Source organism: Misgurnus anguillicaudatus, chromosome 9 (assembly GCF_027580225.2).
Source record: "Misgurnus anguillicaudatus chromosome 9, ASM2758022v2, whole genome shotgun sequence".
Classification (NCBI taxonomy): domain Eukaryota; kingdom Metazoa; phylum Chordata; class Actinopteri; order Cypriniformes; family Cobitidae; genus Misgurnus; species Misgurnus anguillicaudatus.
In genome coordinates, this window is record NC_073345.2 from 10,944,681 (window position 1) to 11,201,810 (window position 257,130).

General features: G+C 37.3%; 8 protein-coding genes across 23 annotated transcripts; 3 read left to right on the forward strand and 5 right to left on the reverse strand.

Annotated features, from left to right (window-relative positions):
* Nucleotides 1-4,319: 4,319 nt before the first annotated feature.
* pof1b (POF1B actin binding protein) lies at nucleotides 4,320-37,980 on the reverse strand. The gene is made up of 13 exons (XM_055179620.2): nucleotides 37,461-37,980; nucleotides 36,857-36,916; nucleotides 25,864-26,069; nucleotides 22,997-23,030; nucleotides 22,761-22,841; nucleotides 20,312-20,404; nucleotides 17,323-17,436; nucleotides 15,956-16,108; nucleotides 13,574-13,693; nucleotides 13,327-13,458; nucleotides 12,763-12,845; nucleotides 9,906-10,020; nucleotides 4,320-5,964 (listed from the first exon to the last, which is right to left on the reverse strand). Exons 1-13 carry the CDS (start codon nucleotides 37,854-37,856, stop codon nucleotides 5,959-5,961), a joined length of 1,593 nt encoding a protein of 530 aa, XP_055035595.2. The 5' UTR covers nucleotides 37,857-37,980; the 3' UTR covers nucleotides 4,320-5,958.
* Nucleotides 37,981-40,401: 2,421 nt separating this feature from the next.
* slc25a14 (solute carrier family 25 member 14) lies at nucleotides 40,402-57,543 on the reverse strand. 9 transcript variants are annotated; one of them, XR_012371055.1, is made up of 10 exons: nucleotides 56,725-56,964; nucleotides 55,600-55,738; nucleotides 54,478-54,572; nucleotides 47,414-47,499; nucleotides 47,140-47,235; nucleotides 45,369-45,493; nucleotides 45,075-45,288; nucleotides 42,602-42,671; nucleotides 42,361-42,462; nucleotides 40,402-41,418 (listed from the first exon to the last, which is right to left on the reverse strand). XR_012371055.1 is itself a non-coding variant. In XM_055179625.2 (10 exons), the coding sequence occupies exons 4-10, from the start codon at nucleotides 55,677-55,679 to the stop codon at nucleotides 42,630-42,632; spliced, it is 738 nt and encodes a 245-aa protein (XP_055035600.2). In that variant the 5' UTR covers nucleotides 55,680-55,738; nucleotides 55,890-56,048; nucleotides 56,725-56,823; nucleotides 57,383-57,535; the 3' UTR covers nucleotides 40,402-42,629. The 9 variants fall into 9 exon arrangements, 5 of the variants coding, with proteins under 5 accessions (XP_055035600.2, XP_055035598.2, XP_055035599.2 ...); XR_008637706.2 differs by having other exon boundaries at nucleotides 40,402-41,168; nucleotides 41,362-41,418; nucleotides 42,361-42,671; nucleotides 56,725-56,963; XM_055179625.2 differs by adding exons at nucleotides 55,890-56,048; nucleotides 57,383-57,535 and having other exon boundaries at nucleotides 40,402-42,671; nucleotides 56,725-56,823.
* A 5,031-nt stretch (nucleotides 57,544-62,574) lies between these two features.
* On the forward strand, nucleotides 62,575-64,413 carry LOC129424088 (glucose-dependent insulinotropic receptor). The gene has a single exon (XM_055180663.2). The coding sequence runs from the start codon at nucleotides 62,995-62,997 to the stop codon at nucleotides 64,147-64,149; it is 1,155 nt and encodes a 384-aa protein (XP_055036638.2). The 5' UTR covers nucleotides 62,575-62,994; the 3' UTR covers nucleotides 64,150-64,413.
* Nucleotides 64,414-65,635: 1,222 nt separating this feature from the next.
* Nucleotides 65,636-77,612, forward strand: rbmx2 (RNA binding motif protein X-linked 2). 3 transcript variants are annotated; one of them, XM_055180665.2, is made up of 7 exons: nucleotides 65,636-65,790; nucleotides 66,304-66,419; nucleotides 71,037-71,088; nucleotides 71,194-71,323; nucleotides 71,430-71,616; nucleotides 71,705-72,076; nucleotides 77,370-77,612. In XM_055180665.2, exons 1-7 carry the CDS (start codon nucleotides 65,786-65,788, stop codon nucleotides 77,456-77,458), a joined length of 951 nt encoding a protein of 316 aa, XP_055036640.1. In that variant the 5' UTR covers nucleotides 65,636-65,785; the 3' UTR covers nucleotides 77,459-77,612. The 3 variants fall into 3 exon arrangements, with proteins under 3 accessions (XP_055036640.1, XP_055036639.1, XP_073727226.1); XM_055180664.2 differs by lacking the exon at nucleotides 77,370-77,612 and adding an exon at nucleotides 76,646-76,768; XM_073871125.1 differs by lacking the exon at nucleotides 77,370-77,612 and adding an exon at nucleotides 72,107-72,270.
* Nucleotides 73,577-121,790, reverse strand: siah2l (seven in absentia homolog 2 (Drosophila)-like). Its single transcript, XM_055180666.2, has 2 exons — nucleotides 121,243-121,790; nucleotides 73,577-79,228 (listed from the first exon to the last, which is right to left on the reverse strand). The coding sequence occupies exons 1-2, from the start codon at nucleotides 121,636-121,638 to the stop codon at nucleotides 78,677-78,679; spliced, it is 948 nt and encodes a 315-aa protein (XP_055036641.1). The 5' UTR covers nucleotides 121,639-121,790; the 3' UTR covers nucleotides 73,577-78,676.
* A 1,540-nt stretch (nucleotides 121,791-123,330) lies between these two features.
* Nucleotides 123,331-128,630, reverse strand: taf9 (TAF9 RNA polymerase II, TATA box binding protein (TBP)-associated factor). Its single transcript, XM_055180667.2, has 7 exons — nucleotides 128,513-128,630; nucleotides 127,992-128,073; nucleotides 127,745-127,881; nucleotides 127,504-127,638; nucleotides 124,262-124,343; nucleotides 123,964-124,074; nucleotides 123,331-123,637 (listed from the first exon to the last, which is right to left on the reverse strand). Exons 1-7 carry the CDS (start codon nucleotides 128,546-128,548, stop codon nucleotides 123,474-123,476), a joined length of 747 nt encoding a protein of 248 aa, XP_055036642.2. The 5' UTR covers nucleotides 128,549-128,630; the 3' UTR covers nucleotides 123,331-123,473.
* A 190-nt stretch (nucleotides 128,631-128,820) lies between these two features.
* rab24 (RAB24, member RAS oncogene family) lies at nucleotides 128,821-139,744 on the forward strand. The gene is made up of 9 exons (XM_055180669.2): nucleotides 128,821-129,312; nucleotides 129,571-129,708; nucleotides 130,222-130,290; nucleotides 133,258-133,336; nucleotides 133,491-133,558; nucleotides 135,657-135,756; nucleotides 135,841-135,891; nucleotides 136,001-136,060; nucleotides 138,451-139,744. The coding sequence occupies exons 2-9, from the start codon at nucleotides 129,592-129,594 to the stop codon at nucleotides 138,513-138,515; spliced, it is 609 nt and encodes a 202-aa protein (XP_055036644.1). The 5' UTR covers nucleotides 128,821-129,312; nucleotides 129,571-129,591; the 3' UTR covers nucleotides 138,516-139,744.
* Nucleotides 139,745-145,110: 5,366 nt separating this feature from the next.
* On the reverse strand, nucleotides 145,111-172,894 carry nsd1b (nuclear receptor binding SET domain protein 1b). 6 transcript variants are annotated; one of them, XM_055180658.2, is made up of 24 exons: nucleotides 172,035-172,894; nucleotides 171,785-171,915; nucleotides 168,643-169,227; nucleotides 167,369-167,510; nucleotides 167,064-167,236; nucleotides 165,177-166,965; nucleotides 164,973-165,085; nucleotides 164,605-164,878; nucleotides 164,344-164,447; nucleotides 162,676-162,715; nucleotides 159,245-159,408; nucleotides 158,918-159,040; nucleotides 158,711-158,834; nucleotides 158,419-158,619; nucleotides 158,158-158,337; nucleotides 153,380-153,536; nucleotides 153,082-153,287; nucleotides 149,741-149,853; nucleotides 149,394-149,663; nucleotides 149,165-149,281; nucleotides 148,931-149,072; nucleotides 148,739-148,845; nucleotides 145,977-146,178; nucleotides 145,111-145,890 (listed from the first exon to the last, which is right to left on the reverse strand). In XM_055180658.2, the coding sequence occupies exons 3-24, from the start codon at nucleotides 169,000-169,002 to the stop codon at nucleotides 145,430-145,432; spliced, it is 5,562 nt and encodes a 1,853-aa protein (XP_055036633.2). In that variant the 5' UTR covers nucleotides 169,003-169,227; nucleotides 171,785-171,915; nucleotides 172,035-172,894; the 3' UTR covers nucleotides 145,111-145,429. The 6 variants fall into 6 exon arrangements, with proteins under 6 accessions (XP_055036633.2, XP_055036634.2, XP_055036636.2 ...); XM_055180659.2 differs by having other exon boundaries at nucleotides 171,785-171,933; XM_055180661.2 differs by having other exon boundaries at nucleotides 167,142-167,236; nucleotides 171,986-172,894.
* Nucleotides 172,895-257,130: the final 84,236 nt, after the last annotated feature.

A 257,130-nucleotide genomic window follows, 5' to 3' on the forward strand; every position in this document is an offset into this window, starting at 1 on the left:
CTCTACGTTTAAGACAATAACTCACGTCATTGTTTACTTGGGGGTTTGTACCTTTTGCATATAGTTAACATGTATAAATACACACTTACACACCCAAAGAAATGTAAAAACATAATTAGGACAATATGTGCTCTTTAAAATGCTGTTTGCATTGGCTACATTTATTTATATTGAGGCCAATTATAATATAACAAAAATCAACATAATTCCAAATGTATCTAAAACAGCTGAAACAAAATTCTGGTTTCTATTCTACTTTTGTTGAATGAGTTTGTGCCTATTCACATGAATCAGTGTCAGGAAATGGGAAAAACAGGCCATGCAAGAGGCTTCCAGACACAAACAGACACAACTAAATAAATACAGTGGAGACACACTGGAGAAACAGAGGAAAAGATCATGAAACACATGATTTACACAAGAGACATACATCCTGACACACATACAGAAAATACAGCACAATGCAGGAATACACACATACACACATGAAATACAACCAAGCATAAAAGGTTAAAAAGCAATCTGACTTCGTAAGCAGGAGGAAGACAAAGAAACCTCAATGTCTGTGTTTAAAATTAAAAGTTTAGTAAAAAAATGGTTTTAATGGATTAATACACTTTATTTCACTTGGGTTTTATATATATATAAAACATAATAAACATAAAATAACAAATCATTGTTTAACCAAAATTGTAGTTAATAAACTATTAAATTATTCCTGTTAAAGCCAACCCAGTCTCACGGAGTTGCATATAAATAGCACGAAGTGTAAAAATCATGCAATACATACGCCAAATTCCACTTTGGCGTGCGTATGATATGCCAGTCCTTCCCATTGCATCTTTTTTGTCGTTTTATTTATTGGTTTCTCAATTTTTTTGCTATTTTTTTACAATTTTCCCTTGGGTTTAGGGTTAGAACAACTTTTTGTTATATAAAAATGGCATCCTAACCCAAACCCCAACTCTAACCCCAACTCCAAGCGACCATGGCTTAAATATGGACAAAAACATGGAGAAACCTGTATATTAAATAACCTCATTAAGCAAATCTAAAATCTAACCCTAAACCCAAGCAAAAATGGTTTAAAAAACAGAAAAAATTGAGAAACCAATAAATAAAACGACAAAAAAGATGCACTGTTTAAGTGAATGGGAAGGACTGGCGTATTATATGCACGCCAAAGTGGAATTACATGAGACTGGGTAGGTTAAAGCATGCCAACTTGCCCTGGTTTAACATACAATTGAACTTTTTGGTTAAAATCTGCCTGCATTATAATGTTGACCCTTGTCTGAATGCATATCCGTGTGATGTAACGTTCCCTTTCTTATCCAACAGCTATATGAATGTTCATTTGGAGAATTCATTAAACAAATTTCATTTCAAAGTGCTTTGAACAAGGTGTTTGACAACACACCGTTGTGAAACAACATCTTGATAGTTACACAAATGTAACCTTTTCTATAACTTCCCCATGTGACAACTAGCCCCAGTCTCCTTATCTTGTAAAAAGGTACAAGCAAATACAAGTGTGTGCACATGAGCAAGAAATTACATGGGAGAGAGAGAGCGAGCGAGAGAGTCTGTAAACCCAATATCCTCTGTGGCCCCAGGGGCTGAGAGTGCACAGCCAGTGCAGGAAGAGATGGGCTGCATTATCCACATCAAAGCTCTGAATTATCAGCCATAATCAATGCTTTTGCATTACTGACCCTGCTCTCCCACAGTACTGTACAGTACAGCAGAGCTGTGGGAGAGAGAGAGAGAGAGAGAGAGAGAGAGAGAGAGAGAGAGAGAGAGAGAGAGCAGGCAAATGAGTGAAGGGGAAATGTCATTAGTCTGGGGTGATGTCTGTTCTTAAAGTCTTTGTAGGGGCTGTAGGACACAGTTATTGTGATGGACATTTGACAGAGCAGTCAGGGAATCTGCTGATGGGTGTGGCCTGTGGAGTGAGTCGACATTTTGCATAGCACATGTCACATTTTCATTAGGGACTTGATTTTAGAAGATCCAAGTTAATTTTATCAGTTTATATCATTACCAGTTGCCCACATGTCCAAATGTAGCAGGATTAAGTTTCTGGACAATTGTATTCAACACATTATTCAACAACTATAATGTTTCCATAGACTACTTCAATACAAGGTCAGTTAAATTTATGTAAGGTCAGTTGCACACAGTTTTGAGGATTAGGTATGGTTAAAAGAGATGAACACAATTTAATTAAAGCTAATAATTAATCAATATGCTTGATTAGATGCAATGACTGAAGATGGTGAATATAGTAAGATGGAAAGGAGGCAACTTCACAGTCTTGTGATAGATTGAAAATGTTGTTGTTTAGCGCCATCTTGCGATTAGAAGAAGAACTGTCTGTTTCTTAAAGGTTTTATTTGGTGTTGTAACCAAGCTGATCTATTACATGATTTAAAACATAAATAAAGTTTAAAATCTATCTATCTATCTATCTATCTATCTATCTATCTATCTATCTATCTATCTATCTATCTATCTATCTATCTATCTATCTATCTATCTATCTATCTATCTATCTATCTATCTATCTATAAAAAATGTCTGTCTGTCTATCCATCCATCTATTCATCCATAAAATTATTTTTTTAATCTGTCTATTTACGTATGTATCTACCGTATGTAACTACCATATCTATCTATCTACCAGATCTACCAATCTATCTATCTATCTATCTATCCATCCATCCATCCATCCATAAAAATAAATTATTTATCTGTCTGTCTGTCTGTCTGTCTGTCTGTCTGTCTGTCTGTCTGTCTATCTATCTATCTATCTATCTATCTATCATCATTTCTGTCTGTCTGTCTGTCTGTCTGTCTGTCTGTCTGTCTGTCTCATCATGTCTGTCTGCCCGTCTAGCCACCCATCTATCTTTTCAAAATAAATTGTCTTTCTATCTACCGTGTCTATCTATCAATCAAAATAAATTGTTTGTTTATCTGTCTGTCTGTCTGTCTATCTATCTATCTAGTCTGTTTGTCTGTCTGTCTGTCTATCCATCCATCCATCCATCTTTAAAAAATAAATTGTCTATCTATCCACCCATCCATCCATCCATCAAAATAGTTTGTTTATCTGTCTGTCTGTCTATCTTCCATATCTATCCATCCATCCATCCATCCATCCATCCATCCATCCATCTATCTTTAAAAAATAAATTGTTTATCTATCCATCTATCTATCTATCTATCTACCGTATCTATCTATCCATCAAAAGAAATTGTTTGTTTATCTGTCTGTCTGTCTGTCTATCTATCCATCCATCCATCCATCCATCCATCTTTAAAAAATAAATTGTCTATCTATCCACCCATCCATCCATCCATCCATCCATCCATGAAAAATACATTATTTGTTTATCTGTCTGTCTGTCTATCATCCATATCTATCCTCCATATCTATCTATCCATCCATCCATCCATCTATCTTTAAAAAATAAATTGTTTGTTTATCTGTCTGTCTGTCTGTCTATCCATCCATCCATCATCCATCTTTAAAAAATAAATTGTCTATCTATCCACCCATCCATCAAAAATAAATTATTTGTTTATCTGTCTGTCTGTCTATCTTCCATATCTATCCTCCATATCTATCTATCCATCCATCCATCCATCCATCCATCCATCTATCTTTAAAAAATAAATTGTTTGTTTGTCTGTCTGTCTGTCTGTCTATCCATCCATCCATCATCCATCTTTAAAAAATAAATTGTCTATCTATCCACCCATCCATCAAAAATAAATTATTTGTTTATCTGTCTGTCTGTCTATCTTTCATATATATCTTCCATATCTATCCATCCATCCATCAACCATCTATCTTTAAAAAATAAATTGTTTATCTATCCGTCTATCTATCTATCTACCACATCTATCTATCCATCAAAATAAATTGTTTATCTGTCTGTCTGTCTATCTATCTAGTCTGTCTGTCTATCTATCCATCCATCCATAAAAAATAAATTGTCTATCTATCCACCCATCCATCCATCAAAATAAATTGTTTGTTTATCTGTCAGTCTATCTTCCATATATATCTTCCATATCTATCCATCCATCCATCATCCATCTATCTTTAAAAAATAAATTGTTTGTCTATCCATCCATCCTTCAAAATAAATTGTTTATCTATCTGTCTGTCTGTCTATCTTCCGTATCTATCTATCCATCGATAAAAATAAATTGTTTATCTGTCTGTCTATCTATCTACAAAAAAGATGTTGTATCTGATTACATATACAGTAAAAACAACTTACTGTATAAAGGAACAGTCTCAAATGTCAAGAGAAAGAAAATATTCTTTATTTCAAGCACACTATAAAATGTTACATTCGATCTATAAAACAGCTGATGCTGCAGATGCAACAGTGTTTTTATAAAGTTTCTGAATTTAAAGGGCCACTCCAACATTTTTTAATAAAAGTAGCATTTGGTCAGGATATCACACATCAGACATTTTATTTTCTTTAATAACAGTGTTGTTTAAAGATTTAAAGAGAAGAACTGAGAATAAATGTATGGATTCTTAAGTCTCACTGAGGTATTTTAAAAAGTCTAGCAAAATGCTACAAAAAGTCCATTAAGTTTTGTATGATTTAATGCTAACATTATTGCTACATAGTTTGTAGCCATTAAGACATAGCTCTATAGTTACAGACCACTAACTAGAGCAAAATGAAAATGTTGACATCCACTTGTAATGAAGGAAAACTCAACACTCGTAAATTACAGAATGTCCCATCAAGATTTCCCATAGGCACATTATGTAAAAAATAAAACAGTAGAAAAACACTGAAGATGGGCAGATCAAAACAGAACTACAGCAGTGACCTCTTCTATCCAGTTTGAGACTGGATATATTACACCCAACGCAATAACCCCATGCAGTATAAACCATTTAAAACTAGTAAAACCCCTCACCAGCTTACACTGCATATTAGTGGTCTACAGATGTATCAGCTAGATAACCCTTAATAGAGTGCCACAGGGATAACCTATTTTTGTAGGCCAACCCGAATTCATCGGGACACTGGTGCCCATGTTGCATTGTTTTTGATATCTTCATGCGTGATGATGTTTAAAGTCCTTATGTTAACCCAAAATCTTGTTTAGCCAAAAACCCATGGAAGTGCTAAAATGCTAATTTGCTTTTGGGTTTTGACTACAAACATGTCATTCCTGTGGCACTCTACAGCGATACCCTTTTACCAATTAACAGTAGTGTTAGCGCCCCCTTGTGTCAGTACCAATCAACAGCTTTGTCAATGTATCAGATTTTTTATACAAAATAATTGTAATGTTTTGCTTATTCTTTTGGTAAAGTGCTATAGAGATATCGACATGGGCCATTAAAAAAAAAATCTATATCCATTGACCACTTATACATACATGCATCCCTTTAGATAGCATCCCACTAGATAAAGCATCCTCTCTCCAACATTGCTTAAAGAAGTCAAAATTAGTAAAACTAAATGAATTAAAAGAAACCTAAAATGACCTTCAACCACCATTTACATAGCCGACAATACTTTTTTCCAATGAAGTTATATAATACATGCAAACCATTTCTCCTAATATATACGATTTCAGTAGTGTTAACCGAAGGCTCCTTAAGGTTCTGATGGTTGATATGAAGTGAGGATGCAAAGCGTCTGCAAAATGAGCGTTAATACAACCCTCAGTCAACAACAAATAAGCTACAGTAGGATTAAAGTAACCAGCGATTTAAGGGCAGCCTTTAATTCAAACCCAGTCAGACTGTCAGATGTTGTTCTGGTCCTTTTTTGGTCCGAGTGTGCTGTAAATGCATTATCAAATTCCATCAGCATCATTAAGAGCCATTGGGAAAAGGGAATGGGCTGTGTGCAGGCAGACAGGTAAAGAATGGGGTTTTGGGGAGGGTCTTGGACATCTTTCTGATCAGTACTGTAAAAAAGAAGAAGTTTAAAAGTTAATGAATTTTCACCATGTACAGACTATTGTAAATTTATGTAGGCTTACATCTTCTAAACAATTCAGTTTAAAGGAACAGTATATAAGAAATGTATATCAATTAATCATAAAATGGCCCTAATATGTCACTAGACATTAAGAAATCATTTTCATTTCAAACACTTATATCACTCACAACAGTGGTCTGGCCAGGATATTGTCATTTCAAAAGTGGAGTTGCAGCCCTCAACTGATGTTTTTGTTGTAATTTTGTGTATTGGCCACCAGTTGTGTGATTGCAGTACCAGTTTTAGCCACAAGTTTTGTTATTGCAATACCAGTTTTGGCCACAATCCTACATACTGTTCCTTTAACCAGAAATGACATGTGCTAAAAGCGCCTTGCCTTATAGGAGTTTAAACTGCATTTAAACTGTAGACTGTTAAGGTAAAAAAAGTCTATTAAATTGAGAAAATAATTTAAAAAAAAAAATTCTTGACTGAACAAAGAAAGACATAAACATCTTGGATGACATGGTGGTGAGTAAATTATCGGGATTTTTTTTATGAAAGTGGAATATTCTTTTAAGATGCTATTTCTGCTTGATATATCGGCCTATAATAGGTATATAATCGTACGATTGTTAAAAACAGCTCATGATCAGGAAAGATTAAAATCTGGCAATCAAAACAGGCGGGAAATTGGGAAAAAGAGGCGGGAGCATCAGAACACATCCTGTGTGATTATTATGCATTAGATGACAACGACAACAGAATTGCAGTGTGTATGCTCCGCACTTCTAGGATTTTATGACATAATACTTTATAACACAAGATCAGTATTTACTGTATCTGTAGATGTCATTCCAAGTAATTGAATATCGAAATCAGCACAGGCATTTTTTATCGGTGCATCCGTAATATTAATTGTAGGGCTGTATAACAACTAATCGCAACTAGTTATTTGCAGAATAAAAGTTTTGTTTACTTTATATGTGTGTGTGTATTGTGTATAATAATTAGGTGTATATACAAATACACAAACAAGCATGTCTATATTTAAGAAAAATTAACATCTGTGTATACATTTTTATATTTATATAGATATTATATATAAATATGAATACTTAATATATACACTTTTTCTTAAAATATATACATGCATGTGTGTTTTTTATATATAAATATTTGTTATACACAATGCACACAGATATACACCCACCTAAAGGATTATTAGGAACACCATACTAATATTGTGTTTGACCCCCTTTAGCCTTCAGAACTGCTTTAAATCTACGTGGCATTGATTCAACAAGGTGCTGAAAGCATTCTTTAGAAATGTTGGCCCATATTGATAGGATAGCATCTTGCAGTTGATGGAGATTTGTGGGATGCACATCCAGGGCGAAGCTCCCGTTCCACCACATCCCAAAGATGCTCTATTGGGTTGATATCTGTTGACTGTGGGGGCCATTTTAATACGGTGAACTTATTGTCATGTCCAAGAAACCAATTTTAAATGATTCGAGCTTTGTGACATGGTGCATTATCCTGCTGGAAGTAGCCATCAGAGGATGAGTACATGGTGGTCATAAAGGGATGGACATGGTCAGAAACAATGCTCAGGTAGGCCTTGGCATTTAAACGATGCCCAATTGGCACTAAGGGGCCTAAAGTGTGGTAACAGTGGTAACAAGGCATGATGGATTCGTGTTCTCATTCTGTTTACGCCAAATTCTGACTCTACCATCTGAATGTCTCAACAGAAATCGAGACCAGGCAACATTTTTCCAGTATTGAACTGTACAATTTTGGTGAGCTCATGCAAATTGTAGCCTCTTTTTTCCTATTTGTAGTGGAGATGAGTGGTACCCGGAGGGATCTTTTTCTGTTGTAGCCCATCCGACTCAAGGTTGTGCGTGTTGTGGCTTCACAAATGCTTTGCTTCATACTTTGGTTGTAACGAGTGTTTTTTTCAGTCAAAGTTGCTCTTCTATCAGCTTGAATCAGTCGGCCCATTCTCCTCTGACCTCTAGCATCAACAAGGCATTTACGCCCACAGGACTGCCGCATACTGTATGTTCTTCCCTTTCACACCATTCTTTGTAAACCCTAGAAATGGTTGTGCGTGAAAATTCCAGTAACTGAGCAGATTGTGAAATATTCAGACCGGCCCGTCTGGCACCAACAACCATTGCTTAAATCATCTTTTTTTCCCATTCTGACATTCAGTTTGGAGTTCAGGAGATTGTCTTGACCAGGACCACACCCTTAAATGCATTGAAGCAACTGCCATGTGATTGGTTGATTAGATAATTACATTAATGAAAAATTGAACAGGTGTTCCTAATAATCCTTTAGATGAGTGTATGATACAAACAAAAACTTTTATTCTGCAAACGATTAGTTGTTATGCAGCCCTAATATAAAACTAGCCAATTTCGATATAGTTTTTAATAAAGTCACCTAAACAAATTATTTTTCGGGCCAACATGTCACTTTTTAATGTAAACGAGACATATAGATTGTGAATAAATCTAATCATTTAGAGCCATGTGCATGTTGCCTTGTATGCTACAGCCTGCAGTAAGTAGGCATTAACCTAATTTAAGTAAAACAATGTAGCTAACATGCAAACACTGCATACAAATATAAAAATTTGTGGATGAACTTCATTCCAAGTGAAAAAGCGTTCGTTATACCCTTGAGAAAGATCTTGCTAACATTGTGACATAACTTTAGGTAGTTTCACAAAAAAAAAACATGACTTCTTTCAACTACATCTTGAATATCAGCCTAGCCTGTTCTTATTTAAAACATACATGTGGGAACTTGATGGGTGTATTTCAATGACTTGCGGTTTCCTTACCACAAAATACGCCCAGTAATGATACTACGAAAAATTGGCTCGCCACCAATAAAATAAATAAGATGTTTTTATAGCATCAGTAGCTATGTTTCCATCCACATATTTCTATGCACATTTTGGAGTATCACATAAAAACACTGGTGCGAGATGCACATAAATTCTAAAAATGCGCTTAAAAAATATGCGCTTAATTGAGTCGGATGAATTTCTTATTCGATAAGAAAAAACTGTGTTCGAACTATGTGAAAGCTAATCCCCCAAGCGCCCCGTCATGTCAGCGTGATTTCACAAAGCAAGATGTTTTAATCAAAGAAACCCCAAATTACCCCTTAACTCAAACCTTAACCATGTTTTATTAACTTACCATTTAATTTGACTTAACAGCGTACTTAAGAGTTTACATTTATTTCAGACAGAAATCTTTTTGATTAGTTTATTACAAAATAGATGGTATTGTTTTGTGGCAATGCAGCACAAGATTTTTAAATTAATGTAGTATTTTAATTTTAATAAAAACCAGGGAACCCCCCAATTTATATTTTTTGTGCTTTATAGAGGGTACCTCAATGTTTATAGGAGGCCCAGGACCACCCAGCCCCCCCCCCAAACTTAAATTGGAACACTGAGGAAAAAATGTGCATGAACTAGGGTGGAAACATTTAATAAAATAAATCCCTAGATGGGCATCAAAAAAGCGATGTGACTGCGCGTTGGACTAACCAGCTTACAGAACTCACAGCATCTATCATGCGGTTTTAGAAGTTCTAAAATAAAATGTTTAATGCGATACTCCAAGTTTAATACGCAACTTTGGATGGAAACATAGCTAATGTAAACATCATTTGATCTGTAAAACTAACACTACAAGAAATGCATAAAGATGCATATTGCAACCATCTTTAAATTTGTTGTGCTTATGGCATGACGAGTCTTTCTATAAGCAGACATATTACCACATTAGCTTTATCGCATTATCTTTAAAGTGCATATCAGGCCAACAGCTATTTTGTGATTTACATTAAACACATCCATTGCCCTCAAAAATAGCCAAGGATAGTGTAGATTACCCGTTTGATCGACTCCCCCGTCGTCTGGAAGACAATGGTTCTGTCCTCTTTAATAGGCGCTGTGTACTTATAATCATCATTCAGCAGACCCAGAATAGGATACTGGGTTTGGTATCTATTTGATGATAAAACAGAGAATATTTCAGATAATCACTGAATGACAAGCTTAATTACATTAGCCAGGTGCAAATTGTATGAATTTAAGTAACACATTATACAATAGGGTTGTATTTGGTAACATTAGTAAATGCATTAGCTACTGTAACATAAACTAACAATGAACAATAGCATTTATTAATCTTAATACATGTTAATTTTAGCATTTTATACATTATTAAAATCAAAAGCTAACATTAGTTAATGCACTAATTGTAAACAATAAACAATTGTATTAGTATTAACTAACATTAACAAAAAAATATCAAATGCTGAAAAACTATTTCAAAACTATTTCAAGTATGCAAGTAAAAGGCTTTTTACTTTCATACTTGCGAGTGCCTGGCTGTGGATTTTTTTCTATCAGTATCCACTTATCATTTTTGAAATATTGTTCCTTTTCTGGAGCACCCATAGTTATGTTTGTGAGTACCAGATGCGCCCCTGAGTGATATATTTTTCTTTTTGCTGAAAAACTATATTGCTTATTGTTAATTCATCTTAAAGGATTAGTCAATTTTCTTAAAAAAATTTCAGATAATTTACTCACCACCATGTCATCCAAAATGTTGATGTCTTTCTTTGTTCAGTCGAGAAGAAATTAGGTTTTTGAGGAAAACATTCCAGGATTTTTCTAATTTTAATGGACTTTAATGGACCCCAACATTTAACAGTTTTAATGCAGTTTAAAATTGCAGTTTTAAAGGACTCTAAACGATCTCAAACGAGGCATAATGGTCTTATCTAGTGAAACGATTGTCATTTTTGGCAATAAAAATAAAAAATATGCACTTTTAAACCACAACTTCTCGTATGCAATACGTCATCATGTCAAGAGGTCACGGATGACGTATGCGAAACTACGCCCCAGTGTTTACAAGTGTGTTGAAAGAGGACCGTTCCGGCGTTGTTGTATGTGGAATGATACTAATTAAATGTCTTTGTGTCAGTTTATTGTTTAAAATGGTCCGCAAATGTGCGTTTCATATATGTAACACGTGACCTTTCCACGGCATTACGCAATTACGTGAGGTCGCGCTGGCTCGTCACAGGACTGGAGATAGACAAAAAGTTGTGGTTTAAAAGTGCATATTTTTTTATTTTTCTTGTCAAAAATGACAATCGTTTCGCTAGATAAGACCCTAATGCCTCGTTTGGGATCATTTAGAGTCCTTTGAAACTCCGTTGAAACTGCAATTTTAAACTACATTAAAACTGTTACGTGTTGGTGTCCATTAAAATGAAAAAAATCCTGGAATGTTTTCCTCAAAGAACATAATTTTATTAATCTTTTTTTTTAAGAAAATGAACTAATCCTTCAACTAATGCGTTATTTTAAAGTGTTACTCGAATTTCAATAGTCCTTCACAATTGTTGCTAGTTAGACCTCTAACACTGACACAATTTTCAGGAAAATTTGGACAACAACGGTTATTAATCAATTGCAGGGAAACATGTTAAACTAGCAATCAATACAGATTCCGGCCTACGATAAGTATTTTTCAGCATTCAGATGGTCAAATCGTGTGTCCACAATAGGGTTGCAAAATTCTGGGAATTTTCAAGGCTGGAAACTTTCCATGGGATTTAAACAGAATATACGGGAATAAACATTTTCGAGGCCTTAAAGCCACACTTGCTGCATTTTAACAGTTTAACTAGCAAATGCCTAAATGTTTTAAGACATTAGCTAGCCAGTAAATTTGATATCTAAATGTAAGCTAGCACTATTATAATAACTATAAAAATGTTTATTATGATATTGTGTTATGCTGGGTACACAACAAAAGATTTTTAACATCTTATAAGATTTTCAAAATGTGACAGACCACAAACATGAGGATAAAAAATCCTAGATTTAACCGTTTTGCTCCTATTGTGTGTGGTGTGCCATAATCGACTTTGAACACAGGAAATCTCGCAAAATCTCGTGAGACTTCAAAATAAGCATGGTGAACGATATGCAGGAAGAAATTTCAATGATAGTGTTTGAAATGATTTTCACAGAAAATTCAAGGGTAAAAGAAAAGGGTTTGCTGCACAATGACTGCTTCCGTCTTCCATCATCTCGCTTTCTGATTGGATATGGTTTCGTTTAACGTGATAATCTCAAGAGCATGCGCGCGTTTGTCCTCGGGGTTCCCCCCACACATCACGATTTATGATCATAAATAATAAACACGTTTATTATTTACAATTCGCAATCAGGGCGGCTCTGACGTTCTTCCGATCAGGTTCGGACACTCTTAACACACCTCACACCAAGGGAAAATCTGATAAAATTATCTGTACAAGCATCAAGATAATCGGGACATTGCTAGGATTGTCGGAAGGGGTGAAATCGGCCCAAAATCAGCCCGATTATCTTTCGGTGTGTACCCAGCATTATTCAGGAAAGAATCAAGTAAAGTTCTACTTACAATTAAATCATTCAAAAAAAAGTTAATTTTTTTCCAAATAATTGATTCCAATTAATTTATTTCCAAATAATTCCCATTAAGTTTCCAATTATGAATATTTGCAAAATTCCCCAGATTAAGTTCCAATGGAACCTTTTCGCCCCTTTGCAACCCTACTCCAGAATCATTCAATGTGCTTAAAACAAAACACATTTGGACAGGAATGTGAGGTCTTGTAAAACTCATTCTGCACTTTTACCCCCGGTAAAGACAAATATATATATATATATACACACACACACCTCTTGGTAACAATGGTTTGGCTCGTGCTGTTACTAGAGTGACTACTACTGTCAGTCTTCTGCATTCTGAGTCGTCTGATCTCCTGAGGATACAAGGGTCAAAGTCAAAGGTCAGATGCAAAGTGCTCCATTAGGAATGCAGAGAAATATCTGTCAGTCACTACTGTGAATGATTCACATTTCTCAAGTGTAGCCAGTGTGAGATACTGGCATATCTATACATATTTGTAATGAGGGTCACATCCTCAGATTCATTTATTGGTTGACTTTTTGTTGTTTTCTTTAAAAAAAAGTTGATACGGCCTGCTAAAATATTTGGTATTATTAATGATAAATTTGTCCTGCAGCAAATCTGACAACAAATGAATGATACACTGAAGTATTGACCAATCTGACTTTACTAATTCAGCTTTATCAATTTTTGAAAATTTGTGATGCGTTGGTCTTGACCGTTACCGGAAACTAGTTATTATAGTTCAGTAAAATGTATATATTGTTATTTTTATTACAAAATCGCATCAATTGCCTTTATTAACCACTGTGTGTCTGTATGTGTTCACGTACCTCCTCCTGCTGTTTGATGGTAGTTTCACGCAGTTCCAGTTTAGAAATAAGCTCTTTGATGCGCATTTCCAAGCCGCTGGTGTCAGTGGTTTGTGTTATGGTCCGCTCTGTCTGGATCTTTACCAGCTGAGACTAAAACAAACACAGAAATACTACATCAAAAACAGTTGACATCTGAAGTTGTTTTAAAACAGCATTTTGGATAAGTGTTTGTTGGTCGAGTGTGTACGGCTCTTTCTTTCTTTACCCGCATGCTCTTGAGTTCTCTCTCTTTCTCCTCTCGTAGATCCTTCAGCATCTGTTCATACTGTCTGGACAGCTCCTGTGTTTTGACCTCAAGACCGGAACTGCTGCCCTGTCCTGCCAACTGCGAGAGACATCAATACACACAAACAAACACAAACATGAGAACAAAACAGGAATTAAGAGACCAGAGTCTACAGTTATGTACATCTACAGTTTTCTGATTTCAGAAAGTTCGACAACAAATAATTCAACATTTTTATATCACAGATAATATAATTGGTTGGGCATGCATGCTCATATATCTGGATAGATGCCATCTATCTCTGGAAGACAACATTAATAAAGACATATTTTTTAAGGTAACATTCACCTAAAAGCACCTACAGGAGAGACGTTGAACTATGCAGTGGTATACACTAACCTAAAGGATTATTAGGAACACCATACTAATACTGTGTTTGACCCCCCTTTACCTTCAGAACTGCCTTAATTCTACGTAGCTTTGATTCAACAAGGTGCTGAAAGCATTCTTTAGAAATGTTGGCCCATATTGATAGGATAGCATCTTGCAGTTGATGGAGATTTGTGGGATGCACATCCAGGGCGAAGCTCCAGTTCCACCACATCCAAAAGATGCTCTATTGGGTGACTGTGGGGGCCATTTTAGTACAGTGAACTCATTGTCATGTTCAAGAAACCAATTTGAAATGATTCAAGCTTTGTGACATTATCTGTGCATTATCTTGCTGGAAGTAGGCATCAGAGGATGGGTACATGGTGGACATAAAGGGATGGACATCAGAAACAATGCTCAGGTAGGCCGTGGCATTTAAACGATGCCCAATTGGCACTATGGGGGCCTAAAGTGTGCCAAGAAATAATCCCCCACACCATTACACCACCACCAGCAGCCTGCACAGTGGTAACAAGGCATGATGGATCCATGTTCTCATTCTGTTTACGTCAAATTCTGACTCTACCATCTGAATGTCTCAACAGAAATCAAGATTCATGAGACCAGGCAACATTTTTCCAGTCTTCAACTGTCCAATTTTGGCTCTTTTTCCTATTTGTAGTGGAGATGAGTGGTACCAGGTGGGGTCTTCTGCTGTTGTAGCCCATCCGCCTCAAGGTTGTGCGTGTTGTGGCTTCACAAATGCTTTGCTGCATACCTCGGTTGTAATGAGTGGTTATTTCAGTCAAAGTTGCTCTTCTATCAGCTTGAATCAGTCGGCCCATTCTCCTCTGACCTCTAGCATCAACAAAGCATTTTCACCCACAGGACTGTCGCATACTGGATGTTTTCACACCATTCTTTGTAAACCCTAGAAATGGTTGTGAGTAAAAATCCCAGTAACTGAGCAGATTGTGAAATACTCAGACGCCCATCTGGCACCAACAACCATGCCACACTCAAAATTGCTTAAATCGCCTTTCTTTCCCATTCTGACATTCAGTTTGGAGTTCAGGAGATTGTCTTGACCAGGACCACACCCCTAAATGCATTGAAGCAACTGCCATGTGATTGGTTGATTAGATAATTGCATTAATGAGAAATTAAACAGGTGTTCCTAATAATCCTTTAGGTGAGCTAATACTGTTATTACACAGAATACAACTAAAATAAATGAAAAACACTACATTTATGATCAAGCCTAAAATTTTCATTTAGAGAAGACCAGTCACTGCATCTAAAATCGCCTACTTCCATACTACAGTGGCAACAAAAAGTATGTGAAGCCCTAGGAATAAACTAGATGTTTAATGGGGGTTTTAAAAAAAGACACAAGAAACTAGAATTATTTGTGTTGCCAGCTTATGCACATTGTGTTTGTCTATTGTTGTGACTTAGATAAGGATCAAATCACATTTTATGGCAAATTACTGTGGAAAACAACCTAATTCCTAGGGGTTCACATACTTTTGCTGGCCACTGTTTATGTAGTAGGACAAAAGCAGTATGTAAAGCCGAAAGTATACTAGGGACGTCCACGTATGCTCGCCGTCCGCATAAGATTGTATACATTAATTTTACACAGTGACGTTAGCTCAGTGTAGTTTTGGATACGCTTTAGCTATGATTTGAACTAAGGTAATCTACTTGCTTGTTATCATAAATAAATTACACTAAAAGGACTCTGTTGTTATTGATTCTGTATTAAAGTTTACTGGATGTTATGTTTATTCGACAAAAGCCGTTTGTTTATGTTGTTACTGCTGAATCAGTCTATATAGTTCTCAAAGCACCAAAATACAAAGCTAATCAGATACAAGTTATATTTTACTGGTTTTATATTGGGGGGGGGGAACTGACGCCCACTGCTAGCCACGCCCCCAAATAACTAAAGTTAAAGACTGAATACAGAAATGAAACGAAACTCACCTTCTTCCTCAGAATTTCATTCTCCTGTTCAAGAGCTCTCCTGTTGCTCTCAAGCTCTTTGATCTGGTAGTCTTTGCTGGGATCTTTGCTCTGGAAGTCCATTACCTGACTCTCGAGAGCACGTTGAGCATTGTTACTCTCTTTTACAGCCATCTGCAGAAAGAAAAACAACGAGGGACATAAATATCCAACATGCACACAATACCTTAAAAATGGCATGAGTGTTACAGGTAATAGACATTGGGTTCGATCTGCTTTGGTCTGTAGTGCTTAAAGGCGGGGTGCATGATCTCTGAAAGCCAATGTTGACATTTGAAATCACCTAACCAAACACGCCCCTACCTCAAATAGAATCTGGACCTTCTTTTGATAGACCCGCCCCCCACACATACGCAACCCAGGCAACGATGTTGGTTAGTAGACACGCCCCTTACTACTGATTGCCTACAAGTGTGTTTTGGTACTCGGCCCTGTTTTTTTTAATCATGCACCCCGCCTTTAATCTTATCAGATGTACAGTACAATAGCTTCAAAGACATCTCTGCTTTCTATTTATTTTCGTTTCTTTTACTTACTGTTTGATTGGTTATTTTAGTTATGTGATATACGCCAGCTGGCAGAGCCTCTAGTACTTGGATTAACATGCTGAGACGTTTATTTACTTACTGTATAGAATCCATTAAAGGACATTTCTGACCCAATCTATGACTACCCACCCATACAAGTCATTTTTTGTGATTTATTGTTTTCTACATAAAATCTACATAATGTAAAGACAATTCTGTGAAAATATAACCTTGATATAGATTTTTTTATATACCCAGCAAAAAAAACTACTTGTTATTGTATATAAACAATATGTGTACATAAATTACTGATAAGGCAAATACCAAGTGACTTAAACTGCAATTCATCGACTGGCCACTAGAGGCTCCAAAAGGGAGTAAATTCCCATAGACCTCCATGTTAAAATGTCCAACTTTACAGCAGAAAATAATATGTTTACAGCCTGGTACAAAAAGTGTTTTTGGTCTGAATAGGTCGTTGGTCGTTTAAATTATATATTATATTTTGCAAAATTAGGGGCGTGGCAACTTGAGTGATGGGTGAACTGCCACTGCTGTCACTAGAGTCGAGCTAGGTGGGTGTGGTTTAAGCAACCAGCCACCTCAGCTGCACCCACGTCCCGCCGCTTTACCCATTTTCGGTTATCCGCGAGTGATGCGCGCCCAAGATGGCGACGCAGGCCCCGCCAACTATTGGCTTTAAATAAGCTCTTCACAAACCTATAGGTGACGTCATGGACACCACGTCCATATTTTTTACAGTCTATGGAAAGTAAAGTTTGTAAAGTAGGCACCCCCTACCTGCAGTTGTCTGTTGTGTTCACGGACGGTCTCCAGTAGTCTGTCGTACTGGGAAGCCTGATCTGCTTTAAAGCTCAGATCTCTCTCCAACCCCTCCTTTTCACTCTCCAACCGCTGCAAACACACAAAACTAATATAGCTGACAACTGACAATGATTATGCCATACAGTCTTCTTCAATCGTGAATACGATTCATAATAGCCGAAAATGACATTTTATTATGTTTTTCAGAGAAATGTAGGTTTATTTAAAAGCTGCAATTAAAAAAAACAGTTATTGAGCAAGCACTTAAAATTAGTTGTTGCTTCTTTCCAATTCGCAACATAAAGCATATAATAAAGATTTATACTTTTAAGCTGCCAAGTATGAATTCGCAAGTTATGTCACTTTGACTTCAACCAACATACTGTAAATGAAATAACTCTTACTCACTATTAATGTTTCAAACAAAGATGGCAATAAGAGGCAACAGTTACAGATTGCAGCTTTAATGATTGAGTAATAAATTAATCAGCTAAAACAGTTTCCATGATTTCCCTAATGCAAATCACTTCCCTTAAAGGAGCTGTGAATCAAACAATCAATTTTAACTTGATAATTTGTTATATAAGAGGTCATCATACTTAAAAAAACATCCTGCAAGTTTCAAAACTGAAAACATCAAGCCAAGAAAACGGTTGGTTCAGGAATGTGCCGAAATATGATGTCAGAGCAGAATTCAAACACCTCCCCAAACCCAAATACAACAACCACTTTTGTAGCCTCGCATGACACACGTGTGGGCCAGGGGTAAAGCAAACCATGTAGTATCTTAACAATCAGTAAACATGTCTTTAAACATTGCCAAATGTAACCAAAATGACTTTTAAATACATTTTTCCTGAGAGACGTTTATTTTGACGGGGTGATCTGTTATGAGTAACCATGGAAACGGAGTCTTCGGTTGTGGAAGAACCATCTGGGAACAACACAGACGCTGGATAACCTTAACTCAGAGGCTTGGATCATAACATTAGGAATGCGTGGTTAAAGTTTGTTTTTGAAGAAGTTCCAGCTCGCGTGGGGAATGTTTCTTTACTTTGTGTACCGCAGATTCATTCAAAGAAGCCAAAAGTCGATGCTGGATTTGCAGAGAGACTGTGATAAAAAGCACAACTAATATTGGATCTGACAAAAATGACACAGCAGTATACACAGTAAGTAAAACATTTTACTGCATTTACGATAATGTTACTGCGTTTCACTTTTGCTTTGTAAGAGATGTCCTGTTGTAACATCCATGTCTAAACACGTGTTTGACTGTTTTGATTTACTAAAAACATTAAACGATTAATAAAGGTGCAACACTTAACAAAACGACTGTAATATAAAGTTAGAAATATACAAAGTTAGTGATAAAGAAGGACTTACCAGCCACAATTTAGATTCTGATGCCCCTTACTGTGTTGTATAAGGTAATTTAGACAAGTTGTGTTTGAAAGGTCCAACACTCAACAAAGCTTTTTTATCATATAACTGTGTAATGTAACGTTACGTGTATGTTAGAGCTACCTCACAAGCACAATATAAATATACAAAGTTATTGATAAGTACTTATCAGCCGCAGTTTAGATTCTGATGCGCGCTTACTGTGTGGTATACGGTAATTTAGGCAAGTTGCGTTTAAAGATTTGTTTCTACTTTACTATACGTATTGTCATTTATGTATATCATCTTTTTTGGCTCAAACATATATGTGTTCGGCTGCTATTTTTACACTTTAATGTTTTTAAAACATTTCTCCACATGTAACGACAGACAATGAAGCTGTCCAATCATAGCAGTGGGCGTTTACGTCCAGGTCTTCAATGCGGCCCGCCCCTTCAAACAAACCATTTCTCCAGAGAGCCACTAACCCATATTACAAAATAGCCTATTACTTATTGCTTTTGATGTTTTTGAAGTAGTAGATCATAAGTAGACCTCAGACAGCATTATAAAACAATAAAATCAACAAATTCATGGCCCCTTTAAATGTTGTGTAAAAACGCTAAAATGAACTTTAGATAAATCACAAATAATGAATATTGCAGTCTTTAGCTGCTGAATAAACAATGCATTCTGCATGATCCTCTCTAAATCTCTTAGTGCTGTGCAATAAACACAACTTATAAAAAAGAGACCACACAAACTTAAGTTCATTATTTAGGTGAGTAGTTTGTGAAAGAAGGAATGAGACTTTTGCATGCCTCAGTAATTGCCAAACAAGGCTGACCTAGGGACGATAAATCTCCTTCAGCTTTTGGCAGCACTTGTTGAAAACATCCCTGTACTTGTGGCAGCACTACAGTATGTGGATTTAAGTCAAACAGGAAATGAATGGTTTAAAACGTTAAACTTTGTGAATTGTGCATTTTGGTAGTAATTAAAAAACCCTGTCCAATGCATTGCAAAAATGCAAACATATCAGAGTCTGTAACGGTACATTTTTAATTGTTTATGCATTTGAAAGGCACTTTTATCCAAAGCGATATACATTTATTTCTATCAGTGTATGTTTCCTGCGATCAAACCCATTGAACATTTGTACCGCTAACGCACTGCAGGTGCTACTTTCTGTTCAATTTTATCTACATTAGTGTATTTTTAATGGTTATGCAGTGTGAAAATGTTTTTGTAACAGTGCAAACCCAGTTTTTCTACATTATTATGATGCAATTATAGAAAATGCATATATCACATAACATGCATCAAAATATTAAAGCTTATATAACATTGAATGGCTGGGGGCTGTGGAGTAGATGTCATACCCTTCATCATACCCTTGAATCTGTTTAAACAGGCATCACACCTTCAAAAACACAAGGTCGGCTTGAAGCGAAGTTGTAAAACAAACACACACGCCCCCAGGATGACAGCTGATGTGTTTTATCATTGCAGCTCCGGTGGAAACCGGGGATTGTTTGAATAGGACAGAGGGCTGTTAGCTGGTTTATGATCTGTTTCTTACCCTCAGATCGTCCTGCAGGTGCACCAGCTCCTCTCTCAGGCTACTGAATGTGGTCAACAACAGCCGCATGGCCTTATCAGCCGTCAGACGGGTCTAGATACAAGAGAGTGAGAGATAAATGCGTATTTTTATAGAAATGTTAAGTAGATCATTAAGATTGTGGGCTTTGTGTCAAAAACCCAAGCCAAATGTGTGACCCTGTCTGTCAAATCAAGGTTAAAGTCTCATTTCATGATGAAATTTGGATCATCAAAGTTTGATTTCATTCTCAGTCAGTATTAAAGATATCAAGGTTATATTTCACAGAATGTTCTTTACTTATGCAGGATGATTTTATGTAGGAAACAGTCAATCACAAAAAAATGACTATAGGTGCATTTTCACAGGCAGGGTCACATCTACTCTTATTAGATGTATATTAAAATAATCATGTTTTTGTGTGTGACATGAATTTAAAAATGGCCTGGAGCTGACAAGTTTTGTTTGAATTTGCTAATTTTCTTATGAAAATCTATACATTTACATTGCATTTATGCATTTTGGCAGACACTTCAATCCAAATTTGACTTACAGTGCATTCAAGCTATACATTTTCCCACCCTGTGTTTTCCATGGGAATCTAACTCAATGCTTTACCAGTTGAGTTAAACTGTGCACGTACATTACGCGCGCACTAGCTCTGTACATGACTATACTGCAGATTTAAAGGTATAGTTTGGCCAAAAATTTATATTAAAGTCATGATTTACTCACCCTCAAGCATTCCGAGATGCATAAGTCCATCTTTTTTAAGATGAACACATTTTCAATTATTTTAGAAAATGTCCTAGAGCTTTCAGTTTATAAAATGTAAAGATATAGGGTCCACCTCCAAAAAACCTGCATCTATCCTTTACAAAAGTAATTTTTGGACTTGAAGGAGGTGGACCTCATATCTTTATATTTTATAAACTAAAATCTCTAGGACATTTTCTGAAATAACTGAAAATGTGTTTGTCGGAAAAATGTTGGACATATGCATCTCGGACAGCTTGATGGTGAATAAATCATCATGGGTTTAATATCATTTTTAGCAGAACTATCCCTTTAAGGCAGAAGTATAGTACAAAGGGTCGTGTACAGAGCGAGTCCACGCACTGTACGTGCACCGCCGAATTATTTTAAACCCTGCGTACATTGCACGCGTAGGTAGTGCATGCGCTTATAGGAGAATGTACTATGTACTAGTCTCAGGAGATGAATTGCATTTTGTCGAGTCAAATAGGGCTATCACGATTATGAAATTTGGCCGATAGTTAATTGACTAATAAATTGTGACGATTATGATGATTAATTGCCTGTTTAGGGCTTTGACGTTGAATTCTCATACTTTTTTGTTTATTTAATTTAAATCTTTGCAAGGTTCACCTGGCAGTAAATATTAACACACCTAACACATTTAAAATAAATTATTTAATTAATATATCTTTTAAAAACTGAAAATTCTTCATAAGAAATCAACACAATTAAGTGTCTGAAAAATAACTGATACTAGAAATGCAATCAAAATAAACGGACTTTATCAGAACAGGCCTTAAATAGTATCTAATCCTACTAAGATCATATTAGTACTGGACCACATGTCTGTATTGGCTGCAAAAAATTAATTCCTTACAGATCCTTAAGAATAGCATTCTAAATTTAAAATTGCTGTTTTGAAAATGTAAGTTTTACCTGGCAGCTCATACTGCTTATCAATGTTTTGCAGCATTTCTATAAATGCTCTTTTTTTACTGTATTGAATGGCTTTGCAATGTATCGCGTTACACTGTCAGTTAAGGAACACCGTTTGATACAGTCTCGTTTATACAGGCGCTGCAGCTCCCCCTTGTGTTTTTTAAAGAGATATGCAATCATTACGGTGATCTGAAATCATAGTGATGAGGTCGAACAATCACGATGAGACGATTATTTAATCGTTGTGACAGCCCTAGAGTCAAATAAACTATACTTTGCAAGGCTGTGCGTTCGACCGTGTGCGTATGTTCGCCTACACGTAAAAAACTGGCTATACTCTGGGCTTTATACACAGACATACACCCATTATGTCAGACTTTATGGCTGTATTTGAGTTTTATGCATTAAGTTCCTCTTAAAACTAATCTACTGTACAAATTCTTTCCTACTGTACTTCCCACTGCCCAGCATCATTCGTTCCTAATGCTAAACCACGTCATCTTATTTGTTAAACTTCCTGTAAATGGTGTTGAAGGTTTCCTGTAAATTCCTGTCTGCATTAATCTCACTTCCCCGGTCAAATAAGCAAAATGAGTGTGCTTGCAGTAACATGTGTTCAGGACACTTCATCATCTAAATAATCCGTCTAGAAATCTGTCTGAGGGTGGGGTGTACTGGGAGACGGGTGGGGCTGGGTGGATGTAGATACTGTGACCGTGCCTCTCTTTCTCACCTGCAGCAGGTAGCGGATCTGTTGCTTAGTCAGTTCAGACGCTCCTTTTGGTATAAGCGCCTCTATTTCTTCTTTCTCCACCTGTTTTGCACACAGATACAAACTGATTCAATTGACTGCAAATGTATCTTTAGTAGAATAAAGGAAATACAGGAAATGTGTATGCAGTAATAAAAAACTGAATTATAGAGCTTTCACACGATATTGGAGGAACCGAAGAACACGCCACTCCTTACCTTGTAGTCAATGGTGGGGTCCAAAAGGTGTTTCCTGTAGACACAGAACAATAGAGGTGAAGCGCCTTAAAGCAGAGGCGTCTAAAACTATTACTGTTCTCACAAGGAGTTCTGAGGATCAATTAACACATGAATCACTACAGGCTTTGGACAAGATGTAGTAGTTTCAGGTTTTGGATCACACCAATCATGAATCATTTGAGAAAGTGACTGTATTGTTCTCGGTGCATGTGTTTAGATAGTGGTGTCTGGCAGCTGGAAATGGCGAATAATCTTACATAATAGATCTCAAGCCTTAAGACATCTAATAGGATAACGGGTTGTTTAGTCTTATCTGCAACTCTATTAAGACAACAGTATCAATACAAAGGAAGATGATTTTGTGCCTGTTAACTGCATTGTTTATTAGCATGGGGGGGTGCATTTTTGTGGGATCAATTTTGCGCATCAGGTCATGGCAAAAACGCAGGAAAAAGTATTAACTGTACGCCTTTGCCTTATCTGATTAAAGGCACCTGAATCAACTCTTTGAAATGCTGAAAGTGTGTCAGACTACACCTCATGTCTAGATTGCGTCAGGTTTCTTCACGGATCACATGCTGTATAGAGGAAAGATAGTAGTTTAAGGCAGAGTGCACGATATCCGAAAAACGCCCTGGAAAATAGAGTCGGGCCGACTACCAAAACACCCGATCAGCAGCAAGGGGCGTGTCCACCAACCGACATCCTTGTCTGAGTTGCGTATGTGTGGGGCGGGTCTATCAACAGAAGGTCCCAATTCTATTGGGGTAGGGGCGTGTTTGGCTTTCAGAGATTATGGACCTTGCCTTTAAAAGGGGACATATCATGAAAATCTGACTTTTTTCATGTTTAAGTGGAACAATTTGGTCCCCAGTGCTTCAATCAACCTAGAAAATGTGAAAAAGATCAAACCAGTAACTTAGTTTTGGAAACCACTCTCTGCAAGCATGTGAAAAAATAGGTCAGTGAAATTTGCCTCCCCTTGTGATGTCAGAAGGGGATCTTATTATAATAGTACCGCCCCTGAATCTGCACTATCCAACCACAGCATTGCCATTTAGTAAAGAAAGAGAGAAAAATAATAGACAGCACAACTGAGTTATAATTTCAACAAACGACCATTATGGCGATCAGTGTTTGCATTTCATCCGGCTCATTTGCATTTAAGTAGTCTGGCTCCGCCCTCCTACGTGCTTCCGCTTAATTTTCATTTCGCTTCAGTACAACGTCTGGGACTGCTGTGTAGAGTTTCGTTTTCTCCTGCAAAAATCTGCAGGACCAATCAGCGAACAGAGGGGGGTGGCCAAGAACGATGACGTTGAGGTCGTGCGTCAGTTTGAGTTGTAGTTCAGTAATGGCAGCGGAGAAAGACGTGAGAAAAGCTATTTGTTCCGTTGTTGCAAAACTGCCGAATATACAGAAGTTAAAGTCGGAGAAAGAACCAGGTTTGGTAAGTTTAGTTGGTCTGATCATTCGGACTTGTTGTTTCCGGCCGGTGCGTGACATACATCACGACCAAACGTTAGCTATTGCATATGGCAGATCCTTCCTGAGTGACTCTGGGCAGATCCAATAGTTTTAAACTTCAACAGAGGACCCTCCTTAACGGAAGTAACGCTTTGCAATGGAGCATGGCCAGACTCTCTGTACAAATGAAATGAATGTACAAGAGTCTGGTTGGACCAGGCTAGCATTTAAGGGGACACACCGAAAAATGGCACCTACAAAATGGGCATTTTAACATGTTATAATTATTTGTGGGGTATTTTGAGCTAAAACTTCACATATGTACTCTGGGGAAACCAAAAAGTGAAATGTCCTTTACAATAAGGTTGTATTTATTTATGCATTAGCTAACACGCACTATCAATAAGGAATATAGTTTTTTTTAGCATTTATTAATCTGTATTCATGTTAATTAATGCCAATACATTTGTTCATTTAAACTAACGTTAACAGCTACAACTTTTTACTGTACTGTAGGGGGGAGATTTTTTATGCATTCTGACTTATTAACACCGTTTAAGAGTTGTATTCCTCATGCTAAACATAGTGTTAAATAAGCATTATATAGATAAAGGTGGGGTGCATGATTTCTGAAAGCCAATGTTGATATTTGAAATCACCTTAACAAACACGCCCCTACCCCAATAGAATCTGGACCTTCATTTGATAGACCCGCCCCACACATACGCAACCCAGGCAACGATGTCAGTAGACACTCCCCTTACTGCTGATTGGCTACAAGTGTTTTTGGTACTCGGCCCGACTCCCTTTTCCAAAGTGTTTTTCAAAAATCATGCACCCCGCCTTTAAAGAGTATTAACAGTCTGCAATTCGCTAGGGTTCGTACACGTTTTGGAAAAATTCAAAATGTTTTCGTAAAAGTTATGGAAAAATCCTTGCTTAATTTCTTTTATGGGCAATTTTAGTGCAGGAAGTACAGTGGAAGTCCTTATATGGGTACTTTAAAGCAACACTAAAGAGTTTTTGCTCTTTGCTCCCCCTACAGGTTGGAAGCTGAATAGTCCATTACCACTGTCGTAAATAATTTAGCCTACTGCAGCAATGCTGGCTCTGATTGGATTGTAGGTCTGCCGTTTTTGTAGTTTTCACTCGAACTACAGGACCACGACCCGACGGTTGGAAATTTCTTTAGTGCGGTTTTGGCCGATAAAGGGCTGCAAAGCAAATGTGAAAGTGACATTCACCGTGTTTCGAGTGGATGAACGACTGAAACTTTTTTGGAAACGTTATTTTAAGGTAAAAAAAACTCTTTGGTGTTGCCTTAACACACACTCCAACCAAGAGCTGACACGAAATCAACAAAAAAGAAAAGCATTCACCTTCCACGGATCTTGGACACATGATCGGAGATACAGGTGTGAATGTCAATGTTCTTGCGGTAGACCTCAGCAAGAAGCTCGCCAAAGAAGCGGTTGTCCATCTTTTCCACCTGGTCCACCTCGACGACCTCTGTGTTGATATGAGTGTTCTTCACATTTCTCTCCACGTACTCCTCATGGATGCTGGAGGTCTCCGTTGTCTCTGACTGGAAAGAGGAACACAAAAAGTGCTTGCGTGACTCCATATTATGCCACAAATCTAATTCACAATTCACATTGATTATTTTTGTTTGTTGAATGCAATTTGAGATGAATTTTCACGTTTAGTCAGTTTAGTATAGAACCACAGAGTAAACAAATTAACCACGTGATTATTACCTGCTGTCATTTGACACATGCAAAACATGCGACTCTTGCATAACAGCACACGGAGTGCCCGCATATTAGTTCAAAGATAGAAAGCATTTCACCAGAGGCCTATCATTTCTGTTCTCTCTATTTAAAATTAAAGGTTAAATTTGTGACCATGCGTTAAAATCTAGATAAAGACTGTAATGCGTACTACAGGAAACATGAACCGATCCACACCTTGATGAATAGTAAGATAAACGCCACACCTTCGCATATTAAACCTGATATAATACAACTGACTGACTTCTCTGACAACGCTTTTTTTAAACGGCAAACAAACTACATGTCAGACTCTTTAAGCCATCCTGAATTGGCATTCTGTATAATGACTGAAACAGATTAAAGGGTCAAGCAATTACATTAAGCATTTTAGATATCAAAAGAGAGACATTTTTCTTCATAAGATATATTATTTAAAAAAAAACTTTAAGAATTACAAGAAAATATTTTCCAAAATGCTTATATTCATTTTTTATATTCAGTCTGTTTGGGCCACTGTTAGGAGCCAATATGTGACCCTGTCTCTGTGAATCCAGGCTAAAGTCTCATAATCTTATTATGAGTTTAGGAGCATCAAAGTTTGATTTCAATCACTGATTTCACATTTACTTTAATCTTTGACACCGCTCAGATGCAAAAGCTGCTAAACGCCACCTCCATCCATCACAAATGAGATAATGATATTAACCAAATGCTCTCGGCATGAATTACACGTTCATCAAATAATTTTACTTAACCACTTAATCCTGGCCTTAGGCCATTTAGAAATACTGCTTTGTTGGCAGAATTCATTAAGGGTGGGAGGGGGGGTGTACATCAAGGTGTTTACGCCAGCTTATGTTTTCAATAGGCTTTATGCCCAGCTGCACTACTTCCTGAATTTCAGCCAGCTCCTTGTTTCCTGTCTGCCATTATTGGACAAACTGATTAATCCATTGTTGTTGTGACTACTGAGGTCAGGCACACCTGGATTAATCAGTTTGTCCAATAATGGCAGACAGGAAACAAGGAGCTGGCTGAAGTTCAGGAAGTAGTGCAGCTGGGCATAAAGCCTATTGTTTCCAATGGAAGTGCAACAGCTGTCGTTTTTCTTTCGTGCTAAGTGCCCGTGTTAGGCGTATATTTTGTGGCCAGCACCCAGAGTTGAAAAATGTTCAACTTTGGGTGAAACGCTCAGCTCATCAATGTCACTTCTCATGGGAAAAATATCACACAACAAACCGGAACATCGTTCAACGACTGATAAACAAAGCAGAAGTATCGTAGCAACCAAAGCCCTTATGGTGCGTTCACACCAGACACGAATGAAGCATTAAGCACGAGTGATTAACATGTTAAAACAATGCAAAGACATCCTGCGGCACAATTTGCACGAATGAGGTGACTTTGAACTTTGAAAGTTAAACTTTGGCAGATATTCATGCTGCGTTAACCAATCAGGAGCTTGCACTAGTAGTGACGTGATTACTACTTTTTTTTGTTTATGAAATATTTTCACACATTGTTGTGATTATTTAAATTAAACCTTTTGCAAGGTTTACCTGGCAGTAAAAATGTATACACATAACACATATTTAAAAGTAATTTGATACGGTCTCGTTATACAGGCGCTACAGCTCCCCTTGTGTTTTTTAGAGAGATGTGCGATCATTGCGGTGATCTGAAATCCTTGCGATGAGGTCAAACAATTGCTATATAACGATTATTTAATCATTTCGACAGCCTTAGCTCAGGCAAAAGTACGAAACAAATATGAAGAACAAAATCATCATCACTGTATGTGGACACCCGGAGCTGTACGAAGCGTCTTCATACTTATATAGAAACAGGAATAAAAAGGATCTTGCTTGGAAGAAAGTGCGTCAGGTGGTCGGACAATCTGCTAAGTAAAAAATGCTCTTTACTCAATTTGAGCTATATATAGCTAGCTTGTGTATATATATATATACACAAGCTAGCTAAGCCAGCATACTGAACGTATTCGCGTCTGCATTTCATGCGCGAAGGACGCGAATTTCACGCGCCAATGAAGCAAGTTAACTCAAAATGTTCAAGCCTCCAACTACGTGCGAATAGCACGATTTATGCGCTTCATTCGCATCTAGTGTGAACGCACAGTTAGGTAGCGTGCACACCAAAGCGTTTACGCCGGCAGCGGGCGTATATTTCCAATTGTTCGTCACACTTTTCAAAAAAGCTAGCGAGTTTTGTCCTCTCTGAGGGCTGGGAGATGAAAAACGTACAAATTTGGGTAAAATGCCCAGCTCGTCAATGTCACTCAGCCGTCCAATCACAGTGGAGGAGGGGTGGGACAATATCACAACAACCAACCGCCGCATCGTTTAACAACTGATAAACAAAACAAAAAAGTATCATAGCAACCAAATCGCTCAGATAAATAAAGCTGGCAAGCGCCTATAGTCGGCGTCAGACAGTCTGAGCTTCATATCAAGGTTATATTTTTGTAGAATTTTCTTTACATTATGAAGAATGATTTTATATTGAAAATGTATGTAACTTTAGCTCCGCTTTTACAGACTGTGTCACATACACTCTTTAAAGCTGCAGTGTGTAAATATTAGCGGCATCTAGTGGTGAGGTTACAAATTGCAACCAACTGCTCAGTCCACTGCTCACCCCTTGCTTTTGAAACACATAGAGAAGCTACAGTAGCCGCCACCGGACAAACATGTCATCGTCAGAGACAACTTAGTAAAAAAAGTTTGTCCGTTAAGGGCTTCTGTAGAAATATGGCGGCACAAAATGGCGACTTCCATTAAGGGGACCCTCGGTGTACGTAGATAAAAACGTCTCATTCTAAGGTAATAAAAACATAACGTCTCATTATAAAAAGGTCTTTATACACCCCTGATCATAAAGTTTTGTATATTATATTGCATTTCTGTCAAGAGATTCTTCTAAAAATTACACACTGCACCTTTAAAAAAATTAAAGGTGATTGAAAGGTTCACAGTGATGCCATAGAAAAACCTTTTTTGGTTAGATAAATGTTTTGTTAAAGAACCATTTATTTATACATTTGTATAATCTAAAGAACCTTTTTTCATCCAAAAGATGTTTTGTGAAACAGAAAGGTGTGTCAGATGTTAAAGGTGCTTTAAGAACCATTTAGAGAGAAAATGTTCTTCTATGGCATCGTGAAGCACCTTCATTTTTAAGAGTGCTTTTTTTCTAAACTGCAAATATTTTTTTTTATATGTGACTTTAAGCGTGTAAAATTATAGACTGTCTGGAGTTGTAGTGTGAAAGCAGTTTTAATAGCAATAAAAATAATTAATGGTTATCACATTGGCTGAACTGTCTGTAATGGTGCGTCCCTAAGTAACAGTGTTTATCTAACGCTTCGATTTGATTGATGGCATTGCATTCTAGCATTGTTTTTCTAAGGTTTCAAACTGATTGATGGCGCTGCATTGAAGCAAGACAACAGTTTTGTAAGTCGTGCGCTGAAGTTTCAGAGCTGGAGGTGTGTTGGAGCAGTCAGACTGGATTCCAATGATATGTGAGAGCCAATCAGACAAGGAGGGTTGCTGCAAGGTGGTTTCATCCAGATTTAAACCGGAGGACAAGACCAGAGCTTTGGTTTAAATATGAGTAACGCCCACATCACTATAAATCATTAACGTAACTTGAAAAGTTTTATCCGTCTAATCTTTAAGCTTTCGCATTTGACAGAGGCTTTATCCAAAGCGACTTACAATGCATTCAAGTTATACATGTTTTATGTGTTTACTGGGCATTAAGCCCACAACCTTTAATTAATGATCGTAATAAAAAGATATTCTCAACAGGTTTTAATTAGATAAACCTCAATGTCACAGCTGAGGAGTCTTTAAAAGGCTATAAATTCTTATGAATGCCGGATCTTTGTTGGCAAAACACTAGATGGCCCCTAGGGTGTAACACACGAACCATAAACTTTACAAAAAATAAACAACTACCAAAATGTACATTTGGGTCAATGATGTGATGTTAATTATTTCCATATGGTTAAATTTAATGTAAAAGGGTTAAAATTTCAAAATGCTTGCATACATTCTCTTTTTTGAGGACCAAGTCTAAAATTTCTGGTTTTATTTCATTTTGAACGAATATTTGGGGGATAATTCCAAAAATGTGGTGTAACTGGTGTCAATTGGTGTAACTAGTATTTTTTTTTAAATATAAATATATTCATTAAAAAAAAGTTTTTTTTACACCATTTGTCAAAGATTACTTAGAAAAAAAAGCAGTTTTCAGCATATGTTCAGACAAATATTAAAAAACGTATTAACATTTAGTAATAATTGATAAAATGTTATTGTGTGTGATATTTTAAAATGTTTTTTTTTTTTTTTTGATGATGACGATTACGCTTACATGCCATCAAGGTGTTAAAATATTTAATATTTCTCATTCTTTGCCGCAATTGGCGGTTACACCATTTGACATTTTTAGGTTCATTCAGTCTTATCTTTCATAAAAATGGTGCAAATGTAATTTTTATTGCATAAAACCAACATAAATACACTATGTGCATTGAAATAAACCTGATGCGTGCTTTTAAAACAAGTTTAAAAAAAAAAGATTTTTGAATTTCTCATCTTGTAAAACCGTTTTTGTCAATGACCAATTTGCCAAATTGTTTTATCCAATGCAACTTACAGCATGGGGCCTCAATATGACTTAAAATTATTTAAATAAACCTCACAAAACAAGCATTAAAATAAGATATTTCTTATTGTTTGGTTATTTTTGTAACAAACATGCACTGTCTGTTTTTTACGCGAATGTACGTGCACGGTCGAATGCACAGCCTTGCAAATTATACTTTATTTCACTCGTACGTGTACACAGACGTTCAATGCATATGCATTGACAAAATGCAATGCATCTCCTGGGCAACATACTACATTTTCCTGTAGGCACATATGAGTACAATGTACGCAGGGTTTCAAAAATCTGGCGGTGCGCATACAGTACACCCACACTCTTCGTATGACGAAAATTGTGTCACAAGCACTGTACCCTTGCGTACACATAAAAAAATGGACTATACTTCGGCCTTTATAGTACACAAGCTGTATTCGTTTGCATGATGTTTACATTGGTAGAAATTAGGGCTTTCAAAAGATTATTCACAATTAATCGCATACAAGATAAAAGTTTGTGTTTTCATAATATATTTGTGTGTAATTATTATGTACATATAAATACAATACATGTAAGATTTGTTTTTTTATGTATTTTTTTTACATTTATATATAATATAAAAAATATGAATATATATATTGTGTGTATTTAAATATACTAAATAATTACACACAGCACACACATATATTATGCAAAAACAACTTTTATTTTGAATTCACGATTCACGATTAATCTTTTGACAGCCCTAGTAGAATTAGGCTGTTACGAGTTCAGCTACAGTAAGCGGTTTATCATTGCATGGGCTTGTTCGGTCCCATGCATCTAGCGAAAAATTTTAAAATGTGCAAGCCAGTAAAGGTTTTATGAGAAGGAAAAACCTGCCCAGGAGTTTGCAGGTGTCAGCAGATGATTTCGTGTGTTCAGAGAGCACTTCCACAAAAACAAGTGTTTTTTAAGGTGTGACAGACCTTGAGAACATTCCACACATTCTGTGGCAGAACGAACACCAATGACAGTGTGAACTGGGTGTGTGGACTTCAAACTGAAACCGGTTTGAAGTTGCAACAACAAAGGACAGAAGCGAATGTTTCTCATATTACCAAACTAGCTATTTTTTCCCAGCTGGCCTTTTTTTTTACAATCAACATTGCACGAATGTAGTTTTGCATGACTATCTGGGTGTGTTTATGTGAGATCAGGCAGATAAGAAATCATTCATGTACATTAGCTGTACTTTGGACACTGGTGACTTTTGTCTGACAAGTCACGGCATGCAGTGCATACGGCAAGCAGAGGCAAATTAAAGCTAAGCACTTTTAGTTTGACTGGCAGCACACAAGGTCATGTCACAAAATTTTAATTAAAAGTCAACTAAATGTGCACTCATGCATCTATCTATCTATCTATCTATCTATCTATCTATCTATCTATCTATCTATCTATCTATCTATCTATCTATCTATCTATCTATCTATCTATCTATCTATCTATCTATCTATCTATCTATCTATCTATCTATCTATCTATCGTGAAATATTAGGAACTGTGTCTTTAAGCCATCACTCTGAAACACCAACAAACTGAATACAAAGCCGAGCAACCATCTGCCCTTTTTAAAAGGGAATCCCGAGATTTATGTGAAGACATTGTATTAAGATATTCATCCAGTGAACCTTTGGGATGTCCTTTCTGTGCTAGTGCTTGCTTGCTTGGTTCACAATACCTCACTGTCTGCGAAAATAGGTCAATGTGTGAGCCAAAAGCTTCTCTGTAAGAACAGCAGGTCATTACTCTGCCCTACAGTGAAAGGTTTTCTGGCTACTGGTAGCTGGTGAAAAGGATTACAAAAGAAAGTGAGAGATTTAACAACTGAAGGAATGAAGGGGCTGAGGATTTTTGTTTTTAATCCTGAAACACTCTTTAATCAGACGCCAACTCTCATATAGTCATTGTTGGTAAACATTATAATTTCAAGCCATTCATTTGGGTCATGGGATGTATTGTTAATTTTTTTTGTTTTTTCATAAACTATACAGAAACAGGGACTAATCATATATAGCTGGTTGTACAAACAACTATAAATATGGAGTATACACAGACAAAAGTTGGGTTATTTTCAACTCAACACTGGTTCAAAAAGGGACCAACCCAACGTAGTGGGTTGTAATTCAACCTACACTCTAAAAAATTTGCTGTAATTTTGCAGCTGGTTGCCAGTAACTTACTGTAGAAGATAAAGTCAAAAAATGTTTCATGTTCATTTAACTTTGAACAAAATGTTGCCAGTAAATAACATAAATGTAAAATCTACAGTAAGTTACTGGCAGCTAGTTGCCAGTAATACCCCTTAATACTGTACTTTCTACAGACATTTTTTACAGTGTATGCTGGGTTGTTTCAACCCAAAATGCTGGGTTGTTTTAACCCATTGTTGGGTCAAATATAGATTATCTGGGTTACTTTTAATTGACACTTCACATTTTTTGAAAATATGCTAATTTTTACCGTTTTGGAATCCATTCAGCTGATCTCCGGGTCTGGCTGTACGCCTTTAAGCATAGCTTAGTATAATCCATTGAATTTGATATTACGCACCACCCGAGATTGTTTCCTTGTTTTTTTATGTAAACCTTGCGCATGAAGACCGCTGGAAAACAGACCAATCTCATCATAACACAGACTCTGACGTTACAGTAGGTATGTACGCCCCCAATTACACAATAAATTAATTACAATGTTGTTATCACTGTAAAAAAAAATCCGTAGAAATTACAGTGTTATTGCAGCTGGGTTGCCGGTAATTTACCGTAGATTTAAATGTATGTTATTTACTGGCAACATTTTGTTAAAAGTTAAATAAACATTAAACATTGACAAGTCTTTGTCTTTACAGAGTTAAACTAAAATAACAACATCAGGCAAAACATTCTGGGAAACAAAATCTGAAGCAAAAACACAAAAAGGTTGATGATGATTTCTGGTTCCCAGAATGCTTTGCATGAGCCTGTTGTTGTATGGTTTTATTCTGTAAAGATAAAGACTTGTTGATGTTTAGAATTTATTTAGCTTTGAAAGAACTCTTGCCAGTAAATAACATAAATTTAAATCTACGGTAAATTACCGACAACCCAGCTGCAATTTCTACGATTTTTTTGTACAGTGTACAATGTTAAAAACAAAGTTGTGACTGCTGAGTTAGTGGCGCTATATGCTAGTTAATGCTATATGCTCAGCAGAGCTCAACATTATAATTCACGACGGTTCCAAATTAGGTAATAATAGACCATTTCAGTCTGAGGGCAAATTTTACACTGTAAAAAAATTCAGTAGAAATTACAATGTTATTGCAGGTGGGTTGCCAGTAATTTACCGTAGATTTAAATGTATGTTATTTACTGGCAAGAGTTTGTTCAAAGTTAAATACATTTTAAATATTAGCAAGTCTTTATCTTTACAGAATAAAACTATACAATAACAGCCCCACGCAAAGCATTCTGGGAACCAGAAATCATCATCAACCTTTTTAAGTTTTTTTGCTTCAGATTTTGTTTCCCAGAATGTTTTGCTTGATGCTGTTTTTTTAGTTTTACTCTGTAAAGACAAAGACTTGTAAATGTTTAATGTTCATTTAACTTTGAACAAAATTTTGCCAGTAAATAACTAATTTAAATCTACGGTAAGTTACCGGCAACCCAGCTGCAATTTCTACGAATTTTTTTTTTACAGTGTAGGGTTGTAAATGGACATGTAAAACAGTCTCTGAATAATTTTTGCACTTAATAAAGTCAGAGAACAATTTACCTATTGTATTAATGCATTCTTTGGCACCTTTAGGGTGCATTTTAATGATGCATCCTATTATAATTCAGAAATTACGCTATATTCAACAAACCCTGGTCTCCCTTATGTGTTTCAATAACACAGAACTGCTTAAACTCACACGCATATTTGACACTGTTTTGATAAATATCTCTACAATGTCTCAAGTGCCTGTCAACCACAGTGTCAAAGTTAAACCTGAGGTAAATTTAGATCATGAGTCTAAGATCCACATGTCTATTTACATTTATTATCTAAGCATGTAACAGGATATACTAATGAGTATGTATACTGTACTGTACTGTACTGTACAATGCACTGCTGTTGTGCTTTACTCACTGAAGCGTAATTAGATCAGTAAGTGATAACAACTAAGATTAAATGTCTATATAAGATTATTGCTCATAAACAAGGACACAGAATTTATTGATAATTGATTAAATAGTGAGATTCAGTGCTAACATACATTTAAATTCTGTACTTTATGAAATTCTGTCTGTGCTTGCCAATACTTCACATTATTTGCTTTACATACATAACATACATAAATTATTCTCATTTTCCACATTATCCCATCCTTACTTTCATAATACACCTCAAAAAGGCCCATTAAATTCGTACTTTCTGCTTTATACGTCTATCCATTTTTAAACCCGAATGCATGCTGCAGCTAGATTCTGGCATCCATCATACATTTTGGCATTAACATATCTCAGTTACCGCAGCTCGATGACATCATAATGACATCACATCAACGTTTAACAATGTAATTACACCTATCGCAAACCACTCTAGATCGTGTCCTCCCAGCTCCAGTCGCAGCATGCCCACAAACACAGCCCTTCAATGACAACGGTCTCCAAATTTCTGCTTGCCTTTTCAAACTTGAGGAGAGGCCGTATCAAAGTCTGATGACTCACGTTACACCTCCATGCATTAAACCCAGAGAAAACTGGCAGTGCCTGTATCATCTTAAAACTAAAAGAAAGCTTAATTTGGAAAATCGATCTATAGATCATTACATAGTTCAATCCCGGACACGGTTTAGATTAATCCAGGACTAGGCCTTAGTTATATTATATAGGAGTTTTTACAAACATTCATTACAAAAAAGCATCTTGAGACAACAGCACTGATAAGCTCTGTTCGTGGAAAATTGGCCCTCAGAGTTTAACGCATTTACAAAATAAACAGAAGACTAGTTTGCAAATAAAGACGCAGAGGTACCAAGCAAGTCTTTTTGATTCAAAATCTTTTTTCAAGACTGTAACCAAGACAGACATTAACATATAGACAGATCCTTTATCCAAAGTGACTTGCAGTGCATTCAAGACACATTTATCAATTCATGTGTTGCCTGGGAATCAAACCCTTGACATTGGCATTGCTTACAACATACTTTACAAGTACCCTGTTGTGCTCAGAAACCGCAATAATGTAGTTATCTAATACTTGTTAGGTAATACACAAAAACAAGCACTTCCAATGTACACCAGCCTAACCACCTGTTAACAAGAAAGTTAACAGTTGCGATCAAGCGTGTCGATTTGGTTTAAGAAGTGTCAACTGTATGTTTTCATTATTCACTGTAGCTAGTTTTGATTATTGGGGGGAGTTATGTCATCACCAGAAACTACACCCCGGTTGACATTTAAGGGCACTCCCTCCAACACTTCTTTTTTTACAATATTATTGCAACTATTGCCAGGCCAAATCAAAATGGGCGTGAACACGCAATCTCCTCTGGGAATTACTGAGTCCATTTTTCTGTTAGACACACCCTAAACCCTGCAGGTACTTCACTTTCACTCAGATTCATAAATTACTGTAACGTTCGCGTATGCGGACTCACACATTAACCCTTGGCTTATGTTAAAAGCTCATGAGCTCATTTCAGAAGCATGACAACGGTTCATAAATTTAACACTCAGATAAAAAATGCTTGTGGTCTTTCAGAGTATTCCTTATGAAGTCAAACATAGATTTGGGTGTGTATGCTTGTTGTCCCGTGTTAACCCTATACATGCATGCAACGGTATTCAGCTTTAAATGTTGCTGTGTGAGTCAGTCTGTGCAAATCGGCCTGTGTGTGCATTTTAGACGGCGTTACCTCTAAGGGTTCGGGGCTCTTGACCGGGCTGGAGACAGATGAAGATTGTCCATTTATTGACTGAATTGAGAAAGGGGAACACAAAATAATCAGCAATAACAAACGTAATGTAACCAACCATAAATAAAAATAAAAAATTGTAAACTTTTAATATATCGAATATTTGGCATTTCTCACAACATAGAAACATAACAGGCCTTTTATTTTGATGAAAATATTTCACATATAAGCCTAGTCATATATTATATATAATGTACCTTAATAAGTAAATGCATATTAAATAATTACCTATTAAGTGTTTATTTATGTTTGTCATTTATTACAAAATCTTGCATAAAGTGGGGCATAATTTACATTACATTGGTAATCTTATTGTGCAAAACAAATGAATTAGATGAATAGCGAATAACAAACTGCCATTATTACAATGTTATTGCTGTAGTATTTATTTATATATTTTATACAAAACAAATATTACGAAGGGAAACGTGTAAAGGATTTGCTTTGTAATAAAATGTAAACATAAAGTTTACAACAAAATCGTAGATGAAACATAATAACACGTAAAAAGTGTTATTCCACACAATTGCAAATAAATACTCACTTCTTGTCTGTAGATGTCAGTCTCGACGGTCACCGGCTGCACGCTTTGTACGTACGCGATGCGCGGCGCCTGACTCACGAGCATGACAGACTCCTGGCGCTGCTGTACGGGCACCAGGTAACGCGTGCCCCCGTACATCATGGTCCCGTCCATCCCGCTGTTTATGTACTGGATCGGCTGGAGTTGACCTCCGGCAATGTTTACCGTTCGGTAAGTCGTCGTGCCATCGTTTATCCCGACCGGCTGCATCTGACCTCCGCTAATATTTACCGTTCGGTAAGTCGTAGTGCCATCGTTTATACCGACCGGAGAAGTCGGGATAAAAGTTGGTGACGTCGGTTCCGCGACGGTGACCCTTTTGAGAGTAGTTACGGTTTGGCTGTAGGGAAGAGTCATTTTTGCGGTAGACAACTAAAGAGTAACTAACATGGGTATAGAAATAGACGTGAAGTTAGCAGAGGTGTTATTTCAACGTGCGCACCGAAACCGAACTCCTGAAGTCTCTCACAGAGGAGGTGTGTAAAACACGAAGAGGCGGTCTTCACTAAAGACACTCCTCTCTTGGATCAAATGTCTCACGGGAAGTCACAGGAGATGAACGGAGTGGTTTTCAACCGTGGCTGTGTCTTAAATTGTAGTGAGTAACCTACATAAACAGCAACCTACATAGACAGCATTTCAGGGAAGCGTACCCAAATCGTATTGAATATTGATAATTTTCGTAATTGAAAAATACTTATTGTAGTTTTTGTTTCACTTTTATTTTTCAGTGTGTGCACTTACAGTGTACATTATTAACAAAATACTGGTACTTACTAGTAGTGCCACCTTGATTACTATATTATAACAGTGTCCCCTTTTCAAAAATGCCATTACAATAAAAAAAAGAGCAAAATTTTGTTGTTGGTGCACTGTAAAACAGGCAGTTCTTATTTTTAAGTTTAATCAAATTGATTGTGCAAGTAATTTTAAATTACACTATTAATTTGTATCTACACTAAGTCTGGATAAAAGTTGTGTTGTATTGGCCTATTGTATTGTATAAAAGTTGTACACTCACCTAAAGGATTATTAGGAACACCATACTAATACTGTGTTTGACCCCCTTTCGCCTTCAGAACTGCCTTAATTCTACGTGGCATTGATTTAACAAGGTGCTGAAAGCATTCTTTAGAAATGTTGGGTATATTAATAGGATAGCATCTTGCAGTTGATGGAGATTTGTGGGATGCACATCCAGGGCAAGAAGCTCCCGTTCCACCACATCCCAAAGATGCTCTATTGGGTTGAGATCTGGTGACTGTGGGGGCCATTTTAGTACAATGAACTCATTGTCATGTTCAGGCAACCAATTTGAAATGATTCGAGCTTTGTGACATGGTGCATTATCCTGCTGGAAGTAGCCATCAGAGGATGGGTACATGGTGGCCATAAAGGGATGGATATGGTCAGAAACAATGCTCAGGTAGGCCGTGGCATTTAATCAATGCCCAATTGGCACTAAGGGGCCTAAAGTGTGCCAAGAAAACATCCCCTACACCACCACCAGCAGCCTGCACAGTGGTAACAAGGCATGATGGATCAATGTTCTCATTCTGTTTACGCCAAATTCTGACTCTACCATCTGAATGTCTCAACAGAAATCGAGACTCATCAGACCAGGCAACATTTTTTCAGTCTTCAACTGTCCAATTTTGGTGAGCTCGTGCAAATTGTAGCCTCTTTTTCCTATTTGTAGTGGAGATGAGTGGTACCCGGTGGGGTCTTCTGCTGTTGGAGCCCATCCGCCTCAAGGTTGTGCGCGTTGTGGCTTCACAAATGCTTTGCTTCATACTTTGGTTGTAACGAGTGGTTATTTCAGTCAAAGTTGCTCTTCTATCAGCTTGAATCAGTCGGCTCAATCTCCTCTGACCTCTACAATCAACATGGCATTTTTGCCCACAGGACTGCCACATACTGGATGTTTTTCCCTTTTCACAGCATTCTTTGTAAACCCTAGAAATGGTTGTGCGTGAAAATCCCAGTAACTGAGCAGACTGTGAAATACTCAGACCGGCCAGTCTGGCACCAACAACCATGCCACGCTCAAAATTGCTTAAATCGCCTTTCTTTCCCATTCTGACATTCAGTTTGGAGTTCAGGAGATTGACCAGGACCACACCCCTAAATCATTGAAGCAACAGCCATGTGATTGGTTGATTAGATGATTGCATTAACGCGAAGTTGAACTGGTGTTCTTAAGGTGAGTGTATATTAGATTAAATACATACTTTAGCCAAATATCAAAATAACCATGATTTACTCATCTTCAAGCAATCCGAGATACATATTTCCATCCTCTTTCAGACGAGCACATTTGGAGATATTTTAGTAAATGTCCTTGCTCTTTCAAGCTTTATAATTGTAGAAAACAGGGATCAGGAATCAACTTCTGACTTTAAACCCCATAAAAAGTATTTTCTGGAGTATTGCTTTGAGTTAAGCAATTTCAACTTGTTTTTGTGAGTTTTGTTTTTGTGTCATCAAACTTTAAAATATTAAGTTAAAATGACTTCCACAGTTAAATTTGATTAAACTTAAAAATGTAAGGTGCAATGCGCAAAATGCTTACCAAGTAGGCACCTGTTTATGTTTCGACACACTGCCTACCTGATTGACCTATTGTATGTCGACAATGGTTACATTTACATTAAGGCATTTAACAGACGCTTTTATCCAAAGCGACTTACAAAGATTAGGAAACAATAAAAGCGATGTTTCATAGGGAGGCAATAGTACAAAAGTTATCACTATTTCTGAGAGATAAAGCATGTACAGTGAATGTTAGATAGCTTGCACAGTAAGAAGTATGTCACAATGTTGCTATTGCATGTTTGAAGGCCTAAGCAGTTGTCATTTTACAAATATGAAGGTTTTTTAATTAAAATAAAGTTGTAACACATTTAAGTTTACATTGTTTTTATTACCAGAGTGCACAGTTACATCAGACTAAGAAAAATGCATTCTTTACAATCCATTGTCTATTTAAGCAACAGACCATAATAAATAATGCTTGTGTTCACCAAAGACCCTTTACCAAAGTGCAGATGACAAAGTATTTCCAAGGCAATTGCAAGCAGACAACTAATCTAACAAAATGGAGAGCACTGTAATAACAAAATAATATTTAAAAAAAAACAGCAGTGATGGGGCATGAAGTCATTACATTACATGATATAATTGTTCCTTTTCCACATATAGTTCCCAAAGTCTACTTTTGTAAAATATTAAAAAAGAATAATACATTTTTCAAATCAAATCAGTTGGCTGAATCAAGTTCAAAATGCATCAGAAGTGCAGTATGAACATTTATCATACCTTACATTATACAACCAAACTAACATCAAATTAACTGAAAGTTATAAATGGTTTAGAAACATGTTAAAAGCGTAAATAAATTTGAACTAAAAAAGATGATGCTGAAAATCGTCTAAACCAAATAAATAGCAAATAATAAAAATGTGCAAAAAATAAAAACTGAAGTGAAATGTTACAATCCGTGTGCAGCTAACAGTAACTTGAAATAAACACACTGGCACGTGGGTTAATGTGGTTCTTGGTCTTTCATAAATTGAAGCATTTTCAATATCTCATGCATCATGCCATAGTCACCAATCTAGCAAACAGCTAAAGTTTGAGAGAAAATGCAGTTATCCCAAACAGGGAAACCTGTAAAGAACATAGAGATTATATATATTTAACCATTTAAATTGAGGTAAATTAAACAAAAACCAAGACACGTGACTTGATGGTTGCTTGCTTACTTTACAGAACACTTTTATCTGCTTATGAACAAGTTAAAGGTTATGAACAATAATCTGCTTATAAACAAGTTAAAGGTTATGAACAATGTAAATTATACCTGAAGTATATTCAAGTTTGGTTAACACATCAGGAAGCAGAAACAGCCAGGCGAAGGCTTGTACATAAAAGCAGAAACAGGTCTTGATGACAGACAGTGATGAATATGTAACAGTACTTTCCCCAATAATAATAATAATAATAATAATAATAATAATAAGTCATTTTGAAAACTCAGTAACAACAACAGTGTAGTACTGGTTTAATACATGTACACTTTGGCAATGAGACAAGCATTTAAAAAGCTACACCGTTTCCCAAAAAAATATTACCTGAAAACAAACAAAAATATGCTAATATTATAATCTATCGTACAGTAGCAGTATTTACACAAATTGACGCCTGCCAAAATATTTGACATTTTGCATGTGCTTCTTACAACGCAAACACACAGACAACATCAATGCATTCTTATGGCGATGATACCAAATCGTAAAATCTTGTACATATCTTGTACAATAACTCAAGTTCTTTCAAATCTGTGCATATTAAAAAACTCCTGTTTGTCACAAACGTACTTCTATATTCATGAAATACGAGCACCACCGAGCAACTCCGTGCAAATCGTTTATCAAACCGTACATTTTCGAATTGAAATATATGAATTTACTCAAAAACAGTTTTTGAACGAGTCACACAAAAATTTGTTCTGCTTGTAGCTCACGACACCTCCATACCATTCCTTTGGTATTCATTCATACAGTATGTAGGATTTGAAACGTATCAACTGTAGTCTACGGATAAAGCAGTTGTTCCTATTCAAGTCATTATCAAATGAATACCCTCATAACTTAAGCACTTTTATGCTTAATTCGGAGTGTTTAGAAAAAAGATTTTTAGCGATTGTAACATGAAACAGTCTCTCCGTATTTTCACAGCATTCAGTGTAGCGCTAACCTATTGCTCTTTATCCCCACCTAGAGGTGAGTCTTAGTAACTTTCAGGTAGTATACACAAACAGAGCACAAGCTCCCGTCAAGCCAGCATCAAAATATTATACCTGCTCTGGTTTCCAGTTTACCACAAATTTTCACCAGTGTGACTCCCAGCTGACCGAGCACTTATGGACTTATGAACATGGTGCTGCTGACAGAAGCAATAGCTGCCAGGAGTGAAAACGAAGCATTTAGGTGCAAAAGGAGCATCTTAAAATACATCAAGCATGTACATAAATTCTTAAATAAACATAGATATAGAAGATAAAGTAGAGATGATGAACCAACACACACACACACACACACCGTCCAGCGAAGTATCACAAAGTCTCAGCTACAATGGAAGTTTCTTCAGCTGTTCAAAAGTCATGAAGAACTGAAGTTCGAGTCAAGGACGACAAAAAAATTATCATTGGCTATATATAATACTTCTATCCATAATACATTTTCAAACATATACTTCAAACATCACTGTCACAATGATTAAATATCGTCTCATCACGGTTGTTTGACCTCATCGCAAATATTTTAGATCACCGCAATGATTGCACGTCTCTCTAAAAAACACAAGGGGGAGCTGCAGCGCCTGTATAAACGAGACCGTATCAGATGGCGCTCCTTATGGCACTTTTCCATTGCATAGTACCCCATGGTTTGGTTCAGCTCACCTCACTTTGGCTTGGTTAGCTTTTCCATCGAGTTTAGTTACACTTCGCAGTGGGAGGGATTATAGGCATGTCGTTATATATTTGCGCTGCTTGCTGCTGTGACATCATACAAGTGATGCGTTGTTGGAATGCTAAACATCCCCATACATTCATTTATTTCTCAGTCCGCCACAAAATCAAAATCGACCACCACAAAGATGTTTGCACATCGTGTTTATCACTACTTCTGTCTCACTGTTTCTGTACAAACACCAGTGGCTTCGTCGGTCGACGCGCTCCGCTGAGCCTCGTTTAAGTTGCATATACACATATAATGCGCACGTGCGTTGCAAATGTGCCGCTACAAACTGCAAGTCTGGAAAAAAACTGGTATTGTGTTCCTGGTTCTCAACCTGTGGATGCTTGCTACAAGGGAGTTTGGGAACTTATAGCAGAGCACAGATGACAACATGTTAGCTCGAGACAGCGCAAGCTAGCATGAAGGTAAAGCTAATCTTTTACATTTTAGCAATAACGCTGGTAGTGACGATTCTCTCAGACCAATCAGTGATCTACAGTGTTTTCGCATCACGTTTGGTATCGGCTCGGATCGCTTGGAACCCCAACCGAGGTGGTACTAAAAAAGTATCGGGTACTGCGTACTGCACCCACTACAAAAGCTCTCAAAAGTAAGCTGACCCGACCCAAACTACTGTATTTTCCGGACTATAAGTCGCATCAGTCAAAAACTGCATCTTGAAGAGGAAAAAAACATATATATAAGTCGCACTGGACTATAAGTCGCATTTATTTAGAAAATAATTATTCTTTTATACAGTTTTTTTCAGGGGTAGGCTACAGGAGCAACATATAGCACCCTCTCTTGGCTGTAAACAGTAATGTTTTCCTTTGGTTCATGTTAGTCAGTATGAATTAATTTTGCCATATAAGTCGAACCTGATTATAAGTCGCAGGACCAACCAAACTATGAAAAAAAGTGTGACTTATAGTCCGAAAAAAATACGGTAAACCAAACCGTGGGATACTATGCAATGGAAAAGCGCCATTAGTGATACATTGCAAAGCCATTCAATACATGTGTACTTATTGTACTTATATGACCTTAGTAGGATTGGCTCCTAATGTAAGGCCTGTTCTGGTATAGTCAGTTTATTTCGATTGCATTTTTATTTTCAGTTTTTTTTCAAAAACTTTATTTTTTCATTTTTTTAAATATACATTTGTGTGAAAAACAAGCAAAAAAAGTCAAAGCAATAAAACAGGCAATTAATCGTCAGTCATAATTTATTAAACAATTAACTGTCAGCTAAATTTCTTAATCGTGACAGCCCTACTTTATATGTGTGAAGGTTAAGTGACAGTTTGTAATGTTAAATGTCAAAAGTTGCATGACGCGTAACCACAGGGATCCCAACACACCCTGTTGAGACTAAACTAGAACTAGTTTGGGTAAAACAATAGTACGAGTTAGTCTGTAAATGGACCCTCTATTTATATCTCTATTCATCACTTGCATATAAAAACAAAAACAGTAAAACTAAAGTATATGGACATGCAGAGAAGAACTTGACTGACTGGGGAGTGGTGTTGCGTAATTTGGCCGTAAGCAAGGATTTTTTAAATCATTAGCATAACGGCTGACGTCCCAAAATGCAGTTGCAGTTGAATTTCAGCAGGAATTCACTGCGTTAATAAGTTATAAGCAGTCTTTATGGAAGAATAATGAAAAAGACATTTAGATGTGTTTAAAAACATGCAACGTTTTCTTACAAATTTGGAAAAACCGTCTGAAGGTGAATAATAACTCTGTGGAAACATGTAACCTACTTAAAAGTTTAAAAACTTAAACTAAGAGAGACAGTGAATTCATGTCACTTAATACATGTTGTGACCAGATTATATACTAAATGAAAATATACTAAACCTCACGGTAGAGAGGTGATAATAAAAATGTAATTCGTAAAGCCCGGATAGAAATGTTTATGTAATGCTTTGGGCAAGGAACCTTAATTTTATTAGCTGTAACTACATGCTGCAATGTACTGACCTCTAGTGGTTGGCTGATGCAAAAACTAACCTTGGTATGGTACATTTTATTTGTTAAAGGATACGATGATGTTCCAGGGTCCCAGACGCAGCCAGTTAGGCCAGAAGCCTTTATAGAGGGCGAAGAAACCCTCATTTCTCCAGGTCTGCATGAGTCCATCTAGGGTGCCTTTATACAGAAGGTTGCCAGCAACCACTCGCTGATTCATCATACGTGTCCTCACCACATCCACTGGGTTAGAGGCCAGTGCTCCTGCAAGACCACATGCAAAACTGGAAATAAAAAGAAGAAACTATATTAGTCACTTTACTCATGATGTCAGTGCTATAATAAATCACAGCTTTTAAATAATACTCACATGAAATGTGTTAACACAGTGTCTCCCATGAGACCTGAAAGAATCAAATGCTTTTTGGTGATGTCATAGACCGGTAGTTCAACCCCAACCACAATGGCCGCCCGTTGTGCTGTTGGAATGACACCCTGAAAAATACATTAAGTAAAACATATCGCTGGATCAAATACTGCTGTACCTCCATGTACCTCATAAGGGTAAAAGGGTGGCGTTGGTACTTTCAAGACATATCGAGACAAAAACGCCCATCACTATTTTTTTAAAGTAGTATTTGGATTTTAACAAATGAGAAAATATTTATACTAGGGATGCACCGAAATGAAAATTCTTGTCCGAAACCGGAAAAAAAGGAAACCAAGGCCGAAACACCGAAATAAATTATTATGCCAATTATTAGTACAATTGCATTTATGGCTTTCACTGTGTACTAACTTTACTAGGGGTGTGTGACGGATCAAAAAACTCACAGTTCGGATCACTTTACAGTTTTTGAGGCACAGATCAGATTATTTTTCCGATCAGCAAAAAGCAGTTGGGAAAAAATCTAATAAACAATAAAGAAATTGCAAACATTTATAAAAAATAACAAAGTTGTACATTAATAAGGTCTGAAATTAGCATTAGGTGCAGAAATCAAATGAAATGAATCATAACACTGTCTTTAATGTATAAATTAAATATATTATTATTTTTAGAGCTATTTGTCTCTTTGTCATGGGTTGTTTGATTAACATTAATGACACAGACTTAAGTAGGCTACTCTTTAAGCACAGACTGGTTTCTGACTGTAATCTATACATACACTTAAGACATAAACAAATGTTTTTATTAGAAAAAGAATACTGTGAAGATAATTTTGTTTATATGTGCCCTGTCAATAACAGAGATTTTATGTTTGCTTGTTTTTTTTTAAACGCGTCTCTCTCGTATGTGCACTATTGAGGGCACTTAAACACACGCGCACACACAGAGACGGAGGGTGAATCCCAAAAAGCGCAACAGTCGTTCCACATAAAAACGTTACGTTGTTTTTCATTGCTTTTTTCACCAAATTTATGTTAATGGATTACAGTATGAGACACATTAGCGCGACTCTCTCTAAAGTTTACACATCAAGACATGCTTAATCTTTGCAGACGCGTGCAAGCAGCTTGACCGTGAGTGAAACCTGCTTGAGCACGAAGGGGAGGGGTGATCATCGTGAGTGAAACCCAAGCGCTAGCACACAGATGGGAGGGGCGCGGTTGACATTAATTTTCGGCTGGATTTTTTATTTCGGCCCGAAACCGATAATGCCGATAATTTTTCACATTTAAAAATAAAGATGCTAAATGATGCTACTGAAGAATTTTTATGGTTTCCAAATAAAGAACAATTCCAGCGCGGGGATGTGACATTTTAGTCAAAAATTAAAATATAATTTCTTAGGTTTTGCTAATAAATCGGCACCAATAGTTTATTGGTGGAACAATCGGCTATTGGCAAAAATCTATGCAATGTTCCGAGTTGCGTCTGTTGCTAAAGTAATTAATTTGCTGACTAGATGCTGCAATAGCAGAGAAACAACAGCAGGAACCCAAGTTTGTCGTCAAGGCTGACAGGACAATAATATTAATAGTACCTAAAACAGTTACACAAAAATACACGCAGATAAATCCAACCCAAATGTTAAATGTTTTGATTATTACCATCTATTTGCATTCTTTTATATCTAGCTGATTACTTTTATGTATGATTTAGCTGGCTAAGCTGAATATTTTAAGTTCACACTTACCCTCCACAAGCCTCGTGTTCCCTCTGTCTGGTAAATATTAATAAAGTTGGACATCATACTGCCCTGTAACAGACTGCCTTGAGCCTGCATGCGAATCTAATGGGAATAAACAGGATGTCAGAGAAAAACAAAAATGTGAGGACAACAGCTAAAAATGGCAAAAAACTTAACATGCATCCTAATCTAAAGAGCCATATCTGAACATCAGTCAGCAGTTATTTGGTGTTGTATCACAATGTCAAAGTGTACTTTTTCATATATTTGTTCGCTTTACCTTTAGCACATCAGTGGGATTTGCCAAAGAGGAAGACAAAACTCCAGACACCACCCCGCAGAACACATTAATCACCATAGTCTCATCTGAAAAGAGCAAAGACGACAGCAGCCATCAGACTCTGAATATTGAAGACTTCAAGAAAAACCTCACAAAAAATTTTGATTTTAGTAAAAACATTTTCAATATTCTCTAGTATTATACAAAAAAAAGAGAGACATGCAGCAATAAATTAATTAACTTCACATGAATTAAAGAAGTAATACCAAAAATGCAGGTTGGTTAATTTTTACATTTCACTATGACAGGGGTTTTCAAACTTTTTTCAGCCAAATCCTACATTATTTACTTGAAGTACGCCCTGCAATTTTAATTAATTTTTCAATAATTTTATAGCAAATCTGCATATTACATTTTTATTTATTTTTCATCAATTAAAGGAATAGTTCACCCAAAAATGAAAATTCTGTCATTATTTACTCATCCTCATGTTGTTCTAAATCTGTATGAATTATTTTTTTTATGATGAACAGAAAAGCAGATATTTTGATAAATGATGTTAAAGGGGTAGTTCACTTTAAAATGAAAATTCTGTCATCATTTAGTCATCCTCATGTTGTTCTAAACCTGAATGAATTTCTTTTTTTCTGCTGAACACAAAAGAAGATATTTTGAGAAATGATGGTAAACACACAGCAGATAGTGACCATTGACTTCCATAGTAGGAATAAAAAATAGAATGGAATTTAATGGGTACCAACAACTGTGTGCTTACCATCATTTATCAAAATATCTTCTTTTGTGTTCATCAGAAAAAAGAAATTCATACAACTTGCACTGACATATCTTAAAATACATCAGTGCCCTTTGTTTTGCCTGATAATGCACATAAGTAATGTTTTTACTAAGGTATGTTTGTTCAAACTAGTTAAATTTCCTAATTAAACTAAGGCCTAGTCCTGGTTTAAGATAATCCCTGTCCGGGAAACCACACCTAAATGTTTTTCACCAACTCCCGAACCCCTTGCAATTCCCTCGTGAACCTTTAGGGGTTTGCAAACTCCAGTTTGGGAATCCCTGCACTATGATAATCTAAGCCTAAATATAAGGAGATAGAGTATCCAGTCTTTAAGCAAGGCACCAATAAAGACCCCAAAAAAGGGTGAAAGAAGAATGCAGTTAGCGTAAAGTCGACACTACTTAAGTATTTTTACTTTCTACTAGGGTTGTGCCGATAGACGATATCATCGTCCATCGTGATGGTTGACTGACATCACGATGGAGAGTCACCATCGTGATGCCACGCCCCCTCCCCACTCCGCTGCGAGTCGACATACACTTACTCTCTTCTATATAGACTATAGTTAACCTAATATCTTTGCGTGAATTGCTCTATAAATTAAATAGAAAATATAACTAATGCATATATGCTATTTTAAATACTGTAGTCTATGCCTGAGACGTGACATGTGTTAGTCTGTGAAAATATCCTGTCAGGCATTTGATCTTGACTAGGGATGGGCACGGATATTCGAATATTCGAATGGCAATAATAATTCGAATTTAAAAAATGCTATTCGAATGTTTGTTTGTTTTTAATGTGCCACCAAAGGGTAACAACTTATTTGATGCTTTTTCACTTCATCTATACTGTCTTTTACAGACTTAAATGTAAAATATACAGGAACATTAATTTGTATGTATTTCTGATTGTTTGGCAATGCAGATTGCAGACGAATTTAAGTTTTTCCTTTTATCTCCGGGTTTGTCCGCGCCGCGCCGTATTTGGCCACTGGCTCACTGAGGGCTCACGTGTTATTAAACGTGGTTCTCCGCCGCCCGAATCAACACATCATGAGAGATTTGTAAGCTTTCTGTTATAAAGTCTACTTTATTTTGTTAATAAGGAGACAGACACGGAGAACGAAATGAAACGGAGAACATTTATTATATGCGGTGCTCTTTTGAAAATGAACCGGATAACTGCACATGGCAGTTTAAAGCAAAGCATTATTGTATCTAGTCAGAAGAACGGGCTTTCACCGAAGCAGGTAGGATAAATACGGTTTTCTTTATTCACAAATACATGTCAAACTAAACTGAGAAGATATTTAAATGGCGACTGAGCAGTCGGTTATCTAGATGTGTTTTTTCATTTGCTCCGGGCTCTTGGTGTTTTGAGTCTGTTTAAATGATGATAGCCTACTTTGTCAAGTCCTCAAACTTTAAACTTCGCAAGTCCTCAAACTTCGCTTAGATTTGGGGTTAGTGTATAATATTTGGTATAATATAATGTATGTAAGATCAAACAGTAATGAATTAATACTAACGACCGACTTGAAATTAAGGATTTGACTAGACTTCGCTCCGCATTAAGTTTTAACGCATTTTTTTCAGTAGGATATTTTTTAAGAAGAATTTAAAATATATATAAATAAAATATATTTTTTTACAATGTTTTCAACTTAAAAATACATACATATATATATATATATATATACATACAGAATATAAGTTTAGCTTGTTGTGGATATTTCCTAATTAAGCCTTCTGTGAAATTATGACAAAATGAAAAATACAAAACACGCATGTCTTAATTAACATAATTTAAATAAACGAATATTCGTTCTTTAAGAGCTTAAATATTCGAAAAATTAAATATTAAAAGTAATAGTAAATTACTGGTAATAGTAAGTTACTGGAAAATGCCCATCCCTAATCTTGACATTGCTAGAATCTTGTCTTTTTACATGTTGTACATTTATCTTAAAATAATTAATTTTGTACAAGAAAACAGCCCATATTAATCATTTATTAGTAGCCTATTGTAGTGTCTCAGGAGATCGTGCTCATTGTTACATTGAGGCTATACTGCACTGAAGCGGCAGATTAGGATATAAACCCAGAATTCAGCGAACGTCAAGAACAAGAAAACGGGAACAACACTCCGACCGAAACGCGGGATTTACATACACAGACCATGTTTAAATTTCGATGTGTCTGGCCCTGTTCACCTTGTCTAGTTTTAATAAGCTGCGGATTGAAGTGCTGGCTGCTCCCCGCGGTGCTGAAGACCCGCTCTCTGACGGAGTACTGGTGGCACATATGCAGATATTTACGTGCAAAATTTGGAAAGCGCGGAGGAGTCGTTGGGTTAGTAAAATAACGAAATTATAGCTTTTAAATAGAAAAAAATATTTATGTAAAGAGATTAAAAAGTGCTTAAAAGTGCACAACTCTTCTTCAGTGGATTAAAGCTACTTTTTCCCCTTATGTGCAACCTATAGTAGTTGGGATAGTAAAATAACAAAATAATAGATTTTAAGTACAGAATAGTATTTATGTAAAATATATATTAAAATAAAAAGTGCACAAGTCTTCTTAAGTGGAAGTAATAAAGTAAAATAACGAATAATAATTATATAATAACGAATAATAACGAAAAATTAAAATACCCCCCTCCCACCTAACGATATCATCGTCCATCGCGATGGTTTACGTAACCATCGTCAACTGCCAATTTATGGGGACATCGCCCAACCCTACTTTCTACATAAAAGTACATTTTCAAGTATTCATATTTTATCAGTGTTTTTCTCTGGAAAACATACATTCCAAAGCATACTATCATAATTTTTACTCCACTACATTTCATAATTTCAAGATTTTGGTTTATATTTAATATTCAAGTACATTAAACATCTAGTTTTTTTTACTTTTACTTGAAGGAACAGTATGTAGGATTGTGGTCAAAACTGGTACTGCAATCACACAACTGGTGGCCAATACACAAAATGACAACATAAACATCAGTTGAGGGCTGCAACTCCACTTTTTAAATGATAATATCCTGCCCAGACCACTGTTGTCAGTGATATAAGTATTTGAAATGAAAATGATTTATTAATGTCTAGTGACATATCAAGGCCATTTTATGATTAATTGATATAAATTTCTTACATACTGTTCCTTTAAGTAAAAAGTACTTTTGTACTTTTACTCAAGAAGAGTAAAAGTACACAATTTTATGTAATTAGGTATTAAATCAATTTTAATATGCAATATAAAAGGAATACACAGTATGATTCTATGCTTTACTAAAAAATGTTCACTACAAAGTAATTTTTTCCCCAAGACAAACACTATGATAAAGCACAGATGCATGGAAAATGTACTTAAAATACTCAAGTAGTGTCCGCCTCTGAAAGTCAAATTTAGGGTTAGTTTTCTGTTGAGATCTACTGATGTGGAAGGAGCAGTGACAAGAAGAAGAAATGAAAACGCGGATCAGGAATGATAGTTACAGTAATTCCTTGATCAATGTGACCAACAGTTAGTGAGGTCCAGCACGCGCCATTCTTTTTGGTAGGAGAACGGGCACTGGTACCACCACACCACCAGGCAAAGCCTGCATCAAAATAAGCATTTAATACACAGTAGCAAAGAAATGTCTTGAAAATAAAATCCAGTTAAACACAAAAAAAAAGCCATTGTTGGCTTAGTGACTGTTGTCTGAGTGGTTATGGCAGAGATTCAAGTAATATAAATGTTGTTCAGAAAAGATTTTGCTTCATGTCTGATGGAAATGCATTGGCGCCAGCTTCAGATAAGGTGATGCTCTGTCTGCCTCTTTGGCACCTTATGTTTGGGCCGCACATTAGTGCTGGTGGTTACACCAGGTTTTGGAGATGTGTTGAATCGGTAATGTCTGGTATTGGTAGTACTGGGCTTAACTGCTGTAACAATGGAAGGTTTTGCTTAATATTATTTAGATGTCAAACCCTGATTATCCATGCTGATAAAGAGTCAAAAAAAATTGCACAGAATTAACGGCGGAAAATATAAACCTAAATGGCACCCTCCGCCTCTCCCATTCAGCTGTCCTGTAATCACTCTTTAAAGTGCCCCTATTGTATTGCTAAAAAACAATGTTATTTTGTGTATTTGGTGTACAATGTGTTTGTGTGGTTTATGGTTAAAAAACTAAGCTAAACATGACTGCCAATCTCCCTCGGACTGGGGCTTCATGTAAGATCTCACCTTGTCCTAAGATCCCAAGAAAGGTGAGAAATCAGCCCAAAACTACACGGGAGGAGCTGTTCAATGACGTGAAAAGAGCTGGGACCACCGTTTCCAAGGTTACTGTTGGTAATACACTAAGACGCCATGGTTTGAAATCATGCATGACACGGAAGGTTCCCCTGCTTAAACCAGCACATGTCCAGGCCCGTCTTAAGTTTGCCAATGACCATTTGGATGATCCAGAGGAGTCATGGGAGAAAGTCATGTGGTCAGATGAAACCAAAATATTACTTTTTGGTCATAATTCAACTGAACGTGTTTGGAGGAAGAAGAATAATGAGTACCATCCCAAGAACACCATCCCTACTGTAAAGCATGGGGGTGGAAGCATCATGCTTAGGGGGTGTTTTTCTGCACATGGGACAGGGCGACTGCACTGTATTAAGGAGAGGATGACCGGGGCCATGTATTGCGAGATTTTGGGGAACAACCTTCTTCCCTCAGTTAGAGCATTGAAGATGGGTCGAGGCTGGGTCTTCCAACATGACAATGACCCGAAGCACACAGCCAGGATAACCAAGGATGCTTTGTAATGCTCTGTAAGAAGCATATCAAGGTTCTGGCGTGGGCTAGCCAGTCTCCAGACCTAAACCCAATAGAGAATCTTTGGAGGGAGCTCAACTCCATGTTTCTCAGCAACAGGCCAGAAACCTGACTGATCTAGAGAAGATCTGTGTGGAGGAGAAGGCCAAAATCCCTCTTGCAGTGTGTGCAAACCTGGTGAAAAACTACAGGAAATGTTTGACCTCTGTAATTGCAAACAAAGGCTACTTTAACAAATATTAACATTGACTTTATCAGGTGATCAAATACTTATTTGCAGCTGTATCATACAAATAAATAGTCAAAAAATCATATATTGTGATTTCTGGATTTTTTTTAGATTATGTCTCTCACAGTGGACCAGGCTTGTGCACAATTCAGAATTGGCCTCCATTCAATTCATGAATTGGAATTTGAATTGACTCCGCCCTACAGGAAGTTGAATTTGAATTTAAATTCATGGCAATTCAAAGAAATTCCACAGTCACACAACAGAAAGAATCTCACATACATTCAGTGTTAGGAAAGTTACTTTGGAAAATTGTTTGGCAACCATTTTAAATACTTGGCAAAATTAAAGCATTCTGGGAAATGAAGTCATGTTGCATCGTGTTCCATAAAATTACAATTGCAAAAAATCAAACTTAATTATTTGTTATGTGACTATAGTTTTTAAAATTAATTGCTGGGGGAAAACATTTCCTGTTAATATAATCTGTACAAACAAATATATTTATAGAATATGTAATGCAATCATATCTGACATATACTGAAAGCTTCATTTTTAACACTTTAATTACTGTATAATATGTATAAGAATTTCTTTGAATTTCTATCGAATTGCAATTCTGCTTCCTTTAATACAAATTTGAATTGTAATTCTAGATCCTGTTTTTGACATAAATTCAAATTCAATTCAAATTCAAGAATTGAATTGGAATTTAGGAGTCATTCTCAATTCAATTCTGAATTTTGCACAAGCCTGCAGTGGACATGCACCTACAATGACAATTTCAGACCCCTCCATGATTTCTAAGTGGGAGAACTTGCAAAACAGCAGGGTATATATATATATATAGTCATTTTCAGTTTTCGGTACATCCAAAATTTTCGATTTCCACCGCAAATTTTTATTTCGGTGCATCACTATAAAAAATATTTTTAGTAATAAAAAATGTTGTATAAATAATGTAAGAAGTATTTCTTGAAACACTGTACACAAGCAACCAGTACAACAATTTGTCATATGAGCTCAGAGCAAAAATGCTGTACTGCACCACACAATAACAGCCGACCAGAAAAACTTTTCCTATGTGAAATTGGTGTTAATGGGAACATTTGTGCTGCCACATGTGATTTATCAAGTGTTTTTTGTTTACCAAACTAATGATGAAGAAAGAAGAAATAACAAGAAGAAAAGATTCATCCTCTTAACCCACCTTCAGGACGGCTGACAAACAGCTTCTTCAGGGTGTTATATGTGCCAATTTTGATCGTCCCATAGGAAGCTTGACGGAGAAGCGCAGGTGATATCCTAAGAAATGCAGAAAATACCACATCTGTTAAAGGAATAGTCTACTCATTTTCCATATTAAAATATGTTATTACCTTAACTAAGAAGAGTTGATACATCCCTCTATCATCTGTGTGCGTGCACGTAAGGGCTGGAGCGCGCTGCGACACTTGGATAGCATTTAGCTTAGCCCCATTCACTCAATGCCACCAATCAGAGACAAAGCCAGAAGTGACCAGACACATCAACGTTTTTCCTATTTAAGACGAGTAGTTATACGAGCAAGTTTGGTGGTACAAAACAAAACGCAGCGCTTTTCTAAGCGGACCCAAAAGAGGAACTATACTCTATGGCGCAATAGCACTTTTGGGAGTACTTCGACTCGCCTGAAAAGTCCGCTCCCCTTTTATTTTTATTTTGTACCACCAAACTTGCTCGTATAACTACTCATCTTAAATAGGAAAAACGTTGATGTGTTTGGTCACTTCTAACTTTATCTCTGTTTGATACCATTGAATGAATGGGGCTAAGCTAAATGCTATCGAAGTGTCGCAGCGCGCTCCAGCGCTTACGTGCACGCACACAGATGATAGAGGGATGTATCAACAATTCTTAGTTAAGGTAATAACATATTTTAATATGGAAAATGAGTAGACTATTCCTTTAACAAAATCAGCCAATTAATCACTGTTTATTAAAACTTGGCTATCCTTTAGTAAAAAAACTGTCATCTCTCTCATAATTAGATTGCGAGACTAGATTTTATAGACAAGGTCACTTGAAATGGCTTGAAATACAAGATATATATACAGAGCTCAACTTCAGCAACCACAGCTCATGCCAAAGCCGTGGGCCTGTTTCACTTGACTCAGCCCTCCACAGGCCCAATGTAAGTTTAATACCGTCTATATTTAGTTTAGTACACCTATCAGTTTTATGCAAGACCCCTAAACTACAGCATGAGTTGCAAATATGCCCTAACAGGAAACTTACCGTTAATAAATAACAACACGTTATAATTGAGACTATGCAAATCATTAGTTCTCACCCAGAGTATAATGCACGGATGCCCTCTTCCCGGCCAATCCTGACCAAGGCGTGAAACATGCCCCGATAGCGGACCTCCATACAGTGGGTCTGCCCTTGAACCTGGAGCCGCGTTTTTGTGAGATCAATGGGGAAAGTACCTGCAAAATGTAAGCATTGCATTAGCAGCACAAAAGTCCCAGTGAACACACATACTGTTAAAATGTACCTTGAATGTCCTGTATGTCGCTTTGGATAAGCATCTATCAATGCGTAAATGTAAATTTAATATGTAAAAACTAGTTGGGTTACCTCAGCAACAGACTGCTTACTGTCATCTTATATCCCATCAAATCCCACGTTGCACCTTTGTTTTTGTGCACACGTGTTATGGGATATGTTGCTTGACATGTTCTGCCACGTTTTTGTACTGTATTATTCCTGTGCTGACTATTTTACCCCGAAAAGGGCCTAAAGCAGTTAAATATACAAAAAATATACTATGTTGAACAGATCTATATGCATTTACAGTATTCACAGACAGATCTATATGTATTTACAATGACTATTTCCTTTAAAAAAATTTAATTAAACCAGATTATGTAATAACCAGATTTATTGTTAGTTCATTTATTGGACCATTTACTTTTACATTTATGCAACATAGGTTACTAGATGCATGAAATACACAATGCACATATTTAAAATTAAATATGCATTCCTGTCACTTGCATTAGACATGTGTTAATATATACCACAAATATGTATATTATTTAAATAATCTATTTAATATACAATTAAGGCTATTTTATCACAAATACGACATAACGCAGTTATATCCTAAAACTATACTAGTGTAAAAGTTGCACAGATATATATAACAACATATTAACCAAATGACAACTTGATATGTTCATGATAATTTTTAACGTACAGTAAAACACCCAGATTTGTCTTATTCTGCATTACTTTCACATTCATCCATCAATTTACATACATGCAACATCTGACATTTTAAAACGTCCTTTAAAAATGTAATATGCATTCTGTCATTTACAGAAGATATGTTAATAACATCTGTCACAAGAAAGACAGCTATTAAAATATTCTGATGATCTAAATCCAGCAGGTGCATAGGCAGACTCACCAAATTCTGCGACAATTGAGGCCATCCCCCCATAGACAAACGGCTTCCAGTTTAGATTTGCCATTTCTGTTGCGGCTCCCTCGGCTTGATGGAGTCCTACTAAAAACAGCAAAAAACCCAAATATGGGTAAATAAGCTGTTTAAACCCCCCATTGTGCAACATAACGCTACCCGTCTGTATTACAGCCAGCCCTTCTAGACGCATAGGCAAATATGCACCGGAATAAGACGAGTCGCATTAATAAAGATTCATTGCAAGCGCCATAGGATATTTGCGGAAATTCTATTGGCCGTCAGCTCTGTCAATAATTCAGCAAGAGCTAACGGTTGGTCAAAACGACATAACGATCTGCCCACTTCCGTCTGTACGGAGGTTGAGTGACAGCAAGCAGCGGCTCGCTTATTTTCTTCAAACATCTCACATTAAACTTTTTATGTCACCGCATCGCACTAAAAATAGCGAGATACAACGATTAAACGCATAAGTTACTTATAAATACGATGTCGTGCCTGTAGCATAAATAGATGTATATGGTTTTCTCTCTAGGACATTTGATAAAGATCTAACGGCGTTAATTCGTTAGCCAGTTAAAAGAGAACAACTCTTACAATGATAAAGTACAAAACTGAGTCGATATCGCCTCTTGAGCTCACATACCTGGGACCTGTTACTTCAGTCACGTCTGTTATTTTATTTTTGAGTCCATAGTCTCGACCACATGTAGGATTACTGTACTTGCATCAAAACTCCGGGCGCGAGGGCACAGCATTCAGTTTCCCATCATGGGGCTCAAACAGGAACTCAACTCACTGAAACCGGAAGTTTACGCTCGGAAGGTGTAAGCGATAAAAGATTCTTCTATGAGGTTCATTATGAAACTATCAATTAATGATATATATCCAACTCTGAGATTAATTTATTGCTGTTTGTTAAGCCAAACACCTGTTTAATATTAATGGCAGAAATCATTTAATTTTAACATTCACCACCAGTTCATCACTTTTGCATTGAGGTAAACAATTGTATATGAAAGAAAATATATTGCACAAAGCATGAACATAGATTTTTGCAAAAAATTGATTGTTTATTGATTATCTGAGTTAAGTAAGATGATGATCTAAACCTCTTCGGTGTCACCCTGTCCCTTAAAGGGGACATTTCATAAAACTTTTTTTAAGATGTAAAATTAACCTTTGGTGTCTCCAAAGTACAAATGTGAGGTTCTAGCTCAAAATGCAATATAGATAATTTATTATAACATATTAAAATTGCCACTTTGTAGGTGTGAGCAAAAATGTGCCGTTTTGGGGTGTGTCTTTAAAATGCAAATGGGCTGATCTCTGCATAAAATGCCAGTGCCGTGGCTGGATGGTGCAGGTTAAGGGGCGGTATTATCCCCTTCTGACATCACAAGGGGTGCAAAATTTCAACGAGCTATTTTTTCACATGCTTGCAGAGAATGGTTTACCAAAACTTAAAGGGTTGTTCTTTTCACATTTTTTAGGTTAGGTTTAGGATTGATAGCCCAATCATGGCACTTAAACATTGAAAAGTCAGATTTTCATAATATGGCCCCTTTAGGCGGGATAGAGAAGGTAAGAAAATTGCAAACATTTTACACAATAGCAAGTTTATTTTATTTGCATTTTTACACATTTTGTATCACACTCAGTGTTTCAATTTAGCAACTTTAGCCAAGTCTTTTCCCATAAAAAAAGTGTAAATATTGCAAATATGGAACTTCATTCCACGTGACTGCTAGACTTTCACTTTATGTACAGCAGAGAATATGTCAGAACCAGAGACTACAAATTCTAACCTCTAAAAACAATCAATTTCACTCACTATATGAACATGTGAAAAAAATGAATATATCCGGTTACATATATACAGCTGTTCAACAAGAATAACAGTTTTTTTTTTGCTATTCTAAAGATTAATAATTTATTCCTTATATTTTGTTCAAATACGAGATGTGCAGCTTTATTTTATATATATTTTTTTAAGTTTGATATAATATACCATATGTTCAACCAAACAACTCTGTTTTCATTCATTTAAGGGTCAGTAGCATACCCTGAAATTCTCATATTGTTACAAAAGCTAAATGCCTTTCAGAGTTTTTTTTTCTTTAAATATATAAACATTCCATATATCAAATGAAAGAACAGATCCTCTGCTTAAAAAAAGAAAACGTTTCATCCTATCCTTTCTTTGTTCTCTTTTTATCACTTCTCAAATACGAGGTTTCTGCAAAAATTATCAAATTTTGAGCAAAAAGTTGAGATAATTGCATTTTGTAAAGGACTTCTGATAGAGATCTGGGCCCGTATCCCTAAAGATTCTGAGAATCCTCTCAGAGAGCTCCTAACTTAACCTAAAAATTCCTTGCCAGAAGTTTTAGCTTAGAAGTGATTCCAGGACATTTTCAGTGAACTCTGAGCAAGGAATGGATGGAAAATCCTATCTTATTGAGGAGGTGTGGTTGACTCGTTGCTACGTGTGACACTATCTTTTGAAGACTGTGATTGGTTGGTTGTCCAAGAAGGAAGAAACAGAGTAATAATAGGATCTGTTATTAGCCATCAATTTGAAATTGCAGGTATACTTTTACCTATAATATATATATTACATAAAAAATGAGAAAATATACAATATAGATTTAATGTATAATTAATATTTATTTACAGAAATATGGATTGCCATAGAATTGGCAGGGAATTGTTTTCTCTAAATTGATGAGTTAACACGTCAATGGCATTAATATAGCAACTGACCTTTAGAAATATGAAGGTCGTACTTTATGAATGTCGTGACAATGTTTTTCAATCACATCTTTAAATTTTAAACAATATACAACACCATTACTGAAAATATATATTTGTTGGTACATAATAATGTCTCTTTGTTCAACCAAAGAATCACCAATGTGTTTGCATCAGTTAAGATCTGATGTTGCATTTTCTTACACGCCAGACACGCTTCAACCTGAAAATAGATAAAATAAGCAAATTATATCCTTCACTGTAGATCCTTATGTTTTATGAAATATGTTTTTTTTTAATGCAGTTTATCTCAAAGCAGTAAACACAATTGCATAACATCTCACCCAATACTCCAGAAATCATATTTTCTGGTCAAAATGAAGCTCTACACTCAAAACTATTCACTTCTGGCATCTTTAATGGTGTTGGTGATTTTTTTTAAATCGTTATGCATGTCCATAGATTTATGTTATTAATGCTGATGCGTCTCTTGATAAGTTGTGTGTAGATGATTGTTGTGGTTTCACGTCTCCTCTAGGCTCACAGAGCGGTGCGTATAAACCTCATCACATGCTGAAACAGCCGCTGAACAACTGATACCACATTCCTGTAACATACATAAGAAACGCAAGAGATGTTGGCTTTTGACTACATGAGCAACTCATAGACTGTAAAAAAATGGACGTAGTGTCCGTGACGTGTTTGTAAAGAGCATTTTTTAAGCTTAAAGTAGGCAGTGCCTGCTGTCACAATCTTGGCCACGCGTCACCGCCCATTACTCGCGGATAACCCAAAAAGGTAAAAAGGGTGGGTGAAGCTGAGGTGGCTTGTTGCTGAAACCACGCCAACAGCTTGATTCTAGTGACAGCAGTGGCTGTTCAACGGTCAATCAAGTGGCCGCGCCCTTAATTATGTAGAACTTTGAGGCTCAATATAATTTAAACAAATTAGTTACAAAAAAATTCACCCCACTCAGAGTTGTCATGAAGGGCAATATAGACCAGAATCACTTTTTGTACCAGGCTGTAAACATTATTTTCTACTGTAAAGTTTTAACATGGGGGGTCTATGGGAATTGACTCCATTTTGGAGCCAGCCTCTAGTGGACAGTCAATGAATTGCAGTTTAAGTCACTTGCGTATTGGCTTCATCAGAAAGATCGGAAGGTTGCCCCATGATGAATTTTTACAGAAAATATTATATTGTTATAGCCTGCAACATCTTGTGATCCATGACAACGAGTAATTTATTAAAATAACTAAAAATATAACCATTTGAAAATAACGGGACACCAAATGTACCTGTTATATAATCACACAAAAACAAAAAGTAAAATGCATTCTAATGTCTTTGAAAAGCTTCACATCACATAAGTAGTTTTGTAGAGTTGCAATATTTTCGTTAGGCACACAACATCTGAGATCAGATGAAGTTTCACATAAAACTTTCTGAGCCGAACATATGCTAAACCCTAAAAACCAACATAATGAAATACATACACATAATAATAGGGCTGTCCAATGATTAATCGCGATTAATCGCATACAAAATAAAGGTCTGCTCATGGACCGTCAATTATTCCTTACACACACAAATACACACACAGTACACACATACTAATTATGTAATCACAGACTTTTATTTTGTACAGGTTTAGTCACGATTAATTGCTTGACAGCGCTACACGTTACACATAACAGAAAACTTACCTTCCACCATGCGAGAAACAGTTATTTCTGTCTTGGTTAAGGCAGAATAGAGATGCCAAGCAATAAACGCAGCACAGCACCATAGAAAGTAGTCTCCTCTTCAAAGACATCTTCGAAGACAAGCTGTTTCAAACTGAACACAGATTGAATAAATTCAGTTTTTAATCTGCTTTAAATAAGGTGAAGACAGGTAGTGATGTTTTGGTTAGAAGTGGGCACACTTCAACACAAACTGCACTCTGTTGGGCATAGTGTAACAGTGGGCACAACAACTGCTGACCAAGAGCTGCTTTCAATAGCAGTGAACAGTCTAGTAATGGGGATGAATAACATTGACACATTGTTGGCTGGAGGCAGTCTTGCTTTATTGTGTAGCATTGTCATAAAAAGATATTTCATCAGTATTGAGGGCTGTGTACATATTGTTTAAAACCAGCCGCATGATTTCACTGTATTTGAAGGATTTGACACTTCCACACAACTTCAGAGGAAAGTTGAAGATGGTGATTCATCATTGCAGTAATGATGCTAAAGGTTCACATCCATTTTTCAAACCTGCTTGACCTCTATGTGGTCACCAGTCATAGACATCGGGGGTAATGTATGCAATTTAACTTATTTCTTTATCTTATCTCAAATTGATCTTATCCCAGCATAATGTGCATGAGATAAATATACGCAAGCATTTCATTGGGTGATTTCACTTAAACTTTAAGGTTTGCACTTATTTGAGCACTCTTATTTGAATGACACAGAAACTTTGGCTTAACCAATGGTGTGAGTTTGGGGCATTGCTTTGGGTGTCCAACAGGTGTTAGATTGGGTGTTTTGGGGGGTTGTTGGTCCAGGGACAGTGGTGGATTTAGTGATTTGGGGGCCCAAGGGAAATCCATGTATCGGGGCCCCAACCTATGCTCCAATACTATGCCATACTTAACGGTTTGTTGGAAGAATCCATTAAGAGTCTGATGAAAATGGCTCATTTACAATAAAACATGTCAGATGCACTTAGAGAATTTTGGATCTGTGCTCTTTATATGGAAAATATTTATTCACCCATGCATGAGCAATTCTCTAATAGCAATTTTGAGTAATCACATGATACTGAAGTCCGCCCACCTCTTAACCTAACCCACTCGCTCTCCCTATATCTTAGTTTCCTTTCCTGTTTTAGTTTCTTCAACGTTAGTAGCCATCAATAGCAGAAGACCAATGCTGAACTGTGGAAGGACATCTTACTGAAGATATTATAACCAACCAGATGGACAACAGCACATTAACCTATTTTCTTTATCCTAATGCCAACCAAATGAGCACAACGATGAATTTTTGGAGTTTATGGAATTTCTTGGATTTTCCCGGGATGCTATATCATCAATAAAGAAGATCATCTGCTTCTCATCACTGTTTCAGACAAGGAAATATTTGGAAACTCAAACGTTTTTTATGGGACTCTCTGTCAACGCAGAGCTCAGAGTGATGATTTCATCATATAATTGGCGTTGTCTTTGTATTGTTGTGCTTTAAGTTTATAACCATCTCCTTTGGAAGGAAATATGCTCTTGAGATACATTAATGGAACCTGGATGACAGCCAGGAAGAACAAGGGTCGGATAAGTGAAACAACGGGAAGATGTTTTACTTTACCCCATGGGAGCAAAGAAAAAATTGACAAGCTCTGTCCATTTTCTCTTGAAACCGTCAGTATATTTATCTGTTTGAACTACTTCTTAACTTTAATATGGAGAAATACCTTTTAAGTGGATTGTAGTAATAAAAAAGTACATGTGATGCAATGATGAATCATTTCAATGTGACTCAAGAGATTTCCAAAAACACGAGGGAGAACTTCAGTGTGACACCAGCAAGTCCAATGCTTACAACCCCAGCCATGCTTGAAAGAGATTTTGTGACCATTGGCTATATTCTTAGTGTGGTATCGGTTTTGATCATCTCCACCAATTTTTTAGTAGCCATCGCTCTGATCCTGCTCATCCGCAAGAAAGGCTGTCAGAGCTGGTGCTTTGTCTTAAATCTATCCATTGCTGACATCCTAGTGGGCGTGGCCATAACTGGCATTGCCACCGATGCTCTTGAAGGAAGCACGACCTCCATGCAAAAAGAAAAGTGTTTGTTGCGTATGTCCTTCATCCTTGCGCCCTCCGCTGCCTCGATCCTCACCATGTTTGTTATCTCGCTGGACCGCTATGTGGCCATAAAGATGCCACTGAGATATTTACAGCTAATGAGCAATAAGATAATTGCCACTGCTTTAATCCTCCTATGGCTGATGACTGTGATTGTGGGCTTTTTGCCCTACATCGTGACACAAATGCAGCGGAAAGACTACAACATGATCTGCACGTTCTTCTTAGTCATAGAGCCACAAAGCATTATCGTGATGTTCTGCGTTTTCTTTTTCCCTGTTCTTTGTGTCTTCATTTACTTCTACATGGACATTCTGAAAATCGCTTGTGGGCACCAGCAGCGCATCTCTGCCAGGCAAGCGGGTTCAAGCTTTATGCCATCCAGCCGTTACTGGGGACACGTAAAGGCCCTGCGGACCATTGCCGTGCTGGTTGGCTGCTTCACTCTCTGTTGGTGCCCTTTCTTTGTGGTCAGTATGGTGCAGGTTTTATGCCCAGATTGTAAACTTTATACATTTTTGGAGAACCATCTCTGGCTGTTGGGACTCTCAAACTCCCTCATCAATCCGCTCGTCTATGCCTGCTGGCAACGGGAGGTGAGGACTCAGATCTGTATGATCTTCAGTCATATAAAAGTCGGACTGTGTTGCCCGACACGATCACAGACAGCAGACCAATGCCACACAGACCATATAACCATCACCAGAGAGGGAAACTTTAACGGGACGACGCTTCCCATCGAGTTAGGCTACTTTGAGACCGTCGCAGTTCCTGAACAACATCCGGAAAAATATTCCCAGTAGAGTGGGAATTAGTCCACTGCTCACAGGAAACTGAAAAAGGTCTTTGATATCAGCAAGAAAAGAGCAAACAGTGATGTGCCCTAATGGATGTGGAGCCCTGAGTATCTCCACATGAGATACAGCAGATGGCTCTGTTTGCTTTTCTTTATCCCTGCACTCATTATATTACATTCAAAATAACCAAAGCACTTAGTTTGGTCCCATATCCACTTATTTTTGTATTATAAGTTGTAAAATGCAAAATAGCATTAAATAAAACTCATTTATAATCAACATGCATTTGTGTTTTGTGAATTGTACATTTGTTGCTTCATGAGAACCATGTGCTTTACGTGTTTTGTCAAAATAAGTGCCTGCTGCACACGCGTCAAAACCGTTTATGATAAAAGAAATGCTTATATTCACAAAATACACACAAGACACTCCTTTAACAGTAAACTCTGATTACACATGAGATTATGCGAGTATTTGCCAAACACGAGCGTCTCTTTTATCATAAACCCTTTAGACGCGTCTGCAGCAGGCACTTATTTTGACAAGACACGTGATGCACATAGGATCACTCTACACGCAGAACACATATTTTGAAATTATTACTATGTTTTTATCCTGGGAATTAAACCCACAACATTTGCCCTCCCATATGGAAAAAATAAATTTCTGTGGCTAAAATATATTTTAATTAGGCTAAATAAATACATTTAGTAAAATGTTATGCTCAATTGAACATATTTTTGAATTTGGAAATATTTTAACCTTTATATCAACATATATTTCAAAATGTATTTCAAGGGGAAGCAAATACATTTCTAATTTTACAGTCCATATGGCAAAAATGTATTTTTTGCCTAAATATATTTTAAATATATGCTAAATACAAGTTAATTTTACAAAGTATATTTTGAAGTTGAAAATATATTTAATTTTAACCTTTTTTTGTTTACATAAACAAAGTTTTTCTTCAAATACGACGTGAATATATTTCCTTGGATTGAAATATATGAAGGGCTAAATAAATTTTTAATGTTTTAAAATGTGTTTACTTTTTAAATATATTTCAAAATATACAAAACATGGCCAAAAAACATATCGGTGAAAAAAAAATGTTTTTGTAAACATATTCCAAAATATATTTCAACAAATATATTCTTTGGACATTTTTTGTATATTTTGAAATATATTTAAAAATATATTTTTTGCCGTATGGGCTGCTTAGCAATGCTCTACCAACTGAGCTACAGGAACACACAATCAATGTAAAAAGTAAAAAAAATGTGTATTTTTTATTATTAATATCGTTTTTTGTGAATTTGTCTGTAAAGGTGTATTTATATAGGCTAGTAACGATTTTTAAGATTCCAATAAAGCTATTTGAGGATAAACAACATTATATGTATTTTTATTAACTTATCCTTAGGCTGTAAACTCGTTTTACATTTTTAGAAATAATCATGTTTCAAAATGTTTTTAAATCATTTTTAATGTTATAAACGTCACAGTTACGCGTAATCTCAAGGTTAGCGCGAAGGATATCTTTTAATAAACTACAAATCCCACAATCCACTTCAAACCGGAAGAATATCGTACGACCGGAAACAGAATTAAATCGTTCAAGTGTGACTGCAGGATAGTCACAATGAAGTAAGTCATGCTTTAAATGTTTACACTTTAAATAATCATAACTTTAATTTCTGTCATACACGTTTGTAATGTAAAGCGGGTGTCGCTAAAGGGAAGAGTCAAAGAACTAACGTTAGCTTCGGTTTAGCAGTCAACAAAAGCTAATCATTCGGTATAGAAACAAGAAACTGTCTCGTTTTCCTGTTAAACAATCTATATAACACAAACAGATAGCAAAAGAAAGGCCATGCATAGTACGAACACCAATAAACTGTTCATACGTCTGCCAAATATTGCATCTTCGTAACGTTGATTGAATTTATGAAGTTCATCAGTTAAGTTAATATGTGATTGCAGATTCAGTTATGTATCTTATTATATGTATAATAATACATTAAGTTTTATCCTACAATTTGATATGAGAAACATATTTCATTTAAATAATTATAACAAAATATATGCCCCTTTAGAAATATCAAAGATGTGACTGAATATCCTGATCAGAAAGTGATTTTCTGCCTGTGTTCTGTACAGTCCGCTTACTAAAGTGAAGCTCATCAATGAACTGAATGAAAGAGAAGCTGATCTGGGAGTCAAAGACACTGTATCCTGGCATTCAGTTTATAAGGACAGCGCCTGGATCTTCATCGGTGAGTGACTGAATAATTACAACACTGGTGCTGTTTTAATGACCATCCACAGGTCCGTAGCCAGCCTATTGAAAGGGGGGGTTCTTTTTTTCAAAAAGTGGACCTTTTTTGCAGTTTTTCTCCTCCTTTTGTATTTAATTATGAGCAGGGCCATACGCAAGATTTAATAAATACCGAGGTCCATATATGTATTTTTCTAGGGCATGCACCCCAGGAATTTTTTTTTTGTCTGCTCTACATATATGAATTTCAAAAAACATCAGAAAACCAAAGAATCAAATAACTATAGATTTCAAACCATGTCAGTATGCAGAAGATTTGTGTTGGTCATTATAGGAATGCATTGTAATAATTATTTTACCATCCTGGGCACAATGGGCTGTCAGTAAAGTAAACATAGGCTTACTGAATATAGGATCATTTTAGTGAATTAACTAAAGGCCATCAATAATTAGTTTATTAAATTAATTCAAAATATGCTCACACTTATTATACACTTAATATGCTTAAATACAACATCAGTAATGCAGAGAACTAGAATTGTATAAATGGGTTAGCAGAGGCTACTTTAGGGGGTCCTATCCTTTGAAAGAAAACTGTAATTATAAAAAAGCATAAATGATCTACGATTACTTCACATTACCCCGCATTAGATAAATATTATTCTTGCCCTGCATGCATTATACTAACTGTGTAAGATGTAAACATAATGCAAGCCTTAATTTTAAACTTCTCACATCTGATTTAATATCTTGTTAATGAAGCAAAAGGCTTCTTGTTAACTGAAGTAACTTTAGTAAAAGTTGTTCAGAAAATCAAAATTCCACGATAAACCTTTAACTTACTTTTAATAGCAGAGCTCAACACTATAGGTTACAGTCAGGACCAGTGAGTGACTTTCTCTTCTTTTGTTGTTTTATTAACTTTAATGACTTCAACAGGTACTGTTTATTGGGCTTTAAGACCGAATGCAATAAAATGTTTAAGCCAAAAGATGAATATGGGCTCTAAACTCCGTGCACGCGCATTACCGGTGGGCGCACGTGATGCGTCGCGTTTTCAAGTTCAAGCTTCGCAGCAGTTCAGTACAACACAGTGAATCTAATCATACAGTAAAAAAGACATCTTAAAGAATTAAAGAGTGGCGTTGAATTTTGTTAATAAACACGCTGAATAATGGGAAGTGAATTACTGGAGGGAGTTAAAGCAGCACATTAAATTTGGACACCCATATGTGCTCAGCTGCAGTAATGTTTCTTGTCTTGTCACCGTGACAATCACTGCGTTTCATATCTCACATCATTAAACTACTGTATATTAGTCAGCGTTTGATTACTTACATCTTTCTTGCACTTCCACTAACTGCGCATCTGACCCCTGTGTTGCACCTCAGTCTGATTTTATTGGTCATCTCGGAATAATTTTGACTTTATCTTACTTATCTTACTTGTGACACCACACTACCGCGAGATCTATTTAAAAGCATAGTGAGTTATTTACTATTGAATCGGTCTCGCGGTGCTAAGACGTCACATTCCGATCAGTCTGCGCAGCGCAGCCAGAAGTCAAACGAGCGCTGAGCGTTGTCAAATAAAACGAGCATCAGAAAATGACAGAAATCATGCGTCCAGCTTCAATAATGTATCATATAATTTTGAAACAGGAACCCAGAATATTTGTCACAAGCATTGATTAAAACAATGATGACAACAATCAAGCGAAAAAACGACTTAAATTCTGGACCTTTTGGCAGTGAGGGGGGGTTCGTTCGAACCACCCGAACCCCCCCTGCCTACGGGCTTGATCCATATTTATTTTCTGCATACTTTATTAAGATACAAAGAGAAAATACAGGAAATGTGTACACCAATTGTGAAAAACCCTACAATTTTCAGAACAAAATGGCGGCTTCTGGTAAAAGTCAGTATTTAGTGTTGACCTATCTTGTCACTAAACGCATCTTCAACTCTGTGTATTAGGGTTGTGACAATTAAGCGGGCAAATGTGCGTGTTCTCAATGAATAAATTTGAATGAATTACGGTGAAATGCCGCCACATTCAAAAGCCAGAGGGCGCTTTCGTGCAGAAACTCCATTTGTGCCACAGAAGAAGTATCATTACAAACACTATTTCAGGAAATGTCTATAGGAATATTTATATCGCTGTTCTTCAGATTGTTTCAGGTATTTTCATGATAATAGAGAATATTTTGAATGATTGTGTTTGACGAGTATTGCTTTTTTAAATGCACGTTAAAAACGACTCAAACCCAAAATCACAGTGCAGAAGGTAAAAACGGTTGACCAAGTGATTGGTGAATCGATGGTCCATTCATGAAGAAATTTTAATGTCTCGTGAGAATTTACATATTTTTGTTTATAGTCGGGAACGCCTCTTTATCAAATGTTTTGTAGTGCGTGCACCTCGTCTGCGGTGTGTTGTGTAGTATTCGTGCAGCTATTACAAGACGACATCAGATGATAAGAAACCTTTTTGTGAAGTGTGAGCAACACAGTGATTCAGGTAGTTTTCCAGTCCTATAGTGCGAGCTTGCCATAATAAAAACAGATCATACATAAGACTCAAATAAGTACTTGCATTCTGCCAGACGGTGGCAGCAGTCCCTTATTTACTATCAACAATATGATTCTTCATGCAATGGGATGATCCTCACTCAGTCTTTCTTTAGGAGCTCACGTTGGGACATAGTGTACAATAGCACTGATTTGACCTTGTGGAATTTACTGTTTGTTTGTTTATTGCTATTAAATGTTTTTCTTTCTCACCTTTAGTCTATGATCAGTACAGAGGTTTATCCAAATGTTATGACACATCAAAAGCAATTTCATGGTAATTTGACAAAAAACTGACCAATTTAAGTAGGGTTTTAAGTATTTTATTAATCAAAATCAATGTCTTTATTCATAAATTTATGTCCTCGTTGGTGTCACCTCTGCTAGTGATCTGACTTTTCTTTGTAAGCTTAGAATTTCTTCTCTTTACTTACATTGAACGGGTAAGTCCAAGAAGGCTTCCATGTCATTCCGCCGTATTGGGTGATTCTCACGAAAACTTGGTTTTAAAAATGTCAAGCATGAAAATGTAAAAATTGCTTAAATTTACTTTTTTTCCCACCAGACATTGAAAAACAAAGTCTGGAGTAAATGGGAACATTAATTTAAAAACTTTTACTTATCATTTAACACTTTTTGTAACATAATTAAAAAAATTTGTCCTAAGAAATCTCATTACCGCAACAGTCAGAAAACATCAACACTGACATATTTTCAAAATGACATGACAAACCTGAAAGAACATAATTTGGAGTTTCTGCACATGCATTTAAAATCAAAGTATTATGCTTCTATTAATTAAATTAACATTTAATAAGCATCTGTTGCGGTAATGATAATCAAAATGTCGTGTAAGCATTCTGACAAGACAATATTTCAAATTAACTATAAAAAAATTATCTTACCTGGTAACCATTTTGAAGTAACTGGTCCATGTGCTTGGTCACTCAAAATCAAACTTTATTAAAATTCTGTATGTGTGCTTAAACTGTTCTCAAAAAGTGTTGCGGAGGATGAGAACATCAGGCATGGACACATCATTTTCCTAATTTTTCTTCATTATTATTATACATGAATATTCAGTAAATATTTTTTCTGTCATCTAAAGTAGTCTAGCAAAACATCCATTTATTTTTTTTCTTAATATTTTTGTGTTAATTTGATTAAATTACAACATAACGCATGTTCAAACACAGCCGGACACATTGCGGTAATGAAAACTTCAGCAGAAAATGAGATAAAATTTACAATGATAAATTCTTATGTTGAAATCACACATTGTGCAAGGTAGAACACAGTATTGTGTTAATTCTGATGCTTTTTAATGTTACTATATTACACATTTTAAAGCTAAAATCATTAGTGCCGTGGTGTTTCAATGGTTTCGTGAGAATCACCCTATTAATAAACTATAATAGCAGAAAGGGACAAAAAGCACTAGCCTACCAATGCGTTTCCACAACGCGTTTTCATTCAGAACACGTGAACCAGCTGAAACGGACAAGGAGATCAGTGATAACATAACGGCCACCGTAGTTGCAACACGCATTTGGAAAAGCGAGACGCTAGAGAGCACTATTCGTTTGAATGCAAAATACGATTTCACCACTAGATGGGGGTAAATCCTACTTATTGTCCCTTTAATACTGTATGGCTGGTAAGTGGCACTTAATGTGACCCTGGACCACTTTGGTCATAAGGGTAAATTTGTTATTATTTTTACATCATCTGCTGAATGAAGCTTTCCAATGACGTACGGTTTGTTGGGATAGAAAAAAAATTGGCCAAGATACGACTATTAAAAAAATCTGGAGTCTGAAGGTGAAAATTATCTAAATATTGAGAAAAAGTTCTTACAATTGACAAAATATCTAAATTGAACATGATCTTTAATATCCTGATGATTTTTGTTATAATAAAATCAATAATTTTGGCCCATACATTGTGATGCAGGCTAGTGCAACAAAGATACCTGTGCTATTTTTGACTGGTTTTGTTGTCCAGGGTCACGAATCTGTTAACATTTAAGTATGGTCATCTGCAGGTGGACTTCCATATGAGCTGACAGAAGGAGACACCATCTGTGTATTCTCTCAGTAAGTCTTCTGTATTTTAAACCGGCCACCTTTCCTCGCCAAAGAAGTTAGTACTTATTTATTTCACCACCTAGCGCGACTTTAATCCTCTTTTGTGAATATCAGGTACGGAGAGATTGCCAACATCAACCTAGTTCGAGATAAGAAGACGGGCAAATCCAAAGGATTTTGCTTCCTCTGCTATGAAGATCAAAGGAGCACCGTTCTGGCTGTGGATAACTTCAATGGAATTAAGGTGAGAGTTTCTTTTCTCTTATTTATTTGCATTTGTGTGATTTAATGACATAGATTACTAATATGACTGTTGAACAAATGTTTGATTTTGTTGTTCTCCTTTAAAGATTAAGGGCCGGACCATACGCGTTGACCACGTAGCAAATTATCGACCGCCTAAAGACACAGATGACATTGATACTATCACTAAACGTTTGAGAGAGGAGGGCTGCGCTCCTAAAGTACCTCATCCTTCCTCATCTGATTCGGAGTCTGAGGAGGAGCATGCTGTACCAGTAAAAAAGCCAAAGAAAGGTGAGATGGAGTCTCTTAACTATTACTACATGTCAATATTCCTCATTATTATGGCTTTAGTAAAAAAAATTCTACTTTGTTATTTTAGACAAAAAGGAGAAGAAGAAAAAGAAAAAGGAGAAGAAAGAGAAGAAAAAGGCACTGAAGGAGGAGAGACGTGAGGCACGAATGGAGACGTCGGCGTCTTCACCCCTCAGAGTGAAGAAAGAGAAAGAGGACACGGCGTATGAGAAGTATGTCGTAAAAGGACCGAATGAAAACAGGAGGGACAGACCTGGACAAGACAGAGCGCCGGATGTGGACCGATTCAGACACGGAGATGAAAGGAGAAGTGAGAGAGACAGGGAGAGACAGACAGACAGGAGCAGAGAGGAGAAAAGGCACGAGGACACACGACAGCGTGACAACAGAGATCAAGGAAGAGGGAGCGATAGAGAGAGAGAACGAGACCGAGATGGAGGTAGGGACAAAGAACGAGACAGAGATAGAGACAGAGGGTTTGCCAGACATAAAGATCACAGTCGAGAAAGAGAACACAGGCGAAATTGAACAACAGGAATAGAGAAATGTTTTGTTTGTTTAGCGTACAAAATTTTTATCTGATTTTTTATGTACTCGAGACAATGTAAATAAATGTTTATCGTGTTTTTATTACATTACTCTCTGGAGTACTTATTCAGATTCATCAGTGCTGGCATTACGCAGCTCTTTTGTAAAGTAGCATTTTAAAACCCATACATTTGAGTATTTTGAACTTAAATATATGTGCATATGACTTAATATATTCAAGTAAACTGTACTCATATGTATTTGTTTTAAAACTTAAATGGTTTGAGTTAACTTAACTTAATTTTTACAGTGATATCAGTATTGGCAGATGAAAACATTTCAGGGTTCTCACACCTTAGTTAACTTCAAAATCAAGGACTTTCCACGTCCAATACCCTCAAATTCAAGGACTAAATGTGGGGACACATTTCAAGTGAGAGCAAGTTTACATCGTGTTACATTTAAAGATACATTGTTACAATTCCCTTTCGAGGGAACTCGCGCTGCGTCACTGCGGTGACACTTTGGGACGCTTCCAGGGGTAAGTGCGTCTGAATGGGTATATCAAATTCAACCAATGATGAGGCTTAACGACAAAGACAGGGTGACGCGGGAACCAGGAAGTATGTCGCTATATGAAATATTGCCATAGACGGAGTTACAAGGACGTAGGAAGTATGGCAAGGAAGACGCAGCGTCTCGTGCCCTTCTCAGGAAACAACAGTTACTTGCGTAACCCGAGACGTTTTCATCTGTCAAACACAACTATGCAAAAAAGCATTTTGGTATGAATCAACATTTGCATAAAGATAAAAGCATTTAAAGCGAACAGTTTAGCACGTGTACTTAAAAAGTCTAGAACTTTTATGATATCATCCTACACTACACAGGGAATAATATGGATTTTTTCCAGAAAACTTCTTGAATAAAATAGATTTAAGCCCTTTCAATGACCTGTATCTATGTATGTAGAATTTCAAAAACTTCCCAGAGCCTTGACCCCCCCCCCCCAGATTAACAACCTTTCAAGGATTTCAAGGACCCATGCTAACCCTAACATTTCTTCACCGTCGGACACTGAATTTAGTTACAATGACAAAAGAATTGCAGTTTGCAGGCACTTTTTACAACATATTGATTTGAAAAGAAGTCCAAACCCCGCCCCCAATCGACCCTAAGTAAATGAATATCATTATCGCCACAGGAATCTTGTATTAGTGCATCCCTAAGTAACATCAAACAAAAGTTTAAACAGTTTTTTTCTAGACAGGGTCACAAATTTTCATTTTGTTATTTAATAAGTTATCATGTAATAAGTCACATTCCTCTTTCCTCTGTCAATTTCGATTTTATAATAACAACCGATTTACTACACAATTGTCCCTTATGTGTTTAACATTACATACACCCATTGACAAATAAATAAACTTTATTTGAAATTAGATGGTACAAAGACCAAGTGTCTCTTGTTAAACAGTTACAACTGAAAACCTTTCCAAAAATGATACTATCAAAGTACACCAACCATTATTGGGGCAGTTTCCCGGACAGGGATTAGCTTAATCCAAGACTAGGCCTTAGTTAATTAGGAAATATAACTAGTTTTAACACACATGCCTTACTAAAAACATTACTTGTGTGCATTTTGAGGCAAAACAAAAGCACTCATGTATTTTAAGATATGTAAGTGCAAGTTGTTTTTAGTTTGGACAGCTCTTAAAAATGTTTTAGTCTAGGACTAGTCTAATCCCTGTCCGGGAAACCGCCCCATAGAGTTCAGCTGTAAAACTATTAAAAGACATTTAGTTAAGGGCAGATGTTTAGTAGAAAAAGAAACAAAAATGTTTTTTTTTTACATTATATTAAACAGTGTACATAATCAATTTATACCTGCTCAACAGGAAACAACAGCATTTCTAATGTCAAATAATCTCTATAGCCACATCAACATATTGAATAAACTAGCAAGAGAAGGTGAAACAGAACTTCACAGATATACTCTGAATAAATAAACACACAGAATTCAATAGGCAGAAACAGCAAGCTAAACATTAAGGGAAAAAGGTGACCAGAAAATTTAGTGTTGTATTGTGTGTGGAATTGTAAAACTAGCATGTTATTTTCTAAAGCGGATTATAAAACATTTCCTTATCATGTTTAAAAAATAAAAACAGATTTTAGCAAAACACTATTTACAGTTAGCACAAGAGAGATCGCCTAAGCTTATAAAGTAAGAGCTTTTCTTGTGGTTTTTACACCGCCTTCAGCTGCATTCATAAACAATTATTTACGACAAACAATGCAAAATAGGCCAATCTGGACTAATTATCTGTCAAACAATAAACTTCAATATCAATACAAACTACAGATAAAAAGAGGTTTACATCAGTTCTTAATGGTACATTATCTGTACCTAAAAAATAAACAGCTGCCATACGTCATCAGGTCTTTGGATGTAGCAGTCTTATTTGAATCTAAATAGTCTTATTATTGACATTTCAGCCTATGTAATAGTTTTTTTACATGCAATCTTTGGGTCTTTGTCTTGACTCACAGTATTTATTAAACTAAATCAAAATATTTTTGTCTTATAGAAATTCAAATACAGCCAGTAACTCTCTTAAATGTTGACTATAAAATCCTCCATTGTGTTTATATTGTAATCACCATCTAACAACAGAAAATAAAGGTAGACTTTGTTGACATTGCAAAGTCCTTTACATTACAGTAATAGTTATTGCAGCGGCGGTGGTTATGTGATTTACAGTATAGCATCTCAAATTTGGGTATAGTTTTAGGTTTTAATGTTGTAAAACCCGTATTTATGGTTTTTTATTTAATACATTAAGATTTTCTTTAACATACTGCATTTAAAGGTCACCTAATATGTCAATTTTTCAAGATGCAATATTAGTCTCAGGTGTCCCCAGAATGTGCTTGTGAGGTTTCAGCTCTAGATATCCTATAGATCATTTATTATGCCATGTTAAAAAGGCCCATTTTTTGGGATTGCAGGAAAAGTGGTGTTTTTTGTGTGTCTTTAAATGCAAATGAGCTGCTTACTTCATTGTTTATAATGAACGTGCGGTATAAAATCATGTTTAAACAACACATAAAAGTGAATTTCTCATATTAGGTGGCCTTTTAAAGAATTAGTTAAGAGGGTTCTATTATAAAACCTTAAAGGAATATTCCATTTTCTTAAAAGAAAAATCCAGATAATTTACTCGGCACAATGTCATCCACAATGTTGATGTCCCTCCTTGTTCAGTCGAGAAGAAATCAAGCCTTCTTGAGGAAAACTTTCCAGGATCCCTTTCATTTTAATGGACTTTAATGGACCCCAACACTTAACAGTTTAAAATTGCAGTTTCAACAGAGTTTCAAAGGACTCTCAAACGAGGCACAAGGGTCCTATCTAGCCAAACGACCGTCATTTCTATCAACAAAAATATGCACTTTCAAACCACAACCTCCCGTCCATCTCCGATCCCGCGACACGCCAGCGCAACCCCACGCAATTGCGTAATGCTGTGGAAAGGTCACGTGTTACAAATATGAAACGCACATTTGCAGACCATTTTAAACAATAAACTGACACAAAGACATTAATTAGTATCATTCAACATACAACAATGTCGGAACGGTCCTCTTTCTGCACACTTGTAAACACTGGGGCGGAGTTTTGCATACATCATCTGTGACCTTTCGGCGTGATGACGTATTACGTGAGGTCGCACTGGCGCATCACAGGACCAGAGACAGACGAGAAGCCGTAGTCCAAAAGTGCATATCTCTAATGTCAAAAATGACAATCGTTTCGCCAGACAAGACCCCCATGCCTCATTTGGGATCGTTTAGAGTCCATTGAAAGTGTTGGGGTCCATTAAAATGAGAAAAATCCTGGAGTGTTTTCCTCAAAAAACACAATTTCCTCTCAACTGAACAAAGAAAGACATCAACATCCTGGATGACATGGTGGTGAGCAAACCATCTGGATTTTTTCTAAAGAAAATGGACTGATCCTTTAAGTAAATTAAATCTTCCATACATTAGGGAGTTGCATGCTAGCATTATCTCCAAAAAATGAAATTCTAGCATTGGGTGGCCGCAGGAAATATTGAATCAGCGTCTCAGCGCTTAATCATCATGCGGTATTCTAGTCTTTGATAGTAAGTTGTTTATTCACAAGTTCATTAGGATGTGCTACTCAATACTGATCCTGATAGCTTGATTGTAAGTCACGGCACACAGCTCAGGAGACCACCTGCTCACATCATTAACATGTATTCATTCAGTTTTGAGTTCACTTCTGTTTAATGGAGTCTGAAATGCTGTGGTAGAGAGACAGATGGTTGGTGCTCGATCTCGTCTCAAAGCTACAGTACAAACTAGAACCGCTGCATGGCCAAAACTGAATGAAAACTTAAATTTAGCAGCTTATACACAATATATTAAGAGTTTATTTCTTTTGTTGCAGATTGTTTGCAACACAAACTGTTACTCTTTATTGCACAAGCTTTGCGATGTCAGCCCAAACGTCACCATTTACACTCGATATTGTGCTAGAGGCTTCCTTCAGGCATTGTGATCGACATGCAGGTACTCCATCCTGACACATTTTTTTGGCCAATTTTTAGTAGAATGATAAATACTTGAATTAATTGATTTTTATCTAATTTATAATTTTAAAATTCATTTTATCTCTGTACCATGCATACAAAAGCTTCAAAATAAGATTTGAATTATAAAGAACACAAGAATCTTGGTATAAATTTGTCGGATTTCTCATTAGCATATTTAGTTGCCATGACTACTGCGTGCCGAGAGCACCAGCATGGTGACGGGATTCGGACAGCACATCTGTGGAGCACACGCTGACCAGAACACAGAACTCAACATTTACATCTTGTTCTCCAAATCGATTACATGTACAAATTTATCCACAAAACATTTCCTTAGTAACGAGTGTATAAAACATCGAAATAGCAGATAAAGAAAAGCAGTTTGCGTCAAACATGTGACCACCCGCATTCAGGGATATCAGTGCTGTTTTTGCACATACATTGGAGGTATATGATTAGAAGGTCTGGATACTTTTAGTGTACCTGAAACCACAGCAGGTTTTGGGGCCAGATAGGATGACCTGTGAACATTGTATGTCCTTCCAAACCTTAAATTCCACTTTGTAAATTTCTGTTTAGTCTCCTTCAAGTCCTTTCAAGACACTGGAGGTTTGTTACCTGAATTTGTGACCTGGAGTCCTGGAAGAAGGCGGACCTTAAAAGACTGAGTTTGTATACAAGTAAGGCATTGTGGGTTCATTGACCAAAGGGGCGAGTAAATAATTTCTTGCTGGATTTTTAAAGTTATTCAAATAAATGTTTGGTATAGACTAAACAATCGAATTTGAAGAGACACAACAATAACAACATATATCAACAAAACTGAATTTGCTGGTATATTTACAAGACGTTTGAGTCTCATCAATAAATTCTAATATAAAGAACGCAAGTAAGCAACACAGAACAAGACAAAGATTGTTTGCAATTGCAAAACATTAATTGTTTACATGCAGTCACTGGTGATACCGTACACTTAAATAGGCAAAGTAATGCAGAACAAACAAACAAACATAAAACAAGTTTGAAAAACCATATTTTTGATGTGGCATTAGAGCAGATGATGGTTAAAAAAGTTGTCTAGTTTTGTTAACTAGATCGAAACCTGATTTGCTCACTGATAATAGAAAATTTGACTAGCACTCCAGTTGCTATCTGATTTCTGTCTTGTGATAGCAAAGACATGTTTATTAAAAAAGGGTAAATAAGAGACACGATGGGCGAAGAGGTCAGATTCTGAAAATGGTGGCTATACAATCATTTTTGCAAGTAAATTTTATTTCCACTATGCACACCATCAGCACTGGGCACTGTTTTATCAAGATATTTCACGAACATTCACCCCCCTTACATTGCAATGTACAACCGTCATGGTTCCAACTGATATTCTTGATAGAAAACCAAAGCAGTCAGTGCATTTTTATACTTCGAGGTTCTTTATGCTTCTGAGATGCACTTAGACCCAAGTTACGCATCACTGACGCTTGACTGATCAGATGATCCCGATTTATGTGAATCTGGGCCCTCTGGCCAAAAAGTCCTGTGGTTTCGGGCACGGCAGAGAACATTCTAGTCCATCCACTTTGGGTGTGATCAGATAGTTATGAAGGTTCAGGTCTTGGTGTGTATGGGGCGTACAAGAATAAATGTGAACTGCACCAGCACCCGCATTCCTCTTCAACTTATCAACTCCTGCAATGCACCTAGCATGCTAACCTACAAGTGAAACTTTAGTGTGCGTTGTTTGAGCGGATGAGTCTTGAACAGAAATATACACAAATGTATACATCTCCCACCCGTTATCTCCAGACCCTCCTGTCTGATCGGGAGCAGCAGTTGTCCAGGGTTTCGATCGCTAGCAAAGTCCTATTCTGGGATAACATACCACCTCAGCACATGGAGATGGTGACGTTGATACCCAAGTTGCCGTTGTCGGCAAACAAGTGGGCGATAGAGGTATCGAATACGAGGCAGTCACTGTTCATGATGGCTGCCGCCACACCGTCATGGATCGAGCGTGGCGTGGCCTCCCACGTGAGCCGCCTCCGGTTGCCGTTCAACTCAAGGCGGTATGCAAAGTTCTCCGCCTGCTTTCGTGTGCCAATAAGCAGCACGATGGCAAAGAACTGCTGGTGTCCTTCGTACTTTTCCTGCTTTTCTAAAACCAGCATAAAGTGGTGGCCGAAGCACGACTGCATCATGACCCAGTCCACGGCCCCTGGCAGGTTGATGTCCGTGGCTAGAAAAACAATGTCCTCCCCCTGTAAGGTGGTAATGGATTTGTGGGCGTGCATGAGATGTGGCATGACGGCCTCCAGAGAGCCCTGCCATTTGCAGGAAGCCCCCGGGCAGGGGCAGGTGTACGGGCGAAACTCACACACCTCCTCGTGCTCCGGCTTCTCGCTGTGGTGGAGAGAAAGCAGGCATCCGGCCGAGGCATACTGCGGAAACAAATGATAAAGCATGAGACACGAGCAGGTATTGTAATCTGCACTAGGTAGAGATACTGGTCAGTTCGGAGAAATAAATGATAAAACGCAGGAAGAGTAATGATGATAAAAAGGGGGGTACAGGGTGGCAAGACAGATGAGTGGGGGCTGTGAAATAGTGAGGGAAGAATATAGGGAAAGGGAAGGGAAAGTAGGATAAGGGGATTTAAGGAGGGCAGGTGAAGGGTATGGGTGACAGGGAGAAATGAACAGATAAGAGAAGGAAATAGGTCATGTGTCATAATATATCTGTCTCATTTGAAGCAAATCCATAAATTACACAAAGTGATCAGTCTATTCATGTGTACTGGCCAAACAAGCAACATTGCTGCTAATCAAGTGTCAGGGTGTAATACTCCCCCCATCCCACCCACCCAAGCATGTGTGTCCACGTAGCTTAGAAAAATGAGATGGATTGGGTCACTTGAAGATGAATAACACAGCAAGGCTCTCTGGTTGATTATCTTAGGAAGGGAATATCAATGAAGGTCAAATATATGTGTTCCCCTATCTGCTCACTTTGCTGAAAATGTGCACACTGTGACTTTGACTGCACACTCTAAAACCAACATTTATCACCTTGACTAGCCCACAGGATTATACCTGAATCAACGAAAGGTGAAATCCCACAATAACCTGAAAAATGCCCTTTTCAGAGAATCCTATCAGCTTAGTTGAGCTGCATTAAAGATAAGGTATTCAACTCAAATTGTGGGTAAAGGTTTACAATTTAAGATTTTAAAAAAAAGTGAACAAATCCCTGAATAGGCTCAGAAAGGGATTAGATCTTATGTTTCTCCAACAGTGGAAAACACAACTATGCCTGGACAGTAAAGAGTAAAGGCTCCATGCAAACCATGCATGGCAATATTTTATAATGAATCAATGCACCTCCTCCATAAAAAGTGACATTTCATATTATGAATTGTGAAAATTTGGCAGTGGTTCAGTCCGAAAACATTTGTTGCCACATGGTCCGATGTTCCAGCCCAATTGGTCAAGCATTCTGTAAAAGCCCAAATATACTTTAATACGCCTATACGAGCGTACTCGCACAGATGAACGCACAACCTTGCAAAGTATACTACAGTTGACTTGTACGCTTACACAGGCGTTCAATGCATGCACATTGTGACAAATTGCAATACCATTGCCTGCATACTTCTGTACCCCCATGCATGGTTACAAAAATCTGGTGGTGTGCCTATTATGGTGATTATGAAATTTGTGTCATCCTCGCATATGCATAGAACCTGAACTATACCCAGGCCTTAAACAAACCCAGAGACATCAAAAGCATTTTTTTAACGCATTATGTGATCGTTCCTATGGGAATTTCCAGGCAAATCCTTTTGGGTTAGCTTATGGATGGAGGTGCGGGAGTTTTTTCCCACTAACCCCCACTGTTTTGGGTATACTTGGCAGTATCTGGCAAATTAATTATTAATCGGAGTGGTAAGTCACTGACTGCCTAGCAAAAATCAATGAGGGACAGTCGTTATCCAAGGGTCCAGAGGGTCCTGGAGGCTGTAACCGCATTAAAATAGTGACGTTTATTGTCAAGAGCCGTTAAGCAGCAGCTTGGGAGAAAGAATCATTGTATCACACCTCAGCCGTCACTGGGTTACACTGCGTTTTCCAAACTGTCTTTCATTAGGCCATGAACCGTGTCCAAATACCGTCGAATTCATTTCTCTTATCCTTCCTCGTTTTCAGCCTTTCTTTTCAAAGTCAAACAATCTGATTTCTGCAGGTATTAAGGGTTTTTTAGGCACCTCATCTCTACCCACCCAATCGGAGTTATCCTCTTATCCAGCATTTTAATGAGAATGACAGGATTTTGAGCGGTAATCCTAAAAGCCGTGCGCTGGTGATAAAGCTGCTGTCTAGAGCCTGTTGGAGCTGAAGACATTGGCATTTTGGGATGAAGAGGGGGTGGTAAAGTAGTAGACGATCTGTTTGGGGTGCACTTGTCGCTTCGGATAAAAGCATCTGCTAAATGAATACATTTTAATAAATGTCATCTAAAATGTACCGAAAGAGCCCCAAGCTATAATTATGCAGGATTCTTCCAACGTTGTGAACTTTATATAAAACAACTCTGCATCACTTAAGTGGCACTGAAAATTCTTTGGAACAAACAAATAGATGTGCATTTCACACATCACAACATTGCGAAAATAATGGCACACTTTAAAGCACGGGTGGGCATTTCTGGTCCTGGGGGGCCACTGTCCTGCATAATTTAGCTACAACCCCAATCAAGCACACATGAAAATCTAATTAAAGGCTGCAGGATGACTTAGAAATTACTTTCAGGTGTTCACCCAAAAATGAAAATTCTGGCTGTTTCTCAATCCCAAGAACACAAAGAACGGACTTGCATTCTCGTGAAGACTGGTCTTGCCAGCCGACCTTAGAAGAACGAACTCAGAAGGTCTCGAGAACACAGAACGAACTTGTGAGAATTGAGATATGCGAGATCTTCCTGTTGGTCACCTGACCAGATTTCAGCGCGCAAGTCTGCACTCGATGCATCCTCGAGAATTGGAATTAAACTTCGACAGTTAATGATGACGTAGAGCGAGAACACAAGGACACAAGATCGCTGAAGAACGCATATTGAGAAACAGCCTCTGTCATCAACTCACCCTCAAGTGGTTACAAAGCTGTGTAAATGTCTTTGTTCTGCTGAGCACAAAGGAAGATATTTAAAAAAATGTTAGTAAGCACAGTTTTTGAGCATTTACTACTACCATAGTATTTTTATTTCCTACTATGCAAGTCAATGGTGCTCCTCTTTCCTGCTTAATAACAAATATCTTCCTTTGTGACCGGCAGAACAAAGAAAATTATACAGGTTGTTACAACTTGAGGATACGGACTACCGGCACATCCGGGAATTTGACTGTAAATTTCGTCACCGCCCCTTTTTGGGGGATAAAAAAGCAGAACTTCCATTGGCTTCCATTCAAAATAGCGGAACAAAGCAACGTTTTTACACAGCCGGCAGGCGTAAATAACTTATGAAATCACTCAGATTAAACATGTCGAGTATTTATCTGTCCACCCCGCCTGCCACAGAGCCCGAAAGATACATTAACACATTTAATTTGGTCAATATAAAAACATGTCCCTTTCATTCTCACAGCATCAAATTTGTATAACAACGCCATTTAGTGATTGCTGGAAATATCACTAAGCCAGTTAGTTGTATGGCTGGACGGAAAAGTGCACTCATTACTCTAAATATAAAGACATAATACATAAATACGAACTTTCAAATACGAAGTAAAATCATTCACTTGCTTTCCTGTTGACTCGATGAGGTACGAGTAAATGTCCGGGTAAGACACCTCTGGCCAATAGGGAGCGTTGTTACACAAATTTGATGCTGGGAGAATGAAAGAGACATTTTTTTTATATTGACCAAATTAAATTGTTAATGTATCTTTCGCACTCTATGGCAGGCAGGGTGGACAGATAATTACTCAACATGTTTAATCTGAGTGATTTCATAAGTTATTTACGCCTGCCGGCTGTGTGCGAAGGTTGCTTTGTTCCGCTGTTTTGAATGGAAGTCAATGGAAGGTCTAGTGAGATTTCCCCCAAAAGTGGGCGTGAACCTGTTCAGAGATATTCTATGAAGTTGCGCCGGTTGTGCGTATGAGGAAATGACAGAATTAAAATAAGGGGAGGAACTATCCCTAAGTGCAAATATGCTTGCAATTAAAGAAAATAGATAAAAAGACCAGAGAGCCAACATAAACAAATTTACCACCGGCAAAAATGTAAATATCCTACCACCCTCATTCACTTTAATTAAAAAACTTCTAATCTAGCACCAGCGTCTGTAGCTCAGAGACCAGCTGAAATAATAAGTGAAGTGCTCCCTTTCTAGTACACCCTTGACGCAGTGCCAAACTAGCCCTGTTGAGACGCGCAGACCCCGGGCTGGGAGCTTAGCTGCTGAATTATTAACTCCTTACCGCATTTAAGTTGCAAATTACATCTTGCCATTTTAGCCGAGAGGGGAAGTCATTTGATAAGCTCATTCCGACTAATGAGGATAAATCTGAATTTTTTTAATAATCACATTTGTTTCAAGTTGAAATTAATAAGAATTTAAACAAACAAATTAACATCAAATAAATCGGAGAACAAAAATTTGGTGTAATCTCGTCCCAGTCTCTGAATGCATTATGCTGCCAGGGGCTAAAATGCTGCACAAGACCATCTGACATTCACACTTTCATTGCATTTTAAAAGTAAATCTAGAGATAGAAATAAAAAATATATACTAATACTATACTAGTAAATAATTAATTTAAAACAAGCCTATTTCCAAGTCCTCCTTTTTTGCATGTCATATTTATAAGTCAAGACCAAACAAGTTAAGCCTTAAGACCTGCAAGATTTAAATGGGATTTAATGAACACATCTAAGCAATATGCTTAACTTGACAGATTCAAATGTAACACATTGTACTTTAAGTACCATTTTGTTCAAGGGTACCTTTCTTTCACCAAATGACTTATGCATCTACCTATACATTTCGACAGCTGGTAGCCCCATTTCAAGAAACTATTGATGTTTCCCATACACCTATTCACAGCAAATGAATGAGAGGTGGACTTATCTCTTCTCACTTAACAAGCAAGAGGACCTTGAGTTGCCATCACTAAAGTGTCAGTTGAAAAGGATAGCGTCCACCGAGACGGAGGGTGAGATGCCATCATTACAAGCTCCTCTTTTCCCGCATCCCTCAAGGACAAAGTAAGCGCATATGTATTTGGCAGGAGAACCATCATTGCCATCATCTCTTATGAGATGCCATGTCTGCGTGTGACCTCATCTCTGCTGGGAAGGGGCTGGGTCATAATAAGAACCGTGAAAGATCTGTGCATCAGCGAAGGGAAAATCTGATTTCTGTTGATCAGTGGCGAGCCGTTTCACCCACTAAACCACTAAAATGGAAACCCAGCCACTCGCTTTTCTACTCTGGAATCAATAGCAATTTGGTTCAAAGTTTCAATGCTGAAATGGGTCCAGTGAAGGCTGGAAAAATTAGGTTAGAGGGGGAGGAAAACCCATCCTCTCTCTCGCTCAGCATCTAATGTTGTTATAGAGTAATTAGTCTAATGTGTCTGTGTGAACACAGCAGAATCACCATTGAGTTGGACAGACACGCCACTTGAGACATTATAAGACAATTATACAAAAAGGAATTACAATTACATCCAGACAGACAAGACAAGTTGAAGAGTTGGCACACCTGCTACTATCTGCACCCGTTTTAATGTGCAGTACATTATACGTATTTACATACCGTACTTTCCGGACTATAAGCCGCAACGGAGTATAAGCCGCATCATTTAAAAAATGTGTTGAAATAACTAGGGCCGGGCAAAAAAAAAAAAAATCGATTTTTCGATTAATCGTTTTTCCAAACGTGGTCGATTAAAAATCGTTTTTTTTCATATTTATTCCGCAAACATTGAACATAAGATTAACTTTAATATAATTAATAGTCTTCTTCACTAGATGTCACCCTCTTTTTTCCTTGCGCGATGTTACCAAGGAGCGAGAGGTGACCCTGTCATTCATTCATTCAGTGCTTAAAATGGTGGTTTCAGGTGCTTCATCGACGTTGATGCCACCTTCACATAAAAAGTCAGAGGTATGGAAGCATTTTAGATTTCGCAAGTTAGTTAGTGTTTGACCAAGTTAGTGTTGTGGCTTTTAATTTTTTTTATTAATTACCCACTTGTAAACTGCTGTTCACTGTTCTTTTTTATTAATATAGTATTTGTATAAAATCTATATTCATTGAGTTGAATCGAGAATCGAGTATAAAACCTACCCAAGAACCGGAATTGAAAATTTTACAGAGAATCGAAATCGAATCGATTTGACAGCTTGAGAATCGAAATCAAATCGATCTGGAACATCTGAATCGATACCCAGCCCTAGAAATAACATATATAAGGTCACAGTGGACCATACGTCGCGTTTATTTAGAAAATTATTTCACAAAATCCAAGCCGAAGAACAGACATTTTATCTGGAAAGGCAAGTTATTCAACTAAACAATAGCAGACAAAACAGCAGGCTGAATAGATGTCTTTACGTTAAAGTAATATTTTCAGTTATTTAAATGATAAACCATACCATACAGAACTTACCTGGAAGGTTGAATAGGCTAAATTAACCGAACAAGCCAACTAGCGGGAAGTTCGCATACTCGTCATTTTAAGTCACTGAATCTATTGAATTACTTAAATATAGAAGCAGCATATAGCGGACTCTCGCGGCTGTAGACGGTAATGTTGTCTCTTGCCTCATAAATGTTAAAATTAATTCATACTGATTTACAAGGCACTCCTGAGAATAAGACGAAGCACCAGCCAAGTTATGAAAAAAAAATACGGCTTATAGTCCGAAAAATACGGTATTATGCATAAACCCTAGTATATGTGTATATATATATATATATATATATATATATATATATATATATATATATATACGTGATGTAGCAACTGCTTAGTGTCAGTAATCCTAAATCCAAAATACCGCCATACAACAGACGTAGAGTTTTTTTAGCTACCAGATCACTGTCAATCTCCTCTGCATTCATCTTCGCTCTGGTATTTCTGCGCTGCGCACACACAAGTGACGACACACGCCACACACTTGCATGCCACACGTGCACTGCCTTTTTTGTTCGTTTTTCTTTCTTTTTTAAACAGCAAGGAAAATCATCAAACTGTTATCAGAAAGTTTGTGTTAACAAGTCCACACATTTATTTATTTAATATAATTGCAACATTTTGCTGTCATATAATCGCACAGGCTGACATTGTGATTGCGATGTGATTAATTGTGCAGCACTAATATGTATGTATATATATATATATATATATATATATATATATATATATATATATATATATATATATATATATATATATATATATATATATATATATATATATATATATATATATATATATATATATATATATATATATATATATATATATATATATATATATTTATTCACACTACCCACAACGCACCTGTAAATATAACTCTCCCACATTCATGCATTACTGATTTTAAATATACACATTTTAATTAACAACATCTTGAATTTACAGTACGTGGGATTAGTGCCATCTGTAGTGACCCAGTCTGTGAAAACCCAGCTGTAGTCTTTTTTTTTAAATTTAGTTGTCTACAAAAAACCATCCTACATAAAGAATATTGTGAAAATATAACCTTGATATCTTTAATATTGAGTAAGATCAAATCAAAAAGTGAAATCACGCTTTGATGCTCCTAACCTCATGAATTTAAATATATAAACAAGTACAATAAGAAATAAAAAATAAATGTGTGAACATAACGCTATTGTATACTAAATAAAAAATGTAAAACATCATTGTCAGGTGTAATACTCACCTTGCTCCCTGGTAGGGGTTTGGTGTGGCACACCGGTCGAGTTGTGCCCGCGACACAAACACCACGTTGCCTCGGCCAACTGAGCAGACACCGTAACTGGGACAAATCCCTCAAGAGTGGGAAACATGAAGCCGGGCACAACATCGCCTCGAACGCAACCCTAAACCAAGTTTTCCCTATTAGACCAAATCACACTAGCTTAAGTGTCCACAAAATACCAAAGCAATGCTTGATATAAATCAGAACTTCAGTTCCTTTGGATTATAAAGTGTGGAGGGTCCGTGCATTTATACGTAGACGACGTCTTAATATCAAAATCCTTATGCTGTGTAAAGCGAAACGATCTGAATCGTAAGCAACGACCCGACTAACTCAATAACAGTCGAGGAGGCTGAACTGAACACACTGTACTAGTTCACTCAAGCAAAACATCGGTCCCATGAGTGCTCTTGAACAAGTGCGCCAGCGATGAGTAATTGCATTCAATGCCACCTCATTTACCTCCGTTTCTGACACGGATGCTGAAGGACACAGACTGGAGAAAACAAGCGGTGCATCTACCACCAGAAACCTGCCACGGATGACAGACAAACACACAACAGCAGCCAAAACCAAACAATCGGTCAATTCAAAACATGCACCACGGACAGCATCGTCCTGTCACGGTCTCTCTCTGGATCTTACTGCGATGTACGAGTCGTATGCAAACTGACACTGACTTCATTTAAATTCTGCAAACAGCGCTTCTCGCAGATCACATTTCAAGGTTTTCAGTCAACTCCAGTGAAAACCTATAAGACGACTCTCAGGATACACAAATAGCCACAGCATCTAGTTAAAATAGATCAGCGTCCTATGAAAGAAGAGCAGGCAAGCTGTCGTAGTCCGAGGAAAGCAGCGATCTCTTGTCACATCTCTTGTGCAAGAGCCTACCGACACACCGTTGTCCAAGTGACTGTGCTTGCTGCAAAACAAAGTCTTCGCCCGCCCCCCTCTCTCTCTCTTTCTCTCGCTCGGTTGTTGCTGCGCTCCGGAGGGTGACAACTCGGCAGAGCCGCGGACGCAGAAAAACATTCTGGACTGCAGCAGTGGCAGCGCGCTTGCACACGACGGGAGAGAGGGGGGAGGAGGTGCGTGTATGTGTGTGTGGGGTGATCTCGCATCCCCATTCCTCCGCTCTCCATCTCCTCTCTCGTGCCTGTAGCACAGCCATTTGAGGAGTAAAGCAGAAGGTAATCTACAGGTCTGGCATGTTGGATTGGGGAACGTTTATTCTCCCGTGGCATTTTTAAAGGGCAGATGAATATACAGTATGTGAGGGAATATACACCTAACATGGTATACATAGCCAAGGGTTAGTAAATTATTTTTTATACAAAGCAAAAGCTCTGTGTCATTTTTGCTGATGTGATATAAACCAAAAATGCTGATAAAATACTCCATCTGCCAGAAATAATACTGCCATATTAGCAGGTTGTGAAACAAGGAGTGGGTATGATGGTGTAAGTGCACATCCTCGATAGGTTTAGATCTTAATGGCCAAATAAAAACTGCACTGAAATCACAATCTTGATGCTATGTGTTTATTTAAAGGAAAAGTTGACCCAAATATAAAATTATCTTAAAGGGACAGTTCACCCAAAAATGACAATTCTGTCATCATTTACTCACTCATGTTGCTACAAATCAGTGTAAATTTACTTGATTATATTATGTGACCAATTATGTTCACCACCATTTTTTTGTGTTCAGCAGAACAAAGAAATTTATAACAATATGAGGGTGGGTAAATGACAGAATTTTAATATTTGGGTGAACTATCCGTTTACCCTCTCACCCTTTTGCAAAAAAATAATGACTTATATTTCTTAAGCTTATTTAGCAAAATATCAACTGGGGGTCAACCGATCAGAGTATGTGAGCGGAGCGAGGAGTGGAGTGGCGTGATTTTGCCAGGAGCGAATTTTTTGAATGTCGGAGCGTCGTGATTTTATCTCGCTCTGAAAAAGCTCCACTATCGCTCAGTCACTCTGAGACAAGAGAGGGACACTGAAAATGTTTCTAAACATATATTTTGGCCCCAATTGCATTTGTTTTGTATTGTTTAACTACACAAACATTAATATAATATTACGTTATTTATTATGTTTTTAATTATATTTTACAGACCCCCTCGCGATTTCTGCCTTTGCATTATATGACGGACGAATTCATAAGTTATGAATAAGCACAGTTAAAGAAAGACAGAATTTCTGTAATACTTTATTTTACGGTGTCTTTCTTTGTTACATATGTTACATGTAATTAGTAGAGTTATTGGGGCTGGGCGGTATATTGTGATTTGGTAATATACATTATAATATATATTATAATATATCAGTATTTTTTATCCAGTCTGATACAGGATGAGACAATACGCTGTATATCGTATGATCTGATATGATCCTCTTTCTTTGCAACAGAAGCTCTGCCAGAAATGTACACCAAGGTCAGACGTAAGCTTTCCTCCCAGCTCGCATGTTGTGCAGCTGTATATTATGAAATGGGGAGGAAACTCCTGCCTTTAAATTAAATTTCCATCATTTTAATAAAGGTGATTGTGGCATCTCACATGATGCTTTGATTTGCATGTAAACATTTAATAGTAAACATGGAGAAGAAAATACCAAGATATACTGCATATCGACAAAATTACAAAAAAAAAATTTGTCAATATTGCCCAGCCCTAGTTATAACAATAAATTATGCATAATTACATGCAACTAACCATATACCAAACCATATAATAAAATACATGCTGTATTACTCAGTATTTAAAATGTAAAATTACACTGTAAATTTTAACGTAATCACGTAATCTCAGTAATATTGAATATATTGCAAACACTCGATATCACCCACTGATAATCCAAACAATAATTCAAACGCATGTGTGTCTGTGTTTAAATGGTCACACCAGGCGTAGGATTATTTTTCTAAAGCACAGCTGCTTTGATGCATGCGACTATGAGATCTCCAGCATCTTATGGCTTTTTCATCCTTCAATTCCCTTTCATCATTCCCTTTCTCCACAGCGCTCCTTTGACCTCTCGCAATATACTTTCAGATAATCCTGGATTCATTCGAGTCCATAGATTCAGCCGTCAGTACTTCAGATTTTTTACATTTATACGCAGAGAGAGGAGAGGATCTGTCTCTCTCCATTGTAAACATCTTTTTACGTTCTAGGTGACTGGTCTCACACACGCATACACACAAACCTCTCGGCTTCCCCGCAGAGGAAAAGGACGCCTATTTTTAGACTGACAATGAGTGGCAGCACAATCAGGCGCTTACAATTAGAGGACTACACGAGAGAGAGAGAGAGAGAGAGAGAGAGAGAGAGAGAGAGAGAGAGAGAGAGAGAGAGAGAGAGAGAGAGAGAGAGAGAGAGAGAGAGAGAGAGAGAGAGAGAGAGAGAGAGAGAGAGGGGCTGACGCTGACACACGCTCTCATTTCATTAGAGAAATACTGTGACATGCATGCATACACGCGCACATACACACATATATGGGGGGGGGGTAGTCAGGCAGGTTGTATTTCTCCAGCTAAAGAGCCCGATGTGTTTCCGTTTGGGCCACATGATGAGAGATGAAGGATAGCTTGAGACTCGCAAATGAGTGAGCAAGAGAGGGGAGATAAAGAAAGAGAAAAAAAGAGAGAAATATATAAAAAAGAAAGAAAGAGAGGGAGATAAAGAAAGAGAGAGAGAAATAAGAAAGATAAACAGAGAGACCAATAAATAAGGTGAGATAAACGAAGAGAGGGAGATCAAGAAGAAGAAAGAAATGAAAAATAGAGAGGGAGAGACGGAAAAAGAAGAAGAGAGAAACGAGGAAAGAGAAAGTGAAAAAAATAAATGAAGGAATAAAGATGGAGAGAAATTAAGGAGAGAGTGAGTTAAAGATAGAGAAGGAAATAATGGAGAAAGAGAGGGACAGAGAAAAAAAGACAGAGATAAAGAAAAAAGGACGAATGAAGGAAGATAGAGAAAGACATGAAGAAAGAAAGGAAGAGATAAATGAAGAAAGAATGTGAGATAAAGAAAGAGAAGGAGAGAGATAATGGAGAAAGAGAGAGACCGTGAAAAAAAAGAGATAAAAAGGAGATGAATGAAGAAAGAGAAAGAGAAATGAAGAAAGAGAGAGGGATAAAGAAAGAGGAAGAGAGAAATGAAGAAAGAAAGTGAGATAAAGAAAGAGGAGGAGATAGAGATGACTGAGAAGGAGAGAGATAAGGAAAAAAGTAAATGAAAAAGAGGGAGATAAAGAGGAAGAAAGAAAAGAAAAAATAAAGAAAAGAAATGAGAAGAGAGAGAGTGAGATAAAGATAGAGGAGATCGAGATGATGGAGAAAGAGAGAGACAGAGAAGAAAGACAGAGATAAAGAAAAAGGGACAAATGAAGAAAGGAAGAGGGAGATAAAGAGAAGGAAACAGAGAAATGAAGAAAGAGAGGAAGAGATAAATGATTAAAAAAGTGAGATAAAGAAAGAGAAGGAGATTGAGATGATGGAGAAAGAGAGAGACAGAGAAGAAACGACAGAGATGAAGAAAAAAAAATGAATGAAGAAAGAGAAAGAGAGAAATGAAGAAAGAGAAGTAGAGTGAGATGGAGAAGGAGAGAGATAAAGAAAAAGAGATAGATATAAAGAAGAAATAAAAGGAGGGAAGAAAAGAGATGGAGAGAGGAAGATAAAGAAAGAGAACAAGAGAGGGAGATGAATAAAAATAATGAGAGAGGGAAGTGAAGAAAGAGAGATGAGATGAGATGAAGAAAGAGAGAAATATAAAAAAGAGAAGAGTGAGACGAAGAAAAAGAGACGAATGAAGAAAAAGAGACGAATGAAAAAAGAGAGATGATGGAGAAGGAGATAAATAAAGAGATAGAGATAAAGAAGAAAGGAAATGAAATGAAAGAGAGGGAAGAAAAGAGATGAAGAAAGAGAGAGGAAGATAAAGAAAATAAAGGAGAGATGAGATGAAGAAAGAGAAGAAGATAGAGATAATGGAGAAAGAGAGAGACCGTGAAAAAAGAGAGATAAAAAAGAGATGAATGAAGAAAGAGAAAGAAATGAAGAAAGAGAGAGGGATAAAGAAAGAGGAAGAGAGAAATGAAGAAATAAAGTGAGATAAAGAAAGAGGAGGAGATAGAGATGACTGAGAAGGAGAGAGATAAGGAAAAAAGTAAACAAAAAAGAGGGAGATAAAGAGGAAGAAAGAAAAGAAAAAATAAAGAAAAAAACAAAAACAGAGAAATGAGAAGAGAGAGAGTGAGATAAAGATAGAGGAGATCGAGATGATGGAGAAAGAGAGAGACAGAGAAGAAAGACAGAGATAAATGAAAAAGGGACAAATGAAGAAAGGAAGAGGGAGATAAAGAGAAGGAAACAGAGAAATGAAGAAAGAGAGGAAGAGATAAATGATTAAAAAAGTGAGATAAAGAAAGAGAAGGAGATTAAGATGATGGAGAAAGAGAGAGACAGAGAAGAAACGACAGAGATGAAGAAAAAGAGACGAATGAAGAAAGAGAAGGAGAGAAATGAAGAAAGAGAGAGGGATATACAGAAGAAATAAAAGGAGGGAAGAAAGCAGATGGAGAGAGGAAGATAAAGAAAGAGAATGAGAGAGGGAGATAAAGAAAGAGAATGAGAGAGGGAGATGAATAAAAATAATGAGAGAGGGAAGTGAAGAAAGAGAGATGAGATGAAGAAGGAAAGAAATATAAAAAAAGAGAAGAAGAGTGAGACAAAGGAAGAGACGAATGAAAAAATAGAGATGATGGAGATAAATAAAGAGATAGAGATAAAGAAGAAAGGAAATGAAAGAGAGGCAAGAAAAGAGATGAAGAAAGAGAGAGGAAGATAAAGAAAATAATGGAGAGATGGAGATGAAGAAAGAGAGGAATATAAAAAAGCGAAAAAGAGTGAGACAAAGAAAAAGAGACGAATGAAGAAAGAGAAGGAGAGAGAAATGAAGAAAGAGAGATATAAAGAAAGAGAAGAAGAGTGAGACGAAGAAAAAGAGACGAATGAAGAAAGAGAAGGAGAGAAATGAAGAAAGAGAGATAGATATACAGAAGAAATAAAAGGAGGGAAGAAAGCAGATGGAGAGAGGAAGATAAAGAAAGAGAATGAGAGAGGGAGATGAATAAAAATAATGAGAGAGGGAAGTGAAGAAAGAGAGATGAGATGAAGAAGGAGAGAAATATAAAGAAAGAGAAGAAGAGTGAGACGAAGAAAATGAGACAAATGAAGAAAGAGAAGGAGATAGAGATGATGGAGAAGGAGATAAATAAAGAGATAGAGATAAAGAAGAAAGGAAATGAAAAAGAGGCAAGAAAAGAGATGAAGAAAGAGAGAGGAAGATAAAGAAAATAAAGGAGAGATGGAGATGAAGAAAGAAAAAAAGATAGAGATGAAGAAAGAGAGAAATATAAAAAAGCGAAAAAGAGTGAGACAAAGAGACGAATGAAGAAAGAGAAGGAAAGAGAAATGAAGAAAGAGAGATATAAAGAAAGAGAAGAAGAGTGAGACGAAGAAAAAGAGATGAATGAAGAAAGAGAAGGAGACAGAGATGACGGAGAAGGAGAGAAATAAAGAGATAGAGATAAAGAAGAAAGGAGACGAAAGAGAGGGAAGAAAAGAGAGACGAAGAAAGAGAGAGGAAGATAAAGAAAATAAAGGAGATGGAGATGAAGAAAGAGAGATGGAGATACAAAGAGAAATGGAGATGAAGAAAGAGAGATGGCGATGAAGAAAAAGAAAGGGACATAAAGAAAGAGTGTGAGAAGTCCTAAACTGTGTAATTGAATTAAGGGATGGTGTGATATTGACCAATGATTGCAGTTTAAATTAAATGTTCCCTTTGAGAAGACAGCAAGCATAAAGCTTTTGATTTAACACTGAAGTCTTTTCATGACAGTCATGTGTGTGATTCCACAAAAACAAATCAATTCTAGTTTGAATAAACATTATCTTCTCAAACAAAGACATCCTTTTATTTTCACTTCAGCTACAGCTGCTTCAATCTCATCAAATACAGACAGTAATATTAAACAATATCACACGAGAAAAAGTGCTCCGCCAGCGGCTGAATCCAGTGTGGTTGCGAGTCAGATATTGCTTTTCTACAACTGTATGAACAAAATGAATATTGAGTAACTGATATATCATACAATAATAATAAATCTGTGATTATCTCAACAAATTGTGTGATTGCAATATGCAGAACATTCAATCTTATTGTGCTGCAAAACAACCACACCGAAACATGTTTTCATGTTTAATAGGGTGTGAACAACATTAGCAAATGACGTCTTGCGTCTCCAAATGAAGTCGTGCTATCCCCAAGCCCTGCCGCTGATAGAGCGTGACAGCAGAAGTATTTTTACAATTATTTGTTGCATCGGGATTTACCAACTCTTCATTATGGATGCACTCCATAAAAGAGCATTTTAATTTTGTAAAGAGCAAGCCATCGCTGTTCACACCGACATTGAGATTTACAACAAAATATCTATTATAGATTTCTTCCATGAAGCAAACCAATCAGCAAAAAGTGAATCACACCATTATAATCTTTCATTAAAAAATATAAACTCTATTAGGAATTATTTCCGTTTTTATTACATCGTTGTCGTGCAATCATAGCCCAAGTACGGTTCTTCACAAAAGCCTAAAGGTTCTTTATGTAACCAAACAGAACCTTATGAAACTGTATTTGTGCACACTGAACATTTCAGTGCAGAAGAAAATTCTGAAATTTTTCTTGTCCAATCAAATCACTGGACCGTACCATACATACAATATGTATTTATGGACAGAGTTGCCACAATGTGCCGAGCTCATTCAGACTTGAAGGGCTGTCTAAAAAGCAAACGTTATCACTTTCCTTCCAACAGGCGCTGACTTCTGCCAAAGCCGTACCCCAAAGAGCTCAACAGAGCAGACCACCTGTCAATCAATCCGCTATACCCCCAACACAGAGCACTCAAAGAGTGAAGCAAGACGATGATGGGATGAGATTGGCAGACTGCCAAAATGAACTCACTCAAAAATCATTCCCATCTCTCTTTCCTGCATGCGCACACACACACACACACACGCACACAAGAGGGAATACCAGCTCATATACAGACATGAGCAGAATGTAAAGAGCTGAGAAATGTGAAAATTTTAGGGTTGGCGGAGTGTGAAATGTAAATGATTGAAACGCTATGAAGGAAAGGGATGGAGAGTCAAAGAGTAAGAATGAGTTATAGGATGATCTCGCTATTCCAGATTGAAAACAGCCATCAAAATGAATACATCCAAGTGGTAATGTTTTGCGTAATATGCATTTAAATTCTGATGATTTGTGTCAGAATTGAAATGCATATTATGCAAAACATTATCACTTGGATCATTATTTAGTATTCAGAACCGTTTCATAAACCCTGAAGGGGACACATAAAAAAAAGTAAGAGTCCCGCCTATGTGAACACAAGATTAGTGCTGGGTCGATTAATCACGATTCATACTAATACTACCTGTATGATATCGATTCTAAACACAAAGGCGATATTATGCATAGCTCTTTCATGTACTACAGCTCTTTGATCAGTGAAAAATCCTTATTAATCTAAAATCACTGGGAGTTTATTTATAACATGCCAAAGCAACACTCGTCAAACATAAGCATTATACATATTGAAAATACTTGAAGAACAGAGATATAAATATGCTAACGCTTTTTTCCTGGAGCTGTGTGTAGCGGCATTTCAACATAATTCATTGAAAAGCATAGCAAGCATAAATTCGCACGATTTATCATCCCAGCCCTACACATGATATTACAAAATCAACAAGCACATTGTTATAGAAATACTTCGCCCAGTGTTTCCCATATATTGATTTTATTGTGGTGGCCTGCCACAGAATCAACAATGGCCACCACAAAATAGAATGTTTCATGATTATCACGAAATTTTATTTGACGATTTTAAACGGCTCAAGTCATTATGGGGAGTGCTCAGTTCGCCTTTCTCCCACATGACAGCGTGCACCTCTCTCTCACATGACAGTGAAAAGGTGGCAGTGTTTTCAATGTGTGTTTGTCTGTGTACTTGCTTTTTCACGTAAACGTCAACAGTCAGAGATTAAAGAGTGTATCGTGACTTAACGAAGGGGTAGCTGCATTAGTGACTTAACGAAAGGTGCACATGTTTTGTAGTCGTAACTTTGTGTAACAGCAACAGTCTATTCTCTCATAATTCTACATTTGCACAGACTTGACTACGCTATACACGATATACAGTGCAAGTAAAATCAAAAAGCGCTCGTATAACAACACATTTATGAGAAGAGAAACCACTGTAAAGGCTTCATGAGACAAACATATAGCAAAATATGAGTAATATAGCAAAAATTACCTCATATGTCCGCTCTTCAGCGTAAATGTACGGTGATTTTGTCAGAGGATGTCGCGTTTATAAATCAAGATTTTAGCAGCAGTTAAAGAAACAGGAGATGTTACTGGGTCGTTTTTAATCACTATAACCTACTTATTATCTGCTCTGTTGTCAGACATAAAACATGTGTAAAATAAAATTAAATTAACATTAAAATTAGGGCTGTCAAAATTAATGTGTTAATACAAATTTATTTTAACGCCACTAAGTTTATTAACGTACAATTAACGCAACGCGCAATTTCTGTTTGACCCTTGGTCTAGCCCAAAGTTTGATAAATTGAGATGCAGCATTCAGACAGTAAATGTAACCTGTGCTTTCTAAACGAGTTGGAGGTTTTCATAAAAATAAGAACATTAAGCCTTTGTCTAGCGAGCCCAATGATCTAAATAGTCGTTGAACATCTAAAATGATCTTTCTTTGTCCTAAATGCTTAACTAACTAATACACGAACTAGGATGCGTGTCCATGCACTTGCGGTCTGAGCTTTTGGTTTCGGTTTTAAAACATGCAGGAATTAGAAAATAAAGTGCAGGACTTCATCAAATAATTATTAAGAGAGATAAGCTTGGAACCTAACTGATGTTAAAAGAGCTGTCTCAATGTCAATTAAAAAAAAAGTTCATATACATAAAAGGTGCATTGTGTAAATTTTAGCGGCATCTAGTGGTGAGGTTGCGAATTGCAACCAACGGCTTACTCCACTGCTCACCCCTCGCTTTTGAAACACATATAGAAGCTACGGTAGGCGCCACCGGACAAACATGACATTATCGGAGACAACTTAGTAAAAAAGTTTGTCCGTTAAGGGCTTCTGTAGAAAAATAGCGGCACAAAATGCCGACTTCCATGTAAGGGGACCCTCGTGTATGTAGATAAAAACGTCTCGTTCTAAGTTAATAAACACATAACGGTTCATTATGAAAGGTCTTTATACACCTCTGATAATATAGTTTTGTATATTCCTTTGCATTTCTGTCAAAAGAGCCTTCTAAAAAATTACACACTGCACCTTTAATATCACTTTTGACTTTGTGTGTGCTAAATCTATTAGTCTTATTAGTGATTTTAGGGTATGGATGGAGTAATTTTGTTTTTGAACCTTAAAAAATATATAAAATATTTCCGAATATATCCGAAATATTAGATTTTTCTCAAAATACTTAGTGTTGACCTGCCTGGGGGACTACGGATGAAAATTAGCCCTCGGCTAAATCCGGTACAATACATGAGATGAAAATTTTATGTTAAAAATTGTGCATGGTCCCATTATAAATAAATAAATGAATGAAAATAAAAAGCAGGGTTCTGTCATTTGTTGTCACTAGTTTCACTTATAATAAAAAATACATTTGCATAAAGCATCTATATTTGTCCACACCCATGTTGTTTAGAGCAGTGGTTCCCAAACTTTTTCAGCATGTGGCCCCCCATGTGTACGGTGCATTCCTTCGCGGCCCCCAAAAGAAAATTTGTGACAAAAAACTGTTCTAATACTCAACATTTTAATTAAAAAAACATTATATTATACAAAAAAGTACAGCTTTTGGTTAGTAGCCTTATTTTTTTTAGGTTTAATTACACAGAATTCATGATAAATTAATGTATTTCATAAAATGACATAAAACTGGGGCCCCCCTGGCACCATCTCGCGCCCCCAGTTTGAAAACCACTGGTTTAGAGTATTAAAAACTGGAAAAGTGTTAAATTAAGGTAAATTTAGAACAGATAAAAATGTGCGATTAATTTGGGATTAATCACAAGTTAACTCATGACAATCATGCGATTAATCTAGATTAAATATTTTAATCGATCGACAGCCCTAGTTAAAATGCAATATAATGTGATAGATCAAAGAGTAGAAGCAAAACAGATCACATGTATGCTTATTAGCGTGTGACATCATCACTGCCACAGTCTCTCAAAATTCTGTGGGAAACACAGAGCAAAAAATGAAAACGATCTCAACTTTCTGACCTTCATGGCACTCCAGGCATATATTTCTGCACTCGAAAAAAACAAACGGTGCTATATAGCACCAAAACTGTTGCTTTGGATCGTAACCATAGAAAAACCATTTTTAGTGCCATATAGCACCGGTGAAGCACCTGTGTAGAACCATATAGGGGCCATATAGCACCACTATAGCACCACATATGGTTCTACGTGGCACTATATGGTTCTACACAGGTGCTTCACCGGTGCTGTATGGCACTAAAAATGGTTCTTCTATGATTACGAGCAAAGAACCACTTTTGGTGCTATGTAGCACCGTTTGTTTTTAGAGTGTGTAAATTCAAATATTGCCACATGTGAGAACCAATGAGATTTAACATTATTAATGAGCCGTCAATTTACAGCACTGGTTTGTATGTTTACAATAACACGTGACGCATCAATCGCTAAATAAGATCAAAATATTACGTATCGATTCGCATCAGACAAATTACACAAAAACAAATCTTCCAGCCAAAACCTTAGTGGTCCTGTCGTCCCGTCAATATCTTTCTAATCCTAATAGGGTGGAACAAGGTTCAATCGCACTTTCATTCAATTGAAGCTCCATTGTATGACAAACTGCACTGTCCCCTTCAGCTTAGCCTCATGGGAGTCATTCAGTCCAGACACAATAGTCCAAGCTGCCCGTCCCTCTGCTCCAAATGGTCCCTGATTAAAAGGCTCCTTTAAGTGAATGAGCAGCGCCCGAGGAAGCAGCTGGCTGGGGACAGAGTAAAGCTGTAAGGCAGAGATACAAAGGCTGGGTGATTGAAATGGAGACAATTAAGCCGTTCCATTAAGCCTGGTTGACTTTTTTCACCTCATTCATGTAGATGATATGATCTTCGGAGACAAATGAGTGAGCTATATATTTATATAGAAAAAGGACTGATGGGTCCTTACTTAGCTTATTTTACCTATCTATGGACTTAAGGTAAATGCTAACTAGTTTGATGAAGAAAGGTCATACCAGTAGAGGATTAATTGCGGCTGGCTAAAGATATCATTGACTTGACTATAATGGACATTAAACAAGGCGGATGAGCTCTGAAGGTTAAACTAAAAAAAAATTCAGTAAAACAGCCAATGTATTATTTGACTGCACATTCCAACATACACGAGAGTGTATGCTCATTTTCCAGCTCCCCTAAAGTTAAACATTCGATTCTTAGCATTTTGGAATCCATTCAGATGATCTCCGGGTCTGGCGCTAGCACTTTTAGCATAGTTTAGCATAATCCATTGAATCTGATTAGACCATTAGCATCGCGCTAAAAAATAACTACAGAGTTTCGATATTTTTCGTATTTAAAACTTGACTCCTCTGTAGTTGCATTGTGTACTAAGACTGACGGAGATATGGCTAGGAACTATACTCTCATGCTCTCGAAACTCTTTAGTTATTTTTTTGGCGCAATGCTATTGGTCTAATCAGATTCAATTGATTGTGCTAAGCTATGCTAAAAGTGCTAGCGCCAGACCTGCGCCATTTTCCTTGTATCCAGTGAGCCACTGAACCCACTGAGGATGTGATGATGCATGCAGATGTCACTTCATTGAACAGGAGACGACCCTGAATCATACACTTACGTGTTTGACATCATTTGAAACGGTAAAGGGTCTTCTTTAATATGTGTTCATTCACAATAACAAGAGATCTTTGTGTTTTTGTCAAATAAAGTAAATAAACAGGGTGTCCATCCAGACATTTCTGTCTCTGCCAGCTGTCTCTCAAAACACGTTACAAAAATCAATTGAAACTCCGCGATTACTCGTCACACAAGCATGATACACACATCCAAAGAAAGCCTGAAATGTCTACTTTTAAACAAGCTAAATATAATCGAAAACAAATAATGCCTGTTTATGTAATCTGCATTGAAGTAAAGAGAGTGCCATTTTTCCTGGCTGACTTCATTATCTTTAATTTGGTCACGCCCACAGCTGTTGACATGGTAATGAAGACACGAGCTGTTCAACCATAACAAGCAAAGCGTAAAGTTTGATCAGATTTAAAGACTTTTTACCGCATGTTTGGATTATAAACTTTATTCACACACGTGAGGAATATCTTCATTTATGTCTGGACATTGAGGAAGAGAAGCATTTATCTTTAACGTTACCTAAGAAGAACAATGGAGAACGCACTGCTGGATTAGAAGTAAGTAACGTTAACAGTTAATTTATACCATTTATATTTGCTATCATGTAATTTAATATGCTCATGGCTTGTGCAGTTCAGCCTACATACAGTAACGTTAATCAACCTTAGCAGACTACACGCTTCGGATTGAAAAAGTTTCGCATTGTTTACAAACGGACGCGATCTCACGTAATGGCGGATTTCACTGTTGCATGCTGTAACAGTGTTAAACACAGTTATTCACTTATATCCTTCGTGGAAACTTTCAGTAAGCCTGAACTGCTGTATCTTTTAAGTATGTGCTGTAATATGATTCCATGTTTACATGCTTATTTACAAACGAGTACGTGTGACCTCCCGTAATGGCGGATATCTGTTACATGTTGTACAGTGTAAAGACACAGTTATTCACTTTCGTATCTGTCATGGCAACTTTGAGTAAATGCTGCACTGCGGGATTTGCTGTAAAATGATTCCATATTGTTTACATGCAAGGTAATTCCATACATTGCGCTTTACACGCGACACAGTTTTTATGAGCGCTGCGTTACACGGAGACACGAGCTCGCGCAAATGCGATGTGTTTTTAAAGTTTATATGCGCTTACAGAAACACGTTTATAACAGAAGCTAGACGATAAGGGCATGGGCATCTGAAAACAGTCATCTGAAAACAGCTTTTTATATTAATTGCTGCAGATGTTTATCTGAGATTAAGTTTATGTACAAGATAGTATATGAATGTAACTTAGTATCAGTGACATTTACCCATCAGTTATATAAGTAAGGGTATTTCTGTGGACAATTTATGCTAACAGCTGTTTATGACTCTCTTAGAGGTATGCATCTCTCTCATCAGTACAAAACTATGAAGTGGAAAAACACTTTTTGGACATAAAGTTATATGGTAACATGAGCCACATGAAGTTTACAGCTCTGTTGTGTATCAGTTTCTTAGTTTATACAAAGTTTTATGAATAGGGTATGTTTCCAAATAAACTTAAAATGTCCTACTAACCATCATTTCTATTTTGATTATATTGTTAACTTAATAAACCTCAAACAAACATGTATACATTTGTCCTCACATTCTTCACTGTAGTTCATTCTCACATTCCTGCCTAATTATGCAGCTCATTATGCGAGCCTTTGTTTGCTAGCTGTCAATCAATCCTTCTCGCATACAGCCCCTCTAAACAAAAAGTGTCTTACAATTTCTAAATCAATACATTGTTTTATGTGAATAAGTAGGCATGGTGATTGTGACATCATTTTAAAGAAAAAACTCTAGACTACTAGATTATGTTTAGAAAAGTCTTGTTAAAACATGTTTAGTATGGGTTTTGTGGACTTATATCAGTGACTTAAAAATTTTGCTTTTTTAAAAACCACGCATAAACATTTTTCTCTCAAAAATACAAACATGTAAATACATGTAGCTCATATAATATTTTAGCCCAGTTTGTGCTGAACGCAGTGGTATGAGACACTTCCCATTATTATGTTTTAAAGCAACTGAAAAAAGACCAAATGTAAGAGCATGTCAGAACCTCTGAGAGTGTCCCAAAATGGTCGGACCCCAGAGGGTTAATGTGCATATGAGACAAATGCAGAATATTGCTGACAAGATGCTGAAGGTCAATACAGCTTTCCACAGGCAGTTCAGCAAGAGAACTGCAGAAAAAAAACGCGCTTGGTGCTTACTGCATATCAGCACATGGGATAATCTTATTATAAGATGGAGCTGAGGATGATATTGCTCACAGCGTGAAAAAAACTATTCTGTTTATAATTACAAGAGGTCTGGACAAGAAATTTAACTACAGTATTAAACCGTAATGTGCTATTACTTTGGGTTTGCTTAATGACGTGGAGGAGATATTTGCAAGAAATTTGGCAGTCAGACAAAAACACTTGTCATCATCCAAATGCAGGAAATGTTTGCACAGTGGCAGGTAATTTTGGTTATCTGCTAACATTGTTGCAAGCAACCGACCTGCAAGACGTCTCAGATTGACGATTGGCAAGAAAATACATACATACATTTTTCTTACATGTACGTGTGTGTTTATAGGGCTTATTCGCAAACACCGGAAGTCGCTAACCGCGGCCATCTTGATGACATGACATCTGTCCTGCCCCTAGCCCAGTGCTTCTCAAATAGTGGGGCGGGACCCCCAGGGGGGGCTCAAAGCGAGACCAGGGGGGGCGCGCGAGACCCCGGGGAAAATACTTTTTCAGGAAGTGATTTTTTTTGCACCGTCACTTAAAGACATTACACCCTAAACATGCTGATAAGCTGCCTGAGTTTTTTATTATTATTTATTGATTATATTCAATTTAATTTTTCAGTATCAAATGGTCAAAAAATATACTGTAAATAAGGATTGATTTTTTTATTTCAGGCAAATTGGTGCATTTTAAGTCTTTACTGTTACAGACTAAAAAACAATGTTAATAAAGTTATTCTTTGTTGTAAGTTGATTGATATTTCTTTTTTTGTGTTTTCTTTAATGTTAATAAGGATACAATGTTTTGCAGATGTGTCATTTTATAGACAAATTATACTATTTACAGTCGCGGCAGAGAGTTGGGGGGGCGCGAAATGTTTACTTCTTCCTAGGGGGGGCGTGACAGAAAATAATTGAGAAGCACTGCCCTAGCCGCACGTAGATTTGAGTCGAGGGGAGCAGTAGCCTAATGGCTTATCTCGTCTGTATTAAGAGAAGATGAGCTTGATTATTGTGGAACAATATCAAATAGACCCAATAGCCTTAAGTAAAGATCCGTCCTTATTGCCAGCCGTAACTTATCCGGATATTTATAACTATATTGTTCATACAGTATCCGCATTCATCATACAAGCACTGAAGGGCCGTTCACATTATAACGATAACTATATCATCGTCCACATCACCAAACAATACGTTTATGCTAATTCGCTCACGGCACTCGCGCAAATCACTTGCCTTTAATATTGCTTGTAATAAAAACTTTTGTTTTTGTTTTCGTGTAACTCTAAACAGTGAATCTAATAGTTTGTGTAATCTCTTACCTTTTGGCATAACAGTTAGTTAATGTAATAGATTAAAAAGCATTACGTAGTCAATTTTCACAGCAACTGGAGGTAATCTAATGTTATAGACCTCAGCAATGAGCTTCACTGTCATTTTTAAGTGGCCGTGCACTTGAAGTTCAAATAGATTTTAATGCTATCAATGGTTTATCCTTCATCAGGTGGGAAAAATCGCTCAGAAAGTGATCCCAATGATGTCTTTCATTGTATCTGTATCGTTATAGTTTTGGTGTGAGCTCCGCTATTCTCTTTAATATAAAACGATTTTCAAAACTATGTGAACGGCCCTTAATTCCCTACCTATTATCAATGCCAGACTTATTATTATGTTCATATAGTTATTAATACTAATTTAATAACTGTCTCAATTTATGGCAGCTTATTTGAAAGAGCAGTTTCAGCCACTGCTTACAACTAACCATATGTGATCAAATTATGGGGACAGACTTGGCTGTGAGGCATATATCCCTAACGTTACCTGTGGTAAAATGATGTGGACAGACTTTGCTGTTGGGAGTCTCTCCTTCGCTGGTTCAACTCATCTGTCTCCTACCTATCATGTTTTCTGACAGTCGGTATCTCATAAAAACTAATTCCGGGGTTCTTTTTGCTGTTGTTAGAACATCCGTGTATTACACCACACACCATCACGCGGTTTTAAAAAAATTACACCGATAATACCATGCATAATACCCACGCTGCCTCGCTTGTCAATTGACAGACTGACAGTTTTATGTCAACAATATGGCCGCCGCGAACATTGATGACGTAGATCGAATAACCCCTATATATACAAAATAATTACACACAATGCACACATATTGTGCAAAAACACTTTTATTTTGTATGCGAATAATCGTGATTAAACTTTTGACAGCCCTAAAAAAAACATCATGAGTTTAATCTTCAATATTAAAGGTCATTATATGAATAAATAACATTCAGAAAATGTAATCTTTAGAATTTGGTTATTGCAAGTCAATATAACCCACCAAACTATCGGTATTGGCAGATATCAGTCTGAATAAATAGCTATTGGTGGAAAAATATCATATTGGTACATCTCTAATAAATGTAATATTGTACAGAACACTGATTAACCGACTACTGATAACAAACCAGCAAGGGTGTCTGATCTGCTAAATTGCTGAAAAAGTACTTAAACTACATTCTGAGTAAAAAACTAATATTGTTGCAATTTCTGCATGTGTATTTGAACTTCCTCTTCAGAAGCAAAAAAATCTGCTCCATGAAATGGCGACAAACAATAACTGCGTTCTATCGACCACATTGCACCTTGCAGTAAAAAGTGTGAAGATGACCGTGTCCTATATTATAACTCCGGTAAAAGCAGTCGTGCCATTAAAAGGATTCTGCATTAACCTCAGCCTGTCGCTCGGGTCGTCCTTTATGCCTCTGCCCTCCAGAGATACAAGAAGTCACTCTTTCATTTCTGTCATTCTGTGCGTTTCAATACAGGACTTTGTCTTCTGAAGTTCACATGTCAATATGCTGACCACGTCGTTTCTCTACCATGACCACAGAAGGGGCGAGCGAGTCACTCTGTGAGCAACTCATCTGTGAAATTAATTATGGGCCACTCGCATTTATTCCTCCAGCGATTTGATGAAGGATATTACTCGGGAGGGGGTGGAAACGCTGGGTGGTAAAATGGTCCTTTGATCCACCTCTGCGGTGCAGCTCAAGTGTGAAAACTCTGCCCATTTCTCATTAATCTCAGTTGCTTTTTTAATCGCCATTGAGAGCCTGGAGAGTTTTGTGCTTTTTTATGATGTGTGTCTTATGGCAAGCTGCTTGTGTTTGTATCTATAGTTAAGGGGAAAGTAAAAGTAAACAACATTTTTGTGGAGGACGGCACAAAAAAGTGCAATGACATGCAAAATTATGCCAATGACGAGTTTTTACAGTAAATACATAAATCCATCTTTCTGCTATTGCCCACTAGGTGGCGTTGGTAGATAACTTAAACACTAAAGCAGGGATGGGCAACTTCGGTCCTGGAGGGCCGGTGTCCAGCAGAGTTTCGCTCCAACCTTAATTAAACACACCTGAAGCAGCCAATTAAGGTGTTACTAGGCATACTAGAAACTTTAACGCATGTGTGCTGAGACAAGTTGGAGCTAAACTCTGCATGACATCGGCCCAGGACCGAAGTTGCCCATCCCTGCACTAAAGTCTCTACTGATCCAAAAACAGTAAATACTATTATGATCATTGTGAATTTGATCTCTGACAAAAGTCCTTTACAACATTTTTATTATTTCAGATTTTTGTTCAAAATTTGGTATTTTTGAAGAAACCTGCCCATTAGGGCTGCAGCTATCGATTCTTTTTTTAATCGATTAATCTAGCACTGAATCGATCGATTAATCGAGTAATCGGATAAAAAATTTGTGTGTGTTTTTAAACAACCAAAACAAATAATGCATAACGAAAATGATGTGGCTGTAAAATGTTCAAGCATTTGGCTTTTATTTCTAAAAAAAAAAAAACAGAGTTATTTGGCTCCAAAAAATAAGCCTATTTATTTAAATTTTTACCCATTTAGTGTTTATAAGTGCCAGTGCCAACAATTAAACACTTTAATTTATTATTATGCACAACAGGTTTCATACTGTAATCTAGCCCTGACATCAAAGTAAATATCTGGTTTATGTACATTTCTACACCTGCAGCATTTACCATTAGGCTACTAACATATAATATATCATTTCTGGGGTGAGCCTATTTGCTATGGTAACAACCTGTGTGTGTGCGCGCACATGCACCTGTGTTTGTATGTGTGTGTGCACGTGTTCTGTGCGCGTGGAAGAGTGACACCCCAGTCAGACGTTCAGTTGCTTCATTGCATTTTGGTACGGCAGACATACATGCATTTATTTTCAATAGAACGCTGCATTTGGTTTGCATCACTTGCATTGCGGTGCATTTTAGGTTAAGAATCCATTCGAAAAATCACAACATCACGTCTCGCTGTATACAGTGAATGCATGCTGAAATTATTGTTGCGTGGCTACATAAAAGTTTAAGTAAATGTGATGCATCGCGTGAGAGAGAATAACTTCCTTATGCTAAACTCCAATAAGACAGAGATTATTATTATTGAACAAAATATGTCAGATTACAAGTTGCCCATATATGATTGCACTGTGGTGCCGTTTTTTGGTACAAACACCTGTAAAGTGCATGCGTTTGTGTGAAGGGGTTCTTTTTTAAGCTATACTCTCCTGCAATTGAACGTGAATATGTTTACTACTTAAAAACATCAAAGCTAAACATCATATCTAGTCAAACCGCATAACGTCATCGCTACAAATACAGTATGGGATTAAAATCAGCGGAAGCTACGTTACCTTGTTTCATTGACGCTTGGTGTAACAGCAGTGGATGTTTTTGGTTCAGATGCTGAATGTAATGATAATGTAATGATCCCAAACTTTAGACATTCTGTCTCTGCCGTTTATGGACATATTCGCTCCGCCATCGCGCCAACTAAATTCAAAATGTACCACGTGCTATGATGTGCTTCCTGAACATTGAACAACGGTCCGTGTGAATCAGATCTCGGCGCGTGTAGTGCGTGTCATAGGAATTTAACGAGGCTTCGAGGCAGAATTTTTGCCTCGAGGAATTTTTTTAATTGAGTAAATCGAGTAACTCGATGAATCGTTTCAGCCCTACTGCCCATTTTTCAAAAGGTGATCAAAAAAGAACAAATGAAGATAGGATAAAACAGGTTTTTGTTTGAAAGCAGAGGGTCTGTTCTTTTATTTGATATATTGTATGTTTATATATTTAAAGAAAAACATTTTCTTGAAGGCATTAAACTTTTTTGATAATCAAAAACATGCTGACACTGGCTAGCAACTTTTTTTAAAGAGGCGATGAATCTGCAGTTTTTGTTGTTTTATACTGTTGTCTGAGGTCTACATATGATGTCTGCGTGGCTTTTACATTCAAAAACATCAAGGCAATAAGTAATAGGCTATTTTGTAACCTGGTTTTGAGGTTTTGATGGGTGGGCCCACTATACTACTAAACGCCCCCTACTATGATTGGATAGCTTCATTCCCTGTCATTACATGTGGGAAATTGTTTTGAAAACCTTAATGTGTAAAAATAGCAGCCGAACACATATAGACGGTTTCATCGGACGCACGTGATACACGTCTGGATCCGAACTTTACTTCTGGTTTCATTTTTTTAATGGTCTGGCTAGTTGCTAAACTGATCTCTTGAACAAATGCCTCGTCGAAAATAACAAATGTTTTGGTTTCCTAGGTAATCTATGTGTTGTTGTTTTTTGCTTGTTATATAAATGAACTACGTTTAAAGAACTTTGTTGTTATTTATTCTTAGCGGAGTTTACCGGAAGTTACGTGCGGACCGCGACAGCCGCTAGTTTATGTTGTTACTGCTGAAACCGTCTATATATTAGAGCCACAAAAGATTCTGGGTGCTAAAGATCATACACATAAATCACAATGCGTAAAGTAGCAACAAATTAGGGCTGCATGATTTGGGTAATTTTTCCCATTGCGGTTATTGATGCTAATATTGCGATGTGCGATTGCGATTATACTAAATGGTATCATGAGTCAACTTGATGGGTTTTAAGGAAAATCCACTAAAGCTAAAATGTGTATTTGTAAAACTAGAAATGTTTTCGTATTGCCACGTGATGTAGCAACTGCTCAGTGTCAGTAATCCTAAATACCGCCATACAACAGACATAGAGTTTTTTTTTAACTACCAGATCACTGTCAACCTCCTCTGCATCCATCTTCGCTCTGGTATAAGTGAAGACGCACACCACACACGTGCATGCCACACGTGCACTGCCTTTTTTGTTTCTTTTTTGTTTCTTTTTTTTTAAACAGCAAGGAAAATCATCAAACTGTTATCAGAAAGTTTGTGTTAACAAGTCCACACAGTTATTTATTTAATATAATTGCAATATTTTGCTGTCATATAATCGCACAGGCTGACATCGCGATTGCGATGCGATTAATTGTGCAGCACTACAACAAATCTCAACGTGACTAAATTACCGTATACAACACATTAAGCGTGCATCAAAATCGAAATCGTGGCTGGTAAGTCCTTATCACTAACTTTTTGAGTTATGTGCTTGTGATGTTGCTCTTATGAACATGTAACGTTACAAACCACAGTTATATGATAAAAAAGCTTTGATTGTTGGAACTTTTTTAAACACAACTTGCCTAAATTACCGTAACCAACATAGTAAGCGTGCATCAGAATCAAAATCGCTGGTGGTAAGTCCTTATCACTAACTTTTATATTTCTAACATTATATTACAGTTACATTATGTTGAGTGTTGGACCTTTATTAATCATTCAACGTTTTAGTAAACTAAAACAGTCAAACATATGTGTTTAGACACGGATGTTACATACAATCAGCACATATCAAGCGATCTCTAATAAAGCCATAGTAACACATAATACTAAAATGTTTTAGTGACATAAGACTGCTGTGCCATTCCTGTCAGATCCAATATTGATGGTACAACATTGCTTTTTATTCAAAGTCTATCTGCAAATCCAGCATCGACTTCTTTACAAATGAATCCGCGGTACAATGAAGTAAAAAAACACTCGCCACGCAAGCTGGAACTTCTTTAAAAACAAACTTCAACCACGCATTCCTAATGTACTGTGTTCTTTCACATCCGGACACCGTACAAACCTTGGCAATCTTTGAAGGGATGTTTGGTGCTTTGGGAAGTTGCATACGGTTTGCTCGCATCACATGTTACTTCCCTGCATGCGAACCTGTGGTGGCAACAAAAGTAGTCGTTGCCATTTCACTTTGGAGGTGGTGTTTAAAATCTCTACAACGCCACACATTGGCACATTCTTGGATCGGCCGTTTTCTGGGCTTGATGTCAAAAACGGTTACATTTCAGTAAAAAGGACGTTTTCAGTTCTGAAACTCGCAGGATGTTAGTTAAAGTACGATGACCTCTTATATAACAAAAAAATCAAGATAAAATCAATAAAATTGATTCTTTGATTCACTGCTCCTTTAAAAACGCTGGTGGGGAAAGAGATAACGTAAGTAGTAGGACTGCAATGATTAATCATGACTATTCGTTTGCAGAATAACGTTTTGGTTTACACAATTATTATACACAGTACATCAATAATATATAATGTAAATACACACACATGCATGCATAATTTTAAGGAAAAAAATATTGATATAATCAATATGTTTTAAATACATACATGCATGTGTGTGCATTTATACATAATTATTATACACATTACACACACATTTAATATGTAAACAAAAATGTTATTCTGCAAACGATTAGTCACGAATAATCGTTAGGCAGCTCTAGTAAGTAGCCTGGTTGCCTTAAAAATGTGAGTTAATTCAACTTAAAATTATTAGTTATTATTAGTAAATTTGTGTAAAAATTGTCATCAACTAATATTTTTAAGTATTGTACTGTGTTTTATCAGATCATGCAATCTCATATTATGGTATTCACTTGATCTAGTTATTTTATATTACCATATTATCATACAGTACCCCATAATACAATTAAATTAGCATGCCATGAAATTTTGTCTAAAACTTAATGGTATTTTATAGAGCCCGACCGATATATCGGCATGCCGATATTAGGCGTTTTCCAAACTATCGGTATCGGCATTCATAATGGCCGATAAATGAACATTAAAAACGAACGAAACAGCCTTCAACCATGTCATGAGTGTTGCCATTGTATAGTTTGTCCACCAGAGGGCACTCTACAACCTCCCTGTTGGCAACACTCGTGTATAACGCGTCACACATCCCGCAACCTACTGATCCAGCCAGAGTTGGGCAGAGAGAACAACGGTTAAGTGAGTTCATGGTCACAAGACCATTTTTAAAACGCATTATCATATTATTTTAGTTAAAACTCATAAATAACTACAAATAACTAATGTTAGGAAAATCTGTTAATGTTTTGTTGCACGTTTCTGAAATAAAAACAAATAAATATCGGCCGATATATCGGAATATCGGATTTAAAAACCAACAAACATTTGTATCCGTATCGGCCTTCATCCTTTATTGGTCGGGCTCTAGTATTTTACAAACATGAGATTATATGACTACAGTGAGTAAAATAATGCTGATATATACAACCACTTTGTCTACGAGCCAAGCAAACACTGAAAATCTCAAAACCTCCATGTAAAATCCATAAAAAAATTTAACAAATAGAACATCATGTGCCTCTTAAACTGATTTTCAACGATTGCTGTTGCTTTAAAAATCAAGTATAAATTTAGCAACTTCAGAGGAACAATGTTACAACAACAAACTATCGATTTGTATTGCCGGTTTATGCTATAGCCGACATCCAGATTGCCATCATACAGAAACTGGCCAATAAATATTGGTGACCGATACATCAGTGCATCACTAATCTTTCACTATAAAAAAGTGATAAAAATAAACATTTACAAAATATTTGTAACTGTTTTAAGCAAATCTTGTGTTGCGTAAACAGATGCTTTGAACAAGTATTACACTCAATGTTAAAATCATTGAAGTAAACTACACGCGCAGTATCCAGGTGAACACCGATGTTCGCCACATTGGGGAGCTCTTCTCATTTAATTGGGAACAATGAGGAATAACAGTGGCAGGATCATTACAATCCTCTAATTTGCTTTAAACCCGCCACTATTCATAGTGACAGCAGCGTTGGTCTTACCAAATCCACAGAACAGCCTAAAAATAGACTAACATAGCAAAACATGGTCCGAGCCTGAGGGGACAAAAAACATCCACCATGTCTAATCTGTTTACGAACACCAGCCGGACACATCCGCCTGCTGCCAGCGCTTGGCTTGTGAGGAAAGCAGTTTTTTGACAGCTTAAAGAAACTGCTCCCTTCCTGCCAGACACTTCAGGCTGTGCTCCAAACGAACATCCTACATGATGCGCGCTGCTAAAGGCATCTGAGGACATCCAACACATTTCCTTTTCCACTTCTCCTGTAGCGTGCGTTTCTATAAACTAACTCAATCATTTTAGAAGAGTTCTGAATGGAGGAATGAGGAAGAGGGGTTCTGGTTTCAGAGGTGTGATCCTAAACAGAGAGACGTTCGGTAAAGACTGAACATCTGATTCATAGGTATTCCGGGTATATTGTGTTATTTATTAATGAATGATGTTTTTTATGTAGTTTGTATTGTTAGCGTGACTCTATGGGGCTCTGTGAATTGCCCCTTTGGGGATAAATAAAGTGTTTGAAACTTGAAACTTGAAGACTGAACATCTAGTGCTGGGTGTTCAAAATTCCAATACCAACTGAATATCATAATGTTTAGTGATGCATGCAATTGGAAGCTATAACACTATAGCTCACATAATTCATAAGTACTAAATCTTTGCACACACTTTTTGTGCTATTGACATAAACCATGCATCAAACCAGGTAATACATAACTATTCATCTAATGCCAATAATCCCAAATGTCGGAGGGTTGAGTCTCATTTTTTGACTTTAAAATAATTTTGAAGCATTCAATTTTAGGCCTCATATTTTCGCACCCAAGTATTAGTTGATCTGTGGCCATCAGAAATGCTATTTCTCTCCATCAAATCTGGCAATGTTATTATCTGCAAATAAATTTGCATCTGCAAGGGGTAGGAGGAAAAAACTATTTTGATTTCCGTTGCATTTTGGTCACCAACCGATCTTGAATCAATCCACAGATTAAATTACATTCATTATTAATGAATCTGGTGTGGGCAAAAAACAGATGGGGTGCAGGTGCAAATGAAAAAAATCTTTATTATTTCACAAGTTGTGAGCTTACACTGTTATTTTACCTCTTCATATTCATTTTGCAATCTGCCTCTGAAATCATGCCAAGACATTCATTGCATTTAAAAACAAATAAGTGGGGTTATATCGTTTTGAATCAGTCTGATGAATCTTTTAATCACTGAAATCAGTCTTGTCTGTCTAATTACAAATTAAGCAAGAAATGTTCTGTGTACTTAAATTGAATTAAAATGACTTTAAAATGATAGACACAAAAATTGCAAAGCGCTTCAACAAACTTGGTATCCTAGCAACCGTTAATTGTGTCCCTGCTAGGGCTGCACGATTAATCGTATTTTTATCATGATAACGATATGCGTGCCCCACGATTAATTAATGACAATCGTCGCGATTAATGTGCAAAGACCAAGCACAAAACACACGGTCTAGAATCAAGCAAAGTGTTTGTTATGGGCGGAGTCAGAGTAAACGGAGTGTTTCTTTGCAAGTGCAGTCTGTGTTAAGGTAGAAATACGTTAGCATCATGATATTTACAGTCATTCGAATATAATGGCAGAGCAACAAGAAGAAAGTGCAGAAATATGTATGTTTAATTCCCAAAAAGGGTCATATAGGCCTACTCCATTGTTTTTGTAACCTTGAATTTGTTAAATCATTATTTTATTTTATTATTTTGATTTATGATTTATAAAAACAAAAAGGGAAAAGAACTTATGTTCAAACACTAAGAGTTATTTAGAAATGTTTTCATATGCCTTGTGCATATATTTCTATTTAATACTTCTCTGCCGATGCTTCCGAATAAACATGAAACGTGAATTATTACCGGTGTAACCCGTGTTTTATTTATGTTTATCCACGCCGAAGAGACTGGAGTATTACAACAGAAAATAAGGGTTACATTTTGATATTTCGGATTTGAGGAAAGTGATGTTGATCAAGTCATGAGTCTTGTGCAAACTGTGCTCCTGTTCCGTCCAAACCTGAAATATCAAGAGTTTCAAAAGCTGAAGACACAAATCCCCGACCATCCACGACACAGACAACAATAACGGATCACGTATCATGTAAGTTAGCCGAGGATATGTGTCCAATAAGCACCGTGAGCAGCAAGGGGTTTAAAAAAAAAATATTGCCACATAAAAGGCATATCATAGGCATTTTTTTTTATTCAAAAATGTTTTGTTTTTATTTTAGTTTAATTCTAATTTGATATAAATATATATTAGAGCCCTGCATTTCAGCCTTTTTACGCCCATTGGGTCGGGTTTCGGACCAATTTTAACATCACATTTGATGCGGCCAGTTCTCTGGGTTTTTTAGGCTTCTCCACCTTTATATATAATAATTTAATTAAAAGAAATGTTGAGACATTGATAAATTGTAAAAGAAATACGTTTAACCTATCGCACGAGTCCACTACGCACATTTACAACGTACCTGTTGCAACAGTGTTTAGCGTCTCCGCCAGCAGCAGGACCTTCAGCGCATCGGGGAATATGGAGAACTGAATAAAAACCTTAAATACTGTGCATAATCTATAAAAGACTTCTTTCGGTAGTCATGTAAAAAATGCGGTGTAAAGCCTTGAATTTTAATTGATGCATAGCGTATGTGTAAGGTAAGCAACCTGCATGTTTATTTCGTTTCATGTTTATTTCGTTTTGTTTTGATTCATTACGGTATTTTTCTTCACCCCGCCGCGACTGCGAGCAACAGAGCAGCCCCCCTCCGCTTTTTAAAAATAGTGTGCTGATATAATAAACATTTAAACTAACATTGTTATATGCTAAAAATATACATATTATATAGACGTTATTGTAGGCAAGTGAATTGTTGATTTGAGAGGCTCATTTGATCAAACAAGTCGTCAACATGACGTTAGCTGTCGGCCGCTAACCGCTTGTTCATTATCAAAAACCTTAATTTAACAAACAAAAAAGGCTCTAAAATAAATAAAAGATATTTTATAATTTTGACAGTTAAAACTGAACTGCTTTAATTGCTGCAATAGTCGTACAGCTGTAAGGAATCTGTGCAAGGAGTTATTTTTGTTATTTCTGCGGATTTCTTTTGCAAAATTTATGCGTATTTTGCGGAATTATTTTAAATGTTTTAAAAAGATCTAAGAGAATTGGAGCTGTGGATATTACAAAACAATAAAATATTTTATAATATAGGAATATAAATTTATATAATATTATATACATGGCTGTAAAGTGTAATAAAAATACTGAAGTAAATAGAAGTTCTTCACTAAAAGAATGATCGTATTTTTAATCGTGATCAAAAGTTTGAGCAAAACAATCGTGATCATCATTTTTCCTGGAATCGTGCAGCCCTAGTCCCTGCAGAAGAAGTGACTTCTTAGTTTAGTGACTTCTTAGTAACAAACCAGTGTGCACTTTAATCTGAACTTGGAGATACGTTCGTTTTCCCTCAAAAGAACATTTTAAAACAATATATACACAACAACCACCATATGCCGACTCAAATGACTGTACAGAATGTACATAAACACTTGAGTAGTACGACTTCCCAAACTCACTTGTATTTTTTAGCAGTGATAAACAACTACATGGTATGAATCAAGAACATCATTCCATTGATGTGCTCCATTGCTCCTGTGTTGTGCATTTGTTTGTCTCGTGTTTACGATTATGTCACAACAGTAGAGACGGCGAAACTGTAATGATAAGTCTACAACCTTAACTTGACAAACATTTGCATCCATCAGACCACAATACTATGGCGTTTCCATTGCATAGTACCCCACGGTTTGGTTTAGTTTGGGTCGGGTCAGCTTACTTTTGTGAGCTTTTCCATTGAGTGCAGTACGTAGTAGCCGATAAATTTTTTCGTACCACCTCGGTTGGGGTTCCAAGCGACCCGAGCTGATACCAAACGTGACGCGAAAACACCGTAAATCACTGATTGGTCTGAGAGAATCGTCACTACCAGCGTCACCGCTATAATGTAAAAGATTAGCTTTACCATATTGCTAACTTGCGCTGTCTCGAGCAAACATGTTGTCATCTGTGCTTTGCTATAAGTTCCCAAACTCCCTTTTAGCGATGAAAAACATCCACAGGTTGAGAATCAGGGACACCATAACAGTTTTTTTCCAGACTTGCAGTTGTAGCGGCACATTCGCAACACAAGTGCGCATTATGTGCAACTTAGATGAGGCCCAGCGGAGCGCGTAGGCTGACGAAACCGCCGGTGTTTGTGCAGAGGCGGTCATGTGATGCCGAGGTGGTGATAAACACGATGTGCAAACATCTTTGTGGTGGTCAATTTTGATTTTGTGGCAGACTGAGAAATGAATGTATGGTGATGTTTAGCATTCCAACAACGCTCTCACTTGTATGATGTCACAGCAGTAGGAAGCGCAAATATAACGACACGCCTATAATCCCTCCCACTGCGAAGTGTTACTAAACTCGACGGAAAAGCTAACCACGCCAAACTAAGGTGAGCTGACCCGACCCAAACTAAACAAAACCATGGGGTACTATACTAGGCGTGTCGTTGTGTTTGCGCTGCGTACTGCTGTGACATCATACAAGTGAGAGCGTCCTTGTACATTCCCATATATTTATTTATTTCTTAGTCCGCCACAAAATTAAAATTGGCCACCAGGCCACCACAAATAGATGTTTGCACATCGTGTTTATCACTAACGTAACCTCTATCTCTCTTGACAGTTTCTGTTTAAACACCCGTGGCGTCAGTAGTTAACGCACTCCGCTGAGCCTCATTGATGTTGCATTTAAGCATATAATGCTGACGTGCTCGCGCGAATGTTCCGCCACAAACTGCAAGTTTGGAAAACACTTTTATGGTGTTCCTGATTTTGGGAACTTATAGCAGAGCACAGATGACAACATGTTTGCTTAAGACAGCGCAAGCTAGCACTAAAGGTAAAGCTAATCTTTTACATTATAGCGATGACGCGTGACTTTCTCAGACCAATAAGTGATCGACAGTGTTTTCGCGTCACGTTTGGTATTAGCTCGGATCGCTTGGAACCCCAACCGAGGTGGTACGAAAAAAAGTATTGGGTACTACGTACTGCACCTAATGGAAAAGCTCACAAAAGTAATCTGACCCGACCCAAACCAAACCAAACCGAGGGGTACCACGCAACGGAAAAGCGCCATTAGTAACCTATAGTGCTGTTTTTAAAATATCGATACGACGATACATCGTCATGGACGCCTGACGATGCGCGCATCGATACAGCACCTTCCGTATCGATTCAGATGCACCTTTGAAATTAACGTGACGAATAGCTGTTGATCCGTGATCCTAATAAAAAATGACGCATGTGTCCCGCGGAGTACGTAACTTAGTTAATGTTAGCGGGGTTTACTTTCACTTTGCGTCTCTGTCTCGCTGGCGCACGTGTCTGCATAATAGGGCTGGGTAAAAATATCGATTCATCAATGCATTGCAATTATTCGTTCCTCAATTCAATATCGATTCATCAAATCCTATGAATCGATTCAGCCTACCGGCCAGTGGCAGCGCTGTGGGTGGGCAACACTCTAGCGCCCGCTCCCCGAGGTAATTTGATCCGGCCCTTTATGTAGTTTGAAAATACAGGTTTGTAGAAAAAGCCTATTGTACAATGCACTGATTTTGTTGTTATACAGTTTATATGGGAAAATGTAGTCATAATCACTGTTATATCTTTGGCCTCTTATATGAGATGCTTTTCATGAACTGGCCCCCATGACAAACTAACTAAATAGCACTGCTCTAGTGAGAGCGTTCAGCGTTGTACAAGACACGCTTTACCAAAACACGCTTTACCAAAACAGCAAGATGGCAAACAGCAGCTGCACTCCGTTCAAGCCTGCACCAAAAGCTAAAATTAAAATATAGGCTACTTAGGTACTTAATTACTTGTGTATCTACTTATTATTGAATCGATATTGAAGCAAACAAATCAATATCGAATTGATCCGAATTGAATCGAAGCCTCAAGAATCGGAATCGAATCGTGAAATTCCTAACAATACCCAGCCCTACTGCATAAGCCGCGCTCTCTCTCTCTCTCTCTCTCTCTTTCTCTCTCGTATTTAAAATCAATGAGTTCAGTATGAAAGCGCAGATATCTTAGCCTATACTACTGGAAAGGGCTCTCTCATAAAACAGTACTAACGCATTAGAGAAGAAACACGACAAATATTTGCATGTGAAAAGTGTACATTTAGAGAAGAGATACAGAGCTACTTCAAACTATAGCTGTCACATTGATAATCTGTTTTCTATTAAATAGTATTAAGTCTGACTGCATGTTTATACATAATTAATAGATATAGAATAATTACGTGAGAGACAAATATAATGCCTAGAGTAGGCTAAGACACTATCTTTGTAAAACTGCTTAAAAAAAACATAAGTTAAGTACTAACTCTGAGATTTTAAGTATTTCTATGAGTTACTCCAAAAGCTAATAAATGAATGGGAAAAACACAACTGTTACAACACTGCTTATTCAATGTACAATAAACAGATAATTATAATAATAATGTTACTAAATTCTGAACATAAATGTAATTCAAAATAGTCTTGTATTGTGATGTGCATCGTATCTGGACCCTTGTATTGGGATACGTATCATATCAGGTAATTGTTGGCGATACAGAGCCCTAGTAACCTAATAGTGCGGTGCCAAATACCCAACCTTAATAAAAACGTAGCCTGGTGACAGTTTTAATGTCTGGCCTAAAACTCTCTCACACCAAAGCTTTTACGCACGCAGCCGGCGCATGATTCCCATGGAAACTCTGCGTTTTTCAAATAAGCTGGTGCTCTGCGGTTTTTCACGCTCGGCACAGAGCGGCGAAAGTTAAAAGAGATTCAACTTTGGGTGAAAAGCTCCGCTCGTCAATGTCAGTTCTCACATGGCCGTCCAATCACAGTGAAGGAGGGGCAGGACAAGTATCACATAAACCAACCGGCTCACAGCTCAAGTATCACAGCTAAAAAGCGCTCGGCTGAAAAACAGCTGGCAATCGGTGTCCTCCAGGTGTTTTCAGCTGCTTTTAAAAGTTTTGGTGTGCACAACCCCTTAATGCAGATCCCTGACACAAACCTATACCAGTATCAAGAGTTTTACAACATTCGTCTTCTGTCGAATACAACAAATACAACTTCTGCCATTATTTACTCACCCTGATGATGTCCCAAACCCTCATGACTTTCCTCTGTAGAAAACAACAGGAACATTTTCTAAGAATATCCGGACTACACTTTTCCAAGCTCCACAATGATGTAAAGGCACCAAGAAGTATCATAAAAGTTCATATGACTTAAGCCCTGTTTACACCTGGTATTAAGATGCATTTTGGTCGATTGGATCACAAGTGCACAGCGCTAAATATACAGGTGTAAACGGGGTGTAAACTGTTTTGAGCTCGTCCACTTTCAACCACATTAAGGGGCTGTTTACACTTGGTATTAAGATGTGTTTTCATCGATCGGATCACAAGTGGACGAGAGAGACACATTACGTTTACACCTGGTATTTAAATCCGTCTCTTTTGTCCACTTTCGACCACTTCTGTGCTGAATACTATGAGGGGGTGGTCTGTGAGACGGGGGGCGAGTCTCTCTGCTGTCATTCAAACCCGAGCGGGAGTAATTATGAGTTTATATGGATGCAAACTAATATTATGTCGGAGTGCACTGCTTGTTTAGCAAGTAAACATGCTGCACAGTGTTTTGTACATGAGTATGTAAGAGCTTTCTTTGAATTTTCAGCCAATTGATGAAATAGGATCGCGCAACTTTCACACGCTTTCAAAACGAAACTACGGAGATCAGCCGCTTAGTTTTATCAGTGAAAGGCTAAAAATAGCGCTGTTCACCGAATGTTCACGCCAGAAGTCAAAAAAGACGTAAAACTTGTGTTTAATACCTCAGATTAGATAAATGGGCGGAGAGAAGGCGGTCGCGTGTGGCTGTTCGAATGCATTCAACCACATGTGCGTTCCGCAACTCCAAAGCGATCCGATCGAAAGTGGTTTCGACCACCTCTGGATGTGGTTGAAAGTGGTCGAAAGTGGACAAGCTCAAAACGTTTCGAACACTGTTTACACCTGGCATTAATGTCGTCCACTTGTGATCCCATCGACGAAAACACATGTTAATGCCAAGTGTAAACAGCCTCGAAACCACTTTCGATCGGATCACTTTGGAGTTGCGGAACGCACATGTGGTTGAATGCGTTCGAACAGCCACACGCGACCGCCTTCTCTCCGCCCATTTATCTAATCTGAGGTATTAAACACAAGTTTTACGTCTTTTTTGACTTCTGCCGGGAACGTACGGTGAACAGCGCTATTTTTAGCCTTTCATTGATAAAACTAAGCGGCTGATCTCCGTAGTTTCGTTTGAAAGCGTGTGAAAGTTGCGCGATCCTATTTCATCAATTGCGCTGAAAATTCAAAGTAAGCTCTTACATACTCATGTACAAAACACTGTGCAGCAAGTTTACTTGCTAAACAAGCAGTGCACTCTGACATAATATTAGTTTGCGTCCTCATAATTACTCCCGCTCGGGTTTGAATGAAAGCAGAGAGACTCGCCCACCGTCTCACAGACCACCCCCTCATAGTATTCAGCACAGAAGCGGTCGAAAGTGGACAAAAGAGACGGATTTAAATACCAGGTGTAAACGTAATGTGTCTCTCTCGTCCACTTGTGATCCGATCGATGAAAACACATCTTAATACCAAGTGTAAACAGCCCCTAAAGGGAGTCGAAAACACATTCGACCGGATTGATTTTCTATACCTCAAAAATTAAGTAATCAGGACAGAAGCAGTCGAAAATGTGTCTCTCTCATCTACTTATCATAAGATTGACCAAAACCCATCTTAATATCAGATGCAAACAGGGCCTTAGTTTCAAAAGACTCGAAACACAATGCACAAGTTGTTTATAATACTTCTTTTTGTAATTCACCTTGTGTGCAGCAAGTCAGATTTGAAATAAAATGGGTAAATAATGTCAGACTTTTCAGTTTTGAGAAAACTAGTCCTTAATACTGTATCAAATAACTTGTCACTTCCCGACCTGAAACAACCATCTTTTCTTTCACTACAAATGCTACTTTCCTTCACTGTGTCTGGTATTGTTTCAAAACACGTTCACTACATCACGTCCCGATTACAGCCACTGTAAGGAAGAAACTTTACCCCGGGAAACAAGAGTACTGGTAAACTTTCACAGACTGGTGATAACATTGAGGATACAAGTTTAATGTGCTGGTGATGTAATCATGGTGATGTTTCAGGCCAGTCAGTACAAAAATGAAACCAAGAACAAACCAAAAAATGTAATAAAAAGGCACAATAAGGTAAATCAAACCTTTAAATGGAGTAAAAAGTGTGTACAGAACTGTTTTAATAAAAAAAAGGCCTAAACCTGGGAAAATCTAGTGGTTTCAAATGCAGAATTGATCACTGAATGTTGATCTCTGAATCAATGTTTTGGATTTACTACTTAAAAAATTTGTGATTGTGACTAGTTTGTACATAACACAAAGCAAAGAAATTAAAGGGCAATGAGACATAAAAACATAAGTGAAGCACCCAATCTCCTTGGCATGATGTAATGCACACCTGTGGCACCTGAGTTTTAGTTACACGCGACACACTTCCTCAACTCAGCTTACAGTCCTCATACAAACTTGAATGTTGCTCTATGGTCGTACACTGTACATTGTTTCATTCAACGTTTTGCGACATCATGCTGTAAACACCACTGTTGCATTCAGCATTCACAGAATGAGAAACATGCAACGTTACCTTACAGTTTTTAATCACAGAAAGTTGACCGAAACGACGTTGCAAATAACGTGCGTCTTGTTTACACACGAATACGGCAACTTTCGGTTTGCTTGTAAAGTATCCAAACCCGAGGATTTCTTACCTTACACGGAAACGGCAAAGTGGATGCAACTTTCTCCATCGCCAGGTTCCGTATGCTCGGGGTGAGAGGGCCTCGACAGGTCGGGCAACAGCTGAGCTTCTGGCGACACTGGTTACACACCAGATGCCCAGCCTGGCATTGCAGTATCGGCGGCAGCACATAGTCGAAACACACCGGACACTCGAACAGCGCTGTCAGCTCGGCCGATTGTCCTGGTAGGGCCGTGACTGGAAGGGCTACGGCGGCCGCGGTGACCGAGACAGAGCCGGACACCCCCACAGCCGCCGCTGCAGCAGCGGAGGCGGTTGTTCCTCCGGAGCCTCCATGCTTACTTCCTCCTACTTTAACGGCTCCGAGTCCTCCGGCCGCGCCACCGGCAGAGGACGGACGGCTCATGTCGATGTGTGATGTGACACCCAGACGAGTTCAAGCCCGCGAACCCCGCCGTGTACTCCCGAGCGGAGCCAGACTCTGTTCCGAATCCGTACGCACTCCACCAGTCCCCCACGGACACAACATGGCCGCCACTGTTTGAGAGCGAGCGACTAGTCTATTGGGCGATGAAGCTTTGATTGACTGTTTTATCAGCCAATGAGCGGGCCGCTTTAGACGTTTACGTAATAGGCACCATAGATATGTACGAGGTGCTCGTTTCTCAATATACGAAGGCTGCAGCCTCCTGAGGTCGCATATGCAGGCTGCATTCGTCATCAAGCTTGGTTTATTTCAGTTAACTGACCATTACATTCGCAAGTCATAAGCATATTACAGCAATTTACAATTAACTTCAAACAATAGTCAACTTTATAATTATCTGTCTTGATGACGTATGCAGCCTGCAAATGCGACCTTTGGACGCTGCAGCCTTCGGATTGAGAACAGGTGTTGTGTCGAACTCAGTTCCCCCTATGTTTCCCTTTAGTGTAGTGCTTTTATAGCGTTTTCATCACGTTACATTTAGAAAGATTAAAGATTTGAATTGGTTATACTAAAAAGGCATAATATCATGTATTTTATAAAACAATTTATTAAATATTTCATACATTTGACAGTTTTCAATTAGGGTATTTCTTTTAAAATATAGCCTGTCTTTTTCTTTTTTTTCCTTTACTGGTTGTTTTAAAAATGTAATGTTTGCATACATAATTAAATAAATATTATACATATAATATGATTCATACTGTAAAAATAATTGACTTACCATTAAGAACAATACAGATACATTACAGAAATGCAAACATATACATCTCAGTAGCCATTAAAACTTTAAATATATAAATAATAAAACCTGTATAACGTGATAAAAACGCCACAAAAACACCACACTGAAGGGAAAAATAGGGCGAACATAGGGGGAACAGACTTCGACACAACACCTGCCTGGGTGTTCGGGTTTTGGCTAGAGGGGAGACAGCTACGACCAAATCTCGCGAGATGTTGGATTTAGAGGTAGGATTAGGATGAAAACATCGGTTCTGGCAAGATAAAATACGACTACGGCCTATTTCTTGTGAAATGTTGGGTTTAGGGTTAGGTTTGGGGGTAGAATTAGAATGAAAAATGGCGCTGATCGCCACGAGATTTGGCCATATTTGTATCCCTTCTAGTCACAACCGTGTGTTTGACTTTAATTTAAGGTTGTAGACTGAGAAACATTTATCCATAATGGTGTTTACAGTCATTTGCTGTACCTAATTTACTTTAAACTATTCTTGTCCCCCCTTAGGGGCTGTTTGTTTTGCAGCATAGAAATAACCACATATAACACAAGCACAGAATAACATAAATAAAACACATTTATAAAAGATTATAAAGGACAGCAAAAGAGCTACACCACAGTTAACAGGGCCTATTAAATTCTTGGTCAACTGAAATTATAAACCGTACCATCAGTTCCTAGAGTAAAGGTGCAAAGTCATTCATGTCTAAACAGCTCCCTCTACTGGTATTTTACTGATTTAATGACATTTTATATGCACTCTATTTGAACTTAAAAAAAAATATAAGACCAAGCACCTAACTTCATTGCACTTGGATAAAATGTTCTCGAATGACTCTAGATTTAAAAAAAAGACTTCCAAACACAAATTTCATCAATTTATTTTATTTTACATACAAAAAATGAATGATACATTGCAATAGAATCGCTGTTAATGTGTAATAACCTTAACAATACAAAAGAGGCAAAATCAGAATTCACTAGAACTTCTCTAGTCAGAAAACACACCAGGTCATAAAGCATCATAGTCATCCTCATCTTCATGCTTCCTCTTGAGAGAGGTGGAGTCACTAGATGAATTTTGGGACACCATATTGGTAGTGATGAGGATGTTCTTGGAGCCGATGAGAGATGGGTTGATAAGGACATTCTGAACAGTAGGTGTGGTTGGAGTGGCTGTGAATTCAAATAAAATAATGACGCTTATTATAACAATTACATTTTTACTTTTATACTTTACATATTTTTAGATTTACATTCCCCCTTTCACATATTCCTAATACAACTTCCTGTAGCTTAATTAATATAGCATTGAGCAGTCAGTTCGAATCCCAGGTAACACAAATACTGATGGTAAATGAGTCCCTAAAATTCACTTTAAGTACCTTTGGATTAATGCGCCTACCAAAAGCCTAAACGTAAAACAAACTTTTAACCATTTAAAAAAATAACTGACTGACATGTAAGCACACAGATGTAGTAAGTTAGAGATTGGTACCTACCAGACTTAACAGAAGCAGCCTGTGAGGAGGGAATCTGAACAGTGAAGCGCTGGCCTGTCAGTGACACGGGTGTCCCTACTTTTGTCCCCACTGTCTGCACTGAGGGCGTACCTGTGAATAAAGATTTTAGATTATGCTCTTAATTTATTCATCTTTTAACAACTATAAGCCATTCTGGTAGTAAGAGAGCTCAGTAAATGTATTTAAGGGTAAGCAAATGCTCAGAATAAAAACAGTAGGCTATCTGGATTGTAAATCAAATGATTTGTAACATTATACATAAAACACTTATACTGACCAAGAGTTGGAGTACTTGGCCTACTAGACACTGCCCCCACACTCAACCGTGGTACTGTTATCCTGCCTGCAGATGGAGTCACCTAGTCAAACAAAACAGCCAATCAGAAAAATATCCAGACTGTCTCAGCAGCATTGGCATAAAGGCAAACCCACTTGTAATCTGCCTTCTAGCAACTCACAGAAATAGTGCTATTAATTGTATGCCATTTAAAGGTCTACTGTGGTATCTAGCGGTGAGACAAAACACGCTGTATATTATATTGCTTCTCTTATATTGCTTCACTGTGTATTTCTGGTGGTGGAATTTCAAATTTCAGAAGAACATTGTTGTTGTCCATTCATTATATTTGATAAAAAAGCAATTTCTGTTAGAGAGAATATGAAGAGTTTCGTTGCAAAACGAGATAAATCCATTTTTTAAAATTTTTGTCAAAACATGTTTATTATTATGTTATCATGTTATTATTTTGTTTTATGGTGCTACTTAGCTGTATTTTTTAAGTTATGAAGGTTTTAAATCAAAACAAACCAACTGCAGGTGCATTGAAATTAATTGGAATGCACAACCAAAAAACGCGATTTCTGAACAATTAAAAAAACGGTGGCCATCTCGTTTTGCAATGAAACTCTTCATATTCTCAGATACAAAATCCTGTATGTGCATCTGACATGTTTTTTTGTAAATTAGCAATTTTTACCAGGCTCTTAATGGATTCTGCTTGTGCGACTACACCGCATATGACACGCTGACCGGAAGTGATGTATTTCAATGTGTTCCAATCAAAACACTGTGTGCAAAGTGAAAATTATAAATCCTTTTTTGTTTAACTTGATCAGTAACACTTAATTCCTTTAAAAACGATTGATCACTGATAGGTAAATTATTAAGTATAAATATATATATATATATATATATATATATATATATATATATATATATATATATATATATATATATATATATATATATATATATTCTTAAACTGAAATACCATTAGGGGGCGAACTCAGACAGTCGCATCTGAAAAACGAAATATGCGTTGTAGTGCTGGGCAAAGATTAATCGCGATTAATCGCATACAAAATAAAAGTGATTTTTGGCATATCTGAATGTAGTGTAAAATGAAAGGCGGTTCCAATCAAAACACTGTGTGCAAAGTGAAAATTATAAATCCTTTTTTGTTTAACTTAATCAGTAACACTTCATTCCTTTAAAAATGATTGATCACTGATAGGTAAATTATTAAGTATATATAATATATATATATATATATATATATATATATATATATATATATATATATATATATATATATATATATATATATATATATTCTTAAACTGAAATACCATTAGGGGGCGAACTCAGACAGTCGCATCTGAATGTAGTGTAAAATGAAAGGCGGTTCAACCTATATATCTTTAAAATATTATAAAAGAAAACATTGTGCAATTTTCCTTAGGGGAAGACTTGAAATGTAACAATTTATGAAAGTTAAACAGTTATAAACAAAAAAAGTTTTAGAGCTCTGCATAGTGCTATACAAAAATGCATGTGTTGATTATTTACACTAGCATTTTTGTGCAATGTTCATAGTTGAACTGTTAACATTCGGCTCTTGCAATATTAAACTGCAATTGTTTTTAAAATATATTTAAAAGAAAAACGAAATATGCGTTGTAGTGCTGGGCAAAGATTAATCGCGATTAATCGCATACAAAATAAAAGTGATTTTTGGCATAATATATGAGTATGTGCTGTGTGTAATTATTATGTATAAATAAATACACACACATTCATGTATGTATTTAAGAAACATTTACATGTTTATATATATTTATTTATATTTTTATATATTCTATATTAAATATAAATTTGAAAAATGTATATATAAGTAAAACAATTCTGAAATTAATATATGATTGTGTGTGTGGTTAAATATACATAATAATTAGACACAGTACACGCACATATATTATGCCAAAAATCACTTTTATTTTGTATGCGATTAATCGCGATTAATCTTTGCCCAGCACTAGTTTTCAGTAATAAAATGGCAAAATACTGGATACAAGAAGTGTGCATCTTTTTTGAAAATGCATGCTTTTTAATATATGACGTATAACAAAAATGAACAAAAACAACATAAGTTGAAATAAATAAATTTTTGGCCCGCATCATATTTACAATTTTAAAAACTGGGTCCTCGAAGAAGAGTAGCTGAAGACCCGTCACATAGAGTTTTAAAGGACATTTACATGACAACATTATCAAATAAATCCGAGAAAGTTTTTATGTGGTTTGTCTGTTCGTTTCCAAGTTTTGGGGTCCTAAAATTTGTACAGATGGGTTTTCAAATCCCCTTTTATATAACAACGCCATGTTGTCTACATGTAAACTACGTAATATAGATGTGTTAATTCTAGTGGTCGACTGATATGGGGTTTTTTTTATGGCCGATGCCAATATTAAAAAAGCTGTATGGCCGATATAAGGCTGATATAATACAAATGTTATTACAGTAAATAAGAGATAAACAGAAAATTGGTAAAAGTAAAAAAAGCATTTGTTTTAAACTAACATAACTTTTAAAGTACTTTAAACATATTTACAAGACATAATTAATGTGGATCTGACATCTCACTGTTTGAAGTGTGTTGAACTGATAATGTCATGTTAAAAAGTAAATAATGATTGGTCATTTTACTGTCTGTCAGACTTGGCTTTACATTGAGTGTCTTTTTTATTAAAAACATCAAATTTAAGAGAAATGTACTGGCTGATTAAAAACAATTTATCGGCTGTTGCCGATAATAAAATAAGTCCACATATCAGCCGATATATCGACCTCTGCAATATATTGTCCTATCACTAGTTAATTCAGTCTATAGGCATTTTTCTGTATTTTTTTTTACTACATATTGGGGGCAGTCTCCCAGACAGGGTTTATCCTAGTCCCAGACTAAAATGCATGTTTGAGCTGCCTTAACTTAAAACACCTTGTATTGACATATATCAGTGCCATTGTTTTGTTTCAAGATGCACACACCAGTATTGTTTTTGTAAGGTTTGTTTGTAAACTACTTAAAATGTCCTAATATAACTTAGGGCTAGTACTGGATTAATCCAATCCCTGTCGGGAAACCACCCTTTTGTGTAAACGTAGCCTTAGATAATGGCAAGTAACTCCAAAAAAACTGGTGTATTTAGGAACAGCATATTATTTAGTACAGCAATACCTTTTTCTGCAAAGACTTAAGCCTGTAGTTTGGAGCAGTTAGACAGTAGCGGTCCGGTGGGAGCCGGGGACCCGTGTATGGTTTGATCAAAGGCAATGGCGTGGAGTTCTTCTGCCTTGCAACTTCCAACAGGAACTGAAATGACAGACCAAACTCCACTGCTTATCAACTGAAGTCACAAACATGTTACAATTTACCAAAATGCGAATTAAACAAAGACAAGTCATGAAAACAAACTTACATCTCGTGGCGGTGGAGACGTGAAGGACTGATCCACTCTGCACTGGATTGCTAACCTTATATCATCTGCATCCACGTTGGACTTCTTGGCATGGGTAGAATATATCTTTGCATCCTCAATAATAGTTGTTACATATCCTAAAGATAGTTAACAGTAGCTGAGTTACTAATTGAACAGTCTAGTAGTGCAGAGAAACAATAATAACTTTTTACAAGCTACTAAAGGGCTTCTGGTCCTCACTACGTACTGTATGTAAACTCCAGCATTTGATTGATGACTCTGGGTTCATACTCAGTGACTCCCATGTCTTTAAGAATCTGGATCATAACCTTTACAAAAAGTATAAAATAGCACATACGTCATTAAATACGCATTATATGATGATAATAACAATTCAGTACTATGATGTCGTCGTGTGTAAAATTGCAACTATGTGGCGATATACAGTTGCATAATAAATACGTTTAGTTTTACGGTTGTAAATATTAAAATATAAATGTATAACAATTTAAATATTAAACAAACCCTTAACATAAATACTAATTGTAAATTTTTTACATGAGCTAAAATAATCAACTAATCAAATATGAACCCATTGATTTGCAGTGAATGATTTAGCGTGCTAGCGCGCGCTTGTGTACTAAGCATCAATTGGATAAAATAAAACATGGGGCTGAACGTTAAACTCACGGCTATAATAAGCATAAGTTAAAAAACAATAAAACAACGCATTTTAAACTTATACATTTGTTTATGTTGCATTTTTACCTGTGCATCTTTTGGCAATGTTTTCGGAGACGCCATTTTCCCAAATACTCCTCCCCTAAATCGGATTACGTTTCAACAAAACTAGCGAGCAGCCTACCTAGCCAGCATTGTTGGTCAACGTAGGCGGTGCCAGAACATCTCAGCCTATACAGTTGAGCAAAATGTGATTGACGCACCAATACAACCAATCAGAGAGAGACGATCATATATTCAGCCAATCGTGACGAGGAACACAAACGCGCCAGGCGATTCAAGTAGCCAATCAGCGGTGCCCTTAGACGCCACGCAAAATACTTCACCGCCGACTAGTGTAGGTAGCAAACTATGGTTTGAGACGCAGCAATTGTTTTTACTGAAGTCACATCCTCCACTATATAAACATGAAAGCACATACACACACAAGATTTTTTTCCAGTTGAATCCACACACAACGGTTCCGCTTTCACAGACTAACATCTGGCCGGTGCTATACTGTAGTTTTATTATACATAATAGGGAAGACAAAGCTTGTGATGACTAGCAGTGCTGCATTTAGTAATGTTGAAAGCTAAGCTTCTCTCTGTATTAGGTTTAGGGTGGGAAAAGGTCCAACAAACAACTACGTATTTTATTTTTGTACAGTTTAAAGCGTATAGCGAGTAGTCGCGTGTACTCATACATCGTCTTTAATTTTATTACCGATAGATTTTGTTGCAAATTGTCAATGGATTGCTAACTCAACCCTTAGCCACCCATCTACACTACTCATCTGCCTGTAAACTTGAACTGTTTAATCTGATCAACATACATCAGGAGCACAGGTAAGTGAAAGATATAGACACTTGAAATTGTGTTTTATTTGTCTACCATTTTATTTGATGTATTAAATTAGCTTTATTAGCAAAAGCTAGCAATGTGGTATTATTTAGCATGTTAAATTTGATAAAAGTAGCACTGTCATTACTTTTAATCACAAGATATTTAATGTTGTAATAGGCCCTAAAGGTGCCTGTGTACGTTAGTACAAGTATGTTAGTTAATCTATAAACAATTAACCCATATCTCTTCATTATTTTTAGTTTTTTTACAAACCCAAAATCATGACTGCCATGCGTGTGGATGCCAAAGTGGTCATGCTGGGCAAGGAGAGCGTTGGCAAAACCAGTCTGGTGGAGAGATATGTACATCGCCGCTTTCTTGTGGGCCCATATCAGAATGTAAGTCTATGTACATACATGTGTGTGTTGATTTGGCACAAATTAAAGGAATAGTTCACCCAAATATGAAAATGCGTCAATTTATACACCCTTATGCCATCCCCAATTGATATTTGACTTTGTAAAGATTGAATATCACATCCATCCATCATTAAAGTAATCCAACTGGCTCCAGTGGGTTAATATATGTCATCTGAATCAAAATGATTTTTTTTGTAAGTGAAAGCAATCTTTTTATCCCCCCATTTTAGGAGATAACATGACAGCATTTTATGTAAAATTATTCATTGGTGTTCAACTGAAGAATGGAAGTCATAGCATGTATACATTTTTTACATATGGGTGAACGATTCCTTTAAAACCAAGGTATACTTTCGGTTGTATGAGCAGTAATGTCTGATCTTGTCACGTAAACCGGCTCCACAGGTAGTGCTGCACTCCATCGCTGTCAGTTTTGATAACTTGAGGCAGTGCAGCTAGGCCTAATGTGTTCATTTTTTTTGTCTCAACAAGACTATAGGAGCTGCATTTGTTGCCAAAGCCCTCAATGTCGGTGATAAGGTGATCACGTTGGGAATATGGGTAAGTGTTGTTACTGAACGTCATCCCTCACCTTTCCATATAATGTGACCCAGTCTGTGAAAACACAGCTTTAAGGGGATACTCCAGCCAAATAGCACAATTACCCCATGATTTGCTCACACTCATTCTGAGATACATCTGTCCATCATCTTTCAGACGAACACTTTTGGAGTTATTTAAGTAAATGTCCTTGCTTTTCCAAGCTTTATAATGGTAGAAAACAGGGATCAGGAAACAACTTCGGATTTCAAACCCCAAAAAAGTGCATTCATCCTTCACAGAGGTAATCCACACGCCTCCAATGGGTAATTTTATGGGTTATCAATGCAATATTGTTAGAAAAAGATCCATATTTCAAACTGTATAAATTGTAATTATAGCTTCCGGTAACAATGAGTATGTTTACATGCACAGAATAAACCGGCTATGCAGACAACTGCGTTTACATGGGACTTGGAGATTTGTCAGGTTTCTCGCAGGTAGTGACGTCATCGCCTAGTACATAATAGACGATCAAAAAGCCGAAGGCATATCTGTCTTAAAGGCAGGATAGGCAGGAATTATCTAAAAAACTTTTTTACAAATTTGTTTAAAAACTGTCTTTATATTCCAATACATAATTAAAGGCGGAGTCCATGATGTTTGAAAGCCAATGTTGATATTTGAAATCACCTAAACAAACACGCCCCTACCTCAATAGAATCTGGACCTTCTGTTGATAGACCCGCCCCACACATACGCAACCCGGCAAGGATGTCGGTTAGTAGACACGCTCCTTACTTCTGATTGGCTATAAGTGTGTTTTGGTAGTCGGCCCGTCTCCTTTTCCAAAGCGTTTTTCAAACATCGTGGACTCCGCCTTTAAAATGTAAGTACTCTGAAAAAGAGAGTATAAAACTTGAGTGTCTGTAGACCTCTCAGCTAATTAAAGCCATTCGGGACGAAACAAATGATTGGCTTGCGCGACTATCACTCTCTCTTGCGACCGTGGTACCACCCCTGTTGCTACGGGATCTGCCCACACATGCGCACACCCGATTGATTTGAACGTGCACGAGGCACTCTGAAGAGCAAAAGTACGGCAGAGAAAGAGCATTCAGAACTCACAGTACCTGCATATGCAGTCAGCGAAGGCAAATGAGGCAAATAAAGGAATAAACGAAGAAATCAAACGAGAGTAAATAACGCGTGGCTTTTCCTCGAGTCGACGATGCGGTAGCGGTATTGTCTCCGGAGTGTAGTCCTCATCAGAGTCAACAATGCTTTCATCACGGAAACTCTTCCATGCAAAACACCGTTTATGTTATGAATCTAACACGAAATTCACCTTCATCACAGTGTAACTGATGGTCATGAAAAAACTTGTATCAATGCAATCTTATTTTTTAGCTTTGTCTTATAAACATAACTAGCGGTTTGTTACCTAATCAAACCAAATATATTTTCAACTTTACCAGTATCGATATGCTAACTTAATGGTGAGTACTAAAAGCCATCCTATTTGTTTCTATTCATAGTGATAAAGTCAGGTGTATTATTACATGTGATTGTGACATGATGTTACTACATGCACCGCGCTCCTTCCTCTCCGCTCATCTGAGGCGAATGCTTCTCCCAGCAGAGCCGGTCGGCATCGCGCGTTCATGTGTTTTGGGGGCGTGGCTTTAGAAGAAACCCAGAAGGGAGGGGGTGGAGTTATTGGAAAAATGAGCTGTGTTTAAAATAGTGGTGAGAGGTCTACAGACACTCGATTTTTATACTCTCTTTTTCAGAGTACTTACATTTTAATTATGTATTGGTATATAAAGACAGTTTAAACAAATTTGTACAAAAGTTTTTTTAGATAATTCCTGCCTTTAAGCCCGTTGTGATCATTCACAGCTGTTAATCATCAACAACCGGCAAAACCAACATCTCTCTGACTTAACTTTTAAACACGTGTTGAAGTCCATTATGAGAAACACTTAAATTATTATCTTACAAATCCGTGCATAACTTTGAAGGAAAATTAATTTTATATATATAAAGTAGATTGTGGTCCCTTTCTATCTAGCGGTGTTTATATCAAAACTAAAACAAACGTTCGTCTTTATAAACGTTCTGTCAAGTTTATTGAGTTGGCTTGCACGATTTTCGGTTGGAGAGCTTCAGAAAAGGTCACGTGATTTCCAGTAAGCAACATAGGAACCATAGATGCTCACTGTTTTTTCCGTTGCATTGTGGGAATTTTTAGGGAACGAATGTTCCAGTGCACTGGAAGGAATTTGCGATCGAGACAGCCCTTAAAATGTCCATCTCCCTGGTCAGTACTACTGAACACAGGAGCTGATTGAGACACAATCCCTAAGAAATTGCCTACTTCCATACAATATAGTAAGAGAAAAGCAGTAGGCGAGGTGTATGTCCTAATACGTAGTATTCCAAAAACAATATGCGAAAAGTACCAGGATGACCTACTTCTTCTGGTTGTGACGGACACTTCACTATCCCATGATGCCCCAGGAGAGGAGTTATCCAACAAAGAAGAGGAGGCGTCATCTGCGATGCGGCTGTTTTCATGCTGGTGTGACATGACGTGATGACGACGACTTCATCTGATTCATTTCTTTTTCTTACAAAATTGCATTGATTTTTTGGGCTTCAAAGTCAGAAGTTGTTCCTGATCCTTGTTTTCTCCCATTATAAAGCTTGGAAAAGCAAAGACATTTACTAAAATAACTCCAAATGTGCTTGTCGGAAAGATGATGGGCATATATATGTCAGATTGCTTGAGTGTGAGTAAATCATGGAGTAATTTGATAATTGACTGGAGTATCCCTTTAAGACATTTTTAGATTTACCGTTTTATATATAAAATCATCCTACATAATGTAAAGAACATTGTGTTAAAATCTAACTTTGATATCTTTAATATTGACTGAGTAAGATCATGTAATTGAAATGAAACTTTGATGCTCCTAATTTCAGGACACTGCTGGATCTGAGCGTTACGAGGCCATGAGCAGAATCTACTACAGAGGAGCCCGCGCTGCTCTCGTCTGTTACGGTATATCACTCGTGCATATGAATGTTGCTGAACTTCCTTAAGAAATCTATAGTCTAGCAAGTAATGGCTCATATGCTGTACAAGCAGTTTGTGTGCTTGCTTAAAAGAAATTATGTCTCAACTATCTCTGTCTATTGAAATGTCCTTTTTTAAGACTTGACTGACAGCAGTAGTTTTGAAAGGGCCAGGTTTTGGGTGAAGGAGTTACAGAGCTGTGAAGAGGTAAAGTAAGTTTTGTTATTTACAAAAATGAGGATTTTGATGCAAATCAGGTTGTTACAAAAATAATTTTGTGTCAACTGCAGCTAAACTTAAATCTGACTTTTTTCATGTTTAAGTGCTATAACTGGGTCCCCTATTGGGTGCTATTATCAACCTAGAAAATGTGAAAAAGATCAACCCAGTAACTCTGCAAGCATGTGAAAAAATTGGTCATTGACATTTTGCTCCCCTTGTGATGTCAGAAGGGGATAATATCTCCCTTTAATCTGCACCACAGCACTGCTATTTAGTGCAGAGATCAGCTCGTTTGCATTTTAAAGGGCACACCCAAAAACAGCACATTTTTGCTCACACCTACAAAGTGGCAATTTTAACATGTTGTAATGGATGATCTGTGTGGTGTTTTGAGCTGGGGCTTTACATGCGTGCTCTGGGGACACCAAAGATTTTTTTACATCTTAAAGGAGGTCTTGTGAAATGTTCCCTTTAAAATCACACCCAAAATCGCATACTGTGACAGTAGGTACTGAATAAGATGAAGTAGCTACTCATCGACCGTTAAAACAGTAGGTACTATAAAGTATGAATATGGATAGTATTAATTAATTTAGTCATACTACAGTCGTGACATACATCGTCATAACAAGATTTTATTGTGTTTTAAAGGGGACATTTCACAGGATTTTTTTTGGGATGTGGAATAAATGTTTGGTGTCTCCAGAGTGCGTGTGTGAAGTTTTGGCTCGGGGTACCCCACCGATTATTTATTGTGGCATGTTTAGATTGTCACTTTGTGGGTGTGAGCGGAGGTGTGCGGTTTTTGGGTGTGTCCTTTGGGGTGCAGGTGGGCCGATCTCTGCACTAAATGACATTGTGATATAATGATATTATTCCCTTCTGACATCGCAGGGAGAGCCAGATGTCAATGCGCTATTTTTTTCACATGCTTGCAGAGAATGTTTTATCAGGACTAAGTTACTGGGTTTACACATTTTCTGGGTTGAAGGAAGCGCTGGGGAACCAATTGTAGCACTTAAAGGAGTGGTCAATTTTCTTGGGGGAAAAATCCAGATGATTTGCTCACCACATGTCGTCCGGGGTGTTGATGTCTTTCTTTGTTCAGTCGAGAGGAAGTTGTGTTTGTTGGGGAAAACATTGCAGGATTTTTCTCATTTTGGTGGACTTTAATGGACACCAACACTTGACACTTAACTCAACACGTAACAGTTTTTTTCCAACGGAGTTTCAAAGAACCACAAACGATCCCAAACGAGGCACAAGGGTCTTGTCTAGCGGGGCGATTTTTATTTTTGTCAAGAAAAATTGAAGATATGCACTTTTGAACCACAGCTTTTCGTCTAGGGCCGGTCCAGCGTGACCTAACGTAAATTTGTAGTGACGTTGGGAGGTCACGTGTTACATATATAAAACGCACATTTGCGGACCATTTTAAACAATAAACTGACACAAAGACATTAATTAGTATCATTCAACATACAACAACGTCGGAGCGGTCCTCTTTCAACACACTTGTAAACACTGGGGCGGAGTTTCGTGTTCGTCCTCTGTGACCTCTTGACGTCATGACGTATTGTGTGAGGTCATGCTGACGCTTTCAGGACCGGACCTAGACGAGAAGTTGTGGTTTGGAAGTGTATATTTTTTATTTTTCTTGTCAAAAATGACAATCGTTTTGCTAGATAAGACCCTTATGCCTTGTTTGGGATCGTTTATAGTCCTTTGAAACTCCGTTGAAAAAAACTGTTAAGTGTTGAGTTAAGTGTTGGGTGTTGGGCTCTATTGAAGTCCATTAAAATGAGAAAAATCCTGCAATGTTTTCCTCAAAAAACATACATTTTGGGTGGCATGGTGGTGGGTGAATTGTCTGGATTTTTCTTTTGGGAAAATGGACTGATCCTTTAAACATGGAAAAGGTCGGATTTTAGTGATATGTCCCCTTTAACGCCAATTATAAAAGCAATAAGGTAGTTGATGCTAATGTTGTATCGTGAATAAATCACAGCTAAATGGGTTGCATGCGACACTTCACGTGGTGCCTAACAATTAAGTTTCATTTTCCAATCATCATCTCTTTCAGCACTGCAAGATATATTTGTGCGGTACCAAAAGTGACGTCATTGAGGCTGACCGAAGTACACGACAAGTGGACTATCATGATGTACAAGACTTTGTAGATGGTAAGCACAAATGTGTCCGTTTGTCATTTTCATAGTACTTAAAGTTATCAATAAAGTCAAATAATCAAAAGCTTTTATTTGCAGAAATAGGTGCACAACATTTTGAGACCTCAAGCAAAACAGGAAAGAATGTTGGTAAGTGATACTTTCACTGTATATCTGCTCTACTAAGCACTACTTGTGCGTGACCAACAGTTAGGTATCAAGTTTCACTTCTCATATCGCTTGTATTTTTTTTTTACAGATGAGGTGTTTCAGAAGGTTGCCGAGGACTTCAGTAACTGTGCTTTGGAGTTTATGCAAGGTGGGTATTTTGAAAATGACAACCATTGCGCAATAGGTGGATTAGGACATATTCAGAACTCCGTCCCTGTAGTTTCCCACTTTATGCTATGTGTCTGCAACAAATTGTATATGAGTACAGAACACAGTTATGGTGTATAAATCGAGACAAGGAAGCGAGCCACTGTGAACCTCATAAAACGTGTGAATTTTGTGTGAAAGTACGCATGTTAGGAGTTTTACAGACACGTAATGAATGGAAATGCCATACTCAAAGATGCCAGATTGGGTAAAAAATATAAATACAAGATCTAGTAAGAACGCATTTAATCTTTGTCTTTTAAAGTTCCCATAATGCATGCTGTTTCTGCTTATCTCATGTTAAGCTTTAGTACATAAGGGGGTTGTTTCCCAAAAAGAGATTAGCTTAAGCCAGGACTAGGCCTTAGTTTAATTATGAAATATAACTAGTATTAACAAACATGCCTTACTAAAAACATTATCTGTGTGCATTTTGAAAGGGGAATGATATATTTTAAGATATGTTAGTGCAAGTTGTTTTCAGTTTGGACAGCTCTTACATTTATTTTAGTCTAGGACTAGTCTAATCCCTGTCTGGGAAACCCCCCCATGGAGTAGTATTACATCCTTCATATCTCTGAAGTTTTATAAGATTTATAAAAGAGGTGCCACGTGAGGAGCGATTTCCAACATAACACAGAAGTCTTACCGCATGCAACTCATGATTCGTTTGGGACTTTTCAGCGAAGTCCAGCATTTAACACGCACGCAAAACTCCACTGCTTCCCCGGATAAACAAACTATATCCATTGTTTCCATAATGCTGGCTTACTTCTTTTTATATCCAAAACACACTTCTTCTTTCGTGCAATTGTTGAGTCTTGATTTAAAACAAAGCTGTCGCGTAAAGTGATGCCTATGACATCTAGCGTTCTCGGTTCTCGCTCTCATGCTGATTGATGTATGGGTGTGCTTTTTTGGGGAAGTGCCCATAAAAGAAATATGATACGTAAGGTCTCCCCAAGTTTATTACTAATAACATTATTTTTCCCTTTATTTGTTTTATTTAGATCGAATAGGTCAGTGCTGTTAAAATGAGTTTGTATCAGGGTTCCCACGGGTCCTTGAAAGTTTGTGAATTTGGGTAAAAAAAAATCAAGGCCCTGGGAAGTTTTTGAAAATGTACATACATAGATACAGGTCATTGAAAGTGCTATTTTATGCAAGAAGTTTTCTGGAACAAAATCCATATTATTCCCTGTGTAGTGTTCTAGACTTTATAAGCACACGTGCTAAACTGTTTGCTTTAAATGCTTATATCTTCTGTATGTGAATGTTGATTCATACCAAAATGCTTTATTGCATAGTTGTGTTTGACACATGAAAACGTCTCGGGTTACGTATGTAACTGTTGTTCCCTGAGAAGGGAATGAGACGCTGCGTCTCCCTTGCCATACTTCCTATGTCCTTGTAACGCCATCTTTGTATCATCAGATAGTGATATACTTCCTAGCTCCCACGTCACCCTGTCTTTGTCGTTAAGCCAAAGATTAGGATTTACAAAGGGTTAGAAACTAATAATTAAAAAACACGGTTGTGAAATTCTGGGAATTTTGAAAATTTTCCATGGAAATTACATGAGAATATATGGGAATTGTCGAACATGGATGAAGATGAGTCAGATGTCGAGCAAAGATAATGTATGTATGTGATACGGTTTAAATAAATTACACAAAATGTACTCATTCTTTTCCTTTTATTCCTTAAAGGAAAACATCACAGTTTTTCAATATTTTACTATGTTCTTACCTCAACTTAGACAAATTAATACATGTCTATCTTTTTTCAATGCGTGCACCTAATCTTTGTACAGCACGTCATGAATGTGTTAGCACTCAGCCCAGCCCCACTCATTCCCCAGGATCCAAACAAGGATGAATTTAGAAGCCACCAAACACTTCCATGTTTTCCCTATTTAAAGACTGTTACATGAGTAGTTACACAAGTAAGTATGGTGGCACAAAATAAAACTATGAGAACTATATTGCTACACTTAGTTTGCAGCACTTCGACCTCGGGCGCAGTAATATTGCCGGAAGTTTGAATCGAGAGGGGGAGTAGTCAGGAGTGAAGATGTTACTGAGTGCTCTTCCGCCATACAATATAATTCTCATTTTTTTATCTGCTTAAAAAAATCGGCATGTTTTATCTACAAAGATTAAGTGCACGCATTGATAAAATATAGGTATGTATTAATTTGTCTAAATTGAGGTAAGAACATAGTAAAATATTGAAAAACGGTGGTGTTTTCCTTTAAGTTTTCTACTTGGAATATTTCCAAAATACAATTTATCAACTAATTTGTCCTGATTTTTTATGTTGTCCTCGCAGAGGAGAAGGGAGTGGACCTTGGGAAAAAGAAGGACTCTTATTTTGCCAACTGCTGCCATAACTGACCCAGCGCCGGAAAAAAACTGCTGTATCATATTGTCTATTTTGGAACAACTGGAATCATCTTTTATATTCCTTAAATGATCAACTGGAGTGTCCAGCCTGATAGTGTTTCTCATTTTTGCTGTGCATTAGGTTGGAATCAGGCCCTATGAAGACGATTCATATATGACATACTTTTTCCTTTCTATTTCTGTGATCAAGCGATAAACACACTTCTTTGTCAAGAACAACTTTTTTTGAACCTGAGAATGTCGACTGAAATGCATGGCAATCCATTTTACCCAAAACAAAAGATGGCGGAAGAAAGAAAAAGCTTTAGGGAAAGATGCCTTTGTCATTGCCAAATCTAAAGGCCTATGCTTTGCACCTTTGATCATTTTATCAATGTTTCCATTTTACGTCTTTTGATGTTTACAGGATAAAGTATAAACAGTTTTGTCATATATATCCACACACTAAGCTGGAGCTAAACTTGTAGTTTTCATGGATCTAAAAGATGGTTTCCACTAAAAAACTCAGCCAGGAAAAGCTGTCGTCTCTGGTAAAGGCTAAAAGTAAAGAAGACACTCATGTTGAGAACACTCAAAAATCTCTTAATGTGGGACTTTTTGAAGTATTACTGCATTGCATTTTGTGAATCGTCTGCATAAACGCTGCCTGTCGGACGCCAGATATGCTTTTCATACTTAGTAGAGCCCAAAGTTTTGTGTGTAATGTCTAATAGTAGTAGTTTGACATCATATGTCTTTGTCTTGCTGCGATTCTAAAGCAAACTGATATGAATGTGATGTTAATGTTTACACTGTTTAATTATTATTATTATTTAATTTAACTGGACAAGATGTTGTACACAGGGACACTAATTTGTCAGATGTGAACGTGAAGATCTTTGTATATAAAGCCTTAGTTATATTTTGCCTGTATTAAAGGGATAGTTCACTTAAATCATTTATTCACCCTCATGTTTTATTAAACTGGAAATGAATCATAAATGGGAATCATGCAGTTGACTTGAGGGTGAATAAATGATGACAGAATAAAATTTTTAAGGGGTGAACTATCTCTTTAAATTATTTTCAACAATGCCTGTAGCTAAACATATTACTCTCCTCCTGAAAATGTGTCAACTGCTTGAGATCCTGATCGTGTGCCATTTTAATTGCACCTTCCTACAAAACACAACCATTTTTACAGCAGCCTTCACACAATGTACAATACATTGCAAAAAGTTTTGAGTGTCAATAACTTTTTTGTGTTGATATTTTTGGTAGCATCTCTGAGGAACTAGTTGCAGGGAAACATTTGTAAATATGTTATAAATGTAAAACAAAAAGAAACACAGCCGTTATTTTGGGAGTCCGGGTATGGGAAATCAAAAATATCTAACCAAGTAAAGTAAAAATGGTTTATGCACTGTAAAAATTTATTATTTGCTGTTTTAATAAGATGATTTACCCAAAAATGATCGCACTCATGTTGTAATCTGTATACATTTTTCTGTTATGCTAAACACCAAAATGTTTATAACCAAGAAGATCTGGGGCGCATTGAAGAAAAAATTATAACGTGGAAGTGAATGGTGCCCCAGATCTATTTGGTTAATTTTTTGTTTATATATTTATTATATATTTTTTGTTTAAATATATTAATTTGTGTTCAGCAGAACGGAGAGATGAATACAGGGTTGTAACAACTTAAGGGTGAGTAAACGATGACAACATTTTTTTTTGGGGGGGGGGGCTAACTATCCCTTTAAATCTATTAAGTTTATTTAAACTGGCTGTGCAAGTCACTTCAACTCACTGTTGTAAATGAAAAATTAACTCAAAAAATCAAGTTGAATTTGCTTAACTTTTAAGCAACTCATCAATAGTCAATATTTAAAATATTAAGTTGTAATGACTTGTACAAAGTTAAAGGGATAATTCACCCAAAAATGAAAATTCTGTCATCATTTTCTCACTTTCATGTTGTTGTAGACCTGTATGAGTTTCTTTGTATTGATGAACACGAGGGAGGATATTTTGAGTTTGTAACCGGGCTGATCGTGAGCCCCATTCGCTTCTATAGTATTCTTTTTTCCTACTGTGGAAGTGAATGGGGCTCATGAGCAGTTTGGTTTCAAACATTCCTCAAGATATGTTCAAAATATGTTCATGTTGATCGGAACAAAGAAATGTGTGCAGGTTTGTAACAACATGAGAGTGAGCGAGTAATGTCAGAATTTGCATTTTTGGGTGAACTATCCCTTTAATGTGAATTTAAACATCTGTGTTTAAACTTGAATGTTTAAGTGTTTTCAAATCAAATTCATTCATCTACTCTTGGTTGCACGTTCTCAACAATTAACATCAGATTAGCAAATATATCTAAAACATCAGAGGAATGGATTGCATTTAACTGATTAAGATGTCAGTTAACACTTCATTGATCTTTAAGGTTTGTGTCATTTTGCAACCCAGAATCAAAATAAATAAAATGTATATAATTTGCATTAATAAAAACTTTGAAGGCTTTTTTGACATTTTAAAACATTAACAATTTTTTATGACCTGCACATTTCTGTTATTTAAATGTGGCGATAAGTTCTGCTTCCATGTGACAAATGTGCATCTTTAACAAAAGCAAAACAAAGAAACAGTTAAGTGCAGACTGGTGGTAAAATAATAATAGCAGTAATAACAAAATCATTTTGTAATGCTGTTTATTCTGTACAAAGCACTACAGCACAACTATAGTCTTCAACCAGGCAGCAGATATGTTTCCCTTTTGCATGATTTTCTGAAATATAATGAAGTATAACTCTCAGAGAAGAGTTAACACCGTCAAGTGCAATAATATACATGGATACAGTAAACAGGCTGAAATGGTGCTCAGTATTCAGAAGACTCAAATCGAAGGTTTGAAACACCAGCAGACCGAATCCAGGAGTATAACACACAACAAGCCCATATAACTTATCTTAAACAAATGACTATAAAGGACTTTGTCTTGTTGCCAATAATAATAGGACTTAATTCACATTCTTGAACATCATTCAAGATTTCACCGCCTAAGAAAATGCTCATATTCATTGTAAATGCAAGTCGAACTTGATTCTCAGTCAATTTCTTCTAGATATCTAAGGTATAAAAAGATATACAACTGTATTGAATAGCCACCTAACATTTTTTTCTCTTTGCTCATCTGATTCACAAAACCTTAAGATACTTGAAATTAACAAATTGTCTGTGGTGCAAAAACAAATACAAGTTTAAATGTAGGTTGCTTTCTTAACTCATCTATCACTTTGTTTGGGTACACAGTAAAAAAGATTTGTTATTTCAACTTAAAGGGATAGTTTACCCAAAAATTATAATTCTGTCATCATTTACTCACTTTCATGTTGTTACAAACCTGTACAAATTTCCTTGTTTTGACGAGCAAGAAAGAAGATATTTTGAGTTATGGTTGTGACCAAACCAATCATGAGCCCCATTGACTTCCATAGTAGGACAAGAGAATACTATGAAAATAAATGTTATAATCAGTTTGGTTACAAACATTCCTCAAAATATCTTCCCTCGTGTTCATCAGAACAAAGAAATGTATACAGGTTTGTAACAACATAAGAGACAGTCCCTCCAGAAAAACGCGATTCAATGCATACTTATGCGGCGGCTGCATTTTTTAAAATACACTGCACTTTCGCCACATAAATTGCAAACTTCTGTGCATAAAATATGCAAGGCTTGCATGATTTCATAATCCACACATTTTTGTAGCAAAAAGTCACATATATCTTAGCAGAAAGTTTCAAAATGTTGCATTTACTTCACACAAGCGCAGCCATGTCCCCTGTTGCCATGGGAATGTTATGAAGTGACGTATTTACGCGACGTGAACATCAATAAGAAGCTGATTAAGCTACAAACAGTTTTTGCAAGTTCCGCAATTTCATTGCATAAAAATCCCGCATATTCCGTCGCATTTTTAAAGAAAACCTGTCACAAGATCAAGGATTTTTGCCTGCAACAATCACAAAAAAACACTCCCAACGGCCTGAAAAAAAAAGCGTTTTTCTGGAAGGACTGAAGAGTGAGAAAATTATGACATAATTTTCATTTTTGGGTGAACTATCCCTTTAAAAAGTAAGTGTTCGTGCTGCAAAATTTTAAGTGAATTCACCTTCAGTTAACTAATATTTTTTTAAGTTGAATTAACTTTAAAAAGAGTTCATGCTGCCTTACAATTTTAAGTCAATTCAACTTCAGTTAACTAATTTTTTTTTAAGTTGAATTATCTTCATAAAGTGTTCATGCTGCCTTAAGATTTTAAGTCAACTCAACTTCAGTTAACTAATATTTTTTTAAGTTGAATTAACTTTAAAAAGTGTTCATGCTGCCTTAAATTTTTAAGTTAATTCAACTTCAGTTAACTATTTTTTTTTAAGTTGAATCAACTTAAAATTTTAAGGCAGCATGAACACTTTTTAAAGTTGAAACAACAAATCTTTTTTCGATGTAGGCTCAGTGACATTTTGGCTTGTCCAGTGCATGGTTTTGGGGCAGGACAACCATTTATCTTGTTTAGACAATGATGGTAATGCATGGGAACTTCATTTGGTGCAAAATTTGACACTTCCCCCTATAATTAATTCACAGCAGAACTGAGTGCAACCAGAAAAGAGTTTAGCATTGTGATGCCGCACAAACTTTCTCCTTGGCAGACATGGAAAACCAAAACAAAAGAACATTTGTCATAAATCTTCAGGGATTTTAAGCCAATTTAGCAAAAAATAATTTAAAGAAACTTTTAAAATTCTCTAAAATACATGAGAAATATACTTAAATTTGTCTTCACATTTGTTAGAAGATGAAGTTTGGATTATTTTATAAAAGTGCGATATCAAATAGTGTCATTTAACATAGCTGGCACCATAACATGTGACTCTGCCTGTGAAAACCCACCTAAAGTCATTTTTTGAGTGTGATTTACTGTTTTCTACATAAAATCATCCTACCTAATGTAAAGGACGTTGTGTGAAAATATAACCTTGATATCTTTAATATAGACTGAATAAGATCAAGTCAAAGATTGAAATGAATGTGAAATGAGTTTAGTCTGGATTTCACAGCAGGGTCACAAATGTAATAATATGTAATATATCAGAAAAGGTGATGGATAGACAGTGCACAGTATAAAATGTTGGGTAAAAGCAACCCAGCATATGGTTATTTATAACCCAACTGCTATTTCTGTCCAATATTTTCTCTTTAATTTTTTTAAAGTGTGGTTATTCTTCATCAACTACCATCAATTAACAACCTACTGCACTTTTAAAGTCCATGTAAAGTCATTTCAGAGAATTGTTTCCAAACACTTTATAAATGTTAGAAATGTATTCCTGAAACACGTTGTAGTACTTAATTGTGGAGTTACTCCGTTAAACAGTTTTTCCACATTTCTGAATTATTTGGGCGGGGCTAAAACAACAGTGGCTTGATGATGCACTGGAGCCACCAAGCATGGGCCCCGCCCCTAAAACAATCGCGAGCCTTCATCTAGGTCAGTGTTTCCCAATCGTGGTCATCGAATACCCCCTCCCAGAATGTCCTAGATGTCTCTTTATTTAACACACCTGATTCAACTCATCAGCTTGCTGGAGAGACTTGTGCTGCATCCGAAATCGCCTACTTCCATACTATATAGTAGGCAAAAAGCAGTAGGCGAGGCGAATATTATGTCCGAATTCATAGTATTCCAAAAACAGTAGGCGAAAAGTACCCGGATGACCTACTACTTCTGGTTAGATTTTGAAGTGTGCATACTTCACTATCCCATGATGCCCCGGGAGAGGAGCTATCCAACGAACAAGAAGAGGCGTTGTCATATTAGGAAATGGCAGAAAGAGGCAATGCGGCTGTTTTCGCACTGGTATGACATGACGTGATGACGAATTATGTTACATGATGTATCAACATGGTGTATGTAGTACGTCCGAATCGTATTCATACTACCAGAATTCATACTATACTATGGTCAGTGAGTATGTACTTCATCTCATTTAGTACGTACTGTCACTGTATGCGGTTTCAGACGCAGCCTTGTCAACCATTCTGGAAGGAGGCTGATGATTTGAATCGGGTGTTTTAAATAAGACGTCAATTTAAAACTTTCTGTGAGGGGGTACTCGAGGACCAGGATTGGGAAGCACTGATCTAGGTTATATTGTTCATGGTAGCAAACAGTATTTAAAATTTAAAAGAGACGGCAGCTTTCCCGCGAGTGGGTGTGGTCTCAACACCGACAGCGGTTGAAAGCAGAGAATCCTGCTTGTTTTTCCAAGATTTTGATCGTTTATTATAATTGGCATTTTTTCTGTGGTGTGACAAACTATGAATACATTTCAATTTTGGACTTTACACGGACTTCAAAGAAGATGAACCTCTAAAAAGCTAAATTTACCTTGAACTTTTTCAGTAACATTTACTCACAGAGCAAACGTACCGAACAAACATATTTTGGTAAACATACTTATTTCTGTCTAACACCATTTCTACCAAAATGACTTTTTTATATGAAATGAAATGTAAAAGGAAAAATACATAACTATCCTTCAAGAACGTCAATACTGTATTTTCATTCTCTTAGTTTTTGTTTTGGATGTTTAGTGGCGTACACTGTCAGTGTACAGTATGTGTAGTGTACAGAAATGGACACAATCCCATAATTCCCTGTGATGATGTAACTGCTGATGAAGTCAGTGCCGTTCAATCATATACAGTAGTGTGATCGTATATGAAAATGTTTTTCTTTCCAAACGTAGTCGTGGTTTCATCGAAATCTTAGCAAAAGAGAACTTCTTTGCAGACGTCGATTAAAGTGCTCTCCCCTTCAAAACAAGGCAACTAATATTATTTACTCTATCCAACAATCAATCTTTCATCTTCAATTGTTCTGAATTATCTTGACTGATTTTCTTCTCACCATCTTCTAACTCCATCAGATCTTCGCCTTCACCATAAGAAGAAATGGGTGAATATGCGCAATTTAAAGAGATTTCCACCGGACTACTAGAGGGGCCACAGAGGTCCTGTGGTGGAGACCGAGGGACAGCCGTAGTGTTCGGGGGTGCTGTTTCGGTGTTTGTCGCTCTGATGACGTTTATGGGGTACGCGGTGATGTTTTCCTGGGTGTATTCTCGGATCTCACCGGGCTCCAGGGGCTCGGGGCCGCAGGGGTCGTGCTCGCTGCAAGACAAGCGGCCGTCCAGCTTGGATATGAACAGCATGCCGTCCCGATGTTCTGCGCAGTAGGAGCTGGGACACATCTCGCAGAAGGAGGCTGCCTCCTGACCGCACAAGTCACACTGATGCCACGGACACTCCCAACGGCCTGAAAAATAATTACGTACAAGATCAAAAGTTGTACACTGGATGTTCAGCGTATGAACCTGTGGCCGAGACGGCTCGAGGACTGACCGGCGGGTCTCTTGGTGAGATTAAGGCAGTCTGCATGGTAAACCTTTGGACAACCTGGCCTCTTACAGGACACGAGCTGTCCTCCATCTCCACAGCTGAAACACTCGTCCTCACGCTCCTTGATCACTTCCTGCTGGGATTTGCGTTTCATCTGGGATTTCTTCTTTAGTTTGCGACCCTTATCATCTGATGGAGGGTTGTTCTGACAGATAGAGAGATGACGTCTTCAATCACTTATCAAAGCAGAAAGAATTGTTGAATTGTTACTGAAAGATTACAAAAAACTATGGATGCAATAAACTATGACTTCTCTCTTATAATCACATTTAAGATTAGAAATGTACCTTTTTTTAAAAATAAGGCCCAAATGACGCTACAATGAGCATTTACTTCTTTTAAAAAATGAGGGCCATGAACAATTTTTTTTGCGGTCGGGTTAGTTGGGTGCAGGTTGTTTATACATTGACCCGCGCATCACTGAAGCACACCTACCCAGCGAGCAATTAGGGTAATCTAGTCGTAAACCACAGTCGCAACCTGCCGGCCGCGAGACTCGAACTGTCAACTCTCGGTTTACAAGCAAGACTCTCTAGCCACTAGGCTACATTTGATACTAGAACAACCAGAATTGGGTGGATACAGTGTGCAGCAGCATTCTGAGTCTGCATTTTATAAATAACAAAATAAAAATATATATGTAACTCATTGTTTCCCACAGATCTAAAATATAAAGTGAAAAAAGGCCAAGTGAAAAATGCCCACATTACCCACCAACAAAAAAATGGTCTACTATACGTGTGACAAACAACTAGTAATGTGTGACCTAAACCAATACTCTAAAATTAATATAAATGTTCAATAAATCATAGTTCATCAATAAAACCACACAAAATTATCTCTGCCTTCTCTTTGGCATAAACAAAGCTGACACTGTTTGTCAAAGCACCACAAAAAGTACGGTTTTGCAGTTTTTTTCTACCAAATCCCGGAAGCAAGTTAGCATTAGCACTTCCGGTTCCATCGTCACAAAGTCAATGGGTTTTTTGTAAAACTCCTTAAAGGCGGGGTGCATGATCTCTGAAAGCCAATGTTGACATTTGAAATCACAGAAACAAACACGCCCCTACCCTAAGAGAATCTGGATCTTCTTTTGAGAGACCCGCCCCACACATACACAACCCAGGCAACAATGACGGTTAGTAGACAAGCCCCTTACTGCTGATTGGCTACAAGAGTGTTTTGGTAGTTGGCCCAACTTCCTTTTCCAAAGCGTTTTTCAAATATCATGCACCACCCGCCTTTAAATAAGATCTTGGGATAGCGCATTCACATTTTATTCTATTCTATACATTAAAGGCTCTCTAAGCGAATCTGTGCTACGTCACTTTTTGTTGATGTTTGAACTGTTTTCAAACAAACGGAGTGTAGCTAACCCCCACCCCCAAATCCTTCTTGTCGTTTATTGGCTGGAACATTTTGTTATTGTTTCTGGTGTTGGGTTTGTCCACTTTGTTTTTAGTGCAGTTTGTGGAGCCTAGGGTGTTTTTTACAGTTTGATCAGCGGACAGGCAGCAAGCAGATGTATGTAACAAAAAATGTTTTATGGTCTAAAACACGTGAATTTGCTTAGAGCACCCTTAAAAATCACTAATTTGTGTATTACTGGGGTGTTCCGAGTTGTAACGTGTCATGGGACTACAGACATTATCGAGGAATTAAAAAGCCATCACGAATGAAGATCAAAAAAACAAAAGCAACACGGGCACCCAACAAAGTTTTATCCACAGAGCATTTCTTATGAGGGAACATGTTTTTAAATGTGTTTAATAAAGTTTGAAAGAGCTGTCGAAAGCTTGGTGGCGAGGACCTTAATAGGCTCTCCTAATTTGGCAAGTGGTTGATGTTGACCCTGGGACAACATTTCAATCAGATTCCAGAAATAACTTTACAACCAAGATAGGATATTGTTTTTCACTGTTAGACTTCAAAATTCATAAAAGTTATGTTTATTCTGTGCAGATTATCTTGTCGAACAAAATATGCAAGTGTCATAAACGTTTGTTAAACACAGAGCATATTTTTCGCGATAATCCAGAAGTCTATGGGAAAAAGAAATGGGCTTTTTGGCAATGTAACCAGTGTCCCACTAACTTACAGGTTGGTCTACAAAAATACGTCATCTCTGCAGCACTTAAATTATTATAAGTTGCCCTGCAGTCAAAATTGTTGCATGACATGACAAGTTTTCAAAAAATCTTTCTGTCTAAAGCGAAAGTGAAAATGTGATGCAATGAATCATAGCCAATCAGAGCAAGTTTTCTCAGTTTGCTTGCTCTCTCACACCTGCAAAGCTCTGCAGCTTAAAGAGAACCTATTATCCCATTCCCGTTTTTAAATTTCCTTTGTTGTGTAAGTGTGTATTGGCACATGTCAACAATATGCAAAAGACCCAAACCCCAAAGTAAACAATGACGCGAGTTATCGTCTCCAACGTAAATCTCTTTTTTTGGACTACAACAAACAAACGAATTGTAGGCAACAGTTTACTTTCTGGGATTGGTGATGTAGACAAGACCGAAATTGTCATAATTGACTCACAGCGTGTAAGTTAACTCCTGTCAGCATTGCATTGTGAGCGAATCTTTCAAACATGGACGTCCGGCTAAAGGTCAATCCCAAGGAAGCTAACAAAAACTATATATATAATAGGAGTCCCTGTGTAAATGTACAACACATACATTTATTAAAGCTACTCTCCTTACTTTTGGTCTCACTCCCAAGAATCCACTGCAATTAGATGCACCGCATTTACACACCGTCCTGCCGTCCCCCAGACACTCAAGGTTATAGTTGAATGTTAACTCTGTGCCTTTAAAGACAAATATCAAAACATCAATGTTTCGCTGATTAAATGCAAGCTCGTAACACAATGTGTTTAAAATGAAAAGGATTACCAGCAGGTATATCTGTAAGCGCAAACAGCCCAACACGCGTGTCTCCGTTTACCGTCCATTTTTGGGTCTCGCAGTTTGGCTGGCAACTGTGGTTCATGAAACGGGCTTCGTTTCCTTTGGGCCCGGCATCAATAATTCGATCCTAGCAGGATTAAACAGGCCACAAAGCAAGTATTGAGCTGTGGTCCTGTATTAAGAAACTTAGGAAGTATAGCTGTAGTGTTAAAATCTCACCTTGTCCAGTGTAAGCATGTAGAAATTGCCGATGTTGGTCTCCTGAGCGTGCTTAATACGGGCACGGCATTCCTCTTCGTCTATCACCTCTCCGACGTATTCATTGACAAAATCCCCCTTGAACCAAGTATTATAACACAGTCTATATATATATTTTAACCAACATTGAACTATTGTCCAAAACTTGGTAAGCTCCCCATTCAGGCAACATTTAGATGCATCATTTTACCTTTTTGATGTCATGCACACAGCGCAGTCCCCAGCCCCGAGACAGCGTCCTGAAGATCTCCACATGGCAGCACTGACGTTTGATGAAGCATTGGTTTAAGCAGCGTTCACCTGCGGGACACACCTGAGGGTGACACTCGTACAGCAGCATGCGGTTGATGCACTCCGAGTCAATGCCGCAAGGGCTCTCGTCCGTGGCTTTGCAGTTGCATCGCGGGATCTCCGAAAGGTCCGCCGAGATGATCTGCACCTTGCCGATTGGTTTGTTCACCTGTGGGATGGGGTTAGTTAAAACACTCCCCCTGGGATTATGTATTGCTGGCATTAACTGACTCTTGTGCCAGCTACCTTAACGTGTCTGTACGGCGGAGGTTTCTTGTCGTTTAGTCGGTCCTCCTGCAGCTGTCGTAGCTCTTTCTCAGCCTGCAGCTCTTTGAACCTTTTTGCAGCTTCGTCCAAAGCTAAGCAACATTGAAAGTTTGAGTTTCAGTAATGATTATCATCCGAGTACGGATTTCAGCTAAACCGGTGAGAAAACTAAATTTTTACATTTTCAATAGAAAATGTGAATTGTGTGCAACAAGGCTGCAAAAGATTACTATACAGTTTCTAGGGTCGCACATTTTTATTCAGTACTTACTATAGTAAACTGTAGCATACTGTAGAATATTAAAGTAATTTTTACACTTGGTGTAAACTGTAGTATAAAATGGATAAACTGTGGTAAACACTGAAGTATACTTTAATATTTACACCAGTAAATTGCAGTATACTCTAGTACAGTGCTTCCCAAACGGTGTGATTTTTCCCTTAATATTACATAAACATAAAGCATTAAAAAAATTGAGATACATTGCTTGTAAATTGTTTTAGATATATATATTTTTAAACATAGTTATGTAATTCATTGCAATAGATTTTTGACCTATGTAGCTTCTGTTACACACTTTGCATTATTGTTGTAAATAGTATGCAGAAAGTATGTAGTGTTATGGATTTGAATATATTTGTAAAGAATGTTTATGTCATCTTTCACCAGAATATAAAAATATTTCTCATAATTTTTAAAATAGTTCTCATAATTCACATGAGATTCTTAAAAACTGGTTAATAAATGTTGATAATTTTATGCAAATAGATTGATATGCCAGAGGGCATATCATAGTAAACACTACTTTAATATTTACTCTAGTAACTTGCAGTATACTCTAGTACATTATAGCACTTTGTTCATGTACGGTAATGTAGTATAAATGTAGTAAACAGTGTAGTATACTTTAATATTTACTCTAGTACAGTATAGCACTTGTGTAGTATACGTAAGGAATAATTATTCCACTTATACTACAGTTACCACATCTCAAGACATTGATCACATGACATATTTAAAGGGATTCATCCGGTTTTTGTACTTAAATCGCTATTGTGAGTACGACTATTTCTTCTGTGTCTCATACAACAGCTCTCATACAACCTCATTTTAAAGCTAGCAATGGAGGCTTGAGCCGTTTATAGCATTCTAATGCAGTTATTAATGCAGTTATAAGAAAGCGAGAGCGACAGAGACACAGAGAGAGAGGACAAGCGAACAAACGACCAAGCGAGAGAGAGAGAGATTGTGTGAACGAGACTTAATCTGCTCTGTGCGTCTCAAACCAGCATTGTTATTACCTCGGAATATTCTCTGTCATGTTGTTTGTTTTGTTAGTCCGTTATAACAGTTAACTATGTGAAGTGATATGGAACTGTAATGCGGTCAAGAGAACTGCCTGGAACTACTTTAGCCGTGCATTTCCCAGAAAATAATTGCACACCTCAGAACGTTCATCAGCCAATCAGATTCAAGCATTCAACGAACCCGTAGTATAACCGTGTGTTCACACCAGCCGCGTTTGAGGTTGTCAAATTCGCGTCTAGTTTGCCGCTTGAACATTTTGAGTTTACTCGCTTTATTTGCGCGTGAAAGACATTCAAGCGGAAATTCGCATCATGGGAGGGGCTTTTGCAACTCCGCTCGCTTCCTGTTAGTGTTGCACGATGCACCGATACTTCAAAAGCACCGGGATTCTCGGAAATTAAAAACGTTACGATTCCTACATTTATTAGTATCGATACTTCTAAGAATGACTGCGTTCCAGATTTGTAAGAGACGCATTTCAAGTTGGTGAGCAACGCACACTTTCAGTGCCTCACGTGGATGTCTGTGTTTTTTCGCGCAAGTGAAACTGTGGCCGCCGTAGGACTTTGACGGTTGTCATAATGATGCTTATGACTTGCAAATGTAACTCAGTCAAATGAAATAAACTAGGCTTGATGACATTTGCGACCTCCAGAGGCTGCAGCCTTCGGATTGAGAAACAGCCGTTCTCTATTGGTCACTCAAAGCCTATATTAATCCATATATCACAGCTTAATAACATTAGGTTATAATTTAGGCTCATTATTTCCAATTAATTATGGTAATGTTATGGTTAAGTAAATGTTAGCAGTTATCACTATAACCACTGCATATAGAGATGTTTTTCATATTTTGTTCAAATGTTAAATATATCTGCTGTTCATATGTTCATTTATTAGTGTGTTATATGATTAGAATGTTATCCTGGTTTTAAAATAAAGCACAGATTTGAGAGTGTTTCTCCCTTTTCAGGAAAAGTACCGAAAAAGTATCGGAAACGCAATGCTTGTCTTGGTATCGGCACAGACATTTTTTTTGGTATTGTGACAACACTACTTCCTGTAATCACGTCACTACTAAAGCAAGCTCTTGATTGGTTAACGCAGCGCATTTTTACGCCAATGTTATAATTTTTCAACTTGTGCGTTTGCCGCGGCAACGCTCAATTTGTGCCATTCGAGCGTCTAGTTGGTGGAATCGCATCTACGGCACCGCGCTAAACACCTCATTCGCGCCATGAGACCTCCAGACACGCGTCAACGCGTCTTCACATTGACATGACATTGAAATCACTCACGTTTGACGCCTCTACCGCGGCTGGTGTGAACGCAGCGTAAGTGTAGTAAACAGTGTAGTATACTTTAATATTTACTCTAGTAACTTGCAGTATACTCTAATACAGTACAGCACTTGGTTCATGTACACTAGTGTTGTATACGTGTAGTAAATAGAGTTGTTCTGATTCCAATACCAGTATCGAAAATGCAGCCGATACCACAAAAATTCTGAATTCGGAATCGGCGAGTACTTGAACCCATGTACTGATCCGATACCATTTTCTCAATAAACCTAGTTATGCCCGTTATAGCTAACACTAAAGCTAACAAAACTTGAAGTAAATCATGAAGTTAACTTTAAATTTACAATGGCGAGTTCAAATCCACTACAATATCTAGAAAGTTAAGTACAGTTTAATATAGTAATACTAAAGTATACTATAGTATTTCATCGTGTGGGGTTTCAAATATCCCACTTAAAATTATATTCTGATGTGCAAATATGATTTGGGCCTCGCCTACAGTCTAAGTCAAATTAAAAATGTTATCTATTTTTATTAACCATAAAAGTACACCTCTCCTCAATAATCAGCTAAATTTGATCTATTGTTTTCAAAAAACAAATTGTATATAATGAGGATTAATGCTTCCTTCCCACTTCAAATCGCTAACGTTAATATTAGCATTAGTTATTGCAATTATTAAGCAAGTTCATACTGTATAATCGGGTTTACCTTTTTTATAGGTAGAATCAACTCCCTTTCCCATTTTCTCTTTACTGTTGGCATCGCCCTCCATATAAGGGAAAACACGGGCTTGATAGGTCCATAAATAATCATTAGAGCCGAAAAAGAGAACCGGGAATTCTCCCACATCGTGTCTCATGCGCTGGATATTCTCAGGAATGCTTCTGGGATGGCTGACCTCCGCTGGCCACCACCTAACCAAGAGCGAACACAGAACACTTATAATCGAGAATGATTTCATCATTAAAAAAAGTCTGAATTAAAGTTTTTTTTTGTCCGTGCTGACCTGTAGCGGCCCACTTTCACCCATACAATCTCTTTGTAGTGAGGTTTTCTTCCAGCCCGACAGTCGTTGCAGTACCAGCTGCCCTCTGGCATATCAATGTTCAGACATTCTCTGTGAAACGCTGCAGGACATGATTCACAACACAGCAGACTTCCTCCTGAGAGGAATACATAGAAAGTTTTGTAAGAGGATATACACAAGTGCAAAACTTGTACTTTAAAGAGTCAATCAACAGTTCACAACAAAATGAAAATACTGTTGCCACTGTCGATCCAAAACACATACAACTCTCTTTTATGGTACAAGAGGAGGATTTTCAAGCATTGCATTGGTCAAGCTTCCCAAAAAATTACAATAAATAGGAACTAGGGCTTTAATGCTTCAAAAAGAACAAAAGAGCACCATTAAAATGTAATTAAAGAGCACCTATTATGCTCATTTTTACTAAACGTAATATAAGTCTCAGGTGTGCCCAGAATGTGTCCGTGAAGTTTTAGCTTAAAATACCCCACAGATCATTTATTATAGCAAGTTTAAAATGCCCATATTTGGGTAGAAGCAAAAACATTGCCTGTACCTTTAAATGCAAATGAGCTACAGCTCCTCAATCGCTTACAAATAGAAAGTGAACGCTTCAGTTAAAATAGTATAGTATCCCACTATTGAGATAGGGATGACAGTGTACAACTCGCTGAGGGCGGAAACTGTGGTAATGCAGGACTTTCAGTGCCCGTGGGCGGAGCTTTATCAGTGTGACATCACATTAACAAAATAATTAAATGGGCATGTCTAATGAGACTGCTTTGATTTAATTGGGATTAAAAAAAGAGAGAGTGGGTGTTTTATTTATTGTAGGGTTGTTGTGTTCACACACTGCCAACACACATTTATGTTCAAACACCTTGTAAACACACCTGTCAACACTCACCTACGCATCCTACTCACACAATAAACACATCATACAATTTTGAACCCATTTTTTACCTCAACCTGGCAACCTACAACTCGGTTGAGCTGTTGATATCTCCACACAGCTTCATACCTAAAAGTGTGTGACGGAAATGTCACGGTTATTACTATAATCGCGATTTTCTGGACTTGGCAGGCGTCACAGCTTCACTCGGCTTTGTAGAGAGATGGATGCAGAGAGACAAATATCTCTCTCCCTCTCTCTCAATTAGTAATTCAAATAAATTGTATGATTAAAATAAACAGGCTGTGAATCATTAGCACCAGAATCTCCTAGCAAAGTTAAAATCCTCCGTAAAATGCGCTGAACACAATCAAATATTTGGGTCGTTCAGGAAGAGTATCATTTATCAAACATAACCACAGATTTTTTTAATTGTGTCCTCTTTTGGAAAGCACTTTTGATTTCTAAAAGAAACACACTGTTTATCTCATTACAGCAATAAACGGAAGCAATGCCATCTTTCTTTGGGTATACATTTGGGCGGCATTAAGCAATGAACCGTCTTAGGAAGGTCTGGATCAGCAATCTCTTTTAGATCGAATAAATCGCTTGGTTTGAGCCTTGTAGCTTTGCTGATCCAAACAGCTACAAAACACACACAAAGAAAAAAAACATAAAATCACATTACACGACCCCTTTAAGATGCTACTCATTATAAAAAGATCTTTCCATCCACATCATTTCAATAATTTGACATTTCTTTAATTTGTTGTTGTATGTGCGTGGGCAGAAGTAGAAATTATTAAAAATTTCTCCTTTTAAAGTTTTCTCTTTTACAATTTATGTGAGGATGGGCGATATGGCCTAAAATCCATATGGCAATATACATTGCTGCCTTTTGCGGTGGCGATATGTATTGCGATATGTTACTTTGAATAGACTCGTTTCGGAACAGGTTATATAGACTCTTAGGAAAGCCAAACTGCTACACCATCTGCGTGAATCAGCTCCTTCGTGAAGGCAAGAATGCGCATCCTGGTAAATTTTGGAAGTTAGACGACTGAGCTGCAGCGGCCTGGCATAAGATTTATAAAAACACATTTGAGAAGAAAGGCGCAGCAAATCAAAAAGACTTGCGTGTTTCACAATTACTCTAAGACCATAATGGCAATTTCGCGTGTGAAGCAGCAGTTAACTTATGTGCAATCTACCGGCATTGCCTTTGCCATCGACTGGTCAGTCGCAATATTTTTTCTGCTGCTTGTTGGACGGTTTAAATCCAAACCAAGTCCAAATAATAGATGTTGCACCGGTCTTTTTCACGAGCTGACGCTTTCAGCCATGTTTATTCAAAATGACGAATATGATGATGCGTTGCAGCAGGCTGCAGCTTGTGGCTCTAAATTTCACGGGTAGATTGCGTCATCAACATGCATTATCGCGATCGTATGTCAATTTTGTATTGTTTATATTGCATATTGTTTATATCGCCCATCCCTAAATTTATGTTAAATCAACACCCTATATCATTGCAAATTTTCTTGATTATTTGAAGAGTTTGGTTCCAAAATACAATAAATACATTTTGACTAATTTCGGTAAAAATGTATTTTCTATACCAAGAAAGTGACAAGATGAAAACCACTATTTTCTTTTACAAACGTTCATATAGCACCTTTAGGTTATAATATACCGAGCCCCTAAGGTGACATTGGAGTAAAAAAAATCTAAAGTGTAGTTTCACGTGCTCACGTGAAACTTTCGCGTGCTCCCGTGAAACTTTCATGTGCTCATTCGAAACCTTCATGTGCAGAATTTTTTTTTTTAGTTTAGTTTCGCTTTCACATGCACACGCGATAGTTTCACGTGTGTGTGCGATAGTTTCACGTGCGTGCGCAATAGTTTCACGAAACTACATTTTATTTAATTGTTTCTCCATGTCCCCTTAGGGGCTCTGAAATAATAACATTAAAAATTCCAATCCATAATTTGATTTTGAAGATTTATTATAAAAAATATATATGAAGAGTTTGGTTCCAAAACGCGATAAACGCCATTTTTGAAAAAAATGAGTTACTGCCAAAATCAGTATTATATCAGGTCAGTAGTTAAAAGTAAATTCTTAATTTTACGCAAAATCCAATATCCGCCGTGTTATTCTGTCATCTTTTCTCCCTTTTTTCCCAAAATGCGATAAACGCCACTGCTCCTTTTTTACAGAACGCAATAAATCCATTTCTGATATTACAGCCCACCAGTCACGCAATGTAAACAAACAATGGCGGACGCGCTGAGTCCACGGAGTCCTAGTTTTCCTCATCTACTTTGTACTTCGTGATCAACAAACAAAACAAAATAATACTTTAATTGCATCGCTAAACCTGTGATGGTTTTCTGTGATGGGAAAGAAACGTAAGCCATCAACATCTAATATTTTCGCTGAGAGGCACTCGGGAGACGGGTGCTTGTTCTCCCGACAGCATCAAGCTTCTCATGCTAACACATTGACCCCAGAGGATCTTATGAAAAACTTTCCATAATCTTACTCAAAGTCAACGAAAATCGAGCAGGACCAAAAACATTTTACAGCTGATCTCTGTGAAAGACGTTAAGCGACGACGTCAAGTAACCGCAATGACAGTGATCTTAATATGACAAAGTAAGTGTTTTGATTAATGACATTAATGTTTATATTTTTAATTAGTGTGTACAACTAGTCAACTAAATGAATATAACATGGCAAAGATGAATGCACATTTATATAGGCTATTGATTCAATAGATTTATAGCATTTTGAATAAAAACTTGTCATGGATTTATTGCATTTTGTGGAAAAAATTATCCGTTTTTATAATAAATCTTTGAAAATCAACTTATGGATTTGAATTTTTTATGTTTTTATAACCTAAAGATGCTGTGTGAAAGTTTGTAACAGAAAATAGTTGTTTTCATCTTGTCACTTTCTTGGTATAGAAAACACGTTTTTACCAAAATTTGTCAAAATGGATTTATTGCGTTTTGGAACCAAACTCTTCATATATATTTTAATGCTATAAATCTATTGAATCAATATATAAATGTGCATTCATCTTTGCCATGTTATATTCATTAAGTTGACTAGTGGTATACACTGATTAAACATTAATGTCATTAATCAAAACACTTACTTTGTCATATTAAGAACACTGTCATTGCTGCTGTCATCCTTGGGACGTCGTCAATTAACTTTTTTGACAGCGATCAGCTGTAAAATGTTTTGGTCCTGCTTGATTTTCGTTGAATCGAGTAAAATAATGGAACGTTTTTCATAAGATCCTCTGGGGTCAGTGTGTTAGCATGACAGAAGCTTGATGCTGTCGGGAGAACAAGCAACAGGCGGCATTTTTCCTTCGTCCTAGTGCCTCTCAAGTAAATTATTCAATTTTGATGGCTTACGTTTCTTCCTCACCACAGAAAACCACCACAGGTTTATCAATGCCATCAAAAGTATTATTTTGTTTTTGTTTGTTTGTTGATCACAAAGTAAAAAGTAGATGAGGAAAACTAGAATTCCCTGTGTACCCAAAGCGCCGCCATTATTGTTTACAATGCGTGGAATGGTGTGCAGTGATTGGTTTAAGCAGATTTATTGCATTCTGCAGAGAAGGAAGAGTGGCGAAAGAAAAGATGACAGATTTATCGTGTTTTGAAACCAAACTCTTCATTTATTATTTCTTTATAATTTTCTGCTACTTTACACTTCCTGTCCCTATTGTTATTGTGCTAAAATGAATTCTATGAAGCTACTAAATATTAATTTACTATAGACCTACAGTAGCGTAAACAAGTGCAAATGATTCTAGCTGGGGAATGGTTAGATTCAAACCTTCGGAGCAGACGAAGCACCAGCTGACGTTGACGTGCTCGTGGTTGCGGCAGCCCTTGCGTGGTATGAAATGATTTGGACACACGATGCAGCTGTCGGTCAGCGTGACACTTCCTGCAGGTATACAGTGATCATCTGCGTGATACGCCACGGGACACCTGATGCAGCAGATCAGCTGACCTGGTGTACAAAATCAGTTTCATTATAAACGCACCAAAAGCTGCTATAAAACACATGTGACCCTGTGTAAGTGTGACAAACCTTTAGATATGGATGGATTGGTAGGGTTGGTGATAAAACACGCCAGACACACGTGGAGAGGGCAGCGAAAGGTCAGGTTCAGAGGCACAGTAGGGGCGTAGCTGGCCACACACTCCCCATGGTAGAATTTACCACATTCAGGGATCATGCAACGCCTCACATCCTCACTTAATCTCTTACAAGCAAAGCAGGAGTGGATGCCTATTAAAAACAATTATGGGTATGGTGTCAAGATACAGCAAAAATACAGTCAAGCATTGATGTAATAAGGAAGAAAGAATTGTGTACCTACCAGATGTGCACTCCTGACATAAAAAACTGTTTAGTGGAGCATCACTTAGACCAGTGCATTCTGGGTGAAATGCCCTACAGCACTGCCCCTCACACAAGAGCAAATCTCCATGTTTTTCACACACCTTCAAAAACATACCAAATGATCATTTAAGTCACTTTGTTTTACTTGTAATAATACTTGTGACCCCCCCAAAAAAACACCCACCTGACACACATTTTCCTTGTGAAAGGTGCCGCCCTCTTTCTCTATGGATAGACTCTTATTGGTTGAGAGCTCTTCTGATTGTGAATGGTCTTCTCTAAACAAGCCATAACTAGGTACAGACATCTGAATGGCACGTCATATATAAAGATTAGCTTTTAATTGACTATTTATAAAAATTAAGTCGTATCCATAGTCAAATGAGCATCAAAGTTTGTTCAGTCAACTTTATCTGATATACAACAATATATTACATTTCTATTCGTTTGTGTTCGTATATCTATGACAGTGAATGGAGCTCAAATGTACCTTAAGGATGATTTAACTGACCTGTGAGTCTGAATGACCCTCAACTGATTCTGGGTCAGCCGCTTGAGGCACTCCAGATGAAGTGAATGTCTCCATCTCAGTGCTCTTTGGAATAGAGGCAGTTGGCGTGTCGATGGACTCGGAAGACAGCATGTTCATATGTTTGAATGATTGTTGTCCCAATCCTTTATTTACACATATAAACATCATGTTAAATCATAAAACACAGCTCAACCATTTATTCCATTGCTTCCCTCCCGATTCCATCCTGAATCTTATAATGAATTGAAATTGGGTACCTGTAAACAAACACAATGATTCTACTTTTGTGTACACCTTAATTTTGGCACAAACTGTGTCATCATGTATCTTTATGGAAGACAGTACACATTATGGAAGACACAGTAATGGACTGAATGATGGATAGATGGTTTTTTGGTTATTATTAAATGGGTTAACTCTCTGTCGTTTAGGTTTCTGAGATTATCATGCCTTCCCACATACTACGATTTCAATAGACCTTTTGCGTGTTTGCAAACAGAGATGAAGTTTTTTTGTTGGCGGAGCCCAACTGGTGGCAGAAAGTGACGGCTCTTCAATAGCGGTGTGAAGTGTTTTAGCGTTAAACTGTGATTTTTATGAATCCGGTGTTCTGTAGAAGTCGTTTCCCTTATATTTCTCTTAAGTGTAATGTTTCTTATAACGTTTTCACCAAGCCACGTTTATTTCTTTAAAAAAAATTTAAGTTTAAATGGCTTGGCTACTGATATGTGTGCATGTATGTAATGTATATGTATTGTTCTTTATTGGTAAATCAATTATTTTTACAGTATGAATCGCTGAAGTACTTATAAGAGGAATACTATCATGTATTCTGTATAGTATCATTTATTAAATATTTCTTCATTTTCTTGTTTTAAATTTCTTCCTTATATTTATAGCCTACGTGTTAGTTTTAAAACTATTATGTTTACATACAAATTAATTTGTATAGGCCTGTTTATATATTATTAACACTTTACATCGTGTGTGTGTGTGTGTGCTGTTTATATATTTATTAGTAAACATCATAATTTTGAACAAACAGGAAGAAGACATAGGCTAAGATAGAAGGTAAAAAGAAGTAATAGAAAACGGAAAAAAAAGAAAACTTTAATAAATGGTAATATTATTGAAATTATGAACACATTCAAATCTTTAATCTTTCTTAATAAATTATAAACGTAATGTGATAAAAACGCTATAAGAGACACATAGAGAGAACAGACTTCGACAGAACTCTGGATATCTTCTCTAATTATTTTCTATTAAAATTATTAAAATATTTTCAAATGATTTCATCACTCCAGTCTGTCCGGTTGAGGACTTTTATTGCAACCATAAACACCTAAATCTTCAAATGGTGTCTTCGACGACGGTATACTATAAAAATGATGGTCATATATTTTGGCATTCCTATTCTGACACTCAACAGCACAACAAAACATTTTCTAGCGAGTTAAATTGTTTGTTTCACTCGTGTCTCATTCATTTCCACTGTTTTTCTGCCACCATATACACGCGTGATGTAACTGTGACACGTCGACTCGCAAAAGGTCTATAAAATGTGACCCTGGACCAGAAAACCAGATGTAAAGGTTAATTATACATCATCTGAAAGCTGAATTAATTAAGTATGTTATTTAGGTTAGGATCAGATCTGTCCGAGACTATTTGAAAATCTGGAATCTGAGGGTGCAAAAAAACTAAATATTTAGAAAATCACCTTTGAAGTTGTTAGATGATGTCCTTAGCAACTGAATCCACTCACAAAAATAAAAGTTTTGATATATTTATGGTAGAAATTTTGAAAATATCTTCATGAAACATGATCTTTACTTAATATCCTATTGATTTTTTACATAAAAGAAAAATGTACAGGTGCTGGTTATATAATTAGAATATCATCAAAAAGTTTATTTATTTTTTTACTAATTTTACTAATTCCATTCAAAAAGTGAAACTTGTATATTGTATTTCACACAGACTGATATATTTCAAATGTTTATTTTTTTATTTTTGATTACTATAACTGACAACTAAGGAAAATCCCAAATTCAGTATCTCAGAAAATTTGAATATTGTGAAAAGGTTCAATTTTGAAGACCCCTGTTGCCACACTCTAATCAGCTAATTAACTCAAAACATCTGCAAAGGCCTTAAAATTGTCTTTCAGTCTAGTTCTGTAGGCTAAACAATCATGGGGAAGACTGCTGACTTGACAGTTGTCCAAAAGACGACCTTTGACACCTTGCACAAGACACAAAAGGTCATTGCAAAAGAGGCTGGCTGTTCACACAGCTCTGTGTCCAAGCACGTTAATAGAGAGGCGAAGGGAAGGAAAAGATGTGGTTGAAAAAAGTGTACAAGCAATAGGAATAACCGCACCATGGAGAGGATTGTCAAACAAAATCCATTCAAAAATGTGGGGGAGATTCAGAAAAGAGTGAACTGCAGCTGGAGTGCTTCAAGAACCACTACGTACAGATGTACCTGTATGCAAGACCTGGGTTTCTGCTGTCGCATCATGGTGTCAAGCCACTCTTGAACAACAAGACTGCACTGCTGCTAAGTGGTCCAAAGTTATGTTCTCTGATGAAAGTAAATTTTGCATTTCCTTTAGAAATTAGGGTCCCATAGTCTGGATGAAGAGAGGAGAGGCACACAATCCATGTTGCTTGAGGTCCAGTGTAAAGTTTCCACAGTCAGTGATGGTTTTGGTGTGCCATGTCATCTGCTGGTCTTGGTCCACTGTGTTTTCTGAGGTCCAAGGTCAACGCAGCGTATACCAGGAAGTTTTAGAGCACTTCATGTTTCCTGCTGCTGACCAACTTTATGGAGATGCAGATTTCAATTTCCAACAGGACTTGGCGCCTGCACACAGTGCCAAAGCTACCAGTACCTGGTTTTAGCAACCTGGGCTCTCATAACACCTGAGCAGTGCCACAGACTGATCGACTCCATGCCACGCCGCATTGCTGCAGTAATTCAGGCAAAAGGAGCCCCAACTAAGTATTGAGTGACGTACATGCTCATACTTTTCATGTTCATACTTTTCAGTTGGCCAAGATTTCTAAAAATCCTTTCTTTGTATTGCTCTTAAATAATATTCTAATTTTCTGAGATACTGAATTTGGGATTTTCCCAAATTATAATCATCAAAAGTAAGAAAAATAAACATTTGAAATATATCAGTATGCGTGTAATGAATGAATATAATATACAAGTTTCACTTTTTGAATGGAATTAGTGAAATAAATCAACTTTTTAATGACATTCTAATTATATGACCAGCACTTGTATAATTTTGACCCATACAATGCATTTTTGGCTTTTGCTACAAATAAACCCATGTGACTTAAGACTACTTGGTTTTGTGGTCCAGGGTAACAAATAATGAAGGTTGGACAAACCTGAGTTAGCAGCATGTCCAGATGTCTTCTGTGACTTTACCTGTGAATGATAATGATTTAAGTCCATTCTTGATTCATACTAAAGGCTAATATTATACTGTCTTAATATTAAATATTATTAAAATACTGTATGCCTCAAAATATACTAAAGTAAACTGTAATAAATGGTAGTATACTTTAGTATAACATAGTACATTAGTATATTACCTCTATAAAGGTAGTAAAAACAATATTAACTCCTGTCAGTATTGCATTGTGGTAAGGCAGTGGTTTTCAAACTTTTTCAGCGTGCGGCCCCCTTTGAGTACGGTGCATTCCTTCGCGGCCCCCAAAAGAAAATTTGTGACAAAAAACGGTTCTAAAACTCAACATTATAACAAAAAAACATTAAATTATACAAAAAAGTAGTGCTTTTGGTTAGTAGCCTTGTTTTTTTTTTTTAGGTTTAATTACACAGAAATCATGATAAATTAATGTATTTCATAAAATGTCATAAAACTGGGGCCCCTCTGGCACCATCTTGCAGCCCCCCTGGGGGCCCCGGCCCCCAGTTTGAAAACCACTGTGGTAAGGAATACAGTAAGGAGCGTCAAATTTCCGGCTGACGTCAGAGGTATTCAGGCCAATCACAGCGTAACAGTTAGCTGGCCAATCGCAGGACACTGCGCTTTTCAGAACACTTCCGTGTTTTCCCTATTTAAAGACTCTTACATGAGGAGTTATAACAGTAAGTATGGTGCCACAAAATAAAACTTTTAAAAAGTGTTACATATAAAGGTAGACTGGTCTAATTTGCATCAAAATAGTAAGACTGATTTGCTCCAACTAATTTGTAGTTGGTCAGACTAGTTCTTAAGGAGAACACTCCACTTTCTTTAAAAAAAAAATCAATTTACTCACCCCCATGTCATCATAATGTTGATGTCTTTCATTGTTCAGTCGAAAAGAAATACTTGTTTTTTTAACATTCCAGGATTTTTCTCAATTTATTAGACTTTATTGGACCTTAACAGTTCACAGTTTAAATGCAGTTTAAAAATGCAGTTTTAAAGGGATCTAAACGATCCCAAACGAGGCATAAGGGTCTTATCTAGCAAAACGACTGTCATTTTCGCCAAGAAAAATAAAAAATCTCACATATGTAACGCGTGACCTTTCGACATGCTTACGCATTACGTAAGGTCGCGCTGTTGCATCACATGGCTGGTGTGATGCAAGACGAGCAAGTGCATTTTTATTTTTTCTTGCCAAAAATGAGAATCATTTTGCTAGATAAGACCCTTATGCCTCGTTTGTGCTCGTTTCTAGCCTTTGAAGCCGCATTGAAACTTCAATTTTAAACTGCATTTAAACTGTAAACTGTTGGGGTCCAATAAAGTCTATTAACTTGAGAAAAATCCTGGAACGTTTTCCCCAAAAACTTAATTTCTTCTCGACTGAACAAAGAAAGACATCAACATTTTAGATGACATGGTGGTGAGTAAATTATCTGAATTTTTTTTTTTTAAAGTGGAGTATTCCTTTAAGACACATTTCATGGCTATGTTTATGCAACGGGCCAACAATAAAAACTGCACTGAACAAGCTGAACATAAGGTTTGCAACTCAAGTTTTTTTGTCCATAAATGAATGTGTTAAATTAAGTGAACCAAACAGTTAAACAAATACCTTTCGTTTAGGTGTGAGAATTGGTTCAGCTTCAATGGAACTTTCTAGAATCTTTTTGGTGGGCTTCCTCTGTCTCTTTGTGCTTAGACACACACCATCACCTACTCATAAATTATAAAAAATGATTAAACAATTCTATTTATGACTTCTAATGACTGCACTGTTGTAAATATTCTCAATTATCAATAATAAATGTGATCACGTTTTGATCACACTGAACAGAGAAAAGTGCAATGATAACTGTCAGAAACATCTACTTACCAATAGCTAAACCATTTTGGCACTGAAGCTGTTCCTTATGATAAATATCAGCACATGGAGATGGTACTGTAGTATCGGGAGGTGGAGTTAGCGTATCTATGGACAAAACCTGACCCTCCTCATGTAGAGCTTCTTTGACTGCAGATAGGGGTTTGGAGGTCTCTTCTGGAGGAGGAGTCTGTACTTCTGGCAGGGATCTTGACAAATCTTGCTCCGTTAATTGAGGTTCCTGTATATTTCCGGCAGGTGGGACACTGCAGTTGTGTTTTTCAACCTATATATAGGAAAACATTAACAACAACCTTGAACTGGGAAAAGTGTATTAGCATAGCACAAACTTAGCATTAGCATAGCAGAAAATGAGCTACCTTTGTAAACGACTCCGATTTCTTTTTTGATCTCTTCTTAGTGGAAAACAACTGATCGTATTCCTCTGTCCACTCGATGAGTCTTTTGCTAGGTTTTCTTATACGTTTGCATTCTGTAAAAAAAACATTGTACATTTTTAGTCCACTTAAATCAAACTCAAAACCCCTGCCGTTCTTTTATAAACATTTCCCATTGATTATTACCTGTGGGAACGTCATTTATTTGAGTTTCTGAGGAGTTTGTGTTACGTTCCTCCCCGAACTCAAAGGACTTGTTTGTGCCACCCATCAAGATGTCACATTGTTCAGTCTCTCGATGACAATTACTTTTGTGTAGATGCAATCCTTTGTCATTGAGTTGTTCAAACTTCTGCCAACGTTTTTTGGGCACGCTGACCGAAAACTTGTTCTCTGGTTCAGATGAGTGAAGTTGGTGCTCAGGTATCCCTCTCTCAAATGAATCTTGGGCTATCGCAGTGATCTCACAGGATGCCCTGCCGAAACAATTAGTTTTAAGTTCCAGTGCTTCAACTTTTTTGTTAGGTCTCTGAGCGCTTTTAATAAGCTGATTTTCAGGGACAACACTGCTGTTGCTTGTTTCACCTTTATTTTTCCCAGATTTTCCCTTGCTTTTCTTCTGTTTCACAGCCACTTTGTTCTGTTGACATTGTGAAACTACCATGTGTGTTTTGGCCCCTTTATCCTTTATTTCATTTTTGGGTATCACTGATGGCTCTTCTTTAATGAGATAGTTCATGGGTAAGGGTTCCATTACCAGCGGGGTTCCATTTTGTTCTCTCCTATCGTGCGTATCCTTCAGCAGCATTAAATATGTACTAAACTTATAGTTTACATCAGGCCGAAACAATGGACGTTTGCCATTTGGATCTTTATCGAGTGATTTAAAGGTTATTTCTTTCATATTCTCAAGATCTTCCAAGTTTAAGCACAAAGAAGATGTCGGAGAACTAGAAGATACATCAGAAGCATCATTCTCTTGCTTGCTGCATTTGAACGAGTGAGATATCAAAGAGACTTCATCCACAGATTTAACTAAATGTTTATCATCTTTTAGATCTGAGGATGCCTGAGGATGCGCATCCTTTTTGAGACAACGGCTTGTCGAAGCTGCCATCTTCTGTAAAGTGACACGGTCCCCTACACCCGTTTTATCCGTTACCTTAAAATCAGATAAATTCTCTCCTTCGACACTTAAAGTCGACTCTTGACCCTCCGTCGTCTTGTGCTCTGCCTCCTCCATCGCCTTTAGTGCTCTAGTCATTAGACGACTGCTTGCAGGAAGGCACTTCACTCTCCTATCAAGAGCCTTTTTGGCTTCTACAGACAAATGTTCGAGTCCTGTGACTTGACTGTCCTTGGGTTTCACGCTGGCTGAATCTGGCATCTTAATTTTGCAAGACACCTTTCCAAAAGACCAATTAACTGATTTAATTCCCGCACGACTAAGTCCGTTGACTTGACCCTTCCCTGCTTTGCTGAACCACAGGCCACCCTGGTTCTTGACGTTCTTCTTTGCTTCCACATCATTTGTACCTGCATTCGAGCTTGCATGTCTATTATCAACACATTGGTTTGATGTTTGTTCTGTGCTTTTGGGACACCTGCGGATCTGAGGAACCGAATCAATGTCGGAGTAGGGACTGTCCAATGCTGCCACAACCTTACAAGTGGATTCTTTCACTTTTCCTATGGGTTTTGATACAGACTTCTTTTGTTTTTTGGTGCTTTTAGCCTTCTGTTGACGTGGTAAGGTGTTCAGGTGGGAGTTTTGCGAAACATTGCCATTGGTCACAAGGTTACTGTTGAAGACTTCCACCGAAGATGCTTTGTTATCATCTCTGTCCACTGTGGTTCCATCATCAATGTTTTTGGTGACTTCTAAGCAGGGGGTGCTCGCCCTTGGCTTCTCCAAGAGAAGTGCTTCTGCTTCAGACACACTAGCTTGCCAAGACTTTAGAAAACGCTTGGGTATCTGCGAAGTAAACAGAGGGAAACAATTAAGAGGTTTTAGAAGATGCATGTAGCACTATATCCATTTAACTGATGCTAAACGGATGCTTCAGAAATTACAGAGTATCTGCGGTTCTCATCTTTCTGTCGTCCACTTCCTCTGACAAAAGGGAGATTGTTAAACTGATATCCACCCACAAATATATGAGTAGATCGCTCTGCAACCCATGCCTGTTCCTCAGGTTCCCCAAATGTCTTGAGGAAATACTGACGACTGGCCCTATCTGGTGGCTCTGAAATACAATCACCAATCATATTTTTACCTTTAATCGTCATGTGAATTAAAAAGCCATCTAAAAAAGTTGATTCTTGTTTGTGAATTTAATTAAATATAGAGAGGATCTATTCTGTGATGATGTATTTACCTTTAATTCTGTGGTAAACTCCCTCAGCTGGGTCGATAGACACCTGACATGGCCACCATGGTCTACGGTTGAATTTTGCCCATATAACTTCACCGTCCAAGTATTTCACAGGTGGTGGAGCTTTTGTTCTCTGTTTTTTTGTCTGTTCAGAAAGGAAATTAATATTAATTCAAAACAGGGGTCACAAATGTAATTTAAAATGTGTTATTTAAAAATAATCTAATTCATTTGCCAGCAGTAACACTTATGCAAAACATGTTTACTTGTGTTGTCCATTAATTGTGATTGATTATGACACCAGCTGGGTAAAGGGAAAAACTGGCTCATGTAAAATGTGCAGGGATGTTAAGATTTTAATTTAAATATTTTTAAATCTCTTCATTATTAATTTTCAATAGATAATGCTAAATTACTTAATGCGTTACTTGATAAAAATAGAGTAAAACTGAAAAAAAAATAACTAAAAATTCTAAAATCAAAATGCATTTTCTAGATGAGCAAAATGACCTAAGAAAATAAATCTAGGTTTTAGACATAAAAATATAAAATTTAAGTTAATTTGTGCTTAAAACAACTGAAACATCTGCCTTGAACTTTTCTTGATTTTAAACTTATTTTTATAGCTGACTTTTTTGCTTGTTTTAAACACAAATTAACTTAAATATGATAATTTTGTATAAAAATAGACTTATTTTCTAAGGCCATTTTACTTGTCAAAAAAATAAAAATACATATTGATTATATCTTGAGTCATTTTTTGTAGTGTACTACTGTCTTTGCAAAAATAAAACACCATGATGTGCCCATCTAGCCTCTAAAATAAAAATGCCAGTCTAAAACTGAAATAAAATAAAATTTTCCTTGATGCTAAAGCCAATAAGAGCATCTCTCCAACACTTTAGAGATAAGATGCCTGTGAGCTGCAGATGCTACTGAGGTAAACAAAGTTGACCTCCACATTTATGAATGTATCATATTGGACATCAACAAATTTGCCACGTCAAAAGACAAAAATTTGTGCTGCATCAAAAGCTTTCAATAAAATAAATACAATTTAAATTCAACCTGACATCGAACTTCAACTTTTACTATTCAATGAAATTTTACTGCTTCAAATCACTGCCCTCTCAATTCCAAACAAAAGTATAACCATGTTTATAACTAATGTATTAGCCAATTTGCTTTTAAATCAAAAACATATTATTTTTTTAACAAAGCTGGCTGGAGTATGCACTTTAGATACATACTGGTGGAGAGACAGAACCAGAACTTGCCATTATAATCCCAGTACGGCTAACAAGAGACGAAAGCCTTTTAGGCATGTCTTCACAGTTGACCTCTAGGTCCAGGGTTGCTTGAGACTTTGAAATTTTACTTCTAGTTGGACAAGGCTTGACATCTAATTTTCTCTTTAAATCTGTATATGTAGTGTCTTCCTTTCCGCCCAAGGCTCTTTCCAACTGAGCCACCGCCTCTGAGTCCACAACATCCTCCTCTTCCTCATCTTCAAACAAAATTGACTCAAAGTGCAATCCATTTGCAAAGGGACTGGAGGAATCCAGACTAAAATCTGGACTGGGTGGAGATGTGCAGCTGTCAATGTCAGCTCTGCCGTCAGTCAAAGTGGCATCCATTTTGCGTCAACTAACTCAACCTGTGCATCACTTCGTAAGCCTTTGGCCTCTTAAGGGACTATAACAGGTTAAGCTACCACATTCAGTGCAGGACAGAGTTGAAGCCAGACGTCTTTCCGACGAGAAGGTATTTTCAAGTGCATCAGGCACCTGTGTACAGGTGCCACTATCCACAGCATCCCTAAGAGTCAGCTTGTGTGACTAAATCAAACTGTTTTCCATTATCTGAAAAACATACACTCAATTGTAAGTTAAAACAAATTGAATTATTGTATAGCTTCTATAAGCACTGAAGTTAAAACAGGTAGGTTAAGTGAACCCTGTGTACTTAAAGAGCCTCTGAATGTTTTAAAATGTGCAGCTTTGTTCGCTGTGTTGACAGTTTCCACTGAAGCAGGGGCCGGATTCACAAAAATGTTCTTACAGTGTCACAAAGAAACAGAAGTAGCGATTGTCTTACTTTCCCCTGTTGTGATGTATGTCCGAGTGAAACGGCAAAAAAAAGGTAGGGCTGGACTTGAATTCGTCCATTGAGAATTGACTGGATCGTAAGAAGTTGGATCTCACAGATAAGTCATTTGGAAAAAATCCCACAATATTTCAAAAAATACGTTTTTAATTTCAATTTCATTGTGACTTTAAGACAAAAAAATAAGAACTTTCTAAGAAGATAAATAATAAGACGTTCGTAAGAATGTTCCTAAGTGCAATTTTTCAAAAATTTCATAAGTTTTCAAATATTTAATGAAGTTTATTTAACTAAGTTCAGGAGTAGCATGGTCATGTGATCCAACCAATCAGCACGAAGAGGTGTCTTTAAATAGCCGTCCCTCACCTCTGTCCTGTGACAGTTTTTTGCAGCATCCCTCCTCCACCCCATCAACTCAAGCCCGATTTATAGTCGTGCGTAAGATCTACACCGTAGCTACGCCGTAGGTTATCCGTAGCCTGTGCGTAGCTCTGTTATCCTGGCGTGCACCTCACAAAATTTTTAACAGCGCGTCAGATCTACGCGGACCGCAAGCGCTGTGATTGGTCCACCAGAACCCCTCCCGTCAGGTAAAAAAAACTGTTTCCGTTTGCGACGATGAAAACAAAGATAAGCCAAGTTGAGGAGTGATTTAACTCAAACTGCAACAAAAGTTGCTGTTTATTTACTTCCATCATTGCTTGTCTTCTCAAATCGTACACAACAAGTTGCTGTTTCTTCTTTGTTTGTGGGTTAACTTGCCAAGCTTCTACTTCTTTGACGGTCGCGCTGCTACTGTGGTTACACGCGTGGATACTGCCTACCAGCGTTCTGCGCGGACAACGACGCAAAAGTATAAAAACCGGCACGGAACCTACGCCGTCACGGCTACGCCATAGGACCTACGCACAACTATAACGAGCCCTTCACTCTCAGCTAGTTTCATCTATCCCAGTTAAAGAGGAGGGAATACTCTGGGTTCGTGCTCAGAGCCCAACCCCTTGGACAACACGGCAAATATGCTTTATCTCATTTATATCAATTACATGTTAATGCGAACTCATGAACTTAAGAACTTCTTGATTACACTTAATCATAATTACATCAATATGAACTGTCAAAATTGCAATTTCTAACACAATACGTAAAATCAACCCCCCCCCCAAAAAACCTGTATAAAACTAAAACATTGTACCTTTTGAGAAATATGACTATGATATCCTAACAATGCTTTTACTTACAACTAATTTTTTGGAAATTTGTTTATTAAGTTTAATTTTTTTTTTTTAAGTTATATTTTCTGGCATTTTGCCTTTATTTTTAACAGGGAATAAGGAGAGGACAGAAAAGTACAGGGAGAAAAGAGGGGTATGGGATTGGCAAATGAGCACAAGCCGGGAATCGAACTCGGGTTGTCGAAAGTGCAAAAGCACCACATGTCGGAGCGCTGCCCACTACACCATCGGCTCTTAAGTTTATTTTTAAGAACAATCTTTAAAAAAAGATTTTTTTTAGAAAAGTTTTTATAAGAATACAAAATATTCTTAAATGTATCATTAAATTTGAATTTAAGAAAAAAAAGAGGCATTTAAAAAAAATGCGTCTTAAAATGTTTTATGAATCCGGCCCTTGGTTACAACCAGTTAGGGTGGGGAATTTTGAGTGGCCACACCCCATTTTAAATTAACCAATAGCATTTAGTTTACCACAGAGTCTGGAATCTGATGAAAAGTTGAAGTGCAGAATGATGTCATAAAAATTGCTGAACTGTAAGTTTCGATTGCTTTTATCTTCTAAATTCGAATTTTGTACATGTTTTAGAGCACAGTTATATCCTTATATAAATATCCTTAAGGCTAATATATTCTTACAAAAAAACTTCAATTTTGATTACACATGGACTTTAACTAGCCCCATGTAAAGGGGGCTTTGCTAGTCGTCCTCTACCGGTAATACACTATAGGAGAGGCAGTATGGTAGTATGGCAATGTGAACATACATGACGCGGCAGTGATAACAGGCGCACATATATGACACAGACCGCAAAGTAAACTCTGCCTAACTGATTTCACGTGAAATAACGTTACTAACGTTACATGATGTGATGCAGAAATGACAATGCCGGTGATGTGCTCTTTGTGCTATAAAAAAAGCACGCGTGCATTTATTACAATCCGTAATTTTAAATATGATATCTCTCACGGATAAACATCAGCACAAGTTCACAGAGTTACACCGGCCCACTGTTTAACACTTCGTTATTTTAAAACACACTAAATACTTCAGTTTAAGGAAACACCGACGAATTCTTACCATTTACATGTTGCCAAGTGTCATTCATATTAAAAACTCCCCTTTCGTCCGCGCGAAATGACCTTTTTTCCACATTTGTGAAATTGGATGAAGAAAATCCCAGCCGCAGCTGCAGCAGTAGGCCAGAGAACCTGAGAAACACATTCATGCTATCACCACAAATATATAAACAGATCAAACACACGCATTAATAACACTCACACAGAAAGAGCAAAGCCATCCAGTGCGCGATGTGTCAATGACAACACACCTCTGCTTTACGATACGGACGTTGTACTTTTCATTTTCAATAATTATTGTTTCCTTGCTGTCGACCTGGTTCTGTTTCAAGCCCGTGACTGTATGTGTCTATGTATGAACAGCAGCCAATCGGCACGGCAACCCAACCCCCTGTGAGAGGAGCTCCCTTCAACTCCGGTGCCTGACTTTATCCCCAAAAAACAATTATGCTTTTCAGTGAAACGCTTAAATAATTACTAAAACAGTGCGACATTAATATTTATATCCCACTCGTTGCATCGTGCACACTTGCAACGACCTGACATCATTACCCCTAAGTCATTTCTACATATATTTAACCCAATAACTGTTATGAAATACACCCAAACATATAACACAAACATGGAAATGTTCGGTTTGGTATTGAAAACACGCGTTTTTAATTCAAGTTCAAAGATCTGGTCATTCAAGATGGAGTCGGCTGCTGGCACAGGCCACAAAGTGTTAAATTACAATTTGAAGTATACGTTCAAGAAGTTACGACTTATTTCCAACGACGTTCATTCATATAGTTAATATAATAGATGTTCGTGTAAATATCCATGCACATGCTTTCGGTCAATTGCAACTCTGCGTACAAATAACTGTATTTATAGTGGCATATATGTAAGAGGGTTTTCTGACAGTGCACCTAAAACCAGCGCGCTGGCAACGCAACACAATGCACTTTCTCCGTTAAATCTCTTCTAAAGTATAAAATGACAACATGATTGCGTTTATCCTAAAGACGTTATGAAGTGTGTAAATGGCGCTTTTGTTTCGTGCTCGGATGAAGAGAAAATGGAGGAGATCGACATCATCTCTCCGTGCACATCTAATGAGTTTATATGTCGTCGTGTGAATGTGACACAAGGCGCTTATAATGCGATGAGACAGATTACTTGACAGCTTTTGATGTCGTTTACATTATGACAGCGATATATGCAGACCCTCCGTTGCTGGAACATTATGTTTAACTATTTTACAGTAACAGTCGCGTGCAGGTTTATTTTTAGGCAGAGGGCATGTTTGGAGATAAGAATGTCGGCGTGTCGTTTTGGGACGTTGTTGATGGGTTTTCTTTCAGGCACAATTTAAGTAAATATGTGAAAATGTTGGAGGTGAGAGAGGAGAGAGAGAGAGAGAGAAAAAAGAAAGCGTTAGCGCGGTCTGACTCTGTGGGCCTGCTGCTGCTGTGCGCGCGCGCGGTGTCTAAACAGCGCCTCACCTGACTGACTGAAAAGACAACATGCACACACGAGGTAAATTTCACCACATTAGTTACCCAGTAAATATAGTTAATGTTCTTAATATTATTTCACATCGGTACTTAGAGTGTTTGAATATTTTTATTTGATATGGCATTAATACAGTATCACTTTAGTAGAACTGATTTAAAACGCTGAATTATGTCTGAAAATACGGCATATTGAATTACCTAATACCGAGAAAGTAAGTTATTTGGCTCAACATATTAGGAAATTAAACAGTTGTTTATAGATTTGAATAACTTTTTTCAATACTTTATTTTTTCAGATTTGCTGTTTAAAAGATACACTGAATTTTTGTTAATGTAATTATTTGAGAATGATCTACATAGCATGCATGCTTGTGAAACGATGCACTGCAGAATTGCACTTTTTTCTTTTATAAAACTATAAAACCTTGAGTTGCGAATAGGTTGCACAGCAACCTGTATAGAGGTCAAAATATCTAAAACTAAACTATAAACTACTTCCACATTATAATGCTTTATACTCAGAATTCTGCTATTTACTGAAAAATCCAGCTAAGATCAGCATATAGGTTACGCTGGTAACGTTAGCTGGTTTAAGGTGGCAGTAGCTGGTTTAAGCTGGTCCTTCCAGCCTGGCAAAGCTGTTCAAGCTGGATGGGTTAGCTGGTCTTCCAGCCAGGCCAGCTAATCCAGATTGACCATCTTAAAAAGTGACCAAGCTTATGCTGGTTTTAGCTGTTTTTTTTTTATTTCAGTAGGGTATGCAAAGTATTTAGCTTCTTATGCATTTAAGTTCACTAAAATGTTTGCAGTGAATAATTATGATGATATTAATTTATGTTTGTTTTATTGTTTCTACTTTTAATTTTACTAAAATACGTCTAGGTTTTTTACTAATGTGCAAAAATGAACATTCTTGTTTCGCCCTCTAGTGGCGATTTATCTTTGTGTTGACCTATAACCCTTCAACAATCGCTCTGTAAAGCTTTTGTTCTTTAATTTTTCAATTACACGTCTTTCTTGATCATTTTGCAGACGTTTTCTTTATCGACATATAATGTTACTTATTCCTGTTAAATAATTTGTTCTCGGAAGTAGATCATGTTTAATCAGTTTGTCAGTAGATTTATTTTAAGAAAATGTCATTCTTAATATAACAAAAATTATAATATAAATGTTACCATATTTATTATATGTTATGTACTAAAATTACAGCAATAAGATAAAAAGTGTTACATGTAAAAAATACTGCCGACAGGGGGCAGCACAGCCCAATAAAAAAAACTAAAGTTCAAGTTTGGGCCCTGAGGCCTTGTTCCAAATATTGTTCTTGATGTAAACCTGAGGTGCTTAATCTGATATTGCCAAGTAAGAGATGATCAGGATCAAAACAATTTCTATATATTATGTTTGTATATACATAGTTTTTTTTTTTAGAAAACCCTACCAAAAACCCTAACCAGAACTTATTCCCAAAATCAGAGGGAAATAAATGGTTATAAGCTTTAAAAACCTCACATTAACTGTGAACTTATCACACAAATCAGATTGATGAAAATCTTTGTTTCTATCCATTTCGCTTTTCACAATATTTGTTATATTAACTTGATTTTATGAATTTCTATGAACTTTTTCAGTATTTAAACCAATATGGCCAAAAGATATTGCAACTTGCAACTAAAGCACCACTTTGAAGGTCCTGTTCTTTCTGTGTTTTAGCTTTGATTGTGTTTACAGTGCGCAATATAACATCATGTTTCACATTTTAAAAAAACACATTATTTTTACTTATCAGATAATTTACTTATCTGTATACCGCTGTTTTCATTGTCCTAAAAACAGGCTGATGTCTTCCTTGTTCTATGTCTTCAAAAATACATCATGAGTTTTGATTGTGTAGCTTGTTTAGTGTATTCTGATTAAACAGCAGCTTAGCTTAGCAGAGACGTTTGAGCCCATATATATGTACACTAGATGTCGCCTTGGCTATGGCAGTTCATTGGAACGAATGTGTCAAATAGAGCCGCCATCTTGAAACAGGGGAGCCCTGCATCAGCGTTATTGCAGGCAATGGTGTAACGGAAATAAAATCACCATAAATCGTCAGGAATGCGATTTTCTAGGTTTTTTTTTTGTTCGTTCCAGCAGTCAGACATGTATTTAGCATTGAGTCCAGAAAAATATTAAAGTTTTGATATTATGAAAATCTACTTTTTCTAACTATAATGCATAGTGCTAGTAGGCCTAACATCCATACACTTCACAAAAGTCCGGCATCGTCCATGAATTCGAAGTACAGGCGGAGATAGTAGCATTACCTAGCTACGTCCTGTGACAAGACCCCTGTTTCAAGATGGCGGCGGTTTTGACGCATGCCTAGAACCCCAAGGCGACATCTAGTGTATATATCTATGACTTCCTATGACAATACCCCTGTTCCAAGATGGCGGCGGTTTTGACGCATGCTTAGAACCCCAAGGCGACATCTGGTGTTCATATCTATAGAGCGCAGCACGCCATAACCTGGGCTGCGTTCAGCCCCGACAAAACGTTGCACAACGTTTATTAAACAGAAACGGTGATGCATTGAACAACCTGTTGTGATGACGCAAGAGTTGCAACTACGGTAGCTGAGAGGCCATTCTTTGTGTTCTTTTTTAAAGGGGACAGAGAATGAAAAAACATTTTTACCTTGTCTTTGTTGAATAATGGTACTCTACCCACATTCACAAACATACAAAAAGTGCTAAACATGCTAAACATCTCAGTCTCATAGAAATTCCTCTTTTAGAAATGTCAGCCAGAAAACAGCCCAATCTGAAAAACTGATGCTTATGACATCACAGGCATCTAACTGCCCATCCACTTTAAAATAATTGGCTACATTTTTTGAGTGGCAGCAAAGTCAGCCAATCAGTAATGAGATTACAAGTTAAGCCAGTAGGGGGAGCCAAATAGGTGCAAAACCACTTGTTTAAAATCCCCCACCCTAATAGAGCTTTCTGAGAGAGGTTTTTAGGAAGCTTCTAAGGCATTACAGACCCAAACAAAAATGTTTTGTCTACATGTCACATCACAGAACAAGGATAAATACTCCGTTCAACCATTCTATGTCGCCTTTAAATGTTTCTGAAGCCTGATGAAATCATTATAAATGTGTTTTTAATACTGTAAAATACCCTCGATGTTACAGTCACTGACCTTGCCGTCCAGAATGAAAGACAACATTTCAACTTGAACCCATTGAGCGAGCTGTCTCTGAACCCATTGGCCGCTGATTGGGCCGACATTTCTGACACACCCACCAAACAAGAGAAAACGCTTCTAAAACCTGTTGCACGCGGTTGCACACCGTTTCCAGGAAACATGTCGTTCAACCCGGAAACCGTAGCAAAACGTTGCGCACCGGTGTGAGATTGACTTGCCCCTGAAATCCATCCATCTCCATTGACTTTGTATTGCGAGAGGCCGGCTCCTTGTCAGCTGCTGTGTGACAGGATGTGCAGCTGATGAGCCAAAAAAACAGAAATAAGTTTTTATAAGCTGTCGACCCCCCAAAAAACGAGCGTTTAAAGACACAAAAGTGGAAACAGGCAACTTTTCATATTACTACTATTAATAGAACTGCGTCCACAAGGGGAAAACGTAGTCGTCGATCCACTTTATTCTCCTTAAAGACTGGGTTTTACGGCTCGACAGCTTATGAAAACTTATTTCTGGAGTCTTTGGCTTGTTAGCTGTACATCTTGTCACATAGCAGCTTTTAGGCATTATTCTGTTTTTGTTATAAACCAGAAATGACAAGGAGGCGGCCTCTCGCAATACAAAGTCAATGGAGACAGTTGGATTGTTTACCCCCTGGTGGGCGTGGTTTTCAAATTTGCATAACTGCGCTCTGTCTCTATGGTTTGAGCCAAAGCTGGCGACTGACGTGTTCCTGTGGGCGGAGTTTAATCAAAAACTGTTTTATTGGCGTCAATCAATCGGGAAGTAGAGGGCTGTAGTCCAAACCGTCCGTTCGCTGTAGGCTTTGAAAGGGGACTTCTGTTAAAGGAAATATATCGCCTGGCAGTGAACTTTGAGCTTTTATGCTCTAACGGTGCATTCACACAGGGCGTAAGCGTTAACGCTTCCCATTCACTTTTAATGGGTGACGTTATGCGTTGCCGAACTGAATTGTGGATCCGTCGGTGCCGCGTCAGTGCCGTTGTTTGCGGCAGAAGTTGAACATTTCTCAACTTTTCAAGCGGTAACGCATGCGTCAGCCAATCAGATCGCCTTATGCAAATAACTTAGGCAGAGCCAGCCAATTACGTTTATGGAAGAACGAAGCATGTGTAGCGGCCACTGTAATTGGCTGTTGGCCACGTTCAGACAAGCCTTCCGTTAAGCGTTAACGCTGACGCCCCGTGTGAATGCGCCGTAACAGCAACATTACACACTAACTAAAATTTAAAAAATGTGATCAGGAAGAACATGACCTTTAACTAAAATAGTTAAGATGGCTTTTAAATTCAAGTTTTCAGAGAAACATATTAGTACCAAAGTGAGCATATTAGTGTTTTAAAGGTACATATTGGTACCAAATAGTGCACATTAGCACCTCAAAGGTACATATAGGTACCAAAGTGAGCATATTAGTACCTCAGAGGTACATGGGTACAGAGAGCATATTAGTATCTCAAAGGTATTAATACCAAAGTGAGCATACTAGTGCCTCAGAGGTACATAATAGTACCATAAAGTGCACATTAGTACCTCGAAGGTACATATGGTTACATATGGGTGGGCGAAAGAGCTAAAATGTTAATCATTGATATAATGTGTTCTATCATTCGATAGCGATAATTATTGATATATTTTATTAAGCTTTGTTAAAAAAAGACAAGTAGAAAAAAGTTTTAATTTAATCACTGTATGTTTTATTTACACACTTTATTAAGGCAAACAATAAACAATTTTAGTTTAGCAGTAAAAAACTACTTTTTTAATGTACTGTAAATGTTGCCACATCAGTAAGTGTTTTGATTATGCCATTAATGTTTATTATTAATCAGTGTATACCACTAAATGAATATAACATGGCAAAGATGAATGCACATTTATATATATTTAATAGATTTATAGCATTTTGAAAAAAAAACTTGTCATGGATTTATTGCATTTTGTGGAAAAAATAATCAGTGTTTACAATAAATCTTTGAAAATCGAATTATTGATTTGAAATTTTTTATGTTTTTATAACCTAAAGATGCTATGTGAAAGTTTGTAACAGAAAATAGAGGTTTTCATCTTGTCACTTTCTTGGTATAGAAAACACGTTTTTACCCAAATTAGTCAAAATGGATTTTGAAACCAAACTCTTCACTTTTTATTGGCTGTTTGCTTGTCACTCGCAGCACGCTTCTTTATCAGGGCACATAATAGGCTGTTTAACATCTCGGAACTGTGATGTAGTGTTGTCCAAAGCAGTTTTAGCAATCCTTAACAGACATCATATCGAAAGCCCCCCCCCCCCCATCGTTATCGGCAAAGGTGTATCAGTGATACATATCGATATTGTTTATCGTCCAGTCCTAGTACAGAATGCATATTAGTACCTCAAAGGTACATATGGTTAGAAAGTGCATATTATGGCGCTTTTCCATTGCATAGTACCCCACTACCCCACGGTTTGGTTTGGTTCAGCTTACTTTTGCGGGCTTTTCCACTGGGTGCAGTTTGTAGTACCCAATACTTTTTTTAGTACCACCTCGATTAGGGTTCCAAGCGACCTAAGCTGATATGAAAACATGACGCGAAAACACTGTAGATCACTGATTGGTCTGAGAGAATTGTCACTACCAGCGCCATTGGTATAATGTAAAAGATTAGCTTTACCTTCATGCTAGCTTGCGCTGTCTCGAGTAAACCTGTTGTCATCTGTGCTCTGCTAAAAGTTCCCAAACTCCCTTTTAGCAATGAAAAACATCCACAGGTTGAGAATCAGGAACACCATACCAGTTTTTTCCCAGACTTGCAGTTTGTGGCGGCACATTCGCGATGCGCAGGTCCGCATATATTCTTAAATGCAACTTAAATGAGGCTCAGCACAACGTGTGGACTGACGCCACGAGTGTTTGTACAGAAACTGTCATGTGAGACAGAGGTAGTGATAAACGCGATGTGCAAACATTTATTTGTGGTGGTCAATTTTAAGTTTGTGGCGGACTGAGAAATAAATGAATGTAGGGGAATGTACAACGATGCTCTCACTTGTATGATGTCACAGCAGTAGCGGAAATATAACGATACGCCTATAATCCCTCCCACTCCAAAGTGTTACTAAAATTGATGGAAAAGCTAACCAAGCCAAAGTGAGGTGAGCTTACCCGACCTGACCCAAACCAAACCGTGGGGTACTATGCAATGGAAAAGTGCCATTAGTACATCAAAGACACATATTGGTACCAAAGTGAGCATACTAGTGCCTCAGAGGTACATATTAGTACCAAAGAGTGCACATTAGAACCTCAAAGGTACATATGGGTACAAAGTGCATATTAGTACATCAAAGGTACATATTGGTACCAAAGAGTGCATATTAGTACCTCCAAGGTACATATGGGTACAGGGGTGGAGTGGAACCAAAAAAATCTACTGGGAAAAAAACATAACCATGGTATTTGTAGTAAAACTAGGGTAATGCAAATCGTAATCAATCTGCCAAAAAAAAAAAAATTCACAATAATAAAATTATTATTATTTTCCTAAGGGAGTAACTATACAAAATGATACCTGTTTGAAAGGCGGTGATGCGCGCACCTGTCAATCAGCTATTACATAACAGAGCCAGGCCAGAGACAAACGTGCTCTTAAACAGGAAGTAATATATGGAATAATGTGTGCATCTTTGAATAACTGTAAGAATACACTTCCTTTAAATATAATTTTTGTCATATAAAGTTTTGAGAGATAATAATGTTTTTCCACTTTTATGGCTTATTTAGACTTGTTAGTTCGGTTAACAGCGTGTTTGGCGCATTCGGTAATAATAATACAATTTACATGTCAATCCTGCTTCCTTTTCTGTTTATTAATTTCATAAGCTATTATGTTAAGTTATCTGTGGATATTTATTGCAATAAGAGGCGTTCATTGCCGTTATATGAATACTCTCATCTAATATTCAAATCATATGCGGAATAATGTGTGCATCTTTGAAAAACTGTATATATAACTCGCACTGTATACGTTTTTTTTTTTTGTGATTGTTGTGGGCAAAAATCCTTAATCTTGCGGCACGTTTTCTTAAAAAATGCGCTGGAATATGCAGAATAAATATGCAATTTTTTGCGATGAAATTGCGGGAACTTGCAAAAACTGCGGGAAAGCTTTTGCAGCTTTTCAATGATGTTCACGTCACATAATCACACACTTCATAACGTTCCCATGGCAACAGATGACATGGCTGCGCTTGTGTGAGGTAAATGCAACGTTTTTCAACTTTCTACTAAGATATATGTGATTTTTGCTACGAAAATGCGGGATTTTTTAAAGGTTACTGCCCCAGTGACAGCTTGGGATCGTTAATGGTGTCGACTACTTGAAAGGTTTAGAGTTGCATTCGGGACAGGGTGCATAGATTTTCTCCATAACACTGTTGATAAGTAGAAGTCAGGTATCCTGTGCTTTCGATGCTAAAGCAGCTGATCTGTTAAATGTGTCTGGTTGTCACCATCTCTCAGGAAGACTTCCGAAGGGCCGCATGTCTGTCTGTGTATGGAAGTCTTTTCCTGTTGTTTGAGATTCCTCTCTCCACCCCTGTTGTTTTTCTCCTTAACCTCTGATCCCTGCCATCCCAGCTGACAGCTGTCTTTATTTGTGACAGCTCTCTCCTTCCCTTGCTATTTGTCTCCTTCACAAGACTTTGTCTGTTTCAAGATTGATTTCCTTATTCAGTTCAGTCTCCATAATGATTTGCCAAGTAAATCCATGAGTCCTTCAAAACATGTCATTTCAAATCTTGTTTAAACAGATACTAAAGATGCACTGTCACCCACTCAAAGCTGTTTACTTCTTGGATGAGAAAGCTAAACTCTGAATTCGAACCAAACAATACAGAGCTAACTATACAGATTAAGTTTAGACCTACAATTATACGTAATGTGGATCAGATAATTACATTCTGCATGTTACACTTGGCCCATCTGACTATGACGAATGCCGTCTTAAGCTCATTATGAAGGGTTTTATGTCTCATACTGTGTTGAGATGTGGTCTACAGCAGTTTTAAAATGACTTCCATGCATGGATTTGCTTTATCACCATGGCCCAAAATGCATAGAGATAAGTTGTGTCCACTAGATGGAGTCAGTTGTTCTTTTATATAAGAAGACCGGCATCAGACCACCACATAGTGATCATTTTGAAGGGCATAACTGTTGAAGAATTTACATATATTCATATTTATTTAAAAGATAAACTTTTTCTGGATTAATTTAACCCAGCGTCTGGGTTCTTCCCTTGACCAAACGCTGAGTTGAAAATCTTAAGAGTGCATCTAGATCAGCATCAGGATATTGGTAGCAAAAATCTCCTCTTTATCTTATCAGTTTATGGCATGTGTTGTTCCAACATACTGCTTTATCACCACAGAACTGACTCGATTGCAAGTCAAAGTGAAATGAAAACATCACTGACTGCTTCCTGCTAAAGTACACTTCTGTTTTCATCACCCAAAGCACTCATCCATACATACAACGGTCCAGCAGCTGAATGCCAAACAAGGCACAAAACCACACAACCATCCTGATGAACCAACTCCTGGTTCCTGTCATGGGAGACCATAAAAAAAATGTCATTTCAATTACCCCCATTCTGTCCTATCCAGAGCCCGAGCCTTTCATTACAGACACTGACTCGCGCACATGCACACATAAAAATGTGGTCAAAAGAAGAGGAAGTCTTGAGGACTTTCAAAGCGCCATTGGCGGGGAAAGCCTCTTGTGCGCGAAGAATGGGAGCTAGATGAATAACACGCACAGGGAAACAGCCGCCCGACACAAAGTGCACTAGAGTAGTCCATTCTGTCGGGCGAGAGGGTCGACTTTTTGAGGGAGTGGGGGGTGCAGGGGGACCCGGGGGTCCCCAGGAGCCCAGGACCTGCTCTTAATGAGAAATTCCTGGGGATTTGGAGGGGCGCAGAGGTCTTCATTTTCTCACTGCGCCCACAGGCTCCTGCTAATGGGAGGTGTGGGCTCCTTTTGAGTCTCTGTGGGGTGAAGAAGGGGAGGACTATTGAGATGAGGGTGGGGGGTGGAGGTATGTGGCAAGATTATGTATATGAGCTTGGGGCTCGCATGCAGATCGCCACCTCTCAGAGCAAGGGTGTAGAGATGTAGGGGGCTTTTTGAGAAGGTGGAGGTGTCCCTCAGAGAGTGTCTAATTAAAAGAATAAGCACGAAAGATGTGCAGCTGGAGATCCGTGAGGAGGCCCCAGGGCTCCTTACTTACTTATCGTACAGCACTGAGGGCATCTTGGCCTAAGCCCCGAATCAGCAGGACCTGATACTGTGTGAGCAGAAATACAGATCTCAAGCTCAGACCGAGTGCAAAAAACCCACTGGCGGCTGTTCTTGCCTAGGGAGGAACGCTTTCTCCCCTTTGGGATGTTTCCCTGAAGGACCTCTGCATGTGGGATGGAGACAAGCAGTTCCATTTGACACAAAGCCTGACGTGGGGCATGGCACAATTCGCTAAATGCTAATGCTAATCTTTTATTCGCAGATTTTATATTTTAGCCTAGCGCTAGGTGGTGAGAAATGCAGGACTAATTTGTAGGATTCAAAGCTGCAACACCACTAAGACTCATAAAAGCCATCTTTATTCTTTATTTCCAGCCAGGGCTGTTATTTAGACAGTTACTGCTTAGTGGCTATAGTTTACCCAAACCGCGAACCCTGAGAATAAGTCCTTAAAAACCAAAAATTAGACATGGTCTTCTTTTAGCTTTGTATGTAAATGAAGCTTATAACCCCAAGCATTCGCTTCCCACTCTTAAAGCCTTTCTAAGTATTCCTCATTGAGTCATTGTGCGTGTCAAGGAGAAGCGTATAATTCAGAACCACTCATTTAGGCAACTTGGATGCGTTCTGCTCTTTTGCTTGTGAGAAGATTTCACATCTGCATCTGCTATATCACAAAATATAGTCTGAGATACAGAGCTGATGAAATGCCAGCACAATCTCATGGGAATTTGTACATATTTTACGAGGTGGCTAATTCGTAAGTACGCATTCGTATTTTTTGTACGATTCACTTCGTACAAATTATCCAACTCGTAACATACGTACGAATTTCCGTGAGATCAGGCTGGAAATGCCCATGTTAACCGACAATACTCACCATTGACTTAAGCCGCATTCACATTAGCAGCGACTAGCAGAAGCAGAGCGATGCAGTCTTATTAATTTCAATGGAAGCTCAGCGGCATCCACCGACACGAACGACGGTGACAGTTGCCGACTGGATGGGGCGTGTCCAGTCGCACAACAAAGTTGAGAAATGTTTAACTTTATGCAAATTATGAGCGACTTTCTGGAGCGACTACCAATAAGAATGAAGCAGTGGAATTCACGTCATCCGTCTCTCGTCAGTTACTGGAGTTGACGGTACTTATTTGTTTATGACAAACGCCTCTTTTGAAAGAGACAAGCGACACACAGCGAGAAAGTCGCTGATAATGTGAATGTACCTTTATTCACAGCAAAGTCATGGTTGAAAAGAACGAACAAGCAAGACAAGAAAGCTAACCAGAGCAAGTCAATAGTGTGCGTCAATAGAAATGCCTATTGATATATCTAATCACTCTTATTTGGACATGCACTTTGCTCTCTCGCTCAGATCTCCGCTGACCAGCTCGGCCCATCTCCAGTGTCCCTTCTCCAGGCCGGAGCAAAGGGCAGACCTGCGGGACGAGCCTGCCCTGCTGGATGAGCCTGTTCAACCCCTCTTTCCAAGACAAAAGCCAGAGGTCTACGCTTGGCCTCCGCACAAAGGAAGCGAGCTACCGTGGCGGCGTTCTCCTGGCAGAACTATAAACATCCTCTCCCTTTATTTCAAAGCTTTGGCGCTGGTTAGGGAAGCTCTGAAATAAACAGCGCCAAGACATCTTCCTCCCTTAAATCTCATATGTCCAATTAATTAGTTTATTAAGGTGGGGGAAAAGTGTGCGCCTCCTCTTGGTTGTTTCCAGACAGGTTTAATGTGCACTTAAAACTGGACAATGGGTCGCTCATTCATATGCAAAAAGGAGCTATATGGAGCAAGGCAGTTTTTGTGGGCAATGACTCAGACAGCGATTGAAGGGCAGTGGGGCATGACGAGGGGCCCTCCCCGTTTCTGCCTGTTGGAGCTCTCGCTTCTCCAAAATAAAGAAAGGGACGGTGTCACCCCGGTGGGGTGGAGCGGGTGGGGGAGGACAAAGAACACAGCCGTGAAATGGCGCTTGTAAAAGACTGGCACCGGCCCCTCATTGAGATGTCAATCTGAATCTCAGTACTGTTGGATGAGGCCTGTCATATAGCTGTTGATGAGACAGTAGAGGGTTTAGGGCTCCTTACTGCTTTGGGTGGACCGGGTTGAGATGTGATGCTGCTTTAAGTCTCCTCTTTACTAGTGTTTAATACAGATTAGTTTCATAGTATATTTTTGGATAACGCATTATAATGGACAATTATGGGGGTTATGCATAGTAAAATGAAGTAAAAAATCCATTGGATTTTATCGGTATATGTTATATCCCTTGGAATCGAATATATGATCTTTGAACTGCTAACACAATGCTCTGCCAATTGAGCTTTTAATGAAGTTGTTAAAGGGAACACTTTTAATCCATAATGCAATTTAATTCATATTTTTATTGCAAATTATATCAAACGTACAGTCATACATAAAAAGTAGAATTAAACGTCAATTTATTTATTTTTAAATCATCTTAGTATTTAAATAGATTTCCCCACTTTGCTTTAACGACAGCATGCACTCGAGCTAGAGTAAACATTGCGCAGTTGCGCAAAACCTGATGATCCATGGTGTCCCAGCATGATTTACGAATGTTTAAAAGAGTACACTGGGTGCTTCATTGGAAGCTTGTATACAAAAGTTCACATGGTCAATGTTAAAATTTTGATTATTTCAATAACCTAGAAGCATTGCAGAATCTTAAAGGGATAGTTCACCCAAAAATGAAATTTTTGTCATAATGTAGTAACCCTCAAGTTGTTACAAACCTGTATACATTTCTCTGTTCTGCCAAACACAAATGAAGATATTTTGAGCAATGTTTATAACCAAACCGTTTTTGAGCACCATTGACTTCCATAGTAGTTTTCTTTCCCCAGGGTTCCCACGGGTCCTTGAAAGTTTGTGAATCTGGGGGGGGGGGGTTCCAGGCCCTGGAAAGTTTTTGAAAATATAGATACATAGATACAGGTCATTAAAAGTGCTTGAATCTATTTTATGCAAGAAGATTTCTGGGGAAAAAAATCCATATTATTCCTTGTGTAGTGTAGGATAATATCATAAAAATTCTAAACTGTTTGCTTTAAATGCTTATATCTTCTGTATCCGAATGTTGATTCATACCAAAATGCTTTTTTGCATAATTGTGTAACACATGAAAACGTCTCGGGTTACGTATGTAACTGTTGTTTCCTGAGAAGGGAACGAGACGCTGCGTCTCCCTTCCCATACTTCCTGCGTCCCTGTAACGCCGTCTTTGGCAATATTTCAGATAGCGATATACTTCCTGACTCAACTTGGTTGAATTTGGTTGAATTTGATATAAACATTCAGACGCACTTACCACTGGAGGCATCCCCAAAGTGTCACCGCAGTGACGCAGCGTGAGTTCCGTCAAAAGGAAACTGTAACAATCTATCTTAAAAGGAAACACAATGTAACCTTGCTCTCTCTTGAAATGTGTCCCCACATTTAGTCCTTGAATTTGAGGGTATTGGACCTGGAAAGTCCTTGAAAGGTCCTTAAATTTGAAGTTAACTAAGGTTTGGGAACCCTGTTTCCTACTATGGAAGTCAACAGTGCTCCTGTTTCTTGCTTGATTACAAATATATTCCTTTCTGTTCAGTAAAACAAAGACATTTTTACAGATTTGTAACAACTTGAGGGTGAACAACTCATTTTAATTTTTGGGTAAACTGTCTCTTTAACCTTTAAACAATTTAACAACTTTCAAGGTCCTTACTTTATTTCCACTGTGATTTATGTATACGTACACATGTCTTAATCACATTTATTTTTCCAGGTGATCACAAAGCTTTTTGCATGTATTATTCTTCAACACAGCTCAATGTCAGAAAAACTTCTGGCTTGATTATTATTATCTAATATATGACCCAGTCTGTGACAACCCAGCTTTTTTTCTTAAATCATTCAACATAATGTAAAGAACATTCTGAGAAAATATAACCTTGATATCTTTAACATTGACTAAGATCATGCCAAAGACTAAAATCAATGTGAAATTAAAATTTGATGCTCCAAATCTCATAATTAGATCTCATAATTAGCCTGGATTTCACAGACAGGGTAACATACTGGATGTAAAAAATGATATGGCACTAATTTAGTGATGAAACCTAAACAGGAGCACTGATTAATATGTGACAGTTTTATTGCAGTGAGTTGACTTGAATCACTCGAGTGTGACTGACCCAGGTTTTGTGTGTGTGTGTGTTTTAGAGACAGAGATGTCAGTATCACTCACTACAGAAATGAACCTGATGGACAGAAAGACAAAGAGACTGTGTGTGCTTGATTTAGACAGAGAGACAATATAGAAGTTCCTCAAGGCTATAGGAGCGGAAGCTGGTCGACAGGAGGAGGTAAGAATGTTATAGACAAAGACAATAGGAAATGAAAAAACTCAGAATGGCAGGAATTTATTATGTAAATGTCTTTATTTGTTTCATGTGAGGGGCTAAAGAGAGTGATAAAATGACAGATCTATAATAAAATCTGAATTGAATAAAACAAGAAGAATAAAGTCAAGAATTACCATAAATTAATATGTAATGAATCATTCTACCAACTACTGATGGGTGTTTTTTATTATTCATTTAGATTTTCATATCAACATACAATGACTTTTTTAAGATTACCAATAGAGAAGCAAAGCTACTGTTTGTCTTAACAGAGACAGATCTTAAGCCTCAAGGTGTAAATGTAAACCTTTATCATGACATCTGAGTCTGTGAAAATTAACATGGCTCCATGTCACCCTTTAACCTTGGCCACAGGGAAACTTTCGAGTCCTGTCCTGTCCTGTCCTACAGTATTTACCCTCCGGGATCAACGCTACTTAAATGCAACATATCTTTTCAAGTATCTATGATATAGTTTTCCCCGTGCTGCCGATCTGAGAACAGTCTTGCAGCTGCTCTTTTAATGGTCAAGGTTTGGGGTATGGTGGGAAGATCTGGTTCTAGACCTACACAAAAGGGCAATGTCAGTCTCAGCCCTTACAGCTTTTCCCTTGGACTATATACATCATGGCTATTGGTCGTGACAACTATTCATCATGTCACTCATAAAGTTTGTTTAAGGTCATTGTCTTCATTTAATACAGGGATGGTTCAGTGCCCCCCCTCCCCTTTTTATTGCCTTTCAGGGCCTGTAGTAAGCAATCAGGATATATTGTGCCTCTGTTTAACCAAGAGCTCCACATCTTCACCTTCATTTGTACACTGTAAAAAATGATGTCAAATCAACATATTTTTATGTTACTTTAACTTGTTTTTGTAAGTTATGTCAAAACTTAAAATAGTTGACTTGCAAAACCAAGTGGTCTGTTACATAGCCTATGCATTACACTTTTAAACAGTGTTGATGGGAGGCTCTTTCTGTCTGTTTATCATTATTGAGTCCAATCATCTGTTTTTAAAGATATCTATTTTTTTTTATAAAATGTTAGTTTTTAAATAAAATTAATTCATATGTTGGCACAATTATGACAAAGATGTCAAACATTTCAACACCTTCAGATGAAAAGATTTTAATATAATAGAAACTTTTTAGCCAAATGACCCTAAACTTTTGATGGTACTGTATATGAAGAGTTTATATGCAAAACCCTACATAGCCTTGCAAAGTATAGTATAGTTTTATTCAGGTTTTACTCACAACGAAAAATCAACATGTTTTTTGCCAAAAAGCGGTAGGCCTATTTCTGAATAGCCTAAGACCAAAATTAAGTCAATTTGAAGTGAAAGTTTTGGTAAATGTATAGCTAAGAGCATTCAGTTATCGGGCTTTATCATACACCCGGCACAATGCAGCGCAATGTGCGACGCAAGTGTCTTTTGCTAGTTTCAACCCTGCACAATTATAATTTTCACATTTAGCACAACGTTGTTTAAATAGCAAATGCATTTGCGCCCATGGGCGGTCTGGTCTGAAAACGAGGTGTGTTCAGGCGCATTGGTGGCGCGTTGCTATTTTGAGTCAACTAAAATAGACTACGCCATTGACCAACAAAAACCTGGTCTAAAGTCTAAAGTCAATGGCACAATATGTTTTTTGTTATTTAAAGAGCGCAGTAAATTATGCGCCTATATAAACGGAACGACGACGCGGGTTTGCTTAACACACACATGAATGCGCAGCAGCACAAAAACGCTTTTAAATATGAAAGATAAAAGGATTGAATGTAAAAGATTATTATTGAGTCTCTTGGACATAAATGAGGACTAATTATGAGACATTAGAAGGCGTAAAGAGCTGCTTCACCTGTAGCCTGGTGAGTAAATAAATGCTTTGATTTAAACAAATGCATCTATTTTTAAATGTTTTTTACGGATTTATTGTATATGATGACTCTGTACCTGTGGATATGGTGAGAAGAGAAACATTATATAATGCTTTGTAAAAAATCCCATGGCGCTGTTCTAGTGCTGAAACGCTTCTGCTCTCCGCGCGTTTGTAAATTCTTTATCTCTTCTTTGTATTTTTAGAGTACAAACCTTTTCTTGCATATTTGCAAATTATTTTATGAGATAACAATGATTATGTAGAATATCAATACATCTACACAATTAAAAGCCTGCAATTTTTTACTTCTATGACTGAAAGAAAACTGCTTTTAAAGGTTTTGACCTAAAAAATTAAAATTTCAATAAAAATGAAAACAACACATTTTTAACATTAATCTTAAACTGGGGGTCTTCTTCCTCTGCTTAGTTTTTCAGTTTACAAAGTCCGTCATCTAAATAGGGATTAGACATAGCGCCAGCGCAACTGGCTTTTAAAGGGGATAAGAGATAAGACTCTCATTGGTTTATTGCACGTTACACCCAAAACACACCCATTGCTCATTAGGAAAATATGAACAACCAATTTCGACCGTCCGCTCGGCGCACAAACCATTTTTCCCCATTATTAAATTAGCAAAAGTGGCGTCGGACATGCCCATTTAGACTGTGCGCCGTGCGCTTTAGACAATGCGCTTAGATCGTTAAAATAGGGCCCAATATCATTATCTTATAGTGGTGACGTTTAGCAGCTTTTGAATTCGAGTTTATCATAGTTTTAAGTTTTCAAAATGTCTCCACCTTTTGCGAAATACTAATTATATTTGTGGACTTGGGCGTTAGAATGATGAAAATACTCAATCATTTCTTTGTTGGGCATGACACCACATAATTAATATTAATAATATTACCACACCCTTTAAAATGCTTCTGTGCCTTATGTATTTATCTTTAAAAAACTAAGATACAGATTTGTTTACAAATTTCTGCTAATGATTGTTTGCTTTATGTTAATTTTTTTGTTTGTGGTGTCATTGTGGTTGCCTTTGTTTCCACAATGGTAAAATTAAATGTTTTTGTTTTAGTACTGAGAAATTACTTTGTTATTCAAAGTTGTGAATGCATTACTTTTTTCCAGATGGCCCATAAAACATTTCAGTTTCTCCTTTTACATGAAATGTTGAGAGGTTTCAATGGAAACATCCAGTAAACTTTTTAAAGTACATAGAACTTCTGTGGCCTTCACGTTTACGGTCACGCTTGCTTTAAGTGAGTCTTTCTCTTCAATACAACAGCATCCTCTCATGAGAGTTTGTGACATCTCCATACAAAATGCGGCGAATGACAAAAGCTTAGAACAGGAACATGTGGAACAACTTCGGTTATGGGCATGAAAACAAAGAATATGTGTTCCTAGTTTTAAAAATGGAAGACCTATATTTTCAAGTAGGGTTTGGGCCTTCGGGAGCAGCTTGTTTGTTTTGACTGGAGGTAGTAATGTGGTAGAGGGAAACCAAGGAGACGTACAAGGAATGCGGTTAAAGCCGAGGCCTGGTCCAGGACACTGCTGCCCTTCTGCGAGCTCTCCTCCACCAATTCACCTCTCCATCCATAGAGAAAGAGCCTCTCTTATGGCCTCTATGGAGCCTAATGGCCCCTCAGAGCCTTAACAATGAAGGGCAGTGTGGATGGATTGAGACCGTTAGACCGCTGTCTGTTTATTTCTTGCTTCAGGGTGACGAGTGTCTTGGAGGATAATGAACGTGTGTGTGAACTGCTGTTCTGTTTTGTATTTTCCATTATGAACTTGAACCATAGTTTTACCACTTTATCCAGTATTTACGACTAGTTAAACTACAGCATCCACATGTTGCTGTCATCTTATTTTATGACAATATTTGTGGTTAAACTATGGTAATGAGCTGATAGCCTCGTGGGCAGCGTTACAACATATTATAACTCCTCCTTCAGTGATCTGAGTTTGATTTCAGGTTCAAGGTCTAGGGCCGGTCCTATATCCCTTTTCCCACCCATGTAGTTTTTGTCAATCTATACTATTCTGTTAATAATCTATTATATCTTGTCAATGATGTCAATAATTTATACTACCATCCTGTCAATAATGACATTAATTTGTACTGTCCTGTTAATAATGTCAATAAGCTATACAGTGTTGTTAATCATGTCAATAAGTAGTACTATATTACTCTATCCTGTTAATAATGTAAATAATCTTCAATATCCTGACAATAATGTCAATGATTTAGACTGCTCGGTCAATAATGTCAATAATCTATACAGTTCTGTTAATAAAGTCAATAATCTATACCAGTGACGGCTGGTGACGTCTTTTTTTGAAGCGCACAATGCGAAGTTCGTCACAACATGTATGTAGCTTGTCATGTGTGTGGTTCGTCATTTCAAAATATGTGTTCTGCGCTTTGAGAGATTGTGTGTGCATCACGTGTCATGCCAAAATAAGTGCCTGCTGCCTTGAACTTGAAAAGAGACGCTTGCGTTTGCCAGATACTGGCATAATCTCATGCGTAATCAGAGTTTACTGTTAAGGGAGTGTCTTGCGTGTATTTTGGGAACGTGAGTGTCTCTTTTATCATAAACGGTATTGACGTGTCTGCAGCAGGGACTTTTTTTGTCAAAACACGTGATGCACACAGGATCTCTCCACACGCAGGACACATATTTTGGAAAAGGGAACCACACGTGACAATCCGAACACTTATTTTGAATGAGCGCATCCTCGGAAGAGCAGTCACGACAATAAGAGTATACTGTCCTGACAATAATGTCAATATTCTATACTTTCCTGTCAATAATGTGAATAATGTATACTATTCTAATAATAATGTCAATAATCCATACTGTCCTGTCAATAGTGTCAATAATCTACAGTGTACCATCTTGTCAATAATGTGAATAATGTATACTATCCTGATAATAATGTATACTATCCTGACAATAATGTAAATAATCTACACTGTCCTGTCAATAATGTCAATAATCTATACTATTCTGTAAACAATGTCACAAATCTTTACTATTCTGTCAATAATGTCACAAATCTATACTGTCCTGTCAATAATGTCAATAATCTATAGTATGCGATCCAGTCAAAAATGTAAATAATTGACACTATCCTGCCAATAATGTCAATAATATATATTGTCCTGTCAACAGTGTCAATAATCTAGACCGTCTTTTGAATAATGTCAAAAATCTATAGCATACTATTCTGACAATAATGTAAATAATCTACACACTGTCCTGTCAATAATGTCAATAATCTATACTATTCTGTAAATAATGTCACAAATCTATACTGTCCTGTCAATAATGTCACAAATCTACACTGGCCTGTCAATAATGTCAATATTCTATACTGTCCTCTTAATAATGCCAATACTGTCCTCTCAATAATGTCAATAATCTATAGCATACTATTCTGACAATAATGTAAATAATCTACCCTGTCCTGTCAATAATGTCAATAATCCATACTATTCTGTAAATAATGTCACAAATCTATACTGTCCTGTCAATAATGTCACAAATCTGCACTGACCTGTCAATAATGTCAATATTCTATACTGTCCTCTCAATAATGTCAATAATCTATAGCATACTATTCTGACAATAATGTAAACAATCTACACTGTCCTATCAATAATGTCAATAATCTATACTATTCTGTAAATAATGTCAGAAATCTATACTGTCCTGTCAATATTGTCAATATTCTATACTGTCCTCTCAATAATGTCAATAATATATCATACTATTCTGACAAATATGTAAATAATCTACACTGTCCTGTCAATAATGTCAATAATCTATACTATTCTGTAAATAATGTCAGAAATCTATACTGTCCTGTCAATATTGTCAATATTCTATACTGTCCTCTCAATAATGTCAATAATATATCATACTATTCTGACAAATATGTAAATAATCTACACTGTCCTCTCAATAATGTCAATAATCTATAGCATACTATTCTGACAATAATGTAAATAATCTACCCTGTCCTGTCAATAATGTCAATAATCCATACTATTCTGTAAATAATGTCAGAAATCTGTACTGTCCTGTCAATAATGTCACAAATCTATACTGTCCTGTCAATAATGTCAATATTCTATACTGTCCTCTCAATAATGTCAATAATCTATAGCATACTATTCTGACAATAATGTAAATAATCTACACTGTCCTGTCAATAATGTCAATAATCTATACTATTCTGTAAATAATGTCAGAAATCTATACTGTCCTGTCAATATTGTCACAAATCTACACTGGCCTGTCAATAATGTCAATATTCTATACTGTCCTCTCAATAATGTCAATAATATATAGCATACTATTCTGACAAATATGTAAATAATCTACACTGTCCTGTCAATAATGTCAATAATCCATACTATTCTGTAAATAATGTCAGAAATCTGTACTGTCCTGTCAATAATGTCACAAATCTACACTGGCCTGTCAATAATGTCAATAGTCTATACTGTCCTCTCAATAATGTCAATAATATATAGCATACTATTCTGACAATAATGTAAATAATCTACACTGTCCTGTCAATAATGTCAATAATCTATACTATTCTGTAAATAATGTCACAAATCTATACTGTCCTGTCAATAATGTCAATATTCTATACTGTCCTGTCAATAATGTCAATAATCTACACTGTCCTCTCAATAATGTCAATAATCTATACTGTCATATCAATTATGTAAATCTATGATATTCTGTCAACAAAAGACATAAAAAGCCCTAAATATATAACTTAAAAAATGTAAACAAAATGAACAGGCTAGTCAATCTGCTAAATGCAAAAACAAGCTTCACTGTCAAAAATAAAGGTACAAAGCTGTCACTGGGGCAGTACCCTTTAAAAATTGTCCTAATATGTACCATTTAGGTACAAATATGTATCTTTGAACTGCCAATATGTATTTGAAGTACTAATTTGCACTCCTTGGGTACAAAGGGGTAGCTTTTTGAAAGGATACTGTCCCAGTGACAACTTTTGTACCTTTATTTCTGAGAGTGTATAGTTTAACTGTAACAACTCTATATTTTTATAAGGGTTGTTTAGCTTATTCCATTACTAGTTTTATGTGTCATTTTATACATGTTTTTATGGTGTTAGAAAATGTTCAATTGTTAATTATAACAAAAAAAGCTCTAGGCATGGACTTCTTAGGCAACAGACTTAATGTTTTTATTACCTTGTTTATACAACCTTGTCTTTCTCTTTTCATGTCAAGTTATAAAATAATCCAAAGCTACAATATGCTTTATAAATCAGACATAATCCACATTAAAGCTGCCACAATCAATAAATTATAACGCAAAGGACAGCTTTATTGCAAAAAGCTTTTTAGTAGTAATGTTTTGTCACACTACGTAGCTACTTTTTTCGTTTTTTTAAGAAGCAGCCCAGCCTAGGCAAAACTGTCCCGACAGTTCAGCTGCCAGCCACGCTGTCTCTGTGCCAGCCTGTCTCTCACCACACGCCAACCAGCCAGCTAACTGGTCAAGGGGGGTCTCTGAAAGATTTCAACCTCCCCTCCTTCAACAATGACGGAACGGCTTGAGTGTTAAAATAGATTAAAGTTAAAACAGGAGGCAAAGGGTAACTTCTGCCTGAGCATTTAAGCAAACATTCTGTGTGGCGTCTCACAGGAGTCTGACAGTTTGTCATATCCTCAACATCGCCGGCCCAACTGCCACCTCTCGTCCAGCGACTGATCCCGAGTCCGCAGGAGTGACTGAGTCAATGGAGTTTGTTTGGCCCAGGCTGTGAAAGCACTGCCAGTTTGTTTTAATTACCCCCATGCTGGGTCTCCTTGCTGGGTACCGTATGCGAAAGCTGGCCCTCGCCCATCACCCTGCAGAACGGGTGTTAACGGGTGAGCTCTCAGCCATTGAGAAAAATTAAATTTTATACATGAACCATGATATAATTTTGCTTTTTGGTTCAATATAAATAATATGTCATAGCATTAGCTCTTATGTAAAAGCTTGTAATGACAATGGATTAGGTCACACATGTTGCTGTTTGGAGACAATATACAGTAACCTTTATTTGGCCACACTGTGCATTTATTTATTCTTGTTTCTTGACTTTGACCCCTGTAATGAATAACTTCCATAACATTAGGATGCAGATCAAAATAATTTGACCTGGGAAATAATAACAGGTCAAATTATAACATTAATAACATCATGGCTATAGATGAGACTTCATGTGACCGTGCCTTGTGACTCTAAATTGCAGGGGTGGGCCAAGTACTTTGATATTTGTGGTGAGGCTTGAGGATCAAGTAAAACCTTGCGTGCACCTCATTCGACAAGCTTATCTAACCACTTTGAAACCCGAGTCTTCTCTTACATGCTGCTCTAAACTATAGCAAAGCCTTGCTGTTCAGCACTGCGCTGAGAAAAAAAATCTCTGTAGTTTGGAGTACTCAGTTGCGTTTCATTTTAACAAGTATCACGATGTTTGGCCTAAAATGTCTTAAAAATAAAATGCTCATGAGCTCAATGAGCAGCGGATGTGGGGCTTGCGCGCTCCTCTCACACAGAAACCGTGTGCGCATATAGCCCTGTTGTTTGTGTTTAAAGGGATAGTTCACTTTAAAATGAAAATTCTGTCATCATTTACTTATCCTCATGTTGTTCTAAACCTATATGAATGATGAACACAAAAGAAGATATTTTAAGAAATGATGGTAAACACACAGCAGATAGTGACTATTTACTTCCATAATCTGAAAAAATATTTTGGAAGTATTGTGATAAATGACTTAGAAAATATTTTGATAAATGATGGTAAGCACACAGTTGATGGTACCCATTAAATTCCATCATATTTTTTATTCCTACTAGGGAAGTCTGTGAACACTAAATGCTGTGTGTTTACCATCATTTCTCAAAATATCTAAAAAAAATTCATTCAGGTTTAAAACAACATTAAGTAAATGATGACAGAATTTTCATTTTAAAGTGAACTATCCCTTTAAAATCACTTGTTTTTGAACTGCAGTGCTTAAATATTTGTGCAAACGTTAAGTTTTTTGTAATCACGTGCACAGGAACGTGATGTGAGCACGTAACCTCAATAGAGACGATAGTAAAAAATCTCCTGTTGACAAATTTCTACTGGTTTAATTGTACCTATCAGTTTGCTACCCAGTCTCACGAAATTACGTACCTATAGTCACATAATTTTTTATTCTTTTTCGTGATACTGTCACGAACCTCCGCGTCTTCGCGATCGCATAACGAACCTCTGTCCACGTGTCACTGTCACGCACTGGCTACTCAACTGCTTTCTCCTATTTTCATTGTTGCTTCAGTTTAGGATTAGATTTGGAGTTTGCGTTAGGATGTCACTTTAAGTATTGGCTTATACTATTCTTTCTGATTTTTTTTAAATATTTTCTGATTTTTTTATATTTTCTGATCGGTTTAGGGTTAGATTTGGTGTTTGCGTTAGGATGTCACTTTAAGTATTGGCTTACACTACTTTTTCTGATTTATTTTTTATATTTTCTGATTTTTTATATTTTCTGATCGGTTTAGGGTTAGATTTGGTGTTTGCGTTAGGATGTCACTTTAAGTATTGGTTTATATAATTTTTTCTGATTTATTTTGTATATTTTCTTTTTTTTTTGATGGCGCTTGATGCAAAGTTCGTCACAGCATGTATGTAGCCCGTCATGTGTGTGGTTGTTTTTTCAAAATATGTGTTCTGCGCATTGAGAGATCCTGTGTGCATCACGTGTCATGTCAAAATAAGTGCCTGCTGCAGACGCGTCTAAAGGGTTTATGATAAAAGAGACGCTCGCGTTTGCCAGATACTCACATAATCTCATGCGCTATCAGAGTTTACTGTTAAGGGACAGTATCACAAAAAAGAATATACAGTTGTGGCCAAAAATATTAGCACCCTTGGTAAATGTGATCAAATAAGGCTGTGAAAATTCACCTGCATTGTTAATCCTTTTGATTTTTCCTTAAAAAAATTCACAAAAATGTATTCTTTTATTGGATAATAAGAATTTAAAATGGGAGGAAATATGATTATGAAATAAATGTTTTTCTCAAATTCACATTGTCCACAATTATTGGCACCCTTTTATTCAATACTTTTTAAAACCTCCATTTGCTAGTTTAACAGGTCTAAATTTTCTCCTATAATGCCTGATGAGGTAAGAAAGCACCTGACAAGAGTTTAGAGATCATTCCTTCGTCCAGAATCACTCCAGGCCTTTTAGATTCCCAGCTCCATGTTGTTGCTTCTCCTCTTCAGTTCACTCCTCTCATTTTCTGTGGGCTTCAGGTCAGAAGACTGGAATGGCTTTAGCAGAAGCTTGGTTTTGAGCTCAGTGACCCATTTTTGTGTTGTTTTTGAGGTTTGTGTTTTGGTTATTGTACAGTTAGAGGATCCAAACATGGCCCATTATAAGAATTCTAACAGAGTCAGTCACTTACGGATTTTTTATCTGTTTGTATTTGATAGAATCCATGATGCCATGTATTTTAACAAGATGTCCAGAACCTCCAGCAGAAATATAGGCCCACAACATCAAAAACACTGCAGTATATTTCATTGTACACATGGGGTACTTTTTTTTCTGTGTTTACCAAACCCAAAGCTCATTTTTTAGTTTCATCTGACCATAGAAGCCATTCCCATTTAAAGTTCCAGTCATGACTGATAACTGAATATGCTTTAGTTTGTTTTTGAATGAGCTAGGAGAATTTTTCTTGTAACCCTCCCAAACAACATGTGTTGATGTAGGTTCTGTTTGACATTTTTTTTTTAAGTTTTCTGAACCAGAGACTCAACAATTTTCTGCAAATCTCCAGCTGTGACTCTAGGAGAGTCTTTAGCTACTCAAACTCTCCTTCTCACCGCACATTAGGACGATATAGGCACACGTCCTCTTCCAGGCAGTTTTGTAACATTTTCTGATGGTTGGAAATTCTTCATTATTGCCCTGTTGATGGAAATGGTCATTTTCACTGCTCTAGCTCTTTTCTTAAAGCCACTTCAACAATTTGTGAAGATCAATTATCTTTTGCTGCACATCAGAAATATATTCTTTGGTTTTTCTCATTGTGATGGATGATTAAGGGAATTTAGGCTTTGTTTCCCCTCCTCTTTATATTTCTGTGAAACAGAAACCAGAGCTGAATTATTTTGTGTTTACAATCATGCTGGAGTTCTCAAAATTGTGAATATGAATGGGAATATACTTCAGAGATATTTTACCAATAAGAATTTCTAGGGGTGCTAATAATTGTGTCCAACGAGTATTTGAGAAAAACATTCATTTCATAATGATATTTCCCCTCCATTTTAAATTGTTATTATCCAATGAAGGGATACATTTTTGTGAATTTTTAAAATAAAAAATCAAAAGGATTAACAATGCAGATGAATTTTTTACAGCCTTATTTGATCATATTTACCAAGGGTGCTAATAATTTTGGCCACGACTGTAAGTGACTATAGGTGACGTAATTTCATGAGACTGGGCTGCGGTTTATGCGGTTTAGCTGATGGTGTACTTTCAGAAAGAAATGGTCAAAAAATGGTCCCTAGCTGTCACTGGGACAGTACCCTATTTAGAAATGTACCATTTTGTAACAGATATCCATATATTTGGTACCAATACTTGGTCTTTGAGGTACTAAAATGCACTCTTTGGTACCAATATGTCCCTGTGAGGTACTAACATGAACTCTTTTGGTACAAAAAAATGTAGTTTTGGTTAGTGTTCTGCCCCAGTGACAGCTAGGGACCTTTATTTTTGACATTGTGCCAATTTTTTAAGTTTGGCCTCTAGAGTAAATGCTGGCTTTAGCTTAGAATCAGAACTTATGCTAGAAATTTTTTTAGTCAGTGAATGTGGAAGAAAATATTCATATGAAAGTTTTTAGACACTGACTTTTAGGTCCTTGATGAATGTCTGTGTATTGAATTCATACCTGCAAACTAGTCGCTTTTCGGCGAAAATCGCCGTTTTGAATTGAAAAAGGTCATCCACGTGAATCATGTAGATCTGAAGAGTTTTTGTTTTTTGCGGGGGGGGGGGGGGGGTCTCAACTTCCCATAAACGGGAGTTTCAAAAACCTACTGCGGTCTGCTTCACAAAAACAATAAAAGCTCTTTGGTCATCACGTGAGGTCATCACAGTGTGGTTAAGGTTAGGATTGCCGATTGGTCAATGGATGGGAGCTGAACAAATGGGGTTACATGAAGGGCGGGTCTTTGCGTTGCCAGCAGCTTCTCTAAAAAGGCCTTGGCTGCATCAGCTTTCCCCGCGGTTTAAATTTTTTACGCTACCGCTACCCACCAGAGGCCGTTTAAGGAGGATAAATTCTGTGGCGATACTTTAATGGACACTGACGTTAGTTTTGAGGGTAGTTTTGAGGTTAGTTTTGAGGCACTTTTGCAGCGCTTGTCCGATTGCTGCAGGTTTTTGAAAATATAAGCCATTCTTGCTGCTCATAAAGGGTTTAAACATTGACATGAGCTCTTTTATATGTCAATGGCATTAATTAGGCATCGTTTAAAGGCGGAAATCTGTAACTGTTCAGATGCATACTAGTTCAAGATAATTTGCGATTTATTGATTTCACATCTGAAAGAAATGGGTACGCGCGTTTTTTTTTGTGCGTGCGTTTGTTTTGTGAATCAACAAAACGTTTTTTGGCGTATAGAATGTGTCACCTTTTTCAGCCCTTCTGAGTTTGCAGGTATGTGAATTACAAGAGTTAATTGCAAACAAAGCTCTTTTCAAGCTATTTTGCTTGATTTTGAGGTAATGTAAGCTAACATCACTGCTGAAAACAACAACTGGTGTCTCAGCCTGGCTGGTAGACTATCTAGACTACCTAAAGACCAGTTTAAGACCAGTCTTATCAAGAAGGGATGCTTGTAACATGTAAACAAACGTTGATCCCACCAAATTCAATGTTGTTTACTCCGCACAGTTGCGTTTAAAGTTTATCTACCCAGACGTGATTACGTCCACATGCTTTTCATAACACTACACAGAAGCCATAGATGGACCTGAAGTGCATCTGAGAGTCATTGATGGATTCTAATTGAGATGTGGTTCAAAGGCCTGGCTTGGGTTTTAATAAAAGCCTCACAGGCACTAAACCCCTTATCATATCCTGTTATTTGACCTTCTTTAAATCCAGTTTTACGCACACGACACAGGCAGGCTGGCCACTGCGGTCACACTAGTAGGCGAAAAAGGAACGAGTAAAAGCAGTTTCCTGTCCGGTAATTACACACTGGTCACGGAGACCGCAAGTTTTGAAACTCAAGGGTTCCCGGGAACAGACCGTGCAGGGAAAACGGGAAAACAGACGAGCCCCTTTGCTGTTTCCTGTCCTGGCCTGCCGGGCCAGACGCACGCAAGTCCTAAACAGCGTCCGGTTTACTGTAACGGCACTCATTAAGACTGGAGGTACGAACAGGAAACAGGACATCGGGCCGTCTCTCAACATTCTGTTTGTTTAGCGCAGTCTGCTGCGTCTCACTCACCTAGATAGACAGCAAGAGAGAGAAAGATTATGTATGTGCGTTGGACAGTGAAAAAAAGTTGGTTTTAAGCGAATGTAACTATTACTGAGGTATTAATGCCTGTAGATTGCATGCTTGTTTCTGCCCCCGCATCCGCCCGGCACTCCTCCATCCACAGCCGTGAAATTGGGACCATGTGTTCTGCGCGCCGCTGCATTTCGGCAACATAAGACACAGGACTGTTTTTCTTTCTTTTTCCTTCTGCCGGAACTGCGAGCCCGGGAAAACCTTACGCTAAACACCCCCCCAAAACACAAACATGCCTCCCGCCTCTAACACAGAACACACAGTGTCATCATGCAGTCTGTGGTGGAGATCTCAAAGGACGTATTTTTCTGTTATTCGCCTCGAGTGCTCTTATTTATGTATGGATGTTATTGCGTTAGGCACGTTCATCATTATCTTGCAACGTCCTCCCTAATGTAAATCTGTGGTCGTGTGTTGACCGAGTAAATATATCAACTGTGTGGATAGCTTGGAAGCATTTGGGACAACACATGCATCATGAGATCTGCATGCATTAAACGTATCTAAGATATCGCATAAGGGTCTTAAAAATGTCAAACATCAATCATATCAAAAGCTCTCGATTAGGCTGTGGGCGCATTCGACCTAGAAATGATCAGAAATACAGTATGACAGACATTTTGCTCCTCAGGAATGCTGGTAATATTTCTCTCTTAAACAGCTGTAGATACATCAGGTCTCATGCTGAGAGCTCAGATTGATGAGTTAATAATCTGGAATGGGAGCGCTGGGTGTATTTATCCTTAGTCACACACTATAGACTTTCATTACACAGACTGGTTGCGTCCTGCATAGGTTGTCCTGGGGGAGTGTGGGAAGACCACCGTTTCCCAGCCTGCCAGGCAGTGATGCACACACACACACACACATACGCATAAACGTACATCCATACACATGTAGGATTGATGGGCTTCGTAAGTGCACCGTCACCCTCAACCTCTCACCTCTGTCAGGTCACGCTCTAAAACCATCTTTCTTCCACTCTTCCCATAGTCCATGCTCATATAGTCTAACCTACGCTTTGAGAAAAAGGTATACAGATGCTGGGACGATACCCTTTGAAAAGGTCCTAATATGGTACCAATATGTATCTTTCAGGTACCAGTGTGTACCCTTGAGATACTAATACTAATCTGCACTGTTAAGGTACTTTTTGAAAGTGTGCCACCCCCGAAACAGAAACAGGTTTGAGTGTAACACTGATTGTTGGGTTTGGGGTAGACTGTGCTGCACTGTAAAAAAAATTCTGTAGAAATTACAGTATTACTGGATATTACTGGCAACTAGCTGCCAGTAACTTACTGTAGATTTTACATTTATGTTATTTACTGGCAACAGTTTGTTCAAAGTTATATGAACATGAAACATTTTCAGTCTTTATCTTTTACAGTAAGTTACTGGCAACCAGCTGCATAATTACAGCAAATTTTATACAGTGTAGGATTTGAGGTATTCTCGTGTTTGGCTGAAGCACACAGACTGAACGATAATGTAAGATTTTAAATAACTTGTGGCGTATACTAATAAGGCAAGGGTGTAAACTGTTTTAAAGGGCCACTACACTTTTTTTGAAAATAGGCTCATTTTCCCGCTCCCCTAGAGTTAAACAATTGATTTTTATCGTTTTGGAATCCATTCAGCCGATCTCTGGGTCTGGCTCTAGCATTATGCTAGCATAGCTTAGCATAATCCATTGAATCTGATTAGACCATTAGCATCGCGCTCAAAAATGACCAAAGAGTTTCAATATTTTTCCTTTTTAAAACTTGACTCTTCTGAACAATGATATTACGCAGCGCTCAAAAATAGTACCCTTGCTTACTTTCAATAGCAGGTGTTATCATATCATTGCGCTTTCTGCAGCCATGGTATGGCAGCAAAGTCCTTGATTATTACACCAGAATGAGAGTATAGTTCCTAACCATATATCGCCTAAAAAATCGCAACTTTTAATTTTCCGTCGGTCTTCCACGATGCAACAACGGAAGAGTCAAGTTTTAAATAGGACAAATATCAAAACTCTTTGGTTATTTTTGAGCGCGATGCTAATGGTCTAATCACAATCAATGGATTATTCTAAGCTATGCTAAAAGTGATACAGGCAGACCTGGAGATCAGCTGAATGGATTGCAAAACGGTAAAAATTAAATGTTTAACTCTAGCCCTTTTTTCAAAAACAATGGAGTGTTCCTTTAAAGCTTAAAAAAAATTACAATTTTATTCCGTATCCTATTATGATGCTCAAAGATGAATTTTAGGTGATAAAATTGTCGACTAAAAAATATTTTTGCACCTTGTCTAATTTACTTAAATGAAACAAGTTAATACAACACAATTTTTTATTTTTTTTGTCTCAACCTATTTTTATAATGTTCAATCTGCTTAAATTAAAAAAAAATACATGAATTTAATCATTTTATATTGGGAGCACATTAATGATTTTTGTTGCTATTACTTACAGGGCCGTGAATCTGTATTTCCCAGCACGCTTTGCATGCAACTGCCTTTGGAGAGTAATTTTTTAAATTAAGTGTTATTTTATGCATTTTTAGGTAAAAAGAAAGACTTTATAGTGTTTAATGTTGGTTCATCTTATTGATTTAGAATAGTTTGTTGTATATTTTTATGAATTGTTTGGTTACCATCGTGCAGAAGAGTGGCACTTGTGTGGATGTGACGTACGTACTTCTTTTAAAGAGCACTAACATGTGTCTCTTCTCACATGTTCAACCAATCTGTCATTAGCATGCTAACATGTGCTTATGCTAATTAGTATTATATAGAAACTGACAATTGGTTTAACTAGACTTTTTTGCTTGAATGAACTTGTTTTGTCTTTGTTGAACAGACCAGAATTAGTTGCGTGGAACAGTTTGACTTAACTGAACTAAGTTTATTGAACAAGATATTTTTATGACCAATGAAAATATATTTATTAATTTGGTGCAACAAAAAAATATTTGTTTAAAGTAACTTATTTTATTCTTGTTGTACAAGCCTAAACTAATTTCGTGGAAAAGTTTTCCTTAATTCAATTATGTTGAATGAACAAAAAAAAATTTGAGTGCAGGGGGCCTTTAAGGAAGAGATAATGTATAGGCAGCCGGTTGTTATTGCAGAAATAAGCTCCGACAGTGTGATCAGGACCCAACGTGAAGCTTATTTTGTGGCTGCCTGTACATTATCCCGCCTATTACGCGGCTTTTTAACCCCTTCAGACCTGTTTTTCAAGGATTTAGTCAGCGTGCCTTATTTTAATTGGTTGATCAGCATTTTTATTGGTTTGAACCACAAAACATGCGATGTCCATTCCAATTGACGCAGGGTCTGAAGCGGTTAAGTCATGAGTAAGGTAAGAAACATTAAAAATTAATTTGAAATATTTTATTTGCTCATTTTTACATAAAATGTGAGGAAAACACATTTACTTTCGATTTTAAGATAAGACGAGACATTCAAATGTCACAAACACACTTTTTGGTTGAATTATTTGTAATTATAATGCCATATATGATATTAAAATAAATATTTATATTTTGTGTAATATTAAACTGTGCCTGTCAAAATTATTTGCAGCATTCGGATTACCGTGTGTTATTAGTTTTGAGCAGTTGTTATAACAAACCTGCAAATGTCGTGACTGGCCAATCAGAATCAAGCATTGTGTTATAAAGTATTTTAAGCACATTGTCATAACACTAATGCATCCAGACATTTACTTTAAGTTTTTCTGAAATTATCATTTTTTCCAAAAATAAATATTTACTTATTTTTTGTAATAATGCATGTTTTATTTAAATCCATTACAAATAGAAATCCTTTCAATTTTTAGTATTATTATTATTTTTGCATCACACAGAGCCGTTTTACTTTACACTAATAAGAACGGGCAATGTTGTTTTTAACTTTTATTAGATTTTAATTCAACGTTTGTTTTCTTGGATTTTGGGGTGAAATATGAGCTAGGCACATTATTGGATAGTTTTGTGAGATGGTATGTATGGTATGCATGCATACATAGTCTTAGTCACTGAGCAGATTCATGCCTGCAGTTGATCTGCAATTTTCTCATTAGCTTTAAATGCTCTTCAACTGGATTGAAACTGATTGTAATGATTCTGGAGCTTTGATATCTCCACGACCCTTTCGCCAGATAAGAGAGAGGTCACAGGAGAGCATCTCTCTAGACTCATCAGCCCAGGGGGGAGAGGGACAGATAGAAAGATTGATGAATGAGAAAGTGAGAGATTGACCGGGCATCCACAGCCCAGCGGAGATCTGACTCCTACACCTGCGTAAACATTCAGACTGATCAGAGGCCTGAAGAATTCAGGATCCGAGAGACGTGGACTTTGGGGCCGAGATGGCGTATTCAGGGGGTCAATTCTCCACAGGAACACCGAGCTATCTGGAGGGTCAAGTTTATTTTTCCTGTTTGGAAGGGTGAGGGGTTGGTGGAGTTTTAGGAGGGGCAGCAGGGGCAAAAGGTTGGTCAAGGGTTGAGAGAGGGGATTTGAATACGCTCTGGCGAAAACAGGAGATCAGAAATTAAAGGGGAACGACATAAGATCATCTGGTCCGAGACAGGATGTAGCCGAGCAGGATACACAACAAGTGCTTCGTACTTAACACATGTCCTGGCTCTTGAACTTATCTCTGTGACTGACGTAAAGCTCATCTTCAGCCAGTTTAAGAGGCTGGGATTCATTTAATGTCTTACAAGGACAATGACCTAAAGCTTGGTGGTAATATTTAAAAATGCTCTCAAAAAATGTTGTACAGTATTATGATATATAAAACAAGTTTTCATGAATTACTTCTATCTTAAATGAAGGCCAAACAGAAAACATTGTGGCTGTGTGAATCTCATATGAAAGTTTGATCTTTGCACTGCGTACATGAAGACTTGCATGTCAATGCCTTTCCAATAAAACAATAAACACATTAAGCTCATGTCCACACAACAGGAAGAGCTCAGATGTTTACTGCAAACTAAAGCGGTTTTAACCGTGTCAGCTGATTTACTGAACAATAAAGGAACAACGTTACATCAACAATTCACCAGTCAATCGAAATTCATGCCCATACACTGTCAGAAAAAATGGTCCCTTTTAAATGTCACAAACTGTCAAGATTGTTAAAAAAGTAGTCAGTATGAGTATGAGACTCAGTATGGACTTAAACATTTCTTATGCCATCACTGTCTATATACTTTATGTCAATCTATATTTCTCCTACACTTTAAAAAAAGGTGCTGCAAAAGGTTCTTTACAGCGATGCCATAGAAGAGCCATTTGTAGTTCCCATTCAGTCAATAGTTCTTTAAAGAACCATTTCTTTCTTATTTTTCTGTAGTCTGTGAACCCTTTTTCCACTGCACAGAAATTATCTTTGTATGTTAAATGTTCTTTACAGTATGAAACCAAACAGACAAAAATTCTTCTACAGTATACACTTTTTAAAATAAAGGTGCTTCACAATGCCATTGAAGAACATTTTCTGTCTAAATGGTTCTTTAAAGCACCTTAAACATCTGAAGAACCTTTCTGTTTCACAAAAGTTTTTTTAAAAAGGGTTCTTCAGAATGTGCAAATGTAAGAAATGGTTCTTTAAAGATCTTTTAACTAAATGGTTCTTTGTGGAACCAAAAAAGGTTCTATGGCATCGCTGTGAAGAACCTTTCAAGCACCTTTATTTTTAAAAGTGTGTGTAGAGAAATTTTAAAGAAACGTTTGAGACAAACCAAATAACTGAAAACTTCATGAAAGGATTAATCCATTTTCTTCAAAAAAATCCAGATAATTTGCTTACCACCATGTCATCCAAACTGTTGATGTCTTTCTTTGTTCAGTTGAGAAGAAATTGTTTTTTTGAGGGGAACATTCCAGGATTTTTCTCATTTTGATGCACTTTAATGGACCCCAACACTTAACCGTTTTAATGCAGTTTAAAATTGCAGTTTCAAAGGCCTCTAAATGATCCCAAATGAGGCATAAGTGTCTTATTTAACGAAATGTTTGTCATTTTTGGCAAGAATTAAAAATATGCACTTTTAAACCCCAACTTCTCGTCTTCGTCCGGTCCTGTGATGTGCCGGCGCGACCTCACGTAATTGCGTAGTGACGTAGAAAGGTCACGTGTTACATATATGAAACGCACATTTGCGGACCATTTTAAACAATAAACTTACACAAAGACATTAATTAGTATCATTCAACATACAACAACGTCTGAACGCTCCTCTTTCTCAACACTTGTAAACACTGGGGTGTAGTTTCACATACGTCATCCGTGACCTCTTGAGGTGATAACGTATTACGTGAGGTCGTGCTGGCGCGTCACGTCACATGACCGGAGATAGACGAGAAGTTGTGGTTTAAAAGTGCATATTTTTTATTTTTCTTGCCAAAAATGACAATCGTTTCGCTAGATAAGACCCTTATGCCTCATTTGAGATCGTTTAGAGTCCTTTGAAACTGCAATTTTAAACTGCAATAAACTGTTAAGTGTTGGGGTCCATTAATGTCCATTAAAATGAGAAAAATCCTGAAATGTTTTCCTCAAAAAAAAAAAATTTCTTCTCCACTGAACAAAGAAAGACATCAACATTTTGGATGACATGCTGATGAGTAAATTATCTGGATTTTTTTTTAAGAAAATGAACTAATCCTTTAAAGGGGATATATCATGAAAATCTGACTTTTTTGATTTTTAAGTGCTATAATTGTGTCCCCAGTGCTTCTATCAACCTAGAAAATGTGAAAAAGATCAACCCAATAACTTAGTTTTGGTAAACCATTCTCTGCGAGCATGTGGAAAAAAGGTCATTCAAATGTTGCTCCCCTTGTGATGTCAGAAGGGGATAATAACATCCCTTAATCTGCACTATCTAACCACAGCACTGCCATTTAGTGCAAAGATCATCTCATTTGCATTTGAAAGGACACACCCAAATCGGCACATTTTTGTTCACATCTACAAAGTGGCAATTTTAACATGCTATAATAAATTATCTATATGCAATTTTAAGCTAAAACTGCACATACACTCTGGAGACACCAAAGATTTATTTGACATCTTGAAAAAGTCTGAGCAAAGAAAGAGCAACCACAAAGCAATAACATTTTATTCCTAAAAGATTAATGTTTAATTAGAAACAATGATATCATAATAACAATAATAATTCCCGTAACATTAATGTATTATTTTGACCTTCCTTTAAAATAACACAAAGTCAGCAATATGGCCAACCTGAGACTTGAGATCTGGACACAGTTCAGGCTATAGGCATGTAAGTCTTTTATCTCAAGGGGTCTGACTGACCACAGCAAAACCAACTAAAGGAAATAAGAGCTTCCTTTGTATAAATCTCATTAAACCAAACCTCCTGCCTAATGTTGTTTCATCCACCTCGTCTCCTGTTTGTCTAACATCCTATCCCACTGCTATGGATAACACACTAAAAAAGACTTAATCCTGTTCTCCTTTGCCATAGAAATGACATTGGCAGATAAAAACAGAGGCCTATCTCCACCTTGTAAGGCCAGGTCACAGATAGCTCATTTTGGGGCATACTGAAGGTTACGGAGGCCTTGCGATAGCACTTTATGTACTGTATCAGTCAGCCCAGATCCAGTGCTCTGCAGTACTTATACTGTGTCTTTGTTCAACAGCAGCCCATATCACAGTTGTGTTTCTAATTAAGCCGGAGAGACGGAGACAGACTGACTGCCGGTCGCCTCCGACACTCTGGTGTGGCGCTGCTGTAAAAAATGTACTCTTGACACCTCCTCGACTACACATAGTCTGCGACCCTAATATATCATTCCTGTACTGGAATTCGGCTTAATCGTTTTAATCTGTTTACAGTGTTTGGTTTTACTTAATAGTTTTCAGGGCAAGTTTGTTTATGTAACACGTTTCATGTGCAAAGATAATTCAGCCCAGAGGAAGATTTTATTAGTCAGTTGTTGCTCTTTTATAGCTTGGGAGATTTGATGGAGTTCTCAGTTGTGTACAGTATCAGCTTAAGCCCCGAGTATAGTTTGTTTTTTACGTGTATGCAAAGGTACGTGCACGGTTGAATGTACAGCCTTGCAAAGTATAGTTTATTTAACTTGTACGTGTACGCAGACGTTCCACACGTGCATTGAAACAAAATGCAATGCATCTCCTGGGCTACATACTACATTCTCCTGCATGCGCGACCTACACCCATCAGTGTACACGGGATTTCAAAAATGGGACGGTACATGCGCACTCTTCTGATGACAAAGGACCTTCGCGAATGCGTAAAAATTGACCATATTTCGACCTTTAGATGTTTTTCATAATTTTTTTTAAAAGAAATAAAAATGGAAACAAAGACAATTGGTAAAATACTTTGATTAAGTTTATATTGAAATATAATAATATAATAATATTGACTTCGGATTGCAGACTTGGCAAATCTCCGCTCAGTTTGTGACATTATTGAGATCTCTTCTGAAACTCTAATGCGGCGTTCAGACCAGCCGCGGTAGAGGCGTCAAGCGTAAGTGATTTCAATGTTAAGTCAATCTAAAGACGCGTTGACGCGCGTCTGGAGGTCTCGCAGCGCAAATGAGGTGTTTAGCGAGACGCGATAGACGCGATTCCGCCTAATTCACGCGTCTAGTTTGCGCAAATGGCTCGAATTGAGCGTAGCCGCGGGAAACGCGCAAGTTGAAAAAATTTGAATTTTGTTGGAAAAACACACTGCGTTAACCAATCAGGAGCTTGCTCTAGTAGTGACGTGATTACAAGAAGTGAGCGGAATCGCAGAAGCCCCTCCCATTACGCAAATTTCCGTGTCACTGTCTCGATGACAAACATTTCACGCGTGAATGAAGCGAGTAAACTTAAAATGTTCAAGCGGAAAACTAGACGCGGTAGACACGAATTTGACGCCTCAAACGCGGCTGGTGTGAACCCACGGTAATGCAGGGTAGAGGCGGCAAGCGCAAGTGATTTATATGTTAAGTCAATGCAAAGACGCGAATAGGCATCCTGCAGCGTGGAAGGTGCGGCGCAAATGGAGCATTCCACGCGAATTGAGCGTTGCCGCTGGAAATGCGTGAGTTGAAAAATCTGAAATTCTGCGAATTTCCGCGCCATGTTAACCAATCAAGACCTTGCTGTAGTAGTGACGTGATTACAGGAAGCAAGCAGAGTCTCAGCGGAGCTGCTGAAGCCCCTCCCATGATGCAAATTTCCGCGTGAATGTCTCGAATGACTAGAAGTAAACTCAAATGTTTAAGTGTCCAACTACGTGTGAATAACGCGTTTTTGACGCCTCTATACCACGGCTGGTGGAAATGCACCATTAGGGAGACAATTGTAAGATTTCTGGGTCTTTTTCTTTAGGGAAATATCTGAGATGGAGTATACTTAAAGGGGTAAAGGGGTAATTTCACAAGACTTTTTTAAGATGTCAAATAGATCTTTGGTGTCCCCAGAGTACATATGTGAAGTTCAAGCTCAAAATATCATATAGATAATTTATTATAGCCACTTTGTAGGTGTGACCAAAATGTGCAGTTTTTGGGTGTGTCCTTTAAAATGCAAATGAGCCGATATCTGCACTAAATGGCATTGCTGTGATTGGATAGTGCAAATTAAGGGCAGGTATTATCCCCTTCTGACATCACAGAGGGAAGTTACTGGGTTGATCTTTTTACATTTCTAGGTTGATAGAAGCACTGGTGACCCAATTATAGCACTTAAACATGAAAAAGTCAGATTTTCATCATATGTCTCCTTTAAGCCCCCTTTAATTTTCTTTTTAGTATCTCAATTATAATGAAAATGGTTTCTGATGCAAAGAAAGTCAATGGGGCTTCTGATTGGTTTGGTTAAAAACATTCCTTAAAATAAATGAGTGAGTTAATGATGACAGAATATTCATTTTTAAGTGACCTATCCCTTTAATGATGGCACCAAGATTCTTAAACCAAAGATGGTGCCATGACGTCCAGAAGCTATCAGATAAGAGACAAATGTGTGGTGATGCTATCAATAAAATGTGATCAACAAAAAAGCTTAATTAGCGAGAGAAGTATGCTAAACATTAGATTGAATTGGTTGTATATGGGCAAGTGCGAAAAAACGTTTACAATAACGGTGTCTCAGATCCGAGCTGACAAATTTCCACCCCCAAACTTAATTAAAAGATTAGAGGTGCTCTCTTTCTTATCCTCCTTCTTTCAGTCCTCCCCCACTTCATGCATCAAAGACCCCCTTATCTGCCCCCCTGAGGGTCTGCCACAGGGAAGAAGGTGAGTGGACATACTGCAGTTTATCTTGTCGGGTCGGCTGCAGTGATAAGGCTAAGCTTTCCCACCCAGCTGGCCAGCTTCACGCTGACCTCTTAAATCTCCCGCTACCCGGCCATTAAAATGAGACGAGTAGATGACATCAGACCTCTACGTATGTCATCTGATTTCCTCCTTTGCCTCGTCTGACAAAGAAATAAAACAAAAATGAGACAGGGTGACACGTTAAAATGTTATTTGCAGCTTGAACGCATGAAACTTGATTTATCTAACCTGATCTTACAGGAATTTTTTACTATTTTATGCACAAATGTATTGCCTACTACGCAAATCATGCAATAATACGTAAAAGCAATAATAAAGCCTCATTGGGGCAAAAACGGATCATGCTAAAATGTACGGATAAATGTGCGTATTCATACAAATTATATTACAAACCAATATAATATATAATTTGCAATAAAATTATGTTGTCCAGTAATTTTGCCACTAATGTGTAATTTCCAATTAAGCTGTAATTTATACCCAAATATTGTATTTCTGGTCATGTGAAATAGTGGAAATGACACCGCATATCAGCTGACAATCAGACCAATTTCACATGTTTCCCATAAGACTGAGATGTCTCTGTTGTCTCATCCACTCTTCTGAATGACTATATCTACTTAGATAAAGCTCTGTTAGATCAGGTTGAGCACTTGGTGCCAAATCGTCCCACACAGACCTCTATCCAACCTCGGCAGCTCTGATAAAACACCACTAACAGGGAGGGCAGCAGGAGAGCATTGATAATGCCCGGGGCAGAAGATCACAGGAACACATGCCCCCTTTGATAAAACACACTGTAGTACTGGAGAACATCACTTACCACGTTCACGTATCGTACCATCCTGGCTGCTGATTATTACCGGTGACATAATGGACAAAGCTATTACAATTCCTGCTGAAAAATTACAGTAAATAAATACAGTAAACAGTCTTGGGGTAACGCAAAGTAACGTGCATTACGTAATAATATTACTTTTCTGAAGTAATGAGTAAAGTAACGCATTACTTTTTAAATGTACATATTAAAGAAATAGTCTACTCATTTTCAATATTAAAATATGTTATTACCTTAACTAAGAATTGTTGATACATCCCTCTATCATCTGTGTGCGTGCACGTAAGCGCTGGAGCGTGCTGCGACGCTTCGATAGCATTTAGCTTAGCCCCATTCATTCAATGGTACCAATTAGAGACAAAGCTAGAAGTGACCAAAAACATCAACGCCTCTCCTACTCAAGACGAGAAGTTATAAGAGCAAGTTTGGTGGTCCAAAACAAACGCAGCGCTTCTCCAAGCGGATTCAAAAGAGGAGCTACATTCTACGGCGCAACAGCACCCTTGGGAGCACTTCGACTCGGCGCAGTAACACCCTCCCTCTCCCATTATGAGAGTGAGAAGGGGAGCGGACTTTTCAGGCGAGTCGAAGCTCTCCCAAAAGTGCTATTACGCCATAAAATATAGTTCCTCTTTTAAATCCGCTTAGAAAAGCGCTACGTTTTATTTTGTACCACCAAACTTGCTCGTATAACTACTCGTCTTAAATAGGAAAAACGTTGATGTGTTTGGTCACTTCTAACTTTATCTCTAAATGGTACCATTGAATGAATGGGGCTAAGCTAAATGCTATCGAAGCGTCGCAGCGCGCTCCAGTGCTTATGTGCACGCACACAGATGATAGAGGGATGTATCAACAATTCTTAGTTAAGGTAATAACATATTTTAATATTGAAAATGAGTAGACTATTCCTTTAATATTTGAGTTACTTTTTCAAAAAAGTAATGCAAGTTACTTTTTTAGTTTATTTAATTCGATAAAAAAATTGTGTACTCAATTAAACTAAACGTAGTCACATTATGTACTCTATGCGTACATGTGTGGAGACAGTTAGAGTCAGAAACTGAGATGGCAGGCCAGAGCTCGACATTTTTGTGATGAAATATCCAATTTCTGAATGCAGAACTTTTCAGTCATAAAAACACCTGCAAGGCCTGAAAGAGATTAAGCCTCAGCCAAGAAAAAGTTATGCAAAAGTAACTAAAAAGTAACGTAAGCATTACTTTCCATGTATAGTAACTAAGTAACGCAATTAGTTACTTTTTTCGGAGTAACTTAATATTGTAATGCATTACTTTTAAAAGTAACTTTCCCCAACAGTGACAGTAAATAGATTAAATTCTGCTACCTTTTTTACGTGAAATCTGTAGCGTTTAAGCAAAATTCAACTTCAAATCTTACCAAAAGTGATCCAGATTGGTAACATTTTACCATGCAGTGAATAAATAAAACTATTTAGGATAAAAACAAAACAACAACTACTCAACAGATCTTCAATTTGTTTTTGTGGGTAAAACCAGATGTTCCTCCAAATGACATCAAAAACACGTTGGGCTACAGATTATGGTTTCCTCTGAGACAAAAATAGCCTATTTACTGTGAATAGAGGACTGTTAGGGTACCACCCATGTTTTATAGGGTAGAGAGAGTGCTGTATTTTATTCGAAAGCCAACAATAACATGAATTGTTTCTTTTAACTCTAACAAATAACTACTTGGGTATGTTAAAGCTATACAGGCTCATGTAGCATTTGAAATGTATCTCAAAAAAACTATATTTAGTGGGGGACGAGGGCAATTAGGTTTTCAAGTAAGAGAGTCTTTTGGTGGGCCAAAAAAAAAATTGTTGAAATGTTTGCTGGCGACTCTTACCCACACCCAACCACACAGCTGGAGCTCTTCTGGACTGTACCAGAGCTATATTCTGGATCTTTCAACAAATCCTCTCGGACCTTCAGTCGTACAGGCCCATTCAGTGGTAGGTCCATATTAAATACACAGAAACTGGCCACAGATGTTTGCTCTGAACTGAGATGTCCTCAGTTGAGCTCTGTATCCAGTCAATTTCAACGGAGTTGCGGGTGTGTGCTGGTGTGATTTAAACCTTGAACACCTTGTCTGACCCACAGCACGCTCTCGAGTATACATGCCTCTCTAGTTTCTTCTCATCTCACGCAAATCTGGTGAACACTCGATCTCTCTTTAAACTCACAGAGATCAATCAGCCAACATGCTTTCAGTACAAAAATAACCCTGAAGAGTTTCCTGCAGCATTTGCGAACAATTTCCTCTGGATGTACTGAGGTTTGACGGTTTTGGAGAAGGTCTAAACGTATTTAAAACGGAATCTATGTTCGGAAACCTGGTTTAATCTTTAATGAACTGCTGAGATACAAACCCAAAAAAGCTAACTACATTATGGGACGGTTTTACCTGGATAGGGTCTAGTCCAGTCCTAGACTAAAATGCATGTTTGAGCTGTCTTAAATTTAAAAAATCTGCTTTCAATGACATATCTTAAAACAACACAGTCTCACGGGAAGTCGTGTTATAGTAACGAAAATTTTTTATTAATTTATTCGTGTTTGATGACACGAATTTCCGCTGTTTTTCGTGTCTCTGGAGACGAATGTCTTTTTCGTCCTTCCCAGCATGAATTTCTATCAATGGCTGTTCGTGTCTGTGGCACGACTTTCTTTATCGTGTCATTTTATATTTAGTTTTCTCATCGTTGTTTCCTATTTTTAAATCATTGTCGCTTGGGGTTAGGGTTAGATCCGGGGTTTGCGTTTGGATGTTATTTTTTGCATTTGTTTCTACATGTTTTTCGTCCGCTTTTAAAACTATTCTCGCCTGGAGTTGGGGTTAGGAAGTCGCAGAAAGTGATTCTAACCCAAACTCCAAGCGACAATGGTCAAAAAATTGAAAAGAACGATGAGAAAACAAAATATAAAATGACACGACAAAGAAAGTCGTGCCACAGACACGAACAGCCATTGATAGAAATTAGTGCTGGGAAGGACGAAAAAGACATTCGTCTCCAGAGACACGAAAAACAGCGGAAATTCGTGTCATCAAACACGAATAAATTAATCAAAATTTTCGTTAATATAACATGACTTGCCGTGAGACTGGGTTGCTTAAAACATATAATTACGGTAAAAATCATTATTTTATTTTATTATTATCTTTTTCGGTTAAAATGAACAAAATCAGTTATTGAATAAGTACGTAAAAAATCAGTGTTTAAAACCTTACACAAATTCACAATGGTAAGCTAATAATCAGTGTTGGAGAAAGTTACTTTTAAAAGTAATGCATTACAATATTAAGTTACTGCCCAAAAAGTAACTAATGGCTTTACTTAGTTACTTTTAATGGAAAGTAATACTTACATTACTTTTAAGTTACTAATGCGTTACTTTTTCTTACTTGGCTGAGGTTTGATCTCTTTCAGGCCTTGCAGGTGTTTTTATGACTGCAAAGTTCTTCATTCAGAAATTGGATATTTCTATCGGAAAAATTTCAAGCTCTGGCCTGCCATCTTCCGTTTCTGACTCAAATTGTTCCTGCTCAGGCGCGGATGCATAGAGTGCGTTTTTTTACGTGACTATGTTCAGTTTAATTTAGTATGTTATTTTTTTTATCTAGTTAATTAAACTGAAAAGTAACAACACTGCTAATAATGATTTATATTTGAGTGTCCGAAACTATTTTTGTGGGAAATAGTTAAATAAAAAATTTACTTATCTTCGCGTGATTACGCCATGTCCGTAAACTGAAAGAAGAGGAGCCGGCTATCTCATTGCATGTGTATGTTGATGGATGTGGATATCGGGAATAGTAGCTTGGATAGACAAAAGTTGCTAGAGTTTAAACGTGTCATCTAGATGGCAGCGTTTAATCTGCAAAGTTTCAAACGACGATCATCTGGTGAAAGAGAACGTCGTGTAAAAATGTCAATTTATTACGTTCTCACATCTGGGGAATAACCTGTTATTAAAACAGTGAGAGCTCAAACTATGGAGAAACTATGGGAACGAGACAGAGCTCGTGCTAAAACGAGAACTTAGATTGGGACTTTTAACATCTGAATGGATTAAATACTTAAGCAGAGATGGATTTTTCCTCTGAACAGGTAAAGGCATCTGTTGAAACATAAAACATTTGCGTCTTTGTTTAGTCAGAACAAACGCAGCAGATATGTTTCTTGTTCAAATGACATTTTCTCATATATGAGCAGTGGCGGCCTGTCCCTTCTCTTCTGAGGGGCGAAAAATCAAAATATGTGTTCGGAGTGTCGTGTGTGGCTTGTCGTGTCAAAATATGTGTTCGGTGCATCATGTGAACCATGTGCATCATGCGTCATGTCAAAATATGTGCCTGCTGCACACACGACGAAAGGGTTTATGATAAAAAAAATTTGCGTCATGCGCCCTTGAAAAAGAAGTCACCGGACTCCACTGTATATGAGTTTTAGGATGTACTTCTAGCTTTTATTTCGATGTATAACTATTATTTCCGCTATTTTAATAAAAAAATTCTGAGGCAGAAATGTGTGCTGTTGTTCGCGTTGTTTACATTATATGCACGTATGCGCCAATTGCAAACAAAACACATGAAATTTTTGTTTACTTACACCTGTGGTTGCGACTCCTAAACAGGGTCTTTTAAAGTTGGGACCGCTCCATCAGTTGTAAACAAGTGGCAAATCCGGCATCAAACTTGTTTGTAAAGCAGTCCTCTCCGAAATGCAGCCAGGGAACAACATAAACCCATTTGCAATTACATTGCTGTCTGGGAAAAATGAACTGCATCCACTGTTGTCTTAAGACAGGGAAAACTAAATAAGGTTTTCTTCTCCTTACATCTAAAAACACACTTCTTTTGTTTAAACATCTTAATAAAACAAAGTTGCCGCGTGCTGTGCAGTGATACCGGTGAATTCTACTCGACAGACCAATGCTAATGCACGTTGTCGCTCTCTCTTGACGTGCATGCTTTTCTGGGGGTAAAGGCCCATAAAAGGAATAAGGGGGCCAATCAGTCGTAACGGATACCCCTATTCGAAAAAAAACACGAAACTTGTAGGAAAAAGGAGACGTGAGTTTGGCTCAGAAATACTATGTTACAACCTCAACTGTTACAACTCTTAAACTGTTAATAAGTCAGAATGCATGAAATAGCATTAACCCCCCCCCCCAATTAGAGAAATAGCATTACACAGATATCATTCGTATTTATACATTTGGTAGACGCTTTTATTCAAAGTAAGCATGCAAACCCACGGTCTTGCCGTCGCTAGCGTTACACTCTACCAGATAAATTACAGGAAATACAACGTTAACACTGAGCAACAGCAAATTAGACTAAACCTTAATGTAAGCAAATGTATCAGACTACTTTTAGTAAGTTGCTGCCCAAGTGAACTGAATGTATCCAAAATCACCTCCATAGCAGAACATTAGCAGTGTTAACAGTGCTTTTCTGTTTAAGTTGAAATAATGCACTTATTCAGGATTCAGACAGGAGAGGATGGAATATTCTCATTTATTGGGGAAAATAAACGTCCGGACGCAGTTAATGTCACCTTTTACGAAAGCTAGTGGAATATTGTCCAGCTAATCCATGTCATTTGCAAAGCCAAGTTTATAAGACTAGTCTGGCTGTTACATGCAAACCTGTGCTTCTATTGGTAAAGTATTCCATTCACAATGCAAACGTCATGAGTCATCATGGATCACACATACTGTACTAATAAAACCATGTATACCTAGAATGCACTGTAAGTCACTTTCTATAAAAGTGTTTGCCAAATGCAGAAATGTTAATGTCTCTATTTTGCTTTTCCCCCTCCATCTATTTCTGGCCACAAAGACGCCATTGAGGCTGGAGGGTTTGGTCTCTGTTGCCTTCTAAAATCAGGGTAGAGGTTGAGGAACTATAAGGACTTTGTGAAAATCTAGGGAGGGTGGGAGGAGAGGAAACAGGGCGAGCTCAGGAGTGGAGAGAGGAAGCCGTTTCACTGTAATTTACAGACCTAATAAATCCCCTCTCTTTAGCCTCTAACCCCCATATCTGCCCGTTGGATCCCTAAAAACCTAATCACTCCCTTGCCGCCCCATCGGCAGTCCTCGCAGAGACCTGCGTCTCGTGGGGCCCACGCCACCCCGCGTCAGCCTTACTGTAAAAGCAAACAGCTTTCTCATTATCACCTGTCTGTGCTGCAACACCAACCAGGAACAATTACAGCCCACCCTCAGAGTGCTTCAGACAGATGTGCCTGCTCGCCTATTGGGTTTGCTTGATTTGGTTTTGATATTTTCATTAAACTGAACCATTTTGCATCTTATTCATTAGTTAAATATTATGAATACTTTCATTACATCATTGCTATTCTTCATATTTACAGATCTGGCACACCTTTTATTTCAAAGTTTACATGCACTGTAAAAAAATATTTGTTGCACTTAAATTTATAAGTTTAATCAATTTGAAATTATTTTTTCGCGCTTGTCGCCTCTTCCGCGTCTGGTGTAACCCACATTATTGTGGGTTCACACCACATGTGAGTTCAACAATTTGCGTGAGTAGATTATATACAAAGTCAATGCAAAGATGCGATCAGACGCATCCTCGTGTGGGGCAATGCGAATGACGTGATATGGGCGGTGCGTTTGCCACGAAAACACGCGCTATTTACCTCAAATGCATCTTCGCCCAAGCTGAAAATTTTCAACTCGAGTGAAAAATTTGCATCACACGAAGTTAAATCCCACGAGTAATCTAGAGCGAATAACGCGATGCCCCGCATTTGTTGTGTACGTAGCATAAGACTTTGAAATCTTTCTGTATGTTCACACCGGCACTGCTCTGACGTGCGAATGCATTCTCTGGACTACTTTCAAGCGGAGGTTTACACCTTCCGATTGGTTGCGTCAAACGTTTTTACGTTCCGATAGGTTGCCGCCGAACTGCGTAATAGCTCATTACCATGAAGTTGAGCGGATTTCAATTCTCCTCGACGCTCACAGCGTCCATGACGCACCGCTGCTTGTCGGAGCTTGCTGCCGGCTCTCATTGAAAATGAATGACTTCCGGCCACTTAGACACTCTCGCCGGTGGCGGTGTGAACGCACAGTTTGTAAGCTTCGCTATACATTTATTTTTATTGGCAGAGTAATCCAATGCCATTTTCCCTACAGAAACACATTTGTCTCATTTCAAACATCTTCTTTTGCAAGCAAAAGTGGTTTACTTTTACCCTGACTTGACAGACAGGACATAAAATATAATTGAGGCTAATACGAAGCAAAATGTATTCTTCGCTTCACAACTGTGCAGTCCCATGGGTCCTGTTTGATAAACCCGCACCTGCAGTAATTAACAAAACATATAGTGAATACTAAACAAGTATATCCATACATGCAAACTGTCAATAAAAATGCCAGGTCCTCAATGAATGGAAAGACAACTAACAATATGTTTAACAGTACATTTAAAAAAAAATGTCTGTCTTAAAAAGGATGTACAATACTGTCATTATTAATGGCATATTCTTTGAAGGGTGAGTCTGATAGGGAGTTTGGCACTGTTTGTATCCATCTCAGTTTCTTCTCTTTATCTCTAAGCTGTTAAACAGAGAGGGAAGGTTTTCATTAGTGCCTGGCCGGGTCTGCAATTTCCACTGGGAAGCGATGATGATCCAGCAACAAGAGTCACTTTAGCCTCAAACCTTCTGTCGCCAGGCCAGACGATATCAAAACACCGCAAATAACATTTACCCCTCATCCTGATTTCAGAGACGATTAAGGAAATCCAATTATTTTGTGTGGTTTTTGTCATTAGAAGTTCATTGACGTGCCCTCAAAACGTCCTGCGGTTATGAGCTGCACTTTATTACAGCGGCCGCTCTTACTGCATTCATGATCATTTAATAAATGATTCACCCAGCAGAGAACGATCGCTATTGTGCTCGTGCATGAGCAGAAAAGACAAGACAAAACAAAGAGGTTTGTGGGTAAGCCTTGGACAAAAACAAAACGAAGAATAGTCGAACACAAAATGGTTTACATTGTGGTCACTGGGAGACACTTAACTGCATGTGGAAACTCAGCTGCCGGAACAAAAGAGAAGTGGAACGTAAATCACTTTAAGTGTCGCGTTCACACTGCATTTCACAGCCCTGCGAACGATCTAAGACAAACCACACTTTATAAAATGTGCCAAAGTCATAGTTACGGTGCGGTGGTCGAAGGCCTGATTGCTTATTCGTGACATCAGAATTTCATCTGACATGTACATTTAAAATTCTCTGCGGGATCTGAGGTCTGTAATTGTTTGAAAACGGATCGTGAAGAAATGATTCAATTGCATGCGATTTCGTTTCGACTACGTCAATGGTGCTTAGATTCAGAAATCCAACCCTAGAATTTTCTCTCATTTTTGTTTAACAAGGGTCTCAGGGGCATTTAATACACAGACTAAGGTCGCCTTTAATTAGGTGAAATACAGGGTTCAGATGTTACCGTACGTGCTATCTGCGACACTGTTGTTTGTGAAGGTTTGTGCAGACTTAAAGCTCAGGCCAATTAAATGAATCAACACTACTGAATCACATTCATCCAACTCAAATTTTTTTTTCATAAGCCATTTATCATATATATATATTACTGGTTGGGTGTAAGGTACCCCACCCTCCATTGTTCTGACACATCAACTGCTTATTTAAAATAGATGTCTCCAAGCGGCAAGAGTTTTACCCACATAACCCAAATGCCAGACCATAGACAGACAACATGGGATGGATATTTGAGAGGCAGATGTAAACGAATGCTTCAGAGTGCTTTCATGACCTGATATTTTGGCTTCGTGCACAATTTGTTGGAGTTAAAAATGTGCTTGTGCATGTTTAAAGGACACATGTTATGCAAATCTACTATTACAAGGTCTTTGTACATAAATGTGTGTTGGCAGTGTGTGATAACAACAACCTTTCAATAAAAATGTATGCTTTTCTTTTGTAGTCCCCATTAAACCAAAGCAGTCTCATTAGACATGCTGTTTTGAATCTGTTGTTAATGTGATGTCACACAAACAAAGCCCCGCCCACATCCACTGACTGAATGGTTAATTTTACCCAAAGGCTTTTCTAAATGTGTTTGTTGGCATGTTTTAGCACTAATGCTGCTAAAGATACTATTGTCTCACACTGTATTCACAGAAATCAGTTTTTTTGAGCGGAAAGTTGTAGCTTATGTGCATTTCAAGGTAAAACGCCCAATAGGGGTATTTTTGACATGCTATAATAAAATGATCTGTGCTAAAAACATCACATTCTAGGCACACCTGAGACTTATATTACATCTTGTAAAAATGATAATATTTGCCATTTAACTCATTCCCCGCCAGCCTTTTTTTTAAAGTTGCCCCCCAGCATTCTTTGTGATTTTCACAAAAGTTTGACAAAATGCCTTCCAGGAAAATGTTCTTCTAAAATATATAAACATGCAAATATATCAAATGAAAGAACAGACCCTCTGCTTTCAAACAAACAATAAACAAACAAACAAACAAAATGCGGGGGAAAAAAACGTTTCATCCTATCTTTATTCTTTTCTCATTTCGTATGCATTTGTACAATCGTGTCTGTATGTTTAAGTACTATCTGTTTACATTGGGTTTAGGGATGGGTTCTCATCCTTGCTACGATGTGAATAAACAAACAAACAAAACGGGGGAAAAAAGTTTCATATCTTTATTTTTTCTGTTTATAAACTCATATAAAAATATGGGTATTTTTCTTCAAAACTACAAAATTTTAAGAAAAAAGCTCAAATAATTGCATTTTTATGAAGAAATTTTGTTAGAGATCAGGGCCGGGTTTCCCAAAAGCATCGTAAGGCTAAGTAGATCGTAAAAACGATCATACGACTCATCTTAGAATTATGGGCTGTTTCCCAAAAGCTTCGTAACTTAAGTTGCACTTGAAAATCATCGTAGATCTACGAGTGCTCTGGAGTAATCGTTCATTCATAAGTTCATCGTAAGACAACAGAGTTACAAGGTCACCTACAGGACAACCAGCAAATTGCACTCCTGCAATGACTATAATGTAATGTTTTAAATGTATATTTATTTATTGGGTTCTTCTTTGTTAATTTTATATTAAATATATAATATAATATATTTAAAATTCAAATGAGAAATCAAATTTAAATGACTAAACATAAATTAATAAAGAAGGAAAACGTATTTTGTACAAGTTGGTAAAAGTTTTTTGTATTTTGGTAAAAGTTGGTATAGCAAATTGATAAATGGTTCATACCGATTGTTGCTATAATTCATCTAAACATTGTTTTGAAGGGAAATAGCATCTAATTAAAGAAACCAAATAAATATTTACGGTACAATGCAATAATCCATAATAATAAATAAACGTGGATAATAAACAACAAATAATAATAATAATCTAAACTATAATAGAAATGCAGAAGGCATTTCGCAGTGGGACGAGTCCTAACTAAATACGGAAAAGAATATTTAATAAATTATTAAAACATTTAAAAAGTCATTGAACAATAATGAAAATAAATTATTAAAAATATTAGTGCACATCGGATGAAGATCATTAGCCTAAACAAGCTTCTGCTACAAATTCGAGTCATTCTATTGGTGACATTTCAGCACTTGACAAATGGATAGCGACTCGTAAGTAGCACTTAAAACCCAGCTGCGAGCGATCGTTTCACGTGCATCTTTGGGAAACGCACATAAATGAACAACGAATGTTCGTTAAGTAGCTCGTAGAAAGCGCTCTTAAGTGCTAAGTTCAATCGTTATCGGGAAACCCAGCCCAGATTCAGAACGATGATCAAAACATACACGGAGTGTAAAATTAATAAAAAAATTTGCTTCAGTTTTCAGAATTGGTTAAGAGCATCTAGTGGATAATCCCGGTATTACAGATTTCCATAAAAACTCATCAGGAACATGTTTTTTTCATGCAAATGTTTTCTCTTAATTGACGAGATAACTCGTCAATGGCGGGGAATAAGATAAGGTTACAGATCTGAATAAAACTCCTAATCCAAAAAATTAGCTCAATCCATACAACCTCAGCTACGGATATGAACGATACCTCAAAATGTATCGTGTTGAGTAGAGATGTGTTTTAGTGCAACTTTTCGCATTTCGTATGCATTTGTACAATCATATCTGTACTATAAAAGGACTATCTGCTTACGTTGGGTTTAGGGGTGGGTTCTCATACTTGCAACGATGTGAATTATACATTTTCATACTAATTCATACTAAATCACCACTCATAAAATATTAAAATTTTCATGCGAGAATCAGATTGACTTATCACCCAAAACAAGTAACTCCAAAAAACTATGTTTTAGCAACAGCAAACCACACTGGAGTGCACTGGCAGCCAGTTTTAAAACCAGTAAAGAAAAACTATTGTATGCATGTAATAATCTGCATGTATGATACACTTTCAAGTGTGCAGCGTTCATTGTTGCAAGCAGTATAGAAGAAAGCATAAAGGAAATAAGAAGGATGAAACGAATCCAAGGGCAATTTTTCTGCAGCCAATGCTTGGTGGTTGCTGCTGAACTGATTTTCTGGTCAGGAGGTATTTGCTCTGCAGAGCCACACGGTCAGGGTCACCGTCAGACTGTCTCTCTCGCAGAGCGCTGTAACCACAAGACCCCGGCACACATTGAAACCCTCACGTTTATCCAGGGCTCGTTCTGATGCTTTGTTCTTTTGCGGGAAGGATTACGCTCTCCTCTTTAACCTTTCATTGGCCCATGATTCTGTGGCCGTGTAGATGTTTGAATGAAGCGAAATCCAGAGTTTTTTCTGTCTCTTTCCCGCTCTTACTTTGCTGATTTTACTGGAAGAGAGAGGTGAAGCTATATTTTGCTCTTGGTTAGATGGATGAACAGGATATGAGGTTGTAGAACCATCGGCCCATTGCAGTTTATTCAGAGCTGGATCCCGGTGTGTGTGTGTGTGTGCCGGTTAATTCTCCACACAGATTCCACAAACAGCTGGCACTGCTCTTAAATGTCAGAAGCGTTTATTGGAGAATGTATCTGCTTATTAGTGTCAAACAGGAGCAATGCTATGTGGTCTGCTTTGCTTCCCCGGACTCACTGTCTCTCCAAGTCTGTTAGATAAATAAGTGAACATTCGGTTGAATTAAAAATCATGCAGCAACCACATCATGTAGACTGTAATTTATTTTGGGGTCCAAACTGTCTGTTTTCTGTCTCTGATGTACGGAGAGTAAAACGGGCTTAAACCTTTCCATGGTCTGAAAGAAAAATGCTTTGTCTGTGAAGTACATTTTTTGTATTTAATAACTATTTTTACTTTATTCGCCAATGGGGAACTTATTGCTGCAATGCTGTGGGTGGGATGACTTGTAAGAGTCTAAGGGCTTTTGCAGTCTGTCCACAGCTGAATGTTTATGATTTGACTGTAGATACTGTATATGATCACATTTATGTGACAGCATTTAAAAAAAAGGAAAACATTTTATGCATTTTTGCCCTTTAAAGGTGCAGTGTGTAAATTTTAGTAGCATCTAGTGGTGAGGTTGCGAATTGCAACCAATGTCTCAGTCCACTGCTCACCCCACGCTTTTAAAACACATAGAGAAGCTACGGTAGCCGCCACCGGACAAACATGTTATCGTCTGAGACAACTTAGCAAAAAGGTTTGTCCATTAAGGGCTTCTGTAGAAACATGGTGGCACACAATGGCGACTTCCACGTAATGGGACCCTCTGTGTATGTAGATAAAAACGTCTTATTCTAAGGTAATAAAAACATAATTTATAATTTTTATTATAAAAAGGTCTTTATACACCCCTGATAATATAGTTTTGTATATTATTTTGCATTTCTATCAAGAGATCCTTCTAAAAATTACACACTGCACCTTTAAAAACACAAAACGCCTCTTTCAAAGCAGATTTAAAAAACATCTCTGTGTAAACTAAGAAAACACAAAACTGTGACATAATGTGCATTCTTTATTTCCTGTGACATCGCCAACAATTGGCCTGACATGCAAATAACACTGTTTTTGGGTGTTTGTGGATCCTTGTGGATGGAGATCTTTTTGACGACATTAAGTGCAAAACTTTTTAAAAACGTTTCTGTTTTTAGTACATTGTTGTCATGTAAACGTACCTAAACATCTGGCCCAAAACATTGTAATAGGTGCAAGAGGACAAGCAGGTTTAAAGGATGGATGCATTTAAATTTTGTGTTAAGTATTAAGCCATAACACCCATTTTAGAAACTTGACACAGTATAATGAACAAAAATATGTAGTTGTGTCATGAAGCAAGGTCATATACAACTAACCCTTAAAGGGGCCATGGCATGAAAATCTGACTTTTTCCATGTTTAAGTGCTATAATTGGGTCCCCAGTGCTTCTATCAACCTAGAAAATGTGTAAAAGATCAACCCACTAACTTAGTTTTGGTAAACCATTCTCTGCAAGCACATGAGAAAATAGGTCGTTGAAATTTGGCTCTCCTTGTGATGTTAGCTCTTATTATAATAACACCACCCCTTAATCTGTACTATCCAACCACAGCACTGCCATTTAGTGCAGAGAGAGAGAGAGAGAGAGAAAGAGAGAGAGAGAGTGATCAGTGTTTGCCCTTCATCAGCTCATTTGCATTTAAAGGACACACCTAAAATGGCACATTTTTGCACACACCTACAAAGTGTCTATTTTAATGTTATAATAAATTATTTATATGGCATTTTGAGCTAAAACTTCACATATGTGCTTTGGGGACACCAAAGATTTATTTGACATCTTAAAAAAGTCTTGTGACATGGCCCCTTTAAGACTTAAGTCATGCACTTAACCACAAACTCTTTAAAGGGATTGTTCACCCAAAAATGAAAATTCTGACATCATTTACTTTCATTTTGAACCTGCATAATTTATTTTTTGATGAACATTCAGGAAGCTATTTTGATGAATGTTTGTAACCAAATCGATCAAAACCCCATTGACTTCCATAGTAGGATAAGGGAATAATATGAAAGTCAATGGGGCTTCTGATCGGTTATGTTACAAAAAATATGCTGGATAGATGGAGTAATGGCAAAACATTTGTATTTTAAAGGAACACGGCGACTTTTTGAGACTTTAGCTTATTCACCGTATCCCCCAGAGTTAGAAAAGTCCATACATACCTTTCTCATCTCCGTGCGTGCTGTAACTCTGTCTGACGCAGCCCCCGTTAGCTTAGCTTAGCACAAAGACTGGAAGTAAATGGCTCCAGCTAGCTCCCAATAAGTGACAAAATAACGGCAACATTTTCCTATTTGTATGTTGTGATTTGTGTGGTCACAGCGTGTACAAATAACAGGGTCATATGAGACACAGCCATCTTTTAACAGTATACATATTGGGAACTATATTCTCAGAAGGCGAAACACTGCTAATTGAGCGGAATGATTTGCTCGTAGCACCCGAGAATCCTCCTGGTGAGGAGCAGAGAGTTCGGTCAGAGTTGTGCTAATCACTACGCTATATAACTATATAAATAGGAAAATGTTACTCATTGGGAGCAGTATGCTAGCTGGATCCATTTACTTCCAGTCTTTGTGCTAAGCTAGGCTAGCAGTGGTTGCGTCAGAGTTACGAGACGCACGGAGATGAAAAAGCTATGCATGGAATCATCTAACTCTGGGGGATACGTTGAATAAGCTAAAATCCCAAAAAGTCTGTGTGTTCCTTTAATGATAGTCTTTGTGTGTGTACTGTTTCTATAATTTTCTGTCTTTCACGTTTCACATTTTGGCATCGCTACAGACCGTTGCAATGTAACTGACTGGCACATTTTTCTAATGTGGTTTAATTTTTAAAATCTGTAGTCTTGTGACTCTCGTTTTCTTGAACGTGTGGTTTAAGCCAAGAGTCTCGGCTGCTTTGTTCTGTCAATGTGCGAAAATTAAAAGCCGTTCAAAGAGCAGCCAATGAGGCTTTGATTATGTGTCGTCTGCAGAAATGCAAAAGTCTGTTTTTATTACGGCTATATAACAAGACACCAGCGTCAAGAGAATACAAGCATTAAATATGTGAGGGTGCTACTCAACTATCACCTCTGGTGAACACATGTATGGAAAAAAAATGTAGCCCCCCACTCCTTAGTTCCCATGTGCAATGCAGAAAATTCCGGAACAAGAGGAGAGCCGTATGTTTACAATTCTCGCTTTCCCTTCCGATTCCATGTTTGTTTTGTTAGCCCGCACGTAAATGAGGTTTGCTTTCTCGGAAGCACTCACACCTCAAATCCACAGTCTAGTTCCGTTGTGGAATACCACAGATAGAAAAGCCTCAAATAGGGTGAATCATCCACTCATAATGACTTCTGGATGACCACTCACTGTCTGTGTGATGATGTCGAAACATCCGTCCTGTTCAATACATGTTGTGGACAAGCTCAATGTCCATATGCACGTGTCAAATGTGACAATTTAAAGGAACACTTCACAAAAAAAAAATGTATTTCAGGAAATAAAGATTTGTATTTTTATCTTCATGCAAAACTATTGTATGATTTCAAAGCATTTGAAATAAAATGCCTGAGTCATGTGGACTTTGAAAAGTTTTAAAGTGATTCTCTATTTGGTTTGTGTGGAGGACAGCGGCTCAGATGTTTTGTTAAACTTTCTCTTCAACAGAAGAAAGCAATACAGGTTTTGAATGACATGAGAAAAAATCTTTTATTTGGGGGGGGGTGAACTATTCCTTTAATGAAGCATTTTACATGCTGTTTGACTTAGAAAAGTGCATACAATACAAGTTTACAAACTTACCATGTTTCACTGGTGCAAACTTTCTAAGTCCAAAACCACAACTTTTTTAGGAAACCAAAAAAAAAAACTGTAATTTTTTGTGTGTCTATAAATGTGTCTATAAATGATTCACATTTTACCAAAAATGGAGCTCAAAATGAGCTTCCAATGCAATCTCATGGCAAGTCGTATGCATTTTACATGGTGGCTAATTCGTATTATTTCATACGACCACGCTCATACGTTTTTGTACGCTTTGCTTTCACCCATGTGATATTGGGGTTAGGGGCGGGTTTTCATGATTGTTTTTTATGATAATCAAATGTTTATGTACGATTCACTTTGTGTGAATTCATACCAATCCGCTTACTCATAAAATATGTATGAATTCCTGAGATAAGGTTATGTGTGTTTTAATCAAGGGGCAACCTTCCGATCTGTTTAATGAAGCCAATATGGAAGTGATTTAAACTGCAATTTATCAACTGGCCATTAGAGGCTCCAAAAGAGAGTCAATCCACATAGAGCTCCATGTTAAAAAGGCTTTACAGTAGAAAATAATAAGTTTACAGCCTGATACAAAATTTATTTTTGGTCTGTATAGCTAATTTTGCCCTTCGTGACAACTTTGAGGGGGTGAATTTTTTAAAACTTATCCGTTTAAATTATATTAAGCCTTAAAGTTCTGCATAATTTAGGGCGTGGCCACTTGAGTGATGGTTGACTGCTGTCACTAGAGTCGAGCTTTGCGGGCGTGGTTTCAGCAATCCACATCCCGCCTTTTTACCCATCTTTGGATATCCGCGAGTAATGCGCGGTGACGTGCGTCCGAGATGGCGATGGCAGGCAACGCCTACTTATAGCTTAAAAAACTATCTACAGAAACCTATGGGTGACGTCACAGACACTATATCCATATTTTTACAGTCTATGGTTTTAATGTAATAATTACATCTGATGCAGTGACTGACAGAAACGTTTTTATCCACCTACAGATTAAAAGTTTGTTATGCAGGCTTTTATTTTTTCTGTCATGAGGCCAACATCTCATAAAGAGAAAGTGCAATGAACATGCAATTGAACACGCCTGTATGACAACATTATAAAACACTCTTCTCTGGGCTGCAAATACATTAAACATTTGCCTATATATATATATATATATATATATATATATATATATATATATATATATATATATATATATATATATATATATATATATATATAATGCATATTGTAGCCGCCACAGGAAAAAAATGTTGTAGTCTAATGGTTCATTCACACCAGCTGCAGTAGAGGCGGCAAAAACGCGCTATTCATGCGTAGTTAGACGCTTAAACATTTGAGTTTACTCGTTTCATTCACGTGTGAAATTCGAGACATTCGAGACATTCACATGACAATTCGCGTCATGGAAGGGGCTTCTGCGACTCCGCTGAGACTCCGCTCGCTTCCTGTAATCACGTCACTACTACAACAAGGTCCTGATTGGTTAACGCAGCGCGGAAATTCGGCAAAGTTCAGATTTTTCAACTTAATTTGCGTGGAACGCGCCATACGTGCCACGCGTTCCGGGCCCACAGGATGCCTGTTTGAGTCTTTGCATTCACTTAACATGTAACTCTCTTGGGCTTGCCACCTCTACCACGTCTGGTGTGAACCCTGTATAAGACAACTTAGTGACAAAACACACTCTGTAGATAAGTTTTGTCCGTTTAGGGCTACTCTAGAAACTGATTGGGACTTCCATGTAAGGGGACCCGGGGTGTATGTAGATAAAAACAGCTCATTCTAAGGTAATAAAAACAATAGATTCATTATGTAAGGTCTTTATACACCCCTGATAATATATGTGTATTATATTGCATTTTTTGTCAAGAGATCCTTCTAAAAGTTGCACAATCCACTTTCAAGTAAAGCAACATTTGCATAACCCACGTTTGCCATAAAGTCCCCCCAACAGTAAAAAGACAAAATATGGCGATACAAGGTTTCCACACAACAGCGCCAATATTCAACAGTTCTCCACTACTTGCCAGATGTTAAACTTGAGCCTTTCAGCTGGTTGCACAACATTAAGATAAGCAGGTAAGCAGTCTGGGTTGCGTTTATCAGACCTCTAGATCAGCCTGTAAACGTTCAACAGTCAGATTAGTCTTCAAGTTCGCCAATTACTTTATCGTCAACCCCTCTAGTACGTCGAGCAGCACTTAGCATGGGGTCATTTCCTCAAAAGTGGAAGGCGACGTAAGGCTGCAGTCGGCTCGTCTGTCCGCCGGCCCCCGAATAATCCCCGGGGGCCGTACTTTGCCCGCACGAACAGCACCAACCCTGGCCTTCATATCCAGACACACCCCTCCGATTTCCATAGTGGAGGGGTTGGTGACAGGACTCCATTGTGATGGATCAACCGGATCCGACGTCGTTCGACTGCTGACGTTGCCACGGCCTGCGTCTATCTTGTTATTAGACAGGACTTTCACTGGACTGGTGTTGAGAGAGGGGCCTCAGACGACCGGCAGCCCAACACTTAGTTTGTGGTTTTAAGGGAGTCCAATAAATTTAAGTGGATACTCGTGGTGCCTCTCAGTCTATGTTACAAGGACAGCAGGGTCTAGACTTAAATGTTAATAGATACAAGGAGTCTATACAACAGGATGCAGGGTGCACTTTTTAGGTCAGGCAACTAAAGACTATAAATAAGTTTTTGATGGATTTTGGTGAAAATGTAAATGAAGCGTATAAAGGAAATTAAAGGGTTAGATCACCCACAGAATAAAAAGCGTATATTTATTTATCCTTGTTTCGTTCCAAATTCGTATAACTTCCTGAAACACAAGAGGAGAAATTATAAGGAGTGCTGACTGAAACCTTAAAATAATGAAAGTAAATGGAGGAAATAAAGTCGCATTTGGAACAAAATAAATATAATTAAATCATGTAAAAAATGTCTCTTTTTTCTTAACTATCCTGTTAATCCGAAAAGAAAACATTTACGATGTTTTGTGTTGAAAAGGTTTTGTCTCTGTGCCACAAAACAATGCACTCCTTGACAATTTACCATGATGAATGAACAGGATTTAAAATGAAGTAAAATCTCTTCTTCGTTTAATTATTTGTTTGTTTGTTTAATTGTGTTATTATTCGGCAAAAATACTTTAAAATATTAAATGATGGATGATAACAGGTGGATAGTAGGTGGTAAAACATAAATTGTAATCTTGAAATCTTGTTTCAGCTGTTTGATATATTTAGGGCTCTATCTTACACCCAGCGCAATGCAGCGCAATGCAGCGCAATGCGCGACGCAAGTGTCTTTTGCTAGTTTCCATCCTGCGCAATTATAATTTTCACGTTTAGCGCCACGTTGTTTAAATAGCAAATTCATTTGCGCCCCCTTTTGCACCCATGGGCGTTCTAGTCTGAAAACGAGGTGTGTTCAGGCACATTGATGGTGCGTTGCTATTTTGAGGCAACTAAAATAGACTACGCCATTGACCAACAAAAACCTGCTCTAAAGTCTAAAGTCAATGGCGCAATATGTTTTTTGTTATTTAAAGAGCGCATTAGTAATATGCGCCTATAAACAGGAGGACAACGCGGGTTTGCTTAACACATACATGAATGCGCAGCAGCACAAAAACGTTTTTAAATATGAAAGATTAAAGGATTGAATGTAAAATATTATTATTGAGTCTCTTGGACATAAATAAGGACTGATTATGAGACGCTAGAAGGCGCAAAGAGCTGCTTTTTACATGTAGCGTGGCAAGTAAATAAATGCTTTGCTTTAAACAAATGCATCTGTTTTTAAATGTTTTTTTTAAATGCTACCTCACGAATTTATTGTATATGATGACTCTGTACCTGTGGATATGGCGAGATTAGAAACATTTTTAAGTAATGCTTAAAAAAAACTGACGCTGTCCAAGTGCTGAACCTTGCGGAGGCCGTTTGTAAATCTTTATCTCCTGTTTGTTACAAATAAAGTATTTTTAGAGTAAAAACCTTATCTTACATACTTGTAAATTATTTTTTGATGATATTGGACAGTGATACATTTAAAGCAATTAAAAGCCTGCTTTTTACTTCCATGACTAAAAGAAAACGGGTTTTAAAGGTTTTAATAAAAAATAACAATTTCCATACAAGTGAAAAACAACACAATTATTTAACATTAATCTTAAACTGGGGATCTTCTACCTCCGCTTAGTTTTTCAGTTTACAAAGTTCATCATCTAAATAGGGATTAGACATAGCGCCAGCGCAACAAGCTTTTAAAGGGGATGAGAGCTGAGACTCTCATTGGTTTATTGCACGTTACGCCCAACATACTCCCATTACTTATTAAAAAAAAGGACCAACCCTTTTCGACCATGCGCTCGGCGCACAAACCATTTTTCCCGTCGTTAAATTAGCAAAAGTGGATTCGGACACGCCCATTTAGACGTTGCGCTGTGCGCTTTACACAATGCGCTTAGATCGTTAAAATAGGGCCCTTAGTGTAAACAACTAAAGTAACTAAAGTAAGTTCAATGTGAGTGACAGTAACCACATTATATGCGTATGTCCATCAATTGTATAAGTTTGATACAAATGAGTCAAAATGTGGTTTGAGATACTGTAGTTCAGTGGGTAAAGCATTGTTTTAGCCATGCAAAGATCATGCAATCAATCCCAGGAATTGCTCAGGACAGCGGTGAGGTCACATACTATATATACTGACGGTTTGCAAAAGTAAGTAGTAATTTAATGGAGACTTTCATCCAAAAAGACTCATGACAAGATTATTCCCTCTGGATCAGTAAATGCTGTAATCCATTCAATGCTTTCATTCCAATTCGGAAATCGAGTATTCCCAACTGATTTATTCGACTTCCAACCATAACGGAATTCCATTGCCTGACGCTTGGAATATGATATCAAAAAATACAATGCTAGCATATGCTTCGCAGGTGTGTATTAAATGCATATATGTAAAATGTTAAAGGAACATGTAAGAAATGTATATCAATTAATCATAAAATGGCCCTGATTTATCTCTAGACATTAAGAAATAATTTTTTATTTCAAATACTTATATCACTGACAACAGTGGTCCGTCCCAGATATTGTCATATAAAAAGTGAAGTTGCAGCCCTCAAATGATGTTTAGGTTGTCATGTTGTGTATTGGCCACCAGTTGTGTGATTTCAGTACCAGTTTTAGCCACAAGTTTTGTGATTGCAGTACAATTTTTGGCCACAGTCCTACATACTGTTCCTTTAATATAAGGGTGCGTCTCATTTCTCTGTCTTACCCCTTCCCCTTACCCCCGGTTTTGCGCGTTCATGTTAGGCAAAATGGCGTCTCAATTCTCCGTTTGATCGAGGGCTAGGGCCAAGGCGTAGGGATACATAGCCCTTGAAACGAAGTGTGATAAGGACCACACTTGAAAGAGAGGGGTAAACGTTAACGTAAGAATTTCTCAGGAGAGCCGGCATCAAGATGTTTTATGGCTGAACGTCGAGCTGTCAAGGAGTCGCACAAATGAAAGTAACATTATTTTCTGCAGTTTAATTGAGATTATATTATGAGACTCATGTTTTATGATACTTTTAATAAAATGTTCAAGCGGTTTTAATTGTAATGTTTTTGTTTTGAAACGCTAGTTAAGGCGCTAGCTAGCAGCTAAGTTATGCTCTATTTGTTGAGCTCAGCTCAGGCAATCGATACCACAACCTGAGACAACGGCATCTTCTTTGTTTATATCAACGCTTGTCTGTTTACGTAGCAGCCAGTTAGCGGCAAGGGAAGGTGACGCGAACGGTAATCGAGTGGTGTCTCATTTTTTAGACGAACAATCTGTCTTACCCCTTCACTCGGTTTCGAGGGGCAAGGGGAAGACAAAGACAAAGGGGAAGGGGTAAGACAGAGAAATGAGATTGGCCCTAAGGGTGTAATCACATTATTCTAACCAGACCGGACATGATTGTCCCCCTACCCACTCCTCACTCGTCTGTACTTTGGGGGTCAAATATACAGTATTCGGGTACAGTACGCATAGTGTGAGTACACCCTAAGGGTGTTTTCACATAAAGTTAATTTTAAAAGAACCAGCAGTTCACTTAAAGTGAACCAGAAAAGGAACTAGCCGAATGTGATCTCAGTCCTTTTGGTGTTCACAATATGTGGACTCAGTTCTTTTTTGGTCCTCTTCAGAACTGAAGTGATCTCAGACCCTTTCTTGTTCACATCGCAACTTCGTAAGAACTCAGACCCCAGCTTTCTGTGCAGCAGTTGATTTTGATACAGTGTCAAAACGTCACGTGAAGCGGAACGGGACCTCATTGATTTCACATCTCAAAAAGAAATCGAACCACAAAAGAACCCAAACACAAACCGTATTTAGACCAACTCCGGACGTGGTCTGAGTTTGGTTCACTTTTGGGTCCTTTTAGGAGAGTCTGAGATCACTTGGTTTGTTCACATAAACACCCTGAACTGCTCCGAGAGGAGGGCTCAAACGAACTAGGTGTAAAAACACCCTAAGTGGCAACAATAAGTGAACATTTTGCGGGACAAACTGTGCTATGTAATGTTAGAAGTTGTTTCATGCGATAAAATGTTGAAAATAGTAAAGATTGTAGATAGCTGTGTTTACATGGTGTGGTGGAAGTAGTGCAGAATTTGATCATTCTTTAAATGTCTCAAATATGTATATAGCCAACATCCCAAAAAGAAAATGCTGGGTTATTTTTAACCCAGTGTTTGGTCAAAAAGAGATGAACCCAAACTGTTGGGTTGTTTTGACCCCTTGTTGGGTTAAATCTAAACACTATTGGACGGTTTCCCGGACATGGCTTATCTTGCACTGACATATCTTAACATAATGCCATTGCTTTGTCACAAGATGTACACGAGTATTGTTTTTTTGTAATAAAAACTACTTAAATGCATTAAAGGGACACTCCACTTTTTTTGAAAATATGCTCATTTTCCAGCTCCCCTAGAGTTAAACATTTGATTTTTACAGTTTTGGAATCCATTCAGCTGATCTCTGGGTCTGGCACTAGCACTTATAGCATAGCTTAGCATAATCCCTTGAATCTGATTAGACCATTAGCATTATGCTCAAAAATGATATTAAAGTACGCAGTGCCCGAAAATAGTCCCCAGCTATTGAAAGTTACCAAGAGGACTATTTTTGGGCACTGCTTAATATCACTACGCCTGCTGCAGCCATCTTACGACAGCAAAGTCCTTAATTATTACGCCAGAATGACAGTATAGTTCCTAGCTATATCTGCCTAGAAAATCGCAACTTTTTTTGTCGGTCTTAATACACGATGTAACTACAGTTTTAAATAGGAAAAATATCGAAACTCTATGGTTATTTTTTAGCGTGATGCTAATGGTCTAATCAGATTCAATGGATTATGCTAAGCTATGCTAAAAGTGGTACCGCCAGACCCGGTGATCGGCTGAATGAATTCAAAAACTGTAAAAATCAAATGTTTAACTCTAGGGGAGCTGGAACATGAGCCTATTTTCAAAAAAGTGGAGTGTCCCTTTAATATAACTAAGGCTTGTCTTGGATTAATCTAAACCCTGTCCGGGAAACGGCCACTTTATGAGTTAATTTAACCCTTGCTTTTTTGACCAAATGCTGGGTTGAAATAAAAAGTACAGACGTTCGAAAAAGTTTTTGGGCAGTCAATTCACACTTAAAAATGTCTGAATGACGTTGCATTTAACAATTTAATGCTAATTTATGTAGTTGGAATTGGTAGAGTATTGCATTAGCTACACAAAGGTCATGAGTTTGATTCCCAGGGAACATACTGATAAAATGTATAACTTAAATTCTGTCGCTTAGGATTAAAGAGTCAGCCAAATGCATAAATGTAAATGCAATTCAAATGCTATTTATATTACCTTAGAAAAGCACGAGCACACTTTTTAAAACAAATATTTTGCTAAAGTACGTTACTTAGGTTTAAAAAGATGCATTGTTAAAAAAGACAAAAAGTATTTGGATAGATAGTCATAGTCAATGTGATGAACTACACCTGTGGTTACTCTGTAAGCACACCTGTGTGTCAACTTAAAAAAAAAACTTTAAACATCACATCACCCTGTTGGTATTCACTGCAAAAATAAATTCAAAAAGTAGAGTAAGTCATCCATTTTTTTTGACATTATTGCACTTTAAGTGTGATTTAAATATTTAAACAGGTTGCTTTCAGAACCACTGTATGTTTGGAACATCACAAGTTGTTATATAAATTAAATATGAGCCCAAAATCAGCCATGCACAGCATTATCTAATTAAATACGTCTATAATTGTTTAAACGAAGGATTGTAGAAATGTATTAGACAGCTCAACGGCTCTCCTGGTTCTCATTCCAGGCACATTTTTTGTTTATTTGCTGTCATCACAAGGGAGTGAGCACACCATTCAGCCAATGAGCAGGAAGCAGAGATTTGCCATGCAAAACACAGCAGCTGCCACGACTTAAACGGCACTTTCCCCCAGTGTGTGTCCGACCGTGGAGACGTGCCATTCCAGAACATTCCAAACAAAACCGGCCTGTGGTGCCATTCGTCCGTACGAAGCTATTTCACAGATAATTAATAGACATAGTCAGTGTAATTACCGGGTGTATTGAAGGCTTTTTGTTCACTGTACCCTAACTTGCATATCTAAATCTGCGTCACAGTGCATCGCAAACGCCTGGAATCGCTTATAGCCGTGCCTATGTAAAACAACATGAGATCGAACCCGTAGCTGGCGGAAACGACGTGGTTTTCTGCTCAACTGAGATTACAGACCGCTACGGCTCAATCGGTCAGGCCATCGCAGTCCGCAACTGCTCCGCTAGCTATATTTAGACCGGCATGGGGCTGACTACTCGACGGGGACATTTTTTATATTTGTTCTGCAAGTCTTCAAAAGGTACTCTTCGTAAACAGAGGTTATATTCAAAACATTTTTGCTTTACAGTGTCGAAAATAATTCCTTTTTGGTACCTTTTGGAAAAGTACACCTTTTTACCTAAAAAATTCATACTGGTACTGTACCTCAGAGGTACATATTGCTACCAAATGTATACATATCTGTACATAAATGGTACATATTAAAACATTTTTAAAGGGTGCTGCCCCAGTGACAGCTCGGGACCATTTTTGGACCCTTTTTTCTGACAGTGTAGGAGTCTTGCTGAGGTCACATATCTATCCAACAGATACATTTCTAAGCTATTCTCCATCACACAGATGAATTCGGTCTTCAATGATAAATTTGTCTTTCAAAAAGCACACATTTTTCTACGAGGGTCCGTGATGCTGACAGGGGGGTCATCCTTTTCATCGTGATGAAGATGGTATACATCCGGCTGAAAACACCATCCTGGAGACCCTGGGGTCAGCACACAGCTGTGGCCCTGTCGGATCTGTCGACAACATATTACATACACTCACCTTCTGCCGAGTGTGTGCACTACCGGCCTGTGAAATAAAATTTAAAAGTGCAAAATAGGATAAATGAATAATAGTGTATGTTTTATATACTTAGATTTTTTTGTACTCCCTTTGGATTTTTGTAAATATTACAGGATTACTGTACCTCCCTCAGTAATATTTGTTTTCCATCAGGAGATTTGTAACAATAAAGCTTCTTTAAAGCGTCATGACACCCCGCTGTTTCAGCTCTTGTCTACCTATCATTTTGAAAAATGCTACTTAAATGGGCGTGGACACTGTTAGAAGAACAGCGATGAGTGGGCGGGGCAACTGCGCGCGCACACACAAAAGCGAAACGTCTCCGCATTGGATAAGAGCACAGTATCTTATAAATAATAATGAGACACTGATGGTTATGACGTACTACAGTAATTTGCCACGTCACAGCCCATGATGTTTACACAATATGGAGTTTAAACCCGGAAGACAAAAATATCACAAAAAAGCAAAAACAATTAAATAGTTTTCTCCTAATGTGAAAATTACCAAATACTAACATTGTCTTCTATGATGTGCAACACAACTAACTTTGTTAACATCTAAAAAAAGTGTTGGTTAGTGTTTCATGACGCTTTAAGAGGTCAAAACAGGCAATGAAAAAAGTAAAAAATGTTATAGATTTGAACCAAATAATAATTAAAAGGCAGTCAATAAGTGCCTAGAATTAGAGATGTATACCGATATTAAACATTTCCACTGATATTGATAGCCGGTTATTCAGACTGATATCTGCCGATACTGCTAGTTTGTCGGTTTTATTCACATGCATTAACTAAATTCTAAAGGTTAAATTTTCTATTCACAGAACTCAAATTTATGGCATTTTCCTGTTTTCTTTTGATTGACAGGATATCTCGGCCCTGACTATAGGCTGTTTCTAAACTATTGGCCAATAGCCGATAGTATGAAAAATTGCTTTTATCATCCGATACCGATTATTGGCCGATATATCGCATCTTTATCTAGAATACATACCCCTTCGATATTGTTAAAAAGTCATATTATATGGTGAAACAACAAGAAACGGCTTGATAAAATGCCAAGAGTATGATTTTACAAATTCTGGGCATAGGGTGAGAATTTTGAAGAGGCTTTAATATAGCAAAGTTTGGATTTATTGGATTTATTTTAGTCACAACATAATTACCGAAGTTACATTAGTGTTACTATAGTTTTGATGAGTTTACTATTATTCTTAAATGTAGAGTAAAAAATATAAAAAATAAGTAAATGTATAATTTTGCAAACATGTGCTGTACACATGACGTAACTTTCGTCATCCAGAGGGTCTGCAGTCATCCGTCCACCCCGTCTGTATGCAAACTTAAACTTACGGAAACTTTGCCTATTAAAACACAAATATACACATGATTCAGAATTATTGGCTTATATTTGTATTTAATGTACCACTGAATGAGAAATAAATACAAACCTTGAGATTTCTGTATTATTTGTTTAGTAAAAATGTTTATGGAATGATTTAATAATGATGTTTAATAAAGAGATATTTAAATTTTATTTATGTTCTCATATATATATATATATTAAGCTCTAATGGTACAAGCAGTTGTTCCAGCGACGATGACTTCTATCCTTTACTTTGTGTTGGTTTTAGACTCGATTGCCTCCTGTCGTTTCAAAGAATAGTGCAACAGTCAGCGCGTCAACTATAAACGCCTCATCCGTTAGTTAAAAGGACACTCCACTTTTTTTTTAAATATGTTCATTTTCCAACTCCCACAGAGTTAAACATTTCATTTTTATAGTTTTGGAATCCATTCAGCTGATCTCCGGGTCTGGTGGTATCACTTTTCGCATAGCTTTGTACAATCCATTGAAACTGATTAGACCATTAGCATCGCCCTAAAAATAACCAAAGAGTTTCAATATTTTTCCTATTTAAAACTTGACTCTTCTGTTGTTGCATCGTGTACTGAGACCGACAGAAAATTATATATACTATACTCTCATTCTGGCGTAATAATCAAGGACATGCCGTACCATGGCTGCAGCAGGCGCAATGATATCACGCAGCACCCGAAAAGAGTCCCTTTGGTAACTTTCAATAGCAGGGGACTATTTTTGGGTTATATCATTGCGCTATATCGGCCTAGAAAATCGCAACTTGTAATTTTCCGTCGGTCTTAGTACACGATGTAACTACAGAAGAGTCAAGTTTTAAATATGAAAAATATTGAAATTATTTGGTTATTTTTAGCACGATGCTAATGGTCTAATCAGATTCAATGAATTATGCTAAGCTATGCTGAAAGTGCTAGTGCCAAACCCAGAGATCGGCTAAATGGATTCCAAAACGGTAAAAATCAAATGTTTAACTCTAGGGGAGCTGGAAAATGAGCATTTTTCAAAAAAGTGTCTCTTTAAGACGCGTGCACGGTCAGCGGAGGCTCGCAGTGCGGAGCAAAGTGCGAGTATAAACAAACCTTTAGATGAACGTTGAACAAATTATCCCTTTGTCCCTATTTATCCTTGTATTGTGATTATTTATTACATGTCATATGCGGACCACTGTTAGGTCCTTATTTTTGTATTTTGCATGTTGAGACTCAAAGCAGCACCTCACCTTCTTCTCATTCCCTACTACACTCTTAAAAAAAGGTTCTTTGTTCTTCTGCATCCTTCCATAAAGAACCATTAAAATTCACAAAAGCTTTTTTGTAGTGAATAAGATTCTCTTAATAAGACTATAAAAAGACCTAAAATTGGTACTTCTATTGCATCGCTTTGATTTGATAAGATCCATCTGTGATTCATCTCATCTGTGAGCGCTGTCCCTTCGTCTCAGGTCTGCCACTTATCCCCCATAATGCTCAGTAAGAACAGCTTCTCTCTTAATAATATGACCCATCCTTGCAGCCACAGGCCACTGATATGTCTCATTAACCATGCTTAGCTTGTCACAGTACACTAAGCTGCTTAGCTCATATACCTTTAATTTCCTCTCCTCTTAGCTCGAGGGGTGTCTCCATGTCTCTATACCAGAGAGAGCAGGAGCCGTAATGTGCGAGCTAAAGGCAGCCAGAGTAGAGCCGTAAACCGCCCGACAATATACCCAGTGCCTAATTGTTCAGTTTAACGCCTGCCGATTACTGAAGCCCGTAAAGTCGGGCGTTTTCCCCCTCTATCTCAGACCACACAGAGCGCGTTCGGTAGATCAGCAAAAGCGCCTTCGCTGTTTCTCATTTCTTCAGCAGGGGGAGGAGAGGGGTAACCCTGTGCATTTAGGAAGGCCAATAAACACCAGAAACCAGAGACATTAATTGACCATTCATGTGGACCGGTCGTGAATCATTGTTTTGTTGGTGGACAACATTAGCACCTTGTTCTGACTTTAGGCTCTGTTTGTAATCACCATCCGTCATTCGGCACCTGCACTAGATGGTCACAGTTAAGGTCAATTTATAGTTTTGTGCAGGACCTGGCCCTTTAAGAATAGCTCATGGAAAATTTGTATCGATCAATTGTTAATCTATTATTATCTATTGTGTCCTTTTGTAAATCTACTTTGCGACAGTGTTAACTGTGAAAAGCGATAAACTGTACAAGTAAATGTGAATTGAATATTCAGCCATCAACCAAATAAAACCCTTTTAATCATTTCGGACACTAAAGGCATCCACTGCAGCAATGTCTCTTCGCATTTCCATTCAAAGGTGAACAGATGAAGGAGTTTGCTCATCTTAAATGTCAGCCATGTTTGCTCTTCCCTAAGCAGCTGAGAACATACTGAACACAATGCTGGCAACATCACCGGTGGACCTTTGGTCTTATACATTCCTGTATTGCGAGAAAAGAAAAGAGGCCTATTGGAGAGAGTAATATTATGATTTTGAGAGGAATTTCTAAGGGCTGAGGTTTGTCGAAGCGTTTTTGAAACGTAATTTCGGTTTGGTAAACCGTATAACAGGAGCTGCCATTGAAATGAATGCGTCTTGTCCAGGAGCTTGTGGTAATTTGCGGAGTGTATTGTACTGAAGTCCTCAGCGCCGGCTTGGAGGAGCTCTCATTAATGCAAGAGGCGCTGTGCTTCCTTTGTTGTGCTAATCAGGCACAGATGTGGACACCAAAAACTGCGGGAAATCTCCAGGGAGAGGGAACCAATAGTCAGACACATATACAGAACGCTTATTTGTTTACTTTTAATCCTTGTTTATACATGTGTATTACATACATTTATACCACGGGGCTGTTGAATGCTTTATTCTGATTGGTTGAAAATTTTATTATTATTATTATTATTATTCTGTAAAACGCACATCTAACCTGTCAAATGTCTTAAAATAACCACCAATACAATATTTGCGGTAACCGTGGAATATGTGGAATAATTATTCCCTACAGATCAAAGCTTTTTTAAAATACAAATATGATAAAAAAAGTGTTATTAAAGGGTTAAATAAGAGTATAAAAAGATGTTTTACAATTTTAATGCAAATAAACATAATTTTATTAGAAAATTTATTTAAAGCTAAACTTTTTAACGCTCGCCTCTCTATCGCCATCTCTGTTTAAAACATATAATTGCAGGTTACTTTATGTACTGATTATCTCAGACTGATTTCACGGATAGTCACGCAAAGTTTGATCAATTTATTCATGTCCATGGCACAACATTTTTTTTTCATGCCTTGAGCACGAATGTCTTTTTCGTGTCAGTCGCACAAATTTCTATAAATAGTTTTTCGTGCGCGTTGCACGACTTTCTTTTTCTTTTCATTTTATGTATCGTTTTCTCATTGTTTTTTTCTATTTTCTTATCATTGGCGCTTGGGGTTTGAATCACTTTCTGTTACATTTTTAGATATCCTAACCCAAACCCCAACTCTAACCCCAAATCCAGCTGATAATAGTTTTAAAAGCAGAAGAAAAAACATGTAAAAACCAGTACATAAAAGTACATCCTAACCCAAACCTCTAACTTCAACCCCATGCGACAATGATTAAAAAATGTAAAAAATTAGAAAACAATACATACAATGACACGAAAAAAAAGTCGTGCCACGGACACGAAAAACTATTTATAGAAAATAGAGCACAAAATAGAGCTACATTTCATGCCATGGATACAAATAAATTGATAAAATTTGGCGTGACTTTAACATGACTTTCCGTTAGATCATGGTGACTTATCTTTACATTTGTTAAAAAACAGCTGACATTTCTTGCAAATCATGACCTGACAGCTAACCGTTTAGAATCGGGGAAATATAAGAAAACACCTTTTGGACGCTAATCATTTATGTATTAGTTTAAAAACTGATTTCTGTTCATTTTTAACAAAAAAAGAGATATTGGAGCTTTTAGTCAAATGACATCCAACCATGAAATCGTACCCGACAGCTCAAACTATTATTAAAAGTTGACCATTGCGAATTGGACCGTTTTGAACACTTATTTTTGTTTCTTTAAACGAAGTTTTAACCAAGTTTTTTTGTTTTTTATTTTTGGGTCTGATAAAGAGCCTGTTTGCCTGAAACGTTACATGCAATGCACTGAAAAAAAATTATTCATTCAATTTACTCAATTTTTTAAGTGGTCGCAATCAATTTATTTAAGATACATTTAAACAAAAGTTTTTTGTTTTGTTTTGCTTTTCTAGTTTTTTTTGTTTAAATGTAGCTTAAATAAATTGATTGTGACCAATTACCTTAAAAAAAAATAGTAAATTGAATGAATCATTTTGTTCAGTGCAATAGTTTTTAATAATAAAATCTTTTGATTCTTTTGGAGCTTTGGTGTTGCCGACTTTGCATTATTATTCTATTAGTTGTTTTTTTTTTTTTGGTCGAGCACTTAACTTAGATTGATGTGCGTGCTTTTGCCTGCTTTTTAACCAAAAAATTATGAAAACATTACATTGAAATAGTCAAAAATGATTCTACCTTTAAATAAATATCAAGCAATCTTCAAACAGGCATCTTTCCAAACAATCCGCACATGAAATGCATTAATTTAGGAGCATAACAGCTTCGGCTGTCCAGTCTCATTGGTGCTGTCGGGCAGAACCCTGATGCTGCACTCCAGGTGCCACCTGGTCTCCCCTGTCTCTATTTAGAGCGTAAGTCCTTTTGTTTCTCAAACCGTGACTGAAATGTCAAAATCCAAACATACCAAAACCTTCAACCCCCTCCACCAAACCCTTTATATCTGTCTTTTGTATAAGCGTTTCTTCTGGAGATGGGTTTAAGAGCAACCCGCCACAGAGCGTTCCGGTCATGAGAGCGAGATATGGAATCTCCAGAAGGTCCTGGTGAAGAGGGTCTTCTTCTCTGCAGCCACCCGTGGCTTCCTGGGGCCAGGTGTAGATCACGGGTGGGAGGGCTTTTATAAGGAGGAATATTGTGTTGCTGTGATCCATACATACACACAGCAGGCACACCTGTTGCCTTCTGCTCAAAACACTGGAGGGCTGTTCATTGAGATAAACTGTTAAAACGCTTCGTGCGTTTAGAGGACGTCAATCAAAACATAACAACCTCCCCTATAAACCAGGACAATAGTGAACTTCATCAATTTAGTGAAGAGTTTATTTTTTGGCAAATGTCTACGGGTTCTAAAAGGTCTCGTGTGAATATTTGATCATGCTTCCCTTATTCAGTAAACTAAACTGAAAAAAGGACCAGCTGACTGTAGTTTATCCTTTATACCAGTGGTTCCCAAACTTTTTCAGCGTGCGGCCCCCCTTGTGTACGGTGCATTCCTTCGCGGCCCCCCAAAGAAAATTTGTGACAAAAAACAGTTCTAAAACTCAACATTTTAATAATAAAAAAAAACATTAAATTATACAAAAAAGTAGTGCTTTTGGTTAGTAGCCTTAGGTTTAACTACACAGAATTGATGATAAATTAATGTATTTCATAAAATGTCATAAAAAATTGGGCCCCCCTGGCACCATCTTGCGGCCCCGAAAACCACTGCTTTATACCACAGGTACTAAAAATGTTTACACATTTGTGACCCTGTCTGTGAAATTCAGGTTAAAGTCTCATAATCTAAGCAAGTTTGGTTTCAAAATTAAAAAGCTGAATTTTTTACTCAATATTATTGAGTAATTTATTAAATAGATCCAACTTTTTCTTTTAAATCGCCAACGTTGGTGATTTATTATACTTTTTGGTACTTCTGCAAGATTTTTTTTTAATATTGACCACGTCTGGTCTTTCTTCCTATACACCTATTACCTACAGGTGTGCGAGGGTGATTGCTAAAAGTTGATAACAATTTTTAGGTGTTACCTATTGAAGTAATTAAAAGAAAAAAATTCACTTTAAATGTTTAATTAAAAGTGCAAAAATCTATGTTTATAATTTAGATTTCAGGGGAACGCATGCACATACTAATATAAATTTATACCTTAAAGTGATAATGAAACAGAAGTAGCAATGTCTTATTTTCATCATTGTGACCTATATCCAAGTGAAACGGCTTTTGAAATAAAAAAGGTAGGGCTGGATTTAACTGCAATCTTTTCCCAGACCTCGCCCACCTGCCAAACCATATGACTAGTAAAAAGTAAAAAAAGATCGTTTCAGGGAGGGAAGCAGATTGGCATTTTTGATTAAAGATTATGAGAGCACACGAATTTTAAAAAAGTAATGAAGCTCACAGATAAGTGTTTTTGTAAAAAATATTCCAACAAAAATAAAGTTTTTAATTTCAATTTCATTGTGACTTTGCAAGGGTGCAAACTTACCAGGGGTGAAAAAGCTGACAAAGACGTCACCAGCTATATATATTATTTTTAAATCTTATTAATTTTAGCATTTAATAATAGATTTAGATTTAATAGAAAGGTTGAAACTGTTAAAGAGCACCAATTATCCTATTCATGATTTTACATTTCCTTTGGTGTGTAAGTGTGTATTAGTACATGTTAACGATATACAAAAGGTAAAGATCGTCTTCAACGTAAATCTCTTTTCTTGGACTACAACAAATTATCATATTATTATCATATCACATTATCATAATTCCTCCCGTTTCGGACTCACAGCCTGTAAGTTAACTCCTGTTAGAATTGCATTGTGAGCGTATTTTTCAAACATGGTAAGGAGCGTCACATTTCCGGTATTAGCTGGAAAATCAGGAAACAGAGCTTTCGATGAGTTCAGAAAGAGAGTTATATCTTGAGCTACAAAAATGGTATGTGGAAAATAATGTGTTTTTTAACCATAATGCACGCTAGCACATTGTATTATACCAAATACACAAAATAACATTGTTTTTTAGCAACGAAATAGGTGCTCTTTAATATTAGTTAATGCACCATGAACTAACATGAACAATTGTACTAATAAACATAACGAGAATTAAAAAATGCTGTAAAATTATATTGTTCATTGTTTGTTCATGTTACATAATGCATTTACTAATGTGAACAAATACAACCTTATTGTAAAGTGTTACAGAAATGTGTATTTCATATTATTCATTAAATATTACAATCTGATTAAAATGTATATAATCCGAACCAAATGCCTGCGCAAGCGCACAGCCAGGGTTGCCAGATTCACGTATCTAAACCAGCCCATTGGACATTCAAAACTAGCCCAAAAGCATCCCAGTGACTATTCACAGCCCAAATGCCAATAACCAATAAACAAAACCCTATCATCTTTAACCCACAGAAAAAAAAATCAACTCACTGAAACATTTTAAAAGTAACCCAAATCTGAAATCCGCAAAAGTTGAAGTCCTTTATCTCTGAATAAATGTAAAAAGTCAAAGTTGAGTTGAAGAAAGTTTCTTATGTTCTTAAGAAGTTTTTAGATATTGGCAAAAAAAAAACACTTTTCGAAAGGCATGGCGCTATTTTATTGCTTTATATAATATAATGAAAGACATGAAATGACAGCGTGTGACCCCAATAATGTGTGTTGCAATTGACTTGCCATTGCATGTTCCTATGACTAGAATCATGTGATATAAAATGGAAATATAAGACCTGAACTTCAATTCTGCTATGCATGTGCACAACGTATTTTTGCATTCAATTGAAAAAATACTAAGAATATGCACGCTCAATCTGCACAGACTGCTTAAACTTCTGCAGCTAATAAAATGATTATAAATTGTAAAACATGACCCACCAAACTGGGGTGCGTTTCCCAAACAACGACGTAACTCGTTGCTGAACGACCATAGTACGATGCATCGTTGGAGAAACAAACTACATTGTCACGACTGTTTCCCGAAAGCATAGTAACTTTGTCGCACATCCGTCATTTGAACCATGTTGGTTTAACAACATAGTTGATGATGTCACTTGGGAGGTGAAGTACTAATTAATCTGCAAATCGATTTAATGTCAGATTATTGCTGTAAATAACATATATTGCATCAGAAGACTGATTTTGTTATCCTGATTTAGTTATCTGTTATTTATTTAAGATATTTAATTCACGTGAGGTTTCCTCTTACGTCACTCCTCCCAGGGTTTCCCCAGGGTCTTAAAGCTCGTAGGACTGTTTTCAAATGCAGCGCTTTCATTCTGTTTACAAATTTAAAGACGTAAAATAAAATTTAGAATTAGGGATGCACAATATATCAGCCGACATATCGTTATCGGCCGATAACTGCTTATTTTTAATATTATCGGTTATTGGTCTGATAGCAAAATTAGGCCGATAAATGAAAGCCGATAAATGATGGATTATTTTGGTTTGTTGAACCACTTCACTTGCTCATTGCTGGCCATGTGGAGTTTTGATTGGTGCTTTCTGTGACATAGCACGAAGATGACACGTGTTGCGGGCTTAAGAAGAGGCTAGTCTAGTGCAAAGACAAGATGTCCGCGGTCTGCGAGTTTTTCATTGTGAAAATAATATGAATATTTATCGGCCTATAGATATCGGTTATCGGCCCCCAAATTTAAAGAGTTATCGGTTATCAGTATCGGCCAAAATTTCCATATCGGTGCATCCCTATTTACAATGATGGATATAGACTGTACTACATGTTTTTTGCTTATTTTGTTCAAAAGCATGTTCAACGTAAATCTACACATGATAATAACAAGGAACGATGCTTCTAACGACAGGTCAAGAGCTGTTGTTCCAACGACACAAGTTAGCGATGCAGTTTGCGAATGTTCGTTTGAACGATGATTTCAGGAAACACCAAATCGTTGAACGATGTTAGTAACGATGGAACTTACGATGTTCGTTGGCTAACGATGCTTTTGTGAAACGCACCCCTGGTTAGTGATTTGACATCGTTACCACAATAGCTGACATGATTTTCATAATTTCATTCACTGCGACCCTTTTGTAGACCCCCTCACCCCCCATTTTCAAAAATTCATCGTATCTAGACGAATCACAAGAATGACCTATTTTGATCCAAAACAGTGAATTTCGGTAAAAAGTTTGCAGCCTTGCTTTGAATGCAGCATAAATCGCTCTGAATACAGTCTGCCAAATGCGGAAATTTAAAACAGTACTGAAGTGACTATAGGGACGGTGGTGAATTAAAATGTATAACATTATACAAAACTGCAAGATGCAATGACCAACAAATCAAACACCGGGATATAGATAAAGATGATAAAGAGTAATAAAGATGTTCGGTAGCGAATTTAATGAATAAAATTCTTCTAGGCATTAAACCCACTACAACATACCAATGAGTGCTTGTGTCATTCTGCTCAGAGCAGGAAAAATCTTCATTCAAAAGGTAACACACAATTAAAGTCTAATCTCAGCACATCCTATTGTCTACACATGAGCCAAACTTGAAAGAAACTCTCCACTTTATCCCACAACAATGTGTCACATGAGAGAAAGAGAAAAGAGCTAAGAGGTAAGCTCAGTGCTGGGCCGCAATCCTCCCAAACTATGAGAAGCTCTTAATCAGCTCCTGCCTCCTTCAACGGTCTGATCTAATAAGCTGCGGAGAACTTTGAGCCGATCCCACTGGATTACCTCTGAAGATAGTCCACAGCAGGGAGCCCCGGAGAAGAACTCGGGATACTCCTTAATTTAAACCGGGGACGTCGACCCTTTGAACCCCACGACACCAGGCCCTCGAGGGGGTGGTGCGGATCCAACAAAGGATGGTGTGACATTGTCAAACAGAGGCTTAATGTCTTTATAAGACACCTTCTTAATGAAAAGACATCTTGGGAATTTGACAGAAGCAGGAGTGGAGTTTTCATTCGGCCTTCAAATGTGAGTTTCAGACTCAACAACACATACAATCACCATCTTTCTAAAAAGCTGCCTTCCTGAAAGATCTGAGAAGATCTCGTTTCGTTTAATTCCACCACTGTTATTTCTCCTCGCGTACGGCTTGATCCCTTGAGCGCAAACTTAATGAATATAAACATGGACCGTGGGGTTACTGCCTGGGTGCTCTGATTCTGTTTTTCGGTTGTAATCGATACGCCACCAAATATGGTTTTGTTTCCATGGAGATAACATCTATTGCAATCTGACTTAATCCTCAAAGGAAAGGCTCTCGGATGAAAAGCTTGTCAGGGTGAATCAAAACACGCAAGAGTCCATCACAGCTCAACTTGTATTTATGGGAATGTAATCTCTTGATTCTTTCATATTTATCAAAGTGCTCTCTTGCTTAGGTCATGCTTGGAAGAAGAGTAATACCACAGAATGGATTTGCATTTATTTGTTGACATTGGTGCACAGATGCTTTTATCCGAAGCAGTGCATTAAAGCAAGGCCCATGTGGGACTCGAACCCATGACCTTTGCACTGCTAACACAATGCTACAGGGACATACATTAAACATCATATCTGTGAAATACAGGCTAAAGTCTCATAATCTACATATATGAGGATATTGGATTAAATATATCTTGGTTAGATTTTCACACAATGTTTAATACGATTTTATGTATGACATTTAGCTGTGTTTGTGCATGTCATGGTTACGTCTCTATAGACACCTTCACTAGTGTGAATAAAAGTCTTGTCTAGTGTCTGGAGTGAGAGTGTGAATTGCCTCATGAAGAGAGCTGTTACACTCACACAATGGATTGTTGTTTTAATGAGACAATGACGCATTCACCTAATTCACTCTCACAGAATTGCGGTTTTAACTAATCATTAACTCACCTAACCCTTACCAAAGACACACACAAGCAACTCTCATTTAAAGATTCATTTCTGGTAATTGGTAAAGAAAAGAGTCGTAAGCAACAAACATATATTTTTATTAATAAATAAAAGTTACTACAATTGCTAAATGCTTTAATCCTAAACCTTCAAGATTTTACATTTTATGTGGTTTCCCATCAAACCCATGACCTTGGCATTTCTAGAACAATGCTCCATGAGATGAGCTACAATAAAACTTTTATAGAAAAATACATAAAAGGGAAACAAAATGAACAAAGAATTCAAATAGAAAAACAGACTTACATTGAATGCACACGCAAATGTTTTTATTTAACTTACACTGCATTCGAGGTGTACATTTTTATCAGTGTATAACGAATTCCTGTTTTCATGTGATTATCACGTTTTAAGCGGTTCTCAAACTGGGGCCGTGGCCCCCTGGGGGGCCCTGAGAAAGTGCAAGGGGGGCCCCAGTTTCATGACATTTTATAAAATGCATTCATATATCATACATCCTGTTTAATTAAACCTCAGAAAAATAAGGCTACTAACCAAAAGCACATAATAACCATACATTTTATAATTTAATATGTTTTGTTTTACTCACATTGTAAGTTTTGGAATTTTTTATGTAAAACATTTTCTTTGGGGGGGGGGCATGAAGGGATGCAGGGTACACAAGGGGGGGCGCATGACGAAAAAGTTTGAGAACCACTGCGGTTCTCAACTGCTTTGTCGTTTTGGTTTAGGGTTAGATTTGGTGCTTGCATTAGAATGTCACTTTATATATTGGTTTATACTATTTTTCTGATTTATTTTTTTATGTCGCCTGGCGTTAGGGTTAGAGTTGGGTGTGGGTAGGGATGTCATTTTATGTAAATCTAACCCTAACCCGAAGTGACAATGGTAGGACAAAACAGTTGAGTAACCAATGCGTGATAATCAAATGAAAACAGGAATCACAAAAAATCGCGGAAATTCGTGATAATATCACGAAAAAAGAATAAAAAAATTACGTGACTTGCAAAATTTCGTAAACCCCTGATGAGTCCAGACTAAAATATCAGTCTATACTCATGTTTTCCATTTTAAATGCAGGAAACATGCATGCGTTATGGATGTGACAAAAAAGGACACAGGTTTTTGGAAGACAACATACTTTGTTGGAATTCGGTGAATTAAAATATGCAAAAAGCACTGTAAAAACAATTTGTTGGTTAAACTTAAAAAAGTAAGTATTCTTGTTGCCTTAAAATTTTAAGTTAATTCAATTTAAAAATATAAGTTGACTCAACTTTTTAGGTTAGCACTTTTTAGGTTAACTAATATTTCAACTTATTCTCATGAAGTGCGTATAAATAGCACGCAGTGTGTAAATTTGCGCAAAACATACGCCAAGTTCCAATTTTGCCTGCATATGATACTCCAGTCCTTCCCGTTCACTTAAGTGCATTTTTTCGTGTCGTTTAATGTATTTGTTTCTAATTGTTTTCTGTTTTTTCGCTTGGGTTTTATCAACAAAACAGAAAAAAGAGAAACCAATACATAAAACGACACGAAAATATGCGCTGTATTAAATGAATGGGAAGGACTGGCGTATCATATGCACGCAAAATTGGAATTTGGTGTATGTATTGCATGACTTTTCACTATTTATACGCATTTCACGAGAATGGGCTGAATATTTTTAAGTTGAATTACTTCAAATTTTAAGGTAGCACAAACACTTTTTAAGTTAAATCAACAAATCTTTTTTTCAGTGCTGAAGGAATAATATCTGCTCTTCAAAGAGCATTTAATATTTATTTTATTTTAAGTTATGTATGCGCATTTATGACGAAAAACAGCGTTATGGAGTTGACAATACTGAAATTTGCACTACTCAACTATGAAACATAATATGCTTTAAAAACTTTAACAGAGACTTTACACGGGTATTTAAACCACCAAATATTTACATCTGAGATTTCAGCATGGTTATAAACTTTTGGGTTAAAACATTACTTTTTATGATAAAGTTGAAATTTGCAAGGATTTGCCCAGGTAAGCTGTCACTGGGGTGGTATCCCTTTAAAAAGTACACCTTTGTAACAAAAAAATGCCTTTTACTACCTCATAGGTACATACAGTTTCTGTACCTAAATGGTATTCAGATCTTTTTAAAGGCTACTGTCCCAATGACATTTTTTGACAGTGTACCAATTGAGAAACAGAAACACAAACTTACAAGGAAACCAAAACAGTTATACATATAGCACGCCTCGGGCTATTTTAAATTGTTTTCACAATATAAATAAAGTTCTGTGTCAGGCCTCAATGCAATTCATTTTTTATACTGGCACGGTCAGTGTAAAAAAAGATTTCAGCATCACATATTTAAAATAAAAATTCAAGGGTCAAATATAATTATATACATATACATTTTCTTCATCATTGGTTAAAACAAATTGGCAATTTTAAATGTAAACTTTAATATCAGGATTAACTGTGATCGGGCGTCTCTCACGTCCTTTATGTTGAACCCCCGTGTGAGTAAAGCTGAATTGATTGTTGAAAATAATAAAGACATTGAATGTGATATTCTGAAACATGCAAGCATTACAAATGCAGCAAACCCTACGGGTGACCTTTGCCGAATGACACCTTCACCCGTCTCAATTAACACATGTATCTCTGCTTTAAGAAATCATTCACACGTTCAGTCAGATTCATCAAACTGATGAGGTTCATCTGGAGTGCGCTCATCTCTAATGCCCAGAAGAAGAAAAAGAAAACCACGGATGAAGAACCCAGTGAAAACAGTGGCTGCGGGGATATCCATCTCTATAAAAACAGCTGGGTGTGGGACCCTCGCAGAAAATGTTTTGGCAGCAGAAGTCAACTAGCATTACAAAGTAGACCTCTCTGTCACACCATTGTCTAGCCCGCTTCGGCTAATAATTAACACAAACGCGAGACAATAGGCCGGGACCAACAAGTGTTGCGGTTAATGAGCGACCAGCCCCACCTTACATTCACATGCTCTGTTGCTAAGTCACTGACTGACTGCAACCCGGGCTAATTATTCACAACACTGTCTCCTATCACACAAATCTATGCGCGTGCTCATTAGCATAGTTATGCAACTATCAATACTTTCAAACTCGAACGCCTCCTTGTTGGCTAAGGCCATCTGACATATCACTAATGTAATCAGATAAAAGTGGGGAGGACAAAGGGAATGTTGCTGTTGACTTGTTGCCAGCGCACAAACCTTCGCCAACTCGCTTTTGTAAAGGGAATGTGGATTTGGATAGTTTGCATTACACTAGAGAGCTGAGCACAAGAATATAGATGTTATTGTATAGGTGGGTGGTGCGATATTAGATTAGATTAAGTGATTTTACTGTCTTTGTGCAGAGTGCCAATGAAATAGCAATGTAAGATATAAATAAATGATGGTAAAAGGCAAGTGGCAAGTAAAAATATAAGTATGCTATAGAAAATTATGGGTTATTTTCAACCCAATGTTGGGTTAAAAAGGGATTTAACCCAGAAACACTTTATATTTGACCCAACAATGGGTTAAAAAAAACAAATTACAAGCCAAGTGGTTGGGTTTGTGCTGTTTTGATCCAATGCTGGGTTGAAAATAACCCAGCATTTTTACAGTATAGTGCAAAAATCAATGAGGTACAAAGTAGCATACTGTAGTACAAATTGTGTAAATGCGGTACAGAATGGTCAGCACGAATATGCAACACATGCCAGTGGCGGCCGATGACTTCTTTTTTCGAGGGCGCACGATGCGAAGTTCGTCACAACATGCATGTAGCCCGTCATGTGTGTGGTTCGTAATTTCAAAATATGCAATCTGCACGTTGAGTGATCCTGTGTGCATCACGTGTTTTGTCAAAATAAGTGCCTGCTGCAGACGCATCTAAAGGGTTTATGATAAAAGAGACGCTCGCGTTTGCCAGATACTCACATAATCTCATGCGTAATCAGAGTTTAATGCTAACTGTGGGTTTACACCAAATGCAAAGCGTGCAATCGCATGGGCGAAGACGCATTTGAGGCGAATAGTGCACGTTTTCACAGCAAACGCGCCGCCCATATCGCGTCATTCGCATCGCCCGACGCAAGGGTGCGTCTGATCGCGTCTTTGCATTGACTTTTTATATAATCTACTCGTGTAAATCGTTGAACTCGCATCTGGTGTAAGCCCACAGTAAGGGAGTGTCTTGCGTGTATTTTGTGAACGTGAGCGTCTCTTTTATCATAAACGGTTTTGACGCGTGTGCAGCAGGCACTTATTTTGACAAAACATGTGATGCACATGGTTCACATGACGCAACAAACACATATTTTGAAAACACCAGCAACACACATGACACTCCGGACACATATTTTGAATTTGCGCCCCTTGAAGAGAAGTCACAAGCTGCCACTGACTCATGCTTATACTCGACGGTTGGGTAAAATATGGACAAACCCAACTGTTGGATTAAATTAACCTAGAAAATTTTCATATTAGAGCCAACCATGGGATGAAACAACCCAACATTTGTGTTAAAACAACACAGCTATGATCATTTAAACTAAATGGATGAGCTTGGCCATAAGTAAATATATGCACTGGATGCATATATATAAATAAATAATATTGCATTGAATTCTGTCAGCTGGCTGTCCTTAGCTATCACTGGGGTTATAACTTTTAAAAAGGTCATATATGTATACATTTGGTACCAATAGGTATGTCTTTATGAAGTCTTTAGGTGCAAAAGTGTACTTTTTGAAAGCGTACCACCCCAGTGATAGCTAGGGACCATTATTTTCTCAGAATGTATATACAGTCATAAAAGCAACATGAGTGAATTGCAGTTATGTATAAGCTTGGAGAGCAGTGAATTGAGGCCAAAGATCCGATTTGTGTTTTTATAGCCATGTCTCATAATATCTTACTGCATTTTAATTGCTTCCAGGATGGCTATTAACAAATAAAATCAGAATAGCTTCACGTTAAAGCTTAAACCATTTGTAAGCATGACGGACATACAGTACCTGCATTTTACGGCACTAAATACCGAGCAATAACTTTATGACAGTCTCCTGCACAAACAATTGCTTGCACCCTGTTTCCTAACCACAGTAACAGTAGTGAACTTTGGACCCACCTGCATCCCATTAGCCCAAACAACTAGGTATAGCAGTGTAGTATAAACATCAGTAATGGCCTTAATAACATCCTAACATACACATGACTGGAGGGAAACTCAGTAGTATTGAGAGGAGATGTTGTGTTCTCAAACCCTGGATTCCTTACATAGTTGAGGGTGATGTCGAATTATTAATGCATGAAGTCTTTTGGTGGTTTTCCCAGCATGCTGACAACTTGGCTGTGAGTTAGATGTTACTTTCGATTTTTCACTCCATCATTTCTTCACTTTGACTTTCAGCAAAGATAACAGTCAAACAGGGAGATCAGCTACATTTATATCTATGCATTTGGCATAATGGACTTAAAGTGTATTCAAGCTACACACATATTTAATATGTGTGTTCACTGAGAATCAAAGCCTTGATTTTTGTGTTGCAAACACAATGCTGTACCAACTGAGCTATAGGAACACAGTTGTTATGTGCACTGTAAAAATTATATCATATCAACATATATTTTTACAGCCTAGTCTTATGAAATGCGTATGGATAGCACGAAGTGTGAAGAGTGGCGCATATGATACGGCAGTCCTTCCCGTTCACTTAACACGGTGCATCCTTTCGTGCCATTCCACGTATTGGTCTCTCTTTTTTTTTGTTTTTTAACCATTGTTGCTTGGGTTTGGGGTTAAAACAACTTATTGTTACATAAAATGACATTCTAACCCAAACCCCAATTCTAACCCCAGCTCCAAGCGACCATGATTTAAAAATAGACAAAAACATGGAGAAACCTGTATATTAAATGACATCCTAAAGCAAATCCCAAATCCTGCGACAATGGTTTTAAAAACAGAAAGCAATACACAAAACGACACAAAAAGATGCACCGTACCAAGTTTGGCGCATGTATTGCATGACTTTTCACACTTTGTGCTATTTATACGCATTTACATGAGACTGGGTTGATTTTTGTTACTTTAACCTATCCAGTTAACATTTTCAACTGGTTTTTCCTAGGTTATGTCAACTTATCACAAGTCAAAACTTTAAAAAGTAGGTTGAATTGATTTACATAATTAAGCAGTTGTGGACGTTTTTTTTCGAGGGCGCTCGATGCGAAGTTCGTCCAACATGTATGTAGCCCATCGTGTGGTTCGTAATTTCAAAATATGTGTTTTGCGTGTAGAGTGATCTTATGTGCATCACGTGTCTTGTCAAAATAAGTGCCTGCTGCAGACGCGTCTAAAGGGTTTATGATAAAAGAAAGGATTGCATGTGCCAGATACTCGCATAATCTCATGCATAATCAGAGTTTACGGTTAAGTGAGTGTCTTACTTGTATATTGTGAACGTGAGCATCTCTTTTGTCATAAACTGTTACGATGCGTGTACAGCAGGCACTTATTTTGACAAAACACATTTTTCACACGGTTAATATGACGCAACAAACACATATTTTGAAAACACAAGCAACACACTTGACACATATTTTACATTTGTGTCCTTCGGATGAGCAGTCACGAGCCGCCACTGTAACTTCGTTTTTTAAACTTCATGTTGCATTTTCTTTACCATGTGTGCATGTGAGAAAAGATGCTATAAATGATTTCCTCTCTTGATGTTTGTAAGTGCAAAATACAGAAATCATTTGTCTACCTGATTAGCCTGGGAAGGCAAAGCTTTGGGCTTTGAGAGGGGGCAACAGAGAAGCTTCAGATAATAGGCTTTAATGGGGCATTCACATTCAGCAGGCTACAACAAAGACCAGGCAGTGGGATTTGGGAGAGGGGCCGATTGTTGCTCCAGTGTGCTTTAATTCCTGTCCGCGGAGACAAGCTGAGGATGGTGCTGGTGGTGGGGGGAAATTTGGCATTGTTGAGGAGAATGTCAGCAGATTTAACAGAGAGAGAGAGAGAGAGAGAGCAAAAGAGCGAAATGGACGGTGAGATGAAGAAGGATAGGAATGGAAGAAAAGTGCAATGCGGATAAAATTATTAGCACTAGCATGTTGCAGAAAGGCAGATACTTGGCTCTGTGCCATGTATATAAAGAGCTGGAAGGGTACAGTGATATTGAGCAGAAGGTTTGGTCTTGGCCGCTATTGTGTCTGGCACTATTTCTAATGGCCAGTTAATGGTTTGAATGATTTCCACATCATGTTAACATATTGTTCTCTGTTAAGCTGCTAATATTTTATATAATATTATTGTAGCGGTTGAACATTGCGTTAGCAGTGCAAAGGTCATGGGTTCGATTCCCAAAGACTGCACATATTAAATAAAAATATTCCAGCATTTGGCAGATGCTTTTCAAGCTAATTACATTGCATTCGACCTATACATCTTTTTATCACTATCCCCTGGGGATCAAAGCTGTGACCTTTATGAAAGCGTCTGCCAAGTGCATAAATGTAAAATGTATTAGAAATATAAGAAAAACTTCATAAAAGAACCATATGATATTATTTGGTGAGGCTTACTTTAACTTAAAAAATCTACTTGTTTTTATAAGTTATGTCAACTTATCGCAGGTAAAAACTTAAAATAGTAGGTTGAATTGACTTGCAAAACCAAGTTGTTTTGACTTCATTCTGCATTTT

Bases quoted from the DNA above. Each gene is read 5' to 3' on its own strand.
- pof1b (XM_055179620.2), bottom strand. From the start codon at position 37,856: ATGACTCTTCCCTACAGCCAAACCGTAACTACTCTCAAAAGGGTCACC. The intron at 36,917-37,460 runs GTGAGTATTTAT...TTCTCAATTCAG, and splicing joins CTGACATCTACAGACAAGAA to TCAATAAATGGACAATCTTC. The intron at 17,437-20,311 runs GTAAGAAACAGA...GTGTGTTTGCAG, and splicing joins ACCTGCAGGACGATCTGAGG to CGGTTGGAGAGTGAAAAGGA.
- slc25a14 (XM_055179622.2), bottom strand. From the start codon at position 56,929: ATGCGTCTAGAAGGGCTGGCTGTAATACAGACGGGTAGCGTTATGTTG. The intron at 55,739-56,724 runs GTGAGTCTGCCT...TACATTTTGCAG, and splicing joins CTCAATTGTCGCAGAATTTG to GTACTTTCCCCATTGATCTC. The intron at 45,289-45,368 runs GTGAGTATTATT...TCTTCTTTTTAT, and splicing joins ACTGTGTTAACACATTTCAT to TTCCAGTTTTGCATGTGGTC.
- LOC129424088 (XM_055180663.2), top strand. From the start codon at position 62,995: ATGATGAATCATTTCAATGTGACTCAAGAGATTTCCAAAAACACGAGG.
- rbmx2 (XM_055180665.2), top strand. The intron at 66,420-71,036 runs GTGAGTGACTGA...GGTCATCTGCAG, and splicing joins CAGCGCCTGGATCTTCATCG to GTGGACTTCCATATGAGCTG. The intron at 71,089-71,193 runs GTAAGTCTTCTG...TGTGAATATCAG, and splicing joins ACCATCTGTGTATTCTCTCA to GTACGGAGAGATTGCCAACA.
- siah2l (XM_055180666.2), bottom strand. From the start codon at position 121,638: ATGAGCCGTCCGTCCTCTGCCGGTGGCGCGGCCGGAGGACTCGGAGCC. The intron at 79,229-121,242 runs GTAAGAAATCCT...TTGTTTCCGCAG, and splicing joins CTTTGCCGTTTCCGTGTAAG to TATGCCTCGGCCGGATGCCT.
- taf9 (XM_055180667.2), bottom strand. From the start codon at position 128,548: ATGGCGTCTCCGAAAACATTGCCAAAAGATGCACAG. The intron at 127,882-127,991 runs GTACGTAGTGAG...AACTATCTTTAG, and splicing joins AATGCTGGAGTTTACATACA to GATATGTAACAACTATTATT. The intron at 124,344-127,503 runs GTATTGCTGTAC...TTGTTTGACTAG, and splicing joins TTAAGTCTTTGCAGAAAAAG to GTGACTCCATCTGCAGGCAG.
- rab24 (XM_055180669.2), top strand. From the start codon at position 129,592: ATGACTGCCATGCGTGTGGATGCCAAAGTGGTCATGCTGGGCAAGGAG. The intron at 133,559-135,656 runs GTAAAGTAAGTT...CATCTCTTTCAG, and splicing joins AGTTACAGAGCTGTGAAGAG to CACTGCAAGATATATTTGTG. The intron at 135,757-135,840 runs GTAAGCACAAAT...TTTTATTTGCAG, and splicing joins TGTACAAGACTTTGTAGATG to AAATAGGTGCACAACATTTT.
- nsd1b (XM_055180658.2), bottom strand. From the start codon at position 169,002: ATGGATGCCACTTTGACTGACGGCAGAGCTGACATTGACAGCTGCACA. The intron at 165,086-165,176 runs GTAATAATCAAT...TTTTTTTTACAG, and splicing joins AATAAATGACGTTCCCACAG to AATGCAAACGTATAAGAAAA. The intron at 159,409-162,675 runs GTTTGTCCAACC...GTGTAAATAAAG, and splicing joins TGGACATGCTGCTAACTCAG to GATTGGGACAACAATCATTC.